The sequence below is a fragment of the Anguilla anguilla genome, chromosome 10 (assembly GCF_013347855.1).
Source record: "Anguilla anguilla isolate fAngAng1 chromosome 10, fAngAng1.pri, whole genome shotgun sequence".
Taxonomy (NCBI): Eukaryota; Metazoa; Chordata; class Actinopteri; order Anguilliformes; family Anguillidae; genus Anguilla; species Anguilla anguilla.
In genome coordinates this window covers 36,604,316-36,875,528 of record NC_049210.1, presented here as the reverse complement: position 1 = coordinate 36,875,528, position 271,213 = coordinate 36,604,316, and the positions used below count along the sequence as shown (strand labels likewise).

At 41.6% G+C, this 271,213-nt stretch overlaps 5 protein-coding genes and 2 long non-coding RNA genes across 11 annotated transcripts in view; 2 read left to right on the top strand and 5 right to left on the bottom strand.

The window, feature by feature from the left end:
- The window catches only part of npffr2a (neuropeptide FF receptor 2a), a 22,591-nt gene extending 19,777 nt beyond the window's left edge, over positions 1-2,814 (top strand). The window contains exon 5 of the mRNA XM_035435940.1: positions 1,734-2,814. Coding sequence (XP_035291831.1) covers positions 1,734-1,751 — 18 coding nt within the window. The 3' untranslated portion in view covers positions 1,752-2,814. The remainder of the gene's footprint in view (positions 1-1,733) is intronic.
- A 35,326-nt stretch (positions 2,815-38,140) lies between these two features.
- adamts3 (ADAM metallopeptidase with thrombospondin type 1 motif, 3) lies at positions 38,141-125,427 on the bottom strand. The gene is made up of 22 exons (XM_035379712.1): positions 125,028-125,427; positions 124,353-124,374; positions 123,029-123,447; positions 109,392-109,548; positions 90,496-90,683; positions 84,635-84,718; positions 83,888-84,044; positions 81,203-81,308; positions 78,340-78,483; positions 77,125-77,257; positions 73,756-73,869; positions 72,461-72,606; positions 70,210-70,385; positions 69,762-69,895; positions 68,373-68,496; positions 63,796-63,876; positions 60,721-60,884; positions 58,971-59,127; positions 58,746-58,878; positions 46,213-46,420; positions 45,287-45,404; positions 38,141-40,814 (listed from the first exon to the last, which is right to left on the bottom strand). Exons 1-22 carry the CDS (start codon positions 125,091-125,093, stop codon positions 40,273-40,275), a joined length of 3,573 nt encoding a protein of 1,190 aa, XP_035235603.1. The 5' UTR covers positions 125,094-125,427; the 3' UTR covers positions 38,141-40,272.
- An 18,519-nt stretch (positions 125,428-143,946) lies between these two features.
- On the bottom strand, positions 143,947-183,377 carry smarca2 (SWI/SNF related, matrix associated, actin dependent regulator of chromatin, subfamily a, member 2). Of its 3 annotated transcripts, XM_035436212.1 has the most exons (35): positions 183,223-183,377; positions 181,258-181,517; positions 180,446-180,575; positions 177,751-178,092; positions 176,900-177,001; positions 176,427-176,694; positions 174,570-174,696; positions 173,965-174,138; positions 171,721-171,894; positions 171,255-171,425; positions 171,087-171,137; positions 170,574-170,704; positions 169,558-169,615; positions 169,225-169,325; positions 168,359-168,506; positions 166,452-166,615; positions 165,648-165,714; positions 165,319-165,429; positions 164,979-165,221; positions 164,508-164,621; positions 164,293-164,400; positions 163,758-163,844; positions 163,499-163,545; positions 162,652-162,818; positions 161,998-162,161; positions 161,321-161,548; positions 159,564-159,641; positions 158,262-158,480; positions 150,165-150,382; positions 147,448-147,553; positions 146,971-147,072; positions 146,378-146,504; positions 146,137-146,261; positions 145,585-145,592; positions 143,947-145,335 (listed from the first exon to the last, which is right to left on the bottom strand). In XM_035436212.1, the coding sequence occupies exons 2-35, from the start codon at positions 181,483-181,485 to the stop codon at positions 145,284-145,286; spliced, it is 4,740 nt and encodes a 1,579-aa protein (XP_035292103.1). In that variant the 5' UTR covers positions 181,486-181,517; positions 183,223-183,377; the 3' UTR covers positions 143,947-145,283. The 3 variants fall into 3 exon arrangements, with proteins under 3 accessions (XP_035292103.1, XP_035292104.1, XP_035292105.1); XM_035436213.1 differs by lacking the exon at positions 145,585-145,592; XM_035436214.1 differs by lacking the exons at positions 145,585-145,592; positions 158,262-158,480; positions 159,564-159,641; ... (24 more) ...; positions 181,258-181,517; positions 183,223-183,377 and adding an exon at positions 154,706-155,026.
- LOC118237480 lies at positions 153,966-155,421 on the top strand. 2 transcript variants are annotated; one of them, XR_004767183.1, is made up of 3 exons: positions 153,966-154,417; positions 154,885-154,935; positions 155,025-155,421. It is a non-coding gene; the product is annotated as an uncharacterized LOC118237480 (long non-coding RNA). The 2 variants fall into 2 exon arrangements; XR_004767184.1 differs by having other exon boundaries at positions 154,588-155,421.
- Positions 183,378-224,000: 40,623 nt separating the features above from the next.
- On the bottom strand, positions 224,001-227,346 carry LOC118206908. The gene is made up of 2 exons (XR_004761273.1): positions 227,108-227,346; positions 224,001-224,460 (listed from the first exon to the last, which is right to left on the bottom strand). It is a non-coding gene; the product is annotated as an uncharacterized LOC118206908 (long non-coding RNA).
- A 4,123-nt stretch (positions 227,347-231,469) lies between these two features.
- Positions 231,470-235,419, bottom strand: dmrt2a (doublesex and mab-3 related transcription factor 2a). Of its 2 annotated transcripts, none has more exons than XM_035436179.1 (4): positions 235,103-235,419; positions 234,389-234,806; positions 233,723-233,825; positions 231,470-232,790 (listed from the first exon to the last, which is right to left on the bottom strand). In XM_035436179.1, the coding sequence occupies exons 2-4, from the start codon at positions 234,737-234,739 to the stop codon at positions 231,718-231,720; spliced, it is 1,527 nt and encodes a 508-aa protein (XP_035292070.1). In that variant the 5' UTR covers positions 234,740-234,806; positions 235,103-235,419; the 3' UTR covers positions 231,470-231,717. The 2 variants fall into 2 exon arrangements, with proteins under 2 accessions (XP_035292070.1, XP_035292068.1); XM_035436177.1 differs by having other exon boundaries at positions 234,389-234,797.
- A 6,392-nt stretch (positions 235,420-241,811) lies between these two features.
- dmrt3a (doublesex and mab-3 related transcription factor 3a) lies at positions 241,812-246,235 on the bottom strand. Its single transcript, XM_035379797.1, has 2 exons — positions 245,712-246,235; positions 241,812-243,230 (listed from the first exon to the last, which is right to left on the bottom strand). The coding sequence occupies exons 1-2, from the start codon at positions 246,103-246,105 to the stop codon at positions 242,266-242,268; spliced, it is 1,359 nt and encodes a 452-aa protein (XP_035235688.1). The 5' UTR covers positions 246,106-246,235; the 3' UTR covers positions 241,812-242,265.
- Positions 246,236-271,213: the final 24,978 nt, after the last annotated feature.

Genomic DNA, 271,213 nt, shown 5'->3' with positions numbered 1-271,213 from the left:
CAAATACAGTACATGCATGTGCGAAGTGTTGACTGTGTGCATGGTGAACTTGAAAAAAGCTCACCAAAACAAGCATCATTTTCTAAAAGTAGCACAGAGACATTAATAATATTTATTCTTTATGCGTACATGAACTTTGCATGCGATGGTTTGCATCTTCTTTATTTGTGCTGCCCTTTGTTTACATAAAAAAATAAAATAAAATAAAATAAAGAATTGCATCGGCAATGTATCCAAAGATCACAACATCAGAACAGAAACAATTTGAGTAATTTCATAGGCAGCCTGAGAGAAGGCAACCATCATACGCAAAGAGTGTGTGAAGAATAGTTTGATGCACTAGGTGCACAGGACTTGAATCACAAACAAAGGCACTACAGTGCTCTGAAAGCAGAATACGGGGCTTCTCTGATAAAGGCTTTAATTAAAATGTGCCATTTACCGCGGGAAGATGTAGCTCAGGAGGTAAGAGCGATTGTCTGGCAGTTGGAGGGTTGCCGGTTCAAACCCCGCCCTGGGCCTGTCGAAGTGTCCTTGAGCAAGACACCTAACTCCTAACTGCTCTGGTAAATGAGAGGCATCAATTGTAAAGCGCTTTGGATAAAAGTGCTATATAAATGCAGTCCATTTCTCACAAGTTTTTGTTTTTCTTGACAAACCCAGTGTGGAAAGTTCAACTATCACCTAAATGGCTGAAACAGCTATATTGCCTGTGTTTATTTGTATGTAAAAGCTAAATAAGAATGTTGATCATCATGAATCTTGGCAAAAATCAGATTTAGAAATGAGGGATTGTGTTATTTTTATGAGTTCAAATTCAGAAACTGTTTAACAGCTGTGCCATAACAAGAAACTTACACAATTTAAGAAAGTGTCCTGATCATCTTAAAATATGATGTGACATAGAATTAAAGTACCTGATAAATGCTCATAAGGGTATCACTACACATTAATGAACAGAGCAGTGAAATACCAGGGACAAACTAGGTATAGCATTTCTTCATAATCAGAGGTAATTCCTCATAGTGGATCACAGTGCATTTGGTTTAAATTTGGAGTGAAAGACATAATGTCTGAAATGGGAATTGATGTTTCCAAAGAGCAGATGAGACTGTGGATATTTTAAGAAGCCAAGATGACTCAACAAGCGAGGCAAGTGGTATCCTTCTCAAGCACACAATCGGACATTTAAACAGTTCCTGGTGCACAAAGATTGTACTGACAGGTGGTAACAACATTTTTGGATTTTTCGAGGGGAAGGAGAGACTTGGAAATGAAATTGCCCTTGTGATTGGAATTGGGGGGGACTGTTATTGATTTTGACTATTTTGCAGACAGTTAAGCGGAGCCTTGAAGTCATGGCAGCCTTTGTATTTCTGATTTAGGGCTTTGAAATTATTTATTTTTTATTTTTACTGGGTTAAATCAAAGGGAAGACTTTCTTTTTCACAGATTAAACTGACACTTTTGCAAGGCAACACATAGTAGCTCGACAGAACTGTAATGCGCTATTGGATTTGATAATGCATTACAGTACTGTCAGGCAGTAAGGGTTTGCCAGTAGCGAGAGGACAAACAGCAAACTAAATGCTTTCTTTTATGTGTTACTTTTTCCTCAGTATTATGTGGTCCCATGAACTCATTACATTGCAGATCAAATGAAAAGAGGGCTTTGTTGGTCATTTGAATGTAGATTAGTCCTGAATGATATTTTTTCCCATCTATCTTGGCAGGTTATTTACGACCTATGAGAAGAAAAGATGGTGAAGGTAAAGGTTTATAGAGGAAAAATACATTTTCGCCATTGTGGGTGTCCAGTGAAAGTCAGACAGACTACAGTGCCTCTGAACAGACCCAAACTTGCAATGTGTGAACAAATGTTTGTACTGAACAAGCCAGCGATCCATTTAAGAGCTCTGTGTATTTTTAGGGTTGCAAGAACTGTGCGATACAAACTTTATGGACCTTAATTTTATAGTTTGTAATTGGTCTTTGGCGAGAAGGCAGTGATTTAACATTGTGAATAATATTAAAAGGAGGTGGTAAATGAGAGTAAGAATGTCAGATGCTATGCATCATGTTTATTTCTGTCATGATAATTACTGCATGTATTAAGCTCAAGCATTATGTTGTTAATTGTAAAATTTGATCATTGAAATTGTTGTCTGATTTAAAAAAAATTAAAAATATATATATTTACTTGTAGGGCTTGAAAAATACAATTAATATCACAATTCCCAAGTATTATGATGTTAATTGTACAATCTGATAATTGAAGATGTTATGTCTGCTTTAAAAAAAAGAAATATACTTAATTGTATGGCTTGATGAATAAAATCGATGTAGCTATTGAGATTTTATTATTTTTTACATATGATGTAAAGTGTGCAGTCTAGGGTGGAGTCAGTTATTTTGAATAAATATAGAGTAACATTGCATGTAATTAACATTCATTTGTAATGCGGCACAAGTTCATATTGTACTTGTTTTTGATCAAAGTTTAAATAATGCCAATTCATGAGAACATTGACTGTGTCAATAGATTTTGGTCTACACAGTGTCTTGATGGCAGAACGTATTTTTGGTTTGTTAGATGTCTGCAGTTTAAGAGGTCTTATCTGTATATTGAACACTTTCTTTGCTGCTCAATCTGGAAACTATGTTTCTAATTGCCTATGTTTGAAGCTTTGCAGTTTTTTGGACAGTGTTTCCCTTCAGTGCGACCTCTATTATTTCTTCTTGTAAAACTGCAATGTACAACAACAAATATGTTCCTTAAATAAAAATGGAAAAGTACTTTCCAAAACAAAAACATGCCAAGCGTGTAATGACTAGTGTCTGACTAGTAACAGTGGTTACTACAGTAGTAACAGTACTTACTTGGAAGTAACAACATCTGGAGAACAGATGCACTCCTCACAGATGTTATATGCAATGTCTGACACTCTACTATTGTAGGACCAGAGAAATTGTATCCTGCCTATGAAGATGCTCAGCCACAGTCAACTAATGATGTTGCAGGAAAATGAAGCTCTTTTTCAGAGGTAAGGTAAACCACTAACAACACAAGAATGATCAATATTCAGTCTATTATTAATTTTAATCCATATCAGTCATTGTGTCAATGTGTCTTGATTACCCAATATAGTTTAAAAGCCCTTGCCTACGCATAGGCACTTCATGCAATACCTTGTGGCAAGTGTGACGCATAATCTCGTGGCTCTTCCTATTGGTTGTTATTTTTATTTGCAGAAGAACAGAAGACCCATATGATTTGCAGGAACTTGAGTACTGATATTTTTCCTATTGTGTAATGAAATCATCCTTATTCTCAGTCCATCTTATCCTCTGTCTTTAAGGAGAAGTCAGTTTAAGTCGCTTGGGAATTGTCTATAAACACTGCATAGAGTCTCTTTCGAACATGTGGTGTTTTCAGCAAGAAAGGGAAAGCTTCTGCCTTTGTGTGTGTGTGTGTGTGTCTGTGCATGTGTGCCTGCCTGCGTGTCTGCATGCGTGAGTGTGTCTGTCTGTGTGTGTGTGTTTGTGTATGTGTCTGTGTGTGCCTGCATGTCTGCATGCATATCTCTCTCACTACTAGTAGTACACAATACTACTGCGTGCATGTGTGTGTGTGAGAGAGATATGTTTAAATGAAGATAAGCAGCAGTGGAAGAGGAGGATGGTTATAGATGATGATAAGCTGAAGAGTGTCTGCTCCCTTAACATTCACCAGGTGAAAAGGTACTCACTCTATTCAGGTTCCATAGGGAGAGGTTCCAGCCTTGGCTATGCCATTAGCTATGTCCACATATGTGATACACAACTGATCACGTGGCAACCAGGGGAATGGTGACAGCTGAAGACATGATTAATGGCCTTTAGAAATGGTGTCCCCAGGGTTGCAATGTACTGCTGGAGAGACAATGCTCTTATAACCATGAGCAACAGTCAAGGCACCTAACCTGAATTTCATTGGCAAAAATTTTATTCAATAAGTTGACCATACAGGGTTTAGAATGATAGCTGTAAATAAGAGGAAAAATGGGGGTGGGGAGTTATAGAACCTTAGATTAATACATTCAGCAGATACTCTTATTTTGATTTACTTACATGGCATTTTTTCTTTACAAACAATCAATTTAAACAGCTGGTTAATTAGCAAAGCAATCACAGTTCTTCAGTACCTTGCTCAAGGGTACGAAGTCAATGACCCTCCTGAGAATCAAATCTGCCATTTGGGACTTGTAAGTCCAGTTCCTTAACCATTAAGCTGCAACCATTATACTACACCGGTACTTTTTACAGACTCTGAATTAGCTGTCGAGTCTCCTATTAGGCACTATTTATTGAGTAATTTCATTTTGTCACCATCAGCAAATTTACAAAATATATATAAATAACATAAATACAGTGTGTGTGTGTGTGTGTGCATGTGCTTGTGTGTGCATGTGTGTGTGCATGAGCATGCATGCGCGCATGTGTGCGTATGTGTGTGTGTGTGCATTTGTTTGTGCATGTGCTTGTGTGTGTTTGTGCATGTGTGTGTGTGTGCATAAGCGTGCATGTGTGCGTTTGTGTGTGTGTGCCCATGCCTGTGTGAAATTGTGCGTGTGTGCATGAATGTGTGTACGTGTGCATGTGTGTTTGTGTGTGCGTGCATGCGTACATGTGTGCATGTGCGCGTGTGTGTGCGTGTGTGTATAAGCTTATTGCTCAGGGATTGGTTTATCACACTACTCGGTAGGATATTGCTGTTGGCTTTGTGCACCCTCATCACGTCTTAGCCTGTTTGTACTCTTGTCTAACACATTCTATATTTGAAAGGTGTTGTCTGCAGCCAGTTCCCTTGCCTTGAGTAATTTACTGGGCAAACTTATGAGTGTTATATAACACTCTAACGAGTATTATATAATAATAACCATATAATTGTGTAGGTCAAATGTAGCAATGAATGAAAGCTCAAAATATATGTAGGAAAGCATTTTAGTAATTTTTTCAGTGAAATATGCATTACAGTCCTGTACAGTACTTTTTTTTCCCGCTTCTTAGATTTGGAATTGATTCAATCAATTACATTTTTTCTCACAATTAATTGGATGCAATTTTGTGTTGTTAATTTACAAATAATACATTTTCATTGATCTGTGAATATATTTTACTGAATCTGACCAAAATAATTTAAAAAAAAAAACTAATTAAGCTTGCCTGAAAGTCATAGTAGAGAGTAAAATTGAACTCTAACAAATGAATCAAAACTGTTTTTGTTTGACAATTCCATGAAACTGGAGATGTTAGTCTTAGACACTCACTGTTATCCGTCTTAAGTGCTACAATCTTTCTGTCATCAGTGTTCAACGATGCAGAAATAACTTCAGAAGGTCAGAAAGCAAACTACAATAATTGAACCACATTGGTTAATGGGATTTTCAAGGCAATGGCAACCATGTATACAGTAAATTCTGCTGTGATAATTAAAATCTAAATGTGTTGATTTGTTAATTAAATTAATTTAATTAATTATAATTAAACTCTAACTCTGACCATAGTGGACTCATAAACTCTGTAAGAGTAGATTCATTTATTTATTCTGCATATGCTTGCACATACTGGTTTTTATTTTTCGGATGGTTGTCTGCATTTTATTCATTTTATAGAGAGGAAATGACTGACAGTTTTACACAGGGCAGCTTTGCACACAAATTGAGTCTTATCTGTCCATTGCATACACCTATTCAGCTCCCTCTTCTAGTCTCTTCCGCATTCATTTTGTGGTCTAGTAAAAACTGCTTTAACTCAGGAATCTCTGTCCTTCTCAAACAGAACTGGAAGGTCATTGAAGAAATCAGGTACATGTATTATACCATGCATTGCCTGGAGCATATTTTGTGCTCATGTTAATAATTAATAATGATCCATGCGATGTTAACGGAATGAAATGATAGCCTTCACTGTATGTTTTACAGACTTCTTGTTGACTTTTGAAATTGTTTGCGGCTAATGGTACCATTTCAGAAAATAAATTAATTTTGTCTGTATGTTTCTGTGGAACATCACTGTGTCTATCAACTGAAGGTGGAATTGTCCTTGACTGGCCTTGTGTCACACCATGTAATCTATAGACTTGGAAGGGAAGAAAAACGCTTAACACTTTTTCACGGTCAGTGTTCTAGAATTCCATTGTTTTCAATTACCAAGTATTGACAGTTACATCAGCATTAGAATGTTCAGTTAAAAAGATTATCATTTGTGATCTTACTCCTCAGTGGGTTCAAATATAATGTAATTGTTAAGATGCATAATTAAAAGCTTTTGGGGAAGCTTATATCAGACTTCTTTAATCTTTTTTAAATGTGTATAATAAGAAATAAAGATGTACATTTGCTGAAAAAAAATATTTCTGATATTTAAGTGAACATTATTGCTAACTGAGCACCTTTAACAACACTTCTTAGAAGAACCTCAAATTCACTTTTTAATTTCTGAGAGGAATAATAAATAAGGGGCAGAAATCAGTTTTTTTCTCTCAGTTTTCACTTTCCCTGGAGATTTTCTGTGAAATAAATTCTGCATGAAGTGATTTGGAATATTCAGCAAGTAAGCCCCCATTTCACATATTTACTCTGGATCTTGTAGTGTTCTTGCTTTGGGGTTGCAGAAATGTCTGGTCAGTGTCTGGCTCTGTATAGTTCTGTTTAAAGCAGTGATCTTGAAGGATGATTGCATTGGCATCTCTCACCCAACAAATATAAGGCAAGCATTGTTGAGGAAAATGTCAACCTGAACAAAAACATATCCTACGGCACTATCAGTACATTTGGTAATGTCTTTTAAAGTTCCCTGTCCTTACCTCTCCTGAAGAAACGGAGCCAATGACTCGAAATATCTGTGATATTCAACGGGTCAGTGTAATTTACATTTTTCTTATCTGGGTTCATTTCTGCGTTCCACCTGCTATGGGATGCAGGGTCATTTTAAGGCCCTGTCCACACGGATACGGATTTTTCTGAAAATATAGTTTTTTGCCTCCGTTTTGCCCTCCTGTCCACACGAAAACAGCATTTTAGGTCACTGAAAACGAAGCTTTTTGAAAACGCCTTCCAAGGTGGAGATTTTTCAAAACTTTCTCTGTCTTCGTGAGGACAAGAAAAACTGAGCTTTATGAAAATGCTGACGTCATGACGTCAACTCGCGCATCAGTTACCATGGCAATTGGCGTATTGCCCATGCGGCAATCGTTTTAGCGTTCTCCTGTGGATGGAGATATTTTTTTAAACGCCGGTCGTGTGGATAGGATTTTTTTTTTTTTTAAAGAAAAAACTACGTTTTCAGAAAAATCCGTATACGTGTGGACAGGGCCTAAGGCACTGCACATTTAATCTAGGCTTTATACCTTTCAGTAAGCCATTCCATAATGTTCTTAGCTAAATGCATATCAAAAAGAACTTATAAATAAATTAGCAAATAAATAACTGAATTGAAAAATTTATGAGTACATGTACATGTAAACTCTTGAAGGTACTCTTTAAACCACCCATTAACCTTTAAAGCTTTTTATCAAAACATTTCAATAATTCTTAAATTCATCATCTAACCTGGATTCAATGAATTACTCTGCTTCAGTTTGAAGCCCAAGTAAAAAAATACAAGTGCTTGTTTCTTTCTTCAAAATTGTAGTTCCAATCTCCAAATCAGGTTTGTGATTTTAAAAAGATAACTGCAAAGGTGCATCTGCAAACCATACTTTTCTACTTCCTTTGTCGTTTGGTAAATATTTTATAAAACTATTCTATTACATGGTTTGTACTGAAATGTTTATGATTATGTAACACATTGCATAAGTGGTTAGCAGCATTTCTGTATTTCCTTTGAATCAAGAAGGAAGCCAGCAGTCAGCTCAGCAAACAGAGGGAGGACCATTGGGAATGTAGCCCCTCACTTTGTGTCACTGTAAGAGCCCAGGCTGTGGAGAACTAGAGCTGAGAGGTAATAAAACAAAGCAAGAGGGGTACATCTCCCTGCAGACTTCCTGTCTCGACAATGACTTTGAATAAAATATAAATCTATCCCTGTCTGGCTAGCATATTTTATTGCAGCATTTTACATCATAATACATATGTTTAAAGGACATCCTGTGCCCTCTTAAAATAGTTTATGTGCTACATTTATACCTTCCTTTTGTACTATTATTATTATTATCATTATTATTACAAGAAGCGAGCTAGCAGTCAGCTCAACAAATCAAGGGAGGACCCTGGGGAACAGCAGTCCCCCAGAGAGGTGATTAAAAACATAATAATAATAATAATCATCATCATCATCATCATCATCATCATAATAATCATAAAAATTCTTACAACCTGTTGTGTAGAGCACTTAGTGATTTGTGAGTTTTAACTGTCAGTGGAACATTTGGTTTGAAGTTATGTCCTAGACATAGGGCGGTGGATGCTGTTACAGCTCCAACATTCTAAGATGGGTGAAAGCATTGTTCTAAACCTGCCAAGGGTGGGAGAACCATAGTGTGAAGCCATTTTCCTCTGGCACCATCTGACATTATTGCAGGTTGACAATCTCCTCTCCCGGCAAAGAATTTCACACATAAACATGAGATGACAAATGACCCCATGGCATTGAGCTGATAACTGTTGAGGTCACTGACGCTGGCTCTCTTCATTTGATTACAGTAGAGCTGCTGCCTCAATCAAGGGGTCAAAATGTGAAACCTGACATCATGAATCTGTCATCCTTACATCATGCAAATCGTAAATTCATGTTCAATTAATGTAAACTCTCCTGGATAATGTGATGACGGATCAAAACCCGTATAAATTTATATAACAATAATTTATCAAGAAAGTTACTTGAAATGAACATACAAATGACACGATTGAAATGATGATAAAATATTATAATAGAATTATGCTGGATTTTGATGTAAAGTATATTTCTAAACCAAGACCAAGGTGCACTGTAGTGGTGTTGGGGCCAAGAAATGGTAGAGATAGTCCATACAATCAACAACTGTTTAAAATGATTTCTGTAAAACAAGCATATGCCTGAAAATAATCAACAAACTGGTGTTAATTTTTCTAACTGTAAAGACTAGGTTCACCAAAGCCCAGTAATTTCATATCTGACCTAGTTATGCGTGTTTTGCGTGTTTCCAATGTTTCAGTTACAGAAAGCTATGGGCTGACTAACATGTAAATTGTACTGTATTTTATCATTGGCTCTGCATAATTGATTTCTGAAATAGGGTTAATAGACATATTCTTTGTGGGACTGAAGATAAATCACTAAGATACTTTGAATGCGTATGCTTGTGTGTGTGTGTGTGGGTTTGGGGGAGGGGGGGAGTTGTGTTGCTGGATATGAAACATTTCCGTTTCAGAACTTAATGACATATACCCGGACATATGTTTATTTTAAATCTATCTATATGATAATCTGACAGCGGAAGTGTGCAAGCGACAGAGAATGACAATTCTTTATGAAAAGAAAATAGACTTGCAATACATCTTGCGAATTATATTTCAAAAGCATTGGTGATAAAATCATTCCTCCTTAATATCAAGCAACTCAGAAAGACTATTTTCAGATTGCCGCATGGAAAGTGATGTTCATGCTTATGACATATTTTCCCTTTACTACCAAAGATGCGGAGCAATATTTCACCTCAGCATGTGAAACAGCAACTGGTGAGTGAGTTGACAGCACTCCGTAGGCAAGTTCATGGAGGTGATAACACAGTCGATGCCTGGATCATAACGCCTGCCACACAAGCTGACAAGGACAGGAAATAAAAAGCAGATGCCTGCGAGTGTTTGAGATGCCACTTTAGTGCCTCTCTCTCTCTGCGACCACCAGAAGCATCTGAAAAAGTGCACACGCCATCTGTGGCATTTTTTCCCACTTTGCTGTGAGGGCACTTTTATTTTGGCATCACGTTGCTTATGTAGAGCTTAGCTCCATAACAGCCTCATCACCCAGTCCTCTGGGTCACACGCTCAGCTCCATAACTACAATACCACCCAGCCCTCTGGGTCACACGCTCAGCTCCATAACCACAATCCCACCCAGTCCTCTGGGTCACACGCTCAGCTCCATAACCACAATCCCACCCAGCCCTCTGGGTTAAAAGCTCAACTCCCTAACCACAACCCCAACCAGGCCTTTGGGTTAAAAGCTCAACTCCCTAACCACAACCCCAACCAGGCCTTTGGGTTAAAAGCTCAACTCCCTAACCACAACCCCAACCAGGCCTTTGGGTTAAAAGCTCAACTCCCTAACCATAACCCCAACCAGGCCTTTGGGTTATAAGCTCAGCTCCATAACCACAATGCTACCCAGTCCTTTGAGCTCAGGCCTGTAACGGCCCTGCCACCCAGGTGAGCCTAAGCCTGCAGCAGCCATTAGAAAGAGAGAGAGAGAGAAGGGTTTCTTTCCCTCTCCATCTTGCTGTCTGCTCCTCTACCATAAATCTTCTGTGAAAACAAAATTTAAGATAAGCACTAGTAATTAAAGGCAGACTATGCAGGATTTTTTACTTGAAAATATTAGAAAATAACCATGCTAAGGCACATCTATGATGCACTAGCAATCAATGTCTTTACTTAGTTCTACCAAATTCCTGCACTTTTTAACCAGTATTTGTTATTCTAAAATGTGTTTGGGACATTTCTGAGACAAACACAGAGTGTAGAAGGACCACAAAAAGCTAGCATGGTACACCTTTAAGTCTCCTATAAGGATGGTTAGTTCCATTTTTTCCGTTTCCCTATTAATAATAAAAACAAATAAAAACAATCATCATCATCAGCAACAGCAGTATCATAATACTGCTTTTATTAAATCTGAAATAACATCAGTCATCTCTCTTACTCATTGCTCTGACAGAAAATAGGATCTCTGACACATGTTGCAGGACATGTGGCGTTCTCCACGTATCTTTAGGAAGAGAAATTTCCTGCCAGCACCAGTTAACCTCTTCACCACCAAGCTCCACAATGAATCTAATTTCCAGCCCGTGCTGGAATTCCAAGCTGATCCTGCCACATGTGGGTCAAACCGCTTATCACCTACAGTGTGTCAACCCCTACATTTTTTTACCATAACGTCAAATATCCATGACTCTCTTTTCATCTTAATCTTGTGACTTCTGCAACAGCATTCACCATCTGAAATAGTCTTTGTCCAACATAATATCCTTCTAAGGGGCAGGAATTTATTTTTGTCCCTGGTATGGGACATGAGTCTTAATCTCAAGAATCATTGGGGTGGCAGGTATGCCATCCACCAAGTTATGGCTTGGTGGGGCATACCCCATAATTATACAGCAGAGAGAGTTTGGCACTTTTCAGGGTTTCAAACAGATGTTTCTACCACTGAGCCTGCATAAACAACTTAACGTGGTCCTGACAAGTGTCTTCTTTACATTCATTTTCTTGCTGATTTCATCATCACAAATGCTCCAGTCCCACAATCAATAATTATCCCCATTCGGCATTTAAATGTGCTAATAACATTATCTGATCGAAGTCAAATGCAGCTAAATGCAGGATACTCGGATACGCAGGCAAAGTGGGCATATAAGGAATTTCACATGCAAGCTCCACATAATATTGTTTCATGACTAGGGATGGGTAACGTTTAGATTTTTACAATAACCATATTAAAGCAATACTTTTAAAACAATATGCAAATGAAGACATTAAAGAATAACTTTCTTATTGCGAAAACACGTCCTATTGTTTGAATTCTAAAATACAGCCACACTTTAGCAAATTTTGCTTTTGGCCTTTTGACAAAGTTTGACATTAGCTAGCTTGCTAATGGTACCTGCTGTCACTGACTGAGTTGACAGAGCGAGTATAGCAAGGTTAGCGAAGATGGCAACAAACTGAAGCACCAAAATATACGTTGTGTCCTGGTAGGTATCGGTTGTTTGGAAACTGGGGCCATAGCGCGACTTGGTTTCGGAACCCAACCAAATTCACGACTCAGCAGCTACAGCACATGACTACTAAGGTAGGCCATACCATCTGGAACCTTCGTCCAGCCATGGGCTTGTTTTGTGGGCCTGCAACTGGGTACTATTAGAGGTCCACGAAATTACATAAGAAAGTTTAAGAAACCTTCGGTGACATTGCTTTGGAATACAGCTCATTTAATTAGTGTGAGCTAAGATAGCCAATATTGTTTGTTGTAACTTGGCCTTCTAACACTTTTAATAGCATGCCTTTGTTTTGCAAGTTTTAATTAATGACGCATAGTCAGTGTTTTGTATGCATGAGTAACTTGGAATTTTTGTACATTCATAACATTTTTCGTTGAGATACATTATACTGTGCTGAAACCTACTCTAGGAGACATTCATTATAATATAAGAAATATTTTTGAAAATATTTTTACTGCAACACATTTTTGTAATCCAAGGCACTTGTATAATGCCAAAAATATAAATAATTGAACTATTTTCTACCAGGCCTCTCAGGAGGATAAAAAGCATTAGTCTTTCATAAGAAATCGTTATCAAATCTGTCAAAGGGTTAGTTTAATTCAGCTTCTGATCTGATAAGCAAATGTTTTTTTCTGGAGTACTCTTTGGCAAAAAAAACATGAGACTGTAATTAACAAGGTTCGTTTCATTTTGTGTCAACCTTTTTGAGTGTGGCCTTCAATCTCAGTGCAGTTTTAGTATTGAAAGTTCCGATCTATTCTAAATTCATTTTTTCTTGTCTTTTGCCAATATGAACAAACACATTTTATCTTTTTTTTTTATTTGGTTTTCTGCAAACTGCTTTTAGAGGAAGGCAGACCAGATGTAATAAATGTTATAAGAATGTTGCAATAGGTAAGATAAGTGGGGAGGAAGAATCTACTTTGTTGATGTGAGGACAGAGAAGAAGAAAAAATCTTCAGCAGACCATTTTTTTTTCATATTTTCATTACACTATTATGGTTTATTAGATGCATTGTAGAGTTTTCAGGCTGCTTATGTTCCAGATACTATATCATTTCATTTTTAAAAAGGGACATGAAGTTAAGAAGCACATTGTTAGGATTTGCTTCTAATCTCTTTAGCCATCTGCTAGAGACGTCGTTAGGATGGTATTCAAGTTTTTAATTGGGCATGCGAACTGGCAGCAGGAAATCGAATATAAAAAAAGGTTGTTGTGATGTGCGACCATTCTAGTCATTTTCAAATGTAGATTAAATTGATAAACTAATTACAATGCCGAAAATTGCATGTCACAACGGTTGTTCAGAGCTGTATTTACATATTAGACAAATGGCATATTACATAGCACTGTCACTTCACAGCAAGGTCCTGGGTCCTCCGTGTACTCTGGTTTCTTCCCACAGTCCAAAGACATGCAGGTAGGCTAATTGGAAACTCTAAATATCCCATTGGTGTGAGTGTGTGAATGAATGGTGTGTATGCCCTGCTATAGATTGGTGACCTGTTCAGGGTGTATTCCTGCCTCTCGCACAATGCACGCTGGGATAGGATCCAGTACCTCCTGCGACCCTGCCCAGGATAAGGAAAATGGATGGATAATAATGCCACACAAAACACCTGCATGTCACAAATAGTTTCCATTATTGGCTGATATATTGAGTAGATTCATACAACACGAACAGGACATTTTTGACAATGACCAGTGATACTGATCACATTGGCTAATTCTGTTCTTTATGGATATGGGTTTCTGGTGCATTATGTTGCATACTTGCTGTTCACACTTTCACTATTGAACTGGTGACTGAAATGGAATGTTCATCCACTGCCTTGTTTATGCAGTATTAACATTTTTGAATTATTGAAAAGTATATTTTCTTCTTGCCTTAAAAACAGAAATTATTTTGTTGTTGCCTAAATGTTTTTATAAAGCAAGCCCCTTCAGCGGCTATTTAACCACACATTGGTCAAACAGTGTAAATCTATGTGGTTTGACATTTAGTACGGATGAAAACACAACATAATGGATATGACTCGGACACCTTGTGAGCAGATAATTTCCAGCTAAATGCCATTGTTTATTTAGATTCCATCAGCCTTTTACATTTTGTTGATTGCTGGACTTTTTTTAAAATGATAAAAAGCTCATGCAAATCAATTTTAATCTTGATTCTTGGACACCTCATTTCAAAATAATGATGTGCCCACATCACATTTAAATTAAGCCACAATATGTGAGAGTTGTTGCAGGACCGTTTTAGACTCCAATGTGAAAATAGAATGTCCAATGGTCACAATTCAAAGCCTTGGGGGTTGAACTCTTTTGAACAATCTGCTGTTCATACAATATGTGAAACGGTCAGTAGAATTACTTTATTTTTTTTAAAATTAATGATACACAGGCACTTGTTCTTCTTCATGTGAGGCCGAAAGGCTTTCCTAAGGGGAGTAATTATCCATAGTGCTGCAGAAAAAGGAAAATGTCAAAAATTCAGCTGCAACAAGAAAAGACGCCTACCCACATTGAGCTAAAAAAACAAAACAAAACAATGAATACTCAATTAAGTAACTCTACTGGGAACTTCTGCCAGCCAGATCAGTGCTGGATCAGGTGATCCAGGCTCTTGGCTAATGAAACACAGAATGACGACCAATTAGATTTATTCCTTAAAGTAAGCGTCTGGTGCAAAATGTCTAGCTGCATGAATTATTTAGGGAAGTAGACATCACGGATGGGGAAAGTATTTCCTATTTATACTTTAAATAACCAGAGAATTGATGGAAGAACATGCATCAAGACTTCTGCCAAGTCTGTCCCAGTTTCCTCTCTCACATTTGTAAGGATGCTATGATCTTGTGTCATTCCCCTATCCTATATCTGTTTTTTTATTGTTTTTTTTAAATTAATTTTATAATCAGGCTGCTCAACCCTATTCTTTGAGATCTACTTTCCTGTAGGTTTTCACTCCAACCCTAACAAAGCACCCCCGTGATTATAATTAGAAAGCATATTCCTCAACAAAAACTATTATAACTTCCGTTAATTTAAAAAAATAAAAATAAAAAAAACTGCAGGAAATTCACTTCATCTGAACTGCCTACTGAGTAGATCTAAATCAGCAAATTGTGACCAAGTTTCCTTGGGAACGGCAATGTGAAAGGTATGCAATAGTACCGTCTGATGTATACTACACCGTTCATGGTGGCCACAAGCTCTCGACATGTCTGTAGACTGATGATGTTATTAGTTTTGGACAGGTTATTATTATGATGTTTTATGTCATGCTGCATCTTTCAGAAAGTCAATATGGAAAATAAAATATTTTAATGAGATTCACTGACTGCTTGTTTGATTATTGGTGATCAACTTACAAAATTACATGCAGCTTCAAAGACCCTGTTTATAAACATAAAAAACGACCAAATAAGAATTTGAGTTGTATATATTGTTCAGCACTGCTCAGTGGTGCTGCTTGCTTGCGCTGCTTTTACATGCTTCACTGCTACAGCTCAGAATTGCATTCACACTCCACCACCCCAGCACCACCTGTTGTTTGGATCCACTTCTAGATACTGGGGGGATTTTCTGATATTCCTCCTGTTTAGTAGGGGAGATGTATAGTAGTCCCTGTTATATAGGGTACTGATGCGTGCACTAATACCTGAAACAGATCCATTCAGCGCCAAACCAAAAAATGTATTTACATATTCATGTAATATTTCAATATGTGAGTTGTCCTGACTGAAAAACTATTTTGGCATTCATCATCCTCTTCTTCCACGTGATATGTATGGTTCTGCAACGGCTCAGACAATTTGTACATGGCCATATTGGCCATACTCTCCAATGTCACTGGATAACCACAGACTTGAAATTAAGGTTTCCACACCTAAACACAGTATTATGAAATAAGGCTTTCCATGAAATCCTTTCTTATCTAGACCTACTCAATTACTCCATTATCACTTGCAAATCTGAATGGTACTGAATGGTCTAAACAGAGGACATGCATTGTTCTCCTCAAGGGAGGTGAGTGCCTTGCATTTAGGTACTGTATGATAGCAAGGCACTAGTGGTCTTTCGTAAGTGGTTAATTGAGCATAAACCTCATTTCGAGGTAGAACAAAGCTAATGTAATGTCATATATCAAGGTTAGCTTAATGGCTATATTTTTTCTAAGGTACTAAAAAGCAAATAGGTCATCACTGTGTACCTAAAATTAATAGAGATTCATAGTTTCAATTACAGATTAGGTCTTACAACTGTATATCATAACCATATCAGCCTGCAATTTGAATTGAATTGAGATTATTTTTAACATGTATCAAAACATAAATAAGTCACAGAACCAAAAAGAAAATAAAAATGAAAATATCAAAAACACACAAGGCAAATTCTTATATAATAAAGAAGAAAAATTTGCATTCTTGGAAGAAGTAGGGAAGCAAACATTGCATAGTCATAATGGAATAGGAAAATGAGTAGCGATTTGATCACAGCCATGAAATGATTCATTTCAAAATGAGTACATTTCTGAATGTACCCTTGCTGTACAAAAGTATTGCATTGTGTAAAACCCTCAATAAGCCTATAGTATACAGAGGTTAACATAAATTGCAATAACATAACATTTGATCATGCCAACCTGCATTCACTGCCATCCATAAAATTACTATCCAGCTGGTATCCATAAGTCCCTTATGGTTTAACATTCGTTGAGTCGATTGAGCTGATCAAATTGATTCATTGAGTTGATTGACTTGGCTTGTATCAATAAGCCCCCTTTGATTTAACATTCATTGAGTAGTGAATAATGCATGATGAAGCTTCATGGGGCAGAATGATGGATGATGGGAATGGTGAAGAGGCTGTTGAGACAAAAACATCAAACATTCTCATATAAATCTCTTAAATGGAGATTTATTTTGCCTCTGGGCCAACATTGCAGCTTCAAATATAGAGAGAGAGTAGAAAAAAATCACATAAATATAAAATACTTCAGAGATACAGAAAGATTGCACTGGCTGGGTTGGGGTTAATCTCATGGGGATATTGTTAAGGAGATACGATCCCTGGACTCACACACAGCTGAGATGACTCCCAGGGGTCCGTGAAGGCACTTGAATGGAGGGGGAGCTGAAGCACGCCCAGAAAAGGGACGAATGCCGGCTGCGGCAGAAGATAGCGCAAATGTAGCCTCGCAGACTTGACCACAGCCTTGTTGTCATTGCACCAGGCTGGGTGAAATGACAACAAGGCTCCTGCTAGCCCAGAGAGAGAGTGGACACCACCGCCGATCATATTCCTAACAATGGCTGGGGCTACAGGAATCCAGGAAAGAATGTACAAAATTTCCGAAGAATGCTGCTCTGTCATTTGCCCACCCCCCCCCTCCCCCCCTCCCCCCCTCCCCCCAGCCTCACCGTAGCCCTTCTATTTAATGAACTGAGATAGAGTACTCAAACGCAAGGAACTACTTAAATTACAGTACACAATTCGAAGCATTTGATTATTATTAATTCTTTTTTTTTTATCCCGTAGGCAGGATTTAATAACCATGGGATGACATTTTATTAACTGACACATGATTCAATTTTTCCCTTCATGCATATGAAATTACATTTTCACTAACATTCTCATTTCTACATGCAATATTTAATATTCATGTTAAACATCTTTTTGATTATAATGAATTTTCAAAATAATTACTGTTACTTCAAATGTCTACCTTACCTTCTCACTATGAAATGAATGCACGGCACATTATTCCATTGTTCCAGTCACAAAAATACTTTTGAACTACATTTCCGCCTGCAATCATTTTTTTTTTTAACCTTCCTCCTGTGTTCCAGTCACATCTGACCGATTTACAACTTTCCTAAATCATAAATATTGTGTTTTTCATCTGATTGCCTCAAGACCTTATGTTTTCCTCCACACCAGGCATTTGAACATGCAAAATTTCTGATCACCACTTTCATTGAATTTTGAGTGGTTTAGTCAACTTTGTTACATCTAAAACGGGTCTAAAATGACCGCCATAGGAAATTAATGGGTAAAACTATATTATGTTCATCCATCAGATGGAAAACATCCCCATACACACACCTACTCACCCACACAACCACAACCCCCACCCATCCGCCCCCAACGCTTCAGGTTGCCCTACAAGCAATACAAAAACTCTTTGCATTTGAATGGATCTCTATGGGAATTGGGGGGTGGGACTAGATTCAGCTGTAAATTATGCTGATACAGTATGGAACACATTTGTTGGGTAAATGGCTTTAAGTCATCAAGGGTCCAATGTATCAAATGAGCCTCAAACCACCGTGCTGCTGCCAGATATGCAGTAGATACTACGAACATTGTTTCTCCTGAATATTTTTTCTATTTCTATTCAACAGGAAAATTAATCAGGAGAAACAATGCTTGTAGTATCTACTGCATATGTGGCAGCAGCACGGTGGTTTGAGGCTCATTTGATGCCTTGGACCCTTGATGACTTGAAGACATGCTAGGGATTGGCGACTAAGACACATATACAAGGCATTACCATAAGCTAAGAAATAAAAGCATGTAACTTTCGCAGTATCATCCATAGATTGTGATGTTCTGTGTAAGGACCCACACGCAGACCAGGGAAATCCAAAAAACGTTGTCTTTATTCAGTCCGAGGTTCGAAGCCAGGTAATCAGAGAGAGGACGGTGCCGAATCGAGTTTCCAAAAGAATAGTGAAAAAACAGGCAAAAAATCAAAAACCAGGAGATCAGAATGGCGAAGGTACAAAGGGACAGGCAAAAGAGAAGTCAAGGCAAAGCGAAGGTCAAACCAGAAGCAAACAAAACCAAAAGGGGCAGGCAAACTCAAAGTCGTACAAAGGGGTGTCGCAGGAATCTCGATAGACAAAGGCTTACTAACAATCGGCACAATGAATTCGATCAACGTTCTGATGCTGAACTGGTGGAAAAGACTGACATTTATACACTGGGGAAGGTAACAATCAAGGAGGGGTTAAGTGAGTGAGGGAGGAGTAACAAACAACATCCAGGTGAAGAACATTAGGATAACTAATAAAATGACAGGGGACTGACAAAACGCGGACCCGAATCACATAGACAACAATGATAATAGACGGCCTGGGTGAAGCAGGTAAAACCCGTGCAGAGAGAGAGAGGTGCAGTCAGAGCAAGAGACAGGTGCAGGCAATTGCAGAACTCAGCGTTAGAGCAGGCTAGAAAGAAAAGGGGCGGAGCTACAGCGCAGCATGGAAAAGGGGAGACTGGTTAATGTATTAGTATAGTGATCTAAACTATCAAAAACCCAAAACTAGTGTGTGTTAGTCCATTAGTAATATTCACATGTTAGTATATTAGTGAGGTTAGTACTTTACAATCTATAAATTAGTAGGGATTAGTAGAAATTAGTAAAACTAGAAATAAGCAGGAAGTAAGTAAAGTGAGACTGGAAAGAAGGGGGGAAACCACGAAAACCCGGAACCACCCAAATAGTGAAATCACACAAGTACAGGGGAGTGAAGCAGCTCAGGGAACACAGACACAGAGACAGTACTGGGGAGACAAGTGACCGGGAATACAGACTACAACATAGATATGATAGATCTTATTTTTGCAATATTTCTGACTTGTTGGTTGCAAGACTGAACTAGCTTTTTTGTGTGTGCTAGGTTTGAATCAAAAATAACTCCTAGATTTCTACATTTTATGTTATAAAAAGAGGATCTAAGGGTCAATCAGAGTTTACTAGCAATAAGTTCAGGGCCAACGACAAGGACTTCAGTCTTGTCCGAGTTTAAATGGAGGAGCTTTTGAGACATCCAGCTGTGCACATCTGTCATGCAATACAATCAACTTGCTGAAATCATTTGGATTAACCGTCAGATACAGCTGAGCGTCATTGGCACAACAATGAAACAATATGCTGTGCTGACAAATTATTTGACCCAAGGGTGGCATATAAATCGAAAACAGGATTCCTGCCTTCTTCAATACCCATACCCACTGTTCTGATGATGGGCGCAGCATGGCATGATCATTGCTTCTCAAAGAAAAGTTTCCTTCAGACGAGAAAATCTGTGTATTATCATGATTCATTAAGTAGACTTAATTTGTCAGCTGCCCTGATTTACAATTATATAAAAACCTTTAAAAATTACATTTCAGAATAAAATATTTGAATAAATTCAATTTAACAAACAGGAAATGAGTACTCAAAAAGGCAACATGAACTGCAGGCCAAGGCGAGTTCGATTGTGAACTCCCAGATATGTGAATCCTTTGTAGGTTCCATATAAATTGCCTAGTCAATTCTTGTGCCACGTCTCTTGTGCTGTGTGTATATGTTGTGACGTCTTCTCAGGCCTTATCATATACTTGAAGTGAAAAAGCAGCCATTGTTACTGGTTAAGGGTGGTATAGAAAAGGAAATATCCAATTATTTATTGACGAGTTGAGCTGCAGTGTTGGATGACGCTGATAATGAATCCAGTCTCACAGATGAGAGAATAGGCTTACCACTTACATCACTGCCTTTCCAGGTCAGGAAGAAAACCTTGTTATTCCGAAGACCCTGAATTTGTGTTATAGTTCGAAATATGACTGTGTAGAAAGGCATTACCAAATTTTATAGAGCTGTGAGCTGTGAAATGCATAGAAACTCATCCGCATATAATTGGTAACAAATGGTTTCTTGAATTAGTTGAGGGTCGGGTGGCTATTGAATCCTAGGGCAGTGTAACTGGCCACCTTTGTTGGTTTTAGTGACTGAATATTTAAGATAGAGTCCTATCCATGGATCCTATCTTGGCTCCTATCATGGCCAAGACCTATCTGTTCATGTACAGTTGCATGCACATTTACTGGTACCGTCTGCTTCAGTCCAGGAAAAACTCTCAACATGATATATCAGCAGTGTTTTCAGGATGATATTTCTCTAACCAAAATTTATATGAATGTCCAAATACAAACACACATATTCAAACCTTCAATTTTTATGTTGAAATGAATGCAATAATAACATATACTATACAATTTAATTGATATTTTATTATAAATATATGATAAATATAGGAAACTGGAATTCAGCAAAATAGCTCTACCAAAGTGTTTACTGGAGAGTGAAACTGACCAAAATTCTGTATCTTCTAATAAATAAGCCCCCACTTACAATACCAGTAGCCATGCCACTGGTATGATCTTGTCAAAAAATCCCAATGTCCCAGTTCAGTGAAGGGGACACTGATGTAGGAGATGCCATCTTTCAAATGTAACATTAAACCAAAGTCCTGACTCACTGGTCATTAAAGATCCCTTGACACACTGCAAACAGTAGGGGGTTCCCCGGTGTACTGGCTAAATTCCCAGTCTGGCTCTCTCAACCTGCCACCTGATTTAATTGGCAAAAAATGTTTCATCTCTCCCTATCTACCTCAGTTGATAGGTGGTAAGCGTTCTGGCGCAAAATGGCTGCTGCGCATCACCCAGGTGAGTGCTATACATTGGTGGAGGCTGAGCTGAGTTTCCCCTGATTACTGTAAAGCACTTTGAGTGTCTAGAAAAGTGCAATGTTTCATTCATTCATTCACTCAGTACATACATATTCTTCTATCATTACCAGTTAAAAAGTAGAACCACACTGTTTTAATATTGTATGTCACAATACTTTATACCACATTTTAAATTATTTGCTTTGCCATCTGAGGTAAAAGAAAATGTCTATTTGAAAATCTTTGAACTGTAATAAAACGTAAAAAGTTGTACACTAAATGCCAGTGAAGATCACGTTGAGCTATAGTTGCAAGAAAAACCCATGGTGCCTTAGGATCATGTACCGAGGAACAGCTAAAGATGTAATTTGTTCTGTATTTCATGCAGGCATCTTTATGAAATCCTTCCAAGAGAAAGCACAGTAAGTTTCGATAGATGACCATCATGTATAATTAAAAAGTTCTTCCTGACTTGAGTAGGACTATCTGTCTTATGCTGCTAAAACCTGTCTCCATCCTTAGCCACCAATCACTTACAGTATTTACTTCACATGGGTATAACATAATTATCTTCACTAACCTGCTGAGAATTGCTGTAACAAATTATGATTTGCGCCCTCTGTGGTGCCGAACTGCAGGAACACGCAGAGGGGGTGGCTCTCGGTGCCCAAGCATCTGCCCCTTTTGCTTCTCTGGCCTGTCCAGAAGGTTTGCCGGTAGCTGCTGCCCTGTCACACTGTCCAGGGTAGCTGCTAAAGCTTGCTGTTCTGTGGCTTTGCCCAGAGGGCTCACCAGCGCCTACCACCCCGCTGCCTTGCCCAGAGGTCCTGCCAGAGATCGTAGCTTCGCCACCCTGTCACAGGCCACAGGTATAGGCTACCAGCCTGCTGCCCCATTGAGAGGTCCAGCCTGAGGCCACCACATTGCCGCCCTCTCTAGAGGTGCTGCCAGTGGTCCTACCAGAGGCCCTGTTGCCCTCTTCAGAGGAAGCGAATCCCCGCAGCCATGTTTTCAAATCAAGTGGAAAGCCTTCCCAGAAGAGTGGAGCATACATCATTTGCATAATACTGTACCTCATTTCAACATTACACATTAAACTCTGATATACATGAGTCACAAACAAATTGCAAACCTGCTCCTGAAAATCACATTCGTAACACACCAAGGCTACAGAAAAGACATCTTATCAAGGAGGTTCTAATCAACTTTGACATCTCTGCAGCTATTGACATGGTTCACCAACTCCTGCTCTCTCTTTTGACTACCTCAGGGATTTAGCAACAAGGCTGTCAACTGGTTTGAATCAACTTCCTTCCTCAACTGTCACTTCTTTCAGGTTGCTGTGTATGGTATAAACAGGTCCGGGTTGCCGTGTATGGTATAAATAGGTCCGCACATTGCTTATTAAGGTCTGCTATAAACACAATATAAATAAAAAATAAAAACAATTTAGATAAGAAACTAAAATATAAATGAAAATAACAATGGAAAGGTATGAATTAAAATGGAAATATGATGATAGAAATCGTGGTTGAGGGTGTGTTCATTGGTAATCTTGGTAGAGACAATGTCATGTTTATAATGGCAGAATGGGCTCTGTTTCCTTTTCCCCGAAGGGAGCTTCATGTGAACAGCAGGCGGCCACAGTTATATAACATCACTCAGAACCAGAATGTGCATTTTTAAACACATTTAATCTCATTTCTGAGCGCTATTTAAAACATATCTTCTCTTAACCATGATTTGTGTTATGACAAGTACAAGTACAGCCATTGATGCTAGTTTACTATTTCCGGATCTGAAGAAAAATCACCGGTCTTCGTGGGCTCGATAGATTTGGTTTAACTGTGGGCTGCCATAAGTGTTTGCCATAAGTGTTTGTTACCAAATGTCAGTTGAGTCTTTCCATGGCAATGAATTTGACAGGATCTCGGAAAGAAATTATGCACATATTAATATTTGTTTTTAAAAATAAAACAAACACTCCATTTGTGCCTGGGGGAAAAGAAGGTTACTCTGTGTGATTTAAATAAAATCTTTCTGGGATCCATGTGAAGTGTGGGGGGAAAAAGCAACATTTCTTTCTTCAAATAATTCCACAACCAGAAAAGTAGACAACTATAACCATATGAAATTTATGACATGATATAAGACTGTGGGACTGGTCCATGCACTAGACTATCTTCGTGGAGGCACTCATGTTAGTTGCCAGCTACACCTTTCCATCATGATGCTTACCACAGGTAAACCATGTGTGGCAGGTGTAGCCACCCTGCTGGACCATGACTGTACAAGAAAAACACAGAATAACAACAAGAATAGCAGAAGGTGGTTATTTTATTGTCACTCTAGTTGGTAGGAAACCCAATATCAACAAATCAAATTTCAAGTGTGGGATTATTTCAAGAGATAAACAATCATTATCATGCTCTGTGAGGTAGAAATTCCTCCTATTGGTAACATTGCTCTCATCTGTTTCTATGAGGAACTGCTTTCTAAAATCTTGACTTGAAATTATGAATTAGGACAACTGCGTATGATGAATGTTGTGTCATCCCTTGTGTTACATTTTAATTTGCATCTCTCGTCATTGGGTTAATGTAATACTGCATATGCATTATAAACAATTGAAACTGGCTCACTGAAAACATCACTGACCTCTTGCTACTATATTAATACTCCATTTGTATACTTGACCTCTTGGCCGAACAGACTGAGTTTCTTAATTGTCTGGTTTCATCTGAATTAGGTTTTGAAATGTCTCAATCCACAGTCCAAATGCATAACAATTAACTTGTATGACCCTCAATTCACAGTAAACACCCTCAGAGGACCCATTCTGGCACTGCCTACATCCTTGTTTTTGGGAGTGCAGCCATTTTGATCAATAGATCTATTCCAGTCCACAACCAGACCACAAGTCATTATTTCTTCGCCAATAACATTCAATACCCAGTTCCCTTTAAGGATTATTGGAGGGCATTCGTAATATCTATTTACATCGTTGATTAATGCTTTTTTTTTTACATTAATACTTTTTAGACATTTAGCAGATGCTGTTATTCATTTGCATACAGTTCATTTATTTTGTTTTAGAAGAAATATAGGTTATCAGAACCTTTCTGTAGAGTACAAAAGAACTACCTTGCCTCACCTTGGAAATTAACCTACAACCTCAGAGTTGTAAACACAGTATATTGTTTATTAGCTAACATTAGAGTATGATGAATGAATCATAGCTGGTGAATCATTGACGAATCAGAAAGGGCAGTGATGTTTCATGGTCATATTTCTCCAAGTGAGTTGTAATTAAGTGGTTATAATGCAAGTGACAGTCGCTTCTGGATACCCATAACTCTTCATAAAAAAACATGTTTGGAAACATTGCAGGTGTTTGTTCAGGGAAAATATATGAGCAAACTCAATTACCCCATTATGTATTTTTTTATACACTGATTGCACATAAATCCTTTTTCACACATCTGTTAGCTCGCATTAAGCTCTCAATTGTGAGTCTGAGTATGCGTGTAAGGTTCACATTATAACATGATGGATTTTACTTTCCTGAACAAATCTGATTGTGCTGCTGTGTCTGTGGACAATAGATCTACCGTGCATCATCTCAGTGAGCAAAAGCTGGATTCGAGACATTTTAAATGGGGTGTAAATCTAGGTTGAGAGAAGTTTTGACAAACGGACTATGTTAACCCCAATATAGCATAGGTTTTACTCGGATATAGCCTGGCTGTGTCCTGGTTGGCAAGAAAACTTTCACTTTTCAATCTAAATGTACCCAGGTTTTCACCTCAGTGCCTAGAATGCATTTCATAAAATTCTCGCCACAAAAAATGTACGCTGGGTAATGCAATACCGACTGACGGGCTCTGCAGAAATAGGACAGGCATACAAATATGAGTGAGCATGGTAAATTGGGATTAAGAAGAAAATGAATTAAAAATATATTAAAAAAAGCAAAAACCCTGTTGAGTCATTTTATATATATATATATATATCTTTGCAATTCAAACTCTGGTGGCTAGACCATGCCAGCCTTATGAGGTATTTTTCATTTCCAAATGAAATCGTACACCTCTGAAAATAAAGGCACTGAACTTTAGAACTGCTTTGCAGATGCACAGAATGATACCTTGGAGTCCTGCTGAAAAAGAAAATCACAAAACACATCATCTGCGTAGAGCAATCATAACAGTAACTACAGGGGCTCCAGGATGCAAAATATAAACCAGCCTCAGATACCACACTGAGCTAAATCAAATCTGTTATAAAGAAGTTACTCAGAAAAAGCCTGCTGAATATCACTATACAGCTTACCATTTACTCCCATCAAAATTGACTAATGTATTGTATAATCTCTATACAAGCACGTTATACATGAATCTGATGCTCCTGTAGATGTTAAAAATAGCAGGGAATTACAAAGCAGGCTATTTTTTTCTATTGATAAAATGAAAATAGGTAAAACAGCTGTTTTTATTTTAGAATTACCATGACAAAAACAAAGAGGATTTGCCATATGCTGTCAACAGCTGAGTCATATGAACCCAGACATGAAGGTCTCCTCCCCAAAAGTGACATGCATATAATTTGCCAGCTACACCATTCCAGGTGGCACTACCATGCTGAACTATGATTGAACAAGAAAAACTTCAAAACTGGGCTTGCCACCCACAGTGATTATAAGACATCAAGCAGTTGTTAAGGGTTGTAGAGACACAACCCAGCATGCGGTTGTGTTCATCAATGTCTTTCCCCAAAGCCACATCCAATTGTGCCTTTGTTTAAAAAATAATTGAAAAAATCCTAATGAAGGTACCAACCAGCAACTGGACTGAATACTAATCAGCCTCAGTTGTGTTTGCCTGTAGGTGGAACTCACGGTGTTCAAGTTTTTGGCAAATAGCAGTAAGCAATTTCTTTGTTCTACCAAGAATATTATAATTTTAATAGGCTATGGTCTGTGCTGGCATTACTGAACGTGGATCATTATTAAGCTTCCATTATTAAGCCAGTCACACAAGCATATCAGTGTATATAACTGAAATATCATTCCAAAGAAACACGCTGAAAGAGAGACTTACCACTCCTTTCTTCTCAAAGATTCAAGTTTATTTTGAAATGTGAATGGCCAGGCTGTCATTTTTAATGGGCTGCCCTTTTGTTTTAGTTGTATGGCTACATTACATTACTTAAAATCTCTTTAAGTCATTAAGTCTGACTCTTGTGTAAATTCAAATGCGAATTCATTTAAATGGCTGGCTTTACTTTATTGGCAACTGTGGCTGATTGACTGCAATATGATTTGAAGTGGCTGGCAAAGCCCAGTTTATGGCTTAGTTTATTATTTCCCCCCTTGTAGCCCACCTTGTGTTTATATCTATCAATGGATGCAGACATGCTACTTCCCAACTTCCCAACAGAGCAGATTTGATCAGTAATCACACTGGAAATTCTCCCAAAGTGGTATAATGCTCCCAACCCTCCATCCCCATACCCTGAAATGTCTAATCCTGCAATATTCTCAGCCAGTAACCATTTTGCACCAAACAGTCAATGCAGAGCTATGAGAGAATGTTGAGGGTAGGAGGGTCATACACTCAATTGGTATGCTGTGGGCACCTGGCTCATCATTGAGATTATGTACTGTAGCAGCAGCTTGAGGAACCCTGGCTAACTTATTCCCATCTGATCCCTAGTGTGACCCGTGCCAGATGTACGATAATGGATTCAACATGCTGGCAAATAGATGATTTACAATCCTAAATCTGCAGCTCCATTTTCTTTGGCCTTCTAGGGGAAAGTTTGCCCTTTCCTTGAATGAGAGTTATCACAAGAAGACACAAACAGAACACATCATCATTTTTTGCACTGCATTTCCAAATGAAAACCATACTGATATTTATTGGAGGTGAGAAGATGTAGAACCCTCCTGAGTACACCTGTGCCAAACCATGACCCTGAGCCAGAAAAACACCAACTGCCAACTACAGATTAGACCACGCATTTATACAGCAGCACTACTATTCAAACGCGGACATGTTCAGCTACCTGTTTTAGCTTAGCTCTCAAAATCTACCTTCTGCTTGGACTGAGGTCGATCCTTAACTTTAGAGATAAGTGCAGGGTTATTTTACTTCACAGACTAAAGAAAATGTTGGTGATTGTTGAAATCACTAAAACTAAAACATCTGGAGGTAATCAAAGGAAAGCACAAAAAGGAGAAAAGTCACTGTGTGTATGTCAGTTAAGAAAAATGCTAATAAACACAATCGGTCTTGAAATAAACAGACCGCAATGACCTCAAGAATGTTACAAAATATTTTTCTGCATAATTTTGTGCATAAGGCAAAGTACAGCCATATGTTTTGTCTCATTTCTGGAAACAGTTCAAATATAATATAGCTTTTATGTTCCATTTGATTACCAGAAAAACATAAGTAAATGGAACATAAAAGTTATATTACACTTGAACTTGTTTCCAGAAATGAGACAAAGCATGTTCATTCCACCTACAATAATCTGTGAACTGAATATCTGACTAGTATTTTTTTTAAATGTGCTGAACTGACAAAGAGTGTATGATACAATCGATGCATTTTTAATTGGTGAAAGATGTATTTTGATAAATGATTTTAAGGGTAACTGCAGCGTAAACAGTAAACTAATAAAAACATAAACATAAACACAATCTTTGAAATTGAAATAGCAATAAAATCCAGTGCAATAAAAGCAGAATTACAGTCCTCCTTCAACTCATTCCGTGCCTTCACAACTGACACCAATGTGGCAGCCATCATACAGACATGTTTGAACATTCCTTTGGGTTCAATGTCTTCCAGAAACGTGTTCTGCCCAGTTACAGTGATACCAAATGCAGAGGCTTGTAAAGACGCATTGAGCTTAGCCACCACGATGTCACACTCAGTGATGACAAGTGAACGGAGGCCATGTCTGAGACTGTGGGTAATATTTATCCTGCCAGATCAAAAAATCTCTCCACAGGGATTTATACTTCTGACAGCTAACGGAACTGTGTTCAACAACACAGACATTCTCAACTGTCAACAAATAAGCCTTTTCAAATCTAGACATCTCTAAACAGACCCCATCAGCAGTCTATTTAGAGTTGCACATCACATGCCTATTTGATCAATTGACTGTTACAGATGGGAGGTATTCTGTGGGTTAAGATGCACTAGAATGCTCATTGTTAGTGAATCCTCCAGGGGAGTTATTTGTGATACATAATAAATCATTAAGAGACTTTGTCTGTAAGATAAATTAGATCGCTTCTGGCAAATAAAATTAATGTTTTTGCCAATTTCAGTAATGAATGCTAACAAGCTTCATGATTTGCGTTGCTTACATTTGTGAGGGAGGGGAAGTGTGAAGACCAGACGCGACCAAACAGGGGATCTATAAGTTACCAAAGGGGCACTCCAGTAACCACTGAGTCTCGTGAGAAACGAAATAAGGGGGTGCTATACTCCTAAGGGACGTATCCCGAAAAATGAATAAACCCCTAAACGGGTAACTGAGGAAGAAGTATATAAAGAAAATAAAGGAACAGGGAAAAGAAAAGAAAAAACGACTTCGGCCCGAAGCAGAGAGAAAGAAAATGTCTTTTCAAAAACAAACAGAAGAAGTTCTGAGGCCAACTAAAACCAGGGGGGAAACTGGTTAGTAAGAGGCAGAAAGGTTTGTGCCCCAATGGTGACACAATAACCCCTTAAAACCGCCAGCTTCAGAATCTGGACATATACCATCCTAATACCTTTCTCCCAAAAAAACAAACAAACTGAAGTCAGAATTCTTTTAAATTTCTTTGTTCTTAAAATCCTTACACCTTCCTCAGAAATACGACAGGGAACCAGCTAGAGCAAAACACGTTACACTCAAGCACCGTTCCACTGCCTACTGACGCTTTAAATACCCAGCCACAGGTGTGGCTGGTAATCAGCGGAAGATGTGAGCAACCCACAGGTGAAACCGATCAGAGGTAACCCTGCAGGAATGCACGGAATGTTCAAGCAGGAACAATCCTCCCACAGGAACCAAAAATAACGATTAGCCGAGTGGCTAATCTGCGAGCTCGAACTAATCGTCCCCACACACCAAAATAACGATTAGCCGAGTGGCTAATCGGAATGCTAACCACTGAGCCGGTGCAGGCACAGAAAAATGATCTACCCTGCACAGAAACCGTGACAATATTACATTTTGTATTTCTTGGTGCATCATAAAATAAAGAAAAAGAAACTGAAAACTTACTTGAAATAGTATTTACTACAGTATAATAATGCATTAAATACGGCATCTGGTCTATTTAGTTTTCTTAAATAAAAATATTCCACATATGCATGCTGTCCTGTTGGTTTGTTTCATCACCATAAACTGATGTGAGTTACGATTAATAATGATTTTAGTAATGAGATAAATATCTGTATATCTAGCAATAATGCAAAGGTATTACCTAGTTTTGAAAAGGACATTTTGTAAGAGGATGGATTTATTATTGTTCTGATTTCAGCATTACAGTTTTTTCCCCTTGAATTTAATGGCTGCCAATGGCTTCTTGACTTTTTGATTTGATAACATTTTGTAAGTGTTCGTATTTAAAGTGTATTCTGTTCATGTATTCTATTATTCTATTAGTAAATATTGCCAGGCTTATTTTATTGTCAGCCCAATATGCCTACTCGCTCTGGACAGATACCGGCTGCCTTGTCAGGGCGGCCGTTCGTCAGCGAGTCCCGAGGGGTTGAGCAGCCTAGCTCTTCTGGCTACAGCGCAGAGGAATTTAATTGAATCTCGTTTCCTCCCTCGCAGACGACGTGTCCGTGGAGCTTCGAGAGAACATGGGCGCCGTTCTGCGCCTCGCTCAAGTGATAGCGCAGGATTTTGGAAGTATTATGGGCTGGAGTGTGGCATCTCTCAGGCGCTTTACAGCATGGCTGAGCAGCTCCACAATTCCTGAAGTGGACAAGGTCCCCCTCTTAGACGCTTCAGGTTCCCTTGACGGTCTCTTCGGTCCAGCGGTGACCGAGGCGATAGCGAGGTTTAAAGGACCACTTGAGGAGAGGCCCACCCCGCAGAAACACTTGCCTGTCGCTTCAGACACAAGACGCCACGACCGTCGTGCTAGGGCTAAAAGTCGTTGCCCCCTTGATGATGTCATCCCGGTGGTAATCTGGAGCGCACCCTGGGGGTCAGAGAGCTCTTGTCATTGCTAACGGCAAGGCTTGGATGAGGCCGTTCAACCCTGCTGTGCCAGGAACTCATCCTCCCAGCCTAAAGCTCTAAAGCTGTTGGCGAGAGAGTATAAAAGCGGCGCCCTGGTCAAGTGGACCAGAGCCCTGCCGAATTGCGTCACGAACATTGTTGGTGCCTGCTTGGGAGCGAGTTTGGCCCCCACGGTCACAAAGCGCACTCTCTGATGCCAGAAAGCTTGCATCAGCACTCAGTGTTTTTTCCCCCGAACACTCAGGCAGCATTAGCAGCTGAAATGGCCAAGGCCCCTTGTACGTCAAAGAAACACGGGGTCGTTGGTGCAAACTCAGCCCTGTCTTAACTTCAGAGCCAAGATGTCCGCTATACAGTCAGAAGTGGTTTCAACCAGGTCCGTGCTCAACTTCAGTGCATGGACCCCTCATTTTCTGGGAGGAAGGGAAACGATCATGCCCCCACACCTAAGCAGTGCGATTTCCCTAGCGACAGAGGCTCTCTTAGTGAAAAGTGCTACCTGTCTAGTCCCCAAACACAACAAAATGTTTCCTTGTTCCGAAAAAAAAAGATGGAAGCATGAGATTAATATTAGATCTGAGGGCACTGAATAGTCATTTAGTGAAACAGCGTTTTCAGATGCTAACAAGAAAACGTGTGATGAGCTCAGTCAGACAGGGGGACTGGTTCTTGCTGGAAGATTTGAAAGACGCTTATTTTCATGTGAACATTTTACAGCGCCATTGGCAGAACCTTCGTTTTGCCTTTCAGGGTAAAAGTGTATGAATTCACCAAACTCCCGTTTGGGATGTCCCTGACACCCTGCACCTTGGAGGTAGTGGTGTGGGCTCCTAACGCCCCATTACCGAAGAAGAGCATACGGTTTCTAACGTGTCTAAATGACTGGCTTGTTTGAGCCCCTTCCCTCCATCAATTGTGGCAAAAGAGTTTTCACCTGGAGCCATTGTGTTCAATACCTAGGTCTTGAGCTGCATTTACTGTTCATGACAGCATGCCTCTCTCAGAGGAAAATAGCTTCCCTGCAAGACTGCATTCACTGGTTTCTTCCAGGTCACTGCATCAATGGGATCACAATTATGCACCTGTTGAGACTAATGGCGGCAGCAATCGCTGTAGACCTGTTGGGATTATTATGCATGAGACCGAACTCTGGCTCAGGTGAATGAAATTTCCCTGTATCTGTAGTGCACAATTTTGTGCAGCGCCTACTAGATAAGGGTTTGTCTCTGATTACTTTAAGAGGGTATGTCTTTGCCATTTTTGAACAACGTACCGGTTATGGTGGTTCTATGGTTTCTGCCCACCCCCTGGTGAAATGTTTTCTCCAAGGCATCCGGCCCCTGAAACCCTTTGCCCCCCCCTGTGTTCTGCAGTGAGGCATAATGGTGGTATTGAAAGCTTTGTGCAGTCCTCCTGTCGAGCCACTGGAGAGCATAGATTGGAGGACTTTGTCTCTTTAAGGTGGTTCTGCTTACTGTGGTAGTTTCTGCTAAGCGAGTGAGTGATTTATTTGCCTTGTCTGAGCTCCCAGATTGTCTTTCCTTTTCAGGATCAGATGGAGTTGTGCTGTGACTAAATCCTGCGTTTACCCCAAAAGGTCATCACCGCGTCCTTTTCGCTCACGGTGTACTGGGCCTGGTGGCATTTAAGCCCCCCTCCTCATGACGATGAGGAAGATGCTGTGCCTCATAAACTCTTCCCAGTTCGCGTTCTGTCGACATGCGTTAGACGTTCGCGGCCTGTTCGACAATCCGATCCGCTGTTTGTGTGTCATGATGCTGCTGCCCGAGGGAAAGCTGTTACGTCACAGACGCTTTTCCACTGGCTCACTCGTGCGATTAACTTGGCATATGAGAGTATGGGCTTGCCCCCTCCGGCGGGGGGTCCGTGCCTACTCTACTCGAGGCTTGGCAGCATCTCAGGCACTTTTTCAGGGGGTAAGTGTGCAGCACTTTTGCGCAGCGTCTTGGAGTTAGCCATGCGCCTTTGTACGGTTTTATCTGCTGGATTCAATTACACCATTGCTCGCATATGCAATTTTGAGCTCAGCCACCAGCCAAAAGTACATTAAGCCATACATTAAGCTGTTTTTTTAGGCACTGCCTCTAACTGTGGCAAGAAGCTTGCTTATATACTGTATATATCGTCCTTCTCCCGGCTTGTGTATTTGGTAGCTGGTTTACATTAACCGAGCTCTGGGAGTAGTTGTGACTCCTCAGTTTGTCCAGTCCCCCTTTTCACCTATGAAAAATGCTGACTGTTGTAAGAGAGCCCACTTGATCGGCTATAACATCCACTGGCTGTTGTTCTGCATCAGGGGACTGATGTTGATGACAGACTGCATATGGGATTGGGTTCTCATATGCAGCTTAAAGAGAAGCTAATAAGCAAATAGAACTCAAGGGTGCAAGTACCCGTTGTTCTATGAGTTATTAGTGAGCTTTAATCTCTGCAGGCCCTGGCTTTTCTTCACTGAAAATTTGTTTATGAAGAAAGTTTACGGGCTAGGATGTCTCTTAAGTAGCCACCATACGCAAATTTGGTCACAAAGCGCATCTTTACCCTGATTGGCCATCAAGATGGCGTTGTGTAGATATTTTTCAGGAGATTGGATTAAATCCAATTCCCAAATTCAGTTTAAAGCTTGCTAATAACTCATAGAACAACAGGTACTTGTACCCAGGAGGTCATGTTATTTTTCTCGAATTTATACATCAACAGTTTGAACTCTCTATGAGATCATCATAAAGCTAATGGGATTGCAACAACACAGCCCTAAAACAATCTAATTAAACTATGCAGAGATAGTTGTATCAATCAACAAAGTGTTCTTTTTATATTGAAGGTTACTGCACTTAATAGTTGTAATATTGTCATATAAATCCATATACTCAATACTAACACCAACTATTAAGTTTCTGGGGATGTGTTGGGCGGATGAGCATTGTAAGGTTGGTAAGTACTGTGTGATGAAATATAAATGGAACACAGTTCATGTGTGTTGACCTCCTTCACACAATAACAGTGAACACCTTTAAAGTTTGTGCTTGTTTCAGTATGACTCATGTGTTTAAACTATATATTTTTTCAGCAAATAATAGAGTCAAACAAAATAGCGAGGGCTCTCTGTTAATCCTTCCAACTTGGACAAAGTTGTAATTGCTTTCACATGAAATCATACCGATGGCATTGTCCATATTGCTATAGCATACAATTTTTCAACTGCCCTGAGCATTCAGCAAAACAACTTCATTGTTCATGTTTGATTGTGACTGTTTTACATAAAGAGGATGAAAAGATTAAATATTAGCTGAATTATTTTATTTTTTTATTCCTCTTCCTTTTGATCTCACTCACTCCTGATTTAGGTATCAAGAGGACAGCAGCCTGGCTAAATTAAAACTTAGATCAAGCTCTGTCCTCTACTGCCCCTAGACAGAAAGCACTGGGCTATTGCTATCCAGCATTTGCCCTTGTGACAAACACGCCTGCCACAGGCCACCGAAGTGGCTTTCTTTGGGGCCCTCCAGCACAGAGACACAGGGAGAAGATGTTAAAACAGTCCACGTTTATTTGCAAGGGTCGGCAAGCTGTTATAGCCGAGGAGCAGATGTTAACACACTGTCATGACAGAGAGGCTCCCCTGTGTGGGTGGGGATGGCAGATTTAACCTGTGCGCAGTGATTACCTCACTACGCACAGGTGCAGCCACTCCTGTTCCTGGGTCCAATTAGCCTGGCCAATTATCTAATTATTAACCAATTATCCAATTGGCCAGGTCTAATTAGCTTGACCCAGGCAGGTGTGGCTGCTTAAACCAGCCATCCCCACACCACATACCCCCAACGCCAAACTGAGGCCAGGGAGAATCCCTGGCCGAAGCCTACTCCCCCCCCAGCACTCCAACCAAGCGAGAAAAAAAAAACGAAACAAAAAAAACCAAGCGCCCTTAACACTTTAAGGGCCCCAGAACAGTCCAGTGCACAGCCGTGACCCTCCCCCGGATGATGAGGCAGCCCTCCCCCCTCCTCCCTCTCGGAGCGCGGGGATTCCTGGGCTGCTCAGCTGGTTGGTGGGGATGTCACCGGCTTGGGCTGTTCCAGGGGCTGTGGTGGGGTGGCTGGGCTGGTGGGCTGGCTGGGCTGGCTTCCTTGTGGCGCTGGGGACCAGGAACCCTTGCAGGTGTGGTGGCCGCCAGTCGGCTCTGCTGGAAGGCTGGTGCAGGCTTTCCCCTTCATGGGCTCCGGGCAACCCAACCAGGCCAAAACGACGAACTAAAACAACCAACAGACAAGAAAGGAAGCAATACGGCGCGGCCACTGCTTGTGCGCCGCCCGTAGCTGACCCGCCTTCCCGGCCAAGTCCAGCTCACGGCGCGACCACCTCTCGTGCACCGCCCGTAGCTGACCTGCCTTCACGGCCAGGTCCAGCTCCCCAGCGTCCCAGCTGAGGATCGCTTCCTTCCCCTCCGTGGTCATCTCCCGCTCGCCGTTTTTGGCCTGGAGGATCCGCCCAAAGCCCCGTCAGGAACACCGCAGCTGTTCCTCCTCCAGTGTGCTTCCTGGCTGGCCCTCCTGTGCCTCTTTCTTGTGCCGGAGAAGCCCCACGTTGGGCGCCACTGTGACAAACACGCCTGCCACAGGCCACCGAAGTGGCTTTCTTTGGGGCCCTCCAGCACAGAGACACAGGGAGAAGATGTTAAAACAGTCCACGTTTATTTGCAAGGGTCGGCAAGCTGTTATAGCCGAGGAGCAGATGTTAACACACTGTCATGACAGAGAGGCTCCCCTGTGTGGGTGGGGATGGCAGATTTAACCTGTGCGCAGTGATTACCTCACTACGCACAGGTGCAGCCACTCCTGTTCCTGGGTCCAATTAGCCTGGCCAATTATCTAATTATTAACCAATTATCCAATTGGCCAGGTCTAATTAGCTTGACCCAGGCAGGTGTGGCTGCTTAAACCAGCCATCCCCACACCACAGCCCTCCTTTAGAGATCAAAACATTTTAAAACTAATGAGGTGATGAGGTATTGCCAGATTTAAGATATTGAACTGACTGGCTGTTCACAGTTCTGGCTAGAGGTAATCTGTAAATGAAATCAGTTACTATATCTCATTAAGTGAATAATAATTTTGCAAAAATTATTTGAGCAGAATTTTTGAGTTCAGCAAATCTCAAAAGTAGAATTTGACAGTTGAATCATAAACTGAAAATGTAAATGAAATGTAACTAAAAACATTTTTATTTGTTAATTTTTAATTATTTAATTATAACATTTATTATGAGTTCACAACAAGCTGTTAAACCCAGATAGTGTGTAGTAGTAAACATTTGTCAATGACAGGGTTCTACTTTGAAATTCAGAACACAGGGAGCTCTCCATCAAGTGAAGGCTGCGTTTGGTTCATTACCCCAAGTGTCCATCAATGTAAAATATTCAAAAATGTCAAATATCATCATTCACTCCATCACACAATAAAGACTAGGGCCTAAAATCAATCAACATTTGTCCTTAACTTTGGCTTATGGTTAAATTCAAGTGTTCATTTAGTTGTTCTCAGACACAGCTTAGTTGGTAATAATCACTGAAATTAGTTGGCCAAACTGTGATTATGAAGAAAGAAATTAACACTTAATCATAAGTCAGAGTCAAAGACAGACATTGATTGTACCCAGGCCTATAAATTCACAGTAGAGCTGGGAGAGTGAGATTTCATTAAACCCCAAATAGGTGACCTTACGATATGCCGTCAATCACTTTTTTGAGCCAATCACATGGTGATGTCTTTCTCATCAAAATGCAATGTTTGGTACCACTCATACCACTGAGTGAGATCTACCAGCAGCTCTTCCAATTTTTGGTTTTGCAAAGGCTAGTTTGTGACTTTGAAGTTGTAGGTGCAATGTACTGTGCTGTGTTATCCATGTGGGTACAATATAACGCATCTGTTGAGTCATGGTGGCAAACAAACAGGAACATGTTCAGTGTTCTCTCGGAACAGAGTTGGCCCAAGGGTTTCGGTGGCCCTAAAGAAGGATGTTGTTATGGGCCCAAAGTGCTCCAACATAAATCACTAAATCACTTAAAAAATAAAAAACACTTGGTTTCTGTGGTCCAAGGACAAGTGTGGTTCTTAACGATAGAATTTCATAGAATGTTTATGTCTGTGGCTGACTCTGCCAGAGAAAACCAGCAAAGAAAACTGAGCTCACCAGAACAAAGAGGTTATTACCAGACTCAAAATGACTGGTGAGTGTCTGTTATGTTGCATTCAATTCCAGCATCTGAAGATTGATAGATTGGGCTGCCTTGTGATAAATAGCACTAAACGTGCAACAGCTGTCGCTTTTACACAGACCGTTAAAAAAAAGGTTAAATGGATTTCACAAGTGATCAATCTTAGAAACCAGCAACTATGGAAGGAGGTGAAGCTTCCTATTGCTTAGTGTCTGTTATGTTGCAATATGTTGTTCATAAATTTATAGAATGACTCTGGCCCTTGGACATTGTCTGTGACATCCACTGTTTATTTACAGTCCATATATATGGTAAAAGATCAAAGGGTTCCTAACCCTTCGAAGATTAGGCTTTTTGTAATGTTATTTTCAACCTTCTAACTCAGAACTCCATTGCTTTCAATTACCAGTGCCATTGTTACATCAAAGACATAAAAATCACTATTCAGGAGTGACAGCATGTATGTTTAATTTTTAGTCATCACTAATTGTTCCATCAGTACTTTAGGCAACTGTTGTGTACCATTAATAGTTCAAATCATTTAAAGTGGGTCCTGGATCCTTACCTTTGAATCATTTTTTTAGATTTTAGGGTAACACTTGACAATGGTCATCATGACGTGAAAATGGCATTACCATGAAATAATACCTGACATTAATTGGTATGGCAATTCACAACTATGACATAATTGTTCTGACACAACTGACATAACAACCTGCATAGAAACCTCACTATGACAGGGGTGTCATACCACCTCAGCTGGCAAAGGTCGGTTGAAACGATGGAAGTTGACCAAAATTCAGTGTGCTGTTCTATGGGTTATACTCATATTTTCGGTCATTTGCTGACCACCCCAGCAAAAACCATTGCTCACTGAAAGCTCAATATTGAAAGCTAAGTATGCAATTGACCATATTACTGACCATAGTCTATTACAGGGATCAGGGATACTTCATGACAGGTATTGTATGACATGTCATGAGGACCACAGTCAAATAAAGCATTAGCTTTTTAATAGCAGTCACACAGAATTTAGCAGTCGCTGAAATTAAAAATGAAAAGGAAGTATTTGATATGATCAAAAGACCAACTGAAGTAAACAAACATTAAAGAAGTAATTTTATGCAGTTTTATCATAGCATGAAAGGCAGGAAATACATGAGACTTAGGAAGTTTAGTATATCCTTTATTGCTATGTGCTCCCCATTACAACAAACAGCATCAGTAGTGAACACTTAAATTAAGTCTACAAAACAGAAGAAAATGTAAGCGATTAGAAATGAGAAATACCAACTTTATCAGAACAGTAATACTTTAAAAAGCAAGGGTAATACTGGGGATACAAAAAACACATATCCTGTACAGTATATCTGTCTGAGGCTCAGGGATTGTCGATATAAAATCTAAAAATGAAACAAAAAAAAAACTATCTTCTCTTTGAACTTGAAAGCCTTGTGTAACATTAGCAGCAATTCTTTATAGGCAGCAAGTCAACAACATTATGAATTGACAACAAAATGTAACAAGCACTAAGTGCTAAAATTGTTAGATGGAAAGGACAACTGTACACATGTCTAGCTATTGTTTTGTGTTAAACAGCCCTTGTTTTAGGGGGACAACATAAAAACTAATACCTTTGTTCCACTCTTTCACAAAAAACAAATAAACAAAAAAAAAACACTAACTACAGTCAACTAACACTACTCTCTGCTGTAAGGAGTCAGCTTAGTTGTGTTTCAATTCCGATTTAATACTACAACAGCTGTGACAAACAGCTTTCTCTGGGACAAAATTATCTCAAAATTATGAGCATTGTTTTTGTAAACTAGTTACTAGTTACTTTGCTTGTTGAAAACATTGTCGTTTTTAAATTTCAGTTTGCTTCTCAATTATGGTCAAATTTTTCTAACTAAATGTGTAAATTTTATGGAATTTATGAATGAACTGAATTATGCTGGTAAAAAGATAGCCTTGAAAAATTGGCATATTGATATTTGGTTATTATTACTGGCAAATACCAGATGATGCAGCAAATACAAAAAAATGTCAGCTTTTAATAAATATTTTATGTTCTCAATCCTATATACAAGTGCTATACATTGACACACAGGAGAGAGTATGAATGGTTGCACTGTGAACACAGCTGAAACAAAAAATAAATGTCTATTGCAGTCAGATGCATTGTGGTTGTGATATAATCCTTCTTAAAATAAATAGCTTTCTCAATCTTTCTCAGACAAAGCATAAGACATCTTGTACAATATGTTCTACATAAAGGCCTTTGTAAGTCCAGCTTCACGTATTCACACACAAAAAAAAGTTTGTGTTCAAAAAATTTGTAGAAAATGAAATGAGTCTCCTGGCAACATTTTCCCTTATTGGCTTGTTTGACACCAAGTCAGTCGAGAATACAGTGCCTATCCATAAATCAAACCGTATCCATAAATTAAATTGGATAGAGTTACTTAAAGACTGAAATAGCAATGCAAATTGGGTGGTAGGCTGAATATTTGTGGCAAAAACCAAATACCTAACAGTACTGCAACTGCGGTTTTACAAATGCCAAGCTTATCACACACTCACAACACTTTGTTTAGTAAGGACAATTAAAATCATTAATTAATTGTAAGTGGTCTGGTAGCACTAGTTTCTGAAGAACATCCTCATTCAGTCTGATATGTATTTAGTTTATGTTATGTTACACCAGTATTTTGCCCATTACTTATGAAATTGATACTTGTCAGTGTTTTTAATGTATTCCTATAGTTCCAGAAAGTTATGTGTGCAAGGTTTTTGGAAAGTGATAGGCACCAATGCGTCCTTGTAACATATATAAAATCATCAGCTTTCCTTCTTTGAAATTATACTGACATTTTACATAAACTTTATTTACAGGACAGCTTATAAATATATATTTGTCAAACAAACAGTTGAGAAACAGTAACCAAAAATAGCTTGATTTGGTAATTCTATACAACTAGAACCATATTTCTTTCTAATGAATACCACCATGACATCTCTTAGCTTCGGCTGATGTGCAAACCTTGGCAACCGAGCTATTCAAAAGATCAGTCCGACCATTCTTACAGAGAATCTTTGGCGCTTCTCTTCACACAGAAATGAGGATGACAAGTGTTGCTTCGGTCAACCGCAGAAGGAATCTTCACGACGAAAGTGAACCAGCACTTTTCTCTCTTTCTATCTTTCTTTCTCTCTTTCACACTGATGTTACTGAGTAAAAGATGCAGGGTGCTGCTGGGTTTCTACACACACAGTTCGGGAGGGGGGGAAGGCCTCTGCTTCATCTCTCCACCTCCGAGGGCCGCCGGCTCTCCTGGGACGCCTCCGCCCTCGGGGGGGCGGGTCCCGGGGGCGGGCGGGCCGTCGTGCCGCCCCGCCTCTGCGGCGTCGCGTCTTTCGCCGCCGTCGCCGACGGATTCCCGCCGCCGCCACGGCCGGCCTGCTGCGGGACCCGCCTGCTCGTCTTGTTGCTGCCGGCGGGCGGGGCTGTCTTTGAGGCAGGAACGGTGGCGGGGACGCCTTTTCCTGAGCTCCCGGGCGTGGCGGGCGCTTTAAGGCTTTGGTGAAGCGGCCCCGCGGGAAGGCCGGCGCTGCCGTTGGACGACGCCGCCTCCGCCGCTGACGACGACGGGTCGAGGAGCCAGGAGGGCAGAGCCGAACCGAACCGGACCTCCTCGGCGGCCTCGGACAGGTACGGGGCGAGGGTGCTGGTCCGCCTGCTGCACGAGTCGCAGCACAGCTTGTTGTAGCCGGGAATGGAGCAGTACCGAGCCAGAACCTCCATCTGACAGAATATGGACTTATCGCCGGTACAGGGCTCATCTGCAAGACAAGAAACGGTTTGAAAAAAAAAGTGACATTTTAACCTTTAACCTTTTCCCTGATTTTTCAGGGTGGATGTCAATGTCGTCACATCTTACATCGATCTCTGGATAAATAAAGAGGAAGACTTGGCAGTGAGTGAGTAGATGGGGGTCACCATGGTGACTTTAACTATGCTACCAAAGGTGATACTATGGTCAAAGAAGTGCTGCCCTGTGGGACACCCCCATTAGATCAGGGCCATTTGGGGGGACTGCTGTACCCTCCCACACAACCGCAACCCTCTTCAACAGTGGTCATCCCTCAGACACATAAATCTTCAGAAAACTGATCCTCCATTTTGGCTCTGTCCAATCGTGTTTACTATTTAATGGCCTTAGTCAGCCTCATTTGCCATTTTACCATTTTTAACAAAACAAATAGGCAAATACCAACTTACAGTTCAAATCTGTGCAAATGCACAATTGTGAATGCATGGCCTACTGCAGTCCCCCTGCACTCATAAATTAATTTCACTTTGATGCGCTTCACAAATGCCGTGGACTGTGTAAAGCTTGCTGACCCAAATAAAGGCCATGTGCAAAATAAACAATCCATTCTGAAGCGCTAAGCAATAAAAACTCCAGCCGTTCAAACACTTGATCAAAGTTTAGCGTCTCTTCTTTGATGTGAAGCGGAAGAGTGTTCGGTTTTTAGATCTTCCACACACCCCCGCAGATTACAGTGTAGTGGGCCTTATTGCACACATGCCTCTTAATTCCCCCTCCCCTCCCCTCCCCCACCCCCCACCCCACCCCACCAAAAGCCCTGTGACACACTTTTAATTCACATTGCCAATGGCAGGCCCTCATTCCCTATCAGGATTAAAATCCATTTTTCTCTCTCATCACAACTGGGAGCTTGTGATGAAAGCTTTTGAAAAGGTCTCTGGTCTCTGGAGGTAACATATTAGCCCGTACGCTTGAAGAGTCTGTTCTGTACAGGAGCTGTGTATTTCTCTATGGAGATGGAGCTTCTCCTGGTTGTGAAAAAAAAGTGATGGCAACTTAAGAGCTGCTCAGTCTCTAAAGTGCACAAGATAAATAAATAAATAAATGAATAAATACTGTGCAATGTGTTTCAAAGAGAAGAAAAAAACTGAGTTATTAAACACACTCCCATTAATTTGCTTCACAGTGTTGCCAAATGTAACATGGCCATAATGGGGTGTTTCGCATTAATTTAACAAATAAAACAAAAACGGTTTCCATACTTACTGAAACAGCTTAAAAATCAGCCAGGCATTTTCTAGCGCAGAGCACACACACACACACACACACACACACAAGCTTCCACTTTTGGGCCTTTTAATTTGCATTTTAAATTCATGGGGTGCCAGTCAGCTTTCCATTCTGTAATTTACATTTATCACAGGGAATTCACTTTATTCATTACAGCTTGTTCCTTTTGTTGAGCATAAACACTTCATAATAAAAACTATCAAACTGTGAAAATGACAAATGACACAAAAAAGCAACCATGTATATGATTATCTACAATTAACTAGGACAACTAACTCCCAACAGATAAGCATTGATTGCTACATTTACTTTTTATATTTAGCAAGCACTCTTATCGAGAGTCATGTCATGTGCTAGCAATTTAAAATAAAAAAGAACTTACAACACCATATGACCAAAAGTATCTGGACATCCCTTGATCTGGGGCTGTTTTTCCTGGTTTGGGCTAGGCTCCTTAGTTCCAGTGAAGACAAATCTTAATGCACCGACATTCTAGATCATTCTGTGCTTCCAACTTTGTGGCAACAGTTTGGGGACGGCCCTTTCCTGTTTCAGCATGACAATGCCCCCGGGCACACAGTGAGGTCTAAATAGAAATGGTTTAGTAGAGATTGGTGTGGAAGAACTTGACTGGCCTGCACAGAGCCCTGACCTCAACCCCATCCAACACCTTTGGGATCAATTGGAAAACCAACTGCGAGCCAGGCCTAATCTTCCAATCAGTGCCCAACCTCACTAATGCTCCTGTGGCTGAATGGAATCAAATCCCTGCAGAAATGCCCCAACATCTAAAACCTTCCCAGAAGAGTAGAGGTTGTTATAGCAGCAAAGGGTGGACCAACTCCATATTAATGCCCATAATGTTGAATGAGATGTTGGATGTTAGGTGTCTGCATACTGTTGCCCATGTAGTGTATATCATAAAGAAAATTAAAGAAAGTGTCAATATTTTCCAACCCTTCCCCAATCACATTTTGCATATAGTTCGTATTTTAAGGCTTTATTTTAAGGCCATATTTCAAGTGACACAGTAAAAGCAGGTATGTGGTTCACACCACTGTAATGATACAAAAGGTTGATGGAGGTGTTGCCAAGCACCGACCAATCAGAACGAACCTTTCCTTTCAGTGAGGGATTAAATGTGTCCTGTACCCTATTTTCCCCATGCATTAATGCAGTTCATGTCCTCTGCACCTTCTCCAGTGCTAGATTCGGCACGCTCATTAGACCCTTCAGCAAGGAACTGAACCTGAATTGCATTTCTGTATTGCAAGCGTCTCTTCAGGGACATTAGTGTGCTAATATAGAAATTTTATAATTCAGTTATAAAATGTCCAGTAGCACTAGCACCTATGTAGCACTACAGTTCTCCCCACAGATAAAACATGTCTGCTCTCATAGAAAGCCAGCCATTATGGCCACATTTCAAAGTAAATTGATTGAAGGGTGGCTTTAACAAGGATATCCTAGACAGGTGATCCATTTTCACAGAATTTGATGTATGTTATACATAATTTTCAATGCAGCAGCAACAATGACAACAAAAATAAATCTGAATATGAAACTGTAAATATTGTGTGAATGCATAAAAGTTATTTAAACATAGTAAGCTGGCATTATGTTGTACTTAAACGTGAATTAATATTCAAATGCATTTCAAGACATACTGTAATTCCAAATGCCACGATTCCTGTAGTAACCCAGCAGCATCGAGCACAATATGTAACCCTTCTGTAAATATGTAAACAAGGTGATCCAATCTTTTTATTTTTGTCATGCCCATCTCTATGCATTGTGGTGGTCTCTCGAAGACCAGAACTTTACATTCTAAATGTAGCTAAATATAGGGAGACGACGTGTCCACTTAAGCAGTAAAGCCAGACTGACTGCAGTCCCTGTCACGAAAAGTCACCACCTAAGCCCTGTTTTGAGCCAGGGACAGTCTGATGTGGGCAGGCAGTTCTGAAGGCTTTGTACAAAATGGCCAAAAGTCACTGATAGACCTTACACAGTGTTCTCAGAATGTACTGAACAGCGATTTTTAAATACAGGCTGCTTAGAAAAGGTTGCTTTCATGGGGCTTAGTCCATTGACATTTATAAGAATAAAACATTTATCAGCCTCAAATGCCCTTTTGCCATTTGCTAGGCAATAGTACACTACATGGCCAAAAGTATGTGGACACCTGCCATCCAACATCTCATCCAAAATTATGGCATTAATATAGAGTTGGTCCACCCCTTTCTGTGATAAAAACCTCAACTCTTCTGGGAAGGCTTTATACTGCAGGACTTTTCTACTTCTATACAGTCAGAAGATCATAGGTGAGGTCTGCACTGACTGGGTGATTAGGCCTGGCTTGTAGTTGATCCCAAAGGTGTTGAATGGGGTTGAGGTCAGGGCTCTGTGCAGGCCATTCAATTTCTTTCAAACTGATCTCAACAAAACCATTTCTATATGGACTCTGCCGTATGCTCGAGTGCATCGTCATGCTGAAACAGGAAAGGGCCTTCCCCAAACTGTTGCCACAAAGTTGGAAGCACAGAATTGTCAAAAATGTCAATGAATTAAAATTTGCCTTGACTGGAACAAAGGGGCCAATCCAAATCATAAAACACCCCAGACCGAGGGATGTCCAGATTATTTTGGTCATATAGTGATGATATAATCTATGCAGTAACTACTAAATCTGAAATGAAAAATAATTTTGTGGCTGCTGACTAGTCACCTTAATGCTGCACTAACAGATGTTGAGGGCGCAGAGAGTTCTGGGAACAAAACATGGCAGCATGGTAGGAGCGCTGTGTTCCAAAGGCACAATGCCCATGCTGACCTAGACCAACTAGTGCCTAAGTTCCAGATGCTGAATGCAACCAATGCTACGGTAAAGCGATCCAGAAATCTCCATAGGACATCAGCAAAATGGCTGCAAATAAAACATATCAAGCCAACACGCACAGCCTGGCAGCTCAGCCAATCAGACAGCTCTAATCGGAGCCGTTAGCATTCCACCGCGCCGCACGGCAGGAGCGTTCCTTCTGCTCCGAAGAGCAGTGGGGGAGTCCCCAACAATTCAGCGTTTATCTCCCTGCACCTGTTCCAGACCTTTCCGCTTGAGCCCATCCGCCCGCGGGCGCTCGTAAGAGTAAAGCTGACTCGGCGAATGGCCTGTACCTCGGCTGGGGAACGTACCGTGACACGGCCCGGGCCTGCACGGCCTGGAGGACTCCGGCTTCTCCCCGCTGCACTGATCTCCAATCCGGCACGTCACCAGCCGCTCTTCCACCCCCTCGCCGCAGGTGACCGAGCACTACGAGTGAGAGAGATTTGGTAAACGTTCAGTAAACAATTTTCCCATAACTTTAATGTATAAACATGTATAAAAATTCTCCCTGATCTTTGGCTTAGAAATACAAACACAAAAATACAAATATAAAAACAAACACTTGCACGTTATTGAGAAGTCAGACTTAAGGACGGAAGTTGATGGAATCCAGGACTTGATCCTGCTAGCCTACTCATACACATCTCAGATGATCTTCACAGCTCATCTGATCAATGCCACCGCCTCCAATCCACTGCATCTAATGCAGTGTTCCAAAGCCATTGAAACAAATGGAAACTAACTGAAAAGGCTACAGATCAATCTCCAAAAAAAATACTACTTCTGATCCCTTTTTGCCAATGCAGTAAGTGAAATAGAAAAGTTAAAAGAAGAAGAAGATTTCCGAAGAGATATGAGACATGTATTGTTATCACCATCCCCCAAAATACAGCAACATTATCTCTGCACCTGCTTGATCATACCTAATGATGTGTGCAGTTAATGCTAATACAAAATGCTATCATTAAGACAAGCATGTTCCAGGAGAGCTGCAGGGTCTGCTGGGTTTCACGGTTAGACAGCACTAGATCAATTAAGGCAGCCATCTACAGTTAAACTCAGCTCAAGCCAGAGTCAGAACTGGTCAATGATTTTAACACAGAACTTAAAAACCAGCAGACCCTTGCAGCTTTCCTGAGCAGGGTTGCACGGTAGAATGTGCAAAGCCAGCCGCCGGCTCAGCTGATTGGACGGTGGAACTGTGTTAGCTAGAGCTGACTGGACGCGACCGCACCTCTGACCAGGCTCCGGTCCTCCACTGGGCGGGGCAGGGCACCCTGTTGCACTGCCTCCTGGCCTCGGGCCTCTCCCCGTTGCAATACTTGCTGTGCACGGAGCGGTTGGTCCCCTCGTGCAGGAACTGCACACAGCGCACCGTGCGGATCTGGTAGCCCAGGCTGCCGCAGGTTCTGGTGCAGTGCTCCCAGTCCTCCGTTATCCACCTGGATACACACGCACGCATGCACGCACACACACGCACGCACACGTGTGCATACACACACACACACACACACACACACACAAGCACGTGCACACAGACACACACACATGCACACACACACAAACAAGCACACACACGCACACAAGCACACACACACACAAATGCACACAGACACACGCACGCACATGCACACCAAAACAAGCAAACAAGTAAATCCAAGATCAGTGAGTCTCAAACAAAAGACAGCTCATTCTCTACTTGTTCAAGTAGAGATAAGTGAAGCGGGGGAAGGGAGAGTTAAATCCCCTGAGATTTAACAGCCTTGATTTATATGTCTTTCCTCCCTGTCTTAATGGGATTTTTCAGCCAGAAGCAGGATTAGTGTCAATAAAGGATTGAGGTGTTTTTTATTGTGTAAATATAATATCCTTGTAAAAGGATGAGAATTGAATGGCAGCATTTATGGCAGTAAATAACTGAGTCATTTCAGTTATTGCACGATGGTCCACCTAAATACACATGAAAATATAAAATGTATGCAGAATAAAAACAAATATAAAACATAAATATACAATAAATTAACACATCCTTAATTACCGGTAACTGTCCCACTCTAAATAATACTTTAATAATAAATGGGCTGTTGTTCATCAGAAACTAACTAAATAAGCAAAGCAACTGGCAAATCTATCAGTCAAGCATGTTACGCCTAGTCAAATTCTCTATTTGCATAACACCTATAATTTTCGAAATGGACACACTATTTTTGCAGTAACTCCTTTCAGTTTTCTGCAGCTAGCGATGCACATTAACTCTTTGAAGAGTAGGTGTTTTGGAATGTTTTTAAAAAAAATTCTAAATCAGTGTTCTAGAACTCCATTGCTTACAGCTTCCAATAGTCTTTGTTACATCAGCATTAGAATGTTCAGTTAAGAACATGAGAATCATATAAAGAGTTAATAGAGCACACTTGCGCGCCTAGTTCCTATACTGTAATTGTATGCAAGACCAAGACCAATTGACAGACCAAGAATAACACATGAAGCCTTCAGACTGGTGATATGCAAAACATTTAAACAGAGCATTAATACGATTTGTATTTACTAGATTCAACAGGCTTCTTCTTAAAATGAAGTGTTAAACTATTTTAATGAACAAATACAATGCAACCACTGTGCTCTTCTTACGTAATCCTCATTGGTATTGCTAGAATCTGCAGAGAATACAAAAAATAAATAAATGAAGGGCGCCTACATTTTTATGTGGAACATTCAGCAATTGTACTGCAACACACATATTAAATAGCCAATTAAACTGCGATATTTACCACTTTAGGACTGCTCATTTGACATTTTCTGCAGGTCAACCACTTCTGACCACATTATGATGGAAGGAGGGAGGAGGAAATTGTCGCTAGAAGCATAACTTGATCACAAATTCTAATGGTGAGAGTATTTTTGAAAACTGCAGTACGGACTCCGAAAGTAGGTAATGTTAGAGATTTAGGATGAGGACACAGATCAAAGATGAAGTCTGTTCCACATTGCTTACACAGGTTCTGCCAAGAAGGGATTTGGAACTGAATGCCCTAGAATGCCCCAGTGTGTGCTGTGAATTGGTGAGATATGTTAACAGCAGGTGTTGTCACCATAGGAACAAGATAAGCTTTTTATAGGGATGAAAATATTTATACAATCATATATTATTTAATACCATCAGCATGAATTTGTACAATATTTAGTAAATAGCCCACTACATATTTTTTCTCAACACTTGCAGTTATATAAATCAATCCAACTTCCAACTTTTCAGCCCCAACCCCACCCCACCCCCAGCTCTGCTGTCCAGTAATGGGAAGAATACAGCACTGACCAACATCTATGATATAAAAGCTACAGACAGGTCCTTAATCACATTTACATCAAAACTCAGGATTCACCACCCATCAGGCCCAACAGGCCTGTGGGTACTACTTCATTCCCTGTCAACCTTTTAAATAACTGTAGTTTGAGATTAATGGTCGGGGAAGAAGGAAACATCAATGGCCTGTTTTTGTGTGTCTCCAATTCTCTTATGGTTGAGGAAAACTGAAAACCGTGCTGGCGAATCAAATACCACAGGAAACCGAACAATAAACGGGGCGAAGGTCTGTCAGCAGGTCTGCCATCGAGTGTTATCGAAGGCCAGATGTAATCTTGTACTTATGGGACCTGTCCCTCATTGACGTTGATTTGTGCTCAAAATAAGACCAGACCATTCTTTCCCATAACCGGCAGCCCTTTCTTTTGACAGCAAGAAATAACACAGCCCTCTGTGATATCTGTGACGAAGACCATCATGATGGGCTATATATCTCCCAACGATCTGCCAAGTGTACCCGTTTCCACAGAAATGGAACAGGGAAGCTTTGATGTGAAAACAGTCTCCCTTCACACCTACCAAGGACAGTGTTTCTATCATAACTTCAATTCAGGGGATCTGATAATACGTCATAATGATTTATTATTCAGTGTTAGGATCATGAGTGTTTGGTATTGCTCTGCACAGGCCCAGTTCATAGGTATAGTAAGAAATTCAGACAAAAAATTGCCATACAATGTAGCCTTCAAGGAGTCAATATAAATTGGAAGATGAAGTGACTGGAAAAGTCGTTTCTTGTTTTTCTCAATATGACTGAGTCCATGAAATGCTAAGTGACACATTCATAAAGGATTTCACAGACTACAGGTTTGCAGTCTTCATTGTTATTCTGGATTCACACTCAATACAGAGCAACAGAGGCACAGTTTCTTAACCCTTTAAGGTGTAAGATCACAAATATGTGATTAGAATGTTCTTGATTGAACATTAATGCCGATGAAACAATCATTACTAGAAATTGAAAGCAGTGGAGTTCTAGAACACTGACTTAATTTTTTTTTTTTTAAACCTACACTTCAAAGGGTTAAAACAGAAGGAAGCTTTTCACAGAAGCTGGGTGGGGGTGAGTCTTCACCACTTCAGCTAGAAATTGCTTCATGTGGCCATACCTTCCAAGATGGTACACAAAATTTGACCCTCAAGACTAGAAAACTACTCTATTGCAAAATTAATTTCCCACTTGCACAGTATAAGGCCACGGGTACATGAAGACCAAAATTGTGCTGGGATACTGTATGCGATCTAACACATAGGTTGGATGACACTGGCACAGTTCAGATTCGTTACCTTGGACCATGGGGCCCATCCACACACTAGAACATTGTCGTAACAGGATGAGCCACCCAGAGGCCCCTGTAAACCATTTTCTAACCTGTGCAACTGAAATCATCATTGAGAACAGACCAATGTATTCAGTTGTATACAGTATCCAAGCATAATTTCAATTCAGCTGTGGATTTGTACTGTGCATGTGGGAAATTTATTTTTAGTCAGAACTCCATTGCTCAATGCTTTCAGGTTTGCATCGAATCCCAGCTCGACTATTTTTCGCGAGTGATCTGTCACACTCCTTCTCTGTTCTAATCCCTCTCTTTTTGGCCAGACACACTCCATCTCAACTGCCCTCCCCCGACCATCTGCCCTCACAGGCCCACAGTTTAAAGTTGTCATCTATCCCAACCTTACTGTTGCCCTCTTGACTGCACCTCCTTGTATTCTGTTCTCTCCATCATGGTCTCTTACCCCTTCCAACAGCCAGCCGTGTGGACCTCCTTCCGCCTCTCTACCCTACCCAACAGCCAAGTATGCTAATAGTGCCCCCTTCCATCTATAACTTCTATGGTGCAGCCAGGAATGACTCTGGTGCCCCTTTTTCCTACTCCAGCTTGGCTTTAAGCTGGTCATGTCTGGATTTAAGGTTTTTGGGATGGTCAAGTGGCAACAAGATGGTTGAGATTGCAACCACGCTGACAACACCACGTCCAGTTCGTGGGCCAGCTTGGTACAGACAATAGACCATCACATCTGGTGACAATGGCACCTTCCTGTGGATAAAGGCAACCTCCTCTATTCACTCCAGACAAAGAGGACTGCTCTCACATTTTATTCGAATCCACACAATCAGTCTTCTTAAAGAGCTATAACATCCAACAAGTTATTTCTGAAAATAATTGTCTGGAAATCTATTTATCACACTTAAGGGAAAAAGAAAATCAAGTACAGATGCAAAAAAATGGGTTTCTTTAAGCTTGCCACTGATTGGATCCACACAACTATAATGCACTCGGACTGGAAACAATGTGCTTGTGTAATTAACCCTTTGAAGAGAAGGTTTTTTGGAATGTATTATTTCAAATTTTTAAATTAGTGATCCAAAACTCTAGAACATGTTTAGTTACCAGTAGTTCTATAACTCCACGAGTGTCAGTTGGTAGTAGTGATTGTGACATCAGCATTAGAATGTTCAGTTAAGAAAATTCTAATCATGTATTGATCTTATACCATTTTACCTGCAGTTTGCCACAGCAGGTAAAATGCTGTGGCAAACTGTAGTGATTAGCAAAAGGCCTTATCTGCTACAACCCAGTCACTTTAAAATCTAAAACAACAGAAATAACCAAGGAAAACTACTCATTATGAACACAAGATACATTTACTGATTTGCATCAATAAAACATTACACTATTACTGAAAACAAATGTAATGATCAAAGCAGCCAATAAAACAATTAAACAAGACGATGCTCAATGCTTTCAATAGGGTTTATTATGGCGCCATTAGTGGCCTTTAAAATTATTGACCTTTAAAATTGTTTTTACCTTTCATCGGTACGGTATTTTTAGGAGTTTAGGGCAGAATACCGGCACCCTTGAAAAAACCAGTCCTGACATTCATTTGGGCTGTGCTCTTCTAACCCTTAATTCTCTGCCTGCCTGTCCGTAGGCTCTCCCTCCATGCCCTTACCCAGAGGTGACAGAAGGCTAAATGGCAGCACTGCTTCTTCACAGGAAGTTACCATCAAGCTTACGTAGCCCATCTAATGCATTTCACCCCCCTCCTGCAGTCTTTGATGTGTGGCACACAATGCAAGCCACAGCATACTTTAATATAGCCTATTAGAATATTAATAAGCTGTGTGTGTGTGTGCGCGTGCGATAGGAAACATAAGACTGGTGCTTTCTTTATTTTTTTTTCTTAAACTTTCTTGTGCTTTTGTCTGTTTATGTCCTACGCTACCAGAATAATGTACACACATTATGCAAATCCATGTGTTTCTCATTCTTATCGATACCCCATTACAGTTGCTATTTTCCGTCTGCAAGGTCTTGCTTAGTGCTCAAAATGTATTCTGCTCATTCAGCTTTCGGTCAGCCTGTGACATGTGCTCTTTGTAATTACTGACCGGGCTTTTTCAGCTGGTAATCAGTGTTCAGTGAATTAATTTTAACCCAAATTGTGCTTGTGTCTGTTTTAATTGTGCTCACAAGGGGAACAATACAAATCTGCAGTCTGTTAAATTAAAACCCGACTGCAGAACTGAATCTGTTGATCTAATTACATTACCCAACCAAGTAATAATACTGGCTGAGGCACTCAGCGATTCATCCAGCACAGCTTCCGTAAACAAAATTTGAGGAAGTGGACCTGCCAATAATCCCCGTTAAGCATTTTACGGGTAAAAATAGTTGTTTTTCCCAAGTTAAGCACCACAGAAGCTCCCACAGCCTGTTTATATAGACTGACAATCACCTCCTAACAGTGAAGAAAAGTGTATGTTTCATTTCCAGCTTATGTAGATAAGACTTTATTGCAACTCCTGTAAACTGTGTCCAGAGGACCACTTTGGATGCCGGATTTTTATCCCAGGCAGTCCAGTATGTTGTTGAAAATACATGTTTATATGCTTCCACATGTTTTTATGTTTGATTGAAAAATTTGGCTTGCTTTAAAAAAAAAAAAAATCTGTTCCTGCAAACAGATGGCAGCAACTTCCAGCATGTAGGACTCCCTGTGATTTTGGCTGCCAATCAATAAATCAATTAATCGGTTAATTAATGAGGTAATATAGCTCAATGATGAGCTCATTAGATGCTGGAAATGGTTCATTTCAGCTATAGAAAATATCAGCACACACAGGCATCCCCAGAACAGGATTAGGGAACTCCTACTCTACTGTACACAACATGCAATTTCAACATATAAACAGACTTGGGCCAAAAATGAGCACTTCTGGAGAAGCACAGCAAGGCATTTCTTGCTTTCTACATGCACTAAAATGGTACGTTACTGCTTTGAATATAGATTGACTCTTGGGATTATTATAATAAGAATAATGATTTTATTTTTTTTAGCAAGTTCAAATGTTAATGCGTTCCTTTCTACGTTGAAATGTTAAGCGTGTGGGTGTATGCAAAATATATCCAGAGCTCAAAGATGGGCTTATGGGTTTATGTTATGCAACCTGTAATCTATCAAAGGCAATGCTCATCAGATTGCAATTTGCGGGCATACAGTATAGAACAAGATTAATAAGCTGCCATATGGATAATGGTAGAAACTAAAATAGAATTGCATACAAGATGAAATTTGCACTCCAACATAAGACTCTGTCGGTGTAAATATTTCACTGGAAAACGTATAGCAAAAATAACTGTAATGTCCCTTAGTAAATGAATCTCTAGTCAGCGATGCAAAAGACTAACAGGCCCTCGGTATAAAGTAACTCTGTTTGCAAGGAGATCAATGTACATCAAGATTGAACACGACAGTGTACCAAAGAGCTACAGGTTTAGCTCTTTGGTACAGAAGCGACTGCTCTGCAGACTGCTGCTTCGTTACATTCCGCAGCGCAGCAGCTGCAGTCAGACAGCACGAACGTGGCTGACAAGAAGAGTTGCATTCGCAAAATGAGAAAAGGACAATCCCACCAATCAACGCCCTCCCCAACTGGGGCAACGCTACAGCCTGTTAGATACGGAACTGTGGAGCCATTGGCCACAACCGCAGTCAAGAGTCTAGCATGCTATGAATCATGTGGGCACCTAGCGTGTTAGCAGGATTAGGTGCCTGGGAAATCCTCTTTTCCGGATTCATGAAACAAAAGCTCGAAATGAGCTAAGTAATTTACTCTCCACGACCTGCATAATATCCCACGCTAAAACGGTGCACAGCATGCTCAGTTTTCACCGGTGAAAACGCACTTTGGGATTAACCAGATACATTTTTGCCGGCCAGCTTCAGTTCAGTCAGAATTATGAAAAGGCTTGCAGTTAATAGGCACCATACTGTAACATCAATGAACGGTTCTCAGGATGGTGCCCATTAACCGCAAACCTTTTCATTGTTCTTAGTGCGCTGAAGCTCGCAGCCAGAAAATGTATCTGGTGAATCCAAATGTGTGTTTTCACTGGTGGTGATTAAGCATGCTGTGCACTGTTTTAGTGTAGAATATTATGCAGAATATTATGGGGATAAGTAATCGCCTTCAAGGCAGTGTCAAAAGCCTGGTCACTGAGACAATCATCAAATCCTAAATATAAATATTCTTTCCTCCAACTGGCGCAAGTGTCCAGGTGGCCTAAGTCCACCTCACATTTTCAAGCAGAAATGGCCCCAGTTACTTCAGAAGCAGAAATCTCCCTGATCATGAAATAAACAAAAAATATATTCATACTTTTGCATCCCACTCTTCTTCTTTGCTACCCTCTATTCATCTCTTAATAGTAATAGTATTAGTAGTAGTAGTAGAGGTAGTAGTAGAGATAGTAATAGTAACAGTCTAAATATAGCGAAAAAAATTTGCTTGTGGCTGTATGCCTGGCTGCACCACAGAGTAAGGGAGGGGGGCCCCAGAGAACAGAGTCATACCTTGCCGTAGGGAGGTAGAGAGGAGGGAGGAGGTGCATGCAGTTTTATTTCTCCTCTCAGAGCCATAGCAAAAAGGAAAAGAACGACAGATGGGAAACTCTGCACTTTGAGCTTCAAGATTTTCACGAATTCAAGCTTGGTGCCCTGTCAAAATCTCTTTAAAGCAACTGGCAGCTCGTCAATGACCTGATGAAGGGCTTGGTTTCCCATCTGCAAATACCCAGCATATGTTGCCTTCAGATCTGATTGCGGTTTTGAACTATAAAAAAGTGACACAAACCTACTAATCTGATGCCATTGCACTTGTACCTTGACTGATGCCCCCTGCTGCAAGGACGCAGGGTTATCAACCATGGTGAGCACGGACATGCAATCAATTCCCAGTCACCAGCCCCAGTTCGTGTGGAACCGAGGGCAATCAGAGACTCATGCCTAGATTCAATCATCATTTGCCCTTGGCTCGCAACTGAACGTAAATGTCTGTACTAGCCTTCGCTATCTATCAGTTTGGGGTGATCATCAACGACCTACATTAACTTGCCTAAATCAATCTGTCACTTAAAAAAAATGGGCAGGCTCCTGTTTGTTATGCACCTTGACGTGTTACAGACAGGGGCGTCTTAATGGGGGGGGGGGGGGGGGTACAAAGCGAGGACAATTCCAAGGGCACTGACTGACAGGGGCCCTCAAAAAATATTGTATAAAAGATAGGATAGAATATAGAAATGATTTTCTGGGGTTGTGAGGCCCAATGAGATCTTGGTTACAAAGACTAAATGTTTTCAATGCATACATAATTATCATACTCTTTATTCATATTTATAATATTACTAATAATTGATTGGGACAGCAAGAATGGAACCATTCATGTTTGTGTCAAGGAAGTCAGCAAAAATAAAAATATGTTTACTTCCAATTTTCGGTAAGACAAATTGCATCATTTGTGTATGGTAAGACAAATGAATTCACCTTTAACTAGAGGAGTAGTGAACTCACATGAACGACACAGAACTTTATCTATTTTGCAGACAAAAAAATTGTGATTTCTGAGAAAGGTATGGAACAGTGGTTTTTGTCACCAGCTAGGAATTCTGAAATGCTGCAATGACCTTTTTATCATATTAAAACCGAGAAAAGTAAAAGAGCAGTTAAAGGTCCAGGAAACTGGATTCAAATTGTGGTTATATTCCCCAGAATATTGTCTTCTTTGGCCTAATTATAGCCATTAAATTATAACAAACACTATTAGCTTACCGTGACCTGTTCTTCAGATAAAGACAGGCTGTGTGTGTATCCTGCGCTCATTAATATTCATATCTGTAAGACACCTCATATGTTAATTAATCCTCATCAGTACTGTAGGCTAGTAGCAGGTGTCTCCAGTGCAGTAACATTATGTAGAACAACATAGTAACAAGAAGAGTCATTTGAAGAATGCATAGCAATAAAATATGACACAGACACTTCATTACAGACAGTTCAAAAAACTGCCCTTTTACACTCCTGTTGGCAATACCACTCCTGTTGGCAATACACACAGAGGATGAACAGCTGTGGTTGTTCAACAATCTCTATTCCATTGCATTTATTTACTCCAGGCTGTGTGCTGCTGGCTTCAAGTATATCCAGAAAAGATGCCCTACGGTCAGAGAAGCATCTGCCAACCTGGCAACCTTCTCTGTCACCGCCACCAGTGGGCAGGAACTGCCAGGCATGTCCACAGTGTGCAGGAAGAACCTCAGCTCACCCCTCCGCAAGGACACACATCTCATTTCAACTTCGAGGGGCACAACCAACAGGAAATGTTCTACAGGATTTACCACCCAATACAACATAATAATAATGGGGGAACCATTTTCTGTTCTCCCTAAGTTTGGGGGGTGGACGTGCCCCCCCAGTCCCCTGCCGGGATCAATGTCCATGGTTAACCCTCCCTCTCAGCAGTGCATTTCATCAGTGCAGTCAAGGTAGACGTGCACGTCTCAGCTGAACAGACGATAGCCTGACGGAAAAAATCGAACAAACTGATGGAGAAGCCCACACCCTTATGTAGCTCCTAGCTGAAACTGTCGCACTAAGCAAAGGGCCATGCCAGAAGCATCTTTACAGTGATCTTGGATGCAAGTGGTGGTGAAATGCTGGGTACTGCATGAATCCCTCATTGTACTCAAATGACCACATTTCCTAGAAATCACGGCGTCTCGGTATCTTGGCATCCCACATTTCCCACATTCAGTGTTGAGTACTATCTCCCACCACTGTTTTTTATCCTCCTTTAGAAGACCGTGAGCATTCTCGTTGGCCTGTTGATCTCTGTTTGATCTTTTCCCAGCTTGTTCTCTGTCAGCAATGAACTCTGGAACAGAGCACCGACACTGGATAAAAAAAAGGGAATTACTGTAGCCGGAAAGGGATGTAATTGAATACCGAAACAAGAGAATTTATCTCAGATTGCTGCAGGGCGTGAACCAGTAGTTTGTAATATCCATGCAGCCTTGAGTCATTCTGATATCCAAATGCGACCCAGCAAAATTAGATTTCTCGGTAAAAAACAATGCGATTGCAAATATCACTGACAGTACACGCAGGCAAGTGTGCACTGCCTTCAGAATACATTTCAAACATAGAAATTTATCTTCGCCTCAGACACAGTACGTGCAATTCACTTTAAAAACCTAGGCATGTAAAACACGTTACTTAAAGGCACATACACATTTATCTTACATATATAGTGTATAATTTCAGAGCAGGAGAAAAAAAAATTACATCAGCTTCATTAAAGACACCTGTTTCTGCCGGTCGCGTCTCCCAAAAAAGCTCAGGCTAACAAGGGGAGGTATGTCGAAAGTAACCCGGGGTCTGTGTCCGTTCGGCTCCTCATTATCGCATTAGGCAAGGCGGCTCACACCGGAGAGGGTAATCACTCCTGACTTTGAGTCTGTCCGCATGAAGCGGAGCGCCGCGCTGCCGGCTAACAATGTGGCTCAACGAGCCATCCGTTAGTGAGAAGTAATTAGCCGAAATTGCCTCGGCTAAAAACCGACCGCAAAGACCGACTGACGAGAACACGGCCGCTGCTTTTAAAGTGCCCACGCATCAACCGTCTGGTGGGATGCTGTAATTTTACATTACAGAGTCCTGGGTGAAAAAACCAAGGCAAGCGCCTTACTGTACATGTGATGCGTGTGCACTGTGCCTGTGGACGCAAACCTGACCCAAAGCGTCTCCACGGACCAGCGCGGGCCATCAGCTAGGATTGATAGAGAATAATCAGAGCGTGACTCCTGCGTCCAGTGACCAAAATCTCAGAAACACGGCTCATTACTCTAGTAAATGTAGCCTGGTGCCAAAAAGCACATTTATCTTCAATTCAATCATATTTCTCTTCATGCGTAAACATAGCAGCCACGCATTCCGGCACGTTTTGGGCTTGTGTTCTTCCTAGTTTTTATGATAATATATCATTTCAGTTGAGGGACAGTCTGAATAGTTTTCTAGAATCGGCAGCACTTGGGTAGTGCTTCAGTACAAAGGTAAAAAAACACATTAGGCTGCACTAGAAGAGGAGCTATACCTATAAAGAAGGTCAGTGGAGATGTGGCTCAGCCAGTAAAGCTCAATGCATTTCATGGCTCCTGGCAGTCCACTAACTATCTCTCCCTGATTGACTCTGATTCTGTTAATGAACACCAAAGTGGGTGATTTATGGGGTTAGTAATTGACCAATAATGGGTTTTCAGTGATCCAAGCGAAGTAGTTCAAGGTTTAGATTGACTAGTTTGAGAGGGAAAAAAAGAAGACTTTTCAGCATTAGACTGTGGGTTGAATCATCATTTAGCACTGGGCCTCAACTTAAGGATAACTGCTGTGATTATGCAAACCATGCTGAAATGTTTTTGGTGAATGTACAAAGCTTTTGCAAATCAATGCCCTCGTGTTGCACCATTAGTCTGAGCGTCTGCCTGGCTCCTCTAATTGAATGCAACCCTGTGGTTTACTTTCAAAAATGTTCTTCCATAAAGCTTATCCAAGATGCCCATCACACATACCCAGGGACTTTGCAGGTAATCTAATGATAATCAGACGAGAACAGACACTCACACACCCCCTTTCCCTTGGCCCAATACGGATAATTACCGGCTCCTCGGCCAGAGCCATCCTGAATTTGGGAGGGCCTCAGAAATGCATGAGCACTGCTTTTTTATTCTCGACTGTGCCTGCACGGCTGACACGGTCAGACTGCAGGCTCGCGTTCCACCACAGAGGGCGCAGGTGAGCGATGAGATGGTTGGAATTCTGAGGGCTGAAACGTTTCTGTCTCTTACACACGGCTTTCTGAGACTCCCCGAACCAGAGTGTGTCTGCATGTGCAGACATAACCCAGATCAAAGGGCGGGCCTTATCATACACACCACGATGGAGTAAATGAGGGAGGGAGTGAGTGAATGAGTGAGTTACAAACCAGGTCCAAAAGAGCCTTTCACATGGAAAGAAGCAGCTAAGCTCAAACTCGTATAGTAAGATGGCCACACACTCACTGTGGCTGGGTGCAGTCCTGGAGGTTACACATGCGGCGGATCGGCTTGGGCTTCTTGCTGACGTCACAGTAGCTACGGTGAACCATCTTGCTGTCGCCCTTTTTACGGCACCCGTACTTGGTGTACTGGAACCCTGGAACCACGCACAAATAGGGGGGGGGTCGTGTCGGTAGGTGATTCTTCACAGCAATGACTGTGACGTTAGCCGCAGACGAGACCCGTTACCTCCTGCACAAGGTCGTGAACACTGGGACCAGCTCTTCAGGGCCCACTCGTACGTGTCCTCCTGGATGACGTTGTTGTTGTTGATCGGCACCGAGTCCTCGTGTATAATGTACTTGTACATGAGGGTCGATCTCGTTTCATTGTCCTGCGGTATAATCTGATGGGAAAAGCCATTGCTTAAAGAAACATATATCAAACCACGGTCTATGTACTTCAATGTTTAATGCACCATTCTTCAAGAACAGCCCATGCTTCATTTCATCTTATGTCATTATGATCCATGTTTTGGTGTCAGAATAGCATCTGAACACTGTCCCATAAGAAAGACTAAAAACTGACATGAAAAATGAAAATTGACATGACATAAATACATATAAAGTATCATTCTATGTGCATGCACACACACACATGCACACAGACATGCACGCACGCACTCCCACACACAGGCATAATTCTTTTCTAACCATCTGACCCTGAAGTCAGCCAAAACCCCCGAGAAAATGATGGCAATATTCTCATCTTCTCTGAGTGCACTGTGTCACTGACCTCCAAATATTGGTTGTTCTCAGGGACAGTTGAAGAACCCTCACAACCAACTGTACCCAACACTTAGACTACGGCATAAACACTCCTTTCCGTACCCCCTTCCAACAGTACGCAGTCCCAGCAGGTCTCAAAGGTGGATCAACACACCTTCTCCCTCTCCCAGACTCCTCTCAAAATTACCTCTACAGTCCACATTCATAGTCTGTGAGCAGTACACGCAGAAAGAGGAATTTGAAGGACAAAAAATGGACAATGCATTGCTATGAATAACAAACATCTTCTGTCGGGAGCACCATGAATTTCTCCTGAAGCAAAAGAATTGATAGAGATTGATTTGTATGCTTTCTGAGCACCTGTTCTTGGCCCAACACATTTGCCATTTGCTGCAAACGTTGAAACGTGCTGGTTCCGGAGAACAGCTATCACAGAAAAGAAAATCAAAAGCGATAATAACTGCTGCCTGGTGATTTCCCCTTGCCAGACAGGTACACAGAGAGCAGATATGAAAGAGTTCCTTTCTTCCCAAGAAACATGGCAGATATTTATACCCAGGGAACTGATGGAAGGTTACAAAACTAAAATTTGTTATCAATAAGTTAGAAATTTTGAGTCATGAACATTTTGGTGATTCCGGAAATGTAAGAACAAATGTTGACTGCAGATCATACAGACCTAACTATTGATTGAGAGCATCTTAAATTTGATATTTGGTCCTGTCAGACATCTAATTCACTATTTGGCAGTTCTCAGCCATAAGAAGCTTCAAAGTGCTCGGCCAGCATGGCCTGGAGATAGGACACTGAGCAGGCACTTGGGGGGGTTGCCATTGGAGGTGTGAATATGTGTGTCTGTGTGTGTGAGCGTGTACAATTTGATTAATTGTACCATATGTACAGTGCATGCAATATGGTTAGCTCCAGATTACACACAGCTGAGTTCATAATGCGATGCATTGTCCAATCACATTTCACTTTCAGATCTGAATGGATGTATGCTTTTGCCTGCTTAGAATTGTGACTGTTAATTAGGCCATCAGCCCGAAAACCTAGACCTCATCTTGAGATGACAAAAGCATGAAATTTCAATTAAGCTTCATCTAACGAATCTGATGTTATAAACAACACCTTTAGAAACATGTGTGCAGCACTCGCTGTCACGTGCAATATTACGCAATCCAATAGCATTATGCAACAAAAAAAATTACCAGCACGACCACCGCATCGTGCAACGGCCCGTCCGTGTGCACCGTTTCGACGTCGTCTTCGATTATGTAATCCCACTCCACTCCCAGATCGATGAAGTTCTTTGATTTCGCCTCCTCTCCTTTCCCATTCAGTATGTAATGCCCTGTGGCTTGATTCTTGATTGCTGCAATCAGAGGTTGATTAGAAGGCAGCAGAGGTGGAAAGAAAGAGGTGGGGTCAAAAAGCAAAAGTCCTGTCATGCGTTTCTTCCACTCATGAACTCAGCCAGCTGATTTCACTAATTAGTTTTACCTCCCGGCTGAAGAATTGTGCTAATTAGCAAATCCAGGTGACTGGAACAAAATAATGGGGAGGACTTTTTATCTTCTGAATCTGGATTTTCCACCTCTGGAAGTCAGTTTTACACATTGTTTCATCACAAATCTGAAGTCCAATATGCATGCAAAGAGGACACATCTTCAGACTCATCATTAACTGAAATTATAATTAATCTCTATTAAATAAGAAGCATTCGGTCACGTGAATTCTTTCAAAAGAAACTGTTTTAGTAACTTTGCATTACACTTTCTATCTACCTCTACCGTGGCCTATTATATTATTTCCAGGTTGAGAGCATTGGGACAATCCTCGCCAATCGGTGGATTTGAACTATATCAATTTTAATGGCTCTTGAATATATAATTTTATAACCTATTACTCAAGCTGTCTTTGCTTAAGGCCTGCATAACTTTCAGAGATACATACTATGACCTTTCGTGTGGACGCTCTGCCATGCACCGTATAGCAGGCAGTTGAACATAAATCTCATGCATAAAAGAATGTCGAAGAGAATCGCACCCAGAAAAGTATCAGTATTTCACTGTAATGATATTCATCTTTTAAATGTTACTTTTGAAATATCAGACAATATGACGAATAAAGTGCGGCACGTTTTAAAGGTAAGCAGACCTGGGTCAAACACGTATTTGTTTTGGATTCAAATACTTTCCTACGCTTTACTGATCTTGTCTGGTGTATTGGAAGCAACAAAATACTCTCAAAAAGTGCAAACCCTGCCTTCTGGTCATATTGGCAGGCTCAGTTACACCAGGCAAGATCAATAGAGCACAGAAAAGTATTTGAATCCAAATCAAATACATATTTGACTCAGGTCTGAAGGTAAGCAAGTATTCTACAGCAGTGTCAGATAATCTACAAAGCTACTAGAGTCTATTAAGCAGCGGGTTTGATCAAATAGCAGAACTGAACGCAACACATGACAAGAGAGCATGGATGTGCACACAGCACAGTCCTGCTGACTGGATCTGTAATATAACAAGATGCGTTTTTTGTCCACCTAATTAGATGATTATGATAAGAAACGTTCAGCATGAGCATATTTTATTTTTCAGATCTTTTAATCTACCAATAGTGACATGACCGAAAGAAAAAAAAAATCTACTGTCCTAACTCTGTTCCTCTTAAATGACCAAAAAATAAATACAAAATTGAAATGGAATGAAATTCATCATGCCTTCACGCTGCGGTAAATGATGGATATCTGCTAAATGCACCAAGGAAATGGTTGCAGAACTGACCAATTTTGAGCTGCATGTTAACTCTAATTGTAGTGTCTGCTTGACAGATAAATTACAGACATTTTAGTCCATTCATACATAAAAACTCCATGTTGTGGGTGGATATAAAGCTTGGACCATTTTTAACGTGAAAACCTTAAAAGCACCAACTGACTGTGTTAATTAGCACACAGTGGAACAGATCTGAAGCTCTGTCGTGTACGCGTCTGTGTTCCAATCGGCCATGGTCATCATGCACCACACAAGGGTTAAATGACTCAGCATTTCAAACATCCCCCGTGAACAAACGTGACTTTTCAGCCACTGCTTTGTTTGCTTGGCATTGAGGAATTGTGCCTTTATATCTCTGAAATTGGGTGGATGTCTCCCTGTTAATTTCCTACAGTGCGCCTTCTGAAATCCTTTGCTTTTGCCTCCAGCTTTGAACAACGGCTTTCCCGACACAAAGACGGGCAAAGAAGGGACATGGCTTTTACACTGGATGCGGAATTGATCACATCCCGTTTGGCGCGTGCGGAACTGGGAATTAATTGAATCACACGGGCATTTATGATGGATTACTGCCAATTAATGTTCCAATTTCACAGCTTACAGGCCTAGCTTAATATCAAAAAACAATCCTTATTTGAAATTTAAATCATGATGAAATGTTCCCTCGTATTGCAAGTTATTAAAAAGAAAACGGTAGAACTAAGTTATGTTGTGCTATTAGTATTCATTTCTATCCAGTGTAATAATGAGTACTAATACACACCAGTAAGATGACACTACTTTAATAGCTACATACTGAAATCCGAATTTAAGGGTGTTTGTTAAAGTGGTTATGGATGTAATCATAAGCCTTGTTTAGGAAGTAGGCCCACAGAGTAATTTGCTTTTGGATGATGTGGTTTCAAGCCTTGTGCCACAAATCAGCCCGGCAGTCAAAGCTTCAGCAAACATTATGGAGTTTCAGTCTATCGGCCAAGCTGCAATGCATTTCTGCAATAAACCACAGACTCCAGTAATTACAGCTGAATGCAGCAATTAGTCTTTTTTTTTTCATTTACCACAGTCTAATTCCATTCCACACCACACACAACAAGCAAGAAAAAGTACTCATGCACTTGATTTCAACCACGGCTACCATTATAAAACTGGCTTACTAAAGAAACAAAAAATAAAAACAGAATTTAAAAAAATGATAGTAAATGCATATCAAAACTACAGCAGAGGATCTGTTTAAACAAAATGAAGATAAAATGGTTGTATTAGCTGATGCAAATAAGTGTGTGTAATGTCCCAAGATCTAATAGGGGGAAAAGGCTACAGTATACTTTATACATGGTGGGATCTACTTGCAACTGCAGCGTGGTTCACTTAAAATGTATCAACATAGTATATTCAGTGTTACAATTGGATGATCCTTTAACCACAAACATCTGGACAACATTTAAAGTGGTCATGCACACTCGTACGAGCTCACGGCTTTCAGATCCGGTATGAAATGACACTTACCAAGAATGTGAGGGGAAGCCTCATGTTCTTGGATGATTACATGCCTAGCACCGGGCGGGATCAGAAACATCTTAAGGAAACCTTTGCATGTGTTTGCATCAGCGACGAGAGCAAAAGATTGGGAAAGATAATCGAAGCAGTTAGTGAGCAAAAGTAGATAAAAATACAGCTTCCTTGCAGAAGTGGACATCCGTAAATACTTAGAAGGTGCTTGTTTTGCTCTACAAACAGACAGGTTTAAGAGGTCATACACATCTAATGTCAACTTTCATTGTGCAAGGTCATACAAACCTGCAAAAGAAAGTTAGAACGCAAAAACCTGACAGAAATGTTCTTCATTCAGGTGTCAACCTTGATTTATCCCGATCACTGAGGTGAACTGTCCCCTTTGGGTACTGTCATTGTGTGACAGCAACTGCCAATACCACTGTAATGATGTGTAATTCCTCTGAGAGCTCTCTGCTCAATAGCATGAGCCATGTTGCTTTTGCTCAATATTTTAACCTTCTGAAATATAAAACCAAGACCAATTTAAATCATCTGCTTTGCATACTGCAATGCAGTCACCGCTAATATAAAACTCTGAATGAAGAACCCTTTGTCAAGTTAAAAAGGGCAAACTGTGTAAAAGAAATGAAGTAAAATAAAATTAAAGTCACAAGGCTACCTTCTGTTCTATTCAGTGGATGTCCAGACTTCTGCAAACTCACTGAGACTCACCAATAACATTTCTAGAATCTTCTGTTTCATTCAGATACACATTGCGAGCTCCCTTGGGCAAAGAGAATGCTCCTCTTGTCTTCCCTTTAAATGAAATCAATTAGTTATTTCTCATTTCCAGAATGTTCTCTTTTTCATTGACTTAAATAATTAATTGCCACTTAATTCAGTTCTTCTCTGCTGGTCATTTGAACAACAGACTTTGTATGAATTACCCTAGGTAGACCAGTCCTAATCACAGAGAGGGCCATAGTGTTCAGCAGAAATCAGTTTCCTCAAACTCTGAAATAGGGAAACGTCTAAGGTGACCTGGTGCACCTGCTGCGTAAAGATTATTGGCTATTTTGCCATAAAAGCTGTAAACCTCTATTGCTTTCTCATCGTGCAGATGAGTACACACAAATGCCACCTGGTGTGAGGAGAAGAGAACGAGAGCTGATAACAAATTTCCACCTTGGAATCACAGCATTCTCTCGTTAGCACGAATTCCGTTGTTGATGAATCCTCTATTTACTGCATGTGAAAGCTAACATAGCTATAGTGTAAGATACCGTAATATGGGACTTTAAAGATTTGAATCATACTATTTGCAGCCATAGCCTCATGGAAACCAGGGCTGATTCATACCGCAGGCATTACAGCAGCCCCGCCCCTGGAAAGGCACAGGGCCTGCCAGCTGTCAGTTTTCACATTAAAATCAGAAGCCAATTCAGACGTAGGACACCAAATGTGGTGCGAAAATCATGCAACCAACCCTTTTAACTAATTGTTTGTACTAGGCAACACAACTATGAGTCCCCCCCACCGCCTGGTGTGGAGATTGACATCAACCAATGAGGTTCACCAAAGAGTGACAGACGCAAATAATACGGTTATTCCTTCCTGAACGGACGATGTGTTCTGTCAACTTTATTGTTAAGCAATCAAACGGTAAGGATGGGCTCACCAGTCTGACGAAACCAATTTGTCAAGTAGTCTTTCTTGTTTTTCAATACTTTGTATAGTAAGCTGTGCTCTAGGTCTTGTATACAGACAATAAGTTATATATTTTACTACAATTATACATTTATATTTTAGAGTGATATGTTATTGAATGGTAACATTCAGTCAAATAATAACTTCTGTACGTCGAGACCCAGTTTTGTGTAAAGCAATATCAAGCATCGAAAGAGCAACTGATTTAAATCACGAAAACTCTATCCGGTCAGTGCAACTCTGTAAAAATAATGCACGTTGTGGGAGAGCCTGCACTTTTTTGCCAGGCTGTCGGCAGAGAGTTGTGAAAGCAACACAAACGTGGATTGTGAATGTGAGCAAAACACGGGTGTTGAATGTAAGCGAAGTTGGCATAAGCTGACAGTCTCCCTCGAGACCACTTCTCACACAGTGCGTACGCATATGTGCGTGTATCAGACAACTCACACATTTCAAAGACACAAACATCCAATATTACACCCCCCCCCCCCCCCCCCCCCACTGGTCTGCAAGTGTGTGTACTCAGCTTTATGAGATTCATAAAGCTTTGAAGGCGGATTTGTCTGAAAACAGCTTATTGACTGCCTCATGAGAGACTGTTTTGTTTAATGAATACCATTAATATATTAACTCAGTTCCAGAAGTTTCTCAATGGTAAACAGTCACGGGATACGGCAGACTCTGTCTTTGTTCCGACTGGTTTGTTGCTGTTATTTAGCTTTTTCACGGATGAAATTATCCACCAATTGCGTGGCCTCACGAGACAGTCAATGAAACAGAAAACATTACTGTGAGGAAGGAAAGTCTTTAAGATCAGGGTAACACTTGATACTTGCAGGTTCTGTTTTCCGAGAAATGGATTTCTTTTTGGCATCTCTTGCTTAACTTTTTCCCTGTTAAAAGAGATGAGTGGTTTAAATGGAAAACTAGAGAGAAAGAAAAAGAGAGAAAGGTAAGTGCCTTTGTTCTCACACTCATCCCACCGACCGCTTGTTGCATCTGTCCGTTATTCTGCAGCAACGGGAGGGTGGTGTTAAGCCTCAGAGGTTTGCCGAAAGGAAATCGCTGGCCACGTGACTGTCCGCGCGTCACGGCGATGTCAACGCAACGTGGCACAACATCGCTGGCCTTTGAAAACCGACCGGCTTCTAATGGCCTCGTTTTAATAAAATAAATTTACAGTCAGGTGACAGGACTGTCATCAACGCCCCGCTGTGCTGCAGCTTGTGCGTGTGTTTGTGCACCACCTTAGGACATGGCTGCTGTCCAGTTAACGCAAAATGTCCTCGCAACGTTACTGGAATGTCTTGTCAATGTTACAACATTGCCACAACGTGGCAACAACATGAGAATGTTTTGACATACAAAGTGGACTTTAAGGACAAATTCGGTCACAGGTGTCTTTCCTGTAACCACAACGCAAGATAAAGGAAATTTCCTCAAACTTCTATTAAGGTGCATCTGGACAGACTGCAATGTTACAAGCAGGCTTGATGAATATAATAATAGCAGGTTTGGGAACAAGCTGTCATCTTCCCCCTCAACAACCAGCCCAACCACACACACACACACACACACACACACACAGGCACAAACATACACACACACACACAAACACACCTCTTGCTCCTATTCATTAAGCCCTTAAAAAGCCATCTAGCTGACTTGAAATCATAGCTCGGGACAAAAATATAAGGCATCCGACATGCCTATTAATGTCTAATTTGAGATGGGACTACCAATCAATTTGCGAACTTAGCCTTCCCCTTCAATGAATCAGCCGTGGTTTACGGAGGATGAAGAGGGAATAAAATTGCAATCAGGCAAAACAAAAAAAAAAAACATGTCCATTAAACATTCTGACAGGATATACTAAAAGAACAGGGCAATAATTTGACACAGATGTTTGACTCTTTCATTACGGACGAGCGTGCCCATATTAAGGTGCTTGCATATCCGGACCGTGGATTCCCTCCAGGTCTTCAGCTCCTGCCGAAAAAATGACTCAGTAATGGATGAGTAAGAGCCACATACGCAGCTGAGACCATAATTGAGGCTGGCCCACCACTTTGATCACTTCTGTGCACATCCAATTAATGACAAAAGAAGAAAGCCCAACGGTGCTGCATCAGTGATTAGCATCAGCAGATACCAGGAATGGTGTGATTATCGGTACGCTTTGATTCCAAGAAAATACGGTTACGGTTTCAAGTGCAAACGTAATTGAATAAATAATGCAATGACCATGAAGCCAGTCTACCGTCAATGCATCCAGGCAATGATTCTCATTTGATATCTCTATCATCAGTAGCAACAACAGCCACAAAAGAAATGTTAATTTCATGTGTTGTTGGAATTAATTTGCATTAACCCATATCCATTATCGATTATGGAAAGTTCTGAATAGCAAACATGAAAAAATTACATACAGTAGAATAGAAGGTTTTTTTCACCACAAACAAATGCTACCACACAAATTGGGCAACAGATAATATAGCAATTTCACCTGCTGATTATAAATAGGAGATTACCTTGAGTGAAGCTATGCCACTCGATGTCACTGAATGTAGACCGGCCTAATCAATTCAAAAGGCGAATGCTCTGACAATTGCCGTGTTTACGTGAGTGCGAGAGCACATCAACATAATTGCATTACACAGACAATAACAACACACATCAAATCAAAATGGTGTTAGCTATTGTATATGATGACACATTCAACTGCACTACAGAGCAGCACAAAATTGGGTCAGTGCGATCATACCTAAAGAGACGGCTGTTGCGGGGGGAAAGAGAAAGAGAAGCGCTGTGCCCTCATCACACAGTTCATTAACATTGTTGTCTGCAGTTGGGGTACATTTTGTTTTTGGAAAGATGCCTACCAGCTTTCTTGGGGGTGCGAGTGAAGGTCCCTTTGACCGTCCGGCAGTGCGAGTTATCTCCACCACACACGCCGCACTTGTCCTCCATTTTGTTGGAGCCAATTTCTTTGTCGCAGCCCACCTTCTGCAAAAACAACACGGAGCACAGGGACTCAGATGTGACCCGGCTGCGGGCCCCTTTATTTCTCTTCTAAGCTGCCGTACCTCGAACGGTTGTGGAAATATGGAGAGAAATGATGACTGCATGCTAAATTAAATGTTTTCCATTGAATTATTAATATAAAGTGTGAGATAGAAGATATACTTTATTGAACCCTGTGGGGTAATTTGTCCTCTGCATTTGACCCATCCTTAGTTACCTAGGAGCAGTGGGCAGCTGCCTCTCGTGTGCTGCGCCCGGGGCAAGTGCCTTGGTCAAGGGCACCTGCAGAAGCGCACCTAACATGCATGTCTTTGAGTGTGGGAGGAAACCGGAGTACCCAGAGTAAACCCACACAAACATGGGGAGAACATGCAAACTCTACACAGAAAGGCCCCAAGCCGAGATTCGAACCTAGGACCTTCTTGCTGTGAGGCGACAGTGCTAACCACTATGCCACCGTGTCCGCCACCATAACAATATTACCATATAATATTGTTCTCCAGACTAAATCTTACACAACAAATAATGCCCTGCAAACCAAATATGTATATGCTGAAAGATGACTCATTCTACGTTAAGATGTTTCCCTGTGGTCAGAATCAGAAAATACACCAATACACCATTACAGGCAGCCCCAGGCACAATCCTGCTTGAAACACTATATTCCTTCCATCCTACTGAGAAAATACCCATATGACTGACTTATATAATGCACTTTTTCCATATTTATAACCTTTCGCTGCTATGAAATATGAAATAGTACTTATTGCCATTTTTTCATGCGCGTATTTAGAATTTCATATTTCGTATTATTTATTTATGAAATGGTGTTAGATGAAATGTCTTACTTCATTCAGTATATTGGTGTGTTGCAAGCGCAGATTATTTACTAATTAATTAGCTAAGCCAAAATGGTGACTGCAGTAGGCATCGTCTGAATACTCACAATAGAACAACAAAATTCAAAGCATCTGATTCAGATAGTATTTTATGAGGCAAACCTGACCCAATAGTCCCTACGAAATGGTTCTTTGAGCCAAAGAACATGATATCTTGAGCCAAAAAGGTAAAGGTCAACAGTGAAACCAATCATTCATTTTCATTAACTTACAGTACTAGCTCTAAAGTGCACATCACATACTTGAATAAAAAGCGTGCTCCTGAAATGCAGGATGCATATAAAAACGAGCGCCTCGAAGTGCAGCATGCAAACGCAAAAAGGTGGCTGCAAGCCGAAATGTGCTTACCACACATTCACCCCGCACGCAGATGCTGTACGGATCTTTGTAAGAGCATCGAGTCCCATCGTGAACCAGCTGCTTCATGTATGCCACGTCTCCGGTTTCCTTCGACTGGCAGTACAGGTGACATCTTTTGTTGGCTGAAACGAAAAAGTAACGAGACAAGTTTAAGGTAAAGGTAAACCTGTCTCAATCTGTTGCGCGTGCAATTGTAGAGTGTACACTGTAGGTTGTATGCAGTCACACACACTTTCACGTAATAACACCGTTTTAAATCACTAAACTTGCATCCAATGAACCCTGGACTAGTCTTCAGAGCTCTTAGTTAATGAAGTCACCTTCTGTAGGTTTTCATGCAGTGTTTCAGAAACTGGGAATATCCATTTTTCAATATGAAATGCTGTTGGACAGCACGCCTGCACCCGCGTACCACGCCCGCTTCTCCGGGACTCACCGTCCGGGTGCTCGTAGGGAAGCCAGTGGTGCTTGGCGCCCAGAAACTCGAATTGCGAGTTACGCTGCTGGCACTGCTGGGCACGGAAATCCTCGAAATGCTTGGGACAGTCATCGGTGTTGCAAAGCTGATACTCGTAGTTTACACCAGGACAGTCCTGGCCCCCGTTAGAAGGTCTGGTGAATAAACAAAATGCCAAAAAAAAAAGACTTAACCGGCTTTCTTTCCAGATGTCCTATATAATCTCTATGAAATACTCAAAGCTTTTCAACTGCGTTGATGCAAATGCACAGATTGCTAAAAAATATATTCACTTCCTGTAATACTGCAAAGCCGTATTACGCAAATTATAATTTCACAAGTTACATTAACTGATACATTAATAAACAGCCAATACATCAATAAACAACTGAATAAATAAATGATTTTTTATTAAATGTTCATGAATCATACTTTTCATATGACATTTTGCTAAATAATGTAATTATATTGGTATTTTGAGGCTTTGCTGTAAAAAAAAAAAAAAAGCTCTGGAAAGCCTTTCATGCAATATTAGGCCTGCTGATGGAGTATCTGCTTTTAAAACTAGCCTAAAGACCTATTTTCGTGAAATTGCCTTCTGAAACAACTGATAGCTATTTGTTGTGCTTTTCCCTTTTTAATCGTTGGGTTTAACGCTACTGTTTTTTTAATTTTCTTTTATTGTTTTTTTTATTGTGTCTTACCTTTTCTGTGCCGATTGCTTCCCCTTGTTTTATTCCTAGTTGTATTATTGCCTTTTTGTTTATTGCTATTTTATTTTCTGTTCGTTCTTCTTTTTTATGCTGCTTTTATTGTTTCCTTGGGTTGAAATTTTATACCTTATTCGTATCTGTTCTGGAAAGCACCTTGTGGTTATTGCTTGAAAGGTGCTATATCAATAAAATGAATTCATTTATTTATTTATATTTACATTGATTTGTTCGAAAGCTAAATTAATATTCTTTCTGAAATATTAAATTAAGTTTTTATTATTATGATGGTAGCATTAAAATTTTGTCAGGCAATGTACAGTACTTAATTACAATACTTGTCTAAGATTTTAATCATTTTAATCTTTGAGCATTATTTTTTTTCTGTTTTTGTTCATTTGGATTCCTAACCCCCTACAGTGATACACTTAATTGAATCTTTATCTGCAAAGCCTCACTTCCAAGATTACATGAATTAATCGAAGGTTGAATTTATCTCAGTCCAGCGATTGTCGTGCTCATTAGACCACTGTGCAAGACAGTGAAAGGAGCCTGTTACAAATAGCCGCAGTTCAAGCACACTACACCTTTTAGTCATTAGTATGGTCTGGTTCATATGGTTCAAGTGCAGTTACAGCAATTTACAGCAGGGATCATCAACTCCGGCCCTCAAATCCAAATCCAGCCCTGGTTTTCTTTTCTCCCGGGTAATTAGTGCCACTGATTGGCCAGACTGTCTTCACACCTGACTCCCAGGCAAAGGGAGGGTGGAAAACCAGAAGTTCTCGGCCCTCGAGGACCGTGAGTTGCTGATCCCTGATTTACACAGTAAATTGTCCAGTATTAATTCAACTCTAAAAGAGTACATATGGTCGAACAGGACTTAACACTGAACAATTAAATTATTGAATATATAATAGTTGAATATTACTTTTACTAATAGCTGAGCATTAGACAACTGTGCATTTAAGACCCAAGAACTTGCTTATTCAGCTATCTGGCAAGCAACCAAAGGTTTTAATTTTGGTGGTCTTGTCTAGAGCATTCAAAGTCTGAACAGAAGAAAGCTGTCTCTAATGTTTATAGTATATAACATAACATAATAACATAAGCTAATAGTATAATTACATTATGCCTTCATATATTTCCATTAAGGCTCAGCACTCCTCATCCATCATATTTAATAAACACATTAGTTTCAAGTAAGCAGCAAAAAAACAAGTCTTAAAACATGGCTCTTGCTTTAGTATGAATGTGATCTCAAACTGGTAGCACTCTTGCAGTCAAATGAAAATGCAGTTGTTTCTTGGTCACAAAGGTTAATGTCTTGTCATGCATGTGCATTTCAACACACACCAACAGTAGCAGCTTGCTACTGCAAGCGTTGAGTCAAGATTCACGTGGGTGTACGAGCGAAAACGATTCGTTCATTCCTGAGAGCATGTGGACGTTTGTTTGCAGGCCATCAGGTGGGAGAAGGGGGAGGGGCCAGGGAGAGGTGGGTTTTAGAGGTGACTTACGCGGGGTTACTGCACTGGCGGGTTCTGAAGCGCACGCCCGTCCCGCAGGATCGCGAGCACGAGCCGTACTTGGTCCAGGCCCCCCAGGCGCCGTCCAGCTTCACCTGGTTGGTGTTCTTCCACATACAGTGGCCTTTGTAGCACCACTAATGATCATAACACAGTCTCGGTTAATTCCCGAAATAGAAAAAAAAAACAGCAATAAATGAGAAACATCCTTTCATCTGTTATCTAACCCGCTGCCTGGTAAGGGTTAGGTGTGTGTGTGGAGGGGGGGGGGGGTCAGGACCCTGGTCAGGTCGCCAATCCTTCACAGGGCCCACACACCATTCACTCACACATTCATTCCTAAGGGCAATTTAGAGGATCTAATTAGCCTAACCTGCATGTCTTTGGCCTGTGGGAGGGAACCAGAGTACCCGGAGGAAACTCACGTAGATAGAGAAAGGCCTGGCTGCAATGTGAACCAGGGACTTTCTCTCTGTGAGGCAACAGTGCTATTCACTGTACCACCACGTCACCCCTGAGAAACACTCAGATAAACTTGCAAGCCTGCCAGCTTGTGCCATACAGCCACTACAGATGATTCAGAATGCCACTCCCACGTCACTCCCCTGCTGCGATCACTCCACTGGCTCCCGGTCGCTGCCAGGATCCGGTTCAAAGCCCTGACCCTTGCCTACACTGCAGCCAACAGGACAGCCCCCATCTACTTGCAGGACATTATTCGATCCTATGTGCCTGCTCGACCACTCCGCTCTGCGGCAGCAGGGTGCCTTGTAACCCCTCCCACCCGACCAAAGGGATCACAGAGCTTCTCCACCCTAGCTCCCCAGTGGTAGAACGAACTCCATGTCCCTCTCCGAACCTCCCCCTAACTACCCATCTTCCGCCGTGGCCTGAAGACTCATCTCTTCAGACTATACCTTGACTAACTACAACCACGCTGTATATTTCACTCTAAATCCACCCCCCCCCCCCTTTATGGCACTTGTTACATGGTGCCCCATCCCAGCACTTCTTGGTAATTTGTATTTGTCCTAATACTGTCGCTTATTCTTCTGCCTAGTTGGCTTTGCAGAGGTTAGGTCAGAATAGTGTTCACTGTGTGAACTAAACTGTGTTCTTGGCTAGAAATAGCTGTACAAAATAAGTATTGTATCTTATTGAACCTGTGTTTAGTAGTTGTCTATGACCATGACATGTACTTTTTGTACGTCGCTTTGGATAAAAGCGATGTACAATGTACGACGTAATGTAATGTAAATAAACGATTCCAAATGTGCCAAACTTACCTTCCCAGGTGCGCACTCTGTCCCGTCCAATGGGGGCCCTTTCTTCGTCTTGCAGAAATAGGGGTTGTCCGGGTGACTGCACCAGAGCTGCTTGCACGGGTCAAACGTGCGAAACTGTTGCACGGGGAGAGAGAAAAAGCAACTCAAATTTCGGCGGAAAAACAAAACACTCGATGTGGAGGTCAGAAAAAATTTGCAGGCTAACCTGTGATTTTAGCCTAAACCGATGACATTTACCGTACAGTACGCAGTTAATAATGACCTTTTGAATGGGTTTACCGGAAGAAGCTGGAGTAATCTGATGTGGATTTAATCGATTTTCCTTCTTAGAATTCAGCAGGGACACCTTCTGTTATGGCAATTTTCAAAAACCACAGAGAAAAGCCAATGCTCTTTTGCTCATGTCCAATGTCTCTGAAGTGATTACACACCACTACATTTAAAAACAATTCAATTTTGCTAAAGTATTTTCTAACTTCTTCACAGTTGAGGATACTTTCACACCTAATTTGCTTGACATATTTAAACTGACGTGGTATGATGTATGTGTGAAATCTCTTGATAGTGATGTAACTAATGTAGAAGGGCAGCTAAGCTGAGGGTAGATTTGGACCACTTGAGATTGAATTTGGTGTGTTTGTGCGAAGGTCTGAGTCACATCAAAGTTGACCGGGTAAAGATCAACTGCAAAACAAACAGTTTAAAAAGGGACACAAACTATGAATGTATGGACCTTCATTTCAGACACTATCTCCTCTTACACCTCCTCAGAATCCACTTAAATCATTTCCAAAACACATATATGTAGACAATACAAAGATATGTAGACCTACAAAAATGTAGACAAAAGATTAACTTTTACTTCTACTGATTAAAGTCTAAGTTATAAGTCTCACATAACAAGCCAGAACAGCAAATTATAAGGCATAAATGTTTCAGTATTCTCCACAGTGCACACAGTAATTTCTTAATAGTAGGTTAATAGCATGAGGACTGTGCATGATGTCACCCAATCGGTTCTGTTGTTAAAGGTGCTCACACACATTTAGGCTGGGTCTTACAGTCAGGACATCGCAGGGTCAAACCTGGGCTTCGTCATTATCTAACCAAGACAAGATCTGTGTTCAAATCAGCCTCCTAACTACTGTCCTCATGATATGGACAATCTGCTAAACATACTGCCTACTGTTTAGTGCGTATGTATGTTTTAGTACGCGAAAAATATCCTCCATACTATTTTCCAACGGTACAGTGGAAGTGTCGTAAGACATTCTGCTCTCGCGGCTATGCTCATGTGTCACTGTTGTTGTTGTTGTTGAAGGAAAATGTCGGTGAAGCTGCACCTCGTTATTAAAAGCGAAGCTGTACGTACTATTTATGAGACCAAGATGGTTGTTTACTGCATGATATGTATGTTCCTGAATGTACTCAGTGAAAACCTGGAAAATAAGTATAATATCGTGCTGGGATTTTAAGCATGCTACAGTTAGAGAAAATTTTGCCTACTAAACAACTTTCTCATCCAGTGTACTCAAGAACTATCCTGAATTGTAGCTGATTCAGACAGGTGTATCAAGCCAGGGCCAGCACCAGTTTATGGTGGCCAGTATTACTATGGTCACCACAGTAGCTCCTCCCTCCCTCACCTCAGATAGCCAAAGTCTAATAGTCACCTTTTAGCAGAGAGAGATACACATATCCTCCAATTAGAGATTAGGGACAGCACGCTCCTGAAAAGTGCGCTATCTGGAATAATGCTTTAATTTAGGAGCATATCAACTAATTGAAAGGCATTAGCGTGCTGCTAAATTTTCCAATTTCGGAGCGAAGGTGCTCCTTGGGAAAAGTATAACGTGGAGCCTTAATGGGCTGTGGGACGACCGGCAGTCACTGACTCCCAAGAGGGAGCGGAGCAGAGGAGCACTGGTGCTTCAGTTGAAGTGCTGCTTAAACATTTGGCCGGTGCAGCGGCAATTTGAGAGGCGCAGCTCGCGATTCCAAAACGGCGAGAAAAGAAGGGGGAAATCCCAGAGGATTTTTATTAACAATAAAAGCATAAAAACTCTTGTTATTTCTGAAGCACCCAGATGCGTGGTATTCACGAGGAACGGACGATTCCGGTGAGAAGCAATGGTATGACTCCGCTCTGTCATCACAATGCTGTCTTACAGGGCTTTCTCTCTGCACCAAGCTGCCTGTTAGAAACCCTCCCTCCGCGCGCACACAATGCCACCCTGATTATCCATTAGCGCACTTGACTTCCAGAAGAGAATCCAAATCCGGCTCTTCTCCTTTCTCTTCCAGAAGTGGCCGCTCGACATTAACATGAGACTACAAATCAGATCCTCCCAGGGAATCAATGTAGCAGCGTGAGGCAGCCCCCCACTTGCCACTAAAATGGACTACGCTGCAATGACAGCGAGCAGAGAAGCAACGGTCATTAGTTATACACACACTGGGAACCTGGCAACCCCTCCGTCGTCACGGTAATGAACATGACAGAAAGCGGGGGGGTGCGCACACGATGGTCTGCGGATCGCAGTCCATTTCTGTTCTATCTCTGAATATTCCCAGCTGGTTACCAGACACTTCTTTCCAAGTATAAAGTCACAGCGGCAGCCAAATCCATTCTAAATTGGCTGCACAGGAGAGTCCAAAAGAGGACGATTAGCCCCCGTTTGTCAAGTGTCAGTGTTTATAAATGCAATCATATTATTTCTTTCACAAAGGCACAGCATTTTAAACGTGTCATTGCTTTGTTTTGTTCTTCTAAATATAAGAGAAGACTTATAGGCAGTTTCAAAGTCCAAGGGCATTGGGATGTCGAGATGAGGGCTCAGACAAAGCACACAGAGGTGCAGAACGCCATGTCTGAGTGTGCCTTCAACACATCTGCACACACACATACACACACATGCACACACACATACAAAAACACACATGCACACACACACACGCATACAAACACCCACACACGCATGCATATACACAGACATTAAGTCCAGCCCGTCCTGCACCAGTACTGTAAATATCTAAATATGCCCTTCCAACAGCCCTGAGTGTCTTTAAGGCCTTAAAAGCCTCCATCTCATTCAGCGAACCCCAGTGTTGAAAGAGCATAATTCATCGGCTTTGCTCGTAAAAAAAAAAAAAAAAGACATCCATAATTGGATCTGAGTCATTCTTGAACGTAATAACAGAGAATTTTTACAGGACCATAAGTCAGCACAACATCACTTCGTTTATATATTTTTGTGTTGGCTGTTTTACCACTGCCTGTTTATGCTCAGTGTCTTAATTAGAATTCATCGTCTGCCATCTATTGTCTTAGATTCCAGCTATTTAGCAAACATGAAGTAGGCTACTTACAGAAGTACAGATTTTGTATCCCACGCCAAAATCAAAGCGGCATTGCTCATCCATTGAATAGTTGATTCCGGGAAGTTCTGGAAGCTGAGGCCAGTCGTGTTTGAAGGGATCATCCAAGAGACAGTCATAAGAACTGGGAGTTGTAACAAAAAAGAATATTTTTGATATTAAATAATCTCAAATGTTAGCAAACAATCTTCAAAAGTATTTCAGAGTTTTCAAGTTAGCAATGAATCTGAATTTTAAAATGCTACTTTTATTTTATTACAATTTCTTTATAAGTATTTCATTTTAGAATATATAAATAAACTGATCTGCATACAAACCAAGAACCTCCCTGTCATTGGAAAAATATAGTTTTACTTATTGGTGGTCTTTTGAAACTATAAGATCAATGAGGTAGCTCACATAGATATCCTCAACATAAGGCTGGCTGAACACCAGCACAGTGGCTTAGATTCAGTCAATCAATATCTGTCTTTAACTTTGATTTACAATCCAATGAAAGTCTGGTTGTTCTCTTCCCAAATATGATTTAATGAGTTCAGAAGTGAAAAAGTGCAATGCTTGTGCTTTTAGGTAGAGAACACATTTTGATGGAATACATGTCAGTCTGTTTACTGCTTTTGTTCCGCTTTTTGACTGACTGTTTTATACTTTATTCGAAAGTTGTGGCTGCAACTGGAAAATTTTACAAAAAAGCAAAGTACGATCTCCATTTTTTATCTTATCACATAATTCACATTCAGCAAAATAACATTCAGTAGCATAGGAAAATAACAATTCTAGACTAACATATATGGCAGAGGACTTCAATAGAAGATATGTTGACATTTTCTGTAAAACTGATTAAATTCTCTTATTATCTGTTTTATATGGACAAATAAATATTCCTCCATCCCTTCACAGTTAAATGTAATCACACTGCTAATTATCAGAAAGGTAACATCCATTTGCAAGACTGGTAAACATAATAGCTTCACTCTTCCACTTCATAAATATACATTCATACCCTTGAGTACACATACAGTATGTGATGCATGTGAGTATATAAGTCAATACCAGTGTATTAAACTGAAAGAGTGTTTGATTAGGAAGCGTCACATACCTTTAAAAATGACACCGTAAAAATAAAAAAATGACTCCTGGATGGGTAAGACGGAAGTATTTGTACAGAATTGTGCCTGTGGAAACCAGTAAGAGCTGAGAACTTACTGTATGTATCGCTTGAGCTCCTGGCCACTGCACATTGACCAGTGGTACCGATGGAAGGCAGCTTGTACGAGAGGGGCCATGACGCTCCCCATGGCCGTTTCATCCCCACAGCGGTTTCCCTGTCCATCATGCTCCATTCCCAGCCTATCAGATAGAACAGAAGCCTTAAGGTAACTAATGATCTCCTTTCGAACACCGATAATGGTGCTTGCTCAGTACTGGTTTTACTAGATCTCCTGTCGGCTTTTCATATGGTTGATCATACGATTTTAATTAACTCCTTAAGAGGCTGGGTGGGCGTTAAAAATATTTTCTGAATTGGTTTGGTTCTTATCTCACCGGCAAACAGTTATCAGTCGTCATTGGTGAGCTTGTATCCTCTCTAGCCCCTATTACATGTGGTGTCCCTCAGGGGTCTATTCAAGGACCAGTTCTGATTTCTATTAATACGCTTGTTCATTTAATTTTTAAGCATATTATACCTTTCCATTTTTATGCTGATGACACACAGCTTTACCTCTGTCAAGCCAAATGAAGTGACTAGGCTCTCCATGACTGCCTATATCACATCAATTGCTGGATGGCCAAAAATGTTTTGCAGCAAAGATAAGATTTTTGATGTTTTAATTATTGGCCTCAAACTTGAAGTTATATCCTGTAATCTAAACCCTCTCAGACTGAATGAGAAGTCTGCCTCTTGGAACTCTTGGGTTATTTTTGATTCTCACTTAAAGTTTGAGCCTCACATTGAAAAGGTAGTACAATCTTGCTACCATCAGCTCAGCTAAGATTAGATAATATTTATCTTTTTTCTGAGAGTGAGAAAGTAATACATGCTTTGATCTCTTTTGCGATTAGATTACTGCAACTCTATATCCTAGCTTAAGCAGTCAATGTATAGGCTCCATGCTGTTCAAAATTCAGCAGCAGTAGTTTTATTTAAGAGCAGTAAAAGGACACACATCACCCTAATCCATGCCGCACTCCACTTGCTACCTGTTCGTTTTAGAATAGATTAAAAAACTGTATTAATTATTTGTAAAGCTTAGCATGGCCTTGCCCCTCCCTATATTTATCAGCTTTCAGTGCTGTATAGTTCTGGGAGATTGCTCAGGTCCTCACAGAGTGACCTCCTTACTGTCCCGTACTCCAGTCTAAAAACTAAAGATCTTTCTCTGGGAGGGCTCCCAAGCTCTGGAATTCACTCCCTGTTAACATTAGCAAGGCAGAGATATTTGATAGTTTTAAGTCTCTTTTAAAAATGCATTATTCTAAACTAGCCTTTTGTTGAACTCTATTAGCATTCCATACTATTATATATATTTTTTATGTATTTCAATATTATCTTATCTTTTTCAATGCTGTCCATTTAGTGGTCTAATTTTACTTTTATGTGTTACTTTTGTTGATTTTATCCCTTTTTTAGTGTTTTTGAAAACACTTTGAGCGCTATGTTCTGAAAAGCGGTATATAAATAAAGCTATTATTATGATTATTATTATCCTGTTGGGGCACACAGACTCACAGGAGGTTGTTCCGGTCTTTGACCACAACTATCTTTCTTAGAGGCACTTTTCTCTTTGGTAATAAAGGCACTTTGCATTGTATTTACAAACATAAACATTTTCATGTGTATCTATTTGAGACTGTTGGTTGGCTTTATACCTGAGACACCTGAGACACTTGTTCTTCAATGCAGTGGTGCACCTCATGTTCCAGAATGAATTCTGGATAGTGTTGGTGCTAACTGCGGCTAAGGGCTAAGCAGAATAATTGACTGGCTACAGCTTGAGCCAGGGAGAGAGGGTTTCAGACAGGAACTGCCCAGCCCAGCTGGTAAATTAGCAACAGCAGCAATGCATATGAATCACCAGGGCACAATGCTTTAATACACCCTCTTCAGGGTACTGTACTCTTTCATTTGTACAAACAGCAACTGTAATATAGCCTGTTTCACTTTAAAATATTTCCGGTTATATTGCACTTGTTAAAACAACAAATGTCATCCAAACTTATGCAAAGGTGTGAAAGGAGAGTGAAAATGTAAAAAAAAAATCTTCCTTCTAGGCCACTGAAATAACTTTCTCTATTCTAATAGAGTGATGTTTCTCTCAAAGCTTACAATAATTGGGTATTATTTCCAGGAAAACTGACATGGGGCTAAACCAGAGCTGGTGATATGGTACATAGTTTTTGAATTACTAGTGCGCTCTGTTTCTCTGAAGAAGTTTTTTTTTTACCAGTCTCCGCACATCCTGTGTGATGGGAAAGCAAAAGAATCGAGCGAGGCAGTAAGACAGGAGGATTGCTACAAGGAGAAAAACCATCATCACAGACAAAAGAACAGAAAAAAAAAATCTGAAAAAATCTGAAAAGGCTGACAGCTGTGTATGGCTTCGGAAAGCGAGGATGCCCTTCCCCAGAATCCCATTGACACTGAACATCAGCATTACTACAAAAGTCCAGAAGCTCTTTGTTCCTTGAAACAATGATGACTGTACTCAGTGCAGATGAAAGCGTTCATTACACCATACAGTCTGCATTCCTCTGAACGATGATAACTTTGGGCGCTGGTTTCTGCAACAACCCTAACCCCACCCCCCCATCTCCACACCCACACACATATGCAGGTGTGTGCGCACACACACTCTCTCTCTCACAAACACACACACACACACACACACAAATATATACACATACTGTACAACCAGACACACACACACACGCATATGCGCACACGCACACATACAAACACACACACACGCATACGTACAAACACACACACATGTACATGCACACACACACACACACACACATGCACACAAACAATCGCCCACACACACACTCGCGGGGGGTAACCTACACATGGCCGGTCTCGTGAGCCACTACGAAGGCGGAAGAGAAGCCATCTTCGTGGTTGAGGGTGCAGCTCCTCACTGGGTGGCACATTCCGGTTACCGGGGCATACCCTGTGGTCACAGACAGAGGCAGCGTTGCTATGGATTACTCATCCTGTCATAACAACACCCCTCAATCCCCCGTCCCTGTCTATTCTGACAGCTACTTCTCAAAATCAACTTCAATTAGTCGCCGCTGTTTGCTTCATTTAACGCTGAGTGTCGCTGACAGTGAGTCAAAACCTGAACCCAGCTGTCCGTTACGATTACATCACATCTTCCCGTTCATTAGTGAACGTACCCGTTAACAATAACGCAATACTCCTTTACCTTATCTTTTATTATTTTTTAAAATGAAATCAACCCAGGAAAAAGGCGGTAATCGGGAATCGTAGCAGAAAATGATGTGCCAATATGGGAAGTTCATGAATGACCAGCCAGCACGCAGTCGGGGCAACACAAAAGTTTTTTTTGTGGTAAAAAGCATCGGCTAAGCCCAAATCTAATGCCAGTCCGATGGCAGTTGTGGATCGGTGACGAGGCAGAGAGAGAACTAAATCCCCCAGGTTCAGAAAGCTGGTTGAAAATCCTTTTCTCTCCTCCCTTAAAGTACCGTCTCCTTCATATTCTGAAAATGTATCCAATACCAGATCCCATTATCAAACCTTCACTTTCAACTCTCATTTCAGTACTGACAAGGGATGAATGCAATAGCTCTCAACGGGCAGTGTTATGTACAGGAGACCTCCAGCCCCTTGTACATAACACTGAGGCACACCGACTACACAGCATTAGCTAAATTTAACAGGGCACCACTCCTTTTTCAATGAAGAAAGCACGGTCTTCAAGGGCCAGTAGTCATCTCCTGTTGTCAGGGGACTGGGGAGCATGAATGCTGCAGGTCTTGTAATGCATCTGTGCTTTTTAAAAATTAAACTGAAAGAAATTTAATTGTTCTGATTAGCACTTTCACAATATGGTTCTACCTCTGAGAACATCATTGTACCTTCAGTTCACCTTTACACAGTAAAATGTTCAGTGTTAATCCAAATCTAACAGTACATGAGTCCAAGAGGAACCATGTGTACCATACAGTAATCTGTAAGACTTGGTTTAACAATGGATATTTTACTGTCTAAGTACGATTCAAGTGCATCCTCTCTTTTGCCAGCTGAAACGTAATGAATGCTGGAAAACTTTGTTGTTTCAAACAACCCTTTTGGGTGTCAAATGTTCTTTAGATTCAGCTTGCATTCACACAATTCATGTACTTGCTGGGCTCGATTTATTTCCATCTGATAAACAGTAAAATGAAGAAGAGGGTATCCAGCCTGGACAGGAAAACTTAATGCAGTGTTAGAAAATCGGAACAGGAACCACGCGGGCTTTCTACGCAGGTATATCTCGCTTAAGTGCCGCTGTATTATTTTTTCCACTTCTCAAGAATGACTGAATTTGGAGTCTTGTCACAGCAGGAAGGCTGTATGGCCATTCCATTACTGCTTCAATACGGCCTGCAATTGAAACGCTGATTGCGATCGGGATCACTTCGGTATTTATCTGTGGGGATTAGATCAAGTGGCGGGGGCTGACAGTGCAAACGATGTTCTCCAGGATCAAATTGTTATCACAGCCAGGGTATAAATTTCATATAAATGTTAGTGAGTTTACTTTTAAAAAAGGCCTTCTCAGAACCATTTCCGCGAAAGCAGACTAGAATTGTAATGTGTTTTATTGTTGGCTGTTAGTAACTATGAGTGCCACTGCAGCCGTTGTAAGCTGCACCCCAGTAGCCAAGGAATGACAAACACAGGCTTTGAATTCAGCTTTCATCCATAGATGAAGTCTGCAGTAGAAAATGGACAGATATTATCTATGACAACTTAGTTATTAATTACTTTCATGGAAGGCAGGATTAAGTAGTGGACTTTGACACTAACTGTGATTAATATCATCTGGGACTTGCTCAATTTAATCTGAAAATATAAGTGCATTGGAAAATTATTTCAAATTATTTCAATGTTGTTGACTTTGAAAAAACATTCAAAAAGATTTAATTTCGTCTGAAAGCTAATGCTTTATTTTTTCATGTTGGCAATGCATCTTTGCTTTAGTTTGTGTTGTGCCACACATTTCCAGTTGTATAATGCTTCTTTCATGCACAAATTTGATTCTCTAAAAGAAAGAAGCTACTCACTGGATTCATCCTCTATTTGTCAGAAAATGTTGACACGCCAGATCCATTAAGCAGGGGACTGGCAGAATGACCAATCTTAGAATGTGCAATGCCAGAACTGTTCTGATACCGGTCCTCATGTGTGACAGCGCCCTTACCTTGCTGGGAAGTAACTACTACTGAGGACATGGAGGTCATGTCCTCTGTGTTTCTTTTTTTACGTCAATTTCCAAAGCCTATATTTAATTTCATTCTTTAGTTGAGAACATCAGTTACAATTAATTAAAGAAGGGAATGAATGGTCTTTAACATTTTCTCAAATTCAAGCCTAACCTAGAGGCCTATGACCAGCATTCACTGCTTTCATTCTCAATTAGGCACACCCCCGTCTGACTCCCCACCACCACCCCGCCTCACTTCACCTCAGCCGAGTCTCTTGACCTCGGTATCTTTCGGTCCGGGTTATGGCGGTTACCTTGCATGCCAGTGGGGCCAAAGCCCTGCCGGGTGAGGAAGATGGCGTGGTCGTGGTGCTCCGAATGTTCGGGGTCGGCCTTCTGCTGGACGAACGCCCAGCGGCAGACGTTCTCCAGGCTTCTCGACGGGTTCCCCCTCTCTATAAGACTGATGGACTGCCAGGACGGAGACACCAGAGACATCAGACCCCGGTTACAGATTGTGGCTCGTTACCGTGTTCAATTGGCTTAATGTGCAGGTTAATGTGTGGAAACAGTTTACACTACAACAGCGATTCTGAACACAGTGGGATACGTCATTCATCTAAGCAAACTGACAAGTTATGCATCTCCCAAAAACAAAAAGCACTTAAATAAATACAATATATCTACAATGAAATAACCGTGGTATTTCAAATTGAATGTGTCTCCTATGAAAAAAAAATTGGTCAACAAACTTTTGGGATATGGATGACTGTAGTCCTTCAGCAGTACAACAGCGCTTTAGCATGCATATTTAATTACAAAGCAGACTTATGTTTTGAAAAAAATTAACCCAGGTAAACTACTCAGCTGGAGGTACCATGCGTGCCCCAAACTTACATTATATATATATTTGGTACTTCCAATTAAATTCTTGATAATGGTGTTATTTTCCACTCAGTTGGGTGCTTTCTATAGAGCTGGAGCTATATATCATTGCTGGAGAAGCAATGATATATGTAGTTAGACTTGTGACATAAACGCACGCTCTCACATGGCCTCACCTTGGCATAACCCAGCATGATCATCCTAACGAGAACCACATTGATATGGACGCCCAGTGAGTCATCGTGATAAATTTCATTCACCTGAAAAAAACAGCAGAAAAACTTCTCTTACTACGCACAGCACACAAATATCAAGGTTGTCTATGTTTGTTGTTTCTCATATAAATGAACACTTTATTGTTGTTGTTCAACATGTTCCTTTGTTCCAAAGAGAACTGGGGCAGCAATGAGTAAAAACATACTTTTCAAAGCATTTTCTGATTCAGCTAGTTCTTCTTTTTTTATTTAATTGATTGCAAAGTAATGCATATCTATGCATATCATACATGAGAAAAAGCACCAGGGAAGATGAAAACATTCTGGGAAAGATGACAATCTGTTAAGCAAAAACCTCTCCAAACTTCTCCTTCAAAACAACCCCCCCCCCCCCCCCCCCACAGCCGGGGGTTGGCGAAAGGCTAGAGACGCACGTTCCCTTGAAAACACATCAATGCAACCGTCAGTGCGGAATGCGGCGGAGGCCGAGAGACGGCTCTTCCGATGATGCACAACGGTCAGGTCGACCGGTCAGCCTGAGCCCCGGGAAAAAACTAACAATAACAGCGACGAGACAAGCCATGTCCCGCGTGGACGTCTAATGCACTTAGAGCACGTCACTCCTATTCCAATGCAATCCCCTCTTCCCCCAAAGTTTTAAAGAGCAGAGTGCATCGGTCAGATCCGGCTGGACCAGGCCAGTGGAATCCGCACGCGTCGCGTACACGGATGGCTTCAAGGCCGGTGACGGCACACCACGGCGGTAACTAAGGCGACGCTGTTAATCCCACGCACGCGGGGAGGGACTGCCGGACGCTAGACCGGGGGATTCAGGTTAAATGTGTGGTGGGACACCGCCAGCGTGTCTGCAAGCAAGGTAATTTACCCCAGATGTTCCGGAGGAAATCGGCTTTACGGCCGTGCCTACGACATGCGCAACAGCGCAAATAAAAAAACATTTCAATCTGTCACAGCCAAGGGTGTCTGAAAAGGCAACGAGGCTAAAATAAAAAAGGGCATTTTTAAATTAGTGCAGGACTCCACAATTCATTCACAAGTGCAAGCCCACTCTCCTCACCAGCTCTATGTACAAATAAGAAAAAGAAAAGATTGTTGTGAGCTTACAAACTGGGGAAATTCACTTTTTTTGACTCTAAACTACAATTCAGTTTGTTCTCTGAATGCTTGTTTGCTTCATTACACACTATTTATTCACTTGGACAAGACTTCAGGCAGAATTGTCACCAATTACGAAATGCAGCCCAGGCTATGAGCAGGTTCGTCTGCCAAGATGGATTTGAGCAAACGAGAACATAAATAAATACTTCATCCTCTAGTGGATTAGTTCGTGAATTCACCTCTCAGAGGGCAACTCAAACATATTCAGCTTTTCCAAAGAGCATCAGAACCCACAAAATGATTTAGTAACACTAAATTAACAAAACCCCCTCTGGGAAGGATTTCCTAACAATATACTGCAAGCTACATTTATCGTGCAGTGTACCACAGCTCTTTCTTACAGTACAATCTACGCAGATGGTACTGTACCTCTATGTTCACTAGGCATAAAAAAAGGTCTTGAGTCATGCGCTGTGAATACAAAGCCCACATCTGTACCGTATTTGCGCTGAGATCTATTCTATTGTAAATACTGCGGTCGGTGTACACGTGCATTAATCCCACCCTTCAAGGCAAAAAGTAAAACAGTACCATATGCTTTGTTTCTGGATGTATCTGACCACGCAGTGAATATACAGAGACGTATCACCAAGAACAACCTTCAGCATTTGTTGTTTTGGATTTTGTGAAGACATTGTCCCTCTGTCTGCTCCAGGGAGACGGAGTTATTTTACTGTCGTCTGTGTGATGAGGCCTTTCTCTCTTTCTTGCTTTAGTGCGTGAAAACCCATTTCTGGAAACTCAATAGGTAGTTTGTGTTATTGAATGACTGCTTTGCTGTGGATGCTGGACATCAAAATGACCTCTTCCAAGAATGGTCTTCCCCTCGTGCAATATAAACGCAATATAAACACGTGCAATATAAACGCAATATAAACACGTGCAATATAAACTTAAGCTTTCAGCTGTTGTCAAAATCACAAATAATACCTGCAACATGGAAGAACAAGCATGCAGGTCACAAGGTTGTGCAAAAGGGTTTAATGTTAAGAAATTATCTTCCATTTTAACATTACTGCTTGCTACTGCCAAAAAGGACACTTCTGAAACCAGAACGAATGGAATGCAAACAGGGGTAATGAAAAGTATTTCTCTTCAATAAAAATAAACTCAATTCAAAACTTCTGCATATTGCTGAAGGAACAAATTCAGGTCTGTGTCACTTCCAGTGTTTTTTTCTTCCACTTCAGAACAGACAGATACTGTATGATAGAAGAGGACATTACAATGCATTTGACATGTCTATTAAGCACATCCTTGCAGTGTCAGCAGATTCGATCTGACACCCCCTGATATATTACATCAATCATATGTTAACATGAGGCCACCCATAAGCCTTTACAACACATTTCTCTGTAGGAAAGGAACATTGACAATTAATTATTATGTGGATAAGGTAGTTCAGGACATATGGAGACAAGTACTAGCAAAAATGCCGAGAAAGCATGAAAAGTCAGGTCTTGGGTCTATTATTACCAGGCACTCTGGCCTTGGCTTTATATGATAATATTTTTCAAGTCTTCATGTTTTTTCTCCCCAAAGGGATGGCAACTTTCTAATTAATGCCAGGGTCTGCTAAATACATAATATGTAACAAAATATCAAACTGTCAAAATGCCTAAAGAGATCAATATCCGTGAAATTATGTTAGCAAAGTGTTTCGTAGTTCATAAGAGTTAAGATTTACATTTCTTTAAAGGAGTGTCATCTACTGTAGACGGACTGCAGCTCATATAAATGCAAGAGGAAATCCATCAGCATCTAAAAGGGCTAAAGGGCTAGAAAACCTCTTCTTTCTTCAAAATGGACTTGTGAGATCTTTAGTTTTTTGGTTAATTGTTTAAATATATTTACATAAAAAGCCTTTCACAATGGCTCTCTCCTATTGGCATTAATGTTTAACGTCATTGTTTATAGTGTGGGACTTAGTCAGATTTAAAATAAAACTTTTGAAATGCAAAATCACCAGAAAAAAATCACTCAGGGAACATTATTATAAAATGTATTAGTAAACTGCCAAATGATATCATTGTACTGTACAAACAGTGATTTGTGAATGGTGGGGGGGGGTCTCAGCAGGTAATTTGTTGTGGGGGACAATGGAAAGTGTACTCAGGCAGATGGTGAGATTGTTCACTGGCACATAAATGCCGATTGCTACCTCCGCATATTTAACTACTGAAAATTCAATGTTTCACACTGAAAATTATGTTTCTTTGGGCTGCTGGGGTTAAAAATAGTGAGCAGGTTTTACAGGGGCAGCAGCTTGTTTAGATGCACATGCTCGTATAATATGGACCGATCATCTCCCATCTGGACTACTGCAACTCCCTCCTTGCTGGCCTCCCTGCCTCCATCCTCAGACCAGTGCAGCTCATCCATAATGCTGCTGCTAATATATAGATATACAGTGAGCTCCATAACGTTTGGGACACATATATAGAAATATGTAGAAAAAGAAGATAAAACTAAAATGTATAAAAATGTACTTTAATAAAAGCTGAGAATCTGCACTTTAACCAAATGTGAATTGTCTGAATACAAATCTAAAATTGTGGAGTACAAACCCAAATCAAGAAAAAAAATGTCTTTTTGTCCCAAATATTGTGGAGCCCACTGCATATATCAGCGACGCTCATGACATGCGCAGAGCAAGTTCAGTCAGGAAACTCTTGCTGCAGCCGACCATTGGTCAGCCTCAGCAACCACATTTTCTCATACTCAACCAATCGCATACAGACGTCACTCCATGTTCTCATACTCAACCAATCACATACACACGTCACTACATGTTCTCATACTCAGCCTATCACATACACACATCACTAATGGAGCGCCTTTTTTAAACTGACAGTCTGACCTATGAGGTGCTGCCCATTGCTTGTGCTACTTTCTGCACGCTACTCTTGCTGCAGCTCACAGAATTGGGCTCACCTTCGACCACTCCAGCTTCCATCTGTTGTTTCGATCTGCTTCCAAGTGCTTTGGGGTTTTAGTATTTCTTTATTTATTATAGTATATGTATTGTGATCCCTGCTTGATAGATTAGTGTACTCTGGTACATGCACAGATTAACCTAGAGCAGATCCATTCAGTACAATATGTATTAATATATTTAAACAAAATTCATGAGTTGACCTGACTGAAATATATATATACATATATGTATATATATATATATATATATATACATACGCAGGTTGAAAATTATAAAGCTTTCATATTTCAAAGCAGAGAAATCCAGCAGGGACATCTACTGGGGGAAGTCATGTATAGCTGAAAAACCAATTCTAAGAGCTAAGAGCTCTGTACAAATCTTCATCTGCTTACCAACATCCAGAGAGAAAGTCTCCTGCTCTTTTTAACACATACACAATATTTTCAAGTTGAGAACAGTCCCTGTTTGTACACCAAAACTCAACTCTTAAGAGACGAAAACGAACAAGCCACGACAGTTATTTTAAAATGAGAACAGACAGACACAAATCTGGGCCTAGTATGATTTTGATCTCCTCCAAATAGTGTCAAAACATTGATCAAAAAATGTAATTTTCCCTCCTGAAACTGACCAGTGATGGAAATTATTGCTGTCGCTTACCTGCCAAAATGTGCTCTGTGTCAATTTTAGAGATAATGAATTTTGACTTTTCAATAAAGGTACTGTCGGCGCTTTGAGTTTATTGAGCAATATCCAAGTAATTGACATCCTGACGGGCAATTCAAAACCATGGGACTTCAGAACTTGAAGCTGAATGCTGCCAAAAGTAATATTTATAATTTTTATAATTTATTTATAATTGAATGTAATAAAATAACAATATATTTAATATTGAATCAATATTGATTGGCACATTGTTACATAGAGACATTTCTGAGGCATCCATGTATTAAAATTTCAGTAAAACCAAATTTTTTGGTGTTCCATTTTGCTGTTCATTTGTATTTGTAATGTAACACAATTAGCAAGCACACAGAGACCACAGCTACATACCCCTACTTCTTCGTCCCATTTTAGCTGTCTGCTTTTGATAAATACAGTGTTGTAGTCCGATTAGGCTAGGCTATATATCTTCTCTCTTGTAGAAGTCAAACCCCTAACTCAATGTCTGCAGACAGATGCTGCACTGTGCTTCCAACTGGGAACAATGGTGTCGCTGTCCATAGATAACATGATACCCAAGAAATGGTGCTTCGTATTAACTTGTGTAAGGGTAATCTGTTGACAGTGGCAAGCAAATATTTTACAAATATTTTATGTCAGATATAACCCATCTTCTGTGCATGAATGTTCGCAGCCTTCAGCAGTCCACTATTAATTAATTTCCACTGTTGGTGAGCAGAACATCAGCATGAGTATTTGACAACCTTAAATGAGACAGATCTCATTTAAATGCGTCCATTACAAACCACCTTCTGTGCATTTCTGGGCAGAAAGAGTGACTGTACATGGCGTTTAGCAATCCACTTTGAATTAATTGCCTCTGTGTTTGAACAGGACACTAGGACGCGCATTAAGAAAGCCTTAAATGGGATAAAGAGATTTTGGCTCAGCTGCTGCCTCCTATTGGGGATACGCGATAGCGGAACTGATTAAGCCGTTGGCCAGCACTTTGTCGGGGTCCCCGGCGGGTAACCGTACTCACGATGTTCATGAGGGTGAGCAGGTAGTTCTGCACGTGCTCTTTCCCGTGGAAGCGCACCACGGAGTCGTCCACCCCCAGCAGCACCTCGATGTTGTAGTCGTTCTCGCCGGCGTGCCGCCGCTTCCGGACCGTCTTGTTCACCTGCTCGGCGACGTTATGGAGCACTCCTGGGACATCCAGCACCGGATCTGTGAAGCCAGCAACACACAAGCCCCCGGAGCTCAGTGAACCTCAAATCATCCCATTATCAAACATCCGGTTCCAACAGGGAAAAATAACTGGAGTCTCTAACGATGAGGTAGTCTTACAATCTTTTTTGACCTTGACATTTACTTGAACTTTAAAATGTTCCACAACACAGCTTGACAAGTGAATGTTGTCATTAGCTGAATTTGCAAACCTGCGTCAGGAAAGATTTAAATTAATGTGCATGTTCATTTCTCAGTAAAGGTTAAGTAGAGATGTTGATTGAACACGTCTACTTTAAAGAGCACTACGGAAATGAACTCTACAGGGATCTCAATTTAAAGCTTTCCATTGGACTTCCACTCCACATAATTATTGTCAGTTGCACCACTTCTTGTGTTAAAGAATTGCATTGTTGGTCCATTACGCTGTAGTCCACTACACTTTGCAATTTAGGCCTACCTATATGAGTAGTTTTTTTCCCCTTATGTCGTTGACATAAGGTTATATACACGCATACAAACCCCTCTCAACCATCCAGCTCCTGCTCTGAGAGACACAGGACAGGCAAAAACATGGCCGCCACCTCGGCCTCCCTCCTACCCACAGTACGGGGATTGTGAGACGAATTCCTCCGCTCCTCCGTCCTGTCATGACACAGGCATTCTTGCGCGACCCAGCTCCCCGAAAGGTAAATATGGTGTCTGAGGTCCCACTTCAAAGACACAGGGCTTCCCTCAGACAGTGCCTCAAGCCTGCCAGTGTGTTCAAGGCCAGGCAGCTCCACCTCTCCTCCCGCCCCCTCCCCCCCAGCCCCACCCCGCCCTCCCCCGCACTCGGGTTATTCAGCCCAGGAATGGCAGTGCAAACATAACACACACATGGCAATGGCAGGAACCGGCCCCGCTTCTAAAAATGACATCTGCCGGCCGGGGCCACCAGGCTCGTCTCCAGTGGAAATCTACCAGTGATGTAATCTCTCAGAGCTAAACGGCCATGTTAGCTTCGATCGCTCGGATGGCTAGGCCCCCGCATTCCGCACGTACATTAAAAACACAGTCCAATGAGTCAAAATAATGCAATAGCCCATGGTGACTGTGTGTGGGGTGTGCGCGAGTATGTATGTGCATCTGTGTACCCAAGTATGTCAGTGTGCGTGTATGCAAGAATGTGCTACAGTGTGCATGTGTGTGTGCGTGTGTGGATGTGTTCTGGGTGTTGACCTATGCTAACTATCCCTTCCTTGTGCTCTAACTGGGGGGAAGGCACCACTAGATTGGCTTTTCTCCTTCATGCTCTGCTGAAACAGTCCATTAAGGTTAAAATATGCAGGGTTAAAGGGTAAACCGGATGCACAGTGGGGCTGTGTGCAGTGTATCTCATAACTGGTAAGCAGCACACTGTGCTATCTGTTGAATTTCCCAAAATTGTTGAAAACAAAGTACTTCATGTAGGAAATGTAAATGCTTACTACTTGTTTCTGGTGATGGCACAATGCATATTACTGAAAAATTAGTCGCTTCTGTTAAATTAGATTGCAGTGTCACAGTAAATGTAACTATACAGTATGTTATGTACCATTCCAAGGTTTGGATTCTTAGCTATTCAAAATTAGATCCCTTTGATAGCCTTATTACCTACTAGTGATATACCAAGATACGCAATGTAATGGCTTTGAGGGGTGAGACTTAAGTTAATCATTCATTGAGTGATGGTCTGAAGAATACTCCTCACAGTATAATAACAATAAATTTTACAACTCATTTTACAAGCTCCCACAGATGTTAGACTGACTATTCTCCTTCTAAGTTTCTAAGTGTAAGGATGAATCCAGTTAACTTCTATTGATCAAACAAATACAGAGGCCGTGCAAATATCAAAATATTCTATACAGGGAAGATGACTTTAATGGAATGGTTAATTATTTATGTACAGAAGCCAACAAACATAATTAAGCTACGTCTTTATTAATATGGGCTGTCAGATATTGTTTTCTCAATAATTAAGATTATGGAGTGTAGAACTGCCACCCACCAAAGCCCCACAAGGCTGTTTTCCTTTATTGTTTCTCAAACTAATGAGATGGTGTAAGACAGCCCTTTCACAAATGGGTCTCTTAGTAACCAGCACATAAAAAAATCTCAGGTTAATTATTATTGCATTGATGTTTGGGGAAAATCTTTATGGTATTCCCTTCTCCAACTGGGTTTTTAAATTAGAGCTGGCCACAGCAACACAATAATCTAACTAAAATTCTGTGGGGGAATTAGACTGCGTGGGGGTGCTCACGCACTTTGACGAGTTCATGTTTCAATGTAGAAGTGCAAATCCCCTCGTAAAAGACTTAAGCTGACTACGCAGTTGCCTGTTTCTCCTTCATGTGAAAAAGTGTACGGTAAGAGTGATGCAGATTTAAAGGTAAATACAACCAAGCCTCAGCTCTACAACGTTCAAAAAGTCATTTTTCTGTTGGGGGGGGGGGGGGGGGTGAATCCTGTTTAATAACCACCTTGATTAAATAAGACTCATTTATGCGTTCATTCATATGCACGCAGTGGAAAAATTGGTCTTGGCTTTGATTGCAGGAGTTTGATTAGCTCACCAAAGTGTTGTTGTCTTTTGTGAGGCATTCACTTTTTCTTATGATTATTCAACAGCTTTAAACGATCAGGCCAAGGGGCTAGTTTAAAAAGTCTGCCACAGCATCATCAATCACGAATACAGAGTAATCAAAAAGAACAAAGTGACACAGAGTGAATGGCACTAACACCACTGTACCTGTGCATTACAACTCACAAATTATACACATGCAGGTTATGGTTGCACACTATTTCCTAATATGTCACCCCAAATTGGAATATCCAATAAAAATTGTAGGTCACAGTGCATTTTATGTCCATGAATGTCAATGAATGAATGAATGTCGGAGAGTGAATGAACATTAGTGAGTGAAAGAATGCAGGTGAGCAAATGAATGTTGGACGGTGAGTGAATGAATGTCGCTGAGTGAATGACTGTCGGTGAGCGAATTAATGTAGGTGAGCGAATGAACATTGGCGAGTGAAAAAATGTAGGTGAGCAAATGAATGTTGGACGGTGAGTGAATGAACGCTGTTGAATGAGTGAATGTCGGTGAGCTGCAGGCTCGGCTCCCCATGCTCTGAGATCCCCACGGCTGACTGCCGCTCATTTTCTCTCTGCAATCCGACGTTTGAGCAGCCGCGGGGACAGATCGCAGGTTTCTGGCTGACCCGAGGAGTCTCCGATGAGCGACGAGGCATGGGTAACCCTCCCTGACCGATGAGACGGCCAATTATGTGATTGCCTGGAGGACAGCTAGCCACAAGATCCAGATTACATCCGGGCCATGTGACGCGCCACTGCGCTCCAATACACGAGTGCCTCAGCTCTCCGCCTCTCCAGAGACATTTTGTGCTTTTAATTAAAAAAAGAACTCCTCCTGGTGGCAACTCAAGGCTAAACATGGTGCTTATGGGTAGTGTAGTAATAAGAGATTTACACAGTGGGCTGCAAAGTAGCGGGTTCCAGTCTCTTCTGCTGTGCACCCTTGAGCTTAGTTATTGCTGAAATGTTGCCAGTAATAGGTAATCACTTTATAGATAAGTATATATGTCAGCACCGTACCGTAAGTCAACATGAACGGATGGCGAAACAAATGAATGCTGACAAAACATTACATTTACTACAAGATGAAATGTATTAAACGTATAATGCAATGGAGAACATGGCGGAAGTGGAATCAGCCTATGAAGCCTCAGCATCTGGCGCCTCTGGGACAGCCGTTTCCAAAGAAGGTCTCTTAATGAGGGTCCTTTTCCAGCCTACCAATATGAAAATCAACATTTCATTTTCATATAAAAAATCTGACATTTCTGCCTTGCCATCTGTGTCCCTGAAATAAATTCCACCTATAAACCCTTGTGTGAGTAGAAAGGGACTGTACAAAATTGAAAAGCAGGAATATATATATATATATATATATATATATATATATATATATATATATACATATGTGTGTTTTTGTTTTTTTTTCCAGTTACGAACCAGACATTTTAATTCACACATAGCACATCCTCTGACAGTACACTGCATGTGCACAGAATTAGAATGACAGCATACCAGTGAAGACGCTAACTTACCCTTGCCTGCATGCATTGTATCTTGGATGTAATGACCAGTATTAGCTACTACATCGAGCCGATGGTGCATGGTAGCCTATTTCTATGCACATATACTTAAAGCTAGAGGAGGTATAGGCTATATCTTGGAAGTCTGACTAATTACCTGACTAATTATCCTCCCTTCATTGCATGCATGAGAAAAAGCACCGTAATTTGCCCTTCAGAAAAAGCAAACATCATGGCTATGATACCCATGACATATAAATAACCAAAAATAAATAAATAAAGACCACAAAATAAAAGCCACTTAAATAAAATGCAATCTGGCTACAAACATCAGAGATACATTTCCATCTGATAAATCTGATTGCTTCTTCTGCAAGACATCAACAGCCACATTACTGCCCCTCTAGTGCGCACTTGGAGCCAAAGCACTCCGCAATTCACCCTCGAGAGAAGGCGAACCTGGATCTCCCACCAATAAGAACAGATGTATAAAACTGGCAGCCATTTCAGCCAGCATATTTTGGCCGCACATACCAAGAAACCTACACACAAAAATGCACAGGGCTAATACGTCTGTCATTACACACACATCAATACAGCCATGTAGCGATTACACTCGCGGGACAATAACACCTCCAAATGGTAACAAAAACAAGCGCAGAAATGCCTAGCGGTCCGTTACGGGGGATAGATGGCAGAAGCGTTTGAAGTCACGCGACCAATCACCGTATCACATTTCTCCAAACCTTTTCGGCATCTGGAGCTCTTGGGTTTGACAAGCGCAGATAATGCGCCAGAACTGTGTTTTGCTTTTGTGTCTAAAAGGAAGGCTGGTTAATTCTGCGGGTCAAAATGCATGCTGGTCTGTATGAGGCGACATAGCTCAGGAGGTAAGAGCAGTTGTCTGGCAGTCGGAGGGTTGCCGGTTCGATCCCCTGCCCTGGGCGTGTCGAAGTGTCCCTGAGCAAGACACCTAACCCCTAATTGCTCCCAACAAGCTGATTGGTACCTTGCATGGCAGCCTTCACCGTGTGTGTGTGTGTGTGTGTGTATATGGCATCAATTGTAAAAGCGCTATATAAATATAGTCCATTTACCATTAAAATCCAACTAACATACGGTGCTTATCATTTAACTTAATCTCTAACCATAACACTACATGATTTTGAAGTGTGCCTTATTTGCATTAACCGTAAAATGGCATTATAAAAGCAAAACGTAATTTTCACTGTAATGAGATGTTAGGACTCTCACGGGTTACTGGTGATCATATTTTTGAATGCCAAAGGAAAGCCAATTTATGACAACATCTATATCACCATGACACCGATTGAGTAATGTCTATTAAGCTGATCTTTGGGGCATTGCCTTTATGACAGTGCTATGTTTTCTGACATAAATAGGGTACGAGATTTATGAAGGATGCCAATGCATTCAAGTCTTGCCATAAATCCATGGCAAATGAGGTGGAATTATTAAGGCCATTGGTTACTATAGTTCTCATTGAATACATAGTATGTTCTTACAAAAGGAAGTAAAACAAATTACTGAGGTCTACTCTATACAAGTAAATAAATAAATGAATAAATAAATAAATAACATCTCAGTCACATAATAATCAAGATTGGAAATGGCTGTCCAAGTCTTTATTCCTTAACAACACCCCCGACATATATAACATAATCTTTTCCATCTCATTTTCTTCTGCACTTCAGTTTTCTGAAAAATATCAGTATTGTGAGTGGCAAATCCCAGCAGACGAACATATGAGTTTAATTTGGCCAGATGAACAGGCAAATTTTATCATGCACTCAACTGAAATGCTACAATGTGTCTATAGCAAGTAAATAGAGATGCTCCACGCAAAGACCTTTTGACATAGATTCCTGGCCTTGGCAAATAAAAAAATGGCAGCAATCAACTAACACTTCGGTGTGCATGAACTGTGATGTAAAGCCATTGCTCCTTATGGGACAAAGACAAAGCCGTGAACACAGAAGAAATCTGTCCTTATATTTACACGGGCCCACTAACAAAAGACGCAGGCGTTCAAAACGTTACTCATTTCGGCCGATGCCATCCGAAAGCAGAACCAACACGTCGTCAAGGTGGCGTCAAGGCACCTCATCGTCCCGAGCATGTTTGTGTCTTACAAGGAAGGAACCCTAACCTCCCAGATGCGCAGAAGCTACACCCCCGCTTACAGAACCCTTCCCTCTCTCTAAACGAAAACAGCTGTAGCCGTTCCGACGGAAATGCGCTGAAACGCTAATGCTAGGCCTTGTTTACGATAAGCCAGGTGTATCTGACACAAGCCTCCTTTGGAGGCCAGTAAATGTTTACAAGCGATGTAAACGTACACCAAGGTATGCAATATTATCAGTAATATTTATAGCATTTCTTCAAGGTGACTTATGTTTTTGACAATAATGATAAAATGTGTCAACAAACTTGTTCAACTGAAGGCAAGGTCTTCAAAAACGCCAGCGTAGGGTGCCCATTATGTTAATGTGTACTGTATTTCAGAAACCCACATTTACATCGATGTATAACAGGGACAGTCAAACGGAGAAATAAACAAAAACACAGGAATACACAAAGCTTGCATAACTGTGGCCCCGATGGCTCTGCTGGTACTGTAATTTGTTTTGTGGATCTATACACACACTACAAAATAAGCACCACTGGCATGGTGGAGAGATACAACTTAAACTGAAAAATGTAACCTGGTATTTGTCTTTTGTGTGTATGTATCTGTCAAACAGTGACTACAAGAAACAGTATTGATCTTTCTTCCAGGGGAAAAGAAATATACTGGAGAGATTTCAAAGCTGTCGAATAATGTGCTCTGCAGCTCTTCTCACCCAGCAAGCCAAAGCTGGAATCTAGACGTCTAGAGGGACGGAAATCTTGGTTGGGAGAAGTTTTGGTATAAACGAAATAGGTTAACTCCGATATAGCTCAGGCTTTACACGGATATAACGTGGCTGCATTCTAGACGGCAAGAAATCTTCCACTTCAACCAAATGTAGCCAGGTTTTCACTTGCACGCCTAGATGGCATTTAACCAACTTTTCACCAAAAAAATGTTCACTGGGTAATTTCTACTAAACCTGTGCTTAATTTTGCTTAAATTAACTAGTCACCTGTTCTTACCATAGTACGCACAGAAATTCTTATGCAATTTAAAACCAAAATATTACAGAATATGAGCTTAATGGGGCCTTTCTTCAGGGTGATAAATTCACAGTCTTGAGATTCATGGGAGCTGCCATACTTCAAAGCCGCACATATGTATACGGGTTCTCTCCTGGCTTTGATTCTAGTTTAGAAAGTTTCTGGCAGTAAAATATGCCGTGGCAATGACATCACTCTCAGAGCCAAGAATTCTGGGAAATTCTTCAGCAAACTGAAGCTGGGGAACCACGTGCAGGGAGAACAGAAGAAGAAAGGTATTGTGGCAGGGTAATAAAGCTCTTCCTGTTGTGGAGCCAGATGACATTATGATGAGATGATTCATGGAAATTGCGATTTTAAAATAAAACTGGCCTTTTCTGACACAAAAGGATGTAAAATATGTCAAGGCTGTTTCACATACTTTAGTGATCTCACCAATCCTAGAGAGGATAATTATAACCAGCTTTAATGGAAAAATATTTTATCAGACGAAGAGTTTGGCTGTTATTTCTGGTCTGAGAGCATAAGACAGAGAGCACATTTAATAAACTCTCACGAAAAAATATTATAATATGCTCAACAATCTGAGGACTGGGACTAACAGGTCACATGGAATGGAGATCACCTGTCTGGCAAGCATTAATATTGCAACCACTTCTGATCCAAGTGTACCATTGTTCATCGAAGAGACATTTATTATGTCCCAAGTAATATCTACTTAAGATTTCATGAATAATTCAGAAGTATAAGCAATCCTCAGCAAAAATGCACTGTTTAATAGCCTTTTAATTAGGTTTTAACTTTTACTACCTAAGATGGCTATTCCATGTGTCTGGCTATAGAGCAATACATGAAGCATTATCAAAAAAACATTTAAAAACCCAGACTGAAAATGAATACAGCTGAAATCATATGTATCTCCAAGGCTGTCAAGAAAGATTGACATGGCATTCCCCCTGTCAATTGAGTCCCTTACATTCCCAGCCAACCTTGTTCCTCCTGGTTTAAATATGAAATAAGTAAGGGAAATTATCTAAGAAGAGAACATACAGATACACACTATCCACAAATTTGGCCTGGATTCAATGAACATTTGCCCTTGACTCACAATTGAACATAAGCGCTACTACTTTTCTTCATAAACAAAGCCTGGAAGCTGCCAAAATTCTCTTGCCAAACTAGAAAAAAAGCAAGCGCTTTCATTTAACAGTGAATCAAAATTATGAGGACATTTTTTTGCCATTAGAAACCTGTTCTATGCAATAAGACTGCAGCGCCAGCCACAACAAGAGGCCAATTACTTCCTCTGACCTCATTGGCCCACGCACGCCAATCCTTGAATGCAAATCAGGGCATTGCACGCAATCAAACAAGCCCCAGCTTATTAAATTTGGCTGCTCAATAGATCTTCAACACAGATATTCAAGACATACTGTCATGGAAAATGAAAGACATCCATCAACAACTGGAATATTAGGCTATGTATTTGATATGAATCATATCAAAAGAGAGGCGAGCATTTGCACATTTAACTTCACATTCATTTTATCTCCCTGCCTTCGACCCAAGTTAGTATCTGCAGCCAGTAACTTGGCGAACAACTGAAATTAAAAGCCTAGTAAACAAAATTCTCTAATGGGTTCCACAAAAACTGCACACAAGCTCATCTCTGAAGTGATTTCTCAAGGAAAGGACCTCCCTTCTGAACTTGAGTGTTTACTTGGTCATCTCATTCATTGGGGTTAGCCATTGCAGACTTGTTTGGACCAGCAGGCAGCCTTACAGAAAGTGTTATGCGCACGACTTTCACAAAATTCACTAAAATGCACTAAGCTTTGCCAGTGGTGACATCTGTATTGGCTGCATTACGGGCGACATGGCAATGTGGAGAATGCCTTCACACATTTTTTTGTGCAGACACACATTTTCTGAATTCTGGACCAGAAATTGGTCATGGAGAGGATTATGGAAAGCAGAGCCTGACTGTTTTGCCCTCCTCTTCTAGTCAATCATCCTCTTGAAGCCTGTTTAGGGAGAGCGTCTAATTGGAAACATTCAGTAAACCTCTACTGCAGAATTGGCCAGCAGGTGTACTTACAGTTCCCAGGAGGTTTTTTTTTTTTTTTAAAGAATAACCCTAAACTGATAAGAGAAATATTCTGCATTACGCACTTTAAAACAGAGAACCCTACAAACACAAGAAACCTTGCTGTTAAATATGCACAATACTGTGTTGCATAACAGAAATGAGCAAATCTGCACAATCTGACAGTTTCACAGCATGACCCTGGATTTGTTTTAACAACAGAATCAAAAGACCTTATTCAATTAGCAGTCAGAAAGACTGGCACCACAGAGGGTTATGCCTAAGTTTGCTTACACAAGTACGGGAGCCAATGAAGGGAAAATGCCAAAAAACCCACTTGCTAAAAGCATTGAGCCATGCAAAATTTCCATCCAATGCTTTTTCCCTTCCAAGTTTTCTGTAAATTATGCAGACAGGATAAGAACACGTGATCTCGAAAGCATAGATTTATTTGAATAACTGTTCTTTCGAAAGCCTGTGAACTCATTTTGGAATAATCCCTGTTCATGTAAACAGACCGCGAGAGATCTCTGTAAATGTAGATTTATACAAGTCTGGGCGCGTTAATCGTGGCAAAGAGCCGGTAACAGGAAATACTGTGCCATTGGCTAAGAGCTAAATAAATATAAGCAGTACAAATGAACTGAAAATGTATAATTGTGTAAACACAGCGCGGTTTCAAATATCAAGCTCGACTGCGTACGCGAGACTCACTTATCAAATGTCGGCCAGATCTGACACAGGCATTCACGGTATTGTCTTTCAGCTCAATAAATCTCGCATAGTTCTCCTCCTGTCCTCTGCATTACCCAGTAGCGAAAGTTCAGCCCCACTGCATCAGCAATTGTTCAGCAGCTAACAGTGTGTACTGGGAAAGGCTCCCTTTCCCTTTGATTCACCCTTCATTTGACCTTATAAAAAAAAGGGCACCTCAAAGCATCTCCGACCCAATGTGGGAAACTATTTGTGCCGGTCCTTTTGACAAAACAATAGGAGAGGACTTCAAACCGAGCCACCGTTGAATCCACTGCTGCCCACAATATGGTCCGCCTCACACAATATCCCACTTCCTTCCGCGGGAGCATTACTCAGTGGATCACTAATGTGCCAGAAAGGCCGATTGTCCTCAGTTGTTGGCTTGTCACTAAAGGGATTCAAGCCCTGACACATTCCAGAGAAGACGAGGCTCCTGGACAATGACCCTCTGGTGGACCTGGTACACCTGCACCAGCAAACACGCTCCAGTTACGGTGTTTCTGCACCCAGCGTACATGAGAAGACATAGCGTGCAGCAAACAGAATTCAGGTCTATCATAATGTCCCAGAAATGTCCAAGACACTAGTTTACTGTACTCCTTATTCCAGGCACCAAAGGTCATTTTTAATACCCAGAAGACACAGCCAAAGGGTGGAGGGGTAATTATTTTCATCCCTTCCTGCTAAATTACGCTCTTTCCAAATCCCTTCTGACTCAGTGAAGAGTCGAAACTCGGTTCCTCTATTCAGGTCGTAAAACACGTAAGACAGTGCAAAAGGTAACAAAGGTAACAGAGATCGAGAGCAAAACCAGGACCGAGATAGAAATCTAGATTAAATCAGGTAAAATTGACTAAATACGGACAAAATATGGATCTAATCTGTCATGTACAGATTTTGCGCTGGCTTTATTAGATTTAACCTGGTAACTCCAGCTGAAGTTAATGAAAAAGCACTGGTAAGCTGCTTATCTTTGATTAATGACAGATTTTCTTTGCAGTGTAAAATGTTTTTTGCAGCATTTTCTTTATTTTTAGTGCTGTTTCATTTACCTTTTCCCAACCCTTTCTCAACCCTTCTCTTTCCTCTTTTTTTTCCAGCATCATTCCCTAGCAAAAGATTATGCATTTAAGGAACTGCTTTAACTTTTTACCCTTCTAGATTGAATGTTTTTCGGTCCCGCCAGCTCACCAAATTCCTCCGGGGCAGCCCCTGCCCTGCCTAACACAGCTGTGTGACAAATATAAATCACCCCCCCAACCACCCACGCCACTACAGAGTTCAGGAGCTTCTGTGGAGCACACTCTGAAAATTCAGCCCCCCGGGCCCCCTAGGCCCCCCGTCACCCCCTTCCCCCTCCGGGCACCCGATCTGCATATTTCCCCTATCGGCCTCGGAGAGCGGAGCACATCAAGGCGCTTGCTACAAGCGTCGCTCTGTGCCGAGGCTTTTAAATGGGCCCCTTTCAGGCACACGCCGGCCATGCTCTCGACTCGCTGGAGCACCTGCGCCAGGCGATCTCAGGTGTTTCTCTCCCTCCGCTCCGCGGGCCGACAGACCCCTCACGCGCCTCGTTTCGGGTCACCGTGCCGACGAAACAGGCGGGAAATCATCATCGATGACGTAACTGTTTTTTTTTTTCTCCTGAAAGGCCTCGTATAGATCAGAGGTGAAGCTCAATCAAAGACCCCCATCTCCCCTCAACCACCATCAAATCCTCCCTCCTCCCTCCCTCCCTCCCTCGACAAATCAGAGACACAGAAGCAGAGGCAGGCCTCCCCAAGGGTGAGATGAAGAGCAGGCACTAGCAGCCCACGTGCAATTTACACTTAATGGGCCTGCCAATGCTTTGAGCATTATCTGTTCCCGTGTCTCTATTAGCTGTGAAACGGCAGCGGCTACAAACTCGGAGCAAAATGCATTTGGTGTCCAATTTACGATCTGCCAATCAGACTGAGAGGAGGGAGCCCAACCTGGTGCCTTCGGTGCTCGATTTCACTTCCTTATCTCTAAATCCCTCAGCGCCCCCACGCTTTGCGCCGGATGAACAGCACGTTGTATTATTTCCCCGACCCTGACGGGGTTCGGGGTTGAAACCGTGGCTGCGCGGCGCTAGGAGAGCTATGCAGAAATGCCCTCGTCTGCAGTCAGAGTTTTGTTTGCTTGTTGAGCTGCTGGTCGGTGAAGGATAACCGTGCCTGGCAGAGGGCCGCTGAAGATTACATAACGACGGCACAACTGCTCTTTCTAGACACTGAAACCTGGCCCAGAAGCAGTACGGCAAAGGCAACCCAGGGAACTGGCCAAAATCCTGACTTAATTCTCTATTTTCTTGCGAGGAATTAATACTGCTAAATGAACACAAAATACATTTTAAAAAAATACTTTAAAAAATGCATAGGTAAATAAAGAAACCGGTAATCTACAGGCTATATGAAATCCCAACCTCTATTCCCTGAGTTACTGAAGGTGTACGACACTGAAAATGTCATGTTGGTTGCTGAAAAACCGTATCTGTCAGACGCACTAAAGGAGTCAGCCGTGGTCGATCTGATAACACTGGCAGCAGACATCAAAAAGAACCTTCAGAAGCCGCACCGCTGCTCCTTGCCATAGCTGTGGCTACGATCAGCCACGGTCACCGCAGGTTCCTTTGTACACGCTACGCTAATCTCTGACCCACATTCAGCGGAATTTATTTGTTTTGACTCCAAACTGCTCAGAGGAAACCCTTGAGACACCAGAAAGACCAAAGGCAGCAAAGGTAAATGCACACCAACGCTTTGCAAACCCATGACACTGGTATATCCTCCTAAGGTTATTCATTTTTGTTCCCAAGAACCATATAGTCTAAAATGTAACACAGCCAGAGATAATACACTGTGCACAGGATACACAACAAATATTAACATTCTTGTTCTGCTGGGCCTTATGTGTGCTAGCATGCAATTGCTATTTTTGTTAAAACAATAAATTAAATATCTTACAATTGAAATTTGTTCAGATTTGATCCAAGTTATTGAAGGCTTTCAGGCCTATAACCACAGTGCTGGTATTCAGTTCAAGAAACTGAGCGTTAACTTATACTTATACTCGTGTAATAACAGGGAAATGTTACAAGGCACACTCGATTGTACAGACTCAGTAGTTTGACTGAATCCACTCTCTATCTCATTGAACATTTCCTTATAACTGGGAAGAATTATTCATTTTCCCAAAAACTTTCAGATATGAAATAAAATCTGAGACGGGTGCAAAGAATGAACTCTTTAAACCCTACAGTTTTCAAACTTTTTAAAATTCCGCCACTGGCAACATCAAGGATTATGCAACATTGTGTAATTAGTGCAAGACTTTAAAAAATCATCTGCTTGCCACATTTACACAGCAACACCCTTAAAAGGAATCATGTTGACTTGATCTTGAATACTTCTGAAAAGCCGCTGTGCTTTTGCGTTTAGTTTTCACTTGAGTTCAATACTTAAGAAAGTACCGTGCTGAATAACCAAGCCAGATGATGATTATTCAGCTCAAGGAAGTATGAGACAAAACCATGGTGTGATAAGTTAGAACTTTAAAATCTTTTTTTTAAAAAGCCAATGTGAGTTTGTGTATGTTATGTAAATGCATGTCATGACCACTGGAGGCACCATATACATAGGAAATGCTTTTGTAAGTAAGTTTGTATGGAATGGGAAGGCACTTAATTACATAAATATAGTACATAGTACTAATTAATTGCCTTCCCATTTCATGCAAATATTCCATGTGAATATATACAATTCTTTATCTTTATATATACCAATATTTTGGAAAGTTGGACAAAAATAATTAAATTCCTAGATTCCAAGTAAACTACTTTCAGACTGTCACATCAACTTTTTTTGTGAAACAGCTGATTATTTCACTCTGCACCCAAATGTGCCGAATGTTTGCGATTTACAGACACCTTGTTCCGAAAAGAAAAAAATTTGAATGGCTGGTTTCGAACGTTCGTACCTCGGGTCAATGACCCTTCCTGTGTGTCTTAGGCCACGCATTCCCTCAGGAAAGAGCGGATTAAAAAGCAGCCCTTTGGCTGAAGGCTGAGGTGAGCTGAGCTACTTCCGTCACGTCGAATTCAAGCGAGAATGTGTGCTCTGAATGGCCCTAAAAAACCTTCTAGCTCAACCAGAAACTTGACTAAAGGTCCTATTCACTAGCCTATTGACATATCTCCTCTGACTGGGGGAGAAATGCAGTGCTCCAACATGCACCAGCTCAAAAAAGAATCATTTATGGTTTTAAATGCCATGCCATGTTTATGAAAATAGTGGTTTATGTAAATGCATTTAAATGACTTGACTTGAAATACAGAGAAAAGAAACTTAACTGTGCAGGCATCAGTGTTGTGTTGTTTTGACACATGCTCTTTGTGGAGCAGTCCCCACTAATGCTTCAAGGTTTTTTTCACTATCTTCAAAGAAAGATTTCCCACTGATTGATGAAGAGGCATTCCTCTTGTTAAAGGCCCAGGAAACTGAAATCTGTTAATTCTTTGCTGATGTGTTGTTTTAATACTTTTTTGCAATCACAAATGACACTGAAATATTTTGAAATGATTCTTGGAAAAATAATGTAGAAAAGCCTGTGCCGAGATTGGCTTTCTTTCCTCCCTTGGCTAAACACCAGGTTTTGAGTGGGGGCGGGGGGGGGGGGGTTATCTGGGTAGACTGTGTACAATGTACATCACTAAAACTCTATGACCGATTAAATCTTTTCTCCTTGTAAAAGATGCTCTTGCCACTTTTGTGCCGGCAAGCTAAGTTGGAAATGCCAAAACATTGTGCCTTCTCTCGATGCAGACTGACTAATGTTTTTTCTTTTCCAAAAAATGAAGGGACCAACAAGACATGGGTTTCATTTCAGAGGTCCACAGGCACAGCAATATTGCAATATATTTATAGGGCCCATTTTTGTGACTAGGACTTTGCAAACTATCTACACATTGTGGCTTTACTAAAAAGCTGGCACTGGTGCAAGGCCTTCCCTCTCTTCATCTCCCTCCCAACGTTTGCTGCTAATGACACCACTGGCGGTCACAGAACAGATCCAAGATGGTTTGGTAAGTAGGCCTGCAGTCATAATTAAATAGCTTTAATCTTAGATATGTGTAATTAAAGCCCTTCTTTATTTCGGTGTAATGTCCGGAGTCTGAGACTGCTGTCGAGTCTAATGTTAGTGTACAGTAGCTAAGTGTTACAATGTTATTACACATCGAATGATCTGCAGCTTTAACTATACGATGGTAAAGCCTGCACTGGGCAAACTGCTCTAACCTAACAATGTAATATGGTTTACATATGAGGTATCTTAGGGATACTGTATGACCATTAATGAGCACAGAATACACGCCCACTCTGTCCTTATCTGCTGAAAAGGTCACGCTAATCCAATAGTGTTTATTGCAATGTAATGGTTATAATTGGGTTAAAAAAATTTAAAGAAATATTAAGACAATCAACTGTCACTCCTGGGGAATATTACCGCAATTTGATCCAGTTTCCTGCACCTTTAACATATAAATACTTTGTGTTTGTGTTACCTTATTTTTTGGATAGGATAATTACTCTTGTGCATGACAAAAAACTCAAGGATGTAGATAAACTAGTATTGCCTGAGGCAACCATTACCAAGCTATGGAGGGTACCATTTGATAAAAAGAAGTATTCGCCCACATTGTCTAGGGCTCTGTTGATCTTTAAATATGAATGTTCTTCAAAAAAAAAAAAGAAAAGAAAAAAAAAGCCTAAAAGTTAACGTCTTTAATGAAAGCAGACTTCGGTCAAAGTAGGACAAGCACCGAGCTATCTGCTCAGCAGGTTGCTCTAGCATCATATTCCACAGACAGGAATGCCTTAGCTCACAGGCACAGCGAACTAAGGCATTTCTGTCTTCATTCTTCTCACATCTTCCTGACCACCACCTAACAAGCCTGGCTTTCAATAAAAAAAAGATCAATATAATCCTCACCGCTCAACCATTAAATGGCAGCCCATGGAGCGGGCTTATAAAATATTTTGTGGCTCCAGCATGCATTACATTACATTACAGGCATTTTCTTCTGTGTCAGAAATGTGAAAATGGCTCCCTTTTGTGAAATGTGTCGCTTTACAAAGGCCCTAATAAAACTAGACCGCATCAGTGTCGTCAATGAAAATCTAAATTGCACATATTCCGACCGTAGTTACTCAGGAGCCAGTCATTCTCAGTGTGTAAATTGATAAGTAGAGTTCAGTGTTTTTTCAAAAAAAGCTTCAGGATATTCCTTTCTTTAACTCTCAAGGTCACATAAAAAGAAGAGAATATAATATAGTGATTTCGGTGCAGGTAGGTCAAGTGTGTGTGTGTTTGTGTGTGTGTGTGTGTGTGTGTCTGTGTGCATAAGGAAAAACATTTCTAAAAATAAGGAAATAATCTAGAATCTTGCCAATCAAATTATCAAATCTCTCTAGCTGCTTGTGCAACGTCATGGTTTGTTTCTAAATTGTCCCTTTCTGGAACATGAAACATGTACATGTTTGAAAATCTGTATGCAGAGATTAAATTGTCTAAGGTTCAGATTCGGGGCAGTATCAAACCACCCACCATTTATGACACAGCAAAACCAGCTTGACCTGGATTAGCATGCCTGCCTGATAATACACACAACTGCCACTGAAAGTATTTGTCCGTAATTTATTTGAACAGCCAAACAATGTCCGTGCAGCCGCCCCTTAATTCTCGCCTGTTCCCGTGCCCCTCCTTCCTGCTCTTAGCTGACCGCACAAAAGTAAGGAGAGAGTGGGAGAGGCCACCTACAGTACGGTAAAGAGTGCGGTCAGACACAGCAGAAGGACGTCTGGGAAATCTCTGGGGTCCATTACACGGACAACGGCCCCCTTCCCCTGCCTGTTGTTCCCGGGCTGGCATTTCCTAGCAACCAGGAGCAACTCGGTAATCATTTCCCCACTCCCGTGAGTTTCCCACCTGGGACAAAGACACTCCGCCGCATTGTCATGGCAACGGCAACAGCCACACAAGCAGTTGGCCCTTTTAGAGCGAGTGAATGAGGAAACGTTGAAAGGGAACGGCGTGTTAAATGCTTGGTGACCCTGGGTTTCCCACTGTTCGAATGTAATTACAAAATTGCTTCGACAAAAAAAAAAAGCAAGTTTCTGAATGAACGTGCACTAAAAAGGGGTCCTCCACCGTCAAGACTGTTTGATGCCGAACGGAAAATGCATGCGCAAACATCTTGCGGGGAAAAAAAAAAGTTGTTCTCTCACAAATCAGATATAATGGAATGGGGCCACCAACAATGATCAAACAGCTGCCGGGCTTCTCTTGGGCCTTTGTCTGAAAGCGAACATGTACTCTTGCAAAGCATATTGTTTGTTTGTTTCTGCGTGCTGTTTGGATCCAAAAACAGCGCCGTTCGAGCTCCAAAACACTCCAAAGCACAAAAACGGCCAACAAATGCGGGTCCTCAGACTGCCATTAGCCGCACAATGACTCAACGCTAAGACTGAAATGTTAAGTGCCTGCTTCAGTCCGAGATAAATAACAGGTTTGGAGAGAGGCTTCCCCTGTTACTTCACCTTCCTGGAAAACACACACTACTCAGCACCAACAGGCTTTCCAGCAACACAGCAAAGTAGCCACTGTTAATGTCACTGACACCTCAGCCCAAATAAAAGCTTTGGATACAGTTATGCACTTTATGCTCCGGGAAAAGTAGATATTTGGTATCTTTGCTAATTGCAGGCATTAGTCCAAGAACAGGCTATTTACATCAGTTTGGTTCCAGGATCCATGCATAAGTTTGTTCAACTTTTTAAAAAAGTGTCATCCCACTTTGGAAAGACCAGTTGTTTTCCCCACCAGTACCCTCACCTTTGAGCCAGTGACAATTTAATACCCTTTGATCCTCACAGAACATCCCATTATCTGCACATCAGACCTCAACACAGCCTGGGTACACAGGGGAAAATGTGTGCAAAACCAGCACGCACGTCTGTTGCAATCACAGCTTCTCACTCAAAGAGTGAGCACTAGAACTAGACAACTGGCTTCCTCAGTCACTTGTGAAATCGTTTAGGAGCCTGTTCTTCACAATGTACATGCATCTTCCTATTTATGCACGAAAACTTGAATAAACAAAGGCTAATCCTAGCTAAGCAAACCACCGCTGAAACAGTCCACTAAAGAATCAATGTTTTCATTACATTTGAACCGAGTTGAGAAAAGAATGTCCTTGCACTCCGTGGACCCCGAGACGTCTTGCGGGGACTTCTTATCATTAAATGATATACTCCCACCACCAGATGGTCAGCTGCCGGTAAACTGGACGGTAAAACATGACTCAAAAGAAGGAGTTCTCACCAAGAGAGTGGCCAGGCATCCAAGATAAACTCTGAAATGGTGATTCAGGGGGAAAACGGCGCTTTTTGCGTATATCTCCTGTGTCTTGTGTATGTGGTGTCCATTCGGAGGAACTCCACGGGGCTGGAGTAAAAACATACCGTTGGCCTGGTAGTCCGTGGGCGTGTCCGAGGAGGCCTGCAGCACGGCCGACCGTCGGTAGACCACGTGGACCCGCCCCTTCTCTTCCCGCTCCTGCGTGCCTCTCTCCAGCGGCTCAATGAAGTATTCATCCGAGTCGGTGCGGATCATGCCGGCCTGGTTACACGGAACAAGGAGAGGCATTAAGGGACTCCGGGTCAACTCCGCTCAGCGTCTGCCCAGCAATCGCCTGGGGTATTCCTGTTGAACGTAAGAGATAATACAAACGCGCTCTCCGCGCCACTGAATCAGCCTTTGGCTCACGTTCAGCTGTAAGGAATGTGAACAGATATTACTCAGCTCTATTACGTGGATACTGACTTCTCGCAAGCTGTTCTGTGATGTAAAATCGGTTCTCTGAAGCACCCTTCACTTAAAAGTGAAGTATTTTAATGCAGAGATAGCGAGTCATTTGGCTTCAGACTCCTGCTGGCTAAAGTGTGGAAACTTGGAAGGATCTTTCTTTAAGTGTATACAGCCCAAGCTCAAATAAAACAAAATATACAATAATAATAATAATAATAATAACAAAGATACTTTGCTAATGATTAATTAGTAAAATGAAATTGCACTGGGTATGAGTCATGGGCTTAAAATGATAACAAGAGCAAAAACTGTTGACTTGCATCCCTCTGATGCAAGCTTCAAAGCGGCTAGACAGACAAACCTGTATTACAAGATTTGTGCAAAATCAAACTCAGTGCCAGTTTAATATTGCTTTAATTAAGCACATTGAAGATTGTATCACTTGGGCCTTCATTAAATTGATGAATCTCACATGCATAGCGTGCATGCACAGTCAATCTTAATAAGTGATGTTTTCTCTGAAAACCGGACTATCAGGGCATAAAGAATTTGATTTCCTGTCCCTCCAGATATCGCAGACCATTAATTACGCTGAAATTTTCAATTAAAAACAAAATTAGCCACATGATCAGCTGCAAATTAGAGGCGTCACAAATACATTACAGACTTTGCCATTAATTATTGAGGCATATATGCAATATTTAAATAATGCGTGTGTGTGCATGTGTTTGCGTAAGTGTGTGTGCACGTGTGTGTGTGCATGTGTGTGTGTGTGCATGTATGTGGGTGCACATGTACATGTGTATGCATGTGTGTGTTCATGAATGTGTGTGCATGTCTGTGTGCAATGTGCTTGAATATATGCATGCATGAAATTTACACATGCCTTTGCATATGTGCATGTCAGTGTGTATACACATTAACATTTCTGTATGTGTGTGTTTGTGTGTGCATGCTTGCATGTGTGCGTGTGCGTGTGTGTGCATGCTTGTGTGTGCATGTGTGTGGTGTGTGTCTGCATGTGTGCATGTGTGTGTGTGTACATGCATGCGTTTGTGGGTGTGTGTGTGTGTGTGTGTGTGCGTACGTGCTTGCATGCGTGTGTCTGCATGTGTGTGTGTGTGTGTACGTGCTTGCGTTCATGTGCGTGTGTCTGCATGTGTGCATGTGTGTGTGTGTGTACGTGCTTGCGTTTGTGTGTGTGTGTACATGCGTGTCCGTGTGTGTGTGTACGTGCTTACGTTCGTGTGTGTGTGTACATGCTTGTCCGTATGTGTGTACGTGCTTGCGTTCGTGTGTGTGTGTACATGAGTGTCCGTGTGTGTGTGTGTGTACGTGCTTGCGTTCGTGTGTGTGTGTACATGAGTGTCCGTGTGTGTGTGTGTGTACGTGCTTGCGTTCGTGTGTGTGTGTACATGCGTGTGCGTGTGGCCGGCTCGCCCTATGAAACGGCCCCTCAGTCAGGCGTCCCCGCGCTGGCCCCCTGTGCCCGGCCTCAGTTCTCAGCCTCGCTGGAATGCTGCACTCATGGTTTCATTTCGCGGCTCTCATCCTCACGCCCCCCCCCCCCCCCCCCCCCCCCCCTGCGCGCCCCCCCCCTCCCCAGCCCCAGCCTGTGTGCTCAGGGAGAGCCCGACTCCCTCGATTCGCTCAGCACTGCACCGGCCTCGTGGCCTTTTCTCCTCTTCCCTCAGCTTATCCTTCCTAACAGAGCACGGCGGTAACCTGAGACGGCCTTCTAAAGGCACAGAACCGCCATGGGAAACCAGAAAGCATCTTGATTTTAAGCATCTCAGGACACAGATAGGCTTTGTGACAAGATTCCCTAAGACTGGGGAGAATCGCGACGAAGAAGTAAAGTGCCCTCAAAAACATGCTACGTGCCTGTAAATGGTAAAATATCACCTAATGCACCAATTGCAGAAATATAGAACGTACAAGAAATCCCTGCACCTTTGTTATTTTTATTGTTATTGTTATTTTTAATGAACAGCCAAGGAAGCCATCTTGGGCCAGAGAAAATTATGAAATTATGAAAATAAATTTCATCAGTAAAGAAGCACGGCCCTCAAAACTGCATACCATCTTAAAATAGTCAAAACTACTCATTTGAAAAGTAAACACCCTGACGGAAGGACACCAAACATGAATCACGTTTCCAAACATCAAACTCACAACACTGATCGGAACGAATATTCAGGACTCTTCCTGCGTTTGTTTGGAAAGCATTCTGGTAAAGGTTCTGCAAGGCAAAGTTTTTGAGATGTAGCAGCACAAATCATCACAGATTTATCTCCACAACACATGCCCGAGAAACCTTCCAAGAACAATATCGGCGAAATTAAAGCAGGATGCGCAGAAACTAACCAGATTATGTGTTGTTTTATTATGTCTGAATGAAAAACTACTCGCAGCTGAAATTGGGTGTGCCGTATCTGGGCGAGCAAGACACCGCTCGGCTCCTAAATCTCTCCGGTGTCAGAGCCTAACGTACATGGGACATTAATTCCAGCCTACACAGACCAGCGCCTCGTCTGACCTACATTCATTGCCGCGTGAAGCCATACACTTCCACGCATAAGCACGCGTTTCCATCCAGCGCATATCTGCCAGGGTCAGCCCTTCCCAACCGGAGAGCGATCTTCGAGTCGTGCTTCCATTCATAGCTCTCTGCTAGCGTTTCCCTCTTCCTAGTCCATTGTTCCCGATTTTCCTGAGCTATTGTGCCCTTGAGATCCTGGTATGTTTGACATTGGGCAAGAGTAGTGTACTAAGCCTGGAGCTTCCAGATGCACTATATATCTCTGTTAAATATTCCGGTCTTTCGTAACAGTGATTTACGCTCAGTATCTCACATCCAGCAGCATGCCGTTATCGAAAGTTCAGATAAAGAACAATGAAAAATATATATGTAGCACTGAGACAAGCGGTTGGATGTAGTTTGCGAGCTTGGTATGCTTTGAACAGTATCAGTCTCTGAAGTATACCTGGCAAGACTTCCTACAATATGTTTCAATGAGATCACGGTAAACACAGATACTGTTGTGACTGCACTGTGTGAATGCAAGCGTACACCAGAAATTTGCATTTTAAACAGAACCACAAATGGTAACACAGACCAAAATGATTGTTTTCAAAGACCACGCAAGAGGTAAGAGAATTTTGTACTCCGAGGTGAACCTTAGACCCTTTTTGCATGTGTGCATGTGCACGCGTATGTAGCACTTATTTATTTATTTATTTATTTATTTATTTAATCATTTATTTATTTATTTTACCTTAAATTTATCAGGAAGTCCCACTGAGATAAGGGATTTCTTTCCAAGGGTGACCCAGCCAAGTCTAAAGCAGAACTAAGAGGAACAATATGTTGTTCAGGATGATTCATTTGTAATAACGTGGCAGTAAAACTGTATTTATTTAATGGCCAAACAGAGAGATTCTTCAGATGAGTATTTCAGCATTTGACTCCCATTTGCAGAGCAAGGGAAAGAGTTTGTAAAAGCATAATTACACCTCTATTACATTGGATGTAGTTTATGTCACGTAAGTAACGATTCAAGTAGAAAGTCTGCTTACATTCAGTGCACGCGTTATACTTTTGTAAAGGCAACAGCTCTATAGCGCTACACAAATTTGAACATACAATACAACTTGGTCTTTGGACCAATAAGGATTTAAAGCTGAATAGAGACAACAGTCTACAAACAATGACTGAGAAATATATCAGTCCAATGAATGCCGTTCATAATTACGCAAAACCTCTGCTCTGCTAACTGCATATTGCCCATGACCAAAGAGTGAAGAGAGCCAGACTACATTTATACAGTGCTGTTGAAATAAAGTCACTTAAACATGCATCAAATGAGAGAATAAGTGCTGCAAGAGTTATGCATGTGTGAAAAATCAATGAGCAATACATTTGGCACACTGGGGGGTGGCCTGGCTGTGAAAATGTATGTTGAAGCTGTGTTTTTGTGACTACACTGGCTCTGGAGGAATGACTGTAGGCCGAGAGCCATGACAATCAGTTTGCACACATCCACAGCTCATCGACAGGCCAATGAGCCACAGTAAAATAAATATGTGGTGAAAAAAAAGCAAAAGTGCTGCAAGAAGGTGAAGAAAATTGTGAACAGAAATGCACACAGTTTCCATATTAGGCCAACGTAAAGCATTTAACGAATCTATGTATTATAAGCAATAAGTGCCTAACACATGAGCCTAATCAGGCAAGTTGTGAGAGCTATGCAAACGCAAATCGTTGTTTTGGCAGACACCCTATCGGCCTGGATTCAATCAACACGTGCCTCTTCAACCTTACGGTTATAATTAAGCAAGAGATTGTGATGACCAAAATTTACTGACCAGACTTTATTTGTTGCATTCATTTGTTAGTCAAATGTTTAATACTTATTGTGTTTGGGTGCGAATGGGAGTGACTGTGGACCAAGGACAATATCAATAAACTGGCCAGATAGGCTGTACAGTTCATGCTTGATAAACAAGCCATTTAAAGGATGAGCAGGTGAAAAGAGAATAAGGAGGGTAAACTTATCGCCACTTTTTAAAGACACATTTTGCAACCACATCTTTGTCCCAGTACAACTATTACATCTACATAGTTCAGTGTTAAACTAACCCCGCTGGACCATATGTACTCTGTTAGCGTTGAATTAACACTGGGCATTCTACCGCATGCATCAACTTAGACCAAAAAGCATGGTGAATTTCAATGGATGAAAGACTGTTGACTGTGCTCTCAAGCTGGGGAGCTACAGAAAGAAAAGCAGCAAAACAGTGGCCCTTCATCCTTACTGGCTTGACAGCCTGACAATACTACAAGGTCGGCCAATTTTCTGAATGAATCCAGCTACAAAGTGGTCTCAAAATACAATGAGTTAGTGGAGAGGGAACACTACTAAGTCAATGATGGCATTCCCACATTTCAGCTTGAGAGTTCCTAAAAGCATACACCGCCAGGTCATGCAAGGCACATTTAAAGTCCTTGATTGATGGCATTCCCAATATGAGTTCAACACAATTCGTTCACAAAGGAAGGGCAATGTGCTTACGAATCAGGATGAGACGTTGCACTTGAGGGCAATGACACTACAGTAAATCCATATTGCACACGCTTCTGTTGTACCTCCAAAGACTTCAGCATCTATGAGAACCACACTGTATTCTCTGCAACAGGCATCTCAAACTCAAATCCTGGAGGGCCACTGTGTCTGCTGGTTTCTGATGTGTTCATGCACTTAAGAGCTTAATTGAGTCACGGGTTGGTTAAAGAGTCCGCACACCTTATTCCCAAAGCCTAAAGTTTCTGCCGATTGAAAGGAAATCACAAAAAACAGCCAAGATTTCAGCCGTCCAGGACTGGAGTTTGAGACCCCTGCTCTAATATGTACACTATGATTTATTACCATTACCTTAAAACTATTTACTATTTAACTAGTAAACCGCTTAACTATTAGTTCATTATTTTTGTTTGCATTTTTGTAAGTCACTCCAGTCAAGAGCATTAGCCTAAATGTAAAAGCGATATGAAATCACTTCTCAAATCCAACATTCGTATAAGGCTTACAGGTCTCATCATTAAGACCCTTTTAAATTGTAGCAACATTAAACTTTACCGTCCCCAAAAAATGTATGACTAAATAAATTGTGATCTATGGGAACATACAGGGGGCGAGCCATTAAAATGCCTTTGATTCCATGAAGGCCCATTTATTTCGCCTCCATTTCTGAAAGCGGAATAACACGCGGAAGTGTGGCCTCATCGCCGTGGCGATACCGACGGCGTTGTCAGCGGCGACTCCCCGGCCACCCCGCGCGCGCTTCGCGGAGCAGACAATCGCAGGTGGCTTCGCTGCGCCCCGGCCTGCCGTTACCTAAATAGAACCCCCTTCGGAAAAGGTTGAGGAGTCCTGTGTTCCATCAGTTTAATATCCCGGCATCAGAGCCGGCCAAGCAGACACCGCCATACTGCCAAGACAAACATATGGGATTCAGCTGAAGGGGTCCAGTTTTCTAAGACAGCCCTCCAGTCTAAACTTCTTAAGGAGCCGGTATGAACGTGCCTTATTTAAAGAGGTACCGCCGCTACGTAGCAAAAGGCGCGGATTCAGCCGAGACACTGGCACCTTTCACCCTCCGTGTTGTTTAAAGGTGTGTTTGGTTTAGAAATGTGTGCGAACCTTCGTCATCATTACCCGCCATTTTCGTCCCCCTTTAAAAGGAACTCTAAGGAAAAATTACACCGGCTAATTTCTTTTTCGATTTGAAAAAAAAGGAAAGAAAAAAAACGACAGTCCTCCATCTCGGCGAGGAAAAGTAGAATCTCTGTATTTCTAGGAAGGAAAATAATAATAAACAAGTCCTTGCAAAAATATTTCACAGGCGTACTTAGAATTAACACAATAAAGAACCCCCTCCCCTCTCCGTAAACTCTGCTTTTGGAGTTTTTCTGTTGTTTATTTATTTTATAAAATGAGACCCTGATTTGTTTGAGTAAGATGTTATCACAGACGTCACACATTGGTGGCTGAAGAAAAAAACACCCCCCGAGCACATGGAAACACACGTGTCTCCACACCAGCGCACCACTACATGCCACTCAGGCATGTCCGTCAATACAGAGAGGGCTTTTTCTTATTGAAGAAACTCGCGCAAGTCTTTCAGACCCTGGCACCGTACGCCCTGAGGGATGCACAGCCAGTCGGCGGGAGCGAAGGTGACACTCGGCCTTCCCGCCACTGTCGCGAACCGTTTGAAGTACGAAAACACAGCATTCACACCCGAATAAATCCCACCTCTCTCTCCGGCCTCAAAGGGACATTAACGTCTGAACGCTGCTTTGAAAGGTGGCAAGGATAACTCCTACAAAGCATCAGTTAATCAAAAAGCAAGAAAAAAGTTGGCTGAACTAGCTTAGAGGCTATGATTTAAATGCACACAAGAGGACTAATATGTGAAAAAAAGAAGCACTTCTCCTGAAGAGAACCTTAAGAAACAGCTTGCCTCTGCAATTCCTTCTGCAGTTCCCCTCCCGTACCTCAAACCATATACCAAAACAGCTCTGGGGTCAAACTTCTGCAACGGCAAGTCCTTCGCTGAATCAACAAGGAACATCAATAACTATTAGTGAATACAACTCTTGTGCCTACTACGGGTCAGTGGGGAAAGGAACCGGGCACACTTTTCTCCAAATCAAAAGGAACATTTAAAGGACCTGCAAAAAGCTCCCGACATGTCAGCTGTGCACGTCTAAATCACGTCTTTGTGTGTGACGGGGGAGGACGAGTGGACGTTGAAGAGCAACCGAGGCTGCAAACCACAAACATCATCGACAAACAGACAGGTCCCGGTTTGAAAATGCACAAAGGAAAAAAGATCATCTGCATGTTTTCGTTCACCTGCTTTGTCACCTGTCCAAATGCTCCGCCACAGCAGGCGTGCCCCATTGGGGACTTCGGAAAGCCAGCTCTTCAGTCTTAGGCTGAGTCATTCAGTTCCAATTAGGGTGCATGGGGGAAAGCAGATTGAGTGATAAAAACTTTTGATAACTTATTTATATTGCGCATTAATGCGAGCAGATGTTTATTGCCGAGGAAACAGTCCTTTGAGTAGGCACTCATTAGTCATGTTGCCGCTAAATGCTGGTAGCTAAATATCGTCATTACACATGACAATTCTTAGGAGGCTGCCAATTCTTTGGAAGATGAAAACCCCTAGCAAGGTAAAACCTGTGTGTCAATAAGTACTTATATGAATTTCACCTTTCAACTTAAATAAATACTGGTGAATAGTGGAGCTGGTAAACTTCAATCAGATGTGTCTTCATGCGGGTCAGTTATTGTATTATGGAACAGAGGCCCTGTTTATTCCATAGCCAGCCAAAAGGAGCAGATTGTATCCAGGTTTCTGTCACTGATGACACAAAAAAACAATTAGTTCTGCCAAAATTTGGTAGACATTCACACAAGTATGTGGAACCCATTTCCTCAAGTGACAGCGTTTGGCATTTTATTACAGTAGTCTCGCTTTGTGTAAAATTCCTTGCATAGTTCACACTCTTTAGTTTGTCCTCAGACCATGGAAATTCAAAGTACATCTTCTACAGTTAAACGTTAAGACAACAAGTTTCCAAAGCAAACTACGCCACTCGGCCTACCAGAGTATATACACTATCCAGTCATAAAAATTACTGCTTACTTTAAAAATGTCTCTGCTGTATAATTTCTGGCATGCACAAATGTGGCATGCATTAATTGTTGGAAATATAATACAAAAATACATAAAAATATAAATAAACAGTGCCAACTTCTATATGTAGCCAAGATTCCACAATTTCTCAGAATTTCTGCTGTAATGTCATCAAAATGCTTTTGCAGGTTTTTGGTCATGTCAAAAAATCAAAAAACCTATCATGGATAAGGTGCATATAACATAAAAGCTCAATCTTTTCACTTTATATCACCCTTTGGACAGGCATGAAATTTGAGAATAATATATGACAGAGATAACAGGCTAAGACAATTTAGCGTTTATCCAGAAAGACATTAAAGATAAACATGGATATTTGTTTTCTCAGTGGTAGACATTCAAAGCAAAACTGGAGCTCACTTTAACTGCATGAAAAAAGCTCCCACATTTAATGTGCAATCACAAAGCTTTTGGACCAGCTCTCAACCCTTTGAAATTTTAAATCCACATGGAACGTTGTAATAAAGAGCTTTATTTAATTAAAGTCCCGTAAGACCTTTGTGTGTTGTGATTGAGGCCTGTTACATGGGTGGGCGGAGACTAGTGTCTGTGATGTCATCAACAGGAAGCAGAAAATGTGGGCCCAAGCCTCTAAGGAAAAAGCCAATACATTACTACAGCAACACACATGGCAATGCTAACAGTCAAAGCGGAGAAGTTTGTTTACTCTCAATACAGTATACACATGCGAAATTTCAAGGCCCTTGCTTGCATTCTCATCATTGTTTATATTGTTTTTGGTTTGTTATGGGTTTGTTATGTAGCTACTTTAGTGGTGTAAAAATGCACCACAAATAGAAGAAAATTGTACTACAGCATATGTATGTGTCTACACTTGACTTTTGATTACTAGTAAATAACCCACTGGTCACAAAGAGAACAGGTGTGCTTGAAACTCAAAGACAGTAATTAGTTATTTTGACTGTTGGAAACTGCATGCATAAATTCATCTTTGGGCTGCAGACACCATAAATGTCACAAACTCATATTTAAGATTCAGAAGCAAAGCTGATTTCAACACTATACTCTTTGTTCAGCTTGACTGGAATTCGAGGCATGAGTGAAGGGGGAAACTCGTGTTCAAAGACCTTTCTGACTGAGTCCCAAAAACACTGAAGCAGAAAATGAAGCTGTCACTGGCAGCATAAGAAGAAGTAAACTAACTCCGGCGATAATTACCCTTATTAATCCAAAGACACTACTAGCTGGGTGACTTATTGACAGTGGGTGACCTAACACAGCAGGAATTAAGCTCATCCAGAAGCTTAGAACCAACAAGATGCCACAAAAATCTTAGTTCAGATGAGATTTGCTAAGCTCTTGCAAAGCTCCTTGTTTACTCCCATATCTTCCATAGTTAGACATAATATGCTCTTCGGTAGCATTTATTCTCATGTTATTAACGGGAGAGTTTAACATGAAACAGTCGGATTTAGAGCAGTTTAGCATTTAGCGCATTGCCCATTTCTGAAGTGACCTCCGTTTGGGGTTCATTTTAGACCTCCTTTGACCTCCTAAGGAAACACAGCACTGCATAAAGAGTAGCTAAATATTTTGTGCAGAAAGACGTGTAGAATTTGCCTAAAACTGACTTTTCAGTGCTGGTATCATAGTGATACTGCCCGGGTCAATCTTGCCCTAAACAACTTGACTTAAACACGGTCCACTAACACAGATGTCTGTCCCAAAGGCAATGGTACGTAACACATACTATGCATACATCACAGTAGCACAATAAAGCTTCAAATCATAGCTTTTATTTATTAGAAGCTCTTAATAATTTCCTGAGGAATCAAACATCCATGTCACAAGTGGTCCAAACTGCAGTGTGCTCCTACTTACAGCTGGATACATACCTTTTCTCTCAAGGAAGCAAATATTGGCTTCTGAGGCACTACTGAAGAGGCTGTCGTAAAGAATCTCCCGTCTCAAAATGACTATAATTAACAACCATAAAGCACACACCTAGAGACTAGAAGCACTGCTCTAGATCAAAGGTGATTACCACGGAAGAAAACCTGTTTGATCCCTCGGAAGTAGGACGTTTTTCCACATTTCAAGCAATATATTTTAAAAATTGTGACCTTTAAAATAATGTCAAATAAACACTTACTTTAATAGTAGCTGAGCTGGCCTGAACCCTTAGAGGCAATGCAATGTACTTAATAAGGAAATGAGTCACTGATGGGAAACATTTAAAAAGGCACATTCAGCAAACCACAGCCGTTAACGTGGGTCATTACTGTACCCAGAAGCTGAGGGTCCCCAGGAACCACGACCATTTTAATTATCTCTACAACCCCCCAAAGGGAAACAACCTGACTGGCACAGCATGACTGAGGTTTGGAACCGGGACGTGTACAGTTTAGTACCGTTACACATTAAACTGAGAAAACAACTATTGAACAACCCTAACTAGACATCATTTTCATGCGTGTTCATTTCCCTATGCAGACCCCAGGTGCACCCGTTATGACCCACTATGCAGAATAAAACTTCACAGAACTTTTTTTTTTCCACAAAATCAGATCACATTCCTTCATCACATCAGTGAAAAATCAAAGGGACCCTAACTGATTGTCCTTGGGCCCCTCAGCTTGAATTCGTTTCACGGCAACTAGCCAGATCTAAAACTTCCTGCCGTAGCACAGCTTCTTCCAAACGGGGCAGATCCAATCACAATGACAAGGGTCACCATCACATTAGAAGTCAGAAAGAGAACACTTATCACCAGCTGCGTGGGTACAAACTGCGGAAGCCACCCACAGAAATGGGACAATGGCACGGAGAGGTCTCCCAAAACCCCAGCAACAATGCAGCCACCCTGTTAATGTTCAGCCGCCCTCATATGAATGCCTCCTGCTCTGTGTGACCCAACCTTTCTCTCAGTGCAACCGCTCACAATTCACTACACTGGGAAGCCCGCGCATTCCATTCCTTTCTAGCACAGAGAAGAATACGTGTTGTTTCTTCATAACCTGATTAGACGTGCGGCTCAGTTCAAACCTTAAGGGGTCATGCAAAGGTCAGGGGAAACCTCCACCGGTTTTTTTTTTAATCCACGAGATAACAAAACACGTTTAGTTTCACTTCTCATAACACAAAATATCGGAAGAGCAGCGGACGGTAGCTTCTCACCACGTGAATGCTTCCTCGCTCGTCCTGAATCAAGGGCTATGGCATCCCCTCACCCCCCCCATTGGGAGTTTCAGCTTGGGGGAAATTACTGTTTGGCCCACGGTGGGAAAAACACCCCAGGAAGCACAGAATGGGGGCAGTAGATATGCAAACAAAGCTGACCCCGGGTTAAGCTGAGGCCTCCCTGGCGGTTAAATTCAAGGTTACGTATCACCACAAATAAAGGCCAGATCAAAGGGAAATCCAGGCATGCTCCCACAGAGACCAGAAACAGTGTGGGGAGATGGGGCCTTAGACTGTCACCACAAACAGCAAAGGACCTGTATGAAGTGAAGACTTGAAAGACAAACAGAAAATTTTGAATTTCAAATATTATTATACTGTTATGAATATTATTGCAATGCGCTGTGTAAGTATGCTTCTGCTCCACCTAACACAGCTACTGAATAAGTAATCAAATGGCAGAGTACAGAGAGTGTGCTAAAATTGAAAAATGAAGAAGCATGCAGCATAAACGCAATGCCACACTTAGAATCAACTCTTGACCTTTTTTTAGCTATCTTGTGCATGAATCAATGATGCAATGACATATTACTAGCCAAGCAGCCGAACTGAGCAGCCAAATACCCAATTACTTTAGATCTCATAAAATCTGAGGGGACTATGTATAAAAAAGGCTGTAATTCCAACATCGATCATCCGATATGGATAGAAATACACTCAAATTATAGATGACAGTCTGTGCACTTTAACTGCATATTCCTTTAATTTCAAATCCAATGTTCTGGAGTACAGAGCCAATGCAACAAAATAATGTGTTACTGTCCAAATACTTATGAACTGCACTGTATATAAAAACCCCTGGAGGTTCTGGGCGTGTGAGGACTTCCAGGACCTGTAGCTCATAAGTGAATTGAAGCCCTCTTCAGGATAGATGATGGCTAGTCATAATGACTGACTGTTAAATTCAAGCCACAGAGAGGCTGACCCAAGGCTCCAATTCGCCAGGGCTGAAATCACTTATCTACTCCCCAGCCACCTTTTCAATCATTCAACTGCGGCTCACCAGTGGCTCAGTCATAGGCTGATCCCTGTAGTCTTCACATCACAAGTTTGAGTCTGGGCTGTGTCATTAACCAACTACAACTGAGACTAACAGGGGCAATACATAATTGCTCCATCCAGCCAGGGCAAGAGGCTTAAAGTGGCCCTGTTTCTATGAGTCTATCATTGCATTGCTGCCCCCTAGCTGCTCATCATGCAACTGCACGTTACCAATCTGCCTCAGAGGGAGCTATGCCACCTCTCCGGTCAGTGAGTGCACCCATGCTACATGCTGTATAGCTTATGTAAAACAGGCACTGGTTCATTTACTCCCAGAATTCTGTGCACTGCTGCTGTGGTAACAAAAAAAAAACTCACTGGAATTTTGGAAGCAGGCGGACTGTGGACCAGAGGATCCTGGGTTCTGTCCCACTACATGGATAACATAATGTATATCCCACTGTATTTTTTAGTTCAGATTTACATGTTTTTCAAACTAAATGAGCAGTAAGTAAATAAGTAATAAATCCGATTAAAAGGGGATGCTACATTACATACAGCATAATACAACATAGCTTTACATTGCATACAACATGCTATAACACCATTTAGTTCTGCATTCAAAATCACCTATAAATGTTAATGGTCTGAATATCAGTTAACAGCAAATACAGAATAAATCTGAGTAACGTGTAAACTTTGAGACAGGGGGCTAAAACTATAATCTATCCAAAATGAACAGAAAATTCAGATTCAAATGAACAGACTGGGGGGCACAGATAAAGGGGAAGAGAGAGAGAGAGAGAGAGAAGGAGAAAGAGAAAAACCAAGCACCTACCAGCCCGTCACAGTTGTTAATTGCCACAGAAGCCCCGGGGACGTCGGTGATATCTCCGATGAAAGTGCAGTCGGTCTGGAGCAGCTCCCTCTTCAGTACCCTCTCCGCGCCGGACCGGGTGCCGTTCCCCGTGGCGTTTCCGTCGTTCCCGGCCCCCTCCGGCTCGTCGTGCCACTCCACCATGGCGCCGGGGGCGATGAGCCTGCGGTTGGGCTGCAGCCTCAGGTGAAACTCCCTCCCGAAGGCCGTGACGTTGAAAAACAGTCTCTCCTCGCTCGCGCTCCCTGGCCCCTGCTGCACGTCCCTCTTGACCCGCTGCTTGTGATTGGCCGAGAGGAGGTGCGACAGGAAGTGCCCCTCCGCGTCGGTGCTGATGGGCGTGATCAGACCGTACTCTCGCAGCCTGTTCTTGAGAAACTCTGGAGGAGTGGAGTGCAAGAGAATCCAAGATATTAAAACCGACTCCTTCGGGCCCTTAGCTGAAAAGGGCCATTAAAAACAAGGTAATTAACTCTGGGAATAGACCCCCATCAAATCAAGGATCTACCACTTCCTTGAGCAATGCCAGAGAAAATCTGCAGGGACAGAAAAGGGGTATCAAGCTGCCAGACTGCAATGAATCTGAACAGGGAACACTGTTTGATTTATACTAAGATCCTCATTCAGTCGCTCATTTGTGGTCAGGTTAGAAGTGAAGGGAAGTTTAAAACCCTCGAACGGTCCCCTTTCATTTCAAAGCAATTTCCCATCTAAATTTGGCCTGCCTTCTAGACACAAGAATGATGGTTTGTAAACAGGTAAGCATCTGAAGGGGAGGGGAAAAAATAAAGTAAATAAATAATCAAAGCCATACATTTTGGACCTTGTCATTTACTTTAGGTGGTCCAACCCCCACAAGAACTAGAAGACAGATGTAACTGTTGCAGTAATACAGACAAACATGTTATGTATTTAGAAAAACTAATTTTTAGGAAGTAAAACTATGTAGGGCATTATAGTTCCATAAAATGCACTTTTGCATGCATTTTCTTAGTCTAGAAGCCAAATTTCATGAGAGTTTTCAATCTCAGCACCATGTAGGTTAGTTCTGGTTTCTGCAGATTTTAACATATTGGTTTTGCTTGTTCTGTGGTCTAACTTGAAAAGTACCATTTTGCCTTATAGATGCTTAATTGCTATACTATTCGTGGGAGAGTGCATACCACACGCAGACATAAGTACACAGGTACTTGGTCCTAGACATACACTTATTTAAAAAGCCTGTGCAGGCTTTGTAGTGTGTACCATTATTTGAGCCATCATTTGAGAATATTCAAATGCTTACCTTCTTTTTCTACATCGCCAGCCTGAAAGGAAAACCCAAATGTATTTTCAATCAATTAGACAAAAGCGAATAAAAGTAAGACGCATGCACACTGTCCAAAATGTTCACTCAACTGACTCAGTGTAACTCAGTGTCCAGTTTTACTCAGGAGTCCCCCTAGATTATCTGAGCTGGCAAAAGTTCAACTTTCGCTTTCACATGTTTCGAGTAAAACATCACATCCAGTAACAGCAATTCATCGAAATTATATATATTCTAAAATAAAACCAAAAGGAATATTCAAAGTGAATACTCAAACGTCTCTCCCATTGACGGCTAAGATACAGGTCAACGTTTTCTGTAGTTGATGGACTGCAGCACTTTATAGCTGAAGTGCGCACAAATATGTACAGAATTCTGAGAAAAACGCACAATTTTCTACCGCCAGTGTCAGATACAAAGTGTATAACACACCGGCGTTACATGGGATTTTCAAAATTTACCGCTACTCAGTTTACACAAACAGTTGTGGGGCAGATAATACTGTCGAAATTGACACTTCGTGTCATCGGTTGCTGAGGAATACTGGTCAAGATGCACTTCAGAGTTCACAACTTTATAACCGCCTTGTGTTTACGCTGACTAGTTTGCTAACTTCATATTCTATGAGCAAAGCAAAGGGAAGAGGTCACTTACCTTGTCAGCTGAAGTCAGACTCAGAATAATTCCAGCTATAGCTACGCATAGTGACAGGAGAACCATCACGAGTCGATTTCACTTTAGCTACCTAACGCAGAAAAATGATTTAAATTCAGACCTACAGAGTATATTTTCCACTCCTGCGCAGCGAAAAAAAACTTTATCCACTTGTTCAAAAGTTGTACGCTTCAGTACAATTTGCAACACGTTTTAGATAATAATACAAAATCAAAGTGAAGTTTACACAGGGTTTCAGAACTTGATCACTATTTCTTGTTTGTTACTGACTATGAAAAGTTGTTAGTAAAAAAAAAAAATAAAAATCCCTAAGAAGACTGTTAGTGTGAGTGAGCTCTGTGTTCAGAACAGAGCGGTGTCTGAGCTCCTGCAACCTGGCACTTCGCTCTGGCTAATAAACTACAGACCAGCCCTGATGTGACGTCACTGTCTCCCCTTTTTCATCGAACACATGGTAAAAAAAAAAAGAAAAAATAAAAAAGAAAAAGTTTGAAAGAAACACATGGTAGCACTTTCCCTCGAAGTGAACTAATGTGAAGGACAGGCCGCTGACAAAATACGAATGGTTAAAAAAAGTTTGTTTTCGAGTGTTTTGTTAAAACTGCTTGAAGTACTGACCTCTATATTGTATATGGAAATTCAAATGTTCATTTATTGTATAGGCTAGTATACAAAATATCTAAAGTTGATTGTCAACAATCTGCAAACAGAAATATAGGAACGATAAAACAATCAGTGCTTTGTCTCTCAAGTTAAATAGGCCTGTGAGTATAATAGTTGAAGCCCTATATATTGTGCACGTGTATGTAAATGTATGACTATCTCAAAAGGGAACCTATTCATAATATGGTAAAACAGACAGAAAAACAAGATAGAATTAGTTAAATTAAACGATTATGCTAAGAATCATGAAAACAAATATTTATTTATTTATTTGTTTGTTTATCATTTTAAGACAGATATCATCAAGACAGACTCCAGTGAATGGGAGCTAAGGAAGCAGCACTTAAATTGAACTTAATCCTCTGGAAAACATTGCATTGTGCAACCTTGAAATTGATATTGCTTTATTGTGAGGCTTTATGAAGGAATACTATATTACAGTACTTGCAATTTATTGCACTCAATCTTAGGACTGCACCACTGTGGTAACTGCATTTTGAATGTCCACTCTAATTCATTTAGCTCATTTAAATGTGAGAAAAATACATTTTTATACTATGTTCCCAATCATATTTACGATGCTCTGTATTGTATAACGTTTTTGTTATTTTCAAAAATATTACTAAAAATCAATCAAACGCATAAATAAAAACATAGTGCACTTATGTATAGAAAACAACATGAGTAAACTTGTGCAGCACAATGAACATCATTCTAGACATTGCATTTGCTTGCAACAAAGTGCTTTACAAACAGATAAAAAGTGGTAAAATAAAAACATAAAGAAATGGCAGGATGCCAGGATGTGTAGTTCTTCAGTCATTAAGTATTCTTTTGATTGTATAAGTAGTTGAAATGAACTTGCCATTCAGAATTATTTGGTCTCCAATTGCCACACAATGCTTTACTCTTTAAAAGTTATGAGGTTACTGACAGACCACTATACTGCTGCGTGAATACTTGCCGTATACTGTCATTTTGCATGCAAGATGTTTTCTAATTATCTAGAATATCTTTTTTTTTTTTGGTTATATTAATTTTACGTGTATTGCAAATTGAACATTGGATTTGCATCATCATATTACATAACAAGTTATGATTTGAAAACAGAAAGCTGCATTCTGCATTAGCATTCTGTGAAATGTTTAAAAATAGTAGCACGGAATTCCATTATGCGTTAAGGCAGTCCAGGGCATATTTTGCAACATAAGTTTACAAGATGCCTGACTATGATTCCATAGACAGAAAGCATTAGTTTCACATCAGACAAAATACAGCAGATAGGTGCATTTTCTCTGCGATACACAAACAGCAGCCATTGCAATTGAGAGCATGCAAAGGATATGAAAGAATGCATGATCACCACTTACTTAATTTCAAGTACAGCTGTATTTTTTTTTTTCTGTGAATGGTTAGGTCCAATAATCTGTAATGTGATGGAAATAAAATAAATCTAATATTTTGGTATGTGATGCTTGGTCCAAACTCAGTTTCTTTCAAGCAGAGCAGAGAAGTGAGAATAATTTTTTATTGTTTTCTTTTTGTAACTTTTTTATAATGCCTGGGTCAGTTTGATTCCACTATGAAAATATATTTTACACTTACTAGTGACCACAAGGACATATGTTCACTCTCATTATACACCACATAGCATAGCACAAATTGTTTTATGACGTGATTATCATGGTAGTCTTGAACTGAGGGGTCTATTTTCCAAAGTGCTCCACCCTCCAGGCTCCTCTGCAACCCAAAAACCTAAGAGGATTTACAGTAGCAGTAAAGGTAATCTGTGAGACACGGGCTGACATCACATGTGTGCGACACATGACTACCGTTGTGTCTTTTATCGAGCACAACTAAGAGGTCGCTCCTGCAAAGTCAAGAAATTCTGCTTGCGGCAAATAAATCTCTCTCCTTTTCTCCTTCCCTTCTATGCCGTCAGAAGAGCATTTCATAAAGTCTGCACAAGATGAAAATAGAGCTGCTTCAACATCAATGCTAATATATACTTTCTCTCCATGCATATTCATTGTAATAAACAAGTACTTCAGTGCGTGTGCTTTTGCAGCTGCCTCACAGGTGAGCTGCGGTTTTTGGAGACGTGATCCCCGGGCACATCTGCCTGCCTCATGCGCTGAAAGACTCCAGCAAAAAAAAAAAGATTCCTCAGAGCTAGCAAACATGGGTATCATTCCAGTTACTGTCCAGCTCCCTGTCAGCCATCATTTGCAGGTGAAATATGGCAAGCGGTTCCCCCATTTTGGCTCTTTGACTGATTATCAATGAACTGGGCCAGTGACTGGTATAGTAAAGGTTGTAGGTTCGACGGTGCCATTGAATAAGGTACTTTCCTTAATTTCAGTAAATTTTGTTACAGAAAGTTTAATAAATGCATACTGCATCAAAATTTGCATCAAGTGGCTCTGGATAGTAGCATTTTTTATGAAAATAAATATTTAAAAATAAGGCTTTCATTTCTTAACATTCTACATCCTTAGGAATGCATCACTACAGAAATGAACTAAAAAAAAATAGTTGCCATCTAAACTTTCAGCGGACTGCTCTGGAGAGCTTGTGGAAGGCTTCATGGCATGTGCGAGGAAGTGACCGACTTTCCCTGTGATAAATAGAGCCTTTCTCTTCTTTGCCTTCATTCATGTAGCTAATTCCGCAGGCATTGTCATCGTTGATTGAAGAGGCGCACATGGGAGGGAGCCTGAGAAACAGTTTCTGTCCAGGTTCCTGGGCCCTGTAGATTTTATTAGGGAGTAAAATACAATGTCAGCGGGGCCTTTGTCTTTTGATTTACTTTAATTCTGAAAACCCCCACCCTCCTGGGCCGCCTTTCAATTTAAGCCATAAACAAAAAAAAATGAGGTCGTAAACCAGAGGAGGGAAGTCCAACTGTCTTTAGCCGCAACCTATATTTGGACTGAATGATGAGTGCTAACAGATATGCATCTTTCATCTATAGAAACATCCGCCATTTCTCCATTTTTGGCTAGGCGAGCAAATATTTGAAATGTAGGCTAACATTGTATAGAACACTTTCTTGTACATCTCTGTGACCGTCGATCCACTCTGAAAATAAATCCAGTGTTTACATACTTGTGAACTGGGTCAGAGCCAACATAATTTTTTGTCTGTTTTTTTTTTCATAATGTCATGGTAACCTTAGAGTACTTCCTGTTAGTTGCAGTTTTATTGGCCACTAGCCATGTTCACTCAACTAAACAGTTAATATCAACAAAAGGGTTCGATTTCACTGTGTACCATAGCTGACCATCCTTAATTCTCTTTCAGTCACATGCAGCAATTAGTGGTCGGCCTGTTGACTTGTGATTTGAATGAGATAGCAGTCTTAGAATTTGACAAATAGCAATTTTGAACATTGCTGACCATGCTTATGTCACAATGGGCCGGACAAGCTGATGAATGTGAAACAGGCACTTAAAGTTTTTTCTTTCTCTCTCTCTCTCTGTCTCTCTTTCTCCATCCTTCTCTTTCTGTCTCTCTGCCGACATCTTTGATTTTGAACAAAAACAGGAGAAAACAATGGCATCTGACTGTCCAATGCCACTTTGACAACGTACACGGCGCTGATCAGTGACCGAGTCTTACTGGGATCAATGGAAGTTTTGTTTCAATATGTCACTGGAACAGAGAAAAGGTATAGTGTTCAAATTCTTTGGTGCTAACAGAGAAATTCCAGGGGAGCAACACATTTTGACGTAATTCAAAACACACTTGTCATATTGTGAAAAGGAATCTTTCTTTCCCCTCTTCCTCACAGATCACGGTTTATTCTTTGTTTTTCTTCCATGCTATTACACATGCATGAATGCCCATAAATAGTCCTGTTAAAAGAGAAAAAAAAAAACCAGACAGAAAAAAAAAGCTTGAATGTGTAATAGTTTGCATACAAATAGAGGGACTATTTACTGCTTTTTATACTAAGAGCTGTTTCCCAGAACAACGATAGCTACCTTAAGCTTCCTGAATGTGCAAGGTCTTTGTGCGCATCATGGCTGGTAATTATCAGGTATGGGGTCCGGCTGTGTCGTAGATGCCGTGTCAGTGGGAATGCCATTGTCGCGATGGTCTCTGGCACCGCACCAGAACCCGGACCCTCCTGCGCCAAGCGTTGCTGACGGAATGGAGTTCCACTGCAGTCGCACGGCAACCGAGGCGGCAATCTGGAAATATTTTAGCCATTTAAAAAAGGGCCTAAAGAGCATGACAATGTGTAAACTCTCAACAGGAGATTTCGAGAAGGCCGGGTGGCAGAATGCTATTTCTCCTTTTACGAGCCAGAGGGCCGTGGTTAAAAAAATAAATTAATAAATATTCTGAGGAAAGTGACCTACTTAAAGGTGGATATAGGTCACTGTAGGATTCTATTCATGGTTTTTCCCCCACCGGCTTTCCGTTAGGCAAGTGGCTTGAATGAGAAGGAATGGTGTTTAATGAGATGTCACCTTTCCTTATTGTCCATCACCATGGGTCCTCGTGGCATTAGGAATGCGGAGGGGGGTCATTTTGTGAATGCACAGTACTGTTTTCATGCGAGAAAAAAAAAACCCCCAATGGTGATACTGAACAGCTGGAAGATTTTAAGCGACTCTGATTTTGTACCTCTACCCAGGTTGCTTTCCAGAGTTTAACTGCGCATTCATTCATTTTTTTTCTGTGAACTCACACCGGGGGAAATTCTGACCAACCGGTGTCATTTTTCAGCCGTCACCATAGTTGCACTGAGCTGCCATTTGTATTCCTTTCTCCTTGTGTTCATCAGCATTTTCATTGGAATTATTCACCGTATCCACTCCACTAACTTACGAATGCAACCATCCCTTATTCACAGACCACTGGAGAAGATATCACATGGTTAACCTTATGCAGAACCATGTATAGGATGCCCACTTTTCAGCCATTGCACCATGACCAGAAGCCAGGGACATTTCAAATATACCTTCAAGCACAATCGGTTTTGACATAATGCTGATGCTTTTGTTAGAAAATTTGGTGATGTTTGCTTTAGCCATTAAGTAAGAAAGGCTCGATTTTGAGTACACAAATACAGCAAAGCATTAAACTTACAAAGAAATACATTAAATAGTGTTTGGCCCTTTCAAAAAGGCGTAGAAGCACATGGTAGTTTTGTAATTAATCATATTTATCAGATTGAGGCAGATTGACACTAATGTAATCAAATCTGTATCCAGTGACAAATGATACTTGGACACTAATGTGGTCAGAGGTTAACAACTGAACCATTTCCGAGGGTCTTGTATTGTAAATTATGGGTTTAAGAATTTACCCCAAACCAACTAATCATCATATTCCCTTAGCTCTGGGTTAAGTCTGTTTTAATAGTGGCTGCTGTCATCAGATATGGATGTTTTGGTTTAACTGGGATGAAGTTTGCACTAAAGAATGCATACAGTCCAGAAAACCTAAACATGACTTACAGTCATATTACCATGGACGAGGAGTCTTCGGAGGAGAAATCTCTAATTGACTGAACACAAAAGGACAGAGCTTGGTGCAGAATACTAGTTAGCCAGAAGGGGCACTCTTCAAACCACATACAACCAAGGCTTGCTTCAGAACAACACTTATGGAGAATTTTTTTCATTATTTTGTAATTTCCTATCACACTAATCACATAAAATCTCCTAATTAATTCCTAATTCCTCTTAATCTGATCATCTGTGGCATGATTGGTTAATTAAATACTTGGATGTGCAGCAGTAAAGATTGTTCTGGAACAAAATTACTTTCGTTATATATGTAATTCCAATGGATGGGAACCATGAGAACCATGAAGAAAATGTACTTGCTTTATTTCCTTTTTATAGTCAAGTTATCATCTTAGTTCATCAGGTTTACGATTATGTTTAAGTTGGACTTTTCAAAATTAAGTTTTATTAAGCAAAAACTTGGGCAAGCCCAGTGCCAGCAACATGGCACGTCACTGAACCCAATAAAGAAGCAGTTGTAATGTTCCCTTTTAAATCCCAATGCACTGAGATGGGTGAATGGTGGATGAATCAGGATGCAGTTCCCTTTTTTTACTTTTAAAAAAGAAGAAGTTTTTTTTGTTTCATTCAGCCATCCGCCAAGAGTATGGTGTGTGACAAAAGGCGCGACTGAATGATTCAAGATAGTGTTCTGTGGAGCAATGCGTCACAGGAAGGCTCGAACGAAAGTTCATTTCACAAATCAGCATTGTGCCCCCTTTTGACGAAAGCGCTGAGCCGCGGGGGAGCCTATTGCACCGCAATAAAATACTTAGTCACCCTGCGTCTTCAGGAAGTCCGTGCTCAATTTGGCGTGCTTGCACACAGAATCGTATACGTCAGCGCCACTCTCTTTGAAGATGAAAAAACAATCGCTTAAGACACAATGGCAGTCCACGGATGCATGGCATATTGAATGTCAATCCAATATGAACTGATATTCTACAGAAATAGTATGGTAATTGTTGTGGTCCACTATAGCATTATCAGGATTTTTCAAGTTGATTGATTTGTTATGAAGTTAAGACTTTGAAAGAAGAATTTTGCTAAGAATATTGGTGGAAATACAGCATATGTTTATTTTGTTCAGTATTCTGGCTTTTCAGTATGACCTACTTATAAATTCAAGCGTAGTCTCATTGGAAGACACAACAAAGTATAATTGAGAGGAAAAGTCTGTAGTGGCCCAAATTCCATGTACTGAAGTATGATTGTAGAAAATTTCCAGTGTTCACTGTGTCTGCTCAATATGGCAAAGAACTAAAAATAACTTTAAAAAAAAAACCGGGGCCTGCTGTTGCTTGGAAAAAAAATCCGTGGCCATAAAATTGCCAGTGGTGGAAATGCAGCAGAGCAGATTCTCACGAGGCCCCAGTACAATATGGACAGTATGCAAGGCACTGGGTGACGCATAGCACAGTCACGTACAGGGGCATGGGAGGGAGATGCCCCTCTTCCTGTGCGGGATGAGCACGGGTGCGTTCCCGGCACAAACTCGCATCGCCTCCAGAGTCGTCTGCAGACCAGACAGACACGCTGTACGCCCCCTGTCCCCCAGTGTTGATACTGGCCAGGTCAGCTCGTCAAGAAACCAGCTCCACGGGAAAGTCTAATATTTGAACTTTTCCCTCTTATTTTGCTGCGGCGTGTTGACTTGAAGGCTGAGCTTTGTGAAAGAGCTGACAACCAGACTGCTAAAATTCCTGAGCGGAGATGCGCCGGCTTGCCCTTGGATTGCCATGATTGCATGTCGATTCCCATAAAATCAATGCTGGAATAGTGTTGTTCCTCATTGCTGTTTCCTATTGGATGGCAGTGTAGTATAATGGCTAGGGAACTGGGCTTGTTCAAGGTTCAATTTTCAATTAGCAACTACTACAATAATGTTGTACCCTTGAGCAGGATACTTAACCTAAATTAAGTTTTAGTACATATACAGTTGTATAAAGGACATTATGTAAAAAATATATATATAAATAAATTAATATGGATCATTTAAAAAAGGTGTGTGAGTCGCTCTGGACAAGAGCGCCTGTTAATTGGCTTTAATGTAAGGTAATGCCATGCAATTCCCAGTTTTACGTCTATTGGTATTGAAAACACAGAGGGCACAAAAGACCCTCTCATTTCAACTTATTTTGCTCTTATTCACTGAAATGTTGCAATGTGGCTGTGCTTGATGCTTGCACGTGTGATGTATCAGTATACAGTGGGTTAGCCACAAATCCTTCTTTAAGAAATGCTAATACAAGCCACTGACTCCCTGTGGTTCGTAAAGATCCCTGTAAAGAATCCAAGCGTCCTGGTCAACCCCTAAACCGGCTTTCTCTGTCTTGCCACCTGTTTCCATTCCCCCTCCAGGCTTCTGATTGGCCATTTCCCCATATTTCCTACCTTTGTTCTTAATCCAGGTCTTAAAATTAAAATGTCTAATTTCTGCCTGAAATCACTGAAATTGTAATAAACAGAACTGTTTAAAGTTGAATGAGAGGAAATTAAATGTTTTGGACATCAAATTATTTCATTTGAGGGGTGCTAAGCAATGAGTTTTAGCTAAAAAGTCCATGTCCAATGAACACGTAGTAAGCAAACGTATTCTCAATAAAAGAAATACTGTTATATAAAACAGGAAAACCACAAGAGTGAAAACTGCAATTTTCTTCTATTTTTGACAAGGTCTTTGAGGTCATTCAGTGTCAGTACTGACCAATAATGGCCTTCACTGCTCACTGGGAAAAAAAATCGCCCAGAAAACCTGGAACATTCAACCTTACAATATTAACGTAAAATGGAACATTTTCATTACGTGTAGCCACATTTTAAATATAAATTTGAGTTTTTTTATTCTGGTGATCTTAAATGTAATCTGTATCTGAGCCGAACCTCGTACTCACTCACCAAACAATTTTGGTTGTTCGTGGAAAGTGGGGTGTTGGCTCAAGCCGAAGATCACAGCGCCAGGAAAGGTCATCTTCATGACGTTAACTGGCTTTAATACGCTGCTTACGCACAGATATATAATACCCGAATACCTCAATATATAGTACCTTGCATTAAATTCACAGCCAAAGCCAACCAGAAAAGCTTAAAAAATATACAAAATTTAAAACTTGGAATATTTCCATTCAGAGAGTAAAACATCCAGATCCTGCTCCTGTCGTCTGACCCCTGTAAGACCTCAAAATTCGCCATCTGTTCAACCAAGTTATACCCTATTTACACAATATATCGTTTTGAGTCATATCTGACAGCTGTTGTAAGTATGCAGCTATGCATAAAATGTGATTCCTGAGGTGGCATAAAACGGCCATTATAGCCGAAAATATGATAAGGACAATGATGCAAAAAAAATGTAGGCATCGTGGTTTCAGTTTTAGATTCAGATTTATTTCATTGTCACAACATGAACAAAAGACGTATGCATTCTACGCGCATTCATTTTCATAAACATCCACTTTCTGGGCCATTTTATTAGGTAATAACTGCTCTGTGTATTGTGGACGTTGACTGACCGCCAAAGAGGGGCGGAGCCATTCTAACATGATACCACCTTTTATGCAGCAGATATTAGGCTACCTGGAGGAAGACAAACAAGCGGCCCTTGAAATTAAACCCTAACTCAAGGTTAAGAAACTTGACAACACGAACCCGTTTCCTCGCGGCTCTGGGTGCCATCCACAAGAGACCTCTTTTAGCTCCTGCCAGAGAAAATTTCCTTTGAGAGCGTGCTGGCAGAAATCCGAGCGCTCGGGGAATTCGAGGTGTGCAGCAGTGCACACCATTTTAAATTTCAATTTACCCCGTTCGTTCTGTATGACCTTTGTCCTCTCACACCTGAGGTATTCTTTCCACAGATTCCACTATTTTCCAAAACGTCCACATGCGAACGACCACAAGTGAAATGTGTGCCGGAGTCACTGAGAGCGAGCTCACCGCATACTGCGCATAGCAGTGCATATAGTGGGTATAAATATATATTTCAGACAAATAATTTTTGCAAACGCAAATTGAAGCCATTAGTCATTGAAGCCATTTCACATTAGTCAACATGTGTATAACTGGTCGGAGAAAGTGTCAAATCCCACGAGTCCAAATGTGTTATTGCAAAACTACGCTCACCCAAACAACCAGATGTGAACATTAAGGGGGAGAATATGATCTCTCAATAAGAAATACATCTGCTAGTTTCCGCAAGGGAGTCAAAACAGATAAAATGTATGTCGGCTTGTTTGTTTAGCGACTATAATCAAATTACAGAGGCCGTGGTGCGTCTTAATCCGAGCAAGTTCTCGGTTACACTTTCTCAGTTCCACTTGTATTCCCATAAACGACTGCACGCCTGATTACCGAACCTGACACATGCTTTGCTTACCGTATTGCTCATTCGGTTATAGGTTAGCTGGAGAAGTCCCCAGCGCACTATAGCTAATGCGCATTTCCCGAAAATTGTGGTATAATCATGGGAGCTGAGGAGAGATTTGTTAGCCAACTCGTCCATTCTGCCTCACTGGAAACTGTCGAAGTGTGACAATACCAACTATTTCAGTTGACTAAACGCCATAAAATGCAAACTTAAAATGCAGCGCTTCTTACAAATGAATAAAGGCATGTCTCTAATGTTACGCATTTGCAAAAATGATCGTATTCATTATCGCACGCGTAGGCATTTGTCATTTCTCGCATTGGCGCATTTTCAAGCGGTAACCAAATCAGGTCTCGTTCGGTCATCTAACTGCAATTTTATCATTTCCTAAAAGTACATAAAAGCCAATACTGTAGGCCTATATACAACAGAAGGGGGGGGGGGGGGGGGGGGGGGGGGGGGGACAGTTGTGTCAAGTAGTTACTATTTAAACCCCTCTGGTGTTAATGTTGTACTTGTATGTGGAATGCATGACAATGGGGTCAGTGAAATCAATCTCGGCAAAGGAGTAAAATATTTAATAAATATATATATATATTTTTTTAAATCTTATTTTATAAATTCAATCAGTCCTCTGTTTTTAATAGTTTCAAAGCTTCTTAAAAGTTCAACAATGGCACCTCTGTGGATTTAATTATTCGGGGCCAGCATCCCATGGTAAAGTTCCTTAGACATAAATCCCTTGATTTAAGAATACCTGTCAGTTTTTTTTTTCTCAAAAGACAAAAATATTCTTTTAAATCAAATTACTGTATATCTTATGTAATACTCCCCTTGCCTTGTTAGATACATTGCAGCTCCTAAGTGCAGTCGGGATAAGTTGAATTTGCAATGCAATCACACTTTTATCCACATCTATACGTTGGCACAGTTGGTGAAATGCATTTAGAAAAGATGCAGGGTTTCCTGTGCGTTTTGTCTCCCTGAATGAGATAGCACACATAACCAACATTTCCTTCAAACGTAGAGAAAGGAAATGGTGCAGCTAACTATAGTGCTGCTTGCTTGTGTGGTTTAATTTGAAACTGCAACTGCGGTCATAAAATGGTTGCAGTCCTTTGTGGATGCCAGAAATCCATGGTGCACATTAGGTCAGAAGGAAAGGAAGCATACAAATGATGTAGTTCCTCATCTCTATGCTTTATTATCGCATATCAAGTGCACATTCAGTTTTATCTGGAGCCACAAAATTTAGGCCCGGTTTTGTTACTTGAGTAATGGGGAAACATTACAGCGTGCCAGTGTAGGAATGCGGCCCGTCGGGTGGTATTTTCTTGCTATAGCACCGGTTCTTGGGTCAATGGCACACTCCGTGGCTTGGAGTGAAATACTCACAATGCCGGTGGTGACTGTTGCTAGGGTCCCAGCAGGTCAGTGCAATGATTGGCTGTCACCTGGCCCAGGGAGGGAGGGATTGAGACAGCAGGGTTCTCCGCACCTTATCACACAAGTTTGGGGTATGATAAGTGCAGCGTAGCAGCATGCTTATATCAAAGCCCGTACTGTTTTACTGCTTCCTGCGGAGTCCCCGGTAAGCCGGTCATGTGCGGGGCCCGGTTACTCCCTTCAGTTGTCCTGTTATGCTCCCGTCCCCTTCGGCCGAGCTAGCGAATCACAGGGCTGGTGAAGGAGTTCAGGGAAACTGAAACTACAAATCAAGAACAGTGCTGTTGAATCACAGAAGATGATACGCACATAGCTCAGACCAGTCTGTCAAATGCAAAGCTGAGTGTTCTTTTATGATAATAGTAGTCGTAATAATAAGGATGATGATGATTATGATGATGATGAATGAGAATAATACACTTGTGTGAATGCCTCAAACAAGGCATTTCATTTATGTCATTACCATTCAGCTTCCATATTACATGCATAGGAGATTTCATATTTATGAGATATAGTGCATGTATGTATGCATATATATATATGTGTGTGTGTGTGTGTGTATACATATATATATATATATATAGAGAGAGAGAGAGAGAGAGAGAGAGAGAAAGAGAGAGGGGAAAAAGCCATATATGGACTGGAAGTCAAATGATTCATGAAACAGTGGGCAGTGATAGTTCCTCGAAACACATTCCATGTCAAACAGTATTTCATTTCATAGCAAATATAATGGCTATGGACAGTGCCATTATAATTTATGTCTAGACAGATGTGGCCCAGAGGTAGTATCTCACCTTGTCCTGTTTACACTTGGTAACTCAGCGGTCACTGCTTTCAGACAACAGAAAGAATTTTGTGTATGTATATCAACATTTTTGTAGAAGATAGATTTTGAAATCTGTCTCCATCCTTGAAGACATACTCTGAATAGGAATAACAAACTGCAAGAGTATTTCTATATTTTATAATCTCTTGTCAAAATCAATAACATACTTCATGTAGTTTCCATTTCGCAAAAAGCCAAAGTAGGTGGTAGAAATTGCCTTACAGTCAAAACAATTTGTGGACTAGACTCCCTCTGACACATAATCCCTGTTGAATATAAGAATGCAGACAAATAGGGGTGCCTGTACATTTCTGATGATGATATACCAGACAGGCCAGATATATCTCTGGCCGAACATATATCTAGAAATTGTAGCGGTCACTAAATTAAAAATATAAAAAAAGCAACGGAGATTGATAGTATATTAGATTACTGTACATTACAGGCATTTAGCAGATGCTACAGCTGGATATATACTGAAGCAATGGAGATTAAATACCTTGCTCAAGGGTACGACAGCAGTGTCCCACCAGGGAATCGAGCCTGTGTTACAAGCTCAGATTCTTACCCCTTATACAACAGTGCCAGCTAAGCTAGTTATCTGGAAACATTCAGCCTGTGTTAGTTTTAGGAAAGTATTTTTTGTTTTTGTTGCCTTCCATCATTACAAGGACACAACTATGATAAAATAATGTGACTCTGTCATATACCGTGATGAAATAAACAGTCAATATATATATATTACTATACAAAATACTATTTATTACAATTTTTATTGTAACTATTATTTATAAGCAGCAATGCAAGCACAGCAAATAATATAAGCATTGCATTCTTTTTCTGCAGCTGTTATACAAGCAGGGAAACGTATTGTTCCATTTGCTGGGAACGCTATTGAATGACTTTATGCTTCAGAGAGCCTTGCTTGGCTCGGTCAGGTAGGAGGACAGTGTCAGCAACAGCTGAACTGAGGCCTTCAGTGCACCAGGCAAACCTAATTAAGCATAAATGCTTGAAAGGTCAAACGTGGAGCCATTTTAACCGAGCAGGTGCGCTGTCACCGAAGCACGTACGTGGCGTGAATGGACCGGCCAGTATCACAGTGCCTGTTCTCCCGGTAAAAATAAGACAGCTGTACATACATATTTTTTTCAGAGATGAAAAGAGAAGTCACAGGAAAAGGGGGAAATTCCTCCACTCGCGAAAAGCCATCTTCTCCCTCGGTAAAGAATGTGTTTGGAGGAGGCCGTCAAAAAATTAAATTGTCAGAAAGCTTCCAAGAGCTAAATGCCTGATATGCCCTTTCACAATGCAGACACCTGCTAGGCCTGTGCTTTTCAATCCAGTTCCCCTTTCTGAGTTAAATTCCTCCAGAGCACATCAGATCTGAAAGGCAGCATGTATTGCCGAACGCTGGGCCCCCCGGCCTCCGCACGCCATCTCCCGCAGATCCCCCCTCCCCCCACTTTCCCATCTCTCCCCACTTCTGCTCCACTGCAGCCAATCAAATACAGGGGTACTAGCTGCCAATGAGGTAAGTGTGCGTGTGTTCTCTGATGGGAACAGAATGCTAGCTACTTAGCTGTTTTGGAGAGGTAAGAGTACCACAACTCTTGTTTGGCAGGTGCATAACATAGTTTGACCATACTAAAGTGGCAGTTAAAGTTCTGATGTTATGCTTGGCAAACGTGGACAAAAAACCATGAAAATAGACAGATATTTACTCTTGCCTTCACCAACAGGGACAAAGATGTAGCAATTTACAATTTATCACTCATCGCAATGGCAGTGCTTGTAGTCCATACGGTCCCTTAAAACTACTCATCGATATCCTTCGGATGCCAAACTTTATGAAGGGGCAAGATCTTTCAGCTTGGTTACAAATTGAGAAGTTGTAAAGCTCATTGTAAGAGAGAGTGATCTGGTGTGGCACATGCCCAGAGTACCTTAAATTATTTTATCTCAACAGTAACCACAAAGTAGCTTATCTTATGTTTTATATTTGAATGCAAAAGCACATTTTGCAATTCACCGCAAGTTACAGACGGTAAAATTCTTCACAGCATTATGCTGAGAAAAAAGACAGGGCAGAACTTCCTCTGTCTGAATCAATAGCCAAGCCTTTACTGCCAGAATGAGTTCTCTGGCATTGTTTCAGTGCAATATATTTACCGAGGGTGTATCTGCGATGTCAGTCTAAGTAGGTGCCTCCTGTTTGCAACAATTTCCAAATTTCCTACTGTTTCGAAAATGTGCCTCACTCTTGAATATCAATGTACTAAACCACAATTCTAAGCTTTTTTTGTGTGAAAAAACTTTTTGTTTAAGGACAGCAATACATTCATATATTTGTAATGCATAATTCCAATATTTGTTTCCCGCAGCACTATATCTTGATGTGCATCTGAAATGAATCTATAAACATGACAGAGATGCACAGATTGCAACTACAATTTTGCTGTTTATGTATTAGCTTACTTATTAAATCTACTACAAAGCAAAAGTGTATTAGTCATTTATTTGTTGTATATGTATTATATTAACATAATTACAAAGTATGTTACAGTAAAAAATAACCACAAAGCCCTGAATTCATTATTAGTTGGCCTTCCTACTAAATTGTGCATATTTCCATCTGACGTACCCATAATTGCCTCATCTATTACTTTGTTCTATTCTTGGACTGATGCAAGACCATAGTACTTCTCTGTTTCTACAAACACTTCTTATAAATTCAGCTCTTGAATCCCTTAGCAAGATAATGCATTACACCCATAATAAAGGATGCAAAAAAATATATAATAATAATTGGCGTTATATAAAAGAGAAGCCCTCTTTAAATATTCTTCTTCAAGAACTCAGCCAACCCACTAACCACACTACATATATTTAATAAACTTAATATACTTTTGGAGCCTATAAGACATGTTATGGTTACACTGATTGAATCACTTGCGACAGGGAAAACATGTTTTTAGCAAACTGCTAAACAAATAAACTAAAATCTGGCAAATTTGACACATTTTATTCACAATGACAAATATATAATAAAACAAAGTAACCATTAACATATTTGCATGGTTCCAAGGCTGAAAAAGATAAATAAACTCGAGAACTGGTTTAAATAATACATTTTCGATCGCAATACACACCTGAACTCCCAGTGAATAACAAATGGAAACACAACAGTTCTTCGATAGTGAATGGTTCTTGAGTTTCTGTAAGCAGTGCGGGTTGTTTTTCTGGTAAAGTTTTTGTACACCCATACCCTCGAAAAGGCATTAACTGACAAGATGGATTTCAAGTTTTCAGAAGTAATTCTGTTCAGCATGAGTTTTACAATACCTGGTGACATTGGCTGAAACTGTGAGTATAGACTAAAACAGTAAATTGATCTACAGTATTTTCATTTGTTGACTATGACTGTATGTATGTAGACTATACCGCTTATGATTTCCCCATTCTAAAGTGTTTTTCAGAAAAATTATTTACAAATTATGCACTGGTTTTTCTTCCATTGAACTTGATCTTGTGATTCATCGTCAGTCTTTAGTTCCTTAGTTGACAAATGCCCAGCTGATTTCATTCTCACTTCTCACAACTAACAATGCAAAGTGTTCCTCCTATTATCTATGCCAAGGTGGTGTCCTAAAGCCATTAATGCACACGTCATATGTCATATATGTCAAAATGTCAATACTGCACAAACAAATTTTTTTCCAATCAAGGTTTGCAAGATCACTGGTTGCAGCTGTATTTTAGAAAGCAACATGAATTACAGATTCTCTGTGCACCAACATTAGTGCCACCGGCTAGTTTTCTGTATTCGTTTGTGCAGTGGTGGCAGGTTGCAAAAGGGAACAAGCAGACAGCCCTGTCGTGGTTCCAGTTACATCCAGATGTTAAATGCCTCTGCAATATGACTAAAAAGTCTGGGAACACTATTTATGAATACTGTATTTCAGTACATCAGAAGGGTTTAATCCTGCAAACGCTCTAAATGGTCAATAATACCTCGGAAGGAAGTTTTGAGTTTTCAAAAATAATTGTGTACTCAATCACGAAACAACACCATGAAATATCTGACACTCAGGAACCGTGTTACAGACTTCCTTTTTCCTCAATGGACAGGAATTTGTGTACAAACTGCTGAACATAAAAAAAAGTTGATCTTACACAATGCATTTACCAGCTCAAAAAGCTCAAGAGAGATTGTGACATAAACATCAAACGCTGCAGAATTGAAATTCCTTCCATGGAAACAGGAAGAAAGCTTCTGAACGCTGACACTGGGCAGAACTGCGTTCGTTATGACGGAAGTAGCCAGCGATATCAATTTTAGCATGCATTTCTGGGCTTGAGAACTGCTGTATGTGCGCAAAACAACTCGAGCCCTTTACAAATCAAGTCGGCTGCAGGCAGTACCACAGCTCAGAAAACCTGCAGTCCCCTTGTGCCCCGCAGTCAGTTGTGAATGGACGGACTCCAGACCACTCCGCACTCAGTGTTGACCAGCTGTCTGCAAAAGTCCCTTCAGCTGCTGAGCCAATCAGAGTCCAGGGGGAGCCTCTGGATGAGGTAAACACTGGAAACGCTGGAGAGGTACAGGCAGACCTGTCACCACTCGTTTCCCAGAGGTGACGGAAAAGCAAAATCTAAGCTCAATCAAAGCAAGGCTCCTGGATAGACTCTCAGGATGGTTAGGATCTCATTTTCAGGTGTGCCGTTGTTTTGCATGTGTTTAGCTTTTTTAATCGTTAAACTGCCGGCGGCCACGTTTTACAACCAGAGGGAATTTCTGTCCAGTATGGCAAAAACATTTTTATCTCCTTCTTATTTATCTTGGATGATGACAATGAGGAAAAATAAAAGTAGCGCACGGCCCGTGTTTATCTTGTTCTCCCTCACAGTCCAGAGAATATTCAGGAAAGTTCCAGAAGATCAAGGGGCTGACTTAGTGCTGCACAGTAAAAGTTATTTTGTCTGCAAAAATGACCTGCCCTTACAATTATGGGTCCATTGGCCTGATGCGTTGAAGCCTCAGAAACTGAATTTCTTACTAGTCCAACACACACAAAGACACACACACACACACACACACACACTGGCGCATTGAAATCACTACATTTGAAGTCCAGTGAAATTCTGGCTTTCCCCCCCCTGTAAACCAGCTGTGACCTCTGGAATCTGAGGGGTGATGCTCCCCACCCTCCCCGTGATCCTTTTAAGTGGTGCAAATTTAAGATCAACAGCTCATTTGCTCCACCAAACCTAACGTGATACAACACCAGAAAATTAAGCTCCAATAGCGCGGGGCACCTGGCCCTTTCATTCAATCATACATGACTAATTTCAATGGGGAATCATCAGAGGATTCTCTGCAAAAGAAAAACGGGGGGCTGGACGCTCGGAGCCCGCTATCACTGGCACAATGCGATAATAGCGACGTCGCTAACAAAGGCCGAGCAAAGGCAACAGAGGAATAGCAGAGATGGCGCTGGCACCTGACTATTTCCATCCGACAACCCTGGCTCCGAGACGCGGATTAAGGTCCAATTTATCCATTTCTTCTGAGGCTTACCGCTGTCTAAACGGGCAGAAACTTCAAAGTGCAAGACAAACAGGGCAGAAATATATGTGTAGTCTTCGACGGGATCGGCTTAGTTTAGCCCTGTTTAAACGGCTGGAATACAAAAAGGGAAGATGCGTTTGATCTCTGGGAAAAGATGTGTTCGATCCCTCTTTCGCCCCCTTGTGTCCGACTCAGGCAACGCAGCTATACAATGTTCCTGATTGTGATCTTTCTTCAGCAGGCTCTCATACAGCCAATTTCAACAAAGATGATTCAGCAAAATAGCATGTTACCCTCTGTATTAAATTTTGTAGAAGGCATGCTTTTAGTGTATCAGCAAAATCAAATACTCGAATCGAATCCCAGTGGACTCCAAACCTCTGGTTTGATTCACAAGCGAATTTCAGAAAACAGTTTAAGCATGCAGAACCATAAGACATTTATGTGACATTTTCGAATGAAAGAAGAAGAACAACAGCAACAAAAAAAGGCACACAAAGATGGGTAATCAAAATCAGTGAAGTTTATTTGCCTCGGGCTATGGGTTACAACCACAAAGACATTGTGCAAAGAAAGCAAAGATTAAGTTACACTTTGGGGAAAGATGGGGGCTAGCACTGACCGCACATCAAAAAAGATATGTCTGAAGAGGGGGCCGGGGAGGGGGGAGGGGGGGTCATGTCGGGCTGCACATTAAACAGCATATGTCACAGGAAAGAGTACGCTCAAAACACTTAGGTGCCAAAATGGGCTCACTTCCGCGGCTATTAAGAGTCTGCTAACCGAGACGTTAAACGAAAAGCTCTTTACTTTTTACGTTTTCGAGGAGCGAATAAGCGAGTACAGGACGAAGAAGGCAAATAACGTACGGCATTTTTTTTTCCAACATTCAACAAAAATAGCATCATTAAACCGAGAGTATAAAAATATCCATAGCTGCAAGGCCGTTAATACATCGAGAAACACGATGAGATGAGCCGCCGAATCGGTTAAACGAAAACAGAAATGACGTCCGTTACGCGCGTAAGGGACCGGAGAGTTTTTCGCCCCTGGCGTTTGAGTTTGAGGACAAGCCCTTACGGCGCGCGGGAGGGCTTGCCCTCGCTGGAACCTGCCGACAAGAGCTCGCTCCTGCAAAATAACACACATCTCCAGAACCATCTCCCCAAGCTCAGCTAAGGCTGAAGTCAGAAACTCAAGGCATGGATATGGATATGTCCCTGTACTGTACAGCGGCGTTTAACTTCTCTGTATAATTTATGGTGAGCGAGCTGAACTGCGGCACTATTACAGATTACTATCAGATTACACGAGCCTTCTCTATTGAGCTAGAATATATAAACACTGTTAAAAACTTTATACATAATGCTTTTCTTTCGCAGCAAATCGCTGTCCGAGAAAAGCATTACGTGAATAGCGAACTGCCCGTCGGCACTTCGTAACTTACTTTTGGATCCGATCTTTTTCCGTAAATATCTACCTTTTTTTTTAGTTTTTCATTTTCTCGTTGCATAAAAGTTTTATTTACAAGCGTGCAGCGTGAGCGGGCGGGACAGCCTGCGGCGCGCGCCCGGAGCTGAGTGTCGAACAGGGCCGGCCCATCTCCCGCCGTTACACCGGGTCTTACTGCATAACAAAAGTGTACAGGTGAACCGTCTGGAGGATTGTGTGCTGTCATGTATTCTGAATAGATAAAAGTTTAGGGGGGGCGGGGGAGGGGGCAGGAGGGGGTTGGGATCAGAGATAGAGACACATTTCATCAAAAGAGAGGAAAGTCAATCAATTGAAAGCTTTAAAAAAAAAAAAAAAAAAAAAAAAAAAACAAGAAATGTGTTGTGCATCAGCTCTCCTCTTCCTCACTCTTCGTCGCTCCCGCTCCCTTCGGACTGGTCCTGCGAACGCACCAGACGCCCGTGTCACCATCGCTCGTTATCATCGGTCGCCGGCGGCGACTGACGCCACAGCTGTTATATCTGAAGGGCTATGACGCCGCGGGCTACGCGCGTGTTTTACTTCAATCTACGTCAGGAAAGCCCCGCAGAAACGCCCCACCCCCACGGGCTTACGAGCACGGGAAAGGAAAAAACCCACCACAGCCGAGACACACAAGAGAAGCCAAGAGAAGCCGAGAGGACACTTACTTTTTTCCCTGGAAGCGCAGCGGATAAAGACAGAGAGAGACTTGGTCACAGCTGAGGAGCGCATCGGGAAAAGCTCCTGAACTCTACTCATTCAGGGAGACTACAACAGCCAGGCTTACGCGAAAGTTACATTACATTACAGGAATTTAGCACATGCTCTTATCGTTAGCACAAGACCGACGTACACAACTTTTTTTTCCCTTTTTTTTTTTTACATAGCATCCATTTATACGGCTGGATATATACTGAAGCAATGCAGGTTAAGTACCGTGCTCACAGGTACAAAGGCAATGTCCTACCTGGGAATCGAACCCGTGACCTTAAGGTTTCAAGACCAGCTCCTTACCCATTACACTACACTGCTGCCCTAAAGACGAACATCAGCTACAGCGCTGTACACTCATTACCTGCTCGTCTACCGGTTCTGCTTTTGAAGGGGATTAACGCATGCAGGGTGAACTCTGACAGATAGAACAACGCGGGAGGCACGGCAGGAGGCGGGCGGGGCTAGACGAGGACCCTGTCAGGCTCGGAGGCGTCGCTAAGACCTACGTTGTCATCCTGGTCTTCCTCGCTGTCGTCGTCGCTGACGACGGGCTTGGCCTTGGCCCGGCTCTGCCGCTTCTTGCCTTTGTCGTCCTTCTTGCCGAGCTTGATCTTCACCTTCACCGATTTTGCTGCAGGAAAAGGGCGCGGGTTCAGATTATAGCCAAAGAGGCGGCAAAGACGCTTCGCTTTGTTATCCGAAGGTGTCAGGATAAAGGAGGTGCAGGGCAGGGGCCGGTAATCTTACATTCGGACTCGGACTCCTCGTCCTCCTCGTCTTCATCGGCGCTGTCGTCATCACTCTCCTCTTCTTTAGCGATCTTTTGTCGCGCGCTCTTGAACACCGACTGAAGCACGATGGAGTCTTCGTAGATCTGTAAAGACCCCGCCACGTTATAAGGGAATGTCAAATTGTTACACACTTGACAATAGCATTTCAGTATGACTGCAATCATGCAGTGTGTGGAGTACACAGAAGCACAAAACCAGCCAAATGGAAGCTGAACTTTGCAGTTACACAGTGTCACAGCTGAGGGCGATTTTAATGAAGCGCCCTTTGGCTGCAGGCCATAGCACTGTTAAAGGATTGCATTTACAGTGACACACCTAAGGGTGATTTTCATGAAGTGTGCTTAGCTGGAGACTACAGCATCGTTATAGGATTGCAGTTACACAGTGACACAGCTGAGGGTGATTTTCATGAAGTGCGCTTGGAGTGAGACTAAAGCACTGTTAAAGGATTTCAGTTACACAGCGACACAGCTGAGGGTGATTTTCATGTAGTGCGCTTGGCTGGAGTCTAAAGTGCAGTTAAAGGAGAGAGAAGCTCCGCAGACACACCTGGGATCCCTCCAGGTTGAACGTCTGGGCGTTGTGACAGAGGAGCATGACGTCCTTCTCCAGATCCCCCACGCTCCTGTATCTGTGGTTACGGACACGATCCTGCCAGCAACACAACACAGTCCAATCAGATAAAAAAAACTGCATACAGCAGGCCTTACCATTGGTGCCCCGTGAAATCTTCACCGTATGCAAAATAAGAACTCCCGAAAGTTTGAAAAAAAAAAATAAATAAATAAACTACGCCTGACTATGAATTTTGAACAATGGCTCAATAAAGTGTTGATGTCATGTTTGAAAGTATTTTACCAATAATATTGAAATATTAATCCCTGTTTTAAAGAAAAAGAAGAAAAAGATGCCTGGACAGCTAAACATTACCCATCACACAAACAATAGCAACAGAGACTCCTGTATTTGTACTCAGTGCAGTGGAGTGCAGGGCCAGGGCCCAGGCCCGGGTAGATAAAAGCCTACCTTTATCTTCTTGAAGTCCACGGGCTTCCTGATGAGCTCGTAGTACTCGGGGAGCTCCTTCCGCGAGGGCAGCTGGACGAACACCTCGCTGAGCTGTCGGTTGGACCTGAAACCGAGACCCAAGCTCAAAGCCCTCCGCCTTTTTACGCTCATTTACTGGACATCACCGTGGAAAGGGCTAGCAGCCGAGCAACACCACGAGCCGCCAAAGCGAATCCGACCGACGTGAACGTACATCGATTCTCGTCGGACGACAGAAATTGCTCGACACTGGATGTAATTGGACCCGTGAGTCGGTTACTGAAACGGTTGTTGCTCTTGGCAGGCGGACGGACTGGCATTGTTTAAAAAAAAAAAACGTTCCAGGCCGCAGAGCCCGAATGGAGAACGTACAGTGAGAAAAATACCGCAGAACCTAGCCAGTCCCAGGAACATAAATCAAACTCCGAATAATGGAGCGATCGACTGCCAAAGCCTGCCCGGGAGACCGCGCTCTGCACGTTTGCTCTTTACCGGCTGTTCTTTACGGGGCCACGGCTGGACCGGAGAGCGCGCCGAAAGCGGCGTCGGCTGTCTCCGAATGCCGCAACGACAGATGCGGCCGGTTTATATTCAGCTACCGCAAAAAAAACCGCCCGCGTCAGACCCCAGGGCGACGACCTGCGACGGCTCAGAAAAAATGCACATCTCCCAGATAATTATCCGCGCCGAGCCGGCAAGACTGCGGTTTCAGCCCGTGCAAGGGTCCACGTTTTAGTTCTAAGAACACGTAAAAAATAGAAAATAGGAAATAAATAAAGAAAATAAGCGAAGGCGGTTATGCAGAAAATCATTCAAAATTTTATTGTCTCATTTCAGAAGTTCAGCAGAATACGATAGTGCTGACGCAATGTCAAAAACGCACTGGTGCTACTACTGTACTTGCAGGACAAACTAATTGAGGGGCAGGGGGCTGTTGCTATAAAAGTAACCTATAAATGTAGGCTCAGTTAAAGCAGCTGGGCTTCATGTATTTGAAAGGCTGGAAATGGATTGCCAAAATGACAGCCTACTGGTTAATGACTGAGAAATATTATCAAATACAGTCACGCAGTTAAGTTTCAGAGCTGTATGATATAGCCTATTTGAAATGCCCATTGGCCTACAGTCGCAGCATTTTCACTGTGTAACCACCGGGGGCGCTGCTGAGCGAATAATCAGCAGCATAAAATTCTAACATTGGGGATGACAGTTACACATCCTCCCTGGGTGCCATTTATGGACAAATTACTCTGGGACACATCTTGTTTCTGATAACTAGCACCTCAACAGGATGTAGCGTGAGGGACAGTTTTTTTACGCAGTGCCACAGACGGCTTTTTAAATGTTGGGAGGGGGAAACAGGTTTCAACTGAACAGTTGTTTTGCCAACATGTCTATCTAGAGCTCCATGCGGTTCACTGAACACGTCCATCACTTGCGTTATCTGAGCTATGCAAATATGAGAGGAGAGCCCCCAAGCACAACAGCTTAATATAGCTGATTATCTGTCCTCCAAGACAAGCACAGCTCCTCTTCAAGTGCATGCACAGTCAAGTACATATCTCATATATACAGAAATACACAGTGCCAATCTTCCAACAAGGAAATATGATATATATAAATACCCGAAAAAATTATTTTTCATTTTGTTATGTGGGTGGAATCTATAATGTGGGATCCTGGTGACCTTACGTTTTTTCAGAATGTGCAGTATAATCAGGTCACAAGCTCACTGCATGTCCAGTTAGCATTCATGTATGGGAAAAAACATCAATCTGTAATCTAAAGAAAAGGACACAGCTGTAGTCAGGGTAACAGTATAGAGGCTATGAAATGAATACAGAGAAGCTGTTGACTTGGCAATAGGAAGTCTACCTGCCTGAGAACTTTGTTAGTTTGGAATCCGCTCAATACTCAAACTGAAGTTTCACAATTCAAACTATTTAACTGCCTGACCTGCTGCCACTGGCTGAGAGTTTGTGAAATCCCACTTGTGCTCTGAGAATCTGGGCTGAGCACCATCGAGCGAGGTGGGATCCAGTAAGTACCAGGTCGGCTTGGCCAAGTCTGGAGGCGACAGGGCTCCCTCTGGGGCAGCGTCAGTGTGAGTCTTACTTAACCGATAGCCAGCGCTCGTCACCGGTGCCCCGTGAAGGGAACCGTCTAGCCCCCCCCCCCCGGAGAAACGAACCGGCAGGCGGAAAAGCGTGCGGCGGTCGAGGCAGCAGCGAACGGTCATTAAGACCCTCTGCAAAGAATTACAACCCACGGAAAGGATGAATTCGACTCATGGAAAGCAGGTATTGGATTCTTGGAAAGGAGAGACTTGCAGTCAGCCAACGCACATTTCAGCAGACTTGGAAAAAAGGCAAGAATTTGACGCACAATCCCAGACCGACCGTCTGTCTATCGCCAGCACAATGAAATCATGTTTACTGAGGATTTACATTGCTTGTAGATGATGTAGTTTGGATTGCTGAAACCCGACGATGGTGTAATCGATATATTCTTCACGCGTTTCCCCTGACTCACAATAAAATAGCCCTAAAAATCGATAGCCAGCCCTTAAAAGGAAGGTTGAGAAACAACTGCATGCGCTATGGTTCTCGGCCAAATACACTCAAACTGGAATAAATATAACACACGTGCAGTGTCTGCGCAGACGATGTGTTTTTGCTTCAGGGAAAAGGACTTACCCGTCCCTGTAATTGATAACTGTGTCCACGATGGCGTTCATCTGTTTGGTGAGCTTCGGGGGGTTGGGATTGAGCTTCTCTGCTGGGGGTCGGCCCCGCCTCTTTTTCGCCTTCTCCCCGTCCTCTTTCCCGGAATCCTTGTCGACGTGTCTCCGCCGCTTGCGCTTCTTCAGACGGATCTCCTCCTCCATCTCCTCCAGATTGCCGTCCTCGACAGCCTGCCAGGGAAGATGGCAGAAAGATGGTTCTTGGTGGCCCATGCAAATGTTAGCTCCCTTAGTGGCCCATGCTAATGCTAGCTCCCTCAGTGGCCCGTGCTAACGTTAACTCCCTTAGTGGCCCATGCTAACATTAGCTCCTTCAGTGGCCCATGCTAACATTAGCTTCCTTAGAGGCCCATGCTAACATTAGCTCCCTTAGTGACCCATGCTGACGTTAACTCCGTCAGTGGCCTGTGCTAACATTAGCTCCCTTAGTGGCCCATGCGAATGCTACCTTCTTTAGTGGCCTCAGCTCATAGAGAAAGTGTGATAAATATTTTAACTTCTTTATAAGAGGTGTGATCAGCAAGGAAAGCAAATGATGACAACATATCCAACTACTAAACAACTACCCTCTTTATTATCAAGGCACAAAGCAAAATAGTGTCAAATCAACTCTATACAGTACAATTTCCCCTGACAGAGTGTGCTTTACCCTGATAAAGTACATTTTACCCTGACAGAGTACATGTTTAACCCTCATGGACCCATATAAATACTGTTACGATCTGAATTAACACTGGGCATTTCACTGTGTAGACACTTCATGGCTACCACACCATAAATGCACCATACAGAAAACTAGCATGTAGGCCTATTTCCGCTTGACATGATTGATGTTTCACAGTTAAACCTAGGCCTCTGTGAACTTTGGAACAGGGCAGAATATTAACTATGGTTCAGCAATGCTACTGGATGTCAAACATCATCTGAAATCACAAGACATCTTCAAAGACTTTACATCACATCAAACAAGTTTGTAATTCAAAACTTCAAAACTAGGTGAGAGACCGTCCAGTTAATCAGTATCATGTGTGGTCCTATACCTAGAAACACTTCAAAACCTTTCTTCTAAAAAAGTCACAAGTTCATCAGATCCTTACAAGCTTGTGCGCAGACAGGCAAGAGTTGACGTGGTGGAAATTATTTAAAATGACTATTGTCTGTTTGTATTTCCACTAATAAGTACAACGTGCTTAAGCCACCTAAAGCTCTAGAGTTTCAAAGGAAAGCAGTGTTCCAGATTTTGACCAAAATTAAAAATGTATTTTCTAGCCAAGAACATGTGGTCTCTACACAACCAGCACTTTAATTATAATGTCCCTAGAATTTCTTTGTGCATTTTTGAGTTTAGTGAAAAATATCTTTCTTGTTCATAGGAAGTATTAGCCATTTCCTGAATGTACTCGCACAGATTAGTCTAGTATCATCAGAAGTCTGAGTCTGTACAGATAATAGACTTGCAACCAATAAGAACACTTGGAAGATCACATCCATTTCTGAGAAACCTGAAGCTGCAATACTTGGCCACAGCAGGACATATGTCACACAATTGTAACACACAAAGCTCTCCAGTTGTCAAGACCTGTGACCTGCTACCATCCACAACTACTTGTCCTTAACATTTAATGTTGTTACTTTGGGATCTAAATAGAAGCCCAAATGTTCCCTTTTTCCCCCGGCGCCGCAGGACTGCCACCGTGGGCTATGCGCCGCAAATTGTGGTCACTCACTCCCTCACTCACTCACTCACTCACTGATGACCTTTGTAGGCGCATGCGTGGGTCTGGTTTAATGTGGGTGTCCTGATAAGACACCCAGGAAAACCAGTCAAAAGTTCAAACGCACAGAAAAAAAATACAATTCCAACCACAAGCTTTGCAACACAAAGGATATGCAAACTGAAATTTATACTCCTGTCTAGACAACACATTAGCAAGAAAATATGATATGGTCAGTCTTCTTGGTGTCAAGGTCTATATGGTACAGGCTGCATTTACTTCTTTGTTTTTTTAAACAAGGAAATATACAATGGGGAATCAATGTGAACCAAGTTCACTGAGTATCCTAAAGTTCCACTTTGGTAGCTCTTAACAGTGAAAATTGGAAAAATTAAACTTTTTGATTTTACTGTGTCAGCCCCACTCAGAAATGCATATAAAAATACAGTGAGGCTATTAACCTAGCTGTTTGCATTTGTGTAGCAGTCAGCATGGCTGATAACCAACACTGAATTAAGCTCACTGGCTTGACCGAGACACTAATCGAATGAGTGCTTCTAAAGCTGAGACAGCAGCTCCAGGGCTAGAGTTACCTTATAATTAGCGAGTAATTACACCCAAACGATTGAATTTCTTTGAAAATAATGGATTCCATTAAATGCCTTAAAGTCTGACTATTACTTTTTACATCACTTATTTTTTACTGTGCCTCACGTGTAATGAAGGAGATTGAAGAATGCTCAAGTTGGTGGCATGATTTTTCCAGTTTCAGTAATGTCCCTGCCTCTACAACAAATGAAACTGTTTGCCCTTTTAGCTTTTAGCATTTACGTAAGGGCTGACTAACCCTGTTCCTGGAAATCCACAGTCCCGCAGGTTTTCATTTCCACTCCAATTTGACACATCTGATTATACTAATCAGCAGCTCAAAGAGATCTCTGGTTGTTGAGCGAGGAGTGCTTTGTCAGAGCTGGAGTGAGAACCGACAGGATGCTAGATCTCCAGTAACAGGGTTGGGCAGCCCAGATTCACGCTAAATGGTACTGCTTGGAGCAGCTCTCCTCTCCCTGAACGGTTTCGGAGAAGTCATCTGGAAACCATGCTGAAACCCCCCTACTTGGCCTGACTGATTGCGGGGCGACAAAGCCACCATTGTGTAATCCTACTGTGGAAGTGTCATTGAGCGCCAGCTCAATACGGCGAACACAACTGCCTTCCAGAACCATCTCTACCAATTCCTGCTATAAATGTGCTTTTCTGTACCATACAATAATGGTGTAGTAATACACTTTACGTTTTAAATGGTTATTTTGTGAGGCTATGACTACTGTAACCAAGAAAATTGAACACGTGTTGGTGATACATTGAAGTGGGCAAAAGAAGGCAGAGGTAAATGTTGATATATGATGTTTTAAAAATTAAGAATTATAAATCAAATGTGTCATATACAGACTTTTCATTCAGAAGTATGGTGAGTGCTTTTGTTACATCAGGAAAAGTTTTACTTATTTTAGCCATTTTTGAGTGTGCCTTTTTCATCACTGACAATTGCAGATTTCATAAAATTGTTTCTCATAACTGATAACCGTAAACCATATAGGCATGTATCAAAACTCATAATTTCCATGTCTATGGACTACAGTGTAAATATGGATAGATTGTTGCTATATGACAAATAATAAAAAAATAATATTGAAAATAGACTGGACGAGAGTCAGATGTATAAACTGTTTTTTTTTTTTTTAAGTTTCATTTTTGGACAGTTCAATACTGTGTTTATTTCTACACACGTGCGGGAGTACACACATTAACACACATAAGCGCGCGCACACAAAAACACACAATAACATTTAGACTTTTAAATTGTAAATTCTGATAAATCAGTGTGTATGTTTCAAAGAACAAATGCAAAAGCAAACAAATGTACAACAAGAATGCATATAATTTACAGAGCCTTCAAGAACTCTCTCATTACCTGCTAATCTCGCACTGAGCATCGCGAGCCAAACTACGACCCTCATAAAACCGGCAGAGCTGCTTCTAATGAAACGAATCAGTCTGGCTGCTCCTCGTGCCTTTCCCAACCCCCCTTTTTCCCCACAGACGTCAGTCGTCTTGGGGATAGCCGGCAAATCCTGGCTAAGCTCCACCAGCAGACGCGATTAAGAAAGCTCTTCTCAATTTTTCATCTTTACTTTCGTAGCAAAGCGGCAGCGGTCGCCGATCCTGCGTTTCCCGAGGGGAAGCACAGACGGAGACAACAATGACTGTGCTGTCTGCAGCGCAACACGGGAGACGTGCGTTCTGAGGGAACCGAGTCTGCTGCTCTATTCTGAGCGCTCCGCCGACGTTAGAATCAGACGAGCAAACGGAACCGCGCGTCCTCGGGGAATCCCCGGAGCGGGTCTTCATAAAGGAGGGCATAAATCTCCAACGCAATCCGCCGGCACGCGGGACATTACGGGAAAACCTCTTGGAAAGCCCGAGACGAGTGAGTACAGCGACGACAACGAACGACGGCGGAGAACAAATCATATTGACGTGGCAGTGGGGTCCTCAGAGAGAGGGCTATACTGGCACTCGGAAGATTAGCCACACATAAACCGTGAAATGAATTCTGCATGCAACTTTTTCCTTATGCAAAATCCTGCTTAATTTCAGCACTAGACTGCCTTGTCCGCTGCCGTCTCGGATCTGCGGGACATCAACAAACTCCGCCTGTGATACAGCTCGTCTGATTCCTGCGGTGCAGACTGCGATAAAGAAATATATATATTACCTTACTGCAATCAGCAGGCCGGCTATCAGAGATCACAGTTAGAGGGGATAAAATTAAGAGCCCAGCAATGCAGCGTGCAGCTAGTCTCTTCATCGGTTCATCAGTCAAAAAGGAAAGCTGTGGGAATTCTATGTTTTTACATGCAATAAATGTTATTTTTTCTTTTTTTTATGTAATAGTGAAAGGATTGCGGGCTCCAGTTCTGCAGTTTGACTCTGCAGTTTCCCAGGGTAAGGCCCGAAGCCTATCTCATTCTTGCTCGTTTAAATATCGACTACAACTTATCGTTTTTTTCCCTCTCTCCTTCTTATGCTGCCAGGACCGGGGTTTTGTAATGTTCATTTAGAGGGGCGATTTCTTTTGCCTTTCACTGGACCGGGCAGCGTTCTTCAGTCCAGACTTCGCATTTCTTCACGTGCAGGATGCTGACAGTTTATCAGGCTTAGGAAGGCCCCGTATTTAATGCAACATATTTAATCTTTGGCCAGTTAGTATAAATTAGAAAATTATTAAGAAAAGCCACTCATGTAAACAAAGTAATATAATGAATATCACAGATTTGTCTGAATGTTCAGCACATCCTAAAGAAAGGAAAATATCACATAGCCAATATATTTTCCTCAGATCGTTTCCTCATACGCACTCATCATTTCATACAAGGTAATATTGCTGTTTTCTGTAAAGATGCAATAACGAAATAAATTGTTTAAAACTCAGTTTCTTTAGTTTAACATTTGTGTCTGAAATGTCACAGTTGAGTGTGTCTACTTACTGTGATTGTCAGGGCAAAAATGATGCACAACTTAACACCACCTCACAACAATCACACAATGCAAGATCTCTAAATCTTTCTATGTATTGTCTTTTTTTTGGCCCATGTGTCTAAGAAAGACCTGGAGACGACGGTAAAAGTTTGAGTGTCGATAAACGACTAAAAAATAAAATCAGTGTACCCACAGGGTGTGTGACATGACGATCTTAGATCGTGAACGATTAAAATTTCTCCAAGATCTGCCTTCACAGAGATCGGAAATATCGTGCTTCAGAGCTACTGTGCATTCTATCAGTACAGTTGCACTGACAGCACTCACTTACTGCTTCCATACTCCGTTTTACTAGCGCTCCCGGCCCCACTGCTAACAAAGACACACCTATAAATCAATGGCATCATACATAGGAGGCGGTGCCTTTAAAAACACAATGCTGGATTGGATACCAGTTTACTTGGCTGGCATTCTTTTCTAATTCCCCGCTAACTTGAAAACATGCTGCATGGCTGACACTGACAAAGAGTTCAGTTTCTGAAAAAAAGTTCTAGTTCAGCAATATGGAACTGGTTTGGATTTTCCAGGTCCGACAGAACTCAAAGCACAGTCATTTGCAAAATTTGCAGAAATGAGGTTCGTACATTGAATGAAAATACAGCAAAACCTCCAAAAAAAGCGCCCCAAAGGGAATGCGGACAGTTTAATATAAGCAGATCTCACGCTTGTCCATCCAGCTCAGCCACGTGTATTTGTTTGTCTCTTGTTGAAAAGTATGAAGATATTAGTCTCTATCTTATTGACAAATGCATGTATCATGATCCATAAACTCACACATGATTTATTATCCACAAATATCTTTCAACTTGTGTCTTGTAAACTGTCATTTAAATGAATGTGTACTGAATACATTTGTACAAAAGAATGCATATGTGTGAATAGCCTACATATTTTCCCTTTGGCACAAATGCCTCATACTTTGTATATGACAACCAAAAATATGTTTCCAATTTCTCAGTGTATTTTTTTTTTTCAGTGAGACGTTCTCAAATGTAAAATTGGCTTGTGATGTTTTGAATCTGCATTTGCGGATTGAGAGACGCATACATTCAGTAGATTTTAAAAACTATAATGTTATAAGTAGTTTTTGTTTTCTTTTAGATCTATATTTTCTTAAAACGGAGCAAATGGTCTATTGTATAGTTACTAGTTTGGCTGTACTGTTCAGAAACTTGCAAAATAGTCTGAGAAAAGCCACAAGAAAAAAATTGTGATCCATATTGTGAATTGTGATACATATATGTATATATTTTTAAAAATAGTGATATGATATTTTGGCCGTATCGCCCACCCCCATCCCAAATGTTAAAATATTCATGTACAATTAATTAAAAAATAAATGCTTAAAACTGCTCCCTGAGCTGTCACAGGGCGTGGTAAAGGCAGTTCCTTTCTGAAGGCAGTAAATCATACCAGAGTTTCCTTGGGTCAGAGAGTCCATTATTCCGTATTCCATTCTAAGTGAAGCAAAGCTGTTTTTCAATATGTGACTCACCGTGTTTTTTCTCAAGTTACTATTAGCCCTTCAAAATCCAATAAAGAAAAGGCACAACTGCATTCAAATGGAGAAGCAGAAGCAATCTATTCTTTCAAAATCTGTCTTATATTCAATCACATTATTTTTGAAGAGACCTTCATCACTAGGACAGCTCTGAAATGAAACAGCACACAACTTATACTGACATGCATGCAAGAAGTCAAGAAATGTGTGTATCATTAAGAAGCCATTTCTTACTGGCTGTGCAGTAAAATGTCCAGTGTTATTTAAACTCTAACAGAGTATGTAAGAGTCCAATAGGGACCACATGTATTCTGTAAGAGTTCATTTAACACTGAATATTTTACCGTGTGGCACTCCTGTGCCGATCTCAATTCCCTTCTGTGTTGCTTCCTAATCAAACCCACCTACCTCAAGTAAAGCAGCAGGATTGTTTCTTTAATACGAGGGCGAAAAAAAGTAGCGATATGAAACAAACCAATATTAATTTGTGGACTCAAGAAAATTAAATGCTAAGTAGTGCAACTTGCTATTATATACAGTATAAGTCCTAGTGCGCAGTGAATGTGTCCTACACTATATACATTACAGAAAACATGTTCTATTTGAAGCTAAAGTTACAGCGACAGATTAGCAGCAATATGGCCTCACCAAGGCAAGCACACACCCGCTAATTTGAAATAAAATTAAAAGGAAAACTTCCTCTGCTTTTCCTGGTTCTTGGCCGTCTGGCCAAGAGACGAGACCATTCAGCCTGTTTCGTAATGTAACAGTATTCCGTAATGTCTGTAATGCTGATTAATGAGAGGGAAGTTTCCATGTTGCTCTGCAGGACTCTACCTTTCTTTGGAAGCAGTTTCTTTCCACTGTTCTTCCTAATTTACATTTGCGTTTTAGATAAAGCTGGACATGATGAGGAACTGAGCAGATTCGCCTCGATAAAACTCGTCACCTGTGACGCAACAACCGAGTTACGCCAAGTCAGATCATGAAAATACCGCTAAAACAATTAAATATGAATTCACTTGAGTTTGATGGGAGACAGTAGCCAGTTGCTACCCATCTGGTGCGAACGGTCACAGCCAACCAGAGCACAGCGCAGCCTTCTCTTGCCAACACCGCCAGGCACGTGGCCTTTTTCCGCACCGAGAAGCCAACAGATGGCGTGCGTGACTGGAGTGAGGAGAGATTGGGGGGGGGGGGGGGGGGGGGGTTGGTGGAGAGGAAGACCTACCCGCAGCCACTGCTTCTCGGTCAGGGCGTCGCTGTAGTCCACGTCCCGCCGGTGGCGGGAGCCGCGGCCGAAGATCTTCTCCTCCTCCTCCTCGCAGGTGAGCCGCTCCACCTCGGCGTCGTCCTTGATGATCCAGGAGGGCAGCTCGTCCTCCTCCATCAGCCGCGGCCGGCGCTTGGGGTTCCGCGCGTCCTCCCGCCGCCGGTCCATGTCCATTCGCTGAAAAGCCACAACCGTGGCGACAGCGCTTTAACCTCACAGGCCCCCCGACAACCACCTGACTGCTTCTCCTCCTCTGACCTTGCCCCTCTGGCTTTCCCTTTCGCTGTTTTAATTACTCTCAATCGCTGATGAGATGTTAGCGTGAGATGTGACTGAGTTTGTGACCCCTTCCCTTGGCTTTCCTTGATGCATTTCTCCCTTTTGTATTGGAAATACGTTCCCTGAAGAGCGGTTAAATTGGGGAGAAAATATATATTTTCAAAGAGAATTATTCATAATCGTTTTAAAGAAGGGGCTTGCCTTTCTGGAATATTTGCTTACAATTGACAGTTACCCTCAGCGCAGGGCATCCAATGAACTGCATAATGCTCAGCCCCTCAGGCCTATACAACGGCTTACCAACAAAAGCATAATTGCAATGAAAACATGCCTTTCAAAATACAGTACTTATTTGTTTTATACTGCTCATACTAGGTGTACAAATATACTCTATTTTAATATTTTCTTTTTTCTTTTTTACACACTTTATGATAAATCAACAAATGGAGCCAAGTTCCAATACACAGATGTACAAGCGTAGCCTTTATGAGAAAATAAAGATCGAGTAGGCACGTATCTGACGAGTAATCAATCAATCCATTACTCGTACCCAAGTCACAGCCATTGTGTAATCATTTCCTTGGCTGCTGTTGGCCCCTATGCAATAATAAACAAATCCTATTAAGGGAAAGCTTATGAGCCTATCACTGCTCCAAGAACTAAGCTGTGCTGTCCTTTCATGCGAGATATTACCATTTCATCAGCAACTGGGGTGAAACCCAAGAAACTGCAGAAATAAATGACTGTTTTGAGTTTACATGACAAGCATGTTGTTTTTCTCATTACAATGGAAAGTGACCACATCATCCCTTAAACTGGGCCTGTTTTACAGTCAGCTTCCACAACACCGTAACATTAATCAATGTCGTTTTATTAACTTCCAAGTTTATTATTCACATGTAAGCACAAACTGAAAGGGAAAAGCAGTGAGAAGGGGGTGTTGTTAGCAAAGGGCAACAGAGACAGCAGATTTATTCTTACCATGAAAAGCTCAAACTCATCCTCGTTACGAGCGATCATCTGATTGAGCGTTTCGTCGTCCGGGACCTCGTCTTCCTCCTGAAAGCAAACGCACAGGTGTGACACGTGCGCAGTGGTAAGAGCAGGCCAGGGCTGTAAACTCCAGCTTGCCCCTGGGTACTGTTTCACAAAGCAGGATTACTGAGTTAGCTGGATAACTGCGCTGAGTAAAACCCGGAACAACTCTTTATTTCAGTCCATGCTCCAGACTTGGGAGGGTTTATTAATACCCATTCATATACAACAGGGGTGCCCGACTCCAGTCCTAGAGGGCCAGTCCGCATGCTGGTTTTTGTTCCAACCAATTACCTTAGTTTTAGTTTTCTGTCAGCTCTATAAACTACAGGCTGCTTCACTTGAGCACAGTAAAATATTTAAGACACGCCTGCAGTCTAATATCTCATTAATAATCTCAATATGCTTTATGACGCTTATCAAGCACTAGCACGGCTGTGTATTTCTAATGACGTACGGAAAGAGGAGAACCTGGCCAGCCTTCAGTCTCTGACACAAGCCAGCCGTCCTGCCAGGTTTTCAAACCCTGACGAAGAAGGGTTTCCACAAACAGCGCTACAACTGCTGTCACTTCAAAACACCGCAGACAGGTACAATAACTCACCGTGTCACTGTTTAGGGATTAAGGGAGAAGCAGAGTGACTGCAGTGAAGTAAATTTATGGTGAAAGTGACAGAAGGTCAGATTAGAGATGAAAAAAACTGAAGGAGCCATCTTTGGCTGTCCACAGTCAGAGGAGTATGCCAGCATTTCCATTACACCGTTCACATTCCCCATTATGAAACTTCCTCCATATAAGGTGTGTTATGAATACAGGTTTACTGGCTTACATTTGAGACATGAAATGTTTAGTTGTGGCTGAAATGATTACTGTTACTTTGTCAATATATACGTCTCAGGAACGACGGGAGCCAAGTAAATTACGTATTAAGTGCACACACACGCGCACATACGCACACACACACTGAATAAAATTCACATGTCATTTTAAAATGGCGCCCAATATAAATACTACACATTTAGATGGCTCATATTCAGCAACACAAAGCTAGACTGCCAAAAAAAATGTGGTAAGGGTGATTCCTTTTAACCTTCCTTTGTGAAAGCAGTAAATGATCCCTGAGTTTCCTTGGGTCACCAAATCCATTATTCTGTATTCCATTTAAACTGGAGTAAAACTGTGCCTCATCTGTAAGATGTAACCAAACAACCCTCTGGGATTCAACCAATCCTGTTACATTTTGCTTGTGACACCAGTCACTTGCTGCTTCCTGGTCCGCAGTTACTGGTCCCGGATGAGCTTACCCAGTGCTAATTACAGTCTTTACACCAGGTAACCTCTAGGGACACTGGAAAGGGAAGGTGCAGCTTGTGAAATCAGTTTCTTGCAATATGATTGGTTCTGCCAAGATTTAGCCAGAGTTCTAAGTCTGTTGTTGTATTGGCTTGAATCGCTGCTTCTAACTGTAGCTCCACCTACACAAAATTCTAACCAATCAGGATGTCACGAAGGCAGAGCACATGCCAAGACGTTCTGTGGACCTCGCACATCAGAGCCAACCTGATCCGGTTAAAAGTGCAGTAGCAAGGCTGTACAAATCAGAATAACAGCCGAGACCACGATTGATCTGAGTGTGACTGAGCCAGCATTTCAGGGCACACAGGGAGTGATGCGGGCAGGGCAGGAAGTGATGCGGTCCCACCTCGTTCTGCTCCTCGTGCTCCAGGATAGCCTGCAGGAAGGCCCGGCGCTCATGGCTGGAGGACTTCTGGTCGAACATGCCGGCCTGGATCACCTTCTGGTCCACGTTCAGCTTGTACTTGGCGGCGGCCAGGATCTTCTCCTCCACGCTGTTGACGGTGCAGAGGCGCAGGACGCGCACCTCGTTCTTCTGCCCGATCCGGTGAGCCCTGTCCTGGGCCTGCAGGTCCTGGGGGGACGGGGGAGGCCAAAAAGCAGTCAAAAATCGCTCGCAATCAAGAGTCGACCTGTTCAAGCAGCACCTTGGTTCAAAAAGCCCTGAGCTCTTAGCATTCCAGGTTGAACAGCCCTATTTATGCTACATTACATCCTCTGTCTCCTTCTTCCATCTATTACGTGTTAAGGTCATGTTGTAGGTTTACGCTATCGGTTGCAACATTGATAGTCTGATATGGTCTCTGCTCTCAGCCTAGCTTTCCTTATACGCACTTTGGTAAATGTGTTTTCTAAAAGACATTTAGGTTTTCTAAATACCAAAAGGTGAATGTAAAATTCCAGATAATTTTTTTTCTTTTTTAGACGAGCACGTGCACAAATGCACGCTTTAGGCCGCGCCCTGGAGACGGCCGCGGCTCGTTCCACCCGGGCGACCCCCCCGGGGAGGCTCGGCGGACCAACCTGGTGCGGGTTCCAGTCGCTGTCGAAGATGACCACGGTGTCGGCGGCCTGGAGGTTGAGGCCCAGCCCGCCGGCCCGGGTGCTCAGGAGGAAGATGAAGTACACGGAGCCCTTCTCGTTGAACTTCTGCAGCAGGGTCGCGCGGTCCTCCGACTTGGTCGTCCCTGCGGGGGTCAACAAAACGGGACGCGGCTTGTTGTACATTCACATGCGGGCATTCACCAGAGGCCCATATCCAGCACATTACAATATTACAGGCATTTAGCTGACGCACTTATCCAGAGCGACTTACACAACTTTCACGTAGCATTTACATTGCATCCATTTATACACCTGGATATGTACTGAAGCAATGCAGGTTAAATACCTTGATCAAAGGTACAACGACAGTGTCCTACCCAGGAATTGAACCTGTGACCTTCAGGTTACGAGACCAGTTCCCTTACCCATTGTACTACACTGCCGCCAGTACCCAACAAACACTAGTACCTAACGAGCTAGAACTAGAAAATCAATTCAGCCGTGCACAAGTCCCAGTCAATCCTGGTTCAGATCTGGACCGCATGCGTTCACACGAACACCCTGAACCGCTTTTCTCTTTTTGGGTGCCTTTTCCTCAAAACTGCCGACAGCGGCGATGGCGGTAGGACGCACCATCCAGGCGCAGATAGAGGAAGTTGCGGTAGGCAAAGTAGTCCTCCATGATGGTCATGAGCGTGGTCATCTGGCAGAAGAGCAGCACTCGGTGGTTGGTGGCCTGGAGCTTGGGCAGGATGCGGTCCAGCAGCTCAAACTTCCCCGAGGCGCGGTACAGGTCTTGTCTGGGAGCGAGAGAAGGGAGGAGGAGGAAGATGAGAAGGAGGAGGACGAGGTCTGTATCAAACACATACCGCCCATTCTTGCACGTTTGGAATACACCCCTGGAATTTGTTACTTTACTATTGTACATCACCGGAACAATTATCAGCTATAAAGAATGGAGAAATGCAAAAAACAAAGCTGTGTAAGTTGCTCTGGATAAGAGCCTCTGCTAAATGCCTGTAAATATATTACAACATGAGGTAATGAAATTGTCTGTCAGAAAAGTTTGAAAGAAAATCATACTAAATTACATTACATAATGGGCATTTCGCAGATTTTTTATCCAGAGCAACTTACACACAGCTTTTTGTATTTCTCCAGTGTCTGTTGCTGAAATCGATAACCAGCTACCCAGTGCTCCTTGCTTTGAAGAGCCTTGATTAGCTGTAATGACGTTCAACCAATGGTGACAGAACTAAAAAACTGACATGAAAATTGCTTTTGAAACAAGAAAAAAGCATGTGCTGATCAATTTTGTATGATTCATTTATTGCCTATATGAACACAAAATATTGTGACGTATCGTATATACCTGGAAAAAACATAACGTTTTTATGCATGACAGTGAGCAAAACAAGTTCTGTCTTGCAAATATTTTTATGTTACAAAGTCTTTTAATTGCAATTACTGACACACTTACCCACTGATGATGCCGTGTGGGTACCCCAAGTGCTCAGCGAACGATTCCTTAGAAAGAACAGGCATTTGGAAATGAACGTCAAACTGAGCAGGCAAAGACGTCAGCTTCGAAACTGATTGAGCTTAAAAACAGAGGGAACATGTCTTTAAGTGGAGTACCCTTGAATACCAGGCTGCCTAATGCCGAAGGTATTCAGGTGGAGGGCTCAGCTTAGACAGGGCAATCAAGCTGAAGTGTTCTTCCCTGCCGGGGTACGCACCTCGATGTGCTGGAACATGTACGGGTGATTGCAGATTTTCTTCAGCTGCATGATGGTGTTCATCAGAGTCTTTGCGCCCCCTTTTCCCTGGGTGAAAAAAAAAAAAACAGAAACCATTTGTGCGCTAACACCATTTTGCCACCATTCTCCTAGCACAGGGTAAAGAATGCTGCCTCCCTTTCTAAAGAGACTTGGTTAATGCTTAATGAACTGCAGCTCTATGTTACAGATTCTACCTGTCTCTTTGCATCCATCGATAATGATGTACACTCCCCCTCAACCAGCATTCTAGTCAGTGTTCTAGAACTCCATTGCTTTCAGTTACCAGTAGTGATTGTGACATCAGCATTAGAATGTTCAGTTAAGAACATTCTAATCAAATATTTGTGATGTCACACCTAAATGGATTAAATATACAAATTCTCCATTTGAGTTTACAGTCGTCAAAATGATGCTGGTAGTTCCGCGAATACAATTTCCCTGCATTCAGCAGGAAAACGAGTGTTTTCCGAGTGACTGTGTCTCTAACTCTTACCTTTTTGTCCTTCTCAGAGCCATCGGTCAGAAGGATGCCCTTGCCCTGCATGTGCCGGTACAGAACCTTCTGGATGGCGGACATGTCGCACTTGATCACGTATTCCACCTGCGAGGAGACCGAACGCACAAAGGTTACGTGCGGAAGGCGATGACCTAAGACCCGTGACCTCCAATGGCAAGATGACTGGCCAACCGTTTTGGCCAGGTCCCCACCTTCTCTGGTAGCTGCGACTCCACCTCCTTCTTCAGCCTACGGAGCAGGAAGGGGCGGAGCACCTTGTGGAGACGGCGGATGATCAAGATGGTCTCCTCCTCATTCAGGTCCACCTGACAAGAAGTGGAGCGCAAGCAGAGGAACTGACATTCAGTCATACAGTCCATAAGAGATCTTCCTTGAGCATCTTACATCTCACAACCTATGCAGGACATATCTTATGAATATTCATGAATGGGCATGGCTAAGGACAGCTCCTTGGTGATAAATATTGACTTTGAGCACACATCAAAAATGATGTTTTCCAACAGAAAACATTTACCAATGAGAACCTGTAGTTAGAAAGTAGAGAGAACAGAACGCACACAGGAGATGACCACAAGGCTCCTCTACAGAATCTGTGTTGGTATTCAAAAACTACATTACCCACAAAACAATGCATCAACAATCTGGATAAAACCGAGTCATACCCTCTCGCCGGTCATGGCGAAGGGAGCGTTGAACCACTGCTCGAAGGTGCTGCAGCTCTTGAAGATGGTGGGCAGCAGGAAGTTGAGCAGGGCCCAGAGCTCGGGGAGCTTGTTCTGCAGGGGCGTGCCGGTCAGCAGGAGGCGCCGCGGGGCCACGTAGTGCGTGTTCAGCACCTGCGTCAGCTTGCAGTGGTGGTTCTTCATGCGGTGGCCCTCGTCCACGATCATGTACTTCCAGCGGATCTGCGGAGGGGCGGGAGGGGGGCGTCGCAATGAGCGGGAGGGCAAAGGTCGCGGTTCCCCTCGCTCGGCTTTATCGCGCGGGCGCGGCGGACCTCACCTTGGCCAGGATGTGCTTGTCCTTGATGATATACTCGTAGGTGGTCAGGAGCACGTTGAACTTCCCGCTTCGGAGCTGAGGCACCAGGGACCTGCGCAGAGCGGGCGTTCCCTTTTTCCGACCGGGAAAAACAGGAGACGCGTGCGTCAGCGAGGAGACGCTCACAAAACACGCTCACAAAGAGAACCCCGCCTCTTTTTCCACAACACCTCTTTGACAAAAAAAGGCGTTCTTAAACTTTTAAAGGCGGAGAATAGAAGGAGAGGGAGCCATTTGAAATAATGAAACCCTCTCCGCTACAATGCTCGCACTTCTGTTTTGCTACTCACCTTGTAGGCGATTTTTACCACAGTGGGAGACCACTTATCCAGCTCGTACACCCAGTTGGACAGAGTCCTAGAAAGAAAACACTTCACTGTACAAAAAACAGCTCTGGCTTTTTCAGTGATTTATTTTATTTTCCCCAAATTCTGAAAGCCTAGTTGTATTTTTAGGACAATTTCCCCAAAGTATCCGCACATGAATTGTGGGGACTTGAACGCAATCCAAAGTGTTTGCTGCAAGCTGCTTATTTTCACTCTACAGAGAAACTGCAGACTGCTGTCATCCAATCACCACAGGACAGCCCTGCAGACAAAACCCTCCCTCTCTGGGAACCCACACTGACCAGTCCGCGGTCACCAGTGATACTGTCATAGGATTCAATACCAAACCAGCTACGATACATGCACAAGGTGCTCACTGATACTGATATAATGTGATGCTGTGATGCAGAATGAAAAGTGCATGCGGAGATAAACAATTTGTAATAAGATTTTATGACTCGTAGACAATAAAGTTGACGTTTGCGGCACAAAGCACCTCAATGTGTTTTGCTAAAGTGGGAAGCAAACTAATTCAGGGAAAGATGTCCTACATAGTCTATCTCATTAAACCTTCTCATTAAACAAATCTACACTCAAGCAAGACAGAGAGGGAATCATTTTATAGTCACTGCAGTCTGTGAAGGGACTTAACCCCACAACCTTCCAGGGCCAGAGCGAACGCTAACCATTAAGACCAGAGGACCAGTGGCAGGCTTTTAGCACCGAAAGCAGGCGCGTGGCTGTACGGGGTGGGGGTGCGAGACTCACGACAGCGGGACGATGATCAGGTAGGGCCCGTTGAGCCTCTTGTGCTCCATCAGGTAGGTGATGAGGGCGATGGTCTGGATGGTCTTGCCCAGGCCCATCTCGTCAGCCAGGATCCCGTTCAGGTTGTTGTTGTACAGGGACACCATCCACTCCAGACCCTGAACCTACAAACACAAGAGTCCACCGTTAACTCCCAACGACCACAGTGATAAATGGAACCCGCCAACACAACAGTCCGCCAATAACTCCCAACTACCACAGCGATAGAGGGAACCCGCCAGCAATCCGCCATTAACTCCCAACGACCACGACGATAGAGAGAATCCGCCAACAATCCGCCACTAACTCCCAACGACCACAGCGATACAGGGAACCCACCAACGGTCTGCCACTAACTCCCAACGACCACAGCGATACAGGGAACCCACCAACGGTCTGCCACTAACTCCCAACGACCACAGCGATACAGGGAACCCACCAACAATCCGCCACTAACTCCCAACGACCACAGCGATAGAGGGAACCACACACATCGTCAGAAAGAATCCTCAGTGTCAAAAGTGAGACTTCAGGAGAACTTTGTAACTATCTGGGAAGTTGCTTTTAAGAGCATTTACATTTTTCCTTTCAACTCTAACTTCAAAGAGCTGCAACTTCACGCGAGCCTTGGGAATGAAAAGAAGACCCTGCATATGCAATTTTCGAACGCTGGCCCTATATGCTCCGTGTCCAAGTCCATCTGACTCCTTCTTCACCGTGTAGCTTTTAAACCCTTTTTCTAGAGTCTGCCACTTCCACAGGGCACCAACGAAGACGACTTTAGCATACTGAACATTTGCACCGCAAACCCTTGCGAATATTTCGATTAGACAGCGCAATGTCCACAAAGGGAGGGAAACGCGGATCGCAAACTCCACCCGGCCCGCACGCACATGTCGAAGCAGACAGACGGCTGGTTACATCCTCATCAAAGCAGGCATTTGACGTGCTCCTCTCGGTTTTTTAGCCTGACAGCTTCCAGGAGAGTTTGTGGGGAGTCTGTATTCCGTGGCAGCTGTGACTTAAACCCTAGATTTACTGGTGAGATTATTATGGATCTGCTGGATCAACAGGATCTGCGCTGTGCGCTATTTCAGCTATTCCCACCAGCCCATGCAACACTCCCCCAACCCCCCATTGCTCTCTCACCCCTTCCTTCGCTTACTGTATCGGTGTATTGATTTTGGGCGTGCCCATTTCTGTTATTTATATCTACGACCTTGACACCAGGTATAACCCTGGGTAGTATACAGCGTTTCCTGAACGGGATTCATTTAAACACAGTACTCAGCTTACACACTGATGCTACACCTCCTGCACCATTTCACACACACATCGCTCCTGCTAGGTGCCGCCTTGGATAATCATTATATTCACACAGTTCAACAGCTGCTGTTTCCGAAAATAAGAGTGACAAAAATGAAGCTTGATGAAAATCGGGGCTCTACATTTTAGGAGCATTTGCTACTGAAAACTGATGGGCGTTACGTGGAAAAATAATTTAGGAGCGAGTCTACTAATTGGGATGCATTAGTGTGCTTTTAACTTTATCAACTTAGGAGCACACACGCGCTCCTTTGAAAAAATGTTAGAGCTGAGCCCGGAAATTTCAATAATTTGACTTCGCCATCTACAGGAATCCATGTCCATCCATTTTTGGCTAAGTTTGTTTGTTAAAAACGCTGATGGAGAAAGGAGTTTAACAGCCAAGCTTGAAGTGCGGTTTAGCAGTTGGTTGATCCTGGGGTTGACATTAGTATTCTGTACACGGGCCTTCCAGTGTTGCAGAAGCCGCCTCAGATAAGGAGCCCAGGAAATCAATGCCGTGCGCGACCTCTGACCTCCCGTACTGACTCCCGCGGCTCTACCTGGTAGTGCTTGAGCATTCCGTTGACCAGCAGCGTGGACTGCTTATCCACCCTCTCCGTGACGGCGTGGGCCACCCCGTAGTACGACTGCGAGCACGTCTCCCCCGTCGGGACGGCGTACTCGTCGTCCACGTCCTGTTTGGCTGACCTGCGGAGAAGGCGGGACGGAGGATGCTCGTCAGCCAATGAGTGCAGCGTCAGCAGTTCGTTAGCCAATGACAGCGCTGTGTCAGCAGCTTGTCAGACAATGACAGCGGTGTATCTGCTGTATCTATGGGCTCATGGAGGGATTAACTTGGTATTGCCAAAGAACCCAGCCCAGCCCAAGGAACACACTGAATGGGGGGCATTTATAATGAAAAATCTGGGACTGATATCAGTAACCAGAATTCGTCCGGCCATAATAAGCGATGTCCATACCTCCTAGTTTAATATTATGCCACAAATTACAGCAATCTGCAACCAATGTCCTGTTATTAAGCAAAGAGCAAGACTAAAAAGCTCTGTGTAGCTTCGCCTATGAGTTTGGCCAGTAAACATTATAAATAAAAAATATTTTAAATAATTCAAATAAAAATAAACAACAAACAAACAGACCAATGTCAGTCAATACTGATATGATCTGTTATTACTGAGCATTCCAAAGTGCATGTCAGCGCAAGCTGACATGCACTTCAAAGAGTTCCATTTCAAACGCCTTCTATACTCATTCTATACCCAAGTACAGCCACATAAAGGTAAAAATAGTGCCGACGCTACAAGTGACCTTTGAAGGATAAACGTGCTAACGGGCTGTGAAAGGAGCTCTTTAGCGGTGAGGGTGTAAGAGCGGCGCGCTGGTTTCGGCGGGAAGCGGGGCTACGCACGCGATGATCTGGTGCGCTTCCGTCTCCCACACGTCGTCGGCGTTGGGGTCGACGATCTTCTTCTCCTCGGACTCGGCCCGGGAAACCGCCTCGTCTTCGTCCTGCGCGGAACAGAGGGACCCCCGGTGAGCGGCTCTCTCCCAGAACGGCGGGCGAAACTTATCAAACGGAGACCGAACGGCAGTCTGTGATTAAAAAAACGGCCTGAGAGAAACCGGCGGGAGAGGACTGGGAGGAGCCGTCAGAGCCGACCGGGAGCGCCGGACTCGTTTCAAAAACCGCCGGGCTGTCGCTTTTAATGACGACGCGCGGGAAAACCGCGCAGACACAAACCTCGTCCTCGAACTCCGAGCCGCTTTCTTCGCTGTCGGACCGTGGGGCCACTTCGTATCTTTTTGATGGGGAAAAGAGAAGAGAGACACAAAGCAACTGTCAAAAGCTTTTAAAAGAGCTGACTTACATCTGAGAAATAAGTGTTTAAAGAACGAAGAAAGAATTATGCAAGGTTCGACTGTGTATCGATTCGCTAAGCGGCGATAAAATGCAACGCATTTAATGGAAATTAAAAAGAATTACTGCATGGGATCTAGTACCCAGCATGGTATCTAGGTTCTGGTTCAGGCTAATGTGTTTGGATATTCTAGATCAGGGTTTCCAAAGCCTTTACCCTGTGAAGGTTCTCTAAAACCACCATGCTGTTGCAGGTGACCCTCAATAATGTGTATAATACTAGAAAAGATGCTGGTAGTTCTTATAACATTCCTACAGAGTGTCTGAATGTTTTTTCACTGGACAGATGGAAATTGGACTCAGGTGCTAGCATCAGGGAGTCTACCGTTAAAGAGAATCACACTATGTGTGTGTAACATGCAGGTGGCAGATTTGACAGTCGTACAGACATGATGAGTGCACATGCAAGTGGAGACGGGTTATGATTAGGGTTAGGCCAGTACATACAGACGGGCGGAGGGTTAGGGTTAGGGTTAGGCCGGTATGTATAGACAGACAGGGGGTTAGGGTTAGGGTTAGGGTTAGGCCAGTACATACAGACGGGCAGAGGGTTATGGTTAGGCTTAGGCCGGTATGTATAGACAGACAGGGGGTTAGGGTTAGGGTTAGGGTTAGGGTTAGGCCCGTAGGCGGAGACGGGCGGAGGGTTAGGGTTAGGGTTAGGCCGGTATGTATAGACAGACAGGGGGTTAGGGTTAGGGTTAGGGTTAGGGTTAGGCCAGTACATACAGACGGGCAGAGGGTTATGGTTAGGCTTAGGCCGGTATGTATAGACAGACAGGGGGTTACGGTAGGGTTAGGGTTAGGCCCGCAGGCGGAGACGGGCGGAGGGCTCTCACCCAGGGTTCATCTCCAGCCAGGCCTCCAGCTGGCTGGACTTGGGCGCGTCGGTCCCCTGCAGCACCTTCCCCGTCTCCGTCTGGATCACCTTCACCGGGAGCTCGCTCATCTGACTGCTCTCATCGATCGGCTTTCATAAAAATATCATATTCATAATGTAACAAATAAGACAAGGTGAGATATCATTTAGCTGCTTTTCTTAGTGGACACCAATATCAAGGGTTATTTGCTTAGTTCAACTTATAACTTCAGAGGGCCTGGTTTACGAAGACCTTTAGCATAAGCAAAGAGAGTAACAGTATTTTTTTTTTGTTGCACCAATCGTTGGCTGTGTTTTTAGTTTTGCATGTGTTAAAAGATTTTTTATAAAATGGGTTGTTTCCGTTTTGTGTCATGCCTGAGGCCATGACTATATACACAATACAATCCTTTGAAAGTGTCATCCACTGACAGTGAAAAACATTACCACAGACATGCTGTCCATACAAGCCAAACATCTGTGACTTTCTCACCTCCCCATCCGGACCAATGGCACCCATTTCATCAGGGTTCTCATCCACTTTCTACAGACAAAGCACAAAACAGGTTACCAAGTAAGCGATGGACAATGTCCATCCAAGGAAAGCATGCATATAAACGTGGCATCAGCACCCAAGGATGCAGAGAAAGAGAAGGCAAACCTTCTTCTTCTTCTTTTTCTTCTTCTTCTCCTTGGCGGCCTGGGCGGCCTTGTGCTCGTAGACCAGGTCGGTCAGGTTGGCCACGTACTCGTCCGTCTGCTGCAGCAGGTAGGCCAGGCGCTTGTCCTTCTTCTGGTCGATGAGTTTACGGTATCCCTCCTCATCCTCAGCCTGGGGAGGGGGGCAAAGGGAGTGAGTAACCCTGGTAAAATAGCACTTAAACTCCCCCCCCCAACATCCCCACCCCATATATCCATTATCACACAACACTGATAAAACAATCACAAGTTTTAAGGATGCGGCATGGCAATGGAAAATTCCGTTGGTAAACACTGCCCGCCGAACCCATCGCTCAGCAGGGCTCTGATGGGGGATGCGGTCTGTCTGATTTTTCGGGGGTTCCCGCAGCGATAACTCAGGGGTGTTTACCACACCCGTCCGGACGGCCCGACCGCGGCCCACCTACCATCAGCCTCCTCATCCTCTCCTTCTCGATCCGCTCCGTCTCCTTCTTCTGCTCGCGCTCCGTGTTGGTGTGCCAGGTGGCGATGGCCTTGGACAGCTTCTGGATCTTTCCGGTGATGGACCGGTGATATTCCTTGAAGTCCTTGGCATGTTGAAGGATGCTGTTAAGGTATTCCTAAAAAAAAAAAAAAAAAAAAAAAAAAAGAGAGATAGCGGAGAAAGTCAATTTCTGCAAAGACTTCCTCCAATTAGTGACTCAAGTTTAGAAAGGAGCTGTTGCACAAAATGAATGAGCTGGAATAGCCTGTGTTGCTGGTGCAGGAACCCGATCATCAAATGAAGAAGGAATGCCAACCTCACACAGAAAAAAGTCTTCATAGTAAAACATTTGTTTACTGATGCTTAAAGATCATTCAAAAGTCACAAAAGGTCATCTGGACTGCATTGATACATTAGTTTGCTTTATTTTATGGATAAATTATAAAAACTATGTGATTGTGCAAAATTTGATGAGTGCATCTGATAGCCATTACATTACTTTTACTTGGCAGAAGAATTTATCCAAAGCGATGTACAATAAGTGCATACTGAAGGTCACTGGAACAACTACAAAACACAGGTCCGATAAGGTACAATACTCATTTTGTAACAGTTATTCATAGCCGTGAGCACAGTAAGTCAAGTTCACACAATAAACATTACTCTCTAGCCTAACCGATGCTAAGTCAAACTAGGTAGTGACAAGCTACAACATCAAGATAATTATATAAAGTACAATATAAGTGCTGGACGGAGGTATATGTACTGTAACATGAAAGCCGTAAATCGTTAGCTGCTAGTCGTCGTTATCCTCCGATGTAATGTACACTTTCTACACTTCTTCTGTGGTCTGTAAAAGCCTCCAGCACAAACACTGCAGGAGTCCTTCCTGCTCCTCGACTTCCTTGTCATATTTCATTTTGTTAGTTTCCTCCATCTGAGACCTTCCAGATGCAGGAATAAATTTCTTATCGACTGCCTGAGACTAAAATAGAAGAAGTACTCGAGCTGGATCAGCCGTCATCTCTGTAATGTAAGTGCGTGTTTTCGGGTAATTTCGTAAATTTGTTTTTGTATATGCCTGGTCGGCTTCCGCTTAGAATATAAACGTCTCCTCATCAGCGGAGCCCAACAAGTTATTCATCACAGCGCACGGAGACATGACAGAAACGAATCAAAAAAGAGAAAATGATTACCTCTCCCGATTTTATGAGTGAGTACGCCACAACTGATTTCACAATTCAGCAATGCATAACATTCACTTAACATTTATGAATCCCTTGAAGCAATTTTTTTAAGACACCCAATACCAAGATCATTTTCAGAAGCCTCCTGTATTTATATCTGAGTTTTGGATACAGGGCTTTTGCCGCCTCATCTCAGTACTGTTTACCATACTGCGCTTACAGGAAGGCACACTAAATTGCATTGCTTCTGTCTTTACATTCCTGCCTGTTGCCATCAAGGTGGTAGGCAAAACCAGAGGTACACATTGCTCTTTAGCTACCTAACCGGACTACATGCATAGTCAGACTACACTAAGGTCCTTAGCTAATTTATTAAACTACTGTGACTAAAACGATGACTGTGTTTGCAGGTATTGACCCCTCCATACAGAGGAAAAACTCGAAAACCTAGACTTCATTCATTCAGTGTTTATTTCACTCAGGCCTGTTTGATTTGAGTGTACCCAGCACCCAGATTGACTATAATAGCAAGGAGAGCATAAAGACTTGTATTTAAATGGAAAGTTAAGGACAAATGTTAACAGAACCAAGACCCTGGTGTTCTCACTAATTGAGACATTTGTGACAGCTGTGAGCTAAAACGAGCGGACCAGTTTAGCCTGGCTGGGCCCAGGTTCACCTGTTCGGGCCCAGTTTAGCCTGTTTGGACCCTGACTGGCCTGGTTTAGCCCAGCCGAGCCTGGCCGGGCCCATTTTAGCCTGGTAAGATCAGTTTAGCCCATTTCAGCCCGGTTTGGCTCGCTCAGACCCAGTTTAACTTGTTTGGGCCCGGTTTAGCCTGTTTGGACCCAGATTTGGCCAGGTTTAGCCCACCTGGGCCCGGTTTGGCATGTTTGGACCCAGATTGGCCAGGTTTAGCCCAGCCGGGCCCGGTTGGGCCTGTTTGGGCTCAGTTTAGCCCACCTGGGCCCAGTTGGGCCCAGTTGGGCCTGGTTGGGCCCGGTGTGCTGAAGCAGTACCTGGTGCTTCTGCCTGCGCTTCCTCTCCTGCTCGATCTTCTGCTGCTTCTCCAGCTTCTCGGTCATGCGGGCCTCGCGCAGGGTCTGCCGCTTGCTGCGCTTGTAGGCCTTGGAGTTGAGCGCCGTCTCCAGGGTGGTGTCGCGCCGCATGCAGGCCACCACATCCTGCCTCAGCTGCCAAAGAGAGGGCGGTGACACTTTCCCACCAACCAATCAGAAGACTTCCAGGACAAAATGGCTAAATTCACTTTTACTGTATCAATGCAGAATTATCTAATAACTTGAAATTTGTATTGGAGTCTGAGGCCAAATAGACTCACTGAAGATTAGTCAAACGTTGAGACTCTTGCGTTATAACATTTCAAACACAGTGTTTGGGTACGATTTTGCTTTCTCGTGTTGTTGAACTTTCAGAACCATATGGCTGTCCTAGAAGAAAAAATGGCATGCAAAGGTGGCTATTTTAATGCAATAATTAAATTATTGTTTTGTAAAATATATATTTTTTTTAAATCTCCGATTGCTTGAAAATTGTGGGTGTATTGAAACTAGCAGTAGCGTATCATAGAGTGACCCAAACCCAAACAAGGCCAATTAAGCAGTACCTGTCTCTGAAAGTTAAGCAGCCTCAAGGCCTTTAACTCCACTGTCGCTTTTGTTCTCAGGTCAGGGGGCAAAGAACCAGGCAAATTCTCCAGCTCCTGGATTCTGTGAGCAATCCTAGCCTGGAGCCTGCATTGAAAGAGAGAGAAAAAAATAAGAGCTGAACTGATGCACTGTTCTTTTCTGCCCCCTACTGGTAAAACGTGATTATTGCATGAGATGCACACAAAGACCTGGATTTAATCAAACAACATTCTCAACACTGACACATACATCCAAGTGTTTGTTTTACGTCAGTTTGCTGTCTTCAGAAATCGGCAGAATTAGGTCACCAACTGCCTTTGTGAATAAAAACAAACAAACTGGGATTTATTCGTATGAGTCGAAGTTAACCACAAACATTTATTGAATCCAAGTCTTTCAACCAGCCAAAAAGGGACATCATTATTTAAAGCACCAGCATCTCATAGCCTTTAAAAATACACAGACACCACTCAAGTTCTGCACCAAAGAAATATACATAGAGATATTTGTATTTTGTCACAAGAGCAAAATAGATTAATCCATCCTTGTCTAACCATCAGTGAACCACATTATTAGGACTTAAGTAATAAGCATTATACAGTGAAGCAAATATGTGACCAATACACTCTATACAAATGACAAATATGTTCCAGTACACTCTAATAGTCACCCGATATCACATAAAACAGAAAGAATTTCCAAACAAGTATCTTCTTTGTTATTGACGTTAAGGTGATCTATCGCAGCATTCTCCAACATATGCAAATTCAGTTCTGCAAAAAGAGAACGCCTTCCTGCATGCATGCAGTTCTCACGTGTGGTTCTCACCCTTCCCGCCCATTTCCGCTCAAACAACCTTTATGTTTGGTCACACAAGCAGTCTGGTCCAACTCAATCTAAATATTTGCTGTCTGCAAAAGGCCTACGGTGTGTAATAGGACTTCTGTCCAAAGTTCACAAATCCACCTCACTTTATCCTCCGGCTAAATGTAGTCCTTGAACTTGAAGTACTACTTAAACAGTCTCCACCCTTCCGAGTTTAGAGAAGAGAATTTATTTCTAACATCAAGAGGGACGGTGGAAGAGCATGGAGGAGCATCCTAATTAGAGTCCCCCTAACTGGCAGCACTGGTCTGTGACTGCCATTACTCCAGATGGCATTCCATGAATAAAACATCTCGAGATCACAGAAAATAGGGGTGCCTAGTCATGGTTGTCCGAATCCCCGGCCAATGATGAAACGGACACAACGAAAAGCAACAGATTGCTCGGTCACAAGACAGACCACAAAATGTTCCAAAAGTCCAAAAAACCTGGCTCCACCACAGAAAAATTGTCCTCACTGCAAAAAAGAGGATTTTTAACGAGCATGTAAGTGGCTTGAGTTTAGAGTAGGTTTTTTGGAACATTTTTTTCTTCAGAATTCTAACTCAGAGTTCTAGAACTCCATTGCTCTCAGTTACCAGTGATGACTGTTACATCATCATTAGAATGTTTGGTTCAGAACATTCTAATCACATACAGCACACTATTCATTTTGGCAAGGTCCAAAAAATGAATGGGAGTCAACTGGGAGCCAGACAACAAAAAGGAACGGTGATGACGTTAACGGTCAGCAGGGACAGCCGATGTTGTATTCACGCTATGCAAATACAATGTACCCCATTGTATTTGCATAGCGTGAATGCAACATCGGCTCCACAAAATGACCTATGTTATACCAATGAGAAATATCCCTATAAAAGGTTAAGGGTAGCCTGCACCCTGCTGACCTACAGGACCGGGCCAGGCCTGGGTGAGGGAGTGCGCAGAGCGGTTTGGGTCGCCTGAGGTACCTGTACTCCCTCTCCTGCAGGATCTCGGCGGGGTCCAGGCCCTGGGGCTTCTGGATGGGCGTGATGCGGTTCTGCTTCTGCTGCATCTGGAACATGGGCGAGGGCTGCCCCGGGAGCTGCTGCTGCTGCTGCTGCTGCTGCTGCGGGACCGAGGTGCTGGGCATGGGCGGCGGGGCCGACGGCATCTGCGGCGGGGCGGGGGAGGGCCTCCCGCTCGCCGCCGGGACCGCCAGCTTCTGGGGGGTGCCCGCCACGTCGCCGCTTTGTCCTGAAACGAGCGCAAGCGGCTGAATTCACTGAGACGTCTCCGAAACTTTGGGCAAATTTCAAATCATTCACAAGGAGAAGAAATCCACAGCAATGCCTGAACTCTGTACGTGGATCAATTCTTTTTTATGGTAAGAATTTCAGGGCAGTTCATCTAGTTCTTTCTTACAAAAGAAAGTACTGAAATGTACTGAAATGACACACACCTTCAGGCCAGGGTTTCGGTCCTGGCATGGGGGCGTGTCCTTGCATCCCAGGGGTGGGGCATGGTCCCGATGGAGGCCCGCCCATGGGATGCACTGGCATACCTGCAAACCAATCACGGTCCACCAAACACAGGTGAGTAAACAGTGCAGGCATTCGCCCACATTCAGCACAGCTGGAGCACCTGCACAGGCAGCATCACAACAGGCCTAATTCAGCCTTGATCTCACAGTCTGTTAAACATTACGTCTTCATCTAACCGTTGCTCGATAAATGCTAACACTGTCGTGATTATTTAGCACGATGGCTCAAGAATGCAACTGCACAGTAAAATGTTCAGTGTTAAATGAACTGTTACAGAGTCCATTTGGTCCCTCTTGGGGGTTCAGACCAAAAATGTGCAACGCGACGAACTGCAACTGGCGACTATTTGCCGTGTTCTAGAACTCACCACCTGCAATAAGACAAGCTGAATGGCCTGCAACAGCAAGCTCCGGCATCTGACGTTCTGAGCCAGGTACACAGTAAAATGTCCTTTGTGTTAATTCAACTCTAACCATGTTAATTCAACTTCAACAGATAAAATTTGGTCCCACTCTAGAATGTGGGACTAAATGTTATTAGTTACAGCTGAATTAACACTATTAGAATTGAATTACCACTGCACGGTTTACTGCGAATTTCACACAGCCGCAACTCCTCTCTGCAACATTCTAAAAGGGTTTGGTCATGTCGCCATTCTCTGGTCTGAATTGGGCGGTAAAGCTCAAATGACGCGAGGCGTCTTGCTGCGTGTCATGCGGCACATGGACGAGCGTGTCACGCGGCGCGCGGACGAGCTCCGCCCACCCACCTGGGGGCCTGCTGTAGGGCGCGCTGGCGGGCTGCTGCTGCATGGTGGGCAGGCTCCTCTTGCCCTGCACGGCCAGCTGCAGGTTCTCGGGCAGCGGCTGGCCCCGCCCCAGGATCTTGTAGGCCAGGATCTGGGCGCGGAGCTGCTGGAGCTGCACGGGGCTGAAGGCCGAGGGCCCCCGCCCCTGCTGCTGCTGCTGCCCGAGGGCCTGGGGGTCCCCCGGCATGATGGGCCCGCCGGGCTGGGCGGGGGGCATCTGGGGGGGCGTGGGACCCCCTCCGGACATGGGGCTGGAGGCGTGCTCGGGCACCCCCATGGGGGACGGGTGAGGGGACATGTAACCTGTAATGAGGCAGGGTAAATATTTGTCTCTCAGTGCTATTTGTAAAACTGATATTCCACTTGCAGATTTATTTTTCTCATTTAACACAATTAAAAACAGTAAAAAGAGACAACTTCATTCTTAACCAGTGAACATTTGAACAGATTAAATTGCCCTACTCAAATGGCTCAGAGCAACCAAATTACTAAAACCATTTGAGTAAACATTATTTAATAAACCTGCCAGCATTGCATGTACAACCTGAAATTCTGCTGTGTAAAATTGAAATAATCTGCAAAAGGCCTTGGTAAGCTGTAACAATAGCACATGGTCTAGTTTCAAGTTTAGTGCAATGTATCTCAATAATAATCAGTCAGGACTATCTTATTTGTTTCTATCTTATTTGTTTTTTTTCCACTGTATTTTTTTGAAATTATTATTTTCAGATCTATGAAGTGAAATGAGACAGTATTAAGTAGTTGTGTATTTTTACATTTGCTCCTACAAATGTCAAATTCAAACAGTGTGTAGGTTGATTCACCTTGTCTGACAAAAACACTAATATTAATTACCTGTACACACTAAACAAATGAATTAGTTAGCACGTATCACCCTTTAATACACTTTTTTTTACCCATTTCTGAATGCATACCAGCTCAAACCTCAGCCAAATGTTCCATTTGGAAACACCTCTAGTTGACTGTATGATCCATTTTTAATGAAATATTTCTAACCAGACGTGAGATACAGCTTGTAGCTGGATATTGGGCAGCACTGGATTAATACGGTCTGAGGAAAAGGGGAGCAGCTGTGGACGTTGCACTCAATGATTTCTGAGGGACGGATGAACGCTTTGACCACGGGCACTTGACTTGACGGGTTTTCCTCTCTTTAGTACAGTACATGGTCCATGTGAGACTCACCAATGGCAGATGGCCCTCATCTGTGGACCCTGCTGGTGGGGGTAGTAATGTATAAATAGCCTTGCTGCCAACAGTAACTGTATATATATCCGTGTGTGTGTGTCTGTGTGTGTGTGTGTGCGTGTGTGTGTGGGAGTGTGTGCATGTGTGTGTGCACACGTGCATGTGTGAGCACATATGGATGTTAAGAACTGTTTTGAACAGTGTTATTTTTTATACAAACTTCAAAAAAAGTAATCTCTCTTGTTATACTGAAGTAATGCGCATATATTACTAGTGAATTAGTGGTATAACCAAGAAATTAATAATCAGGTATCAAGAGTTTCCTCTTCAAAATATCTCAGAAAATTTCAAAGAATAATATTCTCCCTTTAAGATGGTCAAACTGCTAAATTATCAGCTAGATACCTTGTTACCTTGCTAATTGCTTACATCTGAAAGTTAACTTTATTTAAGTGACTATTATCAGTGACAAACTAGGTAGTTAGATTAAAAACAACAGACCACCAAGACCTTTTTTAAAACCAAAGAAGTGATAGCATGTGATACAAGTATTTTTAAAACCAAAATAGTGATAGCAGTGACAGTTTTTTAAAACCAAAGAAGTGATAGCAAGTGACAGAAGTTTTTTAAAAACCAAAAAAGTGATGACAAGTGACAGTTTTTTTTTAACCAAAGAAGTGATAGCAAGTGATGGAAGATTTTTAAAAAAACCAAAGAAGTGATAGTAAGAGATAGAAGTTTGTTTTTTTTTAAAGCAAAGAAGTGTTAGCAAGTGACAGAAGTTTTTTTTTTTTTTAAACCAAAGAAATGATGGCAAGCTAAATGGAGCCACAAGTAGTTATTTACAGCCCTTGCTGGCTGCGTGCACATCAGCATATTCCCCGGCTCTACGGGGAGCCCGACTCCCGCTGTGCAAAATCAATGTGGAGCCGAGAGAGGAGAAATAATGAAGTGTTAACAAACAGGATTAGCCGCAAATAGCCACTTTCCCTCGCTCGCGCCTCGGTGTGAAACGGAGATGAGAGCAGATTTCACCGTCCCAGGCTGAGCGTTTCGGGAGAAAAAGGAAAAAAAGCTAAAGCTGACAGATCAGACTGCGAAGACCGAAGGTGCCATCCTGGAAATTCTGTCACCACATTTTTTAAACTTTAACGCTTATAGCATTGTTCAGAAACGAGAGCTTTTAAATTTCGATTTTTCCTTCTCTGAGTAATATCGAAAACATAACCAGCGTGCGTTTTACAAATTTATCAGACCAGAACGACAGAATGCAAAATAAATAAATTAATAAATAAATAAATAAATAAAAACAATAAAACGCTACATTTCTCACCCTGGACTACGCCGTACCCGCCAAGAGCCCTCTACCAGCAGAAAGGCAATTTGGCAGCAAACCTGACGCCGTTTAACTGTGCGGAGCTGGCAGCGCCAGCGGGGGGCGCCTTACCTTGGCTGAGCTGGTCCATCGGGCTCTGAGGGGGCCCCATGCCGCTGTGCAGTGATCTCATGCCCATGCCCTTCATCTGGGCGAAGTGCATCTCCTCCCCCATTCCTTTGTCGTGCATGCCTTCCATGGGCTGAAACCGTGCAAACAGAGCTGGAATGTGTTACCGCGTCCATTTTTCTTCTCCAATAAACACGACGTCGCCGCGACGGTCACGTGTACACGGGAAAAGCTCGCCCGGTCTTGGCCGTCTTCCCTAAGTGCCAGTAAAACTAATGGCGTGTGCGCGCGGGGTGTGTAAATAGAATGACTGGACGATTTCGCGCCGCGAGGCTCATAAATTCACCCGCAGTGGCTACCAGCACGACCGACGGGCAATATCATGCGCAATCGCCTGCTTTACAATGTGTCGTGCTATCGCCCTATCGCCTCAGGTGTGAGAATGTGGTGATTCTAGCTCTGTTCAAAACCCCGTCGTCTCAAACGCATTATGTCCTGCGCTTATATCTACACAGCATTAATGTATCATTGTTAAAAGTCTGGATAACAGTTGCAGCTAAATGAATAAATGTAAACGTACAGCGTGTGTGGTTGGCAAACACCTTATCTGATGGCTGACTGAAGTGAAGCCCTGGTCACCCTACCCAGGCAGAACACTCTATTAACACAGTACAATGTCCAGTGCTAATTCGGCTCTAACAGTGTCAATCCAACTCTTTAACAGTTAACATTCGGGCCCACTCCGGAATGTGGGACCAAATGCTATCTGTTAAGAGCTGAATCAACACTGCGCATTCTGCTGTGCAGAACCGTACCTTGTGCATCTGATGCATGCCTTCTGGGGGGTAATCTCCTGGACCCTGGCCTGGAAGGCTGTGCGGGACACTGGGCGGGCCAGGACTTGGACCCATCATGCTGTGCACAGAACCAGGAGAGGGGCCCGGACCAGGACTGGGGCCCAGAATGGGTCCTGGAGACATGCCCGGACCGGGAGAAGGGCCAGGGTGGGACATCGCACCCGAGGGGTCCGTAGGGGTCGACATCAGTGACAATGTCACTTCAGCCCTCTGCAAGCCTGTAGATGCAGGAATGACTTAAATCCTAAACAAAGCCTAAGTTCTCCACGAGGCAGATAATAAAATTAAAAACGTGCAGACATGGATTTTCCCTTAGTAAAAGTCTCTTTAATAAGCTTAACCGACACAATAGAATTTATATGTTCCTCGAAACAATGACGCCCAAGTTGGCTGTATGTGCAAAACTTAAATCTAGGTCAACCCTCGTGATTTTAAAAAAAACACTGGATCTGTTGTTTTTCTGGGGGCAAGGCTGAAATGTTGTGTTTATAATAAAGTCCTTCTTAATCACACCGTTCAAAATAGTGGGAAGTCCCAGCGAGGGACATAACGGTATCCCTATCACTGCAGAGCAAAGCGTGCCCCAATTTGCATAACAAAAAGCTATTCATCACTGTGACACGCCTTCAAGCTGACCCCTTTCGACTGCTAAAAGGTACATCAAAGCCTGAAAATGAACTACACATGCCAATATTAATGAAGCGCACGCCATGTCTCTATTAATAAACCAAACACGCTCAAATTGTAATCGAGCTGGTTGGCCAGCTAGTTGGGCTTAGCGCAAGCTAATTTCTCGCAAAAAAGAACTGTTTTTCGTCTTGGCGTAGTTCCAAAAATAGCTGTTAAAAATGAATTCATAAGTGTCCACTCAGTAATCGTTTATGCACTGAAACTTAATGTTTATCCACGATTTCTTTACTACCTTAAATACGTAATGTAACGAATATATAGGGCTATCCGTCAGGTCCAGAAAAGTGGATTTCATGTTTTTTAATGAGTTTGCACGAGGCCTGTAAACGTTACATTTACGAAAAAACGAACATTTTTCAGCTTGCTATATAGTGCCTAGAAGCTAACTACATAGTCTAGTGAGCTAACTTACCTTGCAAATTATAGCAACAATAGCTACATGCCAAGTTAAAAAATCGATATCGACATTTTCAGGTATCAATATTCTGTTAGTCTAATTACAATATCCACATGGCACAGGAAGACACTAGCATTCACGTTAGCAAGCTAACATTAGCTTTACACTTCCTGACTAAAAATATTAGCACGCTAAGTTAGCTTGTCTGACCGCAGGCCTCAACTTGTTTCACCCCTTGCAAACTTCATCTTTAAACTTCAGCTAACCTCAGACAGCAATGTATATTTTTCCACCATTACTGGTCAGGGACAATGTTTTCCTGTCAAATTTAGTTATGAAACAGTGACTGTCGAGTTCACTCATATTTTATGAAAGCAAAATGCCCGTTTCTAAAATGTACTGTACCCGCTACAGTACACAGCGAGGGCACTGCTATGTTTTGGGAAGGCTCTACTGATTGGATCATGATGGCTTCCCCGACCGCTGGTTCTCTGTCCTGTAACGCTACCCCTAACTCATCTACCGCAGCTCATCAAAATCAGGGAAAAGTTCACATAGGATTAAATGTGCCATGAATCGCGCATACAGCATATACCAGTAATCGTGTCAACTTGTACATTTTATGCATAATGTAGGTCAGCGCAAAAGCGATTTAGCTTGCTAGCCTGCTAGTATCAATAATAAGTTCAGAAAAGCAAGCGCTAATGCTACAGGCTAGCGTCAGATTTTACAGTAATGTGCAGCACGTATTAATTTCACACAATCTTCTTTATAGAACTGTTGCAAACACTTAAAATCAACCGTCGTAAAATAAAATGGATATAAGTCCCGTTTACCTTATAGAAGAATACGAAGAAATTGCACCCAAAAATAATATTTCGGTTTCAAAATATGACTGCCATCAACAGTTCCCATCCCCCCTATTTTGCTGACACCTTCAAGTTCAGATTTTTTTTTACATGTACAGTTTTGATTCGTTGATACTACAGGAAATACCACCCAACTCCACGAATGATTGGCTCAGGAGCTCATCAATTCTGTTTTCTTTCTTGTTGGGCGGAGCCCTGTAGCCCTCAAATGCGCAGAAAGTACTGGAACAGTGCATGCAATCCAGAAAAAAATTCTTTATGATCGGAATGGGACAACTGTGTGGACGCTTAGGATCAACGTCGTTGGATGAAACTCGAAAACGTTTCCTTTTCGGTGCAAAATGATGTGAAATAAAGACAGCGACGAAGCTGTGCATTTAAATCCAAATGACAAAACGTTACTGTAGTCGTTTTTTGCTGGGCATGTGGCGAGTTTACAACCTGCCTAGCAGTCACCCAGCTTGCCCAAAATAGATCTAGGTGTGTTTCTATTCCGCAATTGTCAGCTAGATAACTCCACCAGTAAGTCGCTAAAATTCAATTCCTTTGGACACATTTTCAAATCATTTATCGCGGATTACGAAGCGTGTGAAAACCTTGCTTTATAACTAACTAGCGCAATCTTCATTTCTCTTTTGACAGAACTTCAACGTCAAGGTGAATTATGTCAATCATGCAGCGTCATCAAGTAGATGTAGCGAAAGAATCCTGTATCAAGTTACTTTGGTAATGTTATGCTCATACAATATTATTTAACTACAGAAACACGACGAAAATAGCGCTCACCTCTTTCTAACGATCATTGCGAAGCAAACATAATTTTGAACCACGGATTGATTTTCGGCCACTTTTAAAATTGACATACTGACCTTGTTGGTCGCCTGCCTTAAGTGGGTCAATGAAAAATGGATTCCCTCTCATGGCTCCTTCCCAGACTTTTTGTTTGTTGCTCCAAGGTAGTTCAATGCTTGTATTTTAAGTACAGGCTCTGTCGACAATATTTTGTATTTTTGTGAAATAGCCTTAGAAATAAATTAGATTTTATTTTCAGTTAAACATACTCATATCTATGTCCACAAAATGTCAAGGGAATGGTTACACTTTTAGAGTGGTCAAAACTATATTTCAGATCGGGTGTACTTGTATTCATTATATTAATGGATTTTGATTTAACACCATATTTAACTTTGATTCTGTATATGTGTAAATTAAAATGTATGCATTAATGGTGCCATTTGCTGATATTTATAATTGAACGTAAATAAATATTTATAGGTAGAATGCCAAAGGTTGTGATGGGATAAGAAATATTTTGCGTGTACCACTTTCAACCACATGATGGCAGCAATGACTTGTACTACAGCACTGGGTCCACCATTGCTCGCAAACATTCTAGAGGAACTTGTCTGGGTGAATTTGCGTAGACATTAGCGGTCACCATTATTATTGGCATGAACACCTGGGTAGACAGAGAACCGTCCTTACACTCTAAGCAAACATGTCTAGTTCTAAATGGTCGAAAACAAACTAAGATTTACATTCTGTTATTAATAGTTCAATGAACTCTGCCTTAGATGGGCTAAGGTAAACAAGATGAGCTGGGTACATTTGCATTCTCTGATATAAAAAACCTTTGTTTTTTTAGCACAGAATCCCAGCTGTTTCCATGAATCGTTTTATTTGTTTAAACGTGAAAGTTTAGAGTCCCTAAAACAACTTTCCGATCATTATAAAACATGCATGGTGCATTCAGCATCACCCTGTTGTATCTAATATGGTGTATCCAAATTTGATTTGACTATTTTTATTTCATTTTACATAAATCTATATTGTCTTAAGTACTCATATATATGAGGCCTTTTGCATATACAATGAACAAATAAATAAACTTTTTTTCAGTTGTTTAACTGTTGGTATACCAAAAGTGTTTTAATTTTTATTTAATGTTCTTTGATTCTTGTCATCTGTTTGGAACCAAAATAAAGTGTGAATAAAGTTTTATGCGTCTTTCTTGCAAAAGTAATCAGTGGCAGTTAAAAACTGATGTAGACATGGTTCTGTCAATTACCTGAAACCTATTAACAGAAATACCAGTCCTTCACACTTCGTGCTTCCAGTTTTCTGTCACAGTGTTCTGGTTTTCTAGGATGGATCCACCTGTGTAATTGCATCAGGTGGGCAGTGACCGCATGGTCAGTGTTTGAATGACAGATTAGGATCTTGCGGTTGTTCCCCTGCCTGAAGACGCTAACCACACATCCAAATTAGCACCCCACACAGGTGTACAGCACATAGTGTTCATTTCTCAGGTCATGGAGTGTGAAAATGCTTTGAAATGGTGTAGATACCATTGTTCTTGCCATGACTGAATATGACTGGAGAGGTATTTGGGCAAAGCTTGTTTAAAACTCCTTCAGTTTATCTCTTACAATTGTAGACATTCTCTATTTCATATTGTTATAGTAGAAATAGCAAATTAATATGTCACATATACATAAATTCTTATAATTCAACTATAGACATCTCAATTAGTCAGTGGCTTTCTGATGTAACTGAAAAACTATGTATATATATATATATATATATATATATATATATATATAACTGTATTGTTTTCAAATGAAGGTAGTCTGACATGATACTGTAAATGTCATCTCTATATCTCAATAACAAAAGGTATTATTTTGTAAACTAGCATGCGGTGATAATGTGCACCTTCAGAACCTTCCCAGCACCCCCTGCAAGAATTACTCATAGTTATCTATTTAATCTTTTGTATTGAATGGCAGATTCCCTTTGTGAATCCAACCATAGGGAAACATCTCTTTCAGCCTACAGCTGAATCGCAGCATTCATTTAGAGCACAACAGAGGCACGGGTTGCATCCAGGAATATTTGAATAGTTTATGGCCACATATACAAAACTCGGAGCCAGTGTCTAGTAATTACTTCCCCACCTCAACAACCTCCACCTTTCTTGTCTTCTTCAGATAGGATGTGTGCAAGGTACCTGCATGTAAATCCATCCAAATAAACCCTCTGAATCTATTTACGAGGTTTAAAGCTCCATTTGAACTTTATTGGCCAGGAAAGGACTCTCCCCACATGTATTTGTCAGTAAAAATATTGGTGGTTGTGGTTACAATTCACCCTTAAACCAGAGATTGACTGAGCCTGTTTAGGCTTACCAGCATGAAAGTATTCAAGCCTTATTGGTCTATTAAACTAATAAGTCAAACCACATTAGCGCACCAGATACAAACAGAAGAGAAGCAATTTGGAGTTAAGAGGATTCTTTTAACAAAGAAAGCCTTGATAAAAAGTTAACATTATTTCATTTTATTTTATTTTATTTGCTAAAAAGCTTATATTTTTAAAATGACCTGAACCATACCTCGATATCACAGCAGCTGGAATGTGAAAATATTTCTACTATTCATTATTTTGTTTTATATTTAAATGTCAAAAAGTTCTGTTTTTCATCATGCAAGACATAAAATGGCAAACTTAATGAAGTTATCATTTAAAAATGAAAAGCCGATGACAGCTTTTTTTTAAAATCAGTTTGTTGCTAATACGAATATGCCAATACTTAATTATTACAATTGAAATTTAATCAACCACTCACAATCTCGCCTAGTTTATCCCTCTCAAATCATTCTGCGTTTGTTTTTGTTGACGACATTTAAGCCTACTTCAGGACTATAAATCTTAGAATACTTCCATTCTTGTGACCACGTTATTTCTCGTAGCCTATAACCGAGGCCATGCGTTCTTTTTTCGATACATGACTGTGTAAACTGGTTTAAACAAAACAGTTTAAAAGTTAAAAACTGAGAGGATGCCATTTAAAGGTATCGAAATAATTCTCGATATTTTTCACATAATTCAAAGGTTACATCACTCGAATCTGCGATTAACAGATGATGTGCACAATCTAAAATGTTTCTGTTTGAAGTACAAGCAGTGCGACATTAGCACTGGAAGTGGGGCTATACAATCATAACTCTGGCCGAGTCAGATATTAAGGCTAATGCTTGTTTCAAATTTTGTCAATAAAGTTTGCTGCAAAAGATGGGTGTTCTAGTCAGTGAAACGATTGGCCCTATCCCTCACAATGACTTTTTATATATCCTGCTGCCTGTTGTGTGGAACATAAAAGACGGTCATCAAATTGTAGCATTCATATGCGTTTTTAAACCTGTAGGAAAGTCTGATGGGTGCTTAGTCTATGCCTTGTTTTGCTGTTTTCTTTCAGCGTTCCGAAAGTGGTAGACTTTCAGTCTGTATCTGTATAATCACAATTAATGGTATCGATATTTTAAATAATAATAATAATAATAATAATAATAATAATTATTATTATTATTATTATTATTATAGCTAATTATTGCATAGGTTAGTTAATTTTCCAAAGATGTTGTAGCCACTATGCTTTTACACTTTATTGGATAATTCCTCTGAGCGCTAACTCAGGACATTAAACAATCAAATAATTTGAAGAGAATAGGGTCCTTTCTGCTTACAGACAGCATATGGCTTATTATTATTATTATTATTATTATTCACAGCAATCATTGTCATAATATACTGGGGACATACAAAGAAAGGTAGTTTTATTGCAAATGTGTCAATATTCTTCTCATGCCATGAAAAAGGTTTGCCTTTGTTATCTTGTAAGGCCAGTTCATATATGCGTCCTCTTCATGAAATAAAGAAACCAAAGACTTAAAGTCACCCACTAAGTTACTCCAGTTGACTCTTGGATCCAATAGGTGTCCATTCTCGCAGCTCCACTGCAATAAAGCACTTCCTAAACACCCCTCATGGCCAGTTGGGTGCTCTCCGTCTTCTTCATGAGATGGCCCTGGGATGATGTTTATTATTTATCTGCTCTCTTCATGTCCTTCTCGTGAAAAGGAAGGACACTCAGTGAGATTTATGGGCAGGTGCTGCGTGTCTCCCATCGCCTGACCCCCGCTCCTCGGTGCGCCGGCGCTCGATTCGCGAAGCCGCGTTTTTAGCGGCCTCGCGGGACCGAGATCTGATGGGGAGCGGCGCGGAAAATCTTTTTCCAAGATGGTGCGGGATTCCAGAGAGGTCGCGTACGAGGCAGAAATAAAAGAAGTGCTGTCAGCGGAGGGCCCTTTGTAGTTGTCTTTGTTGCAGGTGCTCTGCCAGTCATTATTATAAGCCACCCCCACCCCGTTGATTATCGCAACCTGCCTGACATCTGCTTGTCTAACTAAGCCATTGAGGCAGGCCTGGAGGGCTCTTCCCACATGTACATACTCTGTCTGAGGACGGGCACATCCATGGTGTATGAAGTTCCGCTACCTTGATTGAAAGTAGTACTGAGGATGTACACAACAAATGGCTGCATTTTAACGCCCTGGGAACTCTGAGTCTACCTAAACTGGTCCAAAACCAGGGGAAATTGGAGACCAGCTCAGTGAGATCTTTTGAATTCCTTTGGGAATGTCAGAAATCCAATCCATGTGCAATATGTTTACCGTGCAGGGATTGTCTCCTTTATATACACCAAGAAATGCAACTGCAGTGCTACGTATGCTAGAAAGCAGTAAGCACAATATGTTAAACTTTAGAAGGCCAATTCGAAACAGTAGTCCACTAAAATAAATAGCCCTTCCCCTGCCCCTCACCACACTCACAAGCTGTTTCCATTCACATTAGACAAACTCATCAAATACCAAGCAAGGAAAGTAGTACATGATGTTACAAAACTGCACACAACTTCAGCAAAGCTACAAATATTCCAAATTCAAGGGAATAAAGTTTCTAGCTTTGCTTCCTTCAGTCAGTCTTTAATCTTTTTTTTACTTAACTTTGAAAAGCAGGAAACAGTGATTAATGTTGAATAATACTGCAATTTAAAAACAGAAAAAATGTAAAGCTGATATAAAACACCAGTACGGTGCGAAGTAGGCAACCCTAACCTGCAATGTGTTTTGAACTTGTCACAGTGAATACTTTTAGCTCTTTACCTATGACATCAGTTGAGTACCTGCCCATCAGCACACACTGGGCATCTGTGAACAGTTAAACACACTTCACCTTAAAAGTAATATACCTCATCTATTCTGATTTACCACTGCTAGCAACTGCTCACCTATGGCAGCCATCTCTGTCTGCAACGTACACAATGCAAGCGCATGCTCATCCTAATTCTGCTGCGTGAACACATGCATAACGGCTGGAGTCTCCTGAATAGTTGACATATGAACCTCGTTATTAAATTGACCTCATATTTGAATACGTACACGGCAATATGAACCTACGTGTACAGCCTGCAGTCTGATCCAGGTGAATGTGCTCCTTGCGCACATGCAAATTCCTGCTATCCATGATGGTGACGATACGGCAATAACAATGAAGATACAGATCATTACGAAAAACGTCATTTCGCATGTCACTCCTAAAGAAGGAATACTTGCCTTGAAGAAGGTCAAGCTCTTTTTTTGACCTGCAGCATGTAATGGATGCCAGCCAAAGGTGAAGTGCCATGTCCATTAGTTAAGCATGATGTCAGAGGTGATCCCTGCTTTTAAAGCATTTCAGGGAACTGACATTATTCCACCTTCTGTGGAGCACAAACATGTTTTGGACACACTGATTGGGCCAAAAAATCTCCGTTAGCCTGTAAACTCTCATAATAGTAAACATATAATAATAGAGATGTATGATTGATGTATGTGGGCGGCGTATTTGCGCAAATTAGATTCCATATGACATGCTATTTATTAAGTTATACATTTACAACAGGCAAAGAACAGTGATTGGCTAATGCAACTGGAAGTTAAGCCTGCAGGCTCAGATGTACCTGACAAGCGCTGCTTTTATTCATGTTGTGTAAGATGTATGCAAACTGAAAATGTGGTCATACGAGGTTCTCGTTTTGATCTTTGTGCCTAAAATCACAAGTCTGCATTCAACAAAGAGATCTGGAGAGGCCTCATTTACCTGCTTTGTGAGACCAATTTGTTTGGCGTGTATTTTAAATTTCTCTTGTCAAGCTACTTTTGAGCTAATGACAGATATGTCCTGATTTATTTCCAGAGCAATTGACACAACCGTGATTGTCTTCCAACAGATGCACAGTGATGCCAGTCTTTTGACCGCAGGGAGTGACTTAAGTGTTTAGTTGTTAAACTAATGTTTCAGGCAGTCTATGTAGCTTTGTTAAGCCTCTATTGAAGGACTGACAGCTCTCCTCAGCATGCAATTAATCTGAGATTCATCTGTACACAGAGTGCAATGTAAATGCACTACACCTTCTTTTATCTTGCTATTAAAATGCAAATCCTCAACATTTTCAACCTGGGGGGCAGCCAGTTTATAGGGTATTCTGTTTTTTTAGAACCGAACAGATGTATTACCTGTAACTTTTTCACCCTCTCCGAGATACCTGTGTCAGCTTGTCTGCTACAAAGAGAATGACGTTAATGATACATTTTTCGTGACCGACAAAACCGATGAATAACAAAAATACTGTAGACTGCTGAGAGATGATTTTCATGATTGTAAAAATGTATAAAATGTAGCAAACATAAACTCCCCTGAATGGTTTCATTTTTTTTAAATTGTGGAAACATTGAAACTGATTGTAGGCAGATTTCTAACTTGCATATTAAATACATACGGTTTTATTCATAAACGTTTTACGACCGTCTGCAGAGATGTTTGCCTTCGCAAACAAATCTAATCCCCATTTCTCTAGAGAGGATAGGTCAACTGTTGTAAGTGACCTGTCAGAAGGTGAGTAAATGGCCAACAACATGCCTTCAGATCTGACAGTTTTCATAATCATCATGGAATCTATCATTAAAACTTAAAATGTACAAACTTAGCAACAAAACTACAGAATAAATAAACAAAAAATAAATGTGTGTATAAATTTCTGTATTTCACAAAAATATTTATTAGCCCAAACTGATCAGTAATATTTGTGCAAATATACATTTTAGGGACACAAGGAAAGTATCTATCATGTCCAGAACAGAGAAGCAGTTTAGATCCATACCCGATTTGCCTCTTATACATAGAGCAAAGGGAACAACAGACTTCATTAAGTCTGTTGTTCCCTTCATTAAGAAATGTAATTGCCATACCCTTTGGTGGAAAGGTATGGTAAAAGGTGACACCTGGATTCAATGAAATGCATGCTCTGGATTTTTCTGGCACAAAGGGTAAACAAATACATTCGAACATAAATATTTAAGAGGCATTGGCAACACCTAACCTTGCATTTAGTGTTGAGTTGCGAGTTGTATAGATCTGTAATTAATTTGTGTGAGATTGATATATCTGGTACTGCAATGGGGAAATTTTATGAATCCTGGGAGTACTGCTTTGTTTCTACTGTTGCGAAAGGGGCCTACAAACCATAATAAATGTAAGGCTGCAAATACAACTAGTGGAGTGGGCAGTGCCATGGTCCTTTTTAGACTTCAAATAAGACATCTACTAATCCTAATAATTTTGTGTACACATAGTGAGAGGATTGCATCTAAATCTCATCTTTCACATTCCCAAAAAACAAATCACTTCAGAAAAGCCCATGTTGACTTATCATCGTTCACTTATAATGCTGATAACTCCTGAATAATAGACCACAATATATCCTAAATCGGCATGCATTAGGACATGTCAATCACTGCAAAGTGTTGGCTGGAATTTGGTGATGTTAGCAAGGGCAACAGAAATTTGCTTATTGAAGCAAGGCAATCTTTTTTCTTTCCAGGCAATGGGAAGAGACTGACATTTGTACTAGCAGGAACCTGTCTACAGATCACAAAGAGAAAGGTGGAGTATGAGAACATTGTTAAAACAACTCAACACTTTCTCAAGTGCCTTCTGAAATAGTTCGGAAACTGCTTGAAATAGCAATCGAAGTGATTGTTGTCAGAATTCTGTCATCAATTGTGAAAAAGTACATGAAAAGAATTATTTTGTATTCCTGTGATGGCTTGTTACATTATTAACTAATGAACAAGGGGAAAGCATTGCTGGTTTTGATAATCAAAATCAGATCTGTTTTTCAATTGGCCTTGATTTTCAGTGTGTTCTTATAAGACTATGAATTGTTGTTAACAGTAAATCTTCAAATACTAAATCAACAGTACATCAGTACAGAAACCAAATCCAAAGACCAACCTGTAGTTAAAACAGGAAACTTAAACAGGAGTTAATAAAGAATAAGAAGGAATACGAGGCTTCAGTGAATGCACGGGATCCTAATTAAGAACAAGATTTATTTTATATATTTAATTGTTATTGTTCATGGAATTAAATCAAACTGTGACAGATCAGTGCTTTTTTGATGGGGGTTGGGCATAGCATCATAGACAAGTAGACAGGAAAGAAAGTGCTTTCTAACCTTCTTCATTCATAAAGACAACAAGTTATATAGTGTCGTAAAGTTCACTTCAGTGGTACTAAAACTAAAAATAACTGCCTAAAACTTTTAAAAAATGGAACAGGAATATGGCAAATGCATATTTTTGGTCCATATTGTCGGTTAGCAACAATGTGAGACTAAGTAAAGCAATAAACATAAATGTGTGATCCACTGGTTCTGTTAATACGAGGCACATTAACAAAACACGTTTTCAGGAGAAGGTCGTTGGGATGCTTGAGAGAACAAATTCTGAGAGACCCTTTGTCCTCAAGACATTAAATAAGATGTCACTGCACTGGCCTCGGGTTTCCTGACAAACCAGCAACAGAAACCCATCCCCCACTCCTTCCTAAACTTTCTGGTGGATAGGCTGAAGCACTGGAAGTGGTGGTACCGCCACCCACGAAGACCATTTTATCTTCCCTACATAAGAAACTGCCCCCTCGTCAGGCAACAGGCCACACATCGAACTCTCAATGACTTTTAAACCGCGTCCTGGGACAGTGGCGGCTCAGCTAGTCCCGACCACACGGAGCAAGTGCACGCACAGCTATCGGTGCTTTCCACCACCCCACCCCCCACCCCACCCCCCCGCGTCGATCCAACGATAACGCCTAAGCTACTCTCTGCAGGTGTCTCTTCAGCAGAGCTGAAAGAAAAGCAAAGCTTACACTGTCAAACCCTCATCATTAATCACCTCCCACACTCGTCACATCCAGCACTCTTATTCCTCCGTTAACAAGCTATTACAGGCCAGGGTGTGTGGCTTCGTTTATTCGCCACTTCTCCAAGCGAGGCTCTCAGTAACCTGTGGCGCAATGTTTTATTTTTGATATTTCTCTTTTCAGCGGCGTTGAAAAGAAGGCAGTTACTGTAACACTGCTCGCATTGTTCCCCCCGTCAGAAAAAGTCCTGCATCTGTCAAACTTTGGAGATTGTTTTTCTTTCCTTTTTCTGTGCTTCTCTACCTATTCACCCACAGTCATGGTTGGAAAACCAAAAAAAATACATTTTCTTCCTTTTTTGTTCTTCCATTCTTGACAGGGTAGAATGCCTTATTTCCTGACTCTTTCCCCATTGCAGAAATTACAGGACAGGAGTTGGTCCAGTGCTGATTTTAATATCTGGTCTTAATTGTTTAATATGAAGGAAATTGTAACCCTGTCAGATTTCTCTAGCTGCTTACAAGCTTTGGGCACAATGCATGAAATAACACCTGGGCACCTGGTACCTGGGTTTTCCCTACGGTTCCTCAGAACACCCTCATTTTATTTGGCACCTACCTGTATGCCTGTCTTTTACCATTCACAACCAGTTCACGTAGAGTTCAATGCACTCAATAAGGCTGGAAAAGTATTTTTGTATTTATGTGTATTCATGTATTTTTATCTGAAATTTAGTTAAATGGACAGCCTCTGTGAATAGGCTCTTTCCCATTTCAGCATGGCAATGCCCCTGGGCACAGATCAAGGTCCATATAGATATGGTTTTGTCAAGAACGGTTTGAAAAAACTTGACTGGCCTGCACAGAGCCCTGACCTGAACCCCATCCAACACTTTTGGGATTAATTGGAAAGCCAACCTGTGAGCCAGGCCTAATTGCCCAATCAATGCCTGACCTCACTAATGCTCTGCTGGCTCAATGGAAGCCAAACCCTGCAGCAATGCTCCGACATCTAGTATAAAGCCTTCCCACAGGAGTGGAGGTTGTTACAGCAGCAAAGGGTGGACCAACTCCATATTGATACCCATAATTTTGGATGAGATGTTGGATGTCAAGTGTCCACATACGTTTGGCGATGTAGTGTATATGAACACAGTTTCACATCTATTTCTTCTGCCTCCAGCATCAGGCACTTTCAGTAACCCCTGGAAATGTGTAACCATTAGACAATTTAAATCACTCTATAACCTTTCCTGCTCTACATTTCTGAACTTTTCTTTACGTTCACTGAACCACGAACGCAAACAAAGCGGGGAATTCCAATAGCTGATCCAGTAGCATGAAACCACTTTCGGAATTGCACCTAAACAACGCACTTTAAGTTAAGAGTTTGGTATCCGCAAGCCTTAAATTCCCTCTGACAATTACTCCCCTCAGGCTCTTCTAATCCTGAAATACGCTCCTGTGACTAATGTCGGAATTTAGCAAGAAATCAGCTCTGGTTTCACGAGGCTTTATTGTAATAAAGCATGATGCTGATCCCTGGGCCTGTGATGAATGTACAAAGAGAAGGGGTGGGGATTTTCGTATACCTTCTTGTCTTTCATTATTGGTTTTGTGGTGGTGATAATGAAAAGTGCCACAGAAGCATGTAACAAGCCTTTTTCACTCTGCTGCCAAAGGAGATAAGCTATTATGTCAACAGAAGAATTGAGAAAGTACATCTGAGACGTTTCACTTCTTGTTGTCTTAGAGGTGAAGCATAAAGTCATTTTTTATGCCATTTGTTCTGCTATCCTTGAATTTCAGCCAGCATAAACAGAAATTAGCTTAAGGCAGCTTTACCTCAAAATCCCAAATGACAAAACGTAACAGGCTTTATCAGTTTGCTGAAGAGGTTCAGTATCTGTCACAAGACAGGAGAATAAATAACAATGAATTAAAGTGGAGGGGAAAACAACAGAATAAAGGAATCATTGGTGTCACGGTATGTTGCTTTACTATGGCAACAGTTTTGTTTTTCCTGAAACATTTTTGCAATAATATTTGTAGAAGGACTATTCCACTGGCTAAAATTTAATCACATCTACCAGCTAGTATTACAGGAAACAGGTTTTATGGGATGAGTCCTATCCTCAATGCGTAACATCTTCACCGCACTACTCTCTTCTCACCATTTCAGGAGCACCACCTATAGGGTGGACTATTTGCCAGCCAGCTGAATCATCATGCAAGAAATGTAACTAAAGGTTAAGCCTTCGCTAAGTGACGGTTGCTGTAAACCATGAATGTCTGTTTGCTGTAAATATAACGTTTCCAGAACTGTCATAACGTAAGCATTCAGTCATCGATGTTCTATTTCCATGCTCTGCAGTCAACGTGACAGAGGAACTCTGGCATGCAAAGCAGTCTTGCTTGATAGGAAATTAATAAAGATGGCTGCTTTGTCTAACCGATTCAGGTTTCCTTCCAATATCCCACCCCTCCTTTCAAAATGGCAGAGAGCTCCAGCCAGAATGAGGCGGAAGTTTCAGCGAACCGTACAATCTACTGTCCGCAGGCGTGTCTCAGTGGTTCTGCCTAGGAACCAGATCCTCACCACAACCGTAAATCGCCGCTGAGTCACTGGTTTGGCCTCTTACGATCTGACCTGGTAAAACGTATGCTTCCATCCGGCACAGGCCGGTCAATGTCACGCAGCCGACTAGCGGTTGTGTACCGCCTACATGGGGATGTGTGTTTGCCAAGCGCAGAATTCCCCATATTCAGCTCCTGTTGATCGAGACATGGCACTTGTGTAACTTCGAAGAGCTACGCCCCTCAACCGTGGAGATCTTTGTCTTTCTTCTACAGAGTCAATGCACGAACTAAGCCTAGCTGCTGCAGTTCTTTCAGCACAACTCACTGACGAGCACTTGAAGGGTGGATTATTACTTGAGAGAAAAAAAATAAAAAATGACAAAAGTGAACCGGCGGTTGTTTTCAGTTCTGCCGGGAGACGTGACAGGCCTCTCATTTCTTGTGTTTCATGGAAAAGGCCGTTTGTAGTCCTGACACACAAGTCGTCACATAAATCGTTCACTCAGAAAAGGGGAGAGGTTCAAATCAGTTGCAAAAACTGCACAAAGGCAAAATAGTTGTTTTTATATCAACAACATATATATCTACTGAGAGCAGATGCTGATTCTGATATATGACCATAGGTGTAGTCAGACCTTCCATTGAAATGGTGATCGTCTGTCCACTGCGATTTTAATCTGTGCATGCCGGGCTGAAGTATTACATGAAAAACGAAAGAACAAAGTGCGTGTACTATGTGAAAAAAGGTGGATGGTGCAAGCTTGCTTCTGTTTGCCTTCCGTATTCCCATGAGCCAAGATTTCTTCGCTGTTGGAGGGCGTGTCCTCATCTCCCTCCCAGTGTAAGTCTTCCTGGCCCGCCACGGTCGGCTCCGTTGTGGAGGACGCAACACGCCAGGATGACACGGGCGCTCTTTTTGGGAGAGTACTGCAGGGGCGAGACACCCCGGCCCAGACAGGGAAAGTGGGCCTTCGGGAGCCCCACCGTCTTCTTCACCACATAGTGGCTTCGGAGCAGGGCCTTGTTATAACCCACCTCTACGTCCCCCTGAGGGTTGGACCTAATGAATGGCTTTACTTACCCACCACAATGGATATTTAAGAATCCTAATGAACAATTACCAATAACTATACTTTTCCACCACAATAAATACTCGCCAATGACTCATTTCATTTTGTTTCATTTTCATTAATATTTTAAGTGCAAATATATGACTAAACTACGTGTTTGTTAATACTGACTTAGTTTTTGCAGTGTGAAGTAGTTCACTTTATTTTTCACTTTATACTGTTGCAGTAGTTCACTTTATTTTTACCTAAATTATGAATATAATGTAATATAATATTGTACATCTGGAGTTGTAAAGCCTTAAATAGAATAACCCTTAAATGGGCGAGAATTGGCTAGATTTGGCCTCTGTGTGAAGGGGTTAATTTTCTTAACATCTAATTAATAGTCTTGCATGCATGTGATATGTGTTTGCTAAATACCTCAAATATAGCTACCACATGTAATGTCATTTTGAGCAAGCTCTGTGAGAAAGGTAGATAGCCTACTGACTCTGGCATTGCCAGAAATTTCTGTTATAAGACATAATATTAAACAACAATCACAGGGTTACTTACAGGAGTCAAGTTGTCAGCTAGAGTCTGCTATATTAACCATCAACTGTATTTGTTTAGTAGCTACCTAAGGAAGGTGAGAACTCAACTTGCTCACCCGGAAGCAAAACACGCGGAATAAACCTTTTAGTAATAACAAATGCTTTTTTTCTGCTGGTAATGACGAGTGGTACTGAAGTTAAGTGTAACTTCTTTTTTAAGTTTTCCTTTTTATAAATTTCTTTATAATAATTTTTTTATTAATTTGGGAAGGGATGGATGTCTCCTCATTAAAACTATTGCAGAAACAAACTATTATTATAGTTGGTACTTCTCACCCAATATGAATGCCTGTGTATTGGTATATAAATCCCTTATTAGTTTTCCCTAATTTGATAATGATAGGAAAATTCTACATTTTAGGGCATGTTTAGCTACAGATTGAATAATGCTTTTCATTTCTGTCATCATTTAATTTGCTTTCTCATGTCTTAAAGATGCCATTCAACCACAGACAAAATGCAGCTTGGCGGTATTATAGCCAATGTGCTCAGTTTAACAGCATAATGTAAACATTCAGTGACATCTGCAATAAATCAGGCTTACGACCTAATGGCCTAAGGTCTTTATTTTCTGCCATTTAAAACCCAATGAAAATTAATTTAAAATGCTAAGTACTGGTTGTACCAAATGTGTTAAATATTGGTAATGGGAGTAAATCACACAGCTAATTTTTGAAAAACAGGTACAGAAGTACAGAACCTAATGGAGCATGAATTCACTGTTCCGTATAGACATACAGATTTATTTGCAATTGTAAAACAATAAGATGAACATAATTTTGTTCTGGCATATAGTATAATTACTGTTAGCATAGTCTTTAAGAGACTTTACTAAATGAAAATGATATATTTTTGAAATCACTTATTGATACTTTTTGATAGTTCATTTAGACTATTTGAGATGAGTTATTATGCATAATTGAGTTAGAATCTTCAATATATCTTATTGTTGGCTTTAAACTAAATGCATGGATCATTAGAGACCACTGGAAACACTGTTAATGACACGTCTTTGGGTCGCTCATTGAGCCACTGATGTCGCTTGTAAGGTAAACACCTGGCCCCAGGCTAATGTAAACAAAGCATTTAGCTCTTTAAATAAAGTGTGCTCCCGGCCTGAGACGCAGAAAGAAATGTGATACAGTTGATGGATTGAGTCTTCAGGCTTTCTTACGTCGAGCGAAAGCATATACCTGCTTATATTCCCAGAGCGAAACATTGCATTGTGGGCCACATTGCTGCGAGGAAGTGTTGGGTTTCTCAGGTTAAACACCCTTGATTTAAACAATGTGTCGACCAAGTGTGCTCTCTTCTTCTGTGAAAGGAAGATAAGAATCCGCAGTACCTTTGAATATCTCATTTTTATTAGTAATTTCCAGGACAAATATGAAGTGTAGTGCAGAATTATACTCCTCCAGAGATCATAGTGCCATTGACGAGGAGAATCGTGAACTATATCGGACTTTAAAAGTGTTTTAGCAGCTGCTTGTCAGTCTGACTAATACGCTGTTAACATTTTCTAACAACTGATACAGTCCAAGTATTTTTCATCCTGTTCCCAAAACTGTACGCAGATGAATCCAGTTAACATCCACTCATTTAATGTCCTGGAAAAATTTATATCCTTTTTGTTTAAATGGCGACTTGCCACATGTGTCTGTTCCTGTGCTAACTTACTCCTGTTAATGTCACAATCAGATCAATATCTTACAGTTTTTTCAGCATAGATTTGCTGGGTTGGGAGACAAGACAAAGATGTAGAAAGCCCTGGAAAACAGATTTCCCTCAGTAGAAAACATTAATACACAGTAAAATCACTTTTAGCAATTTTGCTATACCATTTAACATACTCCAAAGGTAGGGTCTTCTCATTGTAACATATAAAACCATGGGGCTGTCTGTGCCAACTGAGGGATAGAACAGACCATGGGTCTGCCATGCTTTTGAAAGCATTCAAAATAAGATGTGCTATTTCTTTGGCAAATAAAACCTCTCCTTTCTTCACTCGAAAGCTGACCAAAATCCAGGGAACATGTAATAATTCAAAAAGAGAAGAAAGCACCAGTTCCTCTGTTGCTCATATTGCAAGGTAAAGTCCAGCTAATACGAGAGTATCATTTCAGTTATTGCAGTATTATGTCAATCCAAGCCAGCAGCACAGGCAAATATGCCTGCATTGCTAATACAATTTAATTATTTTAATTCTGAGGTCCAAGTGAAGTTACAAGATCGATAAACACTGATGTAGTCCTTGCTAAATGGAGCAATAAATGACATCATCATACTTGTAAGGTACCACTGCACCAAAATTACAAACCCAGCAGTCAGGGTATTGGATAGCCATTACAGCATCAATGCATTGGCAAGGTTTTTCATGGCGAGAAAGGGGAATTCCACAAACCGAGATAGAGATAGAGGCAAACAGATAACCAGAGCCAGCGTGAGGGTACTCTCTTTCCACAAAATGAAGGACATGAAAAGGGTTCAACAGAGGGACAAACGTGTGGCCCCTTCTCTGTGTGGCCCCTGAGACCTTTATCCCGCTTGCCCCCTCTCCCCCTGTTTATCGGAGGCTTGTTTTCACGAAACCCTCTTCTGCTCTTTCATCGACTTTCTTTTACTCAGCATTGAGGCAAGGAAGAATACAGTCGAATGCAGGTGCTACAGCCTCCTTGTCAAAATCAAGAAGCCAAAAAAAAAAGTCTGACACCGACCTTCATAAATTCGGCAACGGGGTTGCGGAGCTCAAAACGAGGTTCACGTTCACGCCACCATTGGTACCATGGTGGCATTTCTATAATCTCAAACGTGCGATAGCAGCCACCAGCCCAACACTGTTATCACTTATATAGCAATAAACACATATACATCACAGGACGCCCTGATGATCCACAAGTTTACCTTTTTTGTCATTCACCATACCACCCAATGGCACAGTATTGGACATTTATGAAATATTGCAGTTTGTTTTCAGTTTTTTTTTTTTTTTTGTCTTGCTTGCTTGCTTTTTTTTTAGAAGCTTTCGTCATTTTATATTCAAGGCTAATATCAGCATCATGATAAAAATCTTTGGCTAAGTCCATTTGTTTCATGCAAAGACATTAATACATCAATCATAATTTTAGACAAGACATTAATTTTAAGTGAAATTATTAATTAATGTGAGTAAAAGTACTTGTGTGTACCATCTGATTATGGTCAATATCTCAATGTCTTTGCAAAACAAATAGACATTTTTGTTTTTTGTGTATTATTTTATTGAAATTTATTGAAAACAAAAACATATATTTTAATGTATATTACATGGTGGTAAGACCAAATTAATGACCTTGGAATCAGTGTCTTTGAACTTTTTTCCAAATGTGAACTTGAGTGTCTGTAAGGTGTCGCACATTTTGAAAACACATGTTCCAAATGAGTGCAGGAGCAAGTGTAAAAGAGGTTTACACTTGGACCGACAACCCTGCTGTGTAACTGATAGTTTGGAATTTCTACATGTGGAAGGTGCATTTTATTGATGAGATGAGCTTCTTTGCAGCCTTCGTCAGTAGAATACCACATTATGTGTGAACATTCAGGAACATTTTGCCATATGGCCAGTCCGCCAAAACATTTTGGGATTACAAATGGAATCTGGAAAGTTTTGTTTTTTTTTTTCACTTTTGAATGTATAACATAACACTTAAACATCTATATGATTTGCTCGCAATGGTAGATAGTAAAAAAACTACCTTGAAATCTTTTAAGAGGTAAATACTTGATATAAATCTTGATGCTATTTTCAAAGAACAGAGTTGTTCATATTTGAGAATGAAATTACAGCATTTCCAAAAGAATAATAACTGCCCGTTCAAGAAAGCAATCAAAATTAATTACTAAAACCATCATTGGCCTGTGTAAAAAGCTTGATGTCTTTTGTATAAACTGGTGCAAAAATAAGTGGCGCGGGTGGTAAAATGGGGGGAGGTGAAGTGAGGTGTTACAGGGCAGCAACAGGCGTGAGAAGCAGGCAATGCGATAAACAGACCGGGCCAGCAGATGTGGCCAATTAAGGCTGTTATCTTTATCTTCGACGGCTTTTTGTTTTTCCCGCCGCTGCTCTAGGGACAGGAAGACAGGTGCAAGAAGCGTCACCTCCCATAAAGAAGGGCGGTTTCACGTTTCTCGGCTAATGGGGGAGACGTGCCGAAATAGCTGCACGGACATTTGGCCCGTTACCCTTGTTTTCTTTCGCTCTTATCGAAAACCGTTAAAGACGTTTTTTGCGATATATTTACTATGCGACTTACTAAGCAAGCGTTTCGCAGATGAATAAAAAAGGACAGGAGCAGGAGGAGTGCTGGATGACTTCAGCTGCTCGCTCGCTCGGTGTTACGGGCGTGGCGTGCGTGCCGCGCTAAGCCCACACCTGCGGAGGGGAGCGCTTTGATACAGTTGATGTTTCGGATTGAGGGGGAACCCCAGGAGCGGCCGGAGGGCCTGGCGTCCGGCATCGCCTCCTGTGTCTAAACCGGAGCGGCGTTCGAGGCGGCCAAGACGCAGCTTGTCTCCGGGCCCGACCGGGGGGGCTCATCGGGTTACACGAAGCGGGGGTAAGGAGGCACCTGCCCCGCTAATCTGCGAGGAGGTCCGAGAGAGAGGGGTAATGTTCAAACGAAAATTCACCGTAAACCCCGACGCGGGCCCGCGGGGGTAATCGAGCCGACCCCGGCGTATCCTCCCGAGCACGGCGCCCCCCCCCCCCCCGCTATCGCACGGGGGCCCGTCCCAGCCACACCCGTCCCTCAGGACAGCGGCAGATTCAGGAGTGGCACGCAGATCTGGAAGGAGTACACGGCCCAGACACATATAAACCCCCTATGACCACCTCTAGCCCCCAATATATTTACCCCATCATCTTCAGAATCGAAGGTGCCGGGTGGGAGGTTGTCAAAGTCGTGCCAGCGGCAAAACAGATGAGATTGTAGCGTACAATAAGGAAAGCCATGGGGGGGCAGGGGTAGGTGGGGTGGTTTGAGGGGGGCATCCTCGCGGGAGCTATCCGTCTTCTGGAGGAATCCTGTGAACTGCTTTTAGTATCAGGTGCATCATCTTGAGAACCCATCTGACATTCCAGGCAGAATTAGTCTGAAATTCCCACATTAAAAGAGCCGGTGCCAGGTGGCCGACCATTATATGAGCACGCTGCGTAGAACTAAAAAGGTTTGCATGTCTCCGAGTGGAATGTTTGGGCAATTTGAACACACCACAGATGATTCTTCTTATTTTGACCATGGACAACTTTAAAAAATGGTATCTGTCAGCGGGGATACATTTTTCATTCCAGCATCCAAAAGGGGGGGGTAAATGTGGTATTTTTATCCGTCATACTTTTTGACATGAATTCCACAACTTTGTCTTTTTGATATCTTATTATTTCGTCAGAAATATCAAGATTTATTATTTGCGATATGGCCAGAAGAAATAATGTTCGCATAGTTTCTTTACACATTTTTACATGCTGCGATGCCAGTTTAAAGATTCATTGAAGTTATTTCTAGCACCTTCTATCATAAAACCTGTTCATTATTCATATCTGTGACTGACAATGTGCAGAAAAAACTTTTAAAAACTTTTTTAAAAAGTGCAGAACTTAGGCCTAACCTATGTCAAAATATATCTCATATTTTATTATTACGCTTATAATATTATATTATTTATAATATTATGTGAGCATTAAAAATGGTCTTAAAATGAAATCTTGTGAAATCCAGTGCAATTACAGATAATCTCTGTTTATTCAAGATTGGCAGTCCACATGTGTTTTGGTTTCTTTCATTCTTTCTCTCTCTCTCTCTCTCTCTCTCTTTCTTTCTTTCTTTCTGGAGGACCTTTCAGCATGACAAACTGCGAAATCCTGTGAGTGTCAGCTCAGAGGGGTCCTCTCCGCCATGTGTTTCGCCTTGGTTACAGTGCGAGTGTGGTGAGACACTTGTTAAGAGCGGTATGCGGCGGGCCTTCAACTCTGGGAGGTTCTCCCTCCCGGTCTGCAGTTGGACATGGAATTTTAAAGGGTAAAAATGGCAGGGAGGAATCGAGCACGTAGCAGAGCTATCGGCCCCTCGGAAAAGGGAATGCCCCTTGCCCGGGCTGGGAGAGGTCAGGTGAGGGGGGGTGGCCCGTGCGGAATTAATGTGGATAAGCAGGTTGCTTGGTCAGAGCATGGAGTGAACTGTGAGCTATGAAACATGATTTCTAAAAACGTTAAGCGGATCTATGAGGAATTCCATATGTGCATGGTTTCTGTTTGTATTATTTATAATCTGAGGCAGAAATGTCATTTTTTCTTTAGGAATGCCAAAATTCAAAAATATTCTCATGTATTTTTTGTTATGGAATACAGGTTATAATGTAATAATTTTCCTTTATTGTTCATAGAATTGTGATCTACTGTATTCGATTCCACTGAGAGCAACAGTACATGTATGCATGTAATGGATGGAGTAAAATCTTCCCTTTCCACAAAGTAACTCGTAACCTTTTTCTCGGCCTAACAGGCTGAGACAATGTATTGGCTCCAGTCTCACCAATCGCTTTTGAAGAGCTGACACCCAGATCGAATCCATATTGCTCCATAAAAAACACATTATTTATGAGCCATTACCAATGTTTTCTTTTGCTGGAGTTTGGAGGAAGCCTAACAAAGTCATTTTCTATGCAGAAGTTTCTCAGGGTTCCATTAGAAAAAGGCACAATGGGGCTTTGAACACCAGATGCTGCTCTAGCAATGGAAACTGAAGAACTCAACATGCTCATTCATCTTAGTGAATATGAAGGCAATGATGGAAAAGGGGGATTACATAGACACCAAGGGAATTTTCATCGCACCCAATGAATCATATCAGATAACAGGTAAAATTCTTATCCTTTGAGAGTTGTTTTGAATCTATCAATAATGGCAAAGACCCCCTCCCCCTCCCCCCCAACCCCTGGCTACAGAGAATTTTGTCCTGGTTACTAGCTATGGGCACACCCAGTTCTTAATTGGTACACCCAGAAATCAGAGTTTCCTTGGCAAACTGTAACGTCAATCATAATCCTCCACCCCCCATCAACAATCACTGTACAGTGACGAGTGAGAACTCACCCACCACCAATGTTTAGCGCCCACCTGGGTGATGCACAGCAGCCATTTTGCGCCAGAACGCTCACCACACATTAGCTAAGGTGGAGAGGGAGATAACTTTTTTAATTCAACCAATTAAATCAGGGGATGATTAGGTGGCAAGTCTGAGAGAGCCAGGTTGGGAATTGAGCCAGGACAATGGAGTGGAGGTTGTTATAGCAGCAAAGGGTGGATCAACTCTATATTAATGACCATAATTTTGAATGAGATGTTGGATGTCCACATACTCTAGGCCATATAGTGCATTATGATCCCTTCTTTTTTGTAAACTAGAGACTTCTACTTAGGTGTGGATATAGGCACTTTGTGAGACAGTGCCCTCTGTGGAGAGAGAAACGATCACAGGCTGAAATGCGGCTCTCTCACCTCCACACAGCGGTCTTCAGAGGTTTCAGATCACCATAATGACCACATAATGGCCTCATTCCTGTCACCTGCTGCTGTGATCATGGGTGACCTGGCCTTCCCTGCAGAAATGCTTAAAAATAAACAAAATTTTAAAAAACTATATATATATATATATATATATATATACACACACAAAGAGAGAGAGAGAGAGAGAGAGAGAGAGAGAGAGAGAGAGAGAGAGAGAGAGAGAGATCTGCCAACTTAAAATGTTACTTCACCACACTTTTTCTCCATTCCAGATCTATTTTCCTAACTGTAACTGAAATTTGTGGATGGCCGTCAGTAATAGAAGGCTGTAATAAACAATGTTGAACATTTCTGGCCCGAGCTCTGGCGTAGTGTATCGGATCTCGTTGCACTTCTGGAAGCGAAAATACACGCGTGAGCGTTTGACCCAGCTTGAACGTGCGGTGACCAGTTCGCTGGATACATCCTGATCTGCGAACAAAGGCCTTTCTCCCGACGAGTCCCTAAGGACCGCCGCTCCACTGTGAAACACCGTATCGTTATATGCAGCTTTAAACTTTATACATCTTTCCGTTCATATTTTGCAGGAAGGATATCAATTGCCAGAACCGAAAGTCTAGTTCAATGACTTGCAACGCATGTGTAGATTTTTTATTTATTTATTTTTTATTTTTTGGGCGATAGGTTTGTGCGATGTCTTTTTAAAATATTATTTCGGTAAAATTTCAGGTTTCTTGATCGTCAGTCTCATTACGAATAACGGGGAGGACATTTTTCCATATGATTTTTTTTTTTTACTTTTAAGAGATCTATATTAAAGTTATATTTCCAGATGCTGTTTTTTTTCCCCTAGATAAATGTTTTTTTGTAACACTTTATAATAAGGTCACTTGAATTTGCATTAACAACTGCAGTTGTTAACACGAATCAATGATGTACAAATACATTAATTAAGCAAGACATTTAGTTATTAGTAAAACTTTTTTTTTATTAGTTACGTGAATTTATACATGAGCAAAACATAGGGCAAACTTAATCACTTCCAAATACAAGAACTGTTTTTTTTTTATCTCAATATGAATTTTTATTAACCAATGTAGTTAACATGAATTAATGATGTGCAAATACATTAACAAACTGTACAGATTAACCTTTCAGTAGTTAGGTGTTAACAACTATATTAGTTAATTCATGTGACCTTGTTGAAAAGTGTTAACGTTTTTTTGTTTTGTTTGTTTTTTTGTTTTGTTTTTTCCACATATTGTGTATTTGTGGACTTTTGCAGAGTTTAACTTTTGCAGTTAAATTTCCCATTCCGCAAGTTCTTTGTGAAAACAGTCTATTACGACTAAAAAACAATCTCCATTTGCGAGAGCTCTGCTTCAAGGTTGCTCTCTTAACCTCACCGAAGAATCGCGCTGGACTCTACAAGGAGCGCTCCACGACGTTTTCAGCTAGTGGAAGTATTAGGAAGCTTATCCCATTGCGGGAATTCCCATGAAATCTGTAAATATTTCTTTCATTTGTTCTCGATTTGCAATTAGTCACGGGCAGCCTGATCAAAGGACCGGGCGGCCGGTTGCATGTGAACCAGCGTCCCTGGCAATGACATCCGCAAAGCAGAATGAAATATGAAATATCAAGTTTCCGCGGATGTATGGACTTGTAAAAAATCTGAAAGAATAGAAGGATTTTCACACCGGGTAACGTGAAACATTTGGTGCGGATTGTAGGCCTCTGAAGAGGACAAAACGCCAAAAACTGCCTGGTAGTAAAAAGAAGCAGGGAAATGTTAAAACAACAGCAGTAACTGAAACCTATTGATTTAGATGTCACTGTGGTCCTTGCTACCCCAGATAGCTATCATCTCTTGGGAGAAGAAATGGGCAAGCACTTTTATTTGCCTGACAAGCCTTCCCATGGAAAAAACAACATATGTTGACCCCTTCTTTAACTACTCCATGTTGATACATGTGGAAACTTTGCCAAAAGACACCAACTTCATTTGTGTAAAGATTCAGCAAGGAAATGAAGCCATTTTATTTCATCAGGTTGTCATAAAGTGCTTTTTTCTTGACAAAGTTTCCCAGTCAGACAAATAATTATCAACGTCATGCATTTCAGGTAAATGAAAATGTCAAATAGAAAATGTCAAAGGCACAAACAGAAGGAAAATGAATGCATGGCCGTAAGCACTGGGTTATGAAAATCCATATTAAAGCCCTAAATATCCTCGCTAAAACTTCAGAAGCCTTAAGGAGTTTTGTCTCATAGCCGTGGAAGCACTCATAACAAATGCACATTAAACACTTAATTTGCTTCCTGTAGTGGATAAAAGAAAAAAAAAAGTGTATCATGCAAGTTTATGAATACCATGCAACCTCAATTGTCATTCCCTCTATTATGTATATGTAAAAAATTCAGTTGGGAGAGAAACCGGATGTAATCATTGGAATAATGTAGTCCCAGAACAGGCATGAAGCACAGGAGGTCACTGAAGTATGTCTTTAAAACACATCTGGGATCCGAACTCTGAGGTTTTCAAAAGGCTGAAAGATCCCTCTGTCTTGCCTTTGTTTGAGAGATGAAACTTACAGTAACTGCTCAACTGTTCAGCTTAATAGCAAAGAAAATGCCTGAGCATGAGGGACACAATAAATGGCAAAAAAATAAATTATAAATATATATATATATATATATGTGTGTGTGTATGTATCTGCCCTGGTGTAGCCTAGTGATTTAATAATGATTTTAGTTAAGAAAAGAGATACAACTACTTCTGGTACTACTAACACTACTACAAAAAACTATTATTATTACTACTACTACTACTACTTATTATTATTATTATTGTTATTGTTATTGTTGGTGGTAGTAAATTGTGTTGTCTTTCTAAATATGTTAACAAACAAATCACCGCAGAAAATGACTCGCAAGGGTTTGTGCGGCTCAAATACATTGATATGAAACACCTTTTCAAAAACAGGTGTCTTGGCTCCTACTAGATATTTCTGTAATTTATTATCATCAATATTTTATAAATGTGTTACAGTTTTTCAAATGGGTCAGCTTTGCTTTTACATAAAATGTTATTAATAATAATAATAATAATAATAATAATAATAATAATAATAATAATAATAAAATAAAGGGATCAAAATATAACATTAGAGGAGCTATAGGAAGCACTATAGAAACTATAGTTCCCACAAAATGGCTGTGTACTGTGTAAATTGTGATTGTACTTTATTTTAAATATTTTCTACACTGTACAGGATCCCGGCCACTTGCAGTTTGATGGATGACAGCAGACAGCAGCAGTATGCAGTGTTGGGTTGAATTAGTTTATCTGAACCAAATGGGTCAGTTTGTCATCCTGCTTCAATCGAAAATAACTGCGGTTTTGGATTACCACACGTCTGCTCGCTTCATCTTCTGTAAACAGCCAACTAAACCAGACAGTTAGAGGTTAGAGAGAGAGTGTGTGTGTGTGAGAGAGAGAGTGAGAGGGGGAGAGAAAGAGAAAGAGGGAGAGTGAGAGAGAGAGAGAGAGAGAGAGAGAGGATAAACAGAAATGTCTAGGCCGTGACCCCCCTCTGGTGTGTGCTCTTCAAAAACAGTGGGTTTTGTAGCAGACTGCATGGACTGAAACAGGTGCGGGCAGTAATTAACCCCAATGATTGCATCCACGCCTCTTCAAAAGCAGGGCTAAGCAAATAAACAGCCCTCCGTGGAGGAAGGACACGCAGGAGAGCTCTGCCAGTGTAACAGAATGTAACAGAAGCTAGGGCTCTGTTATCTCTTTAGCAGGCCTCCGGGGTGTTTGTCATCTTCGATGAAACAGCTTTTGCAAGGACTACGGTGCACTTATATTGCTTCCTATGTCTTTCCCACCTGTGGGTCCTGATCGTGGATGTTTGTGTGTGTTTCTGTGTGTGTGTGGGTGTGTGTGTGTGTGTGTGTTCAGTAGCCTATATAAAATGGGGTAAGCTACTCAGTTAGTCAGTCAGCAGCTGATTCCACAGGCCTCTGTCTATATATTCAGCATTGTAAAGAAGTATAAATCCGCACTGAAATTCAGCTATACATCCAATTTACGAATAATACTCAATGAACTCCAGAAGGTTTTCTATTTGAGCCAACATCATAAAAATTTTAGCGGTTCCATAATTTGACAAAGGAGCTTAAATTTATGACAGGACCGAAAAAAAAGAATAATAGATTTTAAGGCGTTCATTTTGACTACAGACACTGAAAAGAGGACTAAATGTTTTAAAGAGGTTCATGTGTCCGCTTCACTGCATTTTAAGACAACTGCCAAGTAATTTTTTAGAAAATTCCTGCTCTTTCAGTAAACGAGATTGAGTAATAATTTCCTTGTTAGAAAGAAAACTTCCATGTGTTGTATTTCCTTTCATCGGCTTTGAATGTGTCAAGGCTGAATGTACAAGTCATCCAACCAAAATAGGTCTGAAAGCCACTTCTGTCACTTCAACATGGCATTTTGTAAATTACATTTACAAGTGGATTTTTTTAAAGAGAGAGAATGAGATATGGTGATGCCAATGCTAATGAAAAACAGATTTCCCTCTCAAAATTTGATCTTTTAAAGAACTACTGATATGTTTTTTGATGTTTTTTGATAATATGATTTTGATAACATGAGTCATTTTAACGTGAGTCATTTTAACTATTACGATAAGTTTAAAAACTAATGTGAAGCCAAGTACAGACAGTCATATATAAAGCCTGATATATACAGTATACATGCCTAGCACATAAAAAACTTTTCCTAAAGTTAATATGTATATTTATATGTATGTATCATTTGTTATTATATTGCATTTTTATTTTGTGTTCTATTTTTTTTTTTGTGTGCCTGTGTGTGTGTGCATGTATGTGTGCATGTTTGAGTGTGTGTGCGTGTGTGTGTGTGTGTGTGTGTGTGCGTGTGAGTGTGTGTGTGTGCCTGTGTGTGAGTATGTGTTGGTGTAGAGAGGTTGCGGGGTGCTGCTGTGTCCCTATCCTTTGCCAGCTGTTTCAGGTGAAGCGTGCAGCTTGGGTCTGTCGGCTCTAGAGGAGTCTGAATGCGCCCTAAAATCATTAGTCAGACCTGACAGGCCCCAGGCTCACTTTCACAGCCTGGCTTTAAGAGAGTGAAAACCGACCCCTCTTCTAAAAAACTGAAATCCTATGACTCAATGGGGAATCAATATTCATAGGACGCTTCGCTAGATGTGAGTTATGCCACAGCACTTAAGAGAGGGCGAGGACGCCGACAGGTTTGGGCTAAGCCTCCGATCGGAAATGGATGAGGCCTTCCTCTCACTTACCGTCAGGGGCTCTGACAAGCGGTGACAAATTCCGCCTACACATCATCGTCCAATCGTCACGCGTCGTGGGACAGCGCGAGTGTCACCCTCCGGTGGCACGGCGTTCCTCTCGCCGGGCGCCATCTTCCCTGCCGTGAATGAAGGCCCACGCCCCGCCCGACCGACTCTCCCACTCTTATTAGCTGAAATTGCCAGTCCTAGCCACACCCAACTGTAAATGGGAAAATTTAGGACCGATGGCTCCTGAGACTCTGCTAGGCCGCAAAGCCTTGCCCTAACACCACACAGCCCTAAAACTCCGGATTGCAAAGGATTATGTCATCCATTTTATAACACCAAGACGCACTTTAACAGAAATGAATGGCCATCAGAATGTTAACGGCCATTAAAAAAAAATATCGATTGGCTATATTTAACACACAAGGTTATACTAGACAAAGCACTGCACAATATATTGCCTAGTCTTGGAAATAAAGTGATAAGGATGAATGTGACATACATGTTTTTTTTTTACCTTTATTTATACAGGGAAATCACATTGAGGCACTGGATTTTTTGTTATGCACTTAATGTGTGATGATGTTAATTTCTTGTGTGTTTTTACAATCATGACAGTATTGAAGAGAGTAAAAAAACGTGTATTGTATTGCATGTACTCCTGCTCAAGGGCTGTTTTTAATCAGTTCTGCCTGGTGTAAGTCATGACACAAGCAAACCTGTAAATCTGCTGCTAGCAAATTTATTTGAAAAATAAAAAAGACAAAATATTTTCACACCACAATCAAATTTCCAGAACCTACCACATGCTATTTTGATCATTTTTTATTGTTTGAGAACCGTTTTTTAAGAGAGGAGGCACAAATGCAGCAATGGTGGGTGAAGTAGAGGACAAGGGATGGTTATCATTATCTATGCGCAATTTGTTGTTATAATTGACTCAAGCCTGCAGATTCACCTCAGAAGCAAAAGCAAATGGTAACATTTGCTTGCCATGCGACTCAGCACAGGATGTGTCCAGTAGTCCTTTGAACCCATTTCTAAATGTATATCAAACGCTCTTCTCTCTGCGCTTGTGTACAGCGCAGCCTCCAAAGAGTTATCTGTCACTTCCTCACATAAATTATTAAAATTAGGATGCGCTAGCGCTGGAACCACTCAATAAAAGCACGATTCGTTTGGAGCTGACCTGCGGAAAACATTCCTTCCAAAAAAAGGGTCCTCACATTCTTCCCAGCTGTGTTGTTTTATTTCTTCCTTTAAAGTATTATGTTCTGTGAACGCTGTCAGACTTTCTTTGATATGACTCCGAGAGGATATGGGAATCAACGGCAACCATTTCAACATGTGTCTAATCAGCCTGGCCAGAGCCAGTGAACCGGAGACGTTTTGTAACACTCTAACATCTCTGTGTCTGTTCTCGGTTTTTTTCTAAATTAGAACTTAGGCTTCGCAAATTCTTCACCACCATTTCCCTGCCTCAAGTGGAGCAACCGAAAAAATGGAGTCGAAAAAGAGCTGATTATTAGACATTATCTTGTAAACACACAGATCCAAATTTGCTTTCTAGAAAATGACATGTGCAATAGATAGGAGCACCAAGTTGATGATGAAAAAACTCAAGGTGACCGTTTTTAACAGTTTTCAGCTCCAGACAAAGACTCCAGGCTTTTTTTATTTGCCAAAAAAATGTTTTCTGCGTATTAGATAAGAGTGGGTTGTATTTTGCCAAGCTATCTCTGCTGTAGTAATAACCATGGATAGCTATCCATCTCCATCTCCCACTGATCCAGAGCTATCTGTTTATGTGATCGGACCCTTTCATGTGGCTCAGGGAGGTTAAACATGGGGGGAAGGTGGAGTGTCTCCCTGACAACTGGAACTGCTCCCTCTCTCCACCTCATTCTCCTCCTCTCTAAATCTAACTTCTTATTCTCTCTCTCTCTCTATCTGCTATCTCCTTTACTCTCTCTCTCTCTCCATTCTCCCAACAGCTCTGAAGATCTACAGCCGCTTCAGATGAAGGTAGATTAGTTCCAGTGTGAACTTGGGCAAACATGCAGTACTCCGTGATAAAGTTTTTCCTCGCTATATTTTCTTTATTATTATTGAAAAACAAAGTAGTGGATGAGCACTGTTCTAGATTAACTGAAGAACACAAGAAGGGAAAGAACATTCCAGAAGTATCGAGCATCAAGGTGTTTCCAATCTTGGCACACACTTCAAACACCTTTATTACAAAATCTCTGCATAAATCAATGCTAGTGCCACTCTCTGTAATGGGAACTCTTTGTATTAAATCTTGCTTTAGTAGTACGTATTATGACACATTATTCCAGCCTTGCATAGGCTACACCTTCTCATGCCAGTAAGTGAGCTGTCTTTCAACAAATCTTTTTGCTACTAGAAAGCGGGACATCTATCAAATGGCTGTGAATGGGCATTTTTTTCATTCTGTGCAAGAACAAGAGCTACCCTTTTATTTCTGCTGAATTCGGCAGACTTATTTTGTTGCCACAGAAACTACAGCTATATAATGTGTGATGAAGCCACGTTGCTATTGGATCTAACTGTCGTAGGTGGACATACTTAATCCAGAACTGGCTACTCTATTAGCTTGTGTGTGTTGCCCAGTTCACAAGGGTAATATAGCAACGTGGGAGTGATTGTTTCAGCTTCAGTACATGTGCAGTGTATACATAAAGCTCCCATGGAGGCTGGGGAAATGTCAAAACTTATTTCAGTGAATTTAAAAATGAATGTGAGTAGAAATAGACAGATAGAAAAAATTTCATGCAGCATATTCTTGAGGTGAAGGCTGTTGCAATTAACAAAACCCTGTAGTGAAGCTGGGGTATTTCCAGATCAAGCGTGTTTCCAGGACCTCAAAGCACAAGGCAAGCTATGATTAATCCTTTCGTCTCTGTCTATATACAATACATACGGGAAGGAATTGGGGTATTTGTTGAGCAAAAACACTGCACATTCAACCTCCACATTAGGCCTACGACTCAGACTCACAGTACACATGTGGACAAGCCCAATTGCAAATGTACTGGGTTTTTTTTGTAGCAAGGGGTGATGAATGCTTTTCGGTTGCATAAATGTTCTTATTCGCGTCCAATGCCATTGTTATGCAGCTGTGCGGGGATGAAGGTTTTGGGTGAATGTGACACATGCTGTTTGATGTGCAAACAAAACAACCTTTTTCCACCCCCCTCCAGCAGAGCTTGACCTCGAGCGTAGAAGGAAAGTAACTAATGCACGGAAAATCCCAGGAAAAAAACCACTGTTCTATTTCCAGTAACATGGCGTCTACTGGCGTGTGTCATCACTTTTATTTATTGTCTCCTAGAGCATATTTCTTCAAAAAAAGTGCACAACTAACTTGTTTGGCTAGACATACTAGACCAATCTTTTACAAAATGCCTGGTAAGGATTTTGTATTTTCACGGCACGTCCAACCAAATACTTTTCCCGAGGCTGATTTTCAAATGCTTGCTAGCTCTGTGTCTCTTTTTTGTCTAGAAAATTGAGATTTCATTTCAAGCTTCACGTCGAGTGGTGAGACCGTAAGATTGAGCATCGATGACTTCCTTTAAAAAGCCCTGGATGCCCTTTAAATGGTCTGCACGTCCCGCTGTAGTGTCTGGGGCGAAGTAAACCTCACTTCTCAAACACGCTTCATCTCCGGAATGATCCATAACTGCGCAGTGCTGACTCTGGCTGTTAAACTCTATTCAACCAAACCAATAAGCTGGATCCCGGACAGGGGTTTTTCGCTGGGGTGAGAAATCCGATAAGTATTTCTGCGTGGCTTTCCGTAACACAAGCCCACGCCGGACTGGGAAAGCACTTGTACGCGAAACATAAAATTTAATTCCCCCTTTCGCATGGTGCCATTATCACTTCGTAGTCGGGCGAGCCAGCTGACCTTGACTCATCCACAGGGCTTTGCGTACATGCCCCGTGAGCGTAATGCAGCTTGAGTTCTCCTTTCCGCCAAGGTGCTGACAACCAGCAGGAATCCGGCCCTCTCTCCCTTATATGTTCTCATAATGCTTGACTGGTAGAAAATATAATTCATTCCAACCTACACCCTGCTTTACACAGTATACTGAATCAAAACTTGACCCATCAAAGCCCACGTTTTTAGTGCATTTTTTTTAACACAAACAAAAGATAGCAATGCTTCATGTTTTCATCCAGTTGGTAACTGTTTACAGGAATACTGTATGCTTTGCAATTGTACGCATTTGTTCTGTGGAGGGTTTCTGGGGTTGCGGCGGTATCTTCACGCTACAGAGAGTGGAATTGTGGGACGTGTTCCTCGCTCTCTGCCGTCGGTGAGTCAGTCAGCCAGCCATCGCTGGCAGATATAACCGCCTCGGGGCTAGAGGTTGTGTCTCACACAGACACCTGAACCTCCACCGGTCTGCACGGCAACAACACCGCCCCCGTTTCATGAGCTCATCATGACTGACGGTCTGACACACCTGATTCTGTACGTTTCATCAGACGGACACACGTGATGTAGTCCATCTTTTATATTGGTTCCCTGTATGTTTCATTTGACTGACACATGTGATACTGTCCACATGCTAGTAATCTTTCATAATACATACATGAACCAACAAAATTGTAAATTTAAATATAACTGTATCCATTCATAATTCAGCCTCATTTTAAGTGTCAGGCATCTATGTAAAGTGCAATTAAAAAGTAGGATGAAAAGAGGCGATTGCGTAAATTACTCAAAGTAATTCAAAGCATGTGCTTGGTTTAAAAAAAAAAAAAAGACAATAGAAAGATTTTACATGATGCGATACATATGCTTGTCATCCTGTTTCTGTCTCTCCCCCCTAAAGTGCATTTGTCAGTTACGGGCAATGACCCTGAGTTGATTTGCAAGGAAACAAACAGGAGATGTCTTGCAACCACCCGTTTTTTGAATGTTTGTCTCCGATGCGCAGACACATGGCAATAAGATGTTAGTTTGTTTGAAGTTTTTTTTGTCCGAATCTGACATTATGGCTTTTGGCCCGGGTCTCTCGGCACATCTGTAAGCCAGCGGAAATACCGAAATCTTGCATGCCTCTTTGATTGTTACATTTAAGATATCATGTGTGCTACTAGCTCAGCTGCTGCTAAGCATTAAGGCTCCCTAACTGGGAGCTTGTAAAATACCTTTGGAAATACTATAGACAGGAGGGGAGGGGGGAGAAGATGAGGATTCCACATGGTTATCCTAGGAGATGATAAACAAAGGGATAAGGTGATACACTTTAAGTGATATATTGAGCACATGTGGGATTGAAAAATGAAAAGAAAAAAGGATAAGCCTTTCTACTGATTTATTCCAAGCCATAGAGGCTAGTGTATCCAAGAACAAGATCGGTTCAGTAGATCACATCACCCTACGTACTATACAGATTTTTCCCCTCAAGTTATCAGAAAAGGCCAAGGGGTAGGGAGAACACACGTTGTATCCAGGGCTGGACAGACAGAAATCATAACTGTCTCGCACAGAAAAAAAAATCAAGACTTCCAGAAACAAAAGAAAACCTCCAGCAGAGATTAATGTTCGCTTTTGTATATTCCAATCTAGATTCCAGATTCCCCCCTGTTTTTATAGCTTCCAGAGCATTCCTCCGTTGTCATAATCCCTGGACGGAAACAGCAGCGTCATCCTCACCAGGTTTGTTTGAAATAACGGCATTGACTCCGCTGAGCTCCCGGTTTTGAGCCAAACCGCATTGCCCCTCCCTCCCCGCCTCAAAGGGCAAATTTTCCCCTCTGACATTGGTAAAATCCCCAGAGTATAACATTTCATAGAGGCAGAATGTGTTTATTAAAGGTTATGCACATAAGAGTAGATTTACACCTTGTGTTTATGGGAGTCATGCTCATGGAAAGGTAAGTCTCTGTGGCATACGAGTAGCACCCTTCTCTCCAACTCCAACGTTGCTTGTTTCCCAGTGAGGGTGACGTACAGTGATTTGCGTCTTCAGCCAGCCTAAGGCCCTGAGTACTGTAACTGGGGACAGGGAGTGCAGGCCGGACTTGTTGTGTACACAGTAGCATGTGGACACAGCTTGAAGGCCGGTCGCCATGGCGTGCATTACCAGTGGGGCATCCTTCTCCACGGACGGTCCCGAGACCCGTAATGTAACACATCCCAGGAAGGCCACTGACCGAGAGAGGAGGGCCTCTCCCCTCCCCAACAGGGATTTCGGCAGTTTAACAACTTCTGCCCCTTGGGGGTGGGTTTGGAGGGGGGGGCACACCAAAAGGACAAATAAACTGAGGAGTTACATGTCGTGACTCAAATGACAGCTGCGGAAAAGGCAACGGACAGCAATGGCTTTCGGTGGAGCGACCAGTTGGGCCCGGTGCTATTAAAACAACACCGGTCGCCATGTGAACAGGATGGCCGGTCTCCCCTTTCCAAAGGGCAGGATGACGGAGAAAACCCAGCGTCGACGCGCCGGATCAATGTCCCTCTTCACACCTCCTGTGTCCCTCAGGTACCTCAATGCTCCTGTTGGCTCAGATGCCCCTGGGACCCAGAGCTGCAGTTCACATTCAGATTTTACAGTACGCTTTCCATAGGTGTGCTTATGATGGTGCATGATCACAAGGGGTCACTCCTGTTGGCTTTGGTGGGGAAAAAACTCTCTTTTTTAAACTGACAGTAGGAACAATGCAAAGGTTGTTGATTTTCTTTTTTAGTATATTGCGTTAGCTTTTACCAAGGGCCAACGGTGTGTCAAATCCTAGACCTAGAGGTCCCAGTCCACTAGATTTCCCATCACCTGAGAGTCACTTGCACTTCAGATATCTACTGTTGTAACCAACATAATTACTGTTCCACATTCTGAGATTGTTGCTACCCAAACAAATTTGTAAAACAATCTTAAGGGAAGTCCTCCAAGAACAGAATTGTGGAACCCCTGTGCTACAGGTATGTGAAGTATCTGAGTAATAGTTTCATGCCTACATTTTGCTCTGTATGTTTGAAAATTACATTTTTTAAACTCTAAAGCAGAAAATGGTGCCTAACGTCTACATCCTTGCCTTCATTCGTGAAGGAATATCCATTTTAGAACTGAGCAAATTCACAGTCGGTGAAAACCACTGTACATTTACATACAAGCATGTCAGTGTTCAACGAACTGTAGCGCCATTCATCGACGCTGACTTTTGAAGTTTACTTTGGGAAGGTTTTTGGGGAAGAAATTGTGATGAGGTTTCCTTTCACTTTACGTGGCCTTCCTCTCCACTGAATAGTCAGAGCAAGCAGCGCTGATCCCCACACATTCCTGCCAGCAAACGGACCTCAGCGCAGCGAACACGGACTCGAAAGAGATATCACAACACTCTCGCGAAAAAAATAAATAAATAAACAAATAAAAAATCTGGGGTCTAGAGCGCAGGATAGTCCGTGACATTAGACATGAGGGTGAAAGATATAAACTATGGAGGAAAACAATTGAGCAGTCATGAAACGGCTCCTCTGCGGTTTATCAAATGGGCGCGTTGAGGCCTGCATTGGCAAAGAAATCTTTGGTCTTTCGTTCTCCTCCACTATTGGTCTCTTATGGCTTAACTCCTTTGGCGCACACGGAGCTGCGCGCTTCAGAAGTTGTAAGGCTATATGGCAGCGTGTTTGGGAGGTATAAAGCATCGAGCTTAAGGGCCTGGAAGTCTCAGGCATGGGAAAAAAAGTGCCGTGGGATCACTGTCGGCCGAGCGTGTGATTGCTGAACTCAGCTGGTAATCCTACAGTTTTTCATATTTTTTATTTATCCATTTGGCCACAGCATAAAGTAAAACACACACACTCAATCACTCTCTCTCTCTTTCTCTCTCTCTCTCTCCATATATACATGGATATGGGGATGCTTGATTGACTGAAGATGAATTTAATCTTTTTGGGATGTTTTTATTCAAGCAGGGTGCTGCATTACTTTTTTATTTCTTTCTCTCTATCTCTCTCTCTCTCTTTATATATATATATATATATTTATATATAGCGCTTTATATATATTTGCATATATAGCACTGTATATATATATATATAGTATATATATGCACAGAGAGAGAGAGAGAGGGAGGGAGAGAGGGAGGGAGAGAAAGAGAGAGAAGGTAACACAACACCCAGCAAGGATAAAAAACATCCCAAAAAGATTTAATTCATCTTCAGCCACTCAAGCATCCCCATCTCCTCTCTCCCCGACATTACGTAGCTTTGACTGACAGCCCCAGCCAATTCAGGGGGACGCCCGAGCAGGGTCACATGCCATTGGCAAAGAAAAAGAGTGGAACAAAAAAAGAAAGAAATAGAGCGGGAAGGTCTGTTTGCAATTACCCCCTCCAAGGTTGTGAAAGGCCCGTTGCGATGGCTTTCGCGGACGATTTGACTGTCAGGCCCCTTGCTGGGCTCATCGGGGTGTCCCCTGGAAAGTATGTGTGCCAGAGCTCAGGGTGGAGTCCTGGAGTAGAGGGCCCTTCCCCTGAACACTCCCCCCCCCACCATCCCGATGCTCTGTGCCCCAGCTGCTGGTGTTAAAGTTCGTTCAGAAGAATGGGGAGACCGTGATGGGACAGGCCATAAATATTCCAGTCCTCCAGGGAGCGGGCGAGGAGGAAGAGACCACAGAGTTTGATACTTATTACAGATGCGGAGAACTTCAATTTTGATAAGGCCAGAGCTCTGAGCAGAGCTGGCTTTATGCTGTGTGATGTATGCTGCTCTGAACCCAGGCCATAATGATTCACAGGGCCCTGAAATTTGTTTGAGCTTAGTGCTGTGGAGAAATGCAGCATGCATTTGCCAAACAGAAAAATCTGGTTAAAAAATAGAAAAAAGAAGATAAATACACCTAAATAATGTGAGACGGTCATCTTGACACTCAAGGTAATTCTAAATAGTACAACCAATCTGACTGCATAGGACAACTTGCCACACTTGTCACACACAACTTGTCCACCATTACAACGTATTTTAATGATCCAAATGGCAGGTCTGTGGAATTGCTTTAAGAATATTTTTTCCCCGGTCAATCCTCGAGTAAATATGAGTCATTGTTCATCACCACCTCTTGCGTCACCAAAAGTTTAATGGGGTCAAGTTTGTTACAAGCAATTGCAGCAATGCATGACGGGCTAGAACAGCTAACCATCCCTGGACACATATGGTGCCATTTTAAAAGGAATACAGGTCATTATGAGCTGTTTGCTTTTCCCATCAGTGAGTCCATTTAATAGAAGTTACTCGCCCTGTCATCCTCTGTGGTCTCCCTTCCTTCAAACAATACCGCAAATATTCCAATTTGACATAAAAATTGACAAATTGGATGGTTAAGGAAAAACCTCAGCCTGAAAACCCTGTTACCAAAGGTACAGGCATGGAAGGGGATACTTAGCAGTAATGGGAAAAGAATTTTGATATCCGGCTCTGAACGAGGCCTTTGGTATGGCACTGGGAGGCGAAGGAAAAGTTTTACTATTTCCTTTGAAAAGTTGATTCCAATTTATAAGTGGTCCTCCAAGGGTGTCATATACAATTCTACCCTTTTTTATACTAAATCTTTCAGGCAGAAGCTTTTAAAAACTTCAAAAGTGCCAATATCTGCTTACACGTGTCACGGTACACCCCTATATAGGCCTTTCCTGTTCCCTCTCCTCCCAAAACACAAACGTGTGTTCAGGAAACAGGGCGGTTATTTTCCACAGATAAAACGAGTGAGACCTGCGCACTGTAAAAAGCACACATGTTGTCTGGCTTTTCCATCACAGGTCCGGTCAACAGGGCATTGCATCGTCATTGGCCGTCGGACAGGTGGCGCGACAGGACCAATAAACACAAACAGATTCTTCACTGCTGACCAATCACCACCAGAAAACGTGCTCTTATTTTACTTTACTTTACTTTGCTCTGTATTGAAAGGGAACTTCTCATTTCCTAATGATGAAATTAAAGCCAACTTATCTGAAAAAAACTACACAGCTGAACCAAGAAATCCTACAAGTTCAAGACTACTGTTTCATGGTATCTGGATATCAACAGGCATAAATAATGATGTTTTATGTTCAGCCATCATTTGAGGAGGAAATGATCCCATTTTCCCCAAAATACTACACTGGAATTACATGGTTTACTCCCTTCTGACTGCCTGCAGAGTCAGGTGTATTTTGGATTCACAAGAATAATGACGTAAATGTCAGGCTGATTGTAAAACCCTGAGGAGGCACCATTAACCTCTACGTGTAAGCAGCATCAGAAGGTTCTGGAAAGCCCACGTTAAATCACAGGAAATGTGCATACACAGCAGAAATGCCTGAAGTAAGCTGGAAAATTCTCTTTCTCAATAAAAACAGATAGAGCAACAAACATTTTTTCCAAACAACAGAGCATGCCTGGTGTAAGAACATTTTGTTTTTTGGTTTTGGTTTTCCCACATTTTTTATTCCAAAATGGCTTCCATCGTATTATTTCTTACTCCTCAAAGGACTGCAAGGTGAACCCCCTGTGTGTGTTAGCGCCTAGCGCAGCCTCCTCCAGACACTCATTGGCTTTGACTAGCAAAGATTAAGAGTCAAACCTCCGTGAGGCATAGCTCTGGTTTCAGCCCCCAGTAGAGGCGTTTATTGCCTGCAATTGAGTTCCCATTCCACAAGACTCTCATTGATGATGTAAGGGACAACATATTGTTCCAGAGGAGTAAACACATGTCTGGAAAGTAACACTGTATGAAAATATTGTATTTAACTGCCAAGGAGGGTTCAGCTAAGGGTTAGCCATGTTTCCTTGGGTTTGTTAAGCTGTTCAACATGAAAAGCACGGGGGTGATTATTACCATAAACATATAACTTTAAGTGTTTAATATAAAATATTCCCTTGTGTCAGGGCAATAATCACCCTTTAGAAGAGCTACCCCTGGGGTTCATATATCGAGCGTGGAACATAAATCTTTCGCTCCATTACAGTAATCTGCGGCTTTGGCCCTAAATGAAGTCCTGCGCTGGTCTGACCCAAACAGCTGACTCGCACATGTTGGACCCCCTGCTGCTTTTCAAAGGGTCTCTTGATAGATTTCTGTGGAGCACATATTTTACGAGGTACTTGACTGAACAAATATATATTTTGGAGTTTTAAGATAAACGCGCACCTCTTCCATTTTCTCGTGTCACGGCAAAGTTACAAGTTTATTTATGTTTCTCGTTTTTAATCTGAATTTATATGAATATATTTTATCTGTGGCACGGCATACCCACAGTTCAATTGAGGGGGGTGGGGTGGGGAGGGGGGGGAGGTGTTGGGAGATGATATCATTTCTCCTTCTCAAAAGAACGGGTGGTGGGGCGGGGGAGGGGGCAGTTGCAACAAAGTATTCCAGAAAGGCCTTTGATGAAACTGGTAGTCACGTGCCAAGCACTGTTCTGCAGGTGAGAATTTTCTTTAATGAGCACCACGCTGCAGCTTAAGTCACTATGTGCCCAACTGAAAGTCACCACTGACAGAAAAGTACAATTCACTTGTTCTTTTACTAACCAAAACTTAAGGAATCACTCTACATTAAAGCAATGTTTCACTGTTTAGGCAGTCTTATATGCCTTGAGATATGTCCAAGTATGCTACAGAAATAATACTATGCAAATGAACACATCGGTGTAAATCAGGCAGAGGAGTCACAATGATCAAAAAATTCTGCCATCTCAGAATCTACACTGTTGCATTGCATTACTATATAATAAGAACAAATAAAATGTTTAATCACTAAATTCTGCATGCTGCAATTACTCAACTGGTTGTCATGGGTAAGAAAATAATTAAGCTTACGTACATGTGGGCTACTTCAAGGAATGTCCATAAACGGGTAAAACAGCTTGATGAGCACCAAACAGAAACTTCCATAGGGGCTGCAAATGTATATTGAGTGAAAATAACGTCTAAAGGGCATATAATACCAAACAAATTCCATACAGTCCAAACACCCATTGTTATTAGAAAGCTAATATTCAGATACTAAACTGCTGTATGAACAAATGTATATGTACAAAAAATACAGGGCAAAGCCATTGCATCTCAAAAATCAGCAACGTCTGTGATCTGACTACAGTCGTGTTTGCATGAGACACAAAGGGAGATGTCGGTCATCAAAGCCATGACACGGCACATTTTGTCCTGCATGGCACCACTCCCTGAAATGAGACATGTAACCACTTATACCGATAAGATGCAAGCCTCTGCCTTATATTAACCCTTTAAGGTGTAAGATCACAAATACTTGATTAGAATCCTCTAAACTGAACATTCTAATACTGGTGTAAAAATAACTGCTCATAACTGAAGGCAATGGAGTTCTAGAACACTAATTTAGAATGTTGAAGAAAAAAAAAAACAGTCCAAAACACCAGGTCTTTAAAGGGCTGGGTAGTGATTTACATGACATACAGTACTTGTTACATATTTTCAGTTTCTTTTCACACAGAATTATGGATTTTGTCATCACTGAAATTGAGAAATTTTTTAAGGACCATTTACAAAAAACAAAATTAACAGTGGCATTAAAGCCTTGCTTAAAATTAAGAAAAATTGCCTTATGGATAAATTCAATAGAGCCCATAGGGGTTCTAAGAGGTACGTATAAAGAAGACAGGAATGCATTGCTAGTAGTCCTGTTTCTGTTTCTCTCATTGTCCAGTTTACAGAGACATAAGCATAAAGTTACTTGAACCGTGCCCACAGCCTGGGAGAGCCCAATAAAGGAGGCCGTCTTGGTTCTGATAATGTTATCTATGCTATGGTCGACCCAGTCTCAGGTAGCCCTGCGATGGGAGAGAGAAACTCACCATGAGAAACAACCCACCCAAGCAAGAAAACCACCTGGAGACCGAGAGCAACAAAAGTCCAAATTCTCTCTTCCTCACTGTCAGTTATGGTATGGATTAGTTTAGTGGTGTGTTTTATTTTTTTTCCCCTTCCTTCCAAGGCAGGTCTTAACACATTAAATCTTATCACATGTGAACTGACAGGTCATCGCACCTAAGCCTTTTTCTTCATACTGCAGCTTTCAGAAGATGAATTCGACACAGTGCACAAATCAAGATATTTATTGGTGAATGATACACCTCAAAAGATACAGAAACCCCAGAGGGCATTAAGATATTTTATACATCTGCTTGAGCTTGGAAGGGTCCTAAAAGCCGTTCGATTCATTACTGCATGCGATGGAAACAGCTTAATAAGGATCACTTTATCGTATGCCACTATGCGTCTTTATTTATCCAATCATTACCGAAGGGAAGAGCTTTCAGTAAATTTCGGCCAATCATAGACTAATGTATACAAAATATCATAAAGTATAGTAAAGTAAAGTGACATATGGGGAACATATGTTGTACACATATCTTTGTAAATAGGTTTTAAGGTGAACCATATTGGTACAATCCAAACAGATTGGATAATCCAAATATGTCCTTAACTGTGAGTTTGACTTCAAAGTGCATATCGGTTTTACCATTTCCAGTGCAAATACAATGTCTTTGATGAATCTGAGTTACCAAAAAGGTGCCAAGTTGTGATTTTGAAGGTAAAATAAAACAATTTTTGCTTTTGTTTATGAGTAAAAAATAATAAGTGACATAGATTCAATCCAGGCTACAACATCACAATTAGTGTATCATTTCAAAAGTAACAGACAGCAGAGCCTATTTTGGCATCCACCGCACGTGTACCTACATGAACATGTTGACGGTTGCCATTTAGCTAACTATGACACAGTAAATATGAATCCAAGGGCATTAAAAATACGGGCTGGAAATTTTGCACATGACAGCGTCACATCCTGACAGCAGCTACGCTTAAACACTGGCACTCCCACGTGCATTCAACATGGCGGGAGACAGCCCGCAGGTGTGCGGACCATCGACAGAACACAAAGTTCCTCAAACACACACTTGTTCCTGATGTCCCCAACCATAAATATGACACTCCAGGGAAACCTGAGAAGATAAGAAGTATAAACCAGTTTCTTCACATGACATTGTACAGGAAACAATCTTTGTTTATGAGGAAACACAAAGAATAGCACACGCAATGTTGACTAAACAAGGCTTAAAGTGTCACAGTAGCAACGGCCAAGTTTGGTTTCCACCAAGGTTAAAGCGTTGTGTCCATTGTGTTGTACTGTCTGGTCTTACTGCTTACCACTTAAATTCCATGCGCTAAAAAACCCACTTCCACCTAGTATCCTCCCTACATACCTGCCCAGAGACATGTCCTTAAGGTGTATTTTGGTTAAAGATCAGACGTAATGCAACATTAAATGACTATCAAGGAATTGCACCTGCAACAACATCCCGAGAGGCTAAATGTGAAATTTTGTGGACTTGTTTGTCCTGAGCCTGTCTTCCGGAACAACAGCGGGTGGCCTCTCAACAGGATCAAACCATTGTAATATGGTGCAGTGATGTCAGAGCAGTTCACTTTTAGTCCCACAAAATGACACAAAATCACACTGGTGGGTCTTCTTAACTAACTGAGCTTCCCCCATAACACATCACTCGGTATGGGGTGTATGGGGTCACTCTCCTAATTCACTCTGCTCTGACACCCGGCAATGCACGAGCCCCCAACATAAAAAGCACAACCTATGCTTACATTCCACCCCTACAAAGAGATGCAGTTTGCACACACTCACACACAATCACAATCACACACACACACACACACTCACACACCTACACACACCACACACACCGCACACCACACACACCGCACACACCGCACACACACACACACACCTACACACACCGCACACACACACACATACACACACACACACACACACACTCACGCGTGGCATGCAGTGGTTCTCGTGCTCAGTGGCTGACAGGCAAGCCCTATTCTCGCCTTCACCTGATCTGTCAAGGCGCTGTTTTGCCTGGTCACACAAGAGAGGGCGTCCTCTCCCCCCAACAGGTCAGGCACGAGAGAGCGGTGAAGGGGGGGGGACGGGGGGGGATCAGAGAGCCGCAAGCAGGGCAAGAGTCAAGTAGCCTCTCCAGGCCCACCCTTAACCCCAAGCCCAGGGTTTGCGGACACCGACGAGATCCCACCGGCGTGGAAGGGAGAGGCCCTTTGAAAAACCCGGCTCTGTTTTTCTTTCATTCCCCACAGCACAGTAGCTGATAACTCCTTTACTAGCACCGCTTCCCTGAGGGAGCCCTGGGCCGTGACCCCAAATCCTAGCAGCCTTGTTAAATCCAGGTAGGGTTACCCCGAATAGCCTCAATCACACACTGTAAATATGGCACGCGCGTTCCTGGGTTCTATTTTTTTTTTGATAAAAAAAATGAAACATGGGTAAATATCTAACGAAAGAAGCAAAAAAAAAATAAGACATCTCATTTGGTTATATAAATGTGGTTATATGATTTTTTCATTACATTACATTACATTCATTTAGCAGACGCTTTTATCCAAAGCGACGTACAAAAGTGCATTTTCATGATCGTAGACAACTGCTGAACACGGGTTCAGTAAGGTACAATTACTTATTTTGTAAAGCTATTTCTAGCCGAGAACAAAGAGCACTAACACTATTTTCACAATGTCCTCATGCAGAAACCTAAGACTCTTTATATTTATTGATCTAAATATACACATGCTGTTGAGATAAAGGGTATTTGAATACAGTTTTGCTGAGGGATGCAAATTTAGGAATCTAAGTGGATTAATGTAAATGGTCACAATGGGACAAGTCCTGTCAACTCTTAATGCGACAAAAGTGGGGCATTAGATTTCTGTAAATGCGCAAATTAACATGTTTTAGTTTTTTCTGTACACAAAATAACTATAATCATACAAGCTGTTACAATGGGGAATGGACATATGCATATGTTTCCATGTAATGATTTGAACAAGTGGAGTCTCCAAAAATAAAACAAACATGAGCTCCACTGAATCCATGTTACATGCTGTAATACATACAGAAACAGTTGTTCTGAATAATTAGGATACTTAACGAATACACTTTCAAAAGGTTATAATCATTCATTTACATTGTTCTTCTTCGGCAAACCATCCTTTAATGCAGGGGTGTCAAATGTTATCCAAAAAGGGCCGGTTTAGGATTTTTGTTTTAGCCCAGCACTAAGACACCTGATTGTACTTATCAAGGCCTTGAGTGAAGACCATGATTAGTTAAATACTTAAATCGGGTGTCGTAGCACTGGGCTAAAACAAAAACATGTATCCAAACTGGCCCTTTTCAAATAAGATTGGATGTCCCTGCCTTAAATAATAGAAGCCCGAAGGTACTGAAACTACAGTTGTTTGGTTTGGTACAATGTCCTTTAAGTAAAATAAGGCACATTATTTTGGGAACAGGTTGTCCTTTTACATAGAATTTACATGCTGCTTTGGAATAGCAAATGTAAATTCAAGCACCAGTGGCAACAGAAGATAGTTTTGCTCTCTGATAATAGTACCAATGTATCAAAGGGCAGAAGATGTCAGAAAAAACCTGTTTCAAAATACAATGAGGAAAAAATGTACTCTATATGTAGGAATATATGTTCCCCTCACAGTCAGGAAACCAAATACACTTTTAGAGTATCAACACAAGGTCAAATTTTAATCACTTACTTTTGTTTGTGAAGAGCTCTCTAGACTTCTGTTCTCTCAAAGTGTTTATGCAAATTTGCATAAACACTAAAAAATTTGCTTATGTACGTGCGTGACTCCAAAAAGTAAAATTCTGGTTACAAAGTCCACAACAAAAAGAACACATTGGTATAGAGCAGGGCTGCCCAACCCTGTTCCCGGAGATCAACCGTCCTATGGATTTTTACTCCAGCCCTAACAAAGCACATCTCATTCAACAGCTAGAGATCTCCATGACGGGCTAATTAGTAGAATCAGGTGTGCCAAACTAGGGTTGAAATTAAAGCCTACAGATTGGTAGATGGTGTATAAATAATGATTTTTTCTTTTAATTATTTAAACAAAAGAATGAACTATTCTAACCACCACATGATTTGACCAAGTAATGAAAAGATAAATGTCAAAAAATAGGGTTCATCAAAATGAGTGATGGTGTCTCAGAATATAATCAAGCCTTTGTTTTCATTGGCTTTACTCACAAATGGCGAATATATTTTCATATAGGCCTACCATCGCTGTTATTTACACGAATTTACACTTTTTTGACATTTATCTTTTTATTGCTTTCGTTCACACCCATACACCCGGACCGTTTGTTGAGATATTGCTTTCTGGAAAAAGAAAACGGATTAAAAATTTCTACATTTCTTGTTGCCAATTTTACTAAGAACACAAACAATGGATCTGGCCGCTTCTACCATGTTTGCAATACAATGGCAATGTGGCATGCTGGCTGGACCATTCCTACACCTGTGTGGACATACATATCGCAAAAAAACATACAGGTGCCGACGATATAAACTCGTCCTGACAGCGTTTTGCACGAGTGCAAAAAAGCTGTGGTTGGCAAAAAAATGGCGGTGAGAGCATAGCCAGATTTCGGCCCGGCTTAATGCCGATTTGCCTGTGCCCTTATCAGCGCAATCAGCCGTCAGCTCGGAAAACATGGTAATTAAGTGCCGCGCACTCGTCAAAAGAGCACAGCCTACACATTTCTTATTGTATTACCGGCTGCCTTTCAGGAATTTGCGTTACGTCTTCTTTAAACACCGAATCTGCTGGTGGGGAAGATAAACAAGACCGCATACCTGTGTAAAACGAATAGGGATCCTATCACTCTTGTTCACGCCCATTGCCTCCCAATTCTAAATACTGTATGTGCCATTTATTTTCTAAGTCAAAATAAGGCTGTGTTGGAGGCTTGTGTGCAGCAGGGTTCACATACAATTCAGCTTAATAGATTCTTAATGTGCAATGTATTGCAGCGTGTCATATACCTATGTGCTAAATTACTGGACCGGCAAAGTAAATAGAGATAGAACACCTGGAAGGGGACTGTGTGTGTGCGCGTGTGAGTGTGCGCGTGCGTGTGTGTCCGTGTCTGTGTGTGTGTCTGTGTGTGCGAAGAATTATGGAAAGGAATTATGGAAGTCATTCTTGTTATTTTGGCTCTGTACTTCAGCATATTTGAAATAAAACAATGAATAAGAAGAAGATAAAAAGATATGTTTAAAGAAAAGTGACAACACACCAGCTAGCTATAAAGTTTCTAAAACTCTTGGTTTAGAATAACATAATGGGTAGATGCACGACTCTTTTGGGAAGTTCTGGCATCTGTTGCACAAACAATAGTTCTCATTCAAATATCAGATATTTCAAAGAGGGTTAGGGTTAATTTGTTGCAACTAAATTTTGACACCACCAGAATTGTCTGGTAAAGCATTTAGGACACATAAGCAAAGTGGGAAATATTATCCTGAGAAACAGAGAAATGAAACTGTAATTTTGAACTTGCAATATCATATGCACTCTCAGGTCCACTGACAAATGGGTGATTTTGTCTAGATTTTCCTATAAAACACTTTCCAATTTTTAAAATAGTGAGTCACATGAGTCACCAAACCGGTTTTTCATTTGCCAATTTGACTATGATGCCATATAAGGAACCATAAATGCAGGTTTTTGTCTTTGCCTGTGGGAATTATAAAATGACAGTTATTCATCAAATATCACATCTGTACCCACGGCAACTCAGTGTGTATAACTTCATTTAACGTCGACAATCATATAATTATGTTGTACTGTGCAGTAGGCTACACCAATGAAACTACCTTGGGTAGAATCCCCAGGTACAGTCCCTAATTAAATTCAATCACCCACGCCAGCCCTTCTTTGATAAGATTGGAGACCCCTGGTTTAACCTAATATTACAGGCAATATCTCTGCTTTCAACAAAAGCAACCAGCCTGTCCTTAAGACTGCGTGGGAAACATTACAATCAGTGGAATTGTCATACGAGACAGGTAAGTAGAGACAGATAAGCATGATTGATATGCAAGTTAGCACTTTGCAAACATGCTGAATTTGACACTTTGGGAATAGATCGAATCTGTACTGAGAGCATCAGCAGATTTCTATCGCAAGCTGTTTGCAGCGCAGCAATTATTTTCACTGAAATTTATTCAAATCAATATCTTCCCACCAACACACTCTATAAATAAATATGAGGGAGATAAAGCACATACGACACCTCCGATGACACAAAATCCATTTCGTGCGGATTGCTATTGTAAGATTTGACAGCAGAGCACTTTTTCAAAGAAAGGGATGTTGCGTCTAGTTAAAAGCTATGATAACCTACAGAGACGGCTGAATTCGTAAAGCCACGATTGCACAATGATGTTGGAAGGTTCGTGGTCTTCTGCTAAAGAAAGCAGGAGGAACAGGTCAAGCTATTCTAGTACAGGTTCGGTGCAATAATAGGTTTTTGGCTCGTTGGTCCCTCCCTCTTGGGCCTTCAATAACAGTGTTGAAGGCGCTTTTGTTTGAAACTGGGTTTAATACGCGCTCACGCAGGAAAAAATGAGGAGAGAACTATGTCCCACCTTTTTTCAAGCCAATATTCGAGAAGGCGCAATATTCTCCCAACTGAGTCATCCACCCTTCAATAAAATCTGCTCGCATTTGCAGTCAGATCCAGCCGAAGACACATGACATCATTCGTAATCTGATTCTGTTCACCACGACGCTTTTAAACAGTTACAAGTCCATTCCCTTTATGCGTTACGTGTCATATCTAAAATAACTTGACCGTCTGTAATTGAACCAGGAAAATTTGCAACGAACGATAAAGATGCAGATCCATCCCTCAATATGAGGACGCCCATGCCAAACACAAGACATTCATTTGATATTCCAAATTGGATGTAGCCTACATACCTCGTCTTTCCGATTGCATGTCTTGCTTTATGCCCACGGATCACTGTTCTTATTAATCTGAAACCTATGTTTTGCTCTGCCTTTCACCATGTGTCTTCAGACTCTTCTCTGTCAGTCTGTAGCTCTATTGAATCAATAGAAATACTTTTAAAATGTAGCTATATACTATACACAATGTATGACCTTATCGTATTTCCACGCTGACAATTGCATCACATCTGTAATGCAAGTACAGATAGATCAAGTGATGAACACTTGATCTATCTTCCTTATTATTTTTTCAAGAATGTGTTTTATATGGGAAAGTTAGTTTAGCTTTCCGTTCCAGTGAATAGGCCTTATTCATCTGAAAATAAAAAAATGACCAAATCCTTTCGGACGCACAAAGCCTTAGAAATTTTGTTAATGTAGATCTTGTCGTATATACTGGTTCGGAGTTTGTAATCTTCTTAGCGTCGGTCATTTTCTTTCGCTACATGTGTGAAAATTGAATGGGTAGACCTGGGTTTTTCTAAGCACAATAAGGGCCGTAGGAATAGCAGGTTGCGTTTGCGCAGCCTAGTTGACATATTTCTCGGAAAGGATAATTTTTTCAGCAATTAGTCTACTGTAAATATGTCCAGTTTATTGTATTTATAACCCAAATGCCTAAACGTTGACATTCAATTTAGAATTAAATTACATTTTTATGGAAATAACTTCCTATTTCATTTGCTTGAATGCACGGAGATATGACAAGATCCTTCCAGTTTAGTTTTTTTTTCAGAGAAGATGTACAGAGTCTAACAAAACTCGATTTAAAACTCGTGAGAAGCCCGATAAAGAGTAAGGTTTTCATTGACCTGAAGTCCCAGTGGGATACCAACAGTGACTGTTATTAAGAACAAACCAGGGATGTTCAACTTGGCTCCATTACATATTAGATCATTTGCTTTGGTTCTGTCATGTACTTGCTGTTGTGTTTTTTGTCCAGTTCAAAACCGATTTTCTTTTAAATGATATTATTAGCACTTGTCCTTTTATAAGAAAGATGTCTTAACCAGCATGTTTTGATCATGCAAAAAAAAAAAAATAGATATATATATATGTAGTTTTTTTTAATATACAAAATTGTTTATTGACAGTACAGTTGTATTGTCGTACTAACAAATCACAAGTTAAAGCGACATCATTTACAGCAATACATTTAAATATATTTCATATGATACTGATGTACAACATGCTTATATTTACAGCTAAATATATACACTGCAAAATTGTGAACAGCAATTAAAATAATCACATTTTAACATTCAAACATTGAGGATGCAAGATTCTACAGATAATCAAACGGAGGAGAAGAGAGAGCATCTGCCGACTTCCTGCTCCGTTTGTTACTGTGATGCGCGAGTCATGGAGGGAGAGGGCCTCTTCAGTATGGACTCGACAGAAAAAGACAACGTCTCGCCGGATGCCACTTTGGTGGCGGCTTGCTTGGACGTAAAATCTTTTGAGTATCTGTCCAGGCTTTTGAAGCTGTGGAGGTCCTTGGCGGCTCCCTCCCTGTATTTCCTCGCGGCCTCCTCGAAGAGCTCCTTGCAGCTGGGGCCCTTCGGCTCGGCCCCCGACTTCTCGCTGAGGGTCTGCTGGATGAGGCTGTGGAAGGAGTTGAGCTTCATGGAGAGGGCCTGCTTGGCGCTGTCTTTGCTCAGCCTGCTCAGCACGTGCTCCTGACTGAGGGGCAGGGGCGGCGTGCCGGGGAAGGCCTGCCCGAAGCCCCGCTTCGGCGGGGAGAAGGCCGACCGCTCCCGGGGGCCTTGCAAGAGCACCCCCTGCTGCGGCTCCGCCTGGACCCGCTGGAGGTCGCCGGGCTCCAGGGCCGCCCGCGAGCCTTCCAGCTTGGCCACCGCTGCAGCGTCCTGCTCGGGCGAGTGGCTCTCGGAGGCGGGCATCATTTTGGGGTCCCACACCGCGCCCGGCTTCATGTTCTGGACCGCCGTGGCGTTGAGGAGGCACTGCTGGTACAGCAGGGCGTCGCCGATGTTGCTCCCCCGGGGCCAGACCACGAAGCGGGGCGGGACGGGGTACTGACGGTAGGTGGTGGCCACGCTCACGTTGGAGGAGATGAGCTCCACGTTTCCACCGCCCGCGTACTGCATGGACAGGTCCAAGCAGTTGGGGAGGAAGTTGCAGTGGTCCTTGGGCGGGGGCTCCACCTGCGAGGAGGAGTACGCCGTCTTGTAGGAGTTGTACTCGGCCGCGTGGACCATGCTGTTGGGGAAGAAGAGGGAGGCCGCGGAGGCCTGACTGGACTCCAGCATCTCCCTCTCCTTGTACTCTCTCTCCAGCATGATGCTCTCCAGCTCCTTGTCGGCGAAAGCCCTCCTCTTCCTCATCCGATCACTCAGAGGGGGAGGTAGAGAAGAGTTTCCCCCCATAAACGGGTCTGTCTGAACTGGACGGTATCCTTCATGAAGAATGAAAGCAGCGTTAGATATATGTGTACTTTCCCCACTTTCAACTGATTTAATGTACAGGAGGATCATTTATTAGGTAGAGACAATGAATTATCAATGGTAACATATAAAGTCAAAGTAACTGAAATAGTTCAAAAAATCACAAATTGGTCTCATTACTTTTTCGAGTCACAGAACATAATGATGACCCTTTCAGTTAAGGGAGTTAAATTCCATTGGATTTTTGTTGTGTACTAGATTTACTTAGTTACCTTTTTTATTATTATTTAATTAAGAGCTTATTCCACTATTAAACATTATACAGCAGTGATCCTACCAAGCTTCAGTAACTTTGATTACAACTTAAACTTGGAAAATTATATGACAGAAAATTCAAATGTATTTAATCTTTTATTTTAATTTTGCAGTGAATGTTATAAATTATACATGTTCTAAATCTATCATTAGGCAGCTTAACTTAATATTACTTACTTTTTTATCAATTTATACCATTGAATTTTCAGCTAATGATGCGGGTTAAGGATCTTTCCCATCAGTACGGACAACGCTGTCTTCCGCAGAACTAATACCGGAACCTTTTGGTAGCCTTTTTCAGAACTCTCTACTGCTCCCCCAAATGCTGAGACAAACTCATAAAAAGCTTTCGCTAACTAGTTCAACTTGATAATAATGTCCGCTTACTGCAGTTAAAATGTCCCAAGTAGAACCGTTTGCGGTGACGCGCTTGTTAGGGAAAGGAACAGATATCCGAGCACAGCTAAGAAGAAGAGGAAAGAGGAAAGATCAGAAGAAACAGGAAAGATAGGGCAAGGGAGATTAAAAAGATAGACAACTTTTTTTTTTTAATATAAAACGGTATCTGTGAACACAAGCTTTTTCTAACAAAACAAAAATGTACAGGGGCTATTTGCCTCGGGCCTACCTTCAAGAATACTTTTTGCCAGCATGGTTGAGGGTCTGAGATGCCTTTGGTAGATGGTTCTCCGCTCTGCTGGAATCTGCTTCCCCGAAATGCCTTTCTTATCCTAAAATAATAACAAAATTATTGTTTGGCGCACATATAATAGGAGCGTTTACGTCAGTAACGACATGTCGACCGCAATGTGTTGACAGCATAAGCGAATGCAACTGATTAAAACAAATTTACTAGGTATAGATTACATTTTTATCACTAAATTATCTGCGTGTATATTGCATTTAATTAGCAATGCTGATGTAGCCTACTAAGTAAACCAAAACAACAACACCATAGTAAATGCCACACCACTGCTTACAGTTGAATCAAAAATAATAAGTCATGAGCCTAAGTTTTTGAATGTTAGCAGATAATAGTCTCGTGTATGTAATTATGTATGACTTGCGTCTAACGCAATAAAACGGTTTAATTTACAGTATTATTCTAATGCGTAATAGTCAGAAATACTTGAGCAACACATTAAAATCAAATGTCTACATAGGATACTTGCCAAATATATCTGCCTAATCAGTTGATCATTGGAAACGTAACTACCTTAACCTTCCTGTCAGAATATTTAAATGCGTAAGACACTGCGCTTATTGACCGGTTGACAGAACACCCGACACTTACCTCTGTAGCTTGCTGTCTTCTCAATGCCACCTGCGCTGCCATAACTCTCTGCCGCTCCACCACCAGCAGACAATTCGCGCACTGGCAGTCTCGCCACCTGCAGAATCGCTTGTGCCCCTTCAGGCAGGAGACAACTCCGTGGTTTCTGCAGCGGGCACACTTCGGGGTTCGGCTAAGTTTTCTTTGGTCTCCGGAACCAAGGGTTATCTGGCCTGCTTTGTCATCGTCCCTGCTTCCTGGGTCATCCTCTTCTACCCCGGACAACGGGGTTCTGAAATCTCCCTGGTCGTCGCTCTCCGTTTCAAGGCTCTCCACGTCTATTTCAAGCTCAGGGACGACCAGATCCGTCATGTTTCCCCAGGTCTTCTTGGAATTCAGATTTCAGGGCAGGAAAAATATTTACTGGCACCTAGATCACCTAGATCAACAACGAAAAAAAGAACAAGTGTTAGTGGATTTACATTAAAAGTCTTGAAATACTGAGCAATATTTCAAAATTCTCAAAAAAAAATTGAACGTGATTGAAGTCCCTTTTCATTCCATTCATGAAGAATACAGTATTTGAATGATAGCTTGTTTTAAAAGTCCTTATAATATAAACCTAATGAGATGCGCTGTAATCTATTTTTTCTTCATATATTTTCTCATTTTACTTATTGTAGGTAAATAAACCTTGTTCCAAAATTAATCGCTCGCTGATAGCCTAAAACTTACCAAATTATGTGCAGTGACCGCTGGCCAACTAGTGGGAAAATCCAGTATGCTTCTCTGTTTTTTAAGAAGAACGGGATGTATTTAATCCCTCTTGCACTCCTTGTTTGGACTTGTTCAACTGTAGTCATTAAGTGCAGTGCTGACACATAAACATTCATCTATCATTAATGTCCGTTTTCTGATGTCACTTCACAGTCTTCTGAGGTTTTCACAAGAAGTGGGTTGTAAGTACCTCCTCTATGGAGAGCATGAACGCACACTGTTTGCCTTCTGATTGGTGCGTTTTCAACGCCATCTCCTCATTGGTTGTTAAGGAATTGCCTCCAGCCTCTATAGATCGGGGAACAGGTTCAAATAGATTGAAAGGGGAAATTAATGAAAACTGACAAATTATCATTGACCCTTTAGGAAATGTATCGACAATACGGTTTATTTGCTAACGTTGATATGACGTTCATCGCCAACATATTAACACAGCTTATTTCGTGAAGCTGAACAAAACACTCTACAAACACTTCGTTCAATTTTTTAGTTAATTTTAAAAAAAAATAATTTCAGCCTTTTAACAAAATCAGATTTGTGAGCTATTGTGTCAAAGCGGTTAGCGTTTCTAACTGATTTTATATGATTTATTTCTTAGTAAAGTGTGTATTATTTTTGTGGGCGCACGTTTTGTAGAATTTTTGTAAATATCTTTTTTGTTATAAGAATTTTAATTCGCCATTATTTGAGTCTTCACAGTCAGATGTGCATTGTGTATAAAATAATCAGAACTCGCATTCAAATCAGTGCCTGAAAATGCAAAAACATACTGAAATATTTTTATATGGATTCAAATAGTTTCAAGTCTTACAACATAGCCTACTTACGGGTGTATTTATTTCAAGTTAAATACGACATAGTTGTTAATCGACAAGTGTCGACATCTGTGACTGCACATTGTATATTGCTCCAAATTTGTGTATGGGGCCTTATGATTTCGTTATACTGTTAGCTGGAGGACAGGCGCGTGCATCCAGTAGCTTATCATCAAATGGAAATTCCACATCCATCTATTCAGCCAAAGTCATGCCATAGCCTATTATTACCAAACCAAATATTGTGTTCAATGTGACATAATAATTATCATATTATATGGATATTATATGAATAGCATGCAAACATAAATTCACATTGTGATACCTGAATTAATTATATGCATTGTGTAAATTCATTATTTTTAAATGTTTCCCAGACATAATAAGATAAATAAATGTTGCAAGTAGTAGTTCCTAAAGTTTTATGCCTTGGACCAAACAATTATGAGGTATTGTGCAAAGTTGCTTTTGTTGCGACATCTGTTGTCGGCGTTCAGCTACCGTTTAGGCAAACTTTCTGGCTTGCGCAGATGGATTTACAAAGTGTTTTAAAATACAGATAGGAGGCGATTATAACGTTTACACAACAAACGCAACAGTGAAAACATGCAGTCAGCAAGAGAGAGCGTGTACAAAACAAAACTGTCGCTTTGTCCTGACTGACCTACAACAGCTTGTGTAGCTATTCCACTGAAACTAATTGAAAATAAAAGGACACTGTTAAAACGAGATCATAGCTACTGTTTGGATTGCAATCATAACTTTAAGGTGACACCCGCGGAATTTCACGTTTTCCCCCCGGGATTCAACTAGAAAGGCTGGGACGTTGGTCTTAGAGATTGCGGTGTTTATGAAGCGTCCTTCGGCTTGTAAACTGACACCGAACAATAGGAAAAACACAGCCTGCCGTGGTAAATTTAAAAACAGTTAACATTTGTGTTTACTTTAGCCACAGGGGATATTTCATTTGCTGATCGATTTTAAACATGCGGGACTGCAAAGTTTCTGAAGAAAAAAAAGGCCTACTTTGGAGATTGTAAAGATGAAGGCAATTTGTTGTTTATGAAACCAAAGTAAAATAAATAAATTAAACAAAAAATAAAAAACACTACACGTGCTATGGGTTATGCTGTAAAATTGTAATTTTAAAGACGAGAAACATGTCAGAGAATAGTGGTATTGCTCAATTGATTGGACAATTATGTTTTAGATGATGGTTCTGAACAGGCCATGCTATGTGATGGTACTGTATGTACTAGGCCAGGGGAGGCTCTTGATGAAAATGCGGTAAGCCATATTTGCTGAAATTTTTTTGCAAGGACTGTAGTGCAGTGATATTGATTTACATGACCTTTTGGGGTCTTACATGATAAATAATGAAGAATAAAAATCAACAGACTAAATAAAGCATCCATGCGCATGATGTAGTAAGTTAAATAATTGTACCACATAGACATGAACTAAACGTTAATTCAACACTGACATTATTTATAGTAATATAAATACGGTATAAATGCATGCTCTCACTGTAAAACAAACTTTTTCGCTGTTGATTTTACACGAACGATTTTATTGTGTGCAGGCATGCGCGACAAAGGCAATAGCGGACGTTGTGTTTCATAGGCTTCATATTCATAACTGCCGCATGTCTGTTTAACCATATGAGTGTTAAATGCAGGGGGACGCGAGCATTAATACCATTTTGTAAGATAAGTCATCGTCGTGTTTTGGGTTTGTGGGGACGATTTACATGAACAATTAAAGACAAGCAAGCGCACTAATGATGCGTCTGTTCTACTTTGGACATGGAGACCTGTTTTAGAGCGAATCTCACATGTGGTGAAGATGTCAGGCGTGCAGGTGCAGCTTCGCCGGTTTCTCTTCCTCCTTAATTTATTAGCGGGGTTACGGCCAGAGAGCCAGAGTGCTACCCTGGGTGCAATTTCCATATAAAGAATGCTTTGATCCTGTCCAGTAACCACTCTCTTCAGAAGATATTAGATTGCCAACCTTTAGGAGGACCGATTGACTTATTTGGTGAGAAGAAATTTGTTCATATCACACGAAAAGTTATCTTGTCTTCCAAAATTGGGAAATAAATGTGTAACTTTTCCAGTATGTTTTTAATTACTGATAATTGCGATGCTTATGTAGGCGTATGCACGAAGCCATAATTTGAATAAAGTCGTTCTCTCCAGAAAGGTTTAGGCCTATTAAAATATGCATTCGCATATTGTCACAATGCTTTTTTAAAAAATGTTTTGCTTTCAATTGCACCTTAGTGTAAATTCTTTTTCTTATTTTCTACTCCTAAAATGTATGAAAATGTAATAGTAGAATGTAGTCCGATACAGATACCAGGAAAATATACTTTGGCTTAGGGTATTTTGTATTCAACAAGAACACATTTTAATTACGTTAAGTTGGTTCAATGATATTAAATGAAAAAAATCTATTGCGTTTTTTAATCGAATTGTTTGTAAGCTGTAGCGCGATGTTAGCCAACAGGAAATTTAAAATAAAGAGCCGATACTAAAAAATAAAATTAAAATAAATAAATAAAAACTTCTATAGTAATTTCATAATATTATGCCCAAAGCAATATTATTCGAATCCGGTTTAATAATTGCACCGCGTTGGTATACGTAGTTGCCAATAACAGGATTGGTTGGAGATTTATTTGTCCACCTGCCTGACTTTTACAACTGTAAATAGGCTTTTCATAGCATTTGTAGTTGAAACAGCAGGAGTTTGAAAAACCTTCCTGATGTTTTGGTAACATAATATTTCCCTTTGGTCGCGCGACATTTCCGTCCTATTTGAGTAGCAAGAAACAGTAACATGATCTGCGTAAAGTTGAGAGAGATTGGTGGGTGCGTTGGAGCCCTGTTATGTTAATTAGCATTTGAAGTCACTTGATGGATTGGCAACACGTGTAGCCCTGCTGAATGTTAAAGCAGTCATGACTTGTCAGTCCATTTGATGAAACTTAGAAGGCAAAGGGGGTCCAATCTTACCCGAAAATGGCTAATGTGGGTCCAGATGTTTGTTTTAGCACAGCACTACAACACTTGATTTAACTATTTAACTAATCGTGGTCTTCAATCAAAACAGTGATAAGTAGGCTAGAGGCAGGTGTCTTAGTGACGTGTTAAAACGAAAATCTGTACCCACATCGGTCCTATTCGGATAACATTGGACACCCTTGATTTAAAAGATGGTTTTCCAAAGAAGAATAAAGTAAATGAAGGTTGGCGCATTTTCCCCAGCATGAGTGGGCTGTATGAGTGAGTTTTATGCTTTAAACTATATATATATATATATATATATATATATAATATATATATATATATTATATAATTATAATAATATTAAGAACAACAACAGTGAAAAATGTATCATCATTATATTATTTGTGTTGCCATGTACTTGTGTATAGAGGCTGTTGTTGTTGTTGTTGTTATTATTATTAGTATTATTATTATAGCTTGTAGTAGTGATTTCATCATTAGGCAATGCAGGTTTTAATCTTAATGCCGCAGAACCTTGTTTTGTGAGCTTAAGAAACATGCATAAAAGTACCCTGATGGGAAAAATAAATAAATAAATAAATAAACATGTGGACATTTTGGTTGTATTTCCAAATGTTACCACATGATGGCAAAGCTGAGCTGTTAGAATTTCAAATGTAAAAAAAAAGACCAATTCTTGCGCTCAGAGTTATTCGGAAGCTAGTCCTCCGGCGTAATCGATTTTCCAGGTAATTACCTTACCAGTTTAAACATTTCTAGCATCTGTATTTTACTTTCCCTTCGAATGGTCACTTGACAAATCTCCCTATGTTCAATATTTCCATTAGTGTAATCATAAAGTTGCATGAAATATACATTTTTAGTGTTTAAAAATCAATAACAGATAGCCTGCACCCTACACGTTGTATTTATGGTAGACCTACCCTACGTCCATTTAACCAAATATTCAGTGGTAGGTAGTCTATCTATAATTTGGTCCAGAGAAAATCACAACTGTAGCCTACAGTATTGCAGTTCTGAACGCGATATGAATTTTGTTCTAGTACCACGTGGTTTCTTGGAGAAATGTTTTAAACTTTATAAATAAAAAATCACGTAAAAAAAGAGCAATTCTTCTGCTCTAGCTGGTCAATGTAGCATATCAGCGTCCGTTAATATTGGAGGGACTGTTACATCACACAAATGATTTTCAGAACGACTTCTCTGCATGTGGCAGCTAAGGTCGTTAAATGGTCACGGAGCCTCAGAGTTAACGTGTTAAACTTGCTTGTTAATGCCAGAGAGGATTCGAGTTGAAGGGCAAAGCGGTGGATTGGCCAACAAGAAGCTTTCAAACAGCGCAAAGCTTAATAAACTGGGCCCTAAACCTGAGGGATATGGGTACATTTCCCAGGTGTTTGGACACTATTACCCCAGTATAATCGATCATGGAATGTGTAAAAATACTACTTACCTTCACATCCCGGTTAAAACAGAACCCAGCGGCAGATGTGAACTTTGCCATACAACCTGCTATTTTTACGATTCCTCTGATGCCTTGTGATTGTCGGAAAGATGGGAGATAGTTATAGTTTAGGGAGAAGTGATGCTGAGTTATGTCAACCATTATCAGTATGCTTTTCAGTCTCCCAGATGCGACCAACTTACTGAACATGGCACAGAAGTAGGCTATGCACCACCACTAGATAGCACTGTTGCCGTTCATATTCGTGGAAGTCAATGTTAATAATTCATTGCACCAGTAGGCGGCGATGTATACACACTTACTCTTTCGAGACCGAGATCAAGAAATCATAGCCGTTATGGTTTGTAAACGTTGCTTCGTTTTTGACACAAGCTTACATTTGTGACATTGTTAAGACTATTTAATCGAACTGATATGTCTGAAATCAAACAAACGTTTATATATCGTTTCAATTTAATTATTGCAGGTAAGCATGGAGTCATTTCTGTTTGAAAACGCAAGGCAGAGGTCCAGTTATGTTCAAATAAAAAATATTTTCATGTTGTTCGTTCGTCAAAGATTATAACTGTTAGGCCTATAATTATATTTAAGTGAGGCACAATTGAATTCGTCCTCCTTGTTACTTCTTGAGGTCCATATTAAGTCCAACCAGTGTGCTTTGTCTTTTACTTTTTGCAAAACTCTTTTTTAGTTTACAAAACATTATTGTTTTTTTTTGTTTGTTATTTTTTAGTTGCTGATATATGCTGTAATTGAACAAATGCCATGCTTTGATTGTTTTTTATAGATAGGCCTAGAAAAGTAAATATTTCCCAACAAATTTCATATTATTTTATTTAGAATTGCTTAGCATTAACTGCCTCGTCTGTCAGGCCATCATAAAATGTGGCATCAGATATTTTCTGTTTTATGTTGCACAGAGACAAATTGTGAAATTAATTCTCATGTAAAAAAAGACATTCTATGACACGCTATCTTTGGCCTTTAAATTGTAAGAATAAACATAAAGCTACCTGGCTAAAACATGATGTTTTCATAATCATATTTTGCTATTTGATTAGGTATTTAGTTTAGCTATGTTTCTGAATACATTATATGACTGTTTAGGTGTCATGGTTATGCCTTGAGACAGAAAATTAATATGCTGGCATCTTTAAAACAATATTTGACATATTAAAATAGTCTTAAATATAGCTTTCAAATGTAATGAATAGAGATATGGTATTCACATTCCAAAAAATATTCTGATTTAAGACTGGCTTATTTTCACGGGAGGAAGGGCATAATTAATATCTTTATGCATTGGTGTTTTAATTTCATCCACATCAAGAAAATTTTGCAGGAATGACACAGAATGGTATCACCAGAGTTTATTTGGTTTACATGCTACATAGTTTTGACATTTCTACTTTGTGGACATATTCACAGTATATTTCATGCAGCCTGATAACTCATATCGATATCCACAGACACAATATGTTCCAAAATGTTTTTTCTTATATTTTTTTTTTTTTACATTTTTTATTATTATTATCATTATTCTATTTTTGCTCACGGCTGTCAGAAATGATTGTAGTGTTACAGGCAGGAAGGCTACATACTAAAGATAAACAAACACTTTGAATGGAGATGGGATACTGTACCTTAAGCGGCGATTGTTTAACATTCTTTTTTTTTTTCATGCAGGAAAATGGCCTTCCCTGCTGTTTTATTTCTCATCATTAAGCAATCCGTTTATAATACAATTTTGGTGCTCGGGACGTTCATTTGGTTTTTGGGGGGGGGGGGGGGGGGTGGGGCCGTCACGGGTCAGGCAGAAGAATTTAAAATTCTAGAGTCCGAGGAGTCGGGTCTCTCGTCGTAGTCCTCGTCGGCGTACATGGTCTGTTTGGGGACCACGGCGTGCCCGGCCTCCTGGATTGTAATCCCGTGATCCTCGGCGGGGCGGGAGGCGAGGACCGGGGAGGAGCGGAAGACGCCGGCGGAGCCGCCGGAGAAGGGGGAGACGTACTGGGACCTGAGCTGGTACTGCTGCTGGAGGGTCATGGTATTCCACAGAGTCACGTCGTTGTGCATGAAGGGGCTGGCCTGACTCCGGCTCAGGGAGTTGCGCAGCATGAGCGGGTAGCGGGGGGGCTGGGGGAAGGGGTGCTGCAGGGGCACCGCCAGCGGGCTGGGCACCACGCCGGAGGAATCCGAGGAGAACCTCAGCGAGTCGGGCACCCTGAACGCCGAGCCCACCGACCACTTGGAGGAGGACACGGGGTAGGACCCCAGGGTGTGTTCGAAGAGGTGCCCGCCGGAAGGCAGCAGGAGCGCGTCGGGGGCGTCCCCGGGGGCCCTGTCGGAGCCCGGGGCCGACCGGCTGGAGAGGAGCACCTCGATGGCCCCCACCAGGTCCCCCCCGCAGCCCTTGAGTATCAGCTCCAGGACGGGCGGCTTGTGGGCCGGGAAGATCTTCTTCAGGACCTCCAGCGGGGGCCGGTTGCCCTTCAGGTTGAAGGGGAGGGACACGGAGCCGGACAGGCCCTCGATGAGCAGGCTCTGCTCCCCGGGGTATTTGGGGCTCTCGCTTTTGGCCTCGGGGTCGCCGCCGGTCTTCGGCGGGCCGTAGCGCCCCTCCTCCAGAGCGGGGGGCGCGTCGGGGGTTTCCGGGGAGTAGCACGCGTTGGGTTTGGGCCCCTCGGGGGAGCTGGCCTGGTCTTGCTCCTTGTCGCTGTTACTGCCGCCGTTCTCTGTTCCCAACTGCTCGTCTGACAGATCTTCACTCGGGTCTGACAATAAAGAGCCAGTCAAAAATATCACAGTCATGAAAAGCATTTGAATACCATATACAAACAGAAGGCCCAGAAATTATTATATGGGTCCTGTTACATGTATGAACACAAATTTGAGTGCAACCATGTAAAATGTCTGAATTAGGTATTAACCATTGACTCGTGATTAAGAAAAAAAATTAAGTTTGCTGATTAAAAGAGAAAACTGACTCTGCAGATCCTTACTGACACTGGCTATAGACAAACATTAGTTCCATATGTATTAGTTCCTGGATTCTAATAAATGGCCAGTTGTAAAAATAGAGAAATAATAGAGAAAAAATTAGTGCAAAAATACATTTTCCTCAGGCATAGTCCCTCACTTCTAGCAGGACCAGGATACTCTAGAGAGACTCCTCATTCTAGTGTGTAGAAATGCAACATTCAGGCAATAGGTTTTCAACTTGTCTACACTTCTTAGATTTATGAAGATTTACTTTCCCTTCTCTTAAGCGGTTAACAGAAAGTGCTGACTGTCTGCCTCTAAAGAATCTCCCATCAATGCCTTTTGACCACATTTTGTAAACAAATTGCCTGTTGCTTGGTAACATTTCATTTGAGTTTGACTCCTACAAAAATTATTGCTATTACATTCGATTTACGCTGTCTCGCTTTGATTACAGTAATCTTTTAAACTATGAGCTTCATTCATCAGGTTGAAATGGCCTTGATGGGAAGTCGATATCAGATTCCTCGGGAGCCTCATTTGGTCTTGAGTCTTTTCTTTACCAATATTTTCGCTTTAGAAAATAACATCCAACACAGGCAAATAAAATGAGCAGTTTTAAATAAAGTTTAAAGATTGGGAAAAGTTTCTAATCATGTAAAGCGGACCTGGGCATTTACGCCACTTGCCATTTGACTACGGTTGACCATTTGCAAACAGTATGAAGCGCAGTAATAGCGGGCTAACCTTTGTTTTCCACACAAAATATGTTTAATAGTGGAGCCAATACGAATGGTACTTTACTACGTTTTAATGCGTGGATAGGCTGCTGTCCCTTACTTTTTGTCCTCTCTTTATAATCTCACGCGTCATATTGTTATTATTTTATGTCACGGAAATTGCAGACCTTTTTTGTTACCTGGGCAAGACCCATCACTTAAACGTCATCGTTTCTAAGGGCAGGGTTATGACATAATCAGCCCATACAGAATTTGTGCTTGGAAAATTACTTGCAAGAAAGCACTTTATGATATAGGTTCGGATCTTTTGGTGGAGGAAAGTTTCAAACTGCGCACCTTTCTGTAGTTAGAATGTGAATATGCTTTAGTAATCTTGATTTCCACGCTGTCTGGTTGATTGTCATAGTATCTGTTATCAATATGCAATAAGTGAGTAGAAGGGTACAAATATATTTTACCACTTGGCCAGCGCTGTTAGAAATATTGTGAAATTCATTAAATTATAATTTCTTTCTTCATTCTTTACGTTTTCTACTACTTTATTATTATTATTATTATAATAATAATTATTATTGTTGTTGTTGTTGTTGTTGTTATTGTTGTTTCTGTTTGTTTATTTTATGCAACGTATATAACATAGGCCTACATATTATATAAAAAGGTTAAAGATGAAGCAATTGAATAATTCCTTTAGAAATGAAATTAATAGGCCCGCCTCTAATGTACTAAAATGTATAGAGCTTACCTCAACAAAAGTCTCAAGCTACTTTTATATTCATAAACAGCTACTGAAAATGAAGACATTATATTATGCTTAAAAATAAAAGGTAAATAAAAAAATTATTTTTGTTCAGTTCATTTGTAACAATAATGAACTGTGTAAGGTATACATTAAACGACACTTTATGTCAAGATAACATAAAACGTTTTATTATAAAATTGTCTTTGATTGGTCGTTGCCTAAAACATAAATGCTGCTTTTTATATTATTTATAAATCTGTTTTAAACATGTAATGGTATAAGACGCTAGTTCAATTCAATGTATGCTTTTCAATAATCATTATTTCGGTAGCATTTGACCTTTTAAAAGAAAATAAATTAGCTACCAATACTACCAACCTCACAAACTAATTTTCACTATTTATGGATGTGCGTTCATTTAGAAAATGTAAAAAAAATGTCAGCTTCTAAACATAGATTGTCTATGCTTGTAATTTAATAGTGAGCTTACTGTTAAAACAAGAAACATCACAGTGTGGTTTAAGTTCAGGAAGATAACTAAGAATAACAGAGATGGAATTGAGAACGGAAGCCCAAAATATTGTTCTTAAAGATTGTGTAGCTATCAGAACCCAGAAGAGTATGAAGAAAAATGTAAAGATCATGGTTCGACTGCTAAGCAGTTACTTGCGATTCTACTAAAATTTCAAGAAATAAACGTTGAAAACAAGGCTAAATGGCAAAGTCTGTTGGTTATTGTGAATGCAATTTTGACATTGGGGAAATAAACTTTCATTTTCATTCTCTCTTACCAACTGCAGGCTGGTTGTTCCCGGGCTGCTCCGCACTCCACCGCAAGTCTAATTCCCCCATGCGCGGCGGTGCCCCTTGGTTACTTTCGCCGCTGCCAGGCACGGCGATACTTGGCAAAGTTCTCAGTGATTCCGGAATAAGACTCTCCAAACTCTCGTTCGCCTGTTGTCTTCTTAGGGCAACTTGGGCAGCCATCACCCGCTGCCGCTCAATGATCAGGATGCATTTCTCGCAGGTACAGTCTTTAAAGCGACAGTAACGCTTATGCCCCTTCAGCCAGGAGAGCACTCCGTGGTTCCTGCACCGGGCGCACTTGGGGGTCCTTTGAAGAGGTGCTCTTGGCTGAGAGACCGGGCCCCCCATGTAGAGGTACGGTGATCCGTAGCCATTCATTTTCACACAAGTCGAACAGCAGCCTTTTTGCCCGAAGACCTACCAGCACAAGCGTATCTGATAAGCCACAAGGTAGAGTGTCGACAGCAGTCAGAGATCAAGCCCCTTCCCTGCTCGCTACACAAATGATAAGAGGTGTTGGCTTAGAGATGAAGATCCACCTTTCCCTGGCAATAAAGACGCGCATCAGGCGAGCTGACACGTGTTAATCGAGGCAAGTAACTAAATACTATCACTCGCATTGCTGTCGTTACCCAAAGCACACTGCCCCTCACCTTTAGGAGTAAGGCATGCATAATAATTAATGAAACGACGTGGCTGGAACTCGAACTCGATTTATCAGTGAATTGTGCCGTTTTATTATACCAAATTATGTTATTTGCAATCGTCAATATATGCGAGAGGCTAGACTATATTTGATCCACATTCTACTTACTAAACCACAGTTTCACAAGCCGTTGTAATATTTCTTAGACATTTAGAAAATCCCCTTACAGGTCTATCCACTCTAGGCAATATTTTGGAAATAAGAAAGACAAAAACGTCAATGTCATTTGCGCATAAGTTATAATATTCAACTATAGTGAATTAGTACCACACTTGAGTTGGAATACAAACTGAATTGAATCATATCGAAACCATCTTTTCTTACATCCTATTATTTCTTTAGTCACAGACTAAAGAAATAATGTGACTACACAGAATATCCTGTCCAAAACGAATATTGTAATGTCGTAATCTGCAGAACCAAAACAGTGCTTATTCAAAGGAAATCCGTGCATATTTTGACATCATTGTTTGTGACTTCGTAATGATAGATGGACGTTTGGACTACGCTGTAGGCTACTACTGGCGGTAACTAAATTAATCAAACTGAAACAGACTAAATAATTGCATTTTCTTGTAGGCACCATACCTATTTAGCCAATCATCAAGATGTATTCTGAAATGCAAGCATTACATTTCTTTACTGTTAACAAAGTACATTCTAACTCAATATATGTTTCTGTGCTGACATTCATATAGACCTATCATGAGACAGAGAGTTGAACAAAACATTTGATATTTAAGCATACAATTTAGTTCGGGTATGTTTCTCGTATACCCTACAGCCCTAAAACTTTCCAGGGTCAATTGGCTGTTCGTAAATTTTAGGCTCCTGCTAATCTGCCATTTTCGGTTACATTAAAGTAAATTTAATATATGGCAATTGTTCAGATGGGATATTAATAGCATGTGCGTTCAGTGAAAACCTATATAAAATTATTTCGCACTTTAGGTAAAGTGTTAAGCTCACAACTATTCTTAATCAAAAGCCGTTATCTCTCTCGTTCTTCTGCAGTGTGCCTGTTGGGGGTGGGGTGGGGGGGTGTTGAAATGTCCCATGCCTTATAGAATCCATTGAAACACAACACCGGACACCCTGTGTCCCATTTCTGATCTCCAAAGGGTTTATTCAAGCAAATAATGGGATCCCAGAAGAACGCCTTCCAGAACGGGGGGCTATGGTAAACTTCACCACATGAACTCCGTTTCCAGGGCTATTAAGCTTTTAATTGGAAAATAGCAGAGGAAAATTCAAGGTGACTATAATGCGCTTGCAGATCGTGTAGGGCGAGTATATTTGTAGACACTGGGAGTGGGAGTCAGCGGTGGAAGTGTACAGAGCAGCAATGCATAATGCAATTATTTATGTTTTATGTCACCGTTAGTAGAGTGCATAAAATACATAAATAAAAATTCTGTTCACCACAAAAGGTGACACCGGAAACTATTGTATAATGCTCACCAATATAGTTTATCTGTCGCAATCTATAGGCAGCGAAGTAAAATCGTTTTATGATGCTTTAAATCCTTATGTTCCTGCAAATTAATGAGCGCGTTTAATTAACATGGAAGAGACTAGAATGGGGCAGAATATAAATAAGAAGTCTACGTTGTTTATAAGTGGAAATACAACATTCAAATAAAGTTCAGCGTTAAGAAACATTAATTAAAATGTCAACGACTAGCCCACCTAAATCCATTGAGATTGAGTGAAATGCCCATCCACAACTCAACAGCAGTAGCTATCGGTGTGTAGGTAGGCTAAACGGTACATATACAAATAACATAAAATTTCTGCGGGGTGATTATTCTCAGTAATGAACTTACATTGGTGGAAACAATAAATAGAGAAACGAATGACCGCTATACAAGCATAACAATTAATACACAAGATGGCATGACCAACCATCTCTGCATAATACAATGTTTAGAACTAGTCTACTACTTACTAAATAACACTATTTATTTTACTGCCATTTAGCAGACACAATTATCCAGAGCAACTTGCACAACTTAAAAAATCTTTAGTGTACATTGTTGCAGCTGGATGTATACTGAATAAATTAAGCACCTTGCTTAAGGGTACAAAGGCTGTGTCCTTCCTGGGACTCAAACTTGCAGCCTTTGGGGAACACTTCAAGTTCCCTACCCATTATGCTACACAGCCTCTCTGAAAAAGGGCAGATGATGATAACCAGAGAACTTGTGTATATCAATCTCATACATTCTTGCCTTCTCATTTTATCATCTATAATTTAGGGCCTAGTTTCCTTATAATGACACAACCGAAGGCTGAATAAAGGTTCTTATAAATTCAAACCTGCAATCAATCAAAATAGATTACAATTTGCCTCGATCTGTGGACTACATACAAGTACACTTTAAAAAAAAAATTTTTTTTGTTTAATGTGAATTTACCACCCATATTATTACATCTAATTACATAAGCAATTGTTTTTTTTAATCCAGCAATTGTTAAACAGAATGATGATATCTCAGGCTGGATAAAATTTCTGTTGATTGCGCAGGCAGATCACTGGCACCAAATCAGCCGCAGGTGTCACTACTGAGCACTGTAGCAGGGAATACCCTGCTGACACAATCCCTCCCTCCCAGTGCCACACTATGACTGTGTCCAAAATGGCTTCCTAAGGACTGTTTCCGCAAAATATGTACTGTCTACTAAACTTGTTGCCTACTGTTAATGCATATTTTTCAGGATGCAATGGGCAGTGTATTAAAACATTCTCCATGCTATATTCCAACGGCACTGCAGAAGTGTCATAAAATGTCCTGCCCTTGTAGTAAGAAGGCCCCACCTCTTCCTCTCTGATTTATGGGACCTCCAAAAAATTATTGTTTACTTCCTGAAAAGTGTGCCCCCAAATACACTCAGAAACCTTGGAAATAAGTGTATCATCCGGGGATTTTAAGTACACCACATTTAGAGTTACTTACTTAACAACTTTCTCACCCAGTGGACTCAGCTTATATACTCAATAGTAGGAAAGTAAGCAGTTTCGAACATGGCCTACAGGCACTGCCCCTCAGAATTCAACATGGCCACATCTGCTCTTTGGTCTGGACCATGGGGTGGATTACTGCACTAAGATCCAGTGTTTTTATCCAGTGGATAAGCCATTTGGGTTCCCAATTTTGTTTCAAGCCATTTTCACTTTTTATTTTATTTATTGTTGTCAATACAGAAACAAGAACACAAAACCAACCCACTCCCCTCACTCCCCTTATCAGTGCTACCATTATCTAATAGTTGGATGTGTTAAGCACAATATTCATATTTTAGAGAATGAAATTATATAACACATATATTAAATTCCTTTTCATAGACTTACATTTCTTTTTATTTCATATTATACCTACCAATAATTCAGACAGGTGGAAAAATATTTTCTGTTTGTAAAATCACCAGCCCTCCGGTTTTTCAGTTTTATCATTTATTTATTTATTTATTTATTTATCATCACTAGGTCTGAACACACTTTATCATTTGCATAGATAATGATTTTGGCATGGAGATCGATGATCGAGATGAAGACGAGGGTGCCTTTCACGAGCTCGCGAACAGAAGGCCACCAGAGCACCGTGGTATATCAGCGCCTAGCTCTACAGCTGCGTTATTCTGAAGGACAGCACACTGGCCATAAACGGCTCAGCCCTGAGAGCCAAGCACCTATAAACGCGCAATGAGATGGGCTAACTTCCTGGGCTCGTGCCGTCAAGGGTTCCTCCCTCCTTTATATAAAAACAGCTATTTATTATCGTCTAAAATATATTGAACAATTCACAGCTGATGTTTTATCTGGCGTCAAATAAAAATGACAGTTTATTTCAAGTCAGCTGACGTGAGCTACATAAAATATATCAGGGAGTGTGCGGTTGTTTTAATTAGGTGAATGTACTGTTCTGAATTATACGATTGTATCGTCTTATTACAATGTCAATGAAACGGTGAAATGAGGCAAGAGATTGTTTTTCAGTTTAACTCCAATATTAGTGAGCAGATCTCGTACAAAACGTATAATGTTATTGTTATTATTATTATTAAAAATAATAATAATATAAATAATAATAATAATAATAATGTATTATTATGGAACTAAGTAATAAATAGAAAAAAATATATTGTTGACACTATTGACATTAATAAGACATGTTCACTAACATTGTGAAGAAAGATATATTTTTAATGGATACATTATATTTATTTTTAATTCTTTGAAAGTATAGATATAATAAGAAACAGAACACATAAAGCATGTTTCATTTAGTCAACTGTGTTAAACAACAAACAAGAAACAGATAGTGCCTTAATGTAGCCAAGATCTGAAATTAGATCTGCGCACTGTATCCGAACCCGACAATACCCAAGACATAATAAGATGCTGAAATTTAAAACAAGAACAGAATTTCACACGAGAATGTCTTTGTTTTTCCCCTAAGTGCTGAGCACAGCCAATGGCACTGTTCCCTGCCACGGAATATTGACTTGCATCAAGTTTCTACTTCATCTGCAGTAGGTGTATCCTCCATTGGCTTCATTGTCAGGAGGCCAGGGGCTTTCACCCCAGTGAGTGATTGTCGGACATCTGTCCTGTGAAACGTAGCACTAATTCTTCTGCGCTCACACCTCCAAGGGCATTCAAATCACCAGGCCCTTGACAGGCCCCTCTATGCGTGGCCCCGCCCACGTTATTTCAATGAGAAGAGACTCAATGAGCGCTACTTCATTATCCCCCCCCCTGTCCAACTCGCCTACTCTGCGAGACCCTGCCCAGGGTCTCCATATCAGCTGAGCTACAATCATGGATGCTGCACTGGAGGGGGGCGGGGTGGCAAACGATGCAAAACAATGACGTACCTAGACATCATACCTACTAGACTTTTAAAAGACGTTATTGGGGTGATTGGCCCCAATTTGGCCCCCAAATGATATGTCCTCTCTTTTGAGGACACTGAAAAAGCTATACGTGCTTTTATTTCTTCTAGATTAGTTTATTATAATGCTTTGTATAAATGTGTAAGTCGTCAATCCCTAGTGCGTCTTCAAGTTGTTTAAAATTGTGCAGCAAGAGTGCTGACTATGACAAGATGGACATGACACATTACCCCAGTTTTGGCTTCCCTGCACTGCCTTCCAATGACTTTTAGAATTGATTTTAAAATTTGCATTGCCAGGCACCTAAATATACAGTATTATCAGACTGTTAGTTCCCTACCAGCCACTGAGACCTCTTATATCATCTGCTCTGGCACTGCTGGCTGTTCCAGAGTCTAAACCGAAAACCAACGGTGATCATGCCTTCCCTGTTAGGGCCCCTAAGCTCTGGACTAAAATGCTATGAACGGTGAAATCCTTTGTACTGGTCATTTGTAAATTATGCTTTTGCCACTTTTGTGCAGGCTGGAAATGCCTAAGCATTGTGCCTTCGAGTGAACGAATGAACAAGTGAATGAATGAACGAGTGGAGGAATGCATAAATTAATGGATGAAACATAATTGTGTTAGGGCTATTATAAGGCTTGATTTGGGGATGTTGGCATGAATTGCTAAGGAAGTCCCAGGCCACGGGGCGGGGGCTGTCAGTTGCAGTCAGGCCATCCCTCATAGGGCAGGGGGATGTGTAGGGGCAGGGGGCGGGGCCACAGCAGCAGAGATAATGGATGGGTGATGAGTTTGGACAGCAATAATGCGCCAGCAGAAAGATTCCAAAGAAAAATGAGCCTTTAAGAAGGCCGCGATGGTGGGCAACATTTGGGGTGCGGTGCAAGACACAAAGACAATAAATACTACTCGTCAAGACAGTTTGGTTGGATTTCAGATGAGTAAATTAGAAAAGAGCAGCTAGGTGGACTGAACTAGTTTGCTTCTTTCCACACATTTTAAGTTTTCCTGAGAGGCTTTCACTGCAATCTGAGCGTTCAAACACTTTGTCCAGAGCCAAGGTCTGATGGAGGCCCAGGATACGGGGTGTTGCTATTTTTCATTTGCTATAAAATATATTGGGGGGGGGGGGGGGCTCCCAATATATTTTGTCCCGGGCCAGAGAATTTATAGCTGCAGCCCTGCATGGGCAATATCACTTTGCCGCACATTTACTCTGGATCAAGTAAACTGTCGAATAGCTTTAGCGTTAGCGTGACCAGATTTGCAATGCATGGTTTGACCTAGAGTGAGAGGTTGAATGCTCTGTGTCGGTTTAGAAAGTGGGTGTCGGTTGATAATGGATACAGCTGAGGATTTTACATTCTCTTTGTTGCTGATGTTGCAATTTTGTCTTTGGTAAATGCTAGAATGACTGCGTAATTGGGACTCACCCAAAGCCGAGTGTTATGAAAATGAGGCGGGCATTCTTGTGGAGTGCGTGTCTGATCTCAAGTACCATTAAATCGGATTACTGTGCCTGCGTACCCGTGTTCAGGAGAGCACATTTATTAATCACATCAGATATTACAATTGTAACGCATTGCAAGGTGCTTATAGCAGTGCAAGAGCGGGTGCAGTGTATTTAATGGTACTGCTAATGCTAATTAACACCTAATAATGCCTACAAAACTGCACATAAAGCACGCTAATGCTCTGGTGCTGTAAAGACACAATTAGGTCGTAATACAGTTTGTGATATTAATAGATTGCATTAAATATAAAACAAATTGCATAAAATTCAGTGACCAATTAGGAAATGATTGGACATGACTGAACATTTTGGCATCAGGATTCTAGCATAAATGCACTCTAATGAAAAGACATACTGATGCAATTCTCACCCTAAATGATCAAGCAATTCAGAGCCCTGGCCTGCAGGGGGCACAGTCTTAGCCTGAGTTTTACTGTGGCAAAATGTTCCCTCAAAATGCCCATGGGCAAGTGAACGCCACAATCTACCAAAAATGAAACATGTAGAAAAAGTGGCACCTTTTCTCCAAATAAAAAGTACACCCCCACCCCCCTCCCCCCATCCTCCATTTTGGTTACCATAATAATTAAACATGAATCATTCTGGCCTGACGTACTTTTCTCCCCCCGATTTAGATTGAAATTCGAAAATAATCCCCAGGGTCCCGCGTGGGCAACGTGTTTACTGTTATTCGAGCGGAGCTCGGAGGTGTCTTCGAGATGAGGTCTGCTTTATCTATCGCGCGCGGGGCATGATTCATGGGGCAATAGGGAGTCCAAGGAAAACAAATCCACCGACACTCTTCCAGGGCTTGTACACAGCCCAGAAGCAGTAACATAAGGACATGGCCCTGCCGCGGCCGACTCTGACAACCGTGATAAAATGGTCTCCCTTAACTAAACTCATAAAGCACGGGGCAATAAAACTCAATCTTCTGTAAAATCCAATTAAGTCATTATCTGACTGATTGTATCTTTAATTGAAAACAGAAGTGACAGTAAATTTCTGTGATATATCAGGATCAATCGATACCGCTGTACGATCCAGCCTCCAGGAGTGATTTATAATGTCAAAGCCATATAGGTAACTCCACATTATTCTCTCTAAAACCACTGGTGGATGAAATTAAGAGTAAGTGCATTTAATAAAAAACAAGATGGTCAGATTATTGATTACAGCAGATGGGGCAGAATCAAATGGATGTTTTCAAAGCACGGAGCAAAGAAAATACAAGTAATTTTCTTTTCCCATTTTATCGTACTCCCTGTACATACACACACACACACGCTGCAAAATTTAGCCATCAATAATGTTTTTATTTCCATAACCTGAGTGGCTACAATGAACGCATTAATATTCCAAATTGCATATGTTGCTGGTTTATTAAAACAATAACAGGATTAAAGCCATTCTTGCGACGAAAATGCAAAATTCATCTCAATAAAACACTTTGCCTCAGAAACCATATTGCCTGGAGCTCATACAAACAGCACAGCAGACACAGTTAACTAACAAAACAAATAGGAGCTGTTGGTCCACACAGCATATCCGATGTCTTCAAATTAATTTATGAGGAGGCACAAATAAAAACAATCAATATGAACTGGAAGCACTTGTAAGAATATTGCCCTCTGACGGCAAATAATGAGTGCCAAGCAATGGTAGAAATCATATATCATTTAAGAAAATATTACAGTCAATTGGTTGTTAACTGTAATGTGCATTCAAAGTAGCTCAACTGTGCATTCAGATGGGCATTATAATTAACTCAGTGGCTCCAGTTAATAAGAACTGTGTTTTTGGTTTTCCTTGGTTTCTGAATCCAGTATACATCTGAGTGAAACAAATATATGCTTTGGAATCTAACTGTAATTTCACATTTAACACTCTGCAAATAAAGTTTTTATATGGAATTAGTTTCTACATTGTTTTCAAGGTGAGGATAATCACTTGGCTAAACCTCCTCCATGTTCCCTTACCAAGGAATAACATGTGAATATACTGCCTCAGAGAGATTAAAGCGAAAGATTCTGATAGCATTTACATGTGGGAGTTCACCACATTTTCTGTGTACAATTTTTAGATTTTTCAATGTCATTATTTTTAGACTGTATCATTTCAATAATCAACTCATGCATAAACACCCAAGCTCTGTGTGATGCATAGCTATTACACACAATCACAACCAAAAGCTCAGTGCTAGGAATGTCCAATCTTATCCAAAAAGGGCTGGTGTCGGTGCAGGTTTTTGTTTTAGCCCAGCACTAAGACACCTGATTCTATTTATCAAGAACTTGATTGAAGACCGCGATTGGTTAATTAGTTGAATCAGGTGTCGTAGTGCTGGGCTAAAACAAAAACATGCACCGACACTGTGCCTTTTGGGATACGACTGGACACCCCTGCTATAGAGGAACACCATGATAGCCAAAGCATGGTCTGCAATACAAAATGAAAGTGAAAAAGTGTACTTATTCATTCTTTTGTGAGGAGAAAACCCTGAAAAACTGGAATTCTTTAAAGGAGATTGAAAGGATAAATGAATATAATTGAAGATACTAGCATATGGAAGCAGGCTTGCAGGAACCTTTAGTTTGACCTTCAAGGAAACTAAATGAGGACAGCTATGGGACGGTGCTGAGAGACCCCAGCCCACCCCGCTACCCCCCCTACCTTTCCAGGACCTCCAGCAGCAGACAAGGGCTGTTGTGGTCACAGGATAAGGACAGTGGAACCCTGGATCCAAATGGAGAGTAAGGGTTAGCAAAGGTAGCAGGGGAGACCCCAGAGACCTAAAGGTAAGGGGTGTGGAGTGGGTACAGGTGGGACTCTGACCAGTGGAGACTCGGTACTGCTGTAGCAGATGTAGGGCCCTCTGGACCCCAAAGCAGCCACCCCAGCCCAAAAAATGGCCGGGAATCCTATATCCCAAAGTTCTATTGAATCCCACTTGAAAACCCCATGGAACACGCAGAACAGGGACTTGCACAGAGAGAAAACGGGTGGGGACCAGGTAGAGAGGCTTAAAGACACAGCCATAAACAGGAAGAAGAGAGCTGTGTTTATGCACTACTGGGTGTGCTGAGGAGTTTTGGCGTGGTTTACTAATATCACAGCTTTCAAAGCTTTTCTCAGCTTTGTTCACATTTCAGTGAGCTCCATGGTGACAGAGCTCCAGTTTCTGTTTAAATTCATTTTGATTAACACATATAAGACAGTTTTATATTCCTGTTTTATAATGTTCAGAATTTGTAGTTATTTCTTTATAAATACTAATATTTACAGAATCAATTTCTTGCCCTCGTTTATTGATTAAGGTACCCTAAATGGGATATGACCATATGTTCTTCTGGATAATTTAATTGCCCATAGCACTACACCATACTGCTGCATTTGATTTCAAATTATTCTGAGACAGGGACAGCGAATCCAGATTTGAACCATGATCATTATTATAATATGGTTCAGAAGATAAAAAGTGATTAAAAACCCATATTGTGAACCCCACGTTGTTACAATACCAAAAGGAGACAAAAAGATACATTATTTTCTTGATGATCTCAACTGTATTATGCCAAAAAAAAAGGCAAGACAAGGAAAACAAATCATTGTCAAAATGAAATGCTTATTTAAACATTAGCGAATTTTTTTTTTTTTTTAAAGATGAAGAAGAAACAAGAAAAAAAGACAGTACGCCCAGGTACAGGTATCCACGTGTCGGTTATTAAATATGACTCAGACAGTGTCAGTAGTGCCTCCTTGAACGCATGTCAAAATGGGTATTGATCACGGCATTTGGGACACCGGCGATTTGTTTTGTGCTCGTACAGTCAATAGTGAAAAATGAACGCGTTTACCTCGGGCAGCCGCAAAAAGTGAGAGAGCGTTTTGAAATCCCACAACCGCGAGGCAGACAGAGGGACACCCTCCACCGAACACGCACGCGGAGGAAAGCGAAGCTTAGCCGGGGTTCCGGGGAACTGCTGACCCAGCAGGAGCCCTGATTGAAAACAAACAGTAACAGCAACACATCATAAGCGCAGGTATCGCTGAGCGGATGTAAACCGTCCTCTTTCAGTAATGCCGAACGTAATTACAAACAACACAGAGCTCTGAATAACCAGAAACAGCACATTGGGAGTTTTGTAATATTGAGAATTCAAATTAAATTTTGATTAAAGCTAAAATCAGCCAGCACAGTTTGGAGAAAATAAAACGCAATACGTAATTCCAATGTGTTGGAGAGCGAAGATTTGATTTAACCCGTACAGAGCACAACCTGACTTGCGTCAAAGCCAGATGACACACTCTGTTCTCTTTCATTTGGTTATGCAGAATGCAGTAATATTTAATCGCGTCCGCTGTTATATTGAAAACGCTTTCAGAGAAAATATTTCTTCATTAAAGGCAGAGAACTCTAAGCACAGAGCTAGGTCAAAACCTCCACTAACCTCCTCTCGATGTGCATATGAAAGACAAAGATATTATGTTGACACCGTCTATCAAAGTTATGAGTCAGGGAAGATACATGGACCCAACTCCCAGGAATTCTGACCTTCATAACCCCAAGTGGATATCATCTGTTCAACCCCCTCTCCCTGACCGCCCCCCCCCCCCCCCCCCCCCCCCCAACCCCACGCCCAGCAACCCCACCCACGCGCCCTCACCTGCCCACCCCCTTTCCCTCTCCCCTACACCGTGAAGGTAATTAAGGAGCAATGGAAAAGGAGTCATTTTTCTCCTCATTAAGTTTCTGATTGGTTTCTGCCCTAGGAGTGTGCCGGGCCTGCAGTTTGTCACCCGTTCCAAACGGGGCCGATCGTTAATACTTGTGTTTGTGTAGCTAACCGCGCGGTCTTTTCACGGCGCCTTGTACAGCGATAATGCACAGCGGCTGGGGATTAGCGATTCGCGTGTTAATTCACGCCGTATTCATCAGGCAGAAATCTATGGCGCAATTACAGCAGGAAAGCAGGCTGCTGGAGACAGAAAGGTCGTTTGCCGGGGCTAAATCACAAAGGGCCACGCGACAAGCACTCACATTCTGCGTCAGGTCTTCCTTGTATGAATACAAATAAGAATAAAACTCTTCTTCCTCACTGAAGCCCTTCTGATCACTATAGTGGATCTCATACAGAACATGTTACCAAAAAGTGTAATACCACATTAGTAAGGTGTGCTACCTTATGGATTTCCTGTGATTAAATGGTAAATGGACTGCATTTATATAGTGCATTTTCCAGCAACTACTGCACAAAAAACAAAAGTAAGCCATGCAAGGCGTCAACCAGCTCGCCGAGGGGGGGGGGGGGGGGGGGGGGGCAACTAGGGTTAGGTGTCTTGCTCAAGGACACTTTAACACACCCAGAAGGCCAAGGATCGAACCAACAGCTCTCCGGTTACCAGACGACTGCTCTACCTAACACTCTATCTAGCTAATGCCACCCCAAGTCAATTCTCATTCTGTGAACTGTGGGTAGAATTCATAACCTTATCTTTATATCCATAAACCTTGCTTTCGAAACCTTACCGGGCCTAACAATGTAAATACAAAGATGTGTCTCTGAATTTTAAGGTCAGGTTCATTGTCTTTAGAGTTTTAGTAAATGCATGGTGCACATGAACAGGTGTTTGCAGGGGAACTAGACCTAGCATACAGTGCTTCTCATCACCCTTCGCTGAAAGCTTGAAGACAAAGACTTCCTTCTATAAGCTGACAGTGAATCAACGCCAACTAAGCACCACATGCGTCTCTCAAGTAAACATAACTGAAACGAGAGACGTCTTTCCCCTCGTGTTTTCTAAAGAAGCAGTTTCCCCTGAACTTTTGCCCCAGTCACCCACATTCGACATTCTATCTTATATTTCCAAACTACTAAATCGTCTTTGTGTGGTTCAACAAAGGAAGGAATTTTCTCAAAACCACAAAAAAGGCAGGCAAAAAAAGCTTGACATGTTCTACGGCTGCTAAGAGGGAACAAAACCCAGGAGTGGACGAGAGAGAGAGGAAATGAGGATACAACAATGTTTTACATTGATGGACAAAGGATAAGTCTTTTCACTTTAGTGTATCTCCACATTGAGAATACATGGGAGATAATATTCCATATTTACATATCCCTAGACATATAAAAAAAGCAAAAGCATGCACGCACACACACACACACACACACACAAACACACACACACACTCTGCCAGATTAAACAGGATTCAGATTAACATAAAGCTCTATGCTAAGGGCGCTAAACACACTGGATTAGGGCGCGCCAGAGTGAGGCTTCTGTTCGCAGCGCGCGCGGGACACAACCCGACGGAGGACGACCCTCGGAGAGATCGAGTTTTCCCTGGGAATGACACGAGCGTCTCGCTCAATCATTAGAGCGGTGGCAGGACTTAATGACGCAGAAAACGCAGACGAACGGCGGGGCCCGGTCCCTTAAACAGATGCTGACTCCTCCGAGTCAATATGGCAGCCGGAGACGAATGCTGTGGAGGAGGAGGAGGCCGTTCTTACTCACCTCCGTGTTGGCACAGGGCCCAAAACACACACACACAGAAACACACACACCCTCTTGTTGAAAAGGGTTATCCAATCACAGATTATATTAGGTGTTTACTTTGAATTGTCATGTTGTATATTATGCTCTTGTGTCACCAACTGTTATGAAACGATGAATAAACGCTATCTATAAAATTCATACTATCGGTATCGTCACCAATGTTATGATGACAGATTCACATTCGCATTAACACTAGTTGCCAATCACTTAAATTCCATTAGGCGAAAAAGTGAAAACAGACAGTATATTTGATAAATAACAGGGAAAAAGGTGGGGCATATATCTATTCCATTTTATTCCATTCGTTTAGTACTGTTGCTTATTTATTTGCCACTCATTTGAACTGCATTCACACAAAGCCAAAAACTGATCAGGATTGGATTCACATGAAACGCTAAGGCGATCCTTTCACAGAAAGCTTTTGTAACACATTTATTTTTTCCAGAAAAGCCTCTGTTTCCAAGATCTCGCCAGTCCAGTGTTCGCAAAGCCTTATCAGACGGATTTAGTGTTTAATTGTAGTCTCTGCAGGCCAATCTCATCCTTCAGCACCACAGGGGAGCACTTAAATCCTCATTATTGGTGCATTAGGGAGCGCGCCCAGTGGACACCAAGCACTGGCAGGAGGCATCACAGGGGGTCAAAGGCTAATTAAACAGATAACAACCTCTGATCCCGCATTGTTAACTAATCTGTCCTGAGTGAAAGTGAGTCATTGTGAGTACTGACACACGCCTGCTAAATCATCGCCTCCTGATAATGATCCCATCAGGATGGCAAATGGCCTGTCTCTCTTTCTGTCGCACATCTGATCCGTGGAAACATTACGGATATATACCCCAAAACGTCGATCGATACCTGGACGATTTCTTTATCGCCATCTTGAAACGAGGAATTAATTAAAAAGCAAGCAACAAAGCACTGCATTAAAATTCAAATGGGGGCGAAAAAGTCGATACGGACGTCTTCCCAGACGTCTTGACGCCTGGCACGAGCTTGTTTCAGAAGCTCTATTTTAATATCCGTAACTTTCGAGTCAGGAACGCTCTAGGTCAGAAACCAGAATCGGTAATTCATGGGTGAACTAAACAAACTGCAAACAAACATGCTACTTCCGAGACTAGATATTTGATTAGATGTTTTTTTTTCCCCCCTCTTCAGTGACACAACCACTTTGAAGCCGGACAGTCTGCAAGATTAGGACATAAAACACGAGGCCTTGTCTGCTTAATCTCCTCGCAGCCTCAGGCAAACGCTAATGGAGATGTCGTACAACACATTACGAGAGAGCCCGGGGCCGTAGCAAGCAATCACACTGGTATTTAACCGAATCCATCGCGGCGCTTAGCGCTGGCGCTCGGGAGCGATGGACAGGATGACACAGAGGAGTTTCTCGCTGTCCCCCGCGGGCTCGGAAACGCTGGAGTTTGGTTACACGCGCTGAACAGGAGCCGAGCGGCGGGGCTGTTTACGCCTCCAGCCAATGAGAGGAGGCAGCCTCTCGCTCCCTCTGAGCTGAGCACAGATCTGCAGTCACCTGGGCTGGCCACACGGAGAGCCGGGCCACACCATGGACTGCACTCGTCTAGGTTCAAACAGAAACAAAGCCAATGCATGGGCTTCTTCATAATTCCAAGTAATGTTACCAGGTGATGATAGCTTGTGTCTGAGAGGACCATGATGGTGTCTGGGTGAAACCAGATGAAAGTCCAGACCTTTGGACCCCCCTGGCCACCTGGCTTTCGGGTCCTGGGTAATCAGTTCCACTATTCTCCCCACTACGATGCCAGTGTGTGTGTGCGCGTGCGCGCACACTTGTGTTTCAAGGATGCTGATTACCATGAAAATTGTAACTAGCTCTCTACCCTACAAACGTTTATTTTTTTAAATGTTTAGTTGCATGTAGCAACCATTATAATACATTCCATTTATGTATCAGAGTATCCTATTTGCTTTGCTCCCAAGAGAACATATGAATTCATAATGAGGAGAAAAAAGCATCCAGCCCATCTAAGCTTATACCTTATTTTTACCATTTGCCACTCTTGCTTTGCATCAGTACCAGTAAGTCACACCATTTGTATTTTCTTTGATATTAAGTTTAACTGAGAATTAAAGAAAACTACTTGACTTCTAGAGAAGGGGTCTGACCACGGATAAGTTGCCTGATTTTGGTACAAGTTGTGGTGACAGACATGGAGAAGTCAGCTGTCCTTAAGAGAATTTGTGGGTGGTGCTAGCAGTTTCTCTGCCTGTCACCAGTGAGAAGTGCTTGGAGCAATCCAGGACGAAAAGGTGGGTAAAGTGATTTACCTGTGGTTCACCTGGTACTGCATGTACATGTATGGAACCTGGGAATTCTCATTTCTGGACCAGTTGTTAGTAAGTTAATTGGCAAAATGAACCCTTTAATTGAACATTCTAATGCTGATGTACTGTAACAATCACTATTAATAATTGAAAGCAACGGCATTCAACAACATTGAAAATCTAATCTATTCAAAGGGTTAATGGGTTACATGTACATATTCACCTTAACCAAAAACACTTGATGTATCACATATTACCAAGGATATCAAAGCTATTTTTTTTTACCAAATGTTTACAAAATGCTGAAAATGTTAAATGTATTATAAGGTATGGAACATTAAATTAGGTCAGACATGATATAAAGTTGAATCTGTGTACCTTAAAATATTTGAGACTAGTTAATTCAATAGTGTGCTAGAAATAAATAAAAAAGGAGAGGAAGGCTACATAAAAGTTAATCACGTGATCAAGATTATTCAAGATTATATCATGCTTCACATCCAGACTAATAGACATATTAAAAAATAAGTAAAACTGTCATACCAATATTTTTATTTCTTTTTTCAGAGCATATAAAACCAATATGCCAAACTAGTAAACATTTTTTTCATAGAGAGACAATGGGTTATGATTCAATCAATATGGTCCTTAAATGACTTACAAAAAATGTCTGATTGCTGAATGTGTGTGTTTGTTAAGAAGAGAGCAAATACCTGCATTTAAATTTGTTAAAGTTAAGGACAAATGTTTTTTGAACTCAGGCTAGTAACTAGTTCATACCACACTGACCTTGAAAACTCTTCTGGAGTACTGTAGCAATAGGCAGTGTTTTCAGAGTGGATTATTTGATGATGGACATACAGATGACCCTTTACACTCCGCAAAATGAAACATTACACCTCTTCTCCTGGGTTGCCCATTTCCTTGTCTTTCAATGAGAATTATTTTTCATCCTTTTATTCCCAGAGTGAATGAATGGGTATTTGAATGTCCTGTAGTATGTAAGGAGAGAGAGAGAGAGAGAGAGAGAGAGAGAGAGAGAGAGAGAGAGAATTTAGGACTCTCAAATGAATCTCAGTCGGAACAATATCACAATTTTTCATTTAACTTACATTGCATTTAATGCATTTAACAATTTCACATTAACACAATTTTGCATTTGAGAAGTTGGAGCAGGAGAAAATAGTAAAATATACTCCAGACGGAAGATAATAAATTTCAACTTTATTGACCCCGGTAACAATTCCAAATTCTGATCAATATAAAACAATTGTTAGGTGGAATTTTATATTGTAATTACTAACACAAATGGTCACAATTTACATTGTTAAAAAAAACTGGCCTACTATGCATCCTTTGAAGTATTACGCATGACTTTAAAAAGAATTCATATTCACAAAAGATTGTTTACTAAAAATATGTTTTAAAGAAGTAAAATTTATCATTTATTTGAAAGTAAACCTGGTGTTCTCACTGCAAGAAAACTAACTTTGAGCACCCCCGCCGGAAGAAAAAAACAAAAAAACGCAAGAAAACAAAAGCTGTCTCATATAACACCGAAATTCCTCCATAAGTCAATCTGGGCATCTCATCTGGGTCTGCCGCGCGCACGTTCCGAGAGCGGAGCGGGCGAGGTGAGCCGGCCGGTGATCGACTGCGGTGTCACCTCCCGCGCGGGATTTACAGTGAGCCGCTGCTGACGAGCTCCCCGCAGTAAACAGCGCGCAGGGGCGTATTTCACACCGAGCTGCCTTTTATGAAGAACACTTCAACGCCCTGCCATGCTGCCAGCGTGATGGATGGAGAAAGACGCATGACAAGCTTCATCATTGTTTGTAAATCTTAACTGTTCCCGCTCACTAACTCCAGAGGCAATTTTCCCGAAGACAGCGGGCCGACGGAAGGACAGCGTCGCACTCCTGAAGGTTATTCGGCTGGCCCTGTATTTGGCCAACTGATTACCCGCCCGTGGGAAATAAATACGCCGGCGCGCTGGCGGATTCGGGGAGGTTTGGTGCTACGGAAGAGTCACCATTGGCTCTTCTCACATACGTTATTTGGTGCACCAAACTAATCTCTATATGGAATAAAGATGATGTTTTATTAAATAGGTGATATCTTAATCGTGATATGTTTGGATGCAAGTAATACAGCCAGTTTCCTAATAACCATGGTTTATCTTATGACTGCCTTCAAATGCTGCATTGTAATGTCATTTCAGCTGAAAGATACAGCATTTACAAGAACCATGGCTGTTCTATGGGGATTTACCAGATATTTGTAAATCGCTCATGTAATCATCATTATCAGTGTTAAAGGTCTGCATGGGAAATCAGATAGCATACGTCTAGCTAGTTTCACTGAGATTTATTTTAACATTCTTGCTCACTTAATTGTCAGAGTAATCTCAGATGACCTGAGCTGTCTAATTAGCTGGACAGCCTGCTTGATGGAAATATTTTATTATTCATCATTTATGAATGTGACTTACTTTCATCTACAAGATATACTGTATTTATAGCACTCTTGGCAGTAATATATTGTTTTAGTTGTGTGTTATTGGCTCAAATTGGTTGCAAAATCTTCAATAATCCCAAATTAATGTGTTCTCCTGATTTCAGGAAAATAACTGCTTTTGACAGGCATTTTAAGATCAAGACGGGGTCTATAAATTGCAGAGGTGTGGGCTTTTTAGCTGACATGAAAGTTTTAAGCAGGAAGAGTACAGAAACATAAATGCCCTTTGTCACAGTGGCCAGAGGAAGCAGGCATTAGTCTGTAAAAGGTGTGAATTCATTTCACCTGTCTGGTCTGGAGGGCAACTTTGTGGCCAATTCAGTTAGCTTGCAAAGGGATTTAGCTTTAATATGGACATTTTGATTTTTACACGCAAAACATCCGCAAAGTAATGTGACTGCTTTCTAACTGATGTTCCAGCTTCTCTTCTTAATCATACCAAGCTACACAAACAAGTAACAACATAAATAGTAAATAAATATACTGTCATACTTGAAAATGTGACCACATTACTGAGTTTTTACATATCGCAGTTTCCCATGTAGCGCTGTGCGTCTCTGCCCAGCATTACACCCTGCCCATGCCCAGCCCTGACTGTGTTCTGCAGGCCAGCAGGGCACTAGGCCCTGTCCAATCACACCGGAGTAACTCTTCTGCTTGATTGGGCTGCTGCAGACTGTGGGTTGCAAATGAAATACAGCCCTCTGACCCAGCTCAGCCAGAGGACAGCAGGGTGAAAAAGAATCACCAGCTGGCCCAACAGACAAGAACAGCATACCTACTGCGCTCCCCCAAATGAACAGAGGGTTTTGCTGCATGGAGGTGAGCCTACAAATACGATTGGGAATTCCAAATGGTACAAAAATTGTTAAATCAGGGATACAAACTGGTTTGAAAACAGGGTCAATTCAGTAAGGGAAATCAACTATCAGGAAGACTAAAAGCTGATCCTTCATAACAAGCTAGAGAAAACTTGAGCCATCTCCTATCATTATGCTCCTCTTCACCTGTGTGTAGTAAATATTCAAATATCAAAAACATACAAGCTACTGTGATTGAACCAGAGGGGAAATTTATACTGTCATGGATGATACAGTTAGCGGCATTAAATACATTACTGAGCATGCCAGTCCCGCACTCCTTCTGACCAATATATAGATGGCCCTAATAAACGTTTTATTTCAATCATATTTTAAAAACTTATTTATATATTTTTTACAGTGCCCTTGGCATATTGTGTGGCCCTCCCTCGGATGTTCTTAACTACACTCTTGATAAACTCTTGATAAAACTTTATGGGCCTGTGAGTGGGGGGGCTGGGGTGGGAGTGTCTCACTCACAGTCAGCCTTGGGTCTGGTTCTCGTCATCCAAGATGCTTGTATTTTGTCAAAGAAAATAAAATGCTTAAGCTTTTTTTCTGTCTGGTCCAAGAGGATAATTCAAGTCATTCTGTCATCATACTATTACAAACTGAGGAAGGTATTTAAGCCAATCTCCAAACCTAAAGCAACCCACTATGTGGTTTTATAACTCCATCAGAAGCAACACTCAGTATAAAATCTAAAACTGAAAGCAACATGATAAATTACAGTGGCATGAATCGACCTCAGGGCTGGCATCTGTGCTGGGGAGTCAGTCATACTGAACCAGGTCAGGTGTGAATCTCTGGGCAGAAAATCATAGGTTATTTCCCATGCTACGGTTGTGCTGCAGACATGAATGAGACTTCATGCTGGCACTGTACAGAACTAGACTTCAACTGATACAGTCATGAAGGCTGATTAATCTGACCATGACTCACATGGTGTGGGTCCACAAACGGGGCCACTGAACCCCTCTGAACCCTGAATTTGACTGTGAGCACGTGCTCAGTATGAATACAGCCATCCATTTACAGACAAAAGCAGTGCTGTAAATAAAGGAGTTAACAGCCAAAATTACCTACAGAACAGGAATATGACCCTTTATAATGAGCTGTATTCTCACAAAACAAAGCAAGCATATTTCCTTGGCATACTGTCTGGCCAAGAAAATATTTCTGGGAGCATGTGTTTGGGCCACTTAAACTGTGCTCAGCATGGGGGCATTTCTCAAAATGATTAAAAAATAAATGTGGTCAGAGAATGGGAGAAAAAAATAACATATATAAAGAAACATTTTCAAAAGCATTTGGACACCTGAACATCATACCCCCATATGCACTGGCTGAACATCTCATTCCAAAACCACTGGTACTAAGGGGCCTAGCCCAATGGCGGTGTGACACCACTCCAGCTGAAGCTTGGCATTGCACATGGTGATCATCAGCTTGTGTACGGCTGCTCAGTCATGGAAACCAATTTGACAAAGCTCTTAACTAACAGTTTTTTTGTGCTGATGTTGTTTCCAGAGGTAGAATTCCGTAGTGAGCGTTGCAGCCGAGGACAGATGATTTTTACACGCTACACGCTTCAGCACTCAGTGATCCCGTTCTGTGAGCTATTGTGGCCTACTGCTTCATGGATGAGCTGCTGTTGCTCCTACGCGTTTCCATTTCACAACAGCACTTACAGTTGACTGGGGCAGCTCTAGCAGGGCATAAATATGGTGAACTGACTTCATGGAAAGGTGGCATTCAATGACAGTGCTACATTGAATGTCACAGAGCTCTTCAGTACGACCCATTCTATTGCCAATATTTGTCAATAGAGATTGCGTGGCTGTACGCTTGATTTTATGCACCTATTAGCAATGGGTGTGGCTGAAATAGCCAAAACCACTCATTATAAGGGGTGTCCACATACTTTTGGAAATGTAGCGGATATATATATATATACACATACATACATACATGCACACACACACACACTGGCCTATGGTTGGTTTTTCCAACAAGCTGTAGCTCTAAACAGAATCGCAACAAACAGCTCAGGCAAGATTTTTTTTTCTTTTTTCAATCACCTCTGAAACTTGAAAACGAGCCACCTACTCAGCGGCAAGGGGGTTTAGCCGATTTTCAATTTCGCTTTTATGGAATTTGATTTCTGTCAGCCAGTGATATGTCACCATTTATTGTCCACGCCATCAATTCCTTCCCAGACAGCTTTATAAACTGTTATTTAAACAACGCCGAGCTCCAGTATAGCTGGAGACAAATACACTTGAGATTGAACTGGATTTTCAACTGTTCAAACTGAGTATGCCGAAACAAAATTAAGTTTAATAAATTAAAATGAATGCGAATATACCGTTGTGTTTGAAAGGTCGCACATCGGCGCGTTACATTAAATTGACGCAATAAAACAAGGCTTTTGAATCTACTGTTTGCTTGTGCGGCTCTCTCTCAAGACAAACGGCAGGCTAATGACGGAGCATTCACTAATACCGCCCTTTTTACCTACCTGAAACGCTCTTATCTGGCACCATCATATGTCTGGTTATCATTAGTACCCTTATATTTTCATTCCATGCCTCCATCTACAGACCTCTCAGCTTGGGAGATTTGGAGATGCGCGCTCAGATAACGCTCAACCAGAACACACGAGATCCTGCTGCCACACCGAGCGTCTAGTCACAAGAGAACTCGTACTGCTTACACTCACTCTTCCTTAGCTCTCAATCTTTCTCACTCCTTTCGTTTTTTGACGTTTAGCACGGAGGGAAAAATCGAGGTTTGATTTTTGCAATGGGAGGCGGCTCAATCACGACTGGTTGACCGCTCGCCCGGAGGCGAAACCGTGACGCTACGGGCAAAGGGTCCGAGTCACACTGGCACGAGCCATGCGCAAGTTTTCTGCCAGGCCAGCTGAAATAAAGTTGTGCCTTTCACAGTATATATATCTTAATTAGAGCCATCTCAAAATACGTATCACACAGACAAGTGACTATTACAGACAATGTCTGATACGGCCATTTTCCCTATTAACACTCTCAATGTAATAAAAAATCTAAATATATAAGCATTTGGAATTGATACACTTCAGTGAATAAATCATTCTTCAAGCAAATCTTAATGAAACGTATGAATGAAACTGACTATATGAAGGCCATACAACAACAATGAATAGATATCGAATTTGGAATTACCATCAATAAATGTGCTTAAAAGCCGTGGAAAGAAACCATCTGCATAATTAATTTAAAAAACCCACACTAAGCTTGCTGTGATTGGCGCAAAAGTTCCACTTTCTCGGAGGCAGGACTGCGACGACTTCATCTTTCCCGTGACAGACAATATCATTAACCTTTGCAATTCAGCTCCAACCTGCAGCAATCTGACGGAGGCAGTGACCCCGAGAACGGTATGTTGCCATCAGAACCTCAACTGCGCCGACGCGGTGAAATACGGCCCCATCAGCACCGCGGGAGAATAAAACACTCACATTAGGTCCCAGAAGAAATATAGATTTAATTTCTTTCACACGTGAGCTCTCTGTTACAACGAGATACTTTTTAACATAAATCTGCTGAATGAATATCTAGACCAATGAGTCACATTGAGATGCATGTGCATAATAAGGCTACTCTTACATCTCTTTCTCTAAATTAATATTTTTTTTTTAAATTACTATTAAAATAGGTATTATATGCGTGTCTATGCCTGTGAATTAAAAAAGATATATTAATGGAAGCACAAAATGTATTTACAAATATTGATATCTGTTACCAACAGCTGAAAATGAGAATTTTGAGGACAATACCTATCAAGTATATACTTTAAATGAGACCTCAAGGCAATAGAACCCTTTGCAGTCCCTGAAAGAAAACAGCTGCCTACATGTTTCTATCTCGCATGCATGTATTTATCGTGTGCTTATGTGCAATAATAGCATTTGTAGATCTTAGCTGCTCAGATCCTTCTTCATTCTATTTAGCCAGAGTACTTCAGTTCCACCATGCACGACACATCATACTAAATTGTGGGGGCATTAGGTAACTCCCTGTGCATTCAGGGGACACCTGAATTTATTGGGACAGTCCCATTAGAGCCAAAGGCCTGATAATTATACATTCCACTGCACTGAAGAAATATCATTCCTTAACCATGAAGCTAAATAACCACTGCACATTACATGTTGTCAATAAAGTTAAATGGCACTTCCTTGAAAAATTAATAAGTAAGTTAATGCCTGATCTCATAACTGTTTTCAGATTATCCAGGTACAATTCTAAATATAAGGTTTGGGAAGGGAAGGGAAGGGGGGGGGGGGGGGGGGGGGGGGGGGGGGCTTGCACAGCAGAGGAATGAGTGCATGCCCCAGAAGCAACAGCAATTCTGGTCCTGGAGGGCCGGTGTGTATGCAGGTTTTTGTTTCCACCAATAACCCTAGCTAATTGAGCCAATTGCTTGTATACACCAACACTTAGATCACAATAAAATGTTTCATAAAGGGACACAATAAGTGTCCAGTAGTAATTCACACGCTTATGAAGAAATGCAGCCTAAATGTCAAATGGCATAAATGTTATGGATAATTTAGTAATTAAAGTCAGAAATTGGCATGAAAACCAGAAACAGATATGACCCTTGTTCCCCACCTCTGAGCCACAGCACTGCCGGAACAAGTGTGTGGCAAATGACTGCTTCTCCCAGACAGTCATGACGCAATTAACCAACACACGATAAGGGCTAAGGGACTCCCAGTGGCAGAATTAGTTGCGGTTCTGTCTGGAAGGTGAGGAGAAGTGTAAACAGCGTGTACAGGCGCAGCGCAGCGTGAACGGGGGCCGCGCCACGGCCCTGTGCTCAGCCAGTCAGTCGGAACCGCGGCAGAACCGCCATTCCGGCTCGTCGGCGCGGCCTGGACGGGAGGCCGGCTCCTGCCTGCCAACTCCAGCACGGAGCCAGGGGGGGCCACCATCAACAACTCCTCCTGCGCACTTAATCATCTGCACGTGACAAGCGAGGACCTGTGTGTGTGTGTGTGTGTGTGAGTGAGAGAGAGAGAGACAGGACCTGTGAATGTGTATATGAGAGAGAGAGAGAGAGAGAGAGAGACAGAGAGAGAAGACCTGTGTATGCATGTGGGGGTGTGTGCATGTGTGTGAGAGAGAGAGGACCTGTGTGTGTATGTGTGTGTATGTGAGAGAGAGATAGGACCTGTTTGCATGTGTATGAGAGAAAGAGCAGTCCTGTGTATGCAAGTGTGTGTGTGTGTGTGAGAGAGAGAGGACCTGTGTGTGTGTGTGAGAGAGAGAGATAGGACCTGTTCACATGGTATGAGAGAAAGAGCAGTCCTGTGTATGCAAGTGTGTGTGTGTGTGTGTGTGCATGTGTGAGAGGACCTGTGCGTATATATGTATGAGAGAGAGAGATAGGACCTTTGCTTGTGTGCGTGTGAGAAAGAGAACCTGTGAATGTATACATGTATGTGCGTCTGTGCGTGACAGAAAGAAAACCCGTAAGCATGTGTATATGTGAGAGAGAGAGAGAGAGAGAGAGAGAGAGAGAGATCGATTGCTGTCCTTCACACTACTGAATGCAGCACACACCCGGCGTGTAGAAGCTTGTTCAGTACATCGCTTAACTGCGAGGACCAGCATGAGGTCTGCATGAGGTCCTGGCCCACTGACTACGCCCCCCCACCCCACCACCCACATTCACTCATCCTGGGAGGGCGTAGGCCCGGACTGCCCAACCCTGTTCCTGGAGATCTACTGTCCTGTAGGTTTCCACTTCAACCCTAATTTCAAAAAATTAACAACACAGCTGTTGAATGAGGTGTGCTTTGTTAGGGTTGGAGTGAAAACCTACAGGGTAGTAGATCTCGAGGAACAGGAAGGGGGAGCCCTGGAGTAGGCCCTACAAAAACCCTGTACCCACTGCTGCCCTTTTCAGATAACACAGTTCTACGATGATTAGGTTCCATAAACAGTAACCTTTGTCCATTCATGAAACACATATACACATACGTAAATACTAATAATTTAGCAAACACTTCAGTATTTATTTACACTACCATGCATTTAGTTTGAATGTAAATTCTGCCAGCAATTA

Coding starts and splice junctions, on each gene's coding strand:
- adamts3 (XM_035379712.1), bottom strand. CDS start 125,093: ATGGTTCTCCTGTCACTATGCGTAGCTATAGCTGGAATTATTCTGAGT. Junction 123,448..124,352: donor TGGCGATGTAGAAAAAGAAG/GTAAGCATTTGA, acceptor CCACTCCTCCAG/AGTTTCTCAAGAACAGGCTG. Junction 58,879..58,970: donor TTCACGACCTTGTGCAGGAG/GTAACGGGTCTC, acceptor GCGTGGTTCCAG/GGTTCCAGTACACCAAGTAC.
- smarca2 (XM_035436212.1), bottom strand. CDS start 181,485: ATGTCGACCCCTACGGACCCCTCGGGTGCGATGTCCCACCCTGGCCCT. Junction 162,819..163,498: donor CCACACGGCATCATCAGTGG/GTAAGTGTGTCA, acceptor TCTCGCTCCCAG/ACAAGACCTGTACCGCGCCT. Junction 147,073..147,447: donor TGGACTTCAAGAAGATAAAG/GTAGGCTTTTAT, acceptor TGTTGCTGGCAG/GATCGTGTCCGTAACCACAG.
- dmrt2a (XM_035436179.1), bottom strand. CDS start 234,739: ATGACGGATCTGGTCGTCCCTGAGCTTGAAATAGACGTGGAGAGCCTT. Junction 233,826..234,388: donor GAAGACAGCAAGCTACAGAG/GTAAGTGTCGGG, acceptor TTATTATTTTAG/GATAAGAAAGGCATTTCGGG. Junction 232,791..233,722: donor GGCAAAAAGTATTCTTGAAG/GTAGGCCCGAGG, acceptor TTCTTCATGAAG/GATACCGTCCAGTTCAGACA.
- dmrt3a (XM_035379797.1), bottom strand. CDS start 246,105: ATGAATGGCTACGGATCACCGTACCTCTACATGGGGGGCCCGGTCTCT. Junction 243,231..245,711: donor GAACAACCAGCCTGCAGTTG/GTAAGAGAGAAT, acceptor CTTTATTGTCAG/ACCCGAGTGAAGATCTGTCA.